At 42.3% G+C, this 280,279-nt stretch overlaps 6 protein-coding genes and 2 long non-coding RNA genes across 54 annotated transcripts; 4 read left to right on the top strand and 4 right to left on the bottom strand.

Moving 5' to 3' along the window:
• Positions 1-5,102: 5,102 nt before the first annotated feature.
• On the bottom strand, positions 5,103-65,351 carry DDX46 (DEAD-box helicase 46). Of its 2 annotated transcripts, none has more exons than XM_070570965.1 (23): positions 65,100-65,351; positions 61,520-61,708; positions 59,821-59,964; positions 55,509-55,605; positions 52,899-53,064; positions 51,237-51,388; positions 50,327-50,440; positions 49,603-49,768; positions 48,238-48,358; positions 47,484-47,659; positions 46,425-46,546; positions 44,677-44,755; positions 42,845-42,927; positions 34,137-34,301; positions 33,557-33,719; positions 21,603-21,796; positions 19,781-19,918; positions 19,307-19,456; positions 16,012-16,188; positions 14,453-14,671; positions 14,044-14,188; positions 7,758-7,831; positions 5,103-6,533 (listed from the first exon to the last, which is right to left on the bottom strand). In XM_070570965.1, the coding sequence occupies exons 1-23, from the start codon at positions 65,114-65,116 to the stop codon at positions 6,486-6,488; spliced, it is 3,099 nt and encodes a 1,032-aa protein (XP_070427066.1). In that variant the 5' UTR covers positions 65,117-65,351; the 3' UTR covers positions 5,103-6,485. The 2 variants fall into 2 exon arrangements, with proteins under 2 accessions (XP_070427066.1, XP_008508431.2); XM_008510209.2 differs by having other exon boundaries at positions 16,015-16,188; positions 65,100-65,350.
• A 3,983-nt stretch (positions 65,352-69,334) lies between these two features.
• On the bottom strand, positions 69,335-78,175 carry CAMLG (calcium modulating ligand). 2 transcript variants are annotated; one of them, XM_008510189.2, is made up of 4 exons: positions 77,184-78,175; positions 75,041-75,501; positions 73,310-73,375; positions 69,335-69,958 (listed from the first exon to the last, which is right to left on the bottom strand). In XM_008510189.2, the coding sequence occupies exons 1-4, from the start codon at positions 77,353-77,355 to the stop codon at positions 69,767-69,769; spliced, it is 891 nt and encodes a 296-aa protein (XP_008508411.1). In that variant the 5' UTR covers positions 77,356-78,175; the 3' UTR covers positions 69,335-69,766. The 2 variants fall into 2 exon arrangements, with proteins under 2 accessions (XP_008508411.1, XP_008508419.1); XM_008510197.2 differs by lacking the exon at positions 73,310-73,375 and having other exon boundaries at positions 77,184-77,961.
• LOC103543313 (uncharacterized) lies at positions 77,557-78,276 on the top strand. The gene is made up of 2 exons (XR_542863.2): positions 77,557-77,691; positions 78,084-78,276. It is a non-coding gene; the product is annotated as an uncharacterized lncRNA (long non-coding RNA).
• A 2,747-nt stretch (positions 78,277-81,023) lies between these two features.
• SEC24A (SEC24 homolog A, COPII coat complex component) lies at positions 81,024-148,041 on the bottom strand. Of its 2 annotated transcripts, XM_008510166.2 has the most exons (23): positions 147,448-148,041; positions 128,056-128,547; positions 123,565-123,735; positions 120,629-120,706; positions 119,901-120,061; positions 119,440-119,612; positions 118,532-118,634; positions 115,910-116,036; positions 114,137-114,246; positions 111,628-111,740; positions 109,831-109,949; positions 107,388-107,443; positions 106,082-106,288; positions 105,096-105,216; positions 104,618-104,776; positions 98,074-98,247; positions 93,929-94,039; positions 91,891-92,066; positions 88,287-88,424; positions 86,194-86,298; positions 85,773-85,865; positions 84,301-84,404; positions 81,024-84,017 (listed from the first exon to the last, which is right to left on the bottom strand). In XM_008510166.2, exons 1-23 carry the CDS (start codon positions 147,542-147,544, stop codon positions 83,903-83,905), a joined length of 3,303 nt encoding a protein of 1,100 aa, XP_008508388.1. In that variant the 5' UTR covers positions 147,545-148,041; the 3' UTR covers positions 81,024-83,902. The 2 variants fall into 2 exon arrangements, with proteins under 2 accessions (XP_008508388.1, XP_070427067.1); XM_070570966.1 differs by lacking the exon at positions 123,565-123,735 and having other exon boundaries at positions 147,448-147,978.
• Positions 148,042-156,145: 8,104 nt separating this feature from the next.
• SAR1B (secretion associated Ras related GTPase 1B) lies at positions 156,146-183,892 on the top strand. Of its 4 annotated transcripts, none has more exons than XM_008510160.2 (8): positions 156,341-156,451; positions 156,999-157,050; positions 165,479-165,554; positions 169,782-169,901; positions 174,325-174,390; positions 176,118-176,221; positions 177,287-177,418; positions 179,057-183,892. In XM_008510160.2, the coding sequence occupies exons 3-8, from the start codon at positions 165,497-165,499 to the stop codon at positions 179,171-179,173; spliced, it is 597 nt and encodes a 198-aa protein (XP_008508382.1). In that variant the 5' UTR covers positions 156,341-156,451; positions 156,999-157,050; positions 165,479-165,496; the 3' UTR covers positions 179,174-183,892. The 4 variants fall into 4 exon arrangements, with proteins under 4 accessions (XP_008508364.1, XP_008508382.1, XP_008508377.1 ...); XM_008510146.2 differs by having other exon boundaries at positions 156,358-156,451; positions 156,999-157,057; XM_008510142.2 differs by lacking the exon at positions 156,999-157,050 and having other exon boundaries at positions 156,146-156,451.
• A 10,636-nt stretch (positions 183,893-194,528) lies between these two features.
• On the bottom strand, positions 194,529-246,329 carry JADE2 (jade family PHD finger 2). 28 transcript variants are annotated; one of them, XM_070570975.1, is made up of 15 exons: positions 240,932-241,433; positions 240,671-240,847; positions 235,772-235,829; positions 233,595-233,683; positions 228,178-228,333; positions 223,183-223,340; positions 218,672-218,832; positions 217,767-217,978; positions 216,406-216,573; positions 214,744-214,860; positions 213,002-213,466; positions 203,639-203,756; positions 202,321-202,557; positions 200,865-200,993; positions 194,529-199,255 (listed from the first exon to the last, which is right to left on the bottom strand). In XM_070570975.1, the coding sequence occupies exons 6-15, from the start codon at positions 223,311-223,313 to the stop codon at positions 198,447-198,449; spliced, it is 2,547 nt and encodes an 848-aa protein (XP_070427076.1). In that variant the 5' UTR covers positions 223,314-223,340; positions 228,178-228,333; positions 233,595-233,683; positions 235,772-235,829; positions 240,671-240,847; positions 240,932-241,433; the 3' UTR covers positions 194,529-198,446. The 28 variants fall into 28 exon arrangements, with proteins under 28 accessions (XP_070427076.1, XP_070427071.1, XP_070427085.1 ...); XM_070570970.1 differs by lacking the exons at positions 228,178-228,333; positions 240,932-241,433 and adding an exon at positions 244,294-244,440; XM_070570984.1 differs by lacking the exons at positions 228,178-228,333; positions 240,671-240,847; positions 240,932-241,433 and adding an exon at positions 246,152-246,261.
• Positions 242,415-244,303, top strand: LOC139075316 (uncharacterized). Of its 14 annotated transcripts, none has more exons than XR_011525586.1 (4): positions 242,473-242,773; positions 243,188-243,335; positions 243,497-243,633; positions 243,871-244,303. XR_011525586.1 is itself a non-coding variant. In XM_070571046.1 (4 exons), the coding sequence occupies exons 1-4, from the start codon at positions 242,822-242,824 to the stop codon at positions 244,269-244,271; spliced, it is 804 nt and encodes a 267-aa protein (XP_070427147.1). In that variant the 5' UTR covers positions 242,781-242,821; the 3' UTR covers positions 244,272-244,303. The 14 variants fall into 14 exon arrangements, 4 of the variants coding, with proteins under 4 accessions (XP_070427149.1, XP_070427150.1, XP_070427147.1 ...); XM_070571046.1 differs by lacking the exon at positions 242,473-242,773 and adding an exon at positions 242,781-242,974 and having other exon boundaries at positions 243,188-243,300; XM_070571047.1 differs by lacking the exon at positions 242,473-242,773 and adding an exon at positions 242,781-242,974 and having other exon boundaries at positions 243,188-243,300; positions 243,554-243,633.
• Positions 246,330-257,178: 10,849 nt separating the features above from the next.
• On the top strand, positions 257,179-273,180 carry LOC139075320 (uncharacterized). Its single transcript, XR_011525600.1, has 5 exons — positions 257,179-257,517; positions 260,385-260,680; positions 260,889-260,966; positions 266,607-266,723; positions 272,438-273,180. It is a non-coding gene; the product is annotated as an uncharacterized lncRNA (long non-coding RNA).
• The last annotated feature ends 7,099 nt before the right edge of the window (positions 273,181-280,279 follow it).

Consider the following 280,279-nt stretch of genomic DNA (forward strand, 5'->3'; position numbering starts at 1 on the left):
AAATACATACACAGATTTGAGGGCATATTAAGCAGACTTCCAAAAGACTTCTTTAAAACAAGTTTTCTCTAAACAAGGCTTTTTAAAAATTCTTGAAGTGGAATTTGAGAATGCATTGTAGCACTCCCATAACATGACTATTCCAGATCCGTAACTCTAAACTTTTTTCTGAAATGGCATTTGTACATAAAACCACTTAAGAAACAGAAACTTTCATACTAACAAGGTCAAATGATTTGCAGGTGCAATGGAAAAGTAACCAGCGTAACAGAGGAAATCAGACATTCCTGGGTTTGAATGCCTTTCTGCCATTTGCTTCCTATGGTACTTTGGGCAAGACACTGCTCTTTCCAAAAGTTTCCATATGTGTGAAATGAAGACAAGGTCCTCTTTGTAGGGCTGTGAAATTAAATGAGCTAACAAGTGAAGATAGACTGGATTTAAATCCTAGGTCTACCACTTACTAGTTGTTTGACTGTGGTCAAGCGACTAGTCAATTCAATTCAATATATTTATTGAATGCAAGGTACTAGGATGCAGGACAGAAATGGTCCCTGACCTCCAGAAGTCTACATTCTGGTGAGGTAGATAAAAACTCAAATAATTAGAACACAGTGTTAAATGCAATGATCTGGTGTTTTCTGATAATTCTCTCAGGTTGGCCTTAATGAGGTGGTAGTACACACAATACGGGTACAATGTACGACTAGTGCTGAACGTAGAGGCTTTTTCAGGAGCATAGCCATTTATTATCACTTCATGTGCAACAAGAGCATACTTTTAAATGTCGCACTATTTGACTTATCTCCCAATATCTCTTCTTCAAAAGTTTATCCCCTTCAAATACAATTTGGACCTAATCTGACATTTTTCATTCCTTCTCCAACAGCTTCAGCCTGGCTCAGGGCAGGCTAGATCATACAAACAAACCACCAGTTAATAAGATTTTTGAATGATAAATGCTGATTGTATACATGTGAAAGGAAGGCCATGAAAAGAGTATTTGTCTAGAGCTGGAAGCTGGCTGCCTCTAACCACCTTTCAATTGAGGCAAAAAATGTTTTTAAATACTTTAATGTGAACAGAAAGATATACATGGAAAAAATGAATCTCACTTTCTACATTTTAGTTTATCAGTAGCCACTGACTGTCCTTGTTAGGTCTATGACTTACAGCAATATTGAAAGGTATAGCAATATTGAAAGATAGCATAAGAAAACCCACTCCCATTCACCCACTGTAATGGTAATAGTACTAATATTTATTGAATGCTTACCATGTACCAGGCACTGTCTTTATATGTATTATTTCTCCTCATCCTCTCAACTCTGATAAATGGGTATTATCATATCCCCATTTTAAATATGAAAAAACTGAGGCTTTTAAAGCATTTAAGCAACTTGCCTAAAGTTGTCCAAGTAGTCCCCAATATATGTGAATTTACTTATAATTATATATATGAACTGTTAAAGCAATACTCTAACAATATATTATACACAGTATATCATGTAACAACATATTATCAAACCCACTAAAAAAATGTCAAGGATGAGATTTAAAAAGAAATACAAATAGAAGCTCCAGTATTTTCTTCCTGCTTTTCAATGGCTTACTATACATGTGCCCCACTTTGGAGACCACTGCTTTAGATCACAGGCAGTCAAAATCCAAGAGCAAAAGAAAGTGAAGATTATCCGTGGTTTTCAAAGTTGAATGTGTATCACAGAATCATTACCACCCAAACACACTTATAATAGCAACACCAGACCAGTAAGAAGTTGCAGAGGAACTTGTGATCTCTTGGAAGCTCCCAGGTATCCATTCCCCTGCTCTTTCTGCCAAGCTTTACAAATTGGAGACTTGGGCCCTAGGCTGGTTTGGGGGATGGCGGGGGCAGGGGGAGAGACGGGACTCTTTTTCAAAAGTCTACAGTATAGTTTTGGGAGTCTTAGCTCCCAGAAGACCCCCCTAGGCAAAGGCATGGAAAAGAAATATTGCCTTCAAGAATCCTTGCACTGGCTGGATCCAGGCACCTGAGAGCCCCCTAGGAATCCAGGAAAAAAGGCTAAGGAGACTCTAATAGCCAAGGCTGTTAGAAGTCCCTGCAGTTAAAAGGTGGCTGCTAAAAATCGATCTACTACCAAGTGCCAAGTTCAAAGGACATGCTTTTTCTGTGAACAAATAGCGTATTTTTCGTACTGAATCCTCACATTTTCTTTATTCAATAATAGGCAAAATTGTGAAAAGGGAATAATATCAAAATATGGACTACCAGGTATTTCCATATATTAAAAATGATTAGGGCTTTTTTTTCTGAAAGTCTACCTTTTACAGCAATCCTAATAATATGAGAGAGTAACTGAGTTCTAGTTCTCCAAAGGGGTTAAAACTTTCTATTTCAGTTTTTTTCCTCCCCAACAGAACAAGGTTAATGCAAGTTTAAATTTCTTCTTAAAGGCTTGAGCTTCAAAATCATAAACTCCTATAAGCTGATGCCATATTTGGAAGAGAACAAGGTCAAGAAAAATAATCAAAAGTAAATTCCTCACCAGTCACGTGATTTGACAGTATGCACTTACAAATACATACACACCAGCTAAGCCCTAAGGTATTAGAAAGGTAAGACCATTGATATTGTGGAAATTTTGCAAAGAATACATTTGTTTATATTTTTCCTCACATTTCTACTTGGACTCCTGCCCGAGGAAAATTACAAGTTAATTTAGAAAAAAGAAGGACCTTCCAAATATGTGCAATGGGTAATATATTAGGGAATCTTTACACAGTGAGGGAAATGTAGCTACCTTTAGCTCCAGAGAGCTGGCCTAAGAGCAGAGCATGTGTTTCATTAAGCAGTGTGTAAGATGTTGTTACACTCCAAGTTAAACGCCTCATCGCAGTGAGTTTTATTAAGGTTTTCTGATGGTTACAACACCTAAATGGAATAAAATGTTCAAACATTCCCTCCACCTCTCCACAAATATTCATTCACTCTCTTTCTCTTTGTATATACATAAACACACATCTTTTTTTTAAAGATTAACTTCAGCTTTTCATGCCAAAAGCAGAAGACACAAAAAAATGCCAGTAGAGGGGCCATTCCAGTGGCATAGCAGTTAAGTTCACATGCTCTGCTTCAGTGGCGTAGGGTTTGCCAGTTCGGACCCCGGGCACAGACCTACACACCACTCATCAAGCCATGCTGTGGCAGGCTTATAAAATATATATAAAATATAAAATGGAGGAAGATGGGCACAGATGTTAGCTCAGAGATAATCTTCCACAGCAAAAAGAGGAGGTGATGGGTGTCAGCTCAGGGCTGATCTTCCTCAAAAAACAAAAAGCCAATAGATTCCAATTCTTTTAATTTTTTTTGTGTGTGTGTGTGAGAAAGACTGGCCCTGAGCTAACACCTGTGCCAATCTTTCTAATTGTATGTGGGACACCACCATGGCATGTCTTGATGAGTGGTGTGTAGGCCTGCACCTGGGATTTGAACCTGCAAACCCCAGGCCACTGATGCAGAGCATGCAAACTTTACCACTAGGCCATGGGGCTGGCCAGGATTTCAATTCTTACATAAACCTATGTACCAAAATGTGAAGAACTTGGAGCTCCAAACTCAAATCTAAGAGGAAGAGTATTCTCATGGATCACATTGGGCCAGCCACTTTTAAAACTCTTGCCTGCTATAAGAACTTAGCATCCATCATCTATAAAGCACCAAAATGGGGCATTTTACTAAACAAAGTGTAGCTTTTTACCCTAGATTTCATTTCTACTAACCATTTTCCCCCCAGCTCCTATCTTCTTTTTTTTTTTGAGGAAGATTAGCCCTGAGCTAACATCCATGCCCATCTTCCTCTACTTTATATGTGGGACACCTACCACAGCATGGCTTGCCAAGCAGTGTCATGTCTGCACCTGGGATCCGAACTGGTGAACCCCAGGCCGCTGAAGTGGAACATGCACACTTGACCGCTGCGCCACTGGGCCAGCACACCAGCTCCTATCTTAAACAAGCACTATGTTATCTGTCACTAAAGAACCTTAGCAGATGGTTTTATAAAGCAAAGGGAAAAGAGCTCACACACAGCCAAGTTACAACTTTGAAGGCTCTGCTTTCTAGCTTGAGATTAAGATGCTGACGTGTTATTTAGAAGGGCCCCCACAGCTGGCTTCATGGGATTTATAAATCCTAGGTACTCAAGAGCTGGTTCTGCTCCAACAAACAAACAAAAGCCTCTTAACACACAGGGGCTGCCTGCCTCAAACCAAGGATCACAGTCACAGGTGGTGTGTGACTACCAGTTGAACACCAGGTGTACACCAACGAAGCTGATGAGACATGAAATATGTCAAATAATAAGGTGTCGAAAAGGAGGTGGAGAGAACTTAGCCGTTCTCATTTCATTCTATACTTTCATTTTCTAAAAGTGAGTGTCACTGTGGTAAAACGCCGACTGGTACATGAACCTATTATTTCACGTATTTCATCTGTCTTACGCCAAATACAAACAGCATCAAAGACTAAGAGGCTTCTTCGGGAAGATATTTTTGAATAGAATTGTATATTTGGGGTAGTAAGTTGCTAGAATTTTTTAATAAAGATACTGAGAGTATAATACTTCTCTGACATGCCTACCAATGTAAACAAAATTAGATAAACGGCAGAAAACATTTCAGCAAAGATAATTTTAGGAAAATGCAGATTGAATTAACTTTATTTTATAAGGAATTTAGAAAACATGAGCAAATACTGATATTGCATTAAAAAAACAAATTAGTCTGTACATTATTCAAATTTTAAAAATCAAAGAGTCAGTGTGATACTAAAAAAAATGTAATAACAGAGAAATGTGTTTCATTTTAGAACAAAATACTATCAGTGGCTTATTACAATTAGATACACAAACGTAAAGGTAGTAATGCTAAAATGACGTAAAACTGAATCTTAAAGTGATCCTGCAGGCTGAAGGGAGCACCAGTTGTCACCAATATGGGACTGCCACATACTCTACCAAAGGAAACAAACTATCGCTACGTAAAAAAAAAAGCAAATAAATAAATTAGGGGAAAAAAGGAGCCCAAGAGGCCTGGAATTTTAGAGTAAATGGTTTATTTGGTTCTGTTGTTACATGTGTTTTGTCTGTTTTCTTCCTCTAAGAAAGAAGTGAATATGCGAGGGATCCAAGAATATTTGCCAATTATCTTAGTTTTTCAGTAAGGATAACTTTATACTGAAGAAATAATGATTGATATTCCTTGTCACTTTAACCACTTAATATTCTATTAAAATGATTTGTTTTAACAGCTATAGTATGCTTTGATTTTTTTCTTTTTTAAAAACTCTCAAGAATATTCAAAGGAACTTCTGTCTCTCTTACTTTAAGAAATATATCATTAAATTCCTGAAAAGTTTCTTTTTTCAAGAAGTGACAACAATATGAAGTTCTAATACACCAAAGAGTCTTGAAAAGAATATTAGGTGATTCAGTTATAACAAATTAAATTAGAATATTCAGGAAATTTATCTGAGGGATCAAAAATTTAATTTATGATTCCTTGTGAACTAAATTTCACTGAGAGCTGCTTAAGTCTAGCTCTAAAACATGGGTACCATTATACTTGAAAATTTTTAAGAAAGAAAATTCACAATCTATCTACTCAATAATCCTGAAGAAAACTCAGATTAAAATTAGTAGGGTATTTCTATGTACAGATGTATAAACAAACACTTTCAAGGGAGGAAGGAATAATATTAATATTTACAGGCTACAAATCACTTTAAGGAAGATTAAAAAAGAGTCAGTAGCTAGGCATAGAGGTTGTGAGGGGAACCTAAAAGTAGTAAATACTAAAACTCTTTGCAGTGTAAAGAAATGCGAAAAACTTTTATACTACAAATCTTTAATTTTACAAAACCAAAAAGCAATCCAACTATTGCCCATTTATGATGATAAAAATTGAAAAAAAACCCTCTGAATCCATTTTGTAAAAATTCTATATAACATTCTTAAATCCAGTTCATATTGTTCCACTAAGTCAAGTAAGATTTAAGCTCAAGGAGAGGGACACAAAATTAGAAAGAGAATTTTACCTTTTCTGAGCAGATGATCACAATTGTATTGCAAGAGGATAAAGTGAACAGCCCCTTAGCAACTTATGTACTTTATTACCTTCAATAGAAAGTCCAAATATTTCCATTTTTTTAAACTTCTGGAATATTATTCAGATATTTAAAATACTGATATGTAAGCTTTATATTAAAGGACTCTGAAAACAGGCCTGCTTTAAATATAGTCTGATAATTCTGGGGTACTTACTGAAAGAAGATTTCTTTAGCAAATATTTGTTCCTTATATTTAAAAAAATCAACAAGATAGAATTTTAAAAATGTTAATTTACAATACATTGTAAACTGCAGACAACAATTGCCACATGTATCACAGACCAGTACAGGTAAAAAGTTTTTTCCAGATGTTTTATAAGACTTTGTATCTTCCTTTATTTGTCGGTTGGTATGAATTTTGCTACAATAGAAAACAAAAGATACATGGTCAGAAAAAGAAAAAATACATATGTTAAGGTAATTTCCTTTACAAACTTATAAAACTATCAGATATTTAAAATAAAAAATGTTAATATTATTATATTGAGGAAGTTCTGTCCAACAACTAATCTTATCTGTGTGTACATTCAACTATGCCTTGATAACTGTTTTAAACCAACTCGATGGTGGTGGCATCAAGGTTCTTTCTCTATCACTCGTTGGTGCAATAGTCTTAAGCACTTGATTTAAAGGTTGTTTTTCTTCTTGCCTCTTGTTTTGTGTACCTTCTATTCTTTAAACCTTTTATTCCCCCAAAAGAATGTTCTGTAAGGGGAATTTTAGAAAAACTCTCAAAAACACATTCTTAGAGGATCAAGTTTCCTTTCAAAGGGCCCTCATCTCAATGCACACATTGCAGGGAGAGTTTACAAGCTTTAACTAGCACTAAAGACATAAGGATGTGTCTGCCTCCTTTGGAAAGGAGGTCTATAAAAGGTTGCTTTTTCTAAAATCAAATTAAATCCTTACCTAAGTTTAAAAACTCTGACAACACCTGTACTGGCAAAAATATAGAGAAACTAGAATTTTCATACACTGCTGGAGGGAATATAAATTGGTATAATCACTTTGGAAAATTATTTAGCAATAGCAACTTAAAGCTAAACTACACATACCCTATAATTACAATGTTACTCCAAGGTACATGCCCAAGAGAAAAGGATACTAATGTGTACCACAGAGACATGGAAGAATGTTCAAAGAAGCGTTATTCATAAAAACCAAAAACTAAAATAACCCCAAAGTCCAATAGATAAATTAACTGTGGTATATTCACAATTAAATACCATATAGCCATGAAAAAGAATAAATTACTGCTAAATGCAACAACATGGATTGATTTCCTCAAAGTAACATTTGATTCCACTTATATGGAGTTCAAAAATAGGTGAAACTAATCTATGATGTTAAAAGTCCAATATTGTTACATTTAAGGGAGATAAATAGTGACGAGGGGCATGAGGGGGGCTTCTGGGATGCTGGTAATATTCTGTATTTCTTAATCTGAGTAGTGATCTCATCAGTGTGCTTACTTTGAAAATTCATTGAGCTATATGTTTATCATGTGTACTTTTCTGTATTTATATTATAGTTCAATAAAACATTTATTAAAACAAATAAGTAAGTCCTTGAGGTTTTCACTCACCAGTCGGATCAGTTCTTCTTTTATAAGCCTGGTGATTTCAGCCTTTGCTTTCTGCACAGCCAGTTCATTGGCACCTGGTGAGTGAGTGGAAAATATTCGTGTTACTAGAATTACACTGGATGTTGATCCATGTCATGGAGATCCAGTAGGAAATACTGTAGGTGACTTTCAGGAACATTGTACTGCCTGCCAAGATAGCTTTTCAATACCCGGTGGAACATCATCTACATTATATAATGGCTGCTTATCATTCTGATTACTTTTTTAGAGTTTGAACATAACCACTGAAGTCACATTACATGTAGTGTTAAGAGTTCTCGGTACGTTGATTAAAAAGAGCAAAGAAAAGATGATTAGTAATTTGTCCAAAAGACAGTAAGAAAAAGTTAAAGGGAAATATAACTTCCTGAGTTCATTTATTTAGCAAATATTTATTCGACATTCAAAGTCAGCAAATATTTCAGAAAGGTGTCATCTGAGCAAAGTCTTAGAGGACTAGCCAAATTGAGGGAGGAGAGATGACATGGAGAGTATTTTGTGAAAGGAATCACATGTGCAATGACACAGATTAAGAAAGGCATGCTTAATTACTGAAAAGTAAGAGAAGTCTAGCGTGGCTGAAAAAGAGCGTGAAAGCACATAGCAAGATAGCCAAGATGATGCAGGCTGGAGACATTCATTCATACAATTATTAATTCAAAAACATTAAGCACCCAACCATGTATGATATACTGTGGGAGATTCATTATACAAAGAATTTGTTCATGCTCTTTATGATCTTGTAGCTATTACAACAGGATCAGTAGGTAGGAAGTAGTCTACCCAAGTAACTTTTAAATATCATTTCTTCCAAGAAGTTTTCCCAAGTTCTTCAGGCCGAGTTAAGTGTTTTTTTCCCCAGTGCTCTCACACGATTGCGTTCACACCACCATGAAAGCACATTTTTAAGGTAGAATGAACAAGATTTTTTTTGACTAGATGTAGATAGTGAAGAGGAACAAAGTTAAGATGCTTAAAGTTGAGTAGCAAGTAAAGAAAGTAAGAATAAAGAAGATACTGAATCCCAGAGGAAGAACAGGTGTTATGAGCAGAGATGGTGGGTGAAAATTCAATTCTGAGATTGCTGTAGTTGAGGTGTTCATGGATATCCAGTTGTAAATGTCAATTAAGGGCGATGGAAATACAGACCAGAAGTAGAGGAGAGATGGAAATTAGACAGCCATCAAGGATAGGTGTAGAAGGATCTGAAGCCAGGGAACAATGCCAGAGAGAAGGTAAGTTTAAAGAGGTACCACAATGCACACTGATAAGAGGAAAAGAGCTGGACCAAAGAAGTGGATTAGAGATAATGAAGGACTAGAAATGAAATGTCCAAGAATAAAAGGAAAACTGGGTTTGCAATGTAGAGAACTTCATTTTTTTTTCTGCTTTTTCTCCCCAAACGCCCCCAGTATATAGTTGTATATTTTTTTCAGTTGTGGGTCCTTCTAGTTGTGGCATGTAGGATGCCACCTCAACATGGCCTGATGAGCAGTGCCATGTCCATGCCCAGTGCCCAAGATCCAAACCGGTGAAACCCTGGGCCGCCAAAGCGAGGCGCGCAAACTTAACCACCTGGCCACAGAGATAGCTCCAAGAACTTCATTTTTATCATTTTATATAAGAAAAATAAATGAGGGGCCGGCCCCATGGCCGAGTGGTTAAGTTCGCACACTCCGCTTCGGTGGCCCAGGGTTTCGCCAGTTCAAATCCTAGGCGCAGACATGGAACTGCTCATCAAGCCATGCTGAGGTGGCAACCCACACGCCACAACTAGAAGGACACACAATTAAAAAAAATATACAACTATGCACCAGGGGGGTTGGGGGAGAAAAAGGAAAAAAATAAAATCTCTAAAAAAAAAAGAAAACCAAATGAGAAAAACAATTCACAAGAAATAAGAAAATTTTCCCCCTTATTAGATATGAATAACTTTTTGACCCCAGAGAGAGGAGAGGAGGAGTGGAGGAAGAGGAGAAAAAGGAAGAAGAAGAAAAAGAAATGGTTAAACAACAAGAAGGAAAGATGGCTGTGAAGTCATAGCAATATATCTGAGTCCTACACTTCCACCAAGCCACCAACCACAACATTTTAAAGCTGTGGGTGCTGGAAGGGAAGAGAGGTGGATGAAAGCGAAGGCAAGGGTAGAATCAAGAAACAAGGCAGACTGAAAATTATAACCAAAATGAAATTCAGGACAAAAATATGCTACTTGACGTGAGCTGGTGTGAAGCTTGTTGATATTCTGTGCCGTTTTAAAAAGAAGAAAAATGACACTCTCATATAGATCCAAGTGGAAGAGTAATTTTCCTACTTTAGTTAGAGTCTGACCATTTGGACCAGTTTAAATTTTTGACTTATATAGCTTCTATAGGTAATAGGTTACATATGTTTATAAGCTGCCACTGAAAAAGAGGCATTTCCTTTCATTGGCCTTAAAACAACTCTGGCTGCTTTTAAGGGATTCTCCACTAGTAAAAAGAGAGGGTCGCAAAAACACGCTATAAATTATACAGGCTGGCTAGGCATGTAAGTCCTTCCTGTTCTCCTTCCCGCTGCCTGGTGGGAGGCCTGGAGCTGCTGAGCCACACAGAGCCTCCAAGGAGCCAGGCAGTGGGGTCCCTCCAATTACAGAACTAAAAACAGATGACACTAGGCTCCTTCCAACACCTGTTTTCATCCTATTAGTGTTCAGGTGATTTGGCTGGAGTTTCAAAAACTAAAAGATCTTTTAAAAATCTAATCATCAGTGAAAATTCTCAAAGCTTTAGATCACTTTAATTACCAATCTCCAGCTCTTATTCAGCATCATTATGTCCCTAGAATTCTCAAGATTAATTTTTGACAAGGTTATCTTTCTACAGGGCAGGGGTCGAGGGGGGAGCTTGCTTGGATTATAAAAACTACACGTTATTTCCTGAGTACAAGTTGACAGTGGAGAGAAGTGACCAGAACCATTTTAGGTGGATGGAAAAGTCAGCAGAAGCTGTGGGTTTCTCACTTCACTTGATAGCACAGGAGATGTGTTCTGATAAAGTCATATGTAAATTGACCTTTGATACATTAATTATACCATACTAAACAAGCATAATTACCTTTAAATTAATAAATTACATAGAGGATCCTTTTTCAAAGCAAACAATCATGTCTCTGATTTACCTCTTTGTAAGGCAGGCATTTAAAATATTAGTTTTGTTTAAATCATGCCCACGACATTCAAACTGAGAATAAAAGGCTGACTTTTCGTATACCAGAAGTTTTATCATCAGATTCCACTGGATGACATTGTGTCTCCATCCTGCATGGTCTAATAAACACAGTAGTAAGGGAGAGCTGTCCAGCTCCAAGTAAGATGGAATGTAAAGATGTCAATGTAATTTTCTCTCCTTGAAGATCTAGGTACCAGCAACCACCATTTTACTACACAATAAGGAACAGTGTCACATGATTTGGAAACACAGTGAGTCACTGGCAGACTGAAAGTCTTTCTGGATACATAAAATGGTGCCATGTAAAAACCTGGCTAGAAATAGGTATGAGTCAGTTTCTCAAAGTCATAATCACAAACAAAAAAATGCAATTTGCCTAGTTCAGGACTCAATCCTTTGTACACCATTTAAGAATAAGCATGAATTTTACTGTATAGTAATGGGAGAATGGCGACAACATGGAAACTAGAAAGGCTTGCGTTTGAGTTTCACCTTTCCCACAACTGATCACTAACTTAAAAAAGTCCAATAGTGAGACATACGTGAAAATGGCAGCGCAGGGAACTCAAAAGCCTGTCCCTCAACAAACGCAGCAAATAAATTTGCAAAAACTGTTAAAATCAACTTTATGAGAACTCTGGAAACTAATCACAAGTTTACAGGAACGAGGCAAATGCTTATTAAAGGGGAAAAAGAACAGCTGAATCTTGGGGCCGGTCTGGTGGCCTAGTGGTTAAGTTCGCACGTTCTGCTTTGGCGGCCCAGGGGTTCGGTTCAGATCCCAGGTGTTTGGCACTGCTTGGCACACCATGCTGTGGTAGGCATCTCACATATAAAGTAGAGCAAGATAGGCATGGATGTTAGCTCTAGGCCAGTCTTCCTCAAAAAAATAAATAAAACTAAAAAAAAAAAACCAAAAAACAGCTGAATCTTGGTAACAGAATTTTTCAGTGTTTTAACTTACTCTGACCCCACCAAACATTTCTGGCCAGAAAACACTTTCTCCTTCGGTATACATGGGGTGCACACTGCACATGTGCTTCTCTTCTTGTAGTCTTTTTACTAAAAAGCCACACAAAAACAATTTGAGGTCACCAATTAAAAGAGAAGTGATGAAATAGGCACGGTATGGTAGGCCCTCCATATCCGTGGGTTCCACATCTGCAGATTCAACCAACTGTGGATTCAAAGTCCTATGATCACTGCACCTGTACTGAACAGGCACAGACTTTTTTATCCTTGTCATTATTCCCTAAACAATACAGTATAACAACCACTTACATGGTATTTACATTGCATTAGGCATTATAAGTAATCTAGAGATGATTTCAAGTATGAGAGGATGTGCATAGATTATATGCAAATACTATGCCATTTTACATAGGGACTTGAGCATCCATGGATTTTGATATCTGCGAGTATATGTGTATGTGTGTGTGTGTGTGTGTGTCTGTCTGTCTGTCTGTGTGTGTGTGTGTCCTAGAACCAATCCCTAGCAAATACCAAGCAACGACTGTACTAATTTACTTTGTCACATTTGTGAAATTCTCTTTGTTTTGGCCAGGAAAAAATCAAATTCTAAAAATAATTCCTAATATATAATTAAATTTAAGTTTATATTTATTTCAGTAAGGAACTTACCTAAAATTATATAGTCTTCACAAAAATCAAAGGAATGCCAAAATATAACAAGAAAAAAATTAACTAGTGACAAAGTTTATTTATAATATACTTTCAGTGGATCTAAATACCTTCCATTGATCTTTCCAACAACAAACTTTAAAGCTGAGCTATCCAATACAGTAGCCATCACCCATGTGACTATTTAAATTAATAAAAATTAAATAAAATTTAAAGTTTCTCGGTCACACTGGCCATACTTCAAGTGCTCCATAGCCATCAAAGAGAGTTCTACTGGACACTGCTGCTTTAGAAAGCTCAAATGGATATGCCTGTCAAATAATATTTTGTGTCCTGAAGACAAGTGGCTATAGGCTTAATCAGATGCGTTATTGAGAAAATTTATCAAGTGCCTACCATGTGCCAGGCATGGGTGATACAGCAGATGACAAAGTCACTGCATTGAGAGAGCTCTAGCAGGGGAGACAAGAACAAGTTGAAATATATTATAATTTCCATGTGATGAGTACTGTGAAGAAAAACAAAGCAGGTAAAGAGCTACAAAGTGATGAAGTGGGATCAGGTAAGGTTCCTTGTTAGAGTGCTGTGTATGACTCAAGGTACTAGACTGATGTCTGAGATTATACAAATTGCAGGAGCAGCTCCTTTGCAGCCATCTAAGCACTAGGTATGCAAACTCTGGGCTTACATGACACATGGAGTAAACCTCTCCACAGCTCCAACAACAGTATTCAACAAATATTTAGTTCATTAAATAGATGAAATAGACCTGGCTAGTCTATACTTAAAAAAAAGTCTACTATAGAGATGTTCAGATTAAATATAAATGAAGGGAGGCAAGTTGTGTACAATGCAATGGAATAACACTTTACTGGAAAAAATCAAAATGGAAACTGCCTTGTGAATTCCTTCATGAATAAACCTGATCACTCTTAGATAATGCATAACTTATATCCTTAGAGTTATGGTATTAATTGTCCTCTTGTTATTTTTTTAAGGTATGCAAGAACTTTTATGAACATGATTTCAGAGGCAATATTTGCTTAAACATTCATGAAGCGGACTAATATAGTTGATTTACTTTCTAACCTAAACTGTGGCAAGAACATTCTACTTTCTAGAGGCATAAACAGATAGGTCCTTATAATACATGTTTTCTTTTACACTGATTTTCAAATGTGCCTGAATTGTCAAAACTGAAAGAGTCCCAAAAACAGATCATTCGCCTTTGTATATGTACTGAACTTATAAAGACCTCAAATGATATATGAAACTATTTTTTTCTCACACGTGTTCCTTATTTTCAGTCCTTACTAGAAATAACCTCACTTTCTCTGTGTGTCTATTACATCAACCTTGATCTAACTCAAGATTGAAACAGAACCAATAGTACATACTTTCTATTGCCAAGTAAATTTTCCGCTCTCCTTCCTTGGGTTCTTTGCCAGGTGGGAAGTAGGTTCCTCTGATTGTAATTGCGGCTTCAGAATATTCACTGATTCTCTGCAGAGCTTCCTTAGAAGTAACTTTCCACCTGGCAGTCTAGGAAAGAAAGGATGGGGGAAAAAATCATTTTATAACAGAATTTTAAAAACTTGGAGGACCAGCCCAGTGGTGTAGTGGTTAAGTTCACACACACTGCTTCAGCAGCCCAGGGTTCGCAGGTTCAGATCCCAGGGATGGACCTAGCACCTCTTGTCAAGCCACGCTGTGACAGGATCTCATAAAATAGAGGAAGACTGGCACAGAGGTTAGCTCAGTGACAATCTTCCTCAAGCAAAAAGAACATTTAAACCTGTTACTTGCCTGTGGGAAGTCATTGATTTCTAATTCTTCCTCATATCTCTTAAAAGATTCATTCTGTCCACCATCCTGTCTCTCCTCTTCTTGTTTCTCCAAAGGCACATAATTGAGCTTGGCATTGATCTTCTCAGCAAGCTGTTCTGCAATGGTTTTTGCAGAGACAGTGGGAGCCAGGATGGTGCCACCTCTGAGAATTGCATTGGTGGCCTGTTGCATCACATCCTGCAGTTAAAGAAGACCTACAGTCAAATCTCAGATGAGGGCAGAGACAAGATCTGAGACACCATGACAAATTATTCTCTGGAAAGTCACTGACTAAAAGCATCTTTCTAATGCAGAGTCCTACCCATATGCGCAATTTTGCAGTATATATTTATAACTGATACTTTAATGTATCTCCCTTACTTTGACGAGAAAACTAAAGAACACTCAACTTTATATTAAAAATTCTACTAGATCATAGATAACGAGGCAACTCTTGATATGAAACATAGTATATTTCTAAAATCGTTTATATGCTTTGTGGCTCCTAAGAGTTTCCTCTGAATTAGAATCTTTGTCCACTACCACCACTGAGCACCCTCTCCCACCATGGCCCAACCCAACCTTCAATAAATGATAGTAAATGACTTACTCAAAACCTGCTTTTAAAATTTGAACTTAATTTTACCATGTGCCTAAGGTAGACAGAATTCTGTGGGTAATACATGACACACACCTCAAGCTTTTCCAACAACACTGAAAAGTTACAGCTATTTGATTTCCCTAATAAAGAGGTATTAGCAGTAATAATCCTAGAGAATATCAGATTCAGTTCGGCAATCCCTGTTGTCAGAGGAGGTACAGGCTTGAATACAATAAACACTTTATTACTCATGACTAAACAAAACAGATGCAGAGACCTGAGGCTCCAAACCCTAACTGTGGCTGCCTCACTGCGTCACTCCATTACTTTCTTGCTTGGTCATCCCAGCTTGGGTGCTACAGACCTGAAACTCCACAGCCTACTAGACAGAGGGCTCTGCAGGTCCCCAAACTCTCAAAATCTGCAAAACACTGTCAAAATTAACAAACTATTCTTTGGGAATGCTACGAAAATTTACCCTTAGTTAAAAACTAAGTTAACAAAAAAAGCTCCCAAGAGTAAGACGGCATGTGAAATATTTAACACGTTTCCACTGTTAAAACTTATGTTAGTCTGAGTTATGTAGCTGGATATTTGTATTTCCAAGGAATTGTTTGTGTGCCCAATAACCCACCCAATAAAAACGAAGAGAGAAAAAAATTTTCTTAAGATTTTGGGAAGATCAATCAGAATACTATTTTCTAAAACTCTCCATGACTAACATGCCCAACAGTTAGGCCTTCCAGAATAGGCATTAAGTCCTCAGCTAACCACACGAGAAAGGCAACAATCAAAGAATTGTGTATTCAGAATAATGTTAAACTCTAACTCAACGTCTGGGACAACCTGTTCACTTGTGCAGACATAATTCCTGAAAAGCATTTAAATCAAAGAATTTATAAAAAGTATTGACTAAGACTCGGAACAAATTACTTAATACCTGAGATTCAATGCCCAAATTCTTCTGAGCGTTGATTCTAAGAGCCAATCTCTTAGCAATTTCTAATTTCTCAGCATTTCCTGCAGTTGGAGCAGGTACACTAGACGTTCCAGGAGCAGCCATATCCTTCACTCTCTTCTTTGAATTAAACATGCTTTCAATTTGCTCATCAATCTAAACAAGAAAAAAAGGATTAGTAAAAATCAGATTAAAAATACCAATTTAGGTATATCTAGTACAGACTATTTCTACCAAAAGACTAGAATCAGACAGTTACATCCATGTTAATTCAACCACAAAGATCAAGAGGAAAATATACCAGCTATTTGCTAAGAGTGACACATTTCATTTCGAAAAATCAGTTGTCTACGGTGAAAAATAGAGATACAATGCTGCAAGAACCACTTAAGGAGACTCCTGAGAGGCCCAGAAAATACATCCCAGTTAAGCAAATGAGAAACATGTGCTGTCAAGACAAAGCAGCCAATATGATGCAGCTAAACTGCTCCAGGGCTCAGGCCTTGAGGCCAAATTACACTGCAATGAAAGAGGCTGGAAGAAGGGCAATAACTCAGGCCAGTGGACAACTAAAAAAAGTCAATGATTCCGAGGGGGAATGGTACAACATGTTCCTAAGGCAACGCTCCAAAAATTCTTCCTAACTCCTAAAACGCAATTGGATTTGCCCAAAAAACTGGGTAAGAGAATCAGAAAAGAAGGCTTTACTGTTTTATTCCTTTGAACCAAGAAAGGAAAGAAATGAAGGTTGGTTTCCCCATCAAAGCAAGAGCAGTGCAGAAAAGCCATAGTTCTCCAGGAGTTACATGAGTCCTAGTGCCACCACATAATCCTCAGGTTAGCACATCTACCTCATAAACTATTTGCATTTCCTTTAAAGATGCCTTTTGCCCAACAATGACTACTGACATTGCCAACTAAAGAGATGCAAATCCTTTCATATACTCAGATTAGGTTTACCTTCTAAATCTCAAATGCAGAGAAAAGCTTGCTTCAGGGTTTAAAATTAAGTTAATTTAAAAAGTCCTTTTACTGAAAGAGACACATCTATCTAATAAGGGGTTTTAGTTATCAACTACTTTTAAACTTAACATTTAATTGAGCAAAACTGTTTTAAATTAACCAGCATAGACAGCATTAAAATCCAAAACAAATGCTTAAAATCAGGAATAGGAAATGTGTATGGTGCTAGTTGAGAGGAGTTACTTTACTTCTGACTTTATTCACTTCGGAATTGTTCTAATTTTTATGAAAAATTATATATTATTTTAATAACCAGAGAAAAAATCAACATATTTCATTACGAAATTTGAAAAAATGTTTAAAGTAACGTCAAAAACCTGAGGTGGCTTAAAACAAGACCACAAATTTTTTAATACTCTCCCCTTCAAGAGGCAGAGACTCTCCTTGAGTGTGGGCTGAACTTAGTGACTTTTGCTTCTAACAGATAAAGTGAAAGAGGCGGTGTGTGACTTCAAAGAATAGTCATAAAAGGCAGTAAGGCTTCCTCTACTCTCTCGGATCACTGGCTCTGGGGGAAGACAGCTGCCATGCTGTGAGGACACACAGGCAGAGTAGTAAAGAAAAGAGGCATCTTTCCAACATCAAAGTGAGCGAGCCACCTTGGAAGATGGTCCTGCATCAGTCAAGCCTTCAGATGACTGCAGCCTCAGGCAACCTCACAAGACCGCAAGCCAGAACTACCTGGCTAAACTGCTCCTGATTTCCTGACCCTCAGAAACTGTGAGATAATAAATGTTCACTGTTTTAACTACTAAGTTTTGGATTGATCTGTTACATCATAACAGATAACTAAAACAACGACTTAATTGAATTTTAAGCCAATATGGCATACTAGAAGGAAATGGCCTAGGGTCACCAGGAAACCTGGGTTCTGGTCCTGGCTGTGCTTAACAGCTAGTATGGTCGTGGACCAAATACTTTTTTCCAGGTCCTCAATTTCCTCAAATGACAAGATCAGATTAAATTCAAGATCAATTAAATTTCAAAAATTGTGTTCTGAGCTAAGGTTTTAATAGGGTACATTAGAAAATGTTCTATAATCAAAGATTAAATATGTGTGAGGAGTTCTGGGTTAAACAAAGTCAAACAAACTTCTTTAATTAAGAACTTTTCAATCCTCTGATATGCTAATACCACTACTAGTGGTATATACCAGGCAGATTTTCCACATTTATATTATAATGAAAACATCCTCCTCTAAAGCTCAAGCTCCTGAGGTTTTGGTTCCAAAGAAGAAGACTCTGTGAAACGCTCAACTAGCTGAGGCCTCAGGGTCCCTCTTCAGTGGGTCACAAATAATGCCATAAGCTAAGAATTTGGGCTTTGAAGTAAGAATGAAATGGATATAGGTCCCAGCTATATATATATACATATATATACATATAATAGCTGTGTAAATATGAAAAGGTTATTACTTCTAAGCTTCAGTCTCCTCACTCGTAAAATGGAAATACTCTGAGTATCTACTCTGTATGGTTACTGTGAGGAAGTAAGTGAAATAATCCCTGTAAAGCACTTGACACAGTGCATGACACTTAGTAGCACTCAAAAAATGTTGACTATTATTAATAAGGATGTTCTGTAATAACAATTCAATTTAAAATGATAAAAAACAATGTCAGTACAAATGTTGTTAAAGATAAGGGGGGCCATTCTTACACACCACTATGGTGAGTGCAAAGTGGCATACTCATCTTGCTGGAGGACAATCTGACAATGTTTTAAGACAAATCAGATATACCCTTTGGCCTAGCAATTCCATTTATACACTCATCCTCAAGACTTAATCTGATGAATGTGCAAACTTTAAATGCACAAGGATGAGCAATGAAGTACAGTTACTATACAATGAAGTATATTCCAAATGACGAACATATAAAAACAACCCACGTATTCAAAAATAGGGGTCTGATTCACTAAACTGTGGAACATCCATATAAAAAAATACTATGTAGCCATCAAGAATAATCTGAGTGAATTTACTAAAATGGGAAGATTTTAACATAAGACTGTTGTTGTAAAGAAGGTTATAAAGCACTATGATCTCATTTTTATGAAAAATGAGCATATGTGAATACACAGACACACACACACACACACACACACACACACACAAGAAAAGGGTTGGGAAGCATACACACCAAAAATGTTCTAGTAATTGGCTATCTCAATAAGCCTATGGCAAGACTTCTAGTACAAAAGAATAACTGCTTCAACTGGCAAGAATGAGGCTTAGAACAACAATACTTACATCGACGGCAGCATCCTCATCATCTGAATCTTGCAGACCAAGAGCTGCTTTTTGTAACTTCTTCCTCTCATTAGCCAAAGCTTGTTCTGTTTCATCAAACTTGAATCCCTTACCAGAGAACCCACTACTCTTTTTAATTATTTTCCCTTCCTTTCAAGGAAAAACAAAAAAGTTAATTTCATGCTAAAAAACTTTAATGTTCAGGAATTTACAGCAATTAAATATTTTTCAAGGGGGTGTATGCCAATGTAACAAACACTTCATTTAGCATGTGAGAAAAAATGACTAGGCAGACTACTCAGAATACTAAGTTAAAGTAAATGGGAGGATTTTCTCACTCCTTCCTGCCCCCATCCCCCTGCCTTCTCTAAAGAGATAAATGAAAATAATCCTATCAAGATCTATAAGTATTAAATATTCAGTTTAGAACACAAGAATGATTTGCATAAAAATAACAGGAGTTAAAAAACTCACAGCTTTCTGTTGATCTTTGAAATCACTCCAAAGTTTCTCTAGATCAGGAGGCACTGCAGTCCCTGACAACTCAAGAGCTTTAATTATGTCCCCAGCATAGCGAGCTTGATCTTCTGTGATAAAAGTGTACGCATAACCCTACAGAATGATGAAAAAGTAGAACTATTAGACACTAACAAGATGAATCCTACTTAGATCACAAATAAAATAAAATCTGAACCACCTAATAAATCCTCTTAAGACTGACTTTGTTACTAAAGAATTTTAAAGACCATAAAAAAAGTCCTACTAAATTGTTTAATGGCTCAAAGTGAAATATCCAAGTTTAATATTTAAAAATAAAATAAGCAAACAAGTTTGGGGACCTAATGAACAGCATGGCGATTACAGCTAATAATACTGTGTCATATATCTGAATGTTACTAAGAGAACAGATCTTAAATATTCTCACCATAAAAAAGAAATGGTAACTATGTGATGGGATGGAGGTGGTGGCTAATACTATGGTGGTAATCATTTTGAAATTTATAAATGTATCAAATCAACATGTTGTACTCCTTAAATTTATACAATGTAATGTGTCAATTATACCTCAATAAAGCTGAAAGAAATGAAAAAAAATAAGCAAATAGAAAGTTTTAATTTCTCTATGCATAAGCAGAAACATATGTGATTTTACATAAATGCACAACTGCATTATCATAGGTATTAACTTTCTTTAATATAGTATTTTATTTTTCCCTTTTTGGCTTGCATTCCCTTCCTTCACTACTGTACCACTCTACCCCAGCAAACTCATATTAAATTCCTAGGATGTAGCTTTCCATATATTTTTTAAACCCAATAAAAGAGATAAAAACATGTATGTGTGTATATATATGTATGTATATATAAAGTGTTTTTATATGCAAAAATGAAGTCAGCTACATTACCCATCTGGAATTCTCTAAAGCTTTAGGGTTCACATGCCCCCGGCAGCTTTTTGATTCAGGCAAGAGAAAGACTGGAGTTGGACGTAGAGGAATAGCAAACCATAATCAGATTACCATCTTCACAAAACACTGCCCCTACTAGTGTACAAATTTTAAAACATGGTTTAATATTTTATTTCAGGAATCTCTGGAAAGTAACTTAACTTCTACGTGCCTCGACTTTTCTCATCTATTAATCAGGGTAACATCCACCTCAAAGGGAAGTTGTGAGGATGACTTGGTACCTGGCATTTAATAAGTACTCCATAAATATAACCTACTGCTATTAATATTATTGCTTCAGTATGCAGAAATGTCCAGGGGTGGAATATCAAATATATCATCACCAATGTTTCCAACAACAGAATATTCTGCTGCCTTCAAAAACAGTTAAATACAAATCTATACACAGGTGAATCAAAAAAGCAAGTAATATATATGTGTATTAGGAGACGGAGGAAGGAGAGAGCACAGGGGTGATAGGCATGGTATGAGTATATTTTATGATCCAACATTTTTAAAAACAGTAATGAAAGATCCCAAACTATGTGCATGTATATATGTATATAAAAATTTTTAGGTGGGGGGAAAAAACCTACAATGGGACACAAATGGTTAACACTCTCTGCCTACAGAGAACAGCTACATATCTGATAATTTTAACAATACTCAGACAGGTATATGTATATAAATGACGAACATCAACTATTCCCCACACTCTGATGATTAAGGATTTTCAAAATGTCCTCAAAACTCCTATTACCTATTCCTTAAAATCCCAAAGAAACACATATATTTTAATAAAATAGAAATCAACTTTTAAAAAGTTCTTTTTGAAAAATTCTTTTTACTTTGTTGCCTGCTCTTCCAGTCCGTCCTGCTCTGTGCACATAATCCTCATAATGGTTGGGGCAGCTGTAATTTACTACAAGAATCAGATGTTTCACATCTAGACCTCGGGCAGCAACAGAGGTAGCCACAAGAAGTTTGCACGTCCCATTCTTAAAGTCATTTATGATGCTATCTCTGTCATATTGATCAATGCCTGCAAGTAAATTAAAGAGAAGAGCTGTAAAACCACGTATTCAAATTAAGTTTTCCACTTCCTCTGATACTCAGAGAAAGCAGTTAAAACACAGAATAAAGAACAAATCCAACTTATATTGTCCAACAACTACAATATAGAAAATAAAACACTAAAGAAATTTAATGGCAAGATCAAAGGTTACCACTATTAACTCATTTATGAATCTTACAAATCTGCCCTCATTTTGCCCCCTTTCTTGTATATAAGGCTTATAACTGCAGAAGCCCAATCTCAGAACTATTACCTGTTTGAGAGACAAAAGGAGAAAAGGCAGGTACATTCAGCTTATATTGATAGGATTCAGATCTTTCTCCTTCTGCTCTAGGTTATTTAAAGCCTTGCTATTCAGTTTTGTCCAAGGACCAAACACAGCATCACATGGGAGTTTGTTAGAAATACAGAATCTCAGATCCTACCTCAAACTACTGAATCACTTCTGCACTTTAACAAGAAGCTTAGGCGATCGCATATGCACATTAAAGTTTGAGGCACACTGCTTAAGAAGTAACCAATTTGATTTCTCTTAAATATGTTACCCAAACAGCCTCAGGGTGAGTAACAAAGCAAAGCATAAAATACCAAAATGTTCTATTACAAGATGCCCTGGTCACAAATATATTCTATGACGGGGTACCCAGGAATCTCTAATAATTAGAGAAGGGAATGGGATAAATCACAAACCTTGAAAATCATTTTTTACAGCAGAAGATATTCTAAGATTTCATATAAAACCTGAGTTTAACATACACAGAATATGTAGCATTTAAATGTTTATCAATATTAATTTATATTATTACCCAAAGTTTTAAATGTACTCTTCAAAGATTGAATTAAAGAAAGTATTTGGATCTTACGTGAAAGAAACTAGGATCGAACACCGTACTCAAAAATCCCATAAGAAAAATTAATGGAATTGATATCAATATAAATTAAATTTATAATTAAAAGACACCAAAACTTTTACTTTAGACTGAGGTATCTTGACTATTAAGGCAACCGCACATATTTTATTCCATGGAATTGAATGTAACACACTAACTGAGCATATGGGATGCCTGCCCAGCAACCAGTAACCCTCTTCCTTTTTAACATAATCTCAATTTTGTTCACATATCCACTCGACACATGGTCACATATATCAGAGATGAGCCCAATTCTCAGTCTCAGGAAATGAACCATTAGTGTAAATCAGCCCTTCTCAAGTTTTCTGGGCTCAGACCACCTTTACACTTTTAAAATTATTAAGGACCAGACCCAGAGAGCTTTAGTTTACATAAGTCATCTCTATCAATGTTTAATGTATTAGAAACTAGCACTGAGGAAATATTAAAATATTTACTTGTTTAAAAATAGCAATAAAGCAATTGCATGTTAAAATTAAAAACATTTTTATGAAAAATAACTTTTTCAAAACAATAAATTTATTAAGACAATTTATATCTTTGCAAATCTTTTTAAAGTCTGGCTTAATAAAAGATAGCTGGAGTCTCCTATCTTCTGCATTCAATTTGTTGAAATACAACATGCCATGCAGTCTCTAGAAAACACTACTATACACTCATGAGAGAGTAAGAGTGAAAAAGGCAAGTAACAGGGTGGCGTTACTACGAAATGTCTTTGAAAGCCTCAGAGACGCCCAGGGTCCTAGGACAATACTTTAAGAACCATTAGTCATTCCCCTTGCTATTAATGACTTAGGCATAAGCATGTGATGCAATTCTGACCAGAGACAAAAGAAGTACACACAGGCGATTATGGGGAAAAAAGTTCCTTACTTATATAAAAAACACATTTCCATCAACATCGGAGAAGCTCTTATTGGACCAACCCTCCTGCAGATAACAACTATGAATTCTGGACAAAATATAAAGAACAAATACCTGAAAGCACCAGAGAATAACTAAGAGCAGGCAGAAACTGGAAGGGAGCTGACACTTAGAAGAATGTAATGGCACTGGCTGAGTTCACAGGATTTTATTTATTTATTTCAAACTTTTTGTTTGAGGACAGGCCCTGGGCAGCACAGGTTTACTGACAAGAAAAAACAGAAAGAAGAGCTCAGGACCAGAAAAGAGGGGATGAATCCTGGAAAGAATAACAGAGTAGGCACACTCACGTGTGCATAGAAACACTGCCCAAATATCTAATCCCTAAACCACACATGCATCAGGCAGAATTCAAGCAGCTCAGCTATGGCTAAAAGAAATTAATACAGATTTCACATGCTGCTCATTACAAGAAACATTGTTTTGGGGCTGGATCTGTGGCCAAGTGGTTAAGTTTCCACACTCCACTGCAGCGGCCCAGGGTTTGGATCCTGGGCGCGGACATGGCACCGCTCGTCAGGCCACGTTGAGGTGGCGTCCCACATCCCACAACTATAGGGATCTGCAACTAGGATGTACAGCTGTGTACAGGGGGGGTTTGGGGAGATAAAGCAGAAAAAAAAAAAAAAGATTGGCAACAGTTGTTAGCCCAGGTGCCAATCTTTAAAAAAAAAAAAAAGAAACATTGCTTTGAAAATGGGTCCAGCCAAGTTAATGCCCTATTAAGAAAAAAAAACCTCTAAAGGGAAACATAAAATTCAGATTGTATAATGTATCCTTCACAAAGGCCAGTATACAAACCAAAACTATTAGACATACAAAGAAACAGAAAATATACAACAAAATCAAAAGAAAAGACAATCAATAGAAACTGACTTCAGATGACCAAGATGTTGTAATTAACAATCCAAGATTTTAAAGTAACTGTCATAACTGTGATCAAAGAAAAGTTTCTTAAATGCTCATAACGAATGGCTAGGAAATCTAATTAGAGAAGCAAGAAAATAAAAGAGTCACTTGGAAGTCTAGAACTAAAAAAATAAGTGAACTTAAAAATTCACTGGATGGGCCTAACAGCAGATAAGAGATGGCCAAAAAAACCTGAACTTCAGGGGCCGGGCCTGTGGCCCAGCAGTTAAGTTCGAACGCTCTGCCTTCGACAGCCCAGGGTTTCACCAGTTCGGATCCTGGGCGCAGATGTGACACCGCTCATTAGGCCATGTTGAGGCAGCGTCCCACATGCCACTACTAGAAGGACCCACAACTAAAAATATACAACTATGTATTGGAGGAATTGGGGGAGAAAAGGTAGGGGGAAAAAAAAGAAGACTGGCAATAGTTGTTAGCTCAGGTGCCAATCTTTAAAAAAAAAAACAAAAAAACCTGAACATCAGACAGAGTCAAAGAAATGATCCAAGAGAAAAAAAAGGTTGAAAAAGAAAGATTGAACAAAGCATCAGTGATATGTGAGACAGTATTACAAGGTTGAACATACACATAATTGGAGTCCTCCCAGAAAAGAGAAAATAGGACAAGAAAAAAAAACAACAATCAAGAATTTCTTAAATTTGGGGCCAGCTCAGTGGCATGCTGGTTAAGTTCACACGCTCGGCTTTAGCAGCCCAGGGTTTCACCTTTCAGATCCTGGGTGTGGACCTGGCATCACTCATCAAGCCATGCTGAGGTGGTGTCCCACATAGCAGAGCCAGATGGACCTACAACTAGAACATCCAACTATGTACTGGTGGGGGGTTTAGGGAGAAGAAAAAAAGAAAACCCCAAAGAAGATTGGCAACAGATAGTAGCTCAGGTGCCAATCTTTAAAAGAAAAAGAAAGAATTTCCCAAATTAGGGGTTGGCCCAGCGCCCTAGTGGGTAGTTCACATGCTCCGCTTTGGTGGTCCAGGATTCACAGGTTCAGATCCCGGGCACGGACCTATGCACTGCTTGTCAAATCATGCTGTGGCAGCATCCCACATATAAAATAGAAGAAGACTGCTAGAGATGTTAGCTCAGGGCCAACCTTCCTCACCAAAAGAAAAAAAAGAAAAAGAATTCCCCAAATTAGATGCAAGACATAAATTGAGAGATTCTAGAAGGTCAGTGAACCCCATGTAGAATGCAAAGAAAATCATACCTAGATTCACTTACCATATGACTCAGCAATCCCATTTCTGCTTATCTACCTTAAGGAAATAAGAACTTATGTTCACACAAAAACCTATACTTGATTATTTAATATCAGCTCTATTCACAATTGTAAAAAACCGTAAACAACCCTAACATCCTTTAACAGATGAAGAGATACACAAAGAGTGGTACATCCATACAAATATTACTCAGCAATAAAAAGAAATGAACAAGGCAACAACCTGAATGGATCTCAAAGTCATTACACTGAGTGAAAAAAACACGTAGCAAAAGGTTATATAACGTATGATTGCACTTGCAAACATTCTTATAAGAACCATTAGTGGTTGCCAGGGGTCACAGACAGGAGGAGAGTTAACTGTATAGTTACTTTTATAGGGATAGGACAAGGGAGTTTTTAGGGTGATGAAGCTATTCTGTATCCCAAGTATAGTGTATCCTGTGGGATGGTTAAAACAGCCAAAAAACTGGAAAGTGCCCAGGTGTCCAACAGAAATGACTAAGCAAACTATGGTATATTTATACAATAGAGTATTAGCAACAAAAAGGTAAAATATCAGAACTACTGATATAAGCAACAGCATGGATGAATCTCAAAAACATAGCTGAGTGAAAGATACCGGACACAAAACAGTTCATATTGTATGATTAATCTGAAAATCTAAAACAGGTAAAACTAATATATGTTGGGAAAAAATTTAAAAACCGGTTGCCTCTGAGTAGGGGCAGGGATTAACTGAGGGAAATTTTTGAGGTTATATCTTAATACAAGTTTGGGTTTCACAGCTTACATGCATTTGTCGAAACTCATCAAATGATGTACTTAAGACCTGTACAGGGGCTGGCCCCGTGGCCGAGTGGTCAAGTTGGCGTGCTCCGCTGCAGGCGGCCCAGTGTTTCGTCAGTTCGAATCCTGGGCGCGGACACGGCACTGCTCATCAAACCACACTGAGGTGGCATCCCACATGCCACAACTAGAAGGACCCACAACAAAGAATATACAACTATGTACCAGGGGGCTTTGGGGAGAAAAAGGAAAAAATAAAAATAAAATAAATAAATAAATTTTAAAAAAAGGACCTGTACATTTCACTATACTGTACCTGCAATTGTTTTCTTTTTGAGGAAGATTAGCCTTGAGCTAACATCTGTCGCCAATCCCCCTGTTTGCTGGGGAAGACTGGCCCTGAGCTAACATCCATGCCCATCTTCCTCTGCTTTTTTATATGTGGGATGCCTGCCACAGCATGGCTTGCCAAGCGGTGCCATGTCCGCAGCCGGGATCCGAACCCCAGGCCGCCAAAGCGGAACGTGCACACTTAACCGCTGTGCCACCCAGCCAGCCCCTACCTACAATTTTTTTATGAAAAAAATTTGGGGGGGGCTGGCCACAAATGGTTAAGTTTGTGTGCTCCACTTCGGCAGCCCAGGGTTTCGCCAGTTTGGATCCTGGGTAGTGACATGGCACCGCTCATCAGGCCATGCTAAGGCAGCGTGACACAGCACAACCAGAGGCATTCACAACTAGAATATACAACTATGTACTAGGGAGCTTTGGGGAGAAGAGTAAAAAAAAAAAAAGAAAACTGGCAACAGTTGTTAGCTCAGGTGCCAATCTTTAAAAAGAAAAAGAATTTTTGAACTAGTGTTAATAATACACATAATGAACTGAAATGTACTGATGCTATTTTGAAATGTATCAAAAAATTAAGAAAAACTGATGAGTAGAAGAACAGACAGATGAATAAAGATGAGATAGAGAAATATAACAAAAAGATAATTGTAGAATCTAGTATTGGCTATTCAACAGTGTTCACTATACAATTTTCTCAGATTTTCTGTGTTTGAAAATTTTGGTAATAAAAATAGGGGGGGAAAAGGACACGCAGACGTATGGAAAACACTCCTTCTTCCTCCAGAAGTTGGTCTTTTTGGAAGTGACACTCAAACTGCAGAAGACTTTCTGCTGCTGTGAAGAAAGCTAGCTTAAGAACCAAAACACTCAGGGTGGGGGTACAGAAACTACAATATGGTGGCGATGCTGCATCACTGAATGAAGGAATCCTGGAGTTACTTTGCCATGGGATTTCATGTTTTGTAAGATAATAAAAATTTCTCATGATTTAAGGCAGCCGAGTTCATATTTTCTCTTACTTGCAGAAAAACAAGAAAAAAGTAACCAATTAATAGTACATATAAAAGGCCTCAATATGGGACTGGCCCCGCGGCCGAGTGGTTGAGTTGGCGTGCTCTGCTGCAGGTGGCCCAGTGTTTCGTTGGTTCAAATCCTGGGTGCAGATATGGTACCGCTCGTCAAGCCATGTTGAGGCAGTATCCCACATGCCACAACTAGAAGGACCCACAACGTAGAATATACAACTATGTACTGGGGGGCTTTGGGGAGAGAAATGAAAAAAATAAAATCTTTAAAAACAAAAAAACAGGCCTCAATAAAGCATTTTGCCCTATTAAAAAACAGGTCTTTGCTCTCATATACCATAATTACCCAGAAGCAGAAACTGCTGTACTGCTTTCCTAATTTCAACATTATTTACCATATTAAACGCAAGTGTGTGTTAAAGAAATTTTTAAATTATTTGCTGTGAGTGCAAACACGAAGAAACAGATGACTGACAAAATAGAAACTGCAGCCACGGTTTAATGAAAAATATTTCAGAATTTTTTTTCATTTTTTAACCCACTTTAAGGAAATGCAGGTATGTGATAAGATGAAAACAGAGTTTTAAGAACAACATGCTCTTCAAACATTTTGTTCATAAACGATAATTACCTGGCCTTCTGTGCTCCAACAAATCTCTAACAAAAAAGTCAAGCGATCATGTAATGTTCTGATTGCTATACTGAGAAAATTATATCAAGTTAAGAAGGGCAGGAGGGGGTAGAACACAAGCCACTCTCTTACCTCCTGCCTTCCCCCCTCCCTGACCAGACCCGAGGAACAACAGGCAGCTCTGAAGTGGCAACACTGAGAGTCTCTGAGCTTCTTTCTCCCTATTCAGAAGAGTAAGCAGGAATAAACAGCTATGAACTCATTTAGTGATAAGTTGTACAAACTAGCCTGACTGCCCTTTACAGAGATCGATCTTAAAAGAGCAGAAATAGTACCATCTCCATCCTTACAAATGAACACGTTCAGTACTTTCTCTCATTTGGTCACAATTCAGAGTTAGTAGCATCTTGTGGTTGTAATAACCCTAGCAGGAAGAATGGACCCAATGTTTTGTAGTTTGTATTTCTGTCTTCTAAAAGGGTACAAAATTGTATGTATTTCAGACATGGTGACACCCACACTTTTCACTACTAATGCCATTACACTGTTTATTATGTATAAAAGCATATTACTTACACGTGCACATTAGGAATTTCACGGTTACACCTTTTATTTTGAGGAAGACTGGCCCTGAGCTAACATCCGTGCCCATCTTCCTCTAGTTTATATGTGGGACGCCTTCCACAGCATGCCGTGCCAAGCAGTGCCATGTCCGCACCCAGGATGCAAACCGGCAAACCCCAGGGCCACCAAAGCGGAACATGCGAACTTAACCACTGCACCACCGGGCCGGCCCCAACACCTTTTAATTCTTAAAAAGCCCTAAATAATTTCTCATTTAATACATATATAGCAAATAGGCCTTTATTTACTTACACATTAAGAGAGCTTAAAGACAAGACTTATGATCAAAACAAAACTTCTCTCTGGTTTTCCTTCAGAGATTCAAAACTGTCTGTTCTACAACAAAGTGACCTGATAAAAATGTCTAAGCTAATGCATACATTTTTATATGTGCACTGAATAGAAGCATTTACTTTGAGACACAAGATCCACATGGACAGACCTGTTTTAATGAAAATATTTCAAAAGTACAGAAAGACAAATATAGGGCAGAGAAGAAATCACCAAGGGAGAGAAAGCTGAGCCCAGTGTTTCAAATGGGGGGAATAACTAAAGTTCGGGACTAGAAGCTTTGCAGCTAACAGCAACCAAAACATTTTCAGGATGGTGACACTAATATGGCAAAAAAAAAAAACACTCTGTGTAAGTCAGTACTGACTATCTATCCTAATGATTAAAGTAAATGTGGAAATTCTGGAAAGGTCAAAAATATGGAGATAGTAAAAAGACCAGTGGTTGCCAGTGGTTGGCGGAAGGGAGGGATGAATAGGAAAAGCACAGTGGATTCTTAGGGCAGTGAAAATATTCTGTATGATACTATAGTGGTGGACACATGTCATTATACATTTGTCCAAACCCAAAGAACGTATAACACCAACAGTGAACCCTAATGTAAACTACGGACTTAGGGTGACATTTTGTGCCATAGTAGGTTCCCTGATTGTAACAAATGTACCACTGTGGTGTGGGATGTTGATAGTGGGGGGAGGCTATGCGTTGGTGGGAGCAGGGAGTATACAGGAACTCCGTAACTTCTGCTCAATTTCGCTGTGAACCTAAAACTACTCTAAAAAATAAATTCTATTTTGAGACTGGCTCAGTGGCACAGAGGTTAAGTTCACGCACTCTGCTTCAGCAGCCTGGGGTTGACCAGTTTAGATCCCAGGTGCAGACCTATGCACCACTTATCAAGCCATGCTATGGCAGGCGTTCCACATATGAAGTAGAGGAAGATGGGCATGGATGTTAGCTCAGGGCCAGTCTTCCTCAGCAAAAAGAGGAGGATTGGCAGCAGATGTTGGCTCAGGGCTAATCTTCCTCAAAAGGAAAAAAATTAAATTAAATTAAATTAAAATAAAGTCTATTTAAAAAAAACAGTAAATACAAAAAGATCAAAATTAAAATGAAATGACTTTGGCATAAGAGAAACATAGACCAATGGAATCAAGTAGAGAGCCCAGAAATGAACTCTCACATAAACGGTCAACTGATCTTGACAAGGGTGCCAAAAATCATTCAGTGGGAAAGGACAGTCTTTTCAACAAATGGTGTTGGGCAACCAATATCCATGTGCAAAAAAAAGGGAGTTGGACTCATATCTTACACCATATACAAAAATTAACTCAAAATAAATCAAAGACCTAAACTTAAGAGCTAAAACTTCTAAACTGTTAGAAGAAAATAGGGAAAAATTTTCATAACCTTGGATATGGCAATGATTTCTTGGATATAAACACCAATAGAACACGCAAGAAAATAAATAAACTGGACTTCAAAATCAAAAACTTTTGTGCAGCAAAGAACACTACCCAGAGAGTGAAAAGACAACCCACAGAACAAGAAAAACATACACAGATCTGATAAGAGTACCATCTAGAATATATAAAGAAATCCTACAACTCAGCAATGAAAAAACAAAATAGGCTGATTAAAAATGAGCAAAGGCTGGGGCTGGCCCCATGGCCGAGTGGTTAAGTTCGCGCGCTCCACTGCAGGCGGTCCCGTGTTTCGTTGGTTCGAATCCTGGGCGCAGACATGGCACTGCTCATCAAACCACGCTGAGGCGGCGTCCCACATGCCACAACTAGAAGGACCCACAACGAAGAATATACAACTATGTACCAGGGGGCTTTGGGGAGAAAAAGGAAAAACTCAAAAATTAAAAAGAAAAAAAAAAAATCAGCAAAGGCCTTGAACAGACATTTCTCCAAAGAAGATATACAAATGCCCAATAAGCACGTAAAAAGATTCTCAACTTCATTAGCCATTAAGGAAATGCAAATCAAAACCATAATGACATACCACTTCACACCCACTAGAATAGCTATCATCAAAAAAAGAGAAAAAAACAAATGCTGGCCAGGCTGTGGATAAACTGGAACCCTAGGACATTGCTGGTTAGAATGCAAAATGGTGCAGCTGCTATAAAAAATAGTTTGGTGGTTGCTCAAAAAAGTTAAAATACACTTATCATATGACCCAGCAATTCCATTCCTAGGTATATACCCAAAAGAAATGAAACAGGAACTCAAGCAGATACTTGTACCTCAATGTTCAAAGCAGCATTACTCACACTAGTCAAAAGGAAGAAACAACCCAAGTGTCCATAAACAGGTGAACGAATAAAGGAAATGCAACATATACATACAATGGAATATTATTTACCCTTAAAAAGGAAGGAAATTCTGATACAACATTGATAAACCCTGAAGACATGCTAAGTGAAATAAACCAGGCACAAAAAGACAAACACTGTATGATTCTACTTATGTGAACTATCAAAGAACAGGCAAATTCACAGATAGAGAAAACAGAATACAGGTTACCAGGGTCTGGGGGGAAGAGGGAATGAAGTTACTGATTAATAGGTACAGAGTTTCTGTTTGAGATGATGAAAAATTTCTGGAAAGATAATAGCAATGGTTACACAGCATTGTGAATATTCTTACTAAGCCACTAATTTATACACTTAAAAATGAATAAAATGGTAAATTTTATGCAATGTATATTTTATCACAATAAAAAGAAAGGAAAACATAATGAGTCATTTTCAAACATGAAAACTTAACCAAATACATATCCTCAAAGCCCTTTTAATTGCATCCCACAGGAAGCCTGGTGTGGTAGATTATATTTTCCAAAAATGACAGCAAAAGTTTATCCTATCCCACATGATCTTCTGCATATGGAATGACACTCTCCCATCAAGAGGGAGAGTCTATGCCTCCATCCCCTTGAATCTGGGCCAATCTCATGATTATTTTCACCTACAGAATATGGTGGAGGGGCCAGCACCATGGCCTGGTTAAGTTCGCGCGCTCCGCCTTGGCGGCCCAGGGTTTCGCCGGTTGGAATCCTGGGTGCAGACATGGCACCACTTGTCAAGCCATGCTGAGGTGGCATCCCACATGCCACAACTGGAAGGACCCACAACTAAAAATACACAACTATGTACTGGGGGCCTTTGGGTAGAAAAAGAAAAAAGATTAAAAATCTTAAAAAAAAAAAAAAAAGAACATGGTGGAAACGAAAGTTCTGCCAATTTCCAGTATCATCCTTAACTGGCCTGGCAGCTTTTGGTTCTTATCTTCTAGCCAAGCAGCCTCAGAGAGAAGCCCACAAGAAGAAGAGCCAGGACCCCTAGCCAACAGCCTGACTGAGCTCTCAGTTTAGAGCCAGTATCTACTTGCAAGCCATGTAAGTACGACAAATTGGCAGTGCATCCTCAGCCCCAAGTGAGCCATCCCAGTAGACATAGCATGAAACAGAGACTAGATGATGTGCTGAACTCTACTCAAACTGCAAATGCATAAACAAAATAAATGACGGTTGCCATTAAATTTTGGGGTGGTTCGTTACAAAGCCATAGGTTACCAGAATACTTTGTTAAAGCGTAATTCAAGCTGTCTCTTGTTCCACATCTTTAGTGTTCTAAGTCCCACATATACATAACAATGGCGACGTTAGACAGAAATTAAAATGTTACTTTAAAATTTCAATTAAAGTTCTAATGTGAATCACGAAAACCTCCAGGTAGCATGGGACAATGAAAAGAATATAACATGAATCACAAAACTTTTAGTTTAAGTCTTCCTTAGCTGATTAATGGCTCTGGAATTTGGTCAAACCAATGTATTGTTGTCTTATTTTCTTTACCTCTAAGATAGAATAATAATAATACTTACCTCCACAGAGCTGTTGTGAATAAAAACTGAGATAGATGATACAAAATTTAGTTCTAAGAGGATAAAGCAAATATTATCATTCAGAACACGTAACAACGCTTGGCCAAGTTAAGTACTTAACAGATATTTCATTAAACATTACCTCCATGAAGAGACATGCAAGGATAAGATGCTCTCATTAAATCTTTCAGAAGACCATCAGCATGCTCCTGCTTATCCACAAATATAATGACCGATCCCGATTCTTGGTAATGGCCTAGAAGCTCAAGTAACTTCAAGAATTTCTTTTCTTCTTCAATCACAATCTGAAAACACCAAATTGCATCAAGTTAATGGGGTAAAAATGCCAACATATCCCTTGAAGAAAAATACTCCCTTTATTTGTGGCAACTGGATAAATGACAACATCTTGCTATATAGGCTTGCAAATGTGGGCAAATGATCATCCGTTCTCTCTGCCTCCTAACCTCACATACTATTTACCAAACAATAAGACAGTTAGGTGACATTTCTATCTACCAGCCCACCAATTCTGGTGGGAAAAACTAAAAAGAGCATTTTAAACGGCCAGTTCCACAGAATAGCATATTCAATTGTATCTGCTACAATATTAAAGGCTGTAGTTGTATACTATTTAACCTACACCACAAACAATGATTCCAAAAGGATCACACACTGCCTAACATCCAGGGAATTGGGAGTTTTCTAAAGATTGTACCCACCACTTGTTGCTCCACATCCGAGCAAACCACACTCCTGCCTCCCACCTGCACTTCAATGGGTTTACTCAGGATTCTGCGAGCCAAAGCCTCCATTGCTCTGGGGAAAGTAGCTGAAAACATAACTGTCTGTCGGTCAGGACGGACATTATCCACAATGCGCATGACCTAAGAAAACATTACAAATAAATATGGTGAGTGTAGTCTCCAAAAATCATACAATGTTAAGACCAAGTAGAAGGAACTTTTGAGAATATCTATTCAGTGACTTTTAAATGTGTTACCTTAGAATATTACAATTGATTTTACCCCATAATTTGCTCCTCTCATAGTGTCCCCCTCTGAAGAAATGGTAACTCTAGTCATTCATAGGTTTAGGCCAAAAATCTAGGAGCCATCCATGATTACTCTCTCACCTTCAATCCATCAAATATTCAGTAGTCTCAATCCTCAAACTCTTATCTAGGATGCAACCATTCTCCATGGGTATCACTGTTTTCCTTCATTTGTTCAACACATTTTTACTGAGCAACCATTATGTGCCAGGCATTGTTCTAGGTGCTTGAAATATGCAATAAAAAGAGACTAAAACGTGTCTTCATGGAGTTTATATTCTAATGAGGTTGGTGAGATAAATATATTATGTGTCAAATGATAAGAGGTACAGAAAGAAACAGAACAATGTGGGTGGACACACTGTTGAAGGGGTGGGATTTAGGAGACAACTGCCTCAGTGTCTACAGAGCCCTGGAGGAATCAGGGAGTCCTAGCATGGTGACTCGTATAAACAAGAAAAAAACACCTATGTGTGATTCAAGGTAGATAGTGGTGAGTGGTTGGAAATTGGGAAGGGTGATGGCCTTGCCGGGAATATACAATTCTAGGACCAGATTTTCACTCCAATCAAAGACAATGTGAGGGGCCGGCCCCATGGCCGAGTGGTTATGTTCGTGCCCTCCATTTCAGTGGTCCAGGGTTTCGCTGGTCAAATCCTGGATGTGGAGATGGCACGGCTCATCAAGCCATGCTGAAACAGCGTCCCACATGCCACAACTAGAAGGAGCCACAACTAAAAATATACAACTATGTACCGGGGGGTTTTGGGGAGAAAAATAAAAAATTTTTTAAAAATAAAAATAAATTTAAAAAGATGATGTGAAATCTGTGAAAGGGGCAGTCCTATCCAAGGCACTTGGAAATCCTGGGTTCCCTATCCAAGCCTCAACCATCTCTCATCTGGATTATTTCAACTGTCTCCCAACAGGTCTCCCCTGCCTTTACTCCTGCCCAAATTGAAATCTATTCTCCACAGTGCAGCCAGAATGAAGGCTTTAAAATACTTGCCAGCACTTTCAGTTAAAGATTATTTACCACAGGCATTTACATCTCCTACCCAGAAAAAACCTGTAAAATGCAACAGTACAGGGATTGTTTTAAAAGACTGCACAAACCAACAAAGACAAAGTCAGACAGGAGATGGTAGCAACAACATTTTGATTAAGTGGTAACTAACTTAGCAGACCCAAGAAAACTAAATCATAAAATGAAAATGAACTAGATTTTCAAGCAGCAGTTTCCCTCACACCCTATCCTGGTTCCTCCTCTTCAGGAGAGTTACTCTTCACCATCTAATCTTGACACTAATTTCAGAATCAACTTAAGTCCTCTTTAAAGTTTTCCAGTAAAATTTCATAATTTTCCCCAGATATATCTTACACATATTGTGTCAGGGTTATTTTTTCATGCTTTTGTAAATTATATCTTTTTAAAGTACATTTTCTAACTTATGGGGAAAAAAATGTAAATGATTTTTGTTTACTGACTCTGTGCTCAGAAACTTTATTATTTTCTTTTGTTTTTTTAGAGACTGGCACCTAAGCTAACATCTGTTGCCAATCTTTTTTTCCTTCTTCTTCCCGAAGCCCCCCAGTACACAGTTGTATATCCTAGTTGTAGGTCCTACTATGTTCTTATCAATTCTAATCATTTATCTGTAGATTATTTTGAGTCTTCCACAAAGACAGTCACATTATCTGTAAATAACACTTGTTTCTTCCTTTGCAAACATTATATACCCTTTTCTTGCTTACTGTGCTAGACTTGCAGAAAAATGCCGAATGAGTGTTAACTATTTTACCTTGTTTCTTTATGTTAATAGTTTCAAAATTTCACCTTGAGTATAATGTTTGCTCTAGGCCTTTTTAAACAAATACTCTTTATTCGATAACAAAGGTTCCCCACTAGTCTTAGTGTACTGAATTCTTAAACCATGAGTGAAATTTTACCAAATGCCTTTCTTACATTATTTGAGACAATGGTTCATTTTTTCCGTCTATTCTGATTATAGGGTGGATTATATTACCTGATTTTTCTAATTTTTCCAGTCTTGCATCCAAAGGATACTAACTTCAATATGATTTATTACCTATTTTAAGCATTGCTATATTTGGTTTCCTAATATATTTTTTAGGGTTTTTGCATCACTATACATGAAACTATAACTTAACTTGTTTGATTTTCAGATCAGTATTATATTGGCCTATAAAATGGAATAGCCACTACCGAAAAGTCTGACAGTTTCTTAAAAAGTTAAACATACATTACCATACAATCCAGCAATTCTACTCCTTGGTATCTACCCAAGAGAAGTGAGGACATATGTTCACACAAAGACTTGTATGCAAAGGTTCATAGCAGCCTTATTCATAATAGCCAACAAGTGGAAATAATCCAAACATTCATCAAGTGGTTAATGATAACCAAAATATGACATATATCCATACAATGGAACACTAACTACTCAGCAATAAAAGGAATGAACCACTGACACACGCAATGACATGGATGAACCTGAAACACATTATGCTAAGTGAAATAAGCTAGATGTATACTGCATGATTCCATTTATAAGAAATGTCCAAAAAAGGCAAATCTATAAAGACAGAAGGCAGATTAGCGGCTGCCTCGGGCTGGGATGGAAACAGGAAACAAACAGGCACAAGGCATCTTTCTGTTCTAAAACTGGATTGTGATGACGGCATACAAATCTGTATGTATGAATTTCTCTGCTTGAAATCTTCTAATAGCATCTCAACACATCAGAATAAGATCCAAATTCCTAGCCCAGGAGTATAAGGTTTTTTTTTTTGTGTGAGGAAGATTAGCCCTGAGCAAAAGTGCTGCCAATCCTCCTCTTTTTGCTGAGGAAGACTGGCCCTGAGCTAACATCCATGCCTATCTTCCTCTACTTTATATGTGGGACACCTACCACAGCATGGCTTGCCAAGCAGTGTCACGTCCACACCCAGGATTCAAACCAGCAAACCCCGGGCTGCCAAAGCGGAATGTGCGCACTTAACCAGTGCACCACCGGGCCAGCCCCAGGAGTACAAGGTCTTACATCTCCACCACATCACCAGCACCACATCTCTTTCCGCCCTCTGACCTCCTACCTCCTACTCTCTCCTACCACTTCCCCTTCCTTCATTCTGCTCCAGGGACACTGGCCATCAAGCTCCTGACTCAGGGCTTTTACACCTGCTTTTTGCCTATAACACTTTCCTCCCAAATATCCCCATGGCTCAGTGCCTCATTTTATTCAGGTCCTAGTTCACAAGTCACCTTATCAGCGAGGCCTTTCTTGAATATCCTTTATGAAGTAACATCCCTTTCTGCTCTTCTCCTTTCATCACTTTCTAGTACCTTACCCTATTTTTCCTTCACACTACATACCATCTGACATACTATTTGTCCATTTCTCTTCATTAAAAAGTAAATTTGCATTGTGTATATATAGCATATCTTCTTTATCCAATCATCAGTTTCTGGGCATTTAGGTTGGTTCCATGTCTTGGCTATTATAAATAATGCTGCGATGAACACAGGGGTGCATGGGACTCTTGGGATTGCTGATTTCAGGTTCTTAGGATAGATACCCAGCAGTGGGACGGCTGGGTCACAGGGTATTTCTATTTTTAACTTTTTGAGAAATCTCCATACTGTTTTCCATAGTGGCTGCACTAGTTTGCATTCCCACCAACAATGTATGAGGGTTCCTTTTTCTCCACAACCTCTCCAACATTTGTCACTCCTGGTTTTGGCTATTTTTGCCAATCTAACGGGTGTAAGGTGATATCTTAGTGTAGTTTTGATTTGCATTTCCCTGATGATTAGTGATGACTACTCAGCCATAAAAGAGGACAAAATTGTTCCATTTGCATCAACATGGATGGACCTTGACAGTATTATGTTAAGCGAAATAAGCCAGACAGAGAAAGACGAACTCTATATGACTCCACTTACAGGTGGAAGTTAACATATAGACAAGGAGAACTGATCGGTGGTTACCAGAGAAAAGGGGGGGGTGGGGGGAGGGCACAAAGGGTGAAGTGGTGTACCCACAACATGACTAACAATAATGTACAACTGAAATCTCACAAGGTTGTAATCTATCATAATCTCAATTAAAAAAAAAAAAGCTAAAAAACAAAAAGTTAAAAAAAGAAAAAAAAAGGTAAATTTCATGAAAGCAGGGACTTTTGGTTCATTGCCATTTCCCCAGGAGCTACAATGTGTACCACATGGTACTCATCCAATTAACACTGAATGACTGAAATACATTAATGAAAAATTAGGAATCATTAACCACGCTTAGTCTGACAACATGAGTTTGGTAGTAGTATCACTGCAAGTTCACATAAGCATATTTAATGTATCAATCTTTTAAGACCTTACATAAAAAGCATCATAACTTTCAGATACTTGATCATCTACCAAGTCTAAGGACTGCTCATTTAGTCTCAACTTCTCATTTTACAGATGTAGAAACAAAGGTCAGACAGACAATTCATACTAAAGCCCACATTATGGACTTAAAAATCTCTTCAAAGAATAATATATAATATACATCCTTCCTTCCTAGAATGTTCACAAATGACTTTGTTTTCAGCATATGCACAAAGACAAACGAAAGGATAAAAGTTTTCAGGAGAAACAAAGCTAACTCTTTCACTCATCATAATACGAACAGAAATCTTCCTGAAGTAAGTTACAAATCCTATGCTTCACCTAACAGTCCACTGCACGTGGGAGCTTAGATTTACCTCATGAACACCTATTACTGCTTAGAGTTGTGAAGATGCCCCTAGAATGACCCCAAAGTCGTGAAACACTTTTTCAGTTATGACTGGGAAGGATTTTGATCGCTCTCTCCCCCTCACTTGGCTATCAGACTGTTGGTTACTGATTAAAACGTGTTCCTGAAACTTTTCAGTATGCTCCCTCTAACTCACAGTACCAGATACTGTAAGTCAGCTATGAATTGCCGAGAAAGTCCACACACTTCTCCTTTCACACTCACAGGCTAAAACTAAATACATCAGCCCAGTCACTTATGTTACAAAGTTGGCAATTTTTCCACTTTTCATTGATTCAAGGTCTAGATCACTGGTACATGCTCCTTTAAAGACGTTCTAGGGGCCGGCCCCGTGGCTGAGTGGTTAAGTTCTCGCACTCAGCTTCGGCGGCCCAGGGTTTCCCCGGTTCAAATGCTGGGCGTGGACATGGCACTGCTCATCAGGCCATGCTGAGGTGGCATCCCACATGCCACAACTGGAAGGATCCACAACTAAAAATACACAACTGTGTATTGGGGGCCTTTGGGAAGAAGAAGGAAAAAAATAAAATCTTTAAAGATGTTCTAAAAGTTTATCCCATTCTGTCTCATATTTCTCTCAACGATGTGCAATGCTTTTCTTGACCCTTATGAAAATAATTTGCTATAAGAAGGTTAATGATTTATTTACTCACCAAAGTAAATATGATAACCTTAATTTTTAAGTCATAAATTAGATCTGTGATGTTGATATGTATGTTGGTAAAAATTACCCTGGACTAGGGGCCGGCCCGGTGGTACAGCAGTTAAGTTTGCACGTTCTGCTTCAGCGGCCCAGGGTTCGCTGGTTCGAATCCCAGGTGTGGACATGGCACCACTTGGCAAGCCATGCTGTGGTAGGCATGTAAAGTAGAGGAAGATGGGGACGGATGTTAGCTCAGGGCCAGTCTTCCTCAGCAAAAAGAGGAGGATTGGCAGCAGATGTTAGCTCAAGGCTAATCTTCCTCAAAAATAAATAAAGAAATAAAAGTGGAAACCTGGAGTAAACTTCTTTAGAATCTTCAGCTCACTTCATTTTGTGTTATGCATCTGTATAAACAATAAATTTAAAGCATTCTTGACTTTCTTAGTAATAAAAATAAAACATGTTAATAACTATTTTGTATAATTAATAGGAACAATATCTACACTTTGATCAAAGGATGTAGATCCATGATGGGTAACTTAAGCTAAAGATCAATTTCCACATCCAATCAGTTTCTTCTTACTCTGTTTCTACTAAATTACAAAACAAGAACAAACCCAGAAACTATGGAGCAATTTCTCATGGAAAAACAACTTTTAATACTCTTTTAGGTGCTAATTTTAATAAGATTCCAATTTCAGATACAGGAACAAATGGATTCCTAATCTACTCTTCAGCTGTATTTGGTTCTGAAAGTATTTCTTCACATCTATTACAGCACTTAAAAAGACATCCACTAATAATTCCATAGTGTTTTCTTAAGTAAAAATAAAAAATCAATACGGTTTAAGAAAGAGGAAGACTAAGCAATCAAGCCATTTGCACCAGTTTGGACTTCATAAGAATCCCATTATCTTATCCTTCACAGTAAAAACTTGTTTTGGCTCTGAAAGTGTTAGCTTAAAACAATTCAAAACAACTTGCTGACATGTCTTTCTACCTTCCAGCCTGTACTCACTTCAATGCGGAAAAGCAGAGTCCTATACCTGCTGCCCCTGTCACTGTACAACACGTACATCTACACTCTGAAAGATGGGCACGCACTGGCCATGATTGGATTTAATTCGCAACTTTCACTACTTTCTTCAATACAGAATCATGTGTGGAGGCATGGCGCTGCCAGCCAACTCTGCTCTAGATGTCAGTGTGCAGACGTGTATCCAGCAGCACCAGCTTTGATTAACATGAGAGTACCTTTACTTGCTGAATGTCCAAACAGTGGTCTGTGGCACTGAACCCTGACCCAGAGTTTAATGTACACCAAAGCTCCCAAAATAATCATTAACTTAATCTAAAATTTCTTCTCAACAGCTTTTTAGCAATCAATAAATAAACAATAACTCAGCATTTCTTCCTCAAGAACTTATGCAGACGTAGGTACTTAGGGCAAGGGATGATTCACACTTTGCATATCAATGGGTCATTTTGACCCCATTCTGGAAAAACTTAATTGAGTCACCAGCAAGGCCGTTATCACTATACCTACCTTAAATATTATAAAATCTAAGATTTCCCATGAGTGGGCAAGAAACAGTAACGGGCACCTGGTCCATCCCCATCTGATCCTTCAATTCCCTCTGCTCTTTTTCCACAAAGGGACCCCTTGCCTCTACTCAAACACATGGATGAAAAGCATATTCAATATCTGCCCCCTCCCACAAAGTAACGTTTCATCTTCAAATAATGCTTCTCCAGTCCTCCCTCACATTATGCTCAGATCAAACTCCCTACAGCTCTCCCGCTGGGTTCTGGTTCTACTCCTTGGGATCCAAAAGATAAATTCAAAGCTTCTTTCATACAATAAACTTTATCAAAGAGTCAAGGATGCTACTCCAAAAGAAATATTCCTCATTCCTTTAACTATTTGTCACATGGTTCAAGTGTTACTATAATCCTATTTACTCTCTTTTGTGCTCCTCTATGTCTCACTTAAAACGTGGTCCCTAAATCTAAACACAATAGGGCTGGCTCCACTGGCCTAGTGGTTAATTTAGGAGTGCTCTGCTTTGGTGGCCTGGGTTTGGTTCCTGGGCACAGACTTTTACCACTTGTCTGTCAGTGGTCATGCTGTCGTGGTGGCTCACATAGGAGAAAAGAGGAAGACTGGCAATAGACGTTAGTTCAGGGCAAATTTTCCTCAGCCAAAAAAAAAAAAAAAAAAAGGGTTAAAAAAATAAATCTAAACACAATATATGCACTATCATATGACAAGCAACACATTTTTGGAGAATACACGAATAAAATGAAAAGACTGAACAGGATGTTAATCTTATCCTCTTCTAATACCCAAATTCTATTATCACAGTTTCTGATAAAAATTTGCTTTTTTTGCATGACAGCACACTGACAACTCACATTGCTCTTTTCGTTAAGAAAAATTTCTACGAGCTTTTAACATGTGTTTCTCTAAGTTTATATCACTGAAATCTTATATCTGAGCAAAGAGCACGTCTAAGCTAGACAAATGCTTCGGACCTTACTTTTTACATTTGGAGAATGTAAATGACCTGTACTATCTAAATCATGAGGTAGTTAAAAGCATGAATTAAAGCAATGTATTTGGACGTACAATGAAAACTTTAAAATATGAAAGCTTAAGCTTCTATTACTAGCACTCTAATTTTACCAATGATGATTTTAGATGGTTAAGGAAAACCTGCACAAATACCTCCTGAACAAGTTTCATGAGGAATTCAAAACATAAATATCTAAAGTCCCTATGTCCTTAACCCAGCGTATGACCACACACCAGAAATGTGTGTGAGATTTTCAGAAATCATACAAACATTTCATTCTCATGGCCGTTACAAAGATTATTTTATAGTTCAGAACACTATGAAATTTGATGATTACCTGTGGTTCAAAACCCATGTCAAACATTCTGTCTGCTTCATCCAAAACAACATATGTCACTCTTCGAAGATTTGTAACCCGACCTAAGATGAGGGAAAAAAATAAAGACAAAAAGACAACTAAAAATCAGTCACAATTCATTTTATGACTACCAAGAACTTAAAAAAACTGTAAAGGGAACTAAAATGCCTGACTGAACCAGAGGGGTAAGTTAGGTATCTTTAAACAGTGAAAAGAAATTTTGGTCTACAATGTCTTAATCTAATGGCAAATACTTTCTGACAGTGGGTATATGAGGCCCTTTATTTTGTCAAACTCGTCTCTTGCATACCATCATAGGGCCTGAAGAACCTGTAAAATTCAGAAAACAGCCCTCTCCAAAACACATCATAAAACTAAGACTGAGATGAAGCATCGAGCCACATCAGCCATTATCTGACAGCATCACCTAGGAAAAAACATATTAGAGATTACAGCGTATGTGTGGAAAGCAAGTTCCAGTGCTAACTATTTCAGACGCAGAAAACCTCTCTTCATATTTTTATTACCTACTTCTATATAGTTAGAAGCTTCTAATGGGCATGGCAAAACATTAATGACAAGCTATTCAACATTTTTAGGTAACAAACATATTACACAAAAATTTTAAATACCAAATGTATTACATATCTATTTTTTCCTATACAAAGACACAAATCCAATTTTATAATGTCCTCCCACTAGTTTAAATAAATGCAACTGGCTTCTTAGCCAGTGAAAACTAAACAGATATACAGGAAACACTTTCTAAAGGATGAACACATGCATTTCTATCAATTGTTGAATCAATCACCTGACAAAAACATATGTAAAATAGTTAATAAATATAAATCAAAAGGACAGATAAGGGAAAAAGGCAAAATCAATCAAGATGAATTTCAGGAGACTTAATCAATGCAGCATTGAGAAAAAACAAGGGATTATTTCATTAGCATCCAACCCAAAACTTTTCATATGCTGTACAAGCACAAGGACTTATCAAACAATTTCATTGTCACTTTGCCAACTTCATGTATAATTAAATGTATACAGAAATTCAATCACAATGCTATTAGAAACATGCATTACTCACAGTCTTTAATAACTCTATTATGTACATTGAATACTGCAATGGAAACCTTTAAAAGCATTTTCTTCAAAAAATAGAAATGAGCCAAAATAAATGCTTTCTAATATTTAAAGTATTCCATACTAACATCTGCAGCCCCAATTAGTTTTGAAAGGTTGGGAACAGCATTAAATTACCTACCTTTGATGGTTTAAGTCTCGGAAGCCCAGTTCTATAAATCTTGCAGGGCCTTTCTCCACAGAAGTTAAATAATGTCAACAGTTTAGTAACAGTTTTGATAGGGAATAATTTAACAAAGCACAACATTTGAGCTAAAAACATGCAATATTTACAAAAGATGAAATTTCTTGAAGCTGCAATATCTTAATATATCCAGTATTGTAAGAAAATACTAGCTCCTGTAGAAAAAAAGTCTAAATTTTAAGATAAAGAAAAAGACAGCCCCGCACACTTTTAAAAGCAAAGTCTGACAAAAACTAGATTAAGAATCCATGTGAAGTACTAAAAAGATCAAATGGCCTTAGTTCTGGACGGAAATTTTAAATTAAATTGCAAAAATATTATGAATGCTTACAACAATAAGCTTGTTACAATACAAATTTTAAGATATTACAGCTTTAAGAAAAAACGTAGAAACCTTCAGTGGTTTCTTGTATCTGCTTTAACAAAAATGTATACAATTCAAAAAAGAGAAAAAAGAACAAAAAAAATACCCCTGACTTACCACTGTTAGCCGCTAACATGTCAATCATTCGACCAGGTGTGCAAACAATAATTTCAGCACCTCTTTTCAGCTCTGCAATCTAATAAAAAAGACAAAATTTTATAGTCTATTTATCACTAATGCTTATTTAAACAGATCTGAAAATCCTCCCTGTGGTTTCTGCACAGCTCCATAAGGCCAGACAGTGAGGTCTGGATTAGAAGACTCCAAAGCTTCCTGCGTAGCGCTCCGGAATGCTGGAGCACTGCTAGAGAACAGGCAGAAGCAGCATGACTACATCGTGCTCTAACTCTGAAATCAACTAAAACTAGACACTTTTTACCAATTTTAATTTAACACAGTCCCTCAAAACCAAGAAAGGAACAAGACAGAGCAGTAAATATAGCAATTATACAGACTGATGCTTTTCAAATTGAGAGTGGTTTCCATTAGCGAATCATGAAATCAATAAGTCACAACCAGAGTTTTTAACATGAAATAGAATGGAAAATATCAAATGCATTAGACATCATAAAACTTTTGTTTGACTTTTATATAACTTTAACATGCATGCATGCAAGAGGTTATTTTGTCAATGTATTTCTTATTATTGGCTGTGGTAAAAAAAAAAAAAAACTGACAAAGACAAACTTAGAAAACAACTAAGTTCAAGTGTTTAAAATAGCATTGAGGTAACAAAAGCAAATATTCCCAAAGTACATTCTAGAACCTGAGAACACTAGTCCTCAGAAAGGGTTTTGTGGTTGAACAAGTTCAGAAAACGTCTCAATTTATCCCATTTTTCTAGTATCACAATATACATTAGTTTATTAAAGACTAAGAAGTCTTGGAGGAAAGAAATCTATTTTAACTTCACAAAATCCAACGTTTCCAAAACTTATTTGATCACCGAACCCACTTTTTTTCCTTCTTCTAGCCAAAGCAAAATATCCGATGACTATCATTCTTTAGAAGACACTTGGAGAAATGCCAATCTAAAGAGAGTAAATGAAGGTATGTTTAAATAAGTCTTGCTAAAATCGTGTAAGAATGCAGATGAAACTCTGACATTAATGCATCCCACTCATCACCACCTTTTAAAGATGTCACATTGGGGCCGGCCCGGTGGTGCAGTGGCTATTTCATGTGCTCTGCTTCAATGGCCCAGGGTTCGCAGTTCAGATCCTGGGCATTGACCTACACAGTGGTCATCAAGCTATGCTGTGATAGCATCCCACATAGCAGAGAACTAGAATGACTTACAACTAGGATATACAACTATGTACTAGGGCTTTGGGGAGAAAGAAAAAAAGAGAGAAAAAGAGGAAGATTGGGAACAGATGTTATCTCAGGACCAATCTTCTTCACCAAAAACAAAAAGAGACAGAGAGAGAGAGGTCACATGGATTAGAGAAAATAAATGCTGGTCCAAGAATCAGAAGAGCTAGATTCTAAGACAAACTAAGCCTTATTAACATAAAGACTTTGGCCTTTTACTTAAACTTCCCGAATATTTCCTTATCTGTAAAATGTAAAAAGTGTCTGCCTTCTGTGAGTGGGGTAAGAGAAAGGGGAAAGTTAATGTAAAAATAACTTTAAAATGTAACATTTACAAAGTTCATTCTTACTATTATTTTCACATCTCATTATTTTTTAAGATTTTAGAAGCAATCACTATACAAAACACTAAAACGAAAAATCATTTTACTTTATTAAATCATTCAATTTAAGAAAAGAATGGAAAAACCAAGTGTTCTTTTTATAACTACCTGCTCACTGATTCCTGTTCCTCCATAAACACAGACCACTCTAAGTCCCAAAGTCTTCGAAAACTTCTTACATTCTTTAGTAATTTGTAAAGCCAGTTCTCGAGTTGGAGTCATGATGACAGCTGAAAAGATAAAAATGTCAAAAGCCTAACCACCAAAATTCTCGGGAGGCTATGCTTTAAAGTGTTAAATTTAACCTCTGCAATAAAGTTCAGGTCTCTTAGTCTAATTTTTAAGTTGTTTTATGTACCTCAGAAAACTCTATTTCAAAGCTGTATAATAGCAGAGATTGTGGCGAAGGATACTTTTAAGCATATTTTAAGAACATGCTATAGAAAGATGAATGAGAGTCAAGCGCCTCGCTTAACCCTGGGAAACCGCTTGGTGGAACAGAATGCAAATCATTCTCAATTGCAACTCACAGAGCAAAGATAATCAAGTGACTCACTGTGCTGCAGAGCCATGCCAAGGCTTCCAGAAACAACCTTGGTCTGGAGGGCACAGATAGAGGAGAAATATACCATGGCCTCTGTTTCCAAGAGAGGAGTGGAACAACTTTCCAAAACCCTACTCAAATTTGCAGAAGAGATCTCTGCCAAATGAATCAAGAAATCTGAATCTGAAGACCTCATCCTGAAAGAAATGCTGGCACTATAGCCTTTTAAGGCCAAAAAAAAAAAAGAAAAAAAAAAGGAAAACGCATTTCGCTACAATCATCTCTGTTGAGTTTATAGATCCACTGATACTGGGCTAAGAACAAACCTCAACATAAATAAACAGATAGATGCACGAGGAGTCTACCTGCCGAGTCAGAGTTTAAAAATTGAGCTGTGCCAGGAGAGGCTGTTTTTGTACTTCTGAGATGTCACTCCAGAGCTCTGAAGATTCTCACTCCACCTGCTGGTAAGGGGAAATCAGCCCCAAAGTGCCAAATTTATAAAGAAAACGTACATAAAGACATCTTTATTGTTATAATTAAGAACATATCAAAGTATCAGGTCTGATTAACTGACAACAAAGTCGCTATCTGGCCAAATAGTTTAATGAAAGGGATTGTACCTATTGGTCCCTCTCCTTCTTCTAAAGACCTCTGGTCCATGATGTGTCTAAACATGGGCAACAGAAACGCAATGGTCTTTCCGCTTCCCGTCTTGGCAATACCGATCAAATCTCGTCCAGACATTATAGCAGGAATTGCTTGGGTTTGGATTGGCGTGGGCTTTTCATAGCCATGCCTTAAAAATCAAACCAAAAGAAGTCAAGGTAAGAATTGAGATCTCTGGGCCTCTCAAAGTCCCGCAAAAATAAGCTTTTCCAAAATGTGGTATATCCATACAATGAAACATTATTTGGCAAAAAGGAACGAAGTACTGAGACATTCTACAACATGGATGAACTTTGAAAAGACTATGCTAAATGAAAGAAACCAGTCACAAAACACTACACTATTAAGATCTCATTTATATGAATTGTCTAGAACATACAAATCTATACAGATAGTAGATTAATGGTTGCCTAGGGTACAGTCAGAAGACTACTAATGAACACAGGTCTCTTCTGGGAATGATGAAAACATTCAACAATTAGATTACGGTGATGACTGCATAACTTCATAAATACACTAAAAATCACTGAATTGTACACTTTAAAGGTTTAACTTCATGGTATGTAAATTATATCTCAATAAAGCTGTTTAAGAAAGAAGGTAAGTTTTTCTATTAGAGTAAAAATGTAACCAACGGAAATATTTGTGTGAAAGGGCTAGTTTGAGCAGCAAGACATTAAAAAACGTGGACAACCACTAGCCACTTACTTTTTGAGAGAATTTAAGATCTTCATGGAAATTCCACACTGGACCCAAGATTTAATTGGTTTAGGGCAACCTTTTCCCTTGACTGTAATGCCCTCCATTTCCAACCGAAATACATTCACCTCTACAAAACAAAATCCACATAAAAAACTCTTAAATATTGTTCTATTAGGGCCTTCTACTTTTCAATTAGGCATGGTAAGATTAAGTATCTTCAATTGTTTTTTTTTTAGTGCTATCAAAGGCAATTCCATAGAAAAGCTATGGGGGGGCCAGCCCCAAGGCCAAGCAGTTAAGTTCACACACTCCACTTTGGCAGCCCAGGGTTTTGCCAGTTTGGATCCTGGGGACGGACATGGCACCGCTCAACAAGCCATGCTGAGGCAGCGTCCCACATGCCACAACTAGAAGGACCTACAACTAAAATATACAACTATGTGGTGTGGGGATTTGGGGAGAAAAAGGAAAAATAAAATCTTTAAAAAAAAAGCTATGGGAAAAAGCACTGGACAGCTTAGCTCAGAGACACAGTTAAAGTAATTACAACTGCAACTAAAGAAATACCCCAATTTCTACAATTTTGTCTTAAATTTCAACAACAATAAAAGAACAATGATGGACAAACACTACAACGTTGTTCTCCAAGAGTTGCCCAGATTATCCGTATACTACCTATATTACACAGATTCACATTGGTGCCTCTCTCTCAAATCCCAGAAGGAAAAGGCTAACAATATCTTATTTGCTAACTTAACAAAAAGAGCATCTTCAGGGGCCAGCCCAGTGGCGTACTGGTTAATTTTGTGCGCTCTGCTTCAGCAGCCTGGGGTCTGCAGGCTTGGTTCCCAGGCATGGGCCTACACACCATTCATCAAGCCATGCTGTGGTGGCGTCCCACATACAAAACAGAGGAGGACTGGCACAGATGTTACCTCAAGGACCATCTTCCTCAAGCAAAAAGCAGAAGATTGGCAACAGATGTTAGTACAGGTCCAATCTTCCTTCCTCATCAAAAAAAAATATTTATATATATGTATACACATATAAAAATATATACAATGTATATAAAAACATAAAAAGAGTATCTTCAATCCTAAAAATCTCAACTATGCGGGCAAACTAATTTTTGCTCATTTTTTCAATACTTCCAAAACACTGATTCCTCACTGCTCTGAATCCTTATAGACGATGTTCTCACTTTCTAGAATGACTTCTCATCTTCTGGTTCCCTCCTTCATTTCTCCAGGTGAGCCAGCCAAACTCCTTCTATTCATGCATCAACTCACAGGCCTGGCCACATTCCTCTCAAAGTGAAGCGTGTCCTCCTCTTTTCCCACAACAACCAATAAATGAATAAAAGAATTTTACCCTCTTGAGACATTTTTGCTAGTTCTGGAACTTCAACATAAAAGTTTTTTCTGAATGGTTCATATTCAATTTTTCCATGATCTACTGGTTCTAGAAGCTTTCTCTGTTTTGTCTGATAGCCTGTAAGCGCTGTCTGAAGATCAACTTCTTCCTCCTCTGAAGAATACTACAATTAAAAAAAAAAGTCAAGAGCTAAATCCATCACTATTTTCTCCTTATGGAAAGCAATATTCCTAGCTTTTAAAATCCTCCACTCCTAGAAAATATTCTTCAGCTTTTACTTTTTTACTTTCCAAATTTTTCAACTTAATTTCTTTTTTCTTTGCACTTACAGAAAGTTATAACAACAATATAAAGCTAAAATAATAATTCTTATATGGCTTTAATGAAATTTTGCTGTAGTTCTCTCCATATAAATCTCTACAATGCATGTTAACAGGAAGAAATTTAATTCATTCTGTCACTTCATTTCTTCTCTCCCTATTGTATGCCTGAGGTGAGCTGATAAGGAGCAAGGGGGAATCAAAAAGTGGGCACAAAGAAAAGGTCAAAGATATCAGAATGTTCTATACCAACTGGGTATTTAGCTACACTATTGTTGAGAACAGCAAGAATTCCTCCTAACATTAATTTGCATAAGTGAAAAGCACAGCTCCATTAACACTTTCTAACAAATACTTCTACGATACTGTCACGAACAAAGCCAAAGTTAATGAAAAATTACCTCCATTGCATCCTGGTCATTCTCCATCAGCTCACCTTTCTTCTTATCAGAATCTACAACTGCCTTTTTGGTTGTCACAACAGTGACAACTTTTGTGACCGTTGGCCCAGACTTCTAAAATAAAAAAGGAATATAAAATATTTTGCAAAATTGAAACATTATATGCCAACTGAAACACAATGACTGTCACAATTTATAATTCAAATTAATTAGCAACAACTGAATTAATGAAAAGAAGTAGTCTGCTTTCTCCTTACTAACTTGTTTAAATTTTAAAATGTAATATAATTGTATTATATTTTGTAGTACATTCATATACACATAGTTTATTGTATAATATATCATTTTACAGAATATTATGTAATACTTTCACTTTAAAAATAAAAAATGGTATTTTTCACTCATTGTACCAGCCAGACACTGTTCTGGGAGCTTAGAATGAATCAATAAGCAAAACAGATAAAGGTCCCTGCTCTTGGGGAGCTTTTATTTTAAAAGGGAGAAAGGACAAACAATAAATGCAATAAAAAATTAAATTATATAACTTGTCAAAAGGTAATAAGTGCTATAAAAAGAGAAAAATAGACTAGAGTAAAAGGAATCAGGGGTACAACAGATGGAAGCACTGGAGAAGTCTGGAGAGGACCTACTGAGAAGGCAACAAGTAAGAAAAGATACTGAACAAAGATGATGCTGGTATGAGTGACTTCTGAAAGAACATTTACAGCCAAACTTTACTAGTACCTACAGTACTTAGAAAAAGCACTAGCATTTCTGAGATTGGGGAGGAAACAAAAACATTAACATTATAAAGTCATGTGAGTCAGCAGTAGGTCAATGTAACAATGAATTCAAGTTATCCAATTAGGAACATAAACCTTTAAAAATAAAATAAGAGAAAATTCCATACCTTTTCATTTCCCCCACCACCTTTCACACTTCTCATATTAAATTTTTTTACTTCCTCTTTCACTTCTTCCATGTAAGCATCTAATGGATCTAATTCCTCGCCCTCCATTTCATTTCCTTCCTTTTCAGCTTCTGCAGGATCATCTTCATCATCTAAAATATCAGAATATACCTTCTTTGTACATGCGTTTCAACAGGAAATACTTCACAATCAGACCACACCCCACCATTTTAACCTCTTCTCTCACTACCCAAACACCCTCCTTCCCAATTAACCCAGGCACACTGCAATTCAAATACTCACACTTGGAAGTTTTAAAATCAAGGAAGTATTAGTTTTGAATAATATAATAATAATAAAAGTAGTAAAACAATAAGTTATAAATTGTTAAACTGAAAAGAGGCAAAAAGATTAATTATGCCTTAAAAATGAATCTCCAGTATTACATTTTACAACTACACTATTAGAAGCAGAAATAAAAACTTTGTCTGCTAAATGGTACATTTATTTCTTTTCTTTCAATTACCCTTCTTTAAATTACAAAGAAAAAATAACAGTACATTCTTAATTCAAGACAATCCTATCTTTTTTACATAACTAAGACATCATCACCAATTGATACAATCCACTCCTCTATTTAAACTACACTGTGGAACTTTCACAGAAAATGAAAAATTCACAGGAATTTTCACAGAAAATAGAGCAAAATTCCACCTTCTATAAAATTTCACAGTTCCACTTTAATTAAACCTGAAAAGGCAAACTCATAGAGGGAGCAGAAATGTTTGTCTTCTAAGTTATGAAAAATCAGAGGAAGGACTTGAAAACATGCCCTTAATTTACCCTCATGACTAACATTCTTATTTGTAGAAAAAAAATTCAAGAGCTATTTACTGATTATGCTCATAAGCACCCAGCTCTCCACTCTAAAGTAAATCAGTGATACTTACTGAACGCTACTCTACAATTCAAATTCTAACATAAATATTAGAAGGGGCATTTAAAATCTCAATATGAATCCAGCAATTCCAGTTCTAGGTATGTATCCAAAAGAACAGAAAGCAGGGACTCAAACAGATACGTACACACAAATATTCATGGCAGCACTATCCACAACAGCCAAAAGGTAGAAATAACCCATATATCCAACAAAAAATGAACAGGTAAACAAAATGTGGTACATACACTTAACGGAATATTATTCATCCATAAAAAGGAATGAAATTCTGATAAATGCTACAACATGGATGAACCCGGACAACATTATGCTAAGTGAAATAAGCCAGACACAAAAAAACAAATCATTGCATGATTTCATTTATATCATGTATCTAGAATAGGCAAATTCACAGAGACAAAAAGTAGAATTGAAGTTACCGGGGGGTGGGGGTGGTCATAGGATGGGGAGCTATTGTTTAAGGAAAACAGTTTCTGTTTGGGATGATGAACAAGTTCTGGCAATGGATAGTGGTGATGGTTGCACAACACTGTGAATGTACTAAATGCCACTGAATTAAACACTTAAAAATGACTAACATGGTAAGCATTATGATATATTTTTCTACAATAAAAAACAGCCTAAAAAAATCCTAATATGAACCACTACTCATAATTCTAGAATAGTCTACTGAATTGTCTTCTTAGTCTGACAAATGAATATACCATCATCATCTTCTAAACTCCATTTTTTCCCTTGTTTCATCTCTTCAATTTCCTTTTTCAGTTCCCCTATGTTTTCCATGGCCTTTTTACGTTGCTCTTCTCGCCATTTTTCTACTCTTTCTTTTCGCTTTCTCATTTCTTCTTCCAGCTTATTTTGGTCAAAGTTCTTGGAGGAAAAAAAAAGAGAGAGAGAGGGAAACAAGGATTAACGATTGTACTCCAAGTGACATTCCAAATAATTTCTCCAAAGTATAAAAAAGAAAAAGGAAAATTGGATGTAAATAAAAACTTCTAAATTTAGACCAGACTTAGACTACACAACTTTTAAATATATCCACGAATATACTAGCAAAATGAAATCACAATAAAAAGCATCTTCAACTAAGTAAGTGAAAACAGACTTCAAACACCATAAATTAATCTCATTTTAGTTACAAGCAATATGCATGCATAAATTCAATTTCTTCCTCCAAGCAGAAACTTAATGAATTAGCAAGCACAGCTCCCTAGTTATGTTATTCTCAACTTTAAATCCTCTAAACTCCTCCAAGTTTGCCGCCATGAAAAGTAATTTTCTATTACAATTAGTGAGCAAATGAAAGCTATTTGTCAACATGTGTAAGAAGTTTTTGTCTTGTAGCCTTTAGATCTAAGTTCTTGGTGACAGCCATCTAAAGCCTTTATCAAAATTACTACTACTACTCTCAAGAGAAGACAGCAAATCATTTTCACAGACATAATCAGGGACTTTAGATTAAGCCAAGCTAGAAATCAAAAATTTATGCTACCATTATAGATGAGTATGGAAATATACATATAAAAAACAGTCAAAATATTACAAAATTGTAATGGTGATGGTGTTTTGGCACCTGGGATTACAGAGAATTATTTCTGACTTTCCAAATACTTTATAATATCCTTATGTTTGTATTTTTTAAATAAACATTTCTTAAACAAAGAAAGGCTTTGCTCCTGAATTTATACCCTTTATAATAATTCCATCCTCTCTAAAGATGATCCCCAGAAAGCTTATATGTTTTCCTCAAGGTCACCCAGTCATTCAATAGAAGAAACTAGATCAGAAAACAGACCCCCAGACTTCTATTGTAGTAGCCTTTCTTAGCTACCCTGCTCAGTAAGCAGGTCCCTTAAAAAAAAAGAACCACTAAAAAAGTAGAACTCAAAAAAAAAATAACAAAAAAAGAAGTGAAGTTATAATACATTTTAAAATGGGCAAAAGATAAGAATAGGCAGTTCAAAGAAAAGTGCAAATAGTAAATAAAAAACATTACTATGTATATTATAAACTTACATTACATTATGCTCATAGCATTTTAAAATATTCACTCATTTAAAGACATGCAACTCAAAATAAGAAGATATCAATTACCTCCTATTAAATTAGTGAAAATTAGATTTTGAAATTCCCATGTTGGCAAAGATGTGAGAAAATAGACATTTTCATATGTCTAAAATGTTAAGTCAAGGGGGCTAGCCCCATAACCTACTGGTTAAGTTTGGTGCGCTCCGCCTCAGTGGCCCAGGTTCAGTTCCCAGGCACAGAACTACACCACTCAGAGGCAGCCATGCTGTGGCAGTGACTCACATACAAAATAGAAGACTGGCACAGATGTTAGCTCAGTGCAAATCTTCCTCAAAAAAAACAGGAAGATTGGCAACGCATGTTAGTTCACAGTGAATTTTCCTTAGCAAAAAAAAAATCTCAAGACAAAATTTATACAACTTTTTTGGAAGACAATTTGATACTATTCACCAAAATGTTAAATGTATATACCCACTGACAAACCCATTTCACTGATACAATTTACCCTATACTATATTCACAAAAGACACATGTACAAAGATTAATGCACCATTGTTTATAACTGCAGACTAGAAACAACCTAAGTATCCATCAGAAGTGATCTCTCTACCTTGCTTCAACAGAACATTATGCAGGCATTAAAAACAAGCTATATCTATGTATGCAGTTGGAGAAAGCTCTCCAATAAATAAATGAAAACAGCAAGGTATTCTATTTTTTTAGGTTGAATGGTGGGTACACTGTTGTTCATTATTCTTAAGACCTTATATATTAATAAAATAATTCATAATTTAAAAATGAGGGGCCAGTCCTGTGGCTGAGTGGTTAAGTTCGCACACTCTGCTTTGGCGGCCCAGGGTTTTGCCAGTTCAAGTCCTGGGCAAGGACATGGCACCGCCCATCAAGCCATGCTGAAGTGGCATCCCATATGCCACAACCAGAAGGACCCACGACTAAAAACATACAACTATGTACCGGGGGAGGGGCTTTCAGAGAAAAAGGAAAAATTAAAAAAAAAAAAAAAAGAAAGAACAAAAAGCAAGACACAGAATAGTGCATATGGTATGATCACATTTTGTAAGTAAAAATAGATAATGAGTATAAATACATAACGTTTTTCAGAAAAAAATTTTCTCATGAGGACAACTATTACTTTATCTGGTTATCTTATATATCTGTTATAAGTTATTTAAAAATAAAACACAGAGTATTAAAAAAACAAACAGTAACTTGTCATTGTAGAAACAAGTCTGATATTATATGATTATTTATGTTAGTAAACATACGCCAGCATCTTTTTCTTTTTCATCCTCCTTGTCATCTTTGTCTTTTTTCTTCTCTTTAGAACTTTCCCCACTATCTGTTTTCTCTTTGGACCTAGACCTACCAAAAGAGAGAGAGAAGGAGACATCATCTATTTGTGCTTGGAATATTCATTTTAAAATACTTTTACAGACTTGTATTTTACTTTTTAGGTAAGAAATAAACTTTCAAGAGTCAACTGCATTTTTATATTTCATTAATAAACATCTTGGAAATGTAATGAAAACTTAATCCCATGACAATAACGACAAATATTATTAAACATTTGGAAATTCACCCAAGAAAAACTGGTCATTTCACATAAAAATAATTACAAAATTTAAATAGAGATAAAATTAAACAAATGGAGAAATATACCAAGACATTAATATTCTACAAGATAACTTATATGTGTAATAATATTTAAAATCCCAGTAGGCTTTTTTTGTGCATGTGTGAGGAATACTGGCCCTGAGCTAACATCTTTCGGCAGTCTTCATCTTTTTGCTGAGGAAGACTGGCCCGGAGCTAACATCAGTGGCCATCTTCCTGTTTTGTATGTGGGACACCACCACAGCATGGCTTGACAAGTGGTGCCTCAGTCCACGCCTGGGATTCAAACCTGCAAACCCCGGGCTGCCAAAGTGATCATGCAAACTTAACCAGTACGCCACCTGACAGGCCCCTAGGTTTGCATTTTGACCCTACTTATGGTATCTTAAAATGAATAAAATTTCTTAATTTGAATGTAATCAAATTAGTCAACTTTCCCCTCTTTATGATTGGTGCTTTTTAAAGTACCTGAGAAATCCTTCCAGATTTGATGAAGATATCCAGAAGTAAAGAAGATATTCTCTAGCAAAAACTTCTGAAAGGTTTATAGTTTTGCCATCTAATTTGGTCTTTTTTTTTTTTTAAAGATTGGCACCTGAGCTAACATCTGTTGCTGATCATCGTTTTTTTCTCTTCTTCTTCTCCCGAAAGCCCCCCAGTACATAGTTGTGTATTCCAGTTGTAGGTCCTTCCAGCTCTGCTATGTGGGATGCCGCCTCAGCATGGCCTGACAAACAGCGTTAGGTCCACACCCAGGATCCAAATTGGCGAAAGAAACCCTGCGCCACTGAAGTGGAGTGTGCAAACTTAACCACTCAACCATGGGGCCAGGCACCTAATTTGGTGTTTAATCTGCTTGGAAATACTTTTTGTGCACAGAATGAGGTAGGCGGTCCTATTTCATTATAGGATAGCAAATGTCTCTAGCACCATTTATTGAAAAAACTTTTTCCCACTGACTACAACATCCCCACTCTTATTTATCAAATGACCATGTATGTGTGGCTCTCTTTCTGGGCTCTTTATATGTTTCACTGATCTATTTCTCTATGCCTACACTAAAACCACACTCTCTTAGGGGAAGGCAAAAGGGGTAAAGGGTCACATTTATACAGTGACAGATGGCAACTAGACTTTTGGTGGTAAACACGATGTAGTCTATACAGAAGTCAAAATACAATGATATACACCTGAAATTTATATAATGTTATAAACCAATGTTACCACAATTTAAAAAAACCACTATCTTAACTTCTGTAATTTTATGACAAGTCTTGATATCTGGTAGAGCAAGTCCTCCTACCTCGCTCTTCAAGAGTGTTTATGCCCTCTGCATTTCTAATTTTATAATCAGTTTGTCAAATATTTTTGTATTCATGTCTAAGAACTTTTTTTTTTCCAAATATCTAACGGTCCAATGTGGCAATTTTTTTTGGGGGGGGCCAGGGAAAGTTTCACCCTGAGCTGACATTTGTTGCCAATTTTCCTCTTTTTCCCCCTCCCCAAAGACCCAGTGTATGGCTGTGCATCCTAGTTCTAAGTCATCCTAGTTCTTCTATGTGAACTGCTGCCACAGCACAGCAACTGACAGTCGGGTGGGATGGTGTTGTGACCTGGAAGTGAAGCTGGGCTGCCAAGACAGTAAGGGCAGAACTTTAACCAGTAGGCCATCAGGGCTGGCTCAAGAACTTTTAAACATGAACATACGTTGAAGTTAGTAAAAAGTTTTTCCTGAATTTATATAGATAATTATGACTTTTCTCCTTAAATCTTATTAATATAGAGTATTACACTGATTCATTTTCTGATGTTAAACCAACCTTCCCTTCCTGGAATAAATCCAACTAGTTCATGATTGTACTATCTTTTTTATATATTGTTAGATTCGGTACACTAATCTATATTTGGATTGAGTATAGCCTATAATTTCCTTTTCTCATACTGCCCGTCAGGTTTTAATATCTATATTCTTCTCAATTCATAAAATGAATTAAGAAACGCTTCTTCTTACTTAAGACTCCGTTCATCAAAAGTATCATTACAGAATGAAAAGACAAACCACAAAGAGAATGTATTTGCCACTCATATAACTGACAAAACACAACTATCCAGGATACTTAAAAACATAAAACAAAAACTTCCTATAAATCAATTTTTAAAGAGAGAAACCCAATAGGAAAATGAGCAAAAGATCTGAACATGTACTTAAGAGGAAATCCTTTTAATCCAATTAACACATGAAAAGGTGTTCCACCTCATTGGTAACCAGGGAAATGCAAATTAAAACCACAATACTGGTATTACAGGTGTACCCAATTAACAAAAATGAAAAGGACTGACAATACCAAATATTGGCAAGTATATGGAGCAACACAACCCTCATACACTGCTGGTGGGAGTATAATCAGTACACACTCTTTGGAAAGCATTTGGGATTACCTAGTAAAAATGAAGCCACGTTTATTCTACGATCATGCAATTTTACTCCCAGGTATACACCCTAGGGAAACTCACACACATTTATAACAGGATACATATACAAAAATGTTCATAATAGCCAAAAACTTAAAACCACACAAACATCTCTCTCAGTAGAATGGACAAATAAATAGTGATATATTTATACCACAGAATTGAGCCAGCCCTCATGGCCTAGAGGTTAAAGTTCAGCATTTTCCGCCTCGGCAGCCCAGGCTCAGCTCCTGGGTGCAGAACCACACCACTCATCTGTCAGCAACCATGCTAGAGCTCACACAGAAGAACTAGAAGACTTTACAACTATACACAACTATGTACTGGGGCTTTGTGGGGTGAAAGGGAGAAAAAGGAGTAAGATTGGCAACAGACATTCGCTTAGGGCGAATCTTCCCCTGCAAAAAAAAATAAATAAATAACAAAAAGATAGACCACAGAATAGCATTCAACAAGGAGATTAAATACTATTTGAGACAACACAGTTAAGTCTCAAATAAAGTTGAGCAAAGACAAAAGCATACATGACTCATTCATATAAAATTTTAAAAGATTTAAGTGTAAACTACTCTTTTTCCAGATAACAAATGCAGGTGGTAAACCTGTAAAAAAATGTAAGAAATTACTAGCACAAAATTCAAGAGTGGTTTTATTAGGGAGTAGAGAGCTGGGTTACAGAAGGGACGTGGAGGGCTTCTGAGGATACTGACAATGCTATTTCTTGACCTTGGTGGTGGTTACATGGATATTGCTTTATAATTATTAATAAACTGCATGTTTATATTTCATTCACTTTTCTAAATTTATATTTTATTTTTAATTAAAAAAACCCCAATGGTCATAATACACTGACCCTGGTAAAATAAAAGTAAAATTTATAAAGTTAAATCAACATGGGAAAAATACGCATGACTAACATGAAGATACAGAAAACAGATACAAGTCCATACATCAACTATCCTATCACTTAAAAAACAATAATATTAGGCAAAAAAACCATTGACAAGAGAAATATAAAGAGTAAACGCATTCTGTCTAATAGACATAAATAATACCTCAAAATTAAATGGTACTGGCATCTTAAAGAAACAAGTACACAACTTATACAAGCAAAGTTCATCCATCCTGAACAATTCAGCAATGCATATCATGAGTTAAAAAGTTATTTACCAATGTTAGAAATACTACCTAAGAAAATAATTTCAAAGGAAACAATACAGTTCCAACAAAGATGTTTATAAAATATATTTCTGACCATTCACAGTAAGTATTAAATAAGGGAACAATGCCTTATGAGTGTTAAAACTAACAGAAGTTAGTATTTTTCAAATGAATTATAAGCTTTATAACCTATTAAACTTCAGCCAAGAGTTCATAGTAGGAGCGAAATTCAGTAATTATTATAAAGATTTTTTTAAAAAAAAATCAAGGCAGAGTCAAGAGAGTCAGTTCCCAACCTGCATGACAGATACAGCCCAATGATAACATTACCTGTTCTCAGCTTTCTTGCTTTTGTTACCAGGACTGGAGGACCGGGATCGCCGGCCCCGGCTTCTACTCCTCGAGCGTCTCCTGTCTCGACTTCGAGATCTTCTTCGCTCTCGACTTCTGTCTCTCTCTCTACTTCTGGAACGCCTGCAAGGGGGACACTTCTCATTTATTCTATGACCAAGTGGAGCTTCTATTTCAGATCGTGGCTCTCTCCCATGCTGAAGGAAGCTTCTTAATTAACATTATTAAAGGCAGAGATTTCAATTAACTATCAAATCAGTATAGCAAACAAGTAAAGCCAATTCTTATAAGTGGTCAATGAAAAAAATGAGGACACTAATTTCAAAATGTTTGTTGAAAAACATAGCAAATCTGTTATAATAGCTATTTGAAATCTATGGCCTAGAGCAGAAAAATCTAAATTTCAAAGACAGCTAAGTATTAAGGATGGGCAAATGGGGCTATGGAAAGATCACAGATATGAAGATTAAGAAACAAGAACTTCTGCCCTGTGGGTGTTACTAACTAGTGACACGACATAGGGCAGATCAACTCTCTGGGTCTCAGTTTTCTCATCTATAAAATATGGAAACTTCACCAGATAATCTCAAAATCCTTCTGGCTCTATATCTTGTGATTCCGCTTTCACACCAATAAGTCAAAGACCAAATCTTAAATGACCAATTTCATTTAACAAGTACTTGACAGAACTGTAGGAAACTATTCCTGGGACCACGTAACATGAAATTGAGTAAGTTAGCACTATCCACATTGTCATGAGTGAATATTTTTCCTTAGCACCACGCAATACCTTTGCAATCTCTCCTTCCAATGTCTGAAAAAGATAAAGTCAAGGTTCTAAGATCACCTCACAGCACCTGTACAACCTTATCTTCTTTACTATTTTAATAAGAAACTGCATTAGAAATTTTTTTTTTTGGTGAGGGAGAGGTTATTTTTATCTTAAAACTCTTTTTCACCTCCAGAAAGGTTATGAATACTTGACTAGTACCAAGAAATACATAACCAAGTAAAAGTAAAATAAAAATTAGGGTGTTCTTTGGTTTAAATCTAAAACAGTTCTTTAACATAGTTTCTGGGGCCGGCCCCATGGCCAAGGGGTTAAAGTTACGCTCGCTCTGCTTCAGCGGCCCACGGCTCATGGGTTCAGATGCCAGGTGAGGACCTAATCCACTCATCAGCCGTGCTGTGGAGACATTGTACATACAAAGTAGCGGAAGAGTGGCACAGCTGTTAGCTTAGGGCAAATCTTCCTCATAAAAAAATTAAATTAACAAAATAGTTTCAAACATTAAGGAGGGTTGAAGATGGCTCTGCCCTGTTTCCCTCTCCTGTCAGCTTTAGTGGCTGCTCTGAACACAGTGGTCAGCTCTCTTGGGACAGAATTAGAACAGAACCCCCTTGATGGCACATCATCTTATGTTTTACTTCTTTTTTTAACCTCTCACAGGGAGCATCAAGGGTTCTCTTTGGATTACAGGAAATACAGCCTCAAGTTTCCAAACTTAAAGCACTGTTTGAGAGAACCTTTGTTCTAGGCAAATCACTTCTGGAGCTAATAAAAAAAAAGCTGGAGTTAAAGCAGAGGACCTTCTAGTCCAAAACAAACGTTTGAAGAAGCACAATTTAGCCGAGAAGGCCCAATGCATCACGGGTCCTTTGGAGACTAACATCTTACCTCAGACGCTTCCTGTCTCTTGACCGAGATCTTCTTTTATCCCTGCTACGAGATCTCTCTCTTCTTCTATCTCTATCTCTGCTTCTAGACCGTCTGTCATCTCCACGTTTACTTCTTTTGTCTGAGGGTGAGCGACTTCTAGATCGACTTCCAGAGCGCCCCCGTGATGCTGATCGCTTCCGATAGTGGCTACAATATTAAGTAAAAGATTAAGCTTAGCAAACACACTTGGCTTCTATTATATTTTATTTATTACATTTTTCAAAAAAAATCCCAGCAGACAAATTAAACACTGAAAGGACTCTTTTTACATAAACTTCTTTAAAATTAGAGGGAAAGAATGAACCTTTCTGCCATAGCACATGTGGAGATGGGCTGTCTTGAAAGGGAAGTAAGGACAGTAAACAAAACAGACCAAGCTCCTGCAAACAGTTTGCATTCTGGTAAAGAAGAGATGACGGACAAGGAAAAAAATAAATATACAGGGGCCAACCAGTGGCAGAGGGGTTCAGTTCCCACGTTCTGCTTTGGCGGCCCAGGGTTTGCCAGTTTGGATCCCGGGTGAGAACATGGCACCACTTGTCAAGCCATGCTGTGGCAGGCGTCCCACATATAAAGTAGAGGAAGATGGGTGCAGATGTTAGCTCAGGGTCAGTCTTCCTCAGCAAAAAGAGGAGGATTGGCAGCAGATGTTAGCTCAGGGCTAATCTTCTTCAAAAAGAAAAAAATAAAATAAATAAAAAATAAATATACAATATGTCATGTGGTGCTATGGAGAAAAACAGATCAGAGTAAAGAAAAAAGGGAATGTGAGGTAGGAGGTCTGCTATTTTATACTTGGCGATTAGAGAAGGCCTCACTAATAAAAAGACATTTCGATGGCTTGAAAGAAGTAAAGGAAGGAACCATGTAGACATACGGGGGAGGAACCTTCCAGGCAAAATGCACAGCAAGTGCAAAGTCCCTGAAGAGAAGACTTGATTGGTGTGTTCACAAAACAGCAAGGAAGGCAGATGTAGCTAGGGCGGAATGAGCGAGAGAAAGTGCCATGAAAGGAGGTAAGAGATACAGCAGGGTAGCCCAACGTGGGGAGCCTTATAGAGCCTTAGAGGCCATTACAAGGACTTTCTCTTTTACTCTGAGTAAGATGGGAAGCTGCTGGAAGATTTTAAGCAGAGGTGTGACATAACATCACTAATGTTTATAAAGCTTTCCTCTGGCTGCTGAGGGAACAACAAACCGAAGGAAAGCAAAGGCAGAAGCAGGAAAAACAGAATGCTACAGAAATCATCCAAGGAAAAGACAGTGGTGGCTTGGATCAGACTGTCAAGTGTAGAGTCATTCAAAAGCGTCAAAATCTGGATATTTTGAAGCTAGAGCTGACTGGATTTAATGACTAATTAAATGTCAAGAGTGATAGCAAGGGAGACATCATTGGTGTTTCCAAGATCCTTGGCCAGATAGAGTAGAAAGATGAAGTTGCCATTTACTAAGATGGGAGGGCTGAGGGAGTAGGTTTGAGAGGAAGGTGGGAAATCAGGATATTAGGCATCTAAGTGGAGATACAGAGCAGGTAGTTGAAATGAGTGTGGAGTTAACGAAAGAAATATAAATTAGGAAGTCATCAGGGTACAAAGGCTACTTAAAGCAATAAACCTGGCTAACATTGCTAGGGAATGAGAACACCTGATTTATCCCTCAAGCACCTGAAATTCAACATGTAGAAACCCAAACCTGTTACCTCCCCTCCCCAAACAATTTATCATCCCAAATTCCAGTCAGCAAGCTCAAAGATACCACTTATCTTCAATATTTTCTCTTTTTCCCATTCTACACAACCAATAAAACACCAAGTATCCCCAATTTCACTTCTGTCATTCTTTTCACATGATATTGCCTCCTCCGAGTCCCCTCTGTCACTACTTCATAACAGACTTATCCACAGAGGACATTTAGAAGACCCCTGGTCTTCCTGCTGCTTCTCCCCTTTCCCTTAAATCCGTTTTACTCATTGCTGTTAGGGTAATCTGCGTAAACCAGAGTTCTGATCCTATTATATACACACATACACACTTACTCAAAATCTTCAAAGGCTCCCAAATAAATTCTTATCCTCAAAACTTAATCTACAGTCCATCCACCTTCTGGGCCTGAGTCCCTTTCAGAACCTACCTCCTACTACTTCTCTTCAACCCTTGATGAAACCTACAGATGGAGGCAAACCACGCTCTTTACTGATTTCTCTAACACCCGGCTCTCTTCCATCTCTGAGCCTTTCATTATGCCCTGAACAAACCGAGAGCACAGGCCAGGCCGGGCAGAGACGGGAGAAGGCTGAATACAGGGACTTTCTCATGCAGGTGCTTGAAGGCCATGCTGGAGTCTGATTTTATCTTGGAAGCAGTAAGAACCAATGGAGAGGACAGCAGGGGAATGACACGATCTGACCTTTATTTCAGAAGTATCACGATGGCTGCAGTGTGAGGCATCTACTAGGAGGGCAAGATCACAGGAGACAATCAATTTGAGGCAGGTGTAGCAGTCTGAGCAATAAATGATTAGGGCCTCAAGCAAGTCAGGAACAGTGGGAACAGGGAAAGGGTAGAGAATTGAACTGGATGTAGGCAGTAAGAGAGAAGAATGAGTCAAATAAACATCACTTCCAGGTTTCTGGTCTGGGTGACCAGATGAATAGCAATGCCTTCAGGGAGATCTAAAGACCTTTACAGGAATTTTCCGCAGTTATGGACACATTCTTTATCTAGGTGATGGTTAACACGGTTTATATATTTGCTAAATTTCATCAGGCTCTACCCTTAAGCTTTATCCATTTCCCTGAATGTAAATTTTACCTCAATAAAATACTATTACTTTGCTTATTATTTATATCCTAAATACAAAGGATCTTTCAGTTCCTGCTAAACATATAGTAAACATTCATCTTTAAGGGAAAAAACCTCAAAGTCCCAAGCCAGGTAACGATCTAAAGTTTTGAAGAAGTATCATAGCTCTAATGAGACCTCCCAGTCCACAGGTTAAAAAGGATAGAGAAAACATAAATACGAAGTCTAATTGCGAAGAAAATGCCCATGCAAGTATCTACTGTAGCCCAGGAAAAGCCCAGTAAGGTAGAGCGCTGTCGGTGGTGTAAAAATGTGTGTCCACACGCTCCTTTCAACCGACTTGGGACGATATCACACAGGCACAGAGAACTAAAATAGAGCGCGACAGTCTCCAAGGAAACGCTGCAAAGGCGAAGCGGTAAGAAATTCACCCGACATCACTACTGCCCGAGGCCACGAGGGCAGGCACCGCGGAAGAGGCGGGACGTGGTGCCGGACCACCGACGTCCTGGGGGGTGTTCCCTCTCCAGGGGCTCCAGCCCGGCGAGGGTAGCGCCGTCGCCGACTCAAGCACCGCCATTCCCTCAGCCGAGGGTCCCCAGCCCCTCCAGCGGCCGCGGGCAGCGCTGGCCGCACGTGGGGCCGCGCCGGGGCAGGCCTGGCGCCGCGGCCACCTCAACTCCCGCCTCTTCCCCCGCTCCAAGGAAGCCGCTCGCCCGCTCGGCGCGCCGCCTCACCGTGACTCCCGGCCCATGCTGCCGGCCGCGGGGAAGGGCGCCCTTCGGGACCACGCGCAGGAGACCCGGACAAAGGAAGGCGCCGCGCTGCCCTCGGCTCGCCGTGCGAGAGGCAGCGCTACGAGGCGGCAGCAGCTCCAGCAGCAGCCGCCATCCGAGCGCGGCCAACGAAAACAGGACGTGCTGGCGCCGGCGGAAGAAGGAAGGAAGCGGCGGGCCGGAAGCTGCCCTATCTCCACAGCGCCGTCTCTCGGCTGGAGGCCGCACAGCGCCGGCCGCGCCGAAACACGCGGCCTTGGCCAGGTTGTCCCTGCCAGGCCGGCCGCGGCAGCCCCCGCGCGTTGGTGCGGTGGAGTGCGGCGCGTCTGCTTTGCGGGCCCTGAGAGGGTGTTTGCTGCAAGGGTCACCCGGGCGCCATGTGCATCCACGAACTATCCTGGACGTGCGCTGACGTCCGCCTGAACCTGCGCTAAGAGATGCTACAAACGTCTCCATTCACTCCCATTCATTTATATTTATTGTTACGTGTCGGGCACGTGCTGGATCCTGGGGAGCTTACAATCTAGTGGGGGATATAGACATTACCAACAACACGAGCAGACGTAATGCAACAAGAAAGATTCCACCATAGGAGAGGGATTCAGAAAAAGAATTTCCTGAGGAAGTGACACTTGAGGTGAGATTTGAAGACTGAGTAGGAGTTAACTTGGTGGAGAAGAGAACCAAGAGCTAAAAACACATTTGCAAGATTATAATGGTTCTCAACATTACCTGCACTTGGAAGCTTTAATAAAAACAAAAACAAAAACAAGCAGGGGCCAGCCTGGTGGCATAGTGGTTAAATTGGGCGTGCTCTGCTTCGGTTCTGGGCACTGACCTACATCACTCTTCAGCCGCCACACTGCAGTGGAGACCCACATACAAAATTTGCCCAGGGCAAATCTTCCTCAGCAAAAACAAAAAAAGAAAAATGCAAATGCTTGTGTTCCATCCTGATATTATTTTAATTGGTCTGGAGTGCAACTTGCGCATTGGGAGTTTTCAAGCTTCCCAGGTGACTCTCAAGTAGAGTCAAGCTTGATGGCTCGCCTAGTGGAACACACAAATGTTGTTACAGCAGAAAGCTGTAATGGAGTTGGGTAGAGCCTCTCTTATTTACTTCACATGCCTCTGTACTATTTTACTTTCTTAAATATCAGGATGATAGAAAAGTTCTATATCTTGATTGTGGTGGTCGTTGGGTGAGTATGTTTGTCAAAATTCATCGAACTGTGCACGTTAAATTGGTGCATTTTATTGTACGTAAATGTCACCTCAAATTTCGTTTTCCTAAAAAATGAAATCAAGTTAAGACACCAAGACAAGCTTCTGCTCTTCCTCAGTGGCTTACTGCCCACCTGTGAGAGCATGCAGTCTATGCCAAGGGTAAGGAGGCCCTGAGCAAATATGTGACAGAACGGACACCAATGAGGGTTAGGTATCAGAGCCACTGTAAATTGCTTGTATGTTGGTTGAAGGTAAGGAGTATGGGTTTCAGTCTAAAAGAAATAGGAAACCACTAGCGTAAACAGTGGAGACACTGAGAAGTGTTCAGATTCTGGATGTTTTTGGAGGTAGCTCTCGAAACAGTAATTGATAAATTGGGTGTGAACTGTGAGGGAAAAGGGAGAATAATGATGACTCCGAGATTTTCAAGAAAGGTACTATGGATTCTGGCGAATTTACAGAGATGAGAAAGGCATGGGAGCAGCAGATTTGGCAGTAGAGAAATCAATCCTTCTGTTTCAGCGATGTGATGTTTGAGATGCCTTCTAGATATCCAAAAGGAAATAATGGCTACATAAGGGGATACAGTAGTCCCCCTTTACCTGCGGTTTCATGGTCCTAGGTTTCAATGTCCCCTGGTGACTGTCTGGGTTATCAGATCGACTGTCAAGGTATTGCAGTGCTTGTGTTCAAATAACCCTTATTTTACTTAACAATGGCCCCAAAGCTCAAGAGTAGTGATGCTGACAATTCCGATATGACAAAGAGAAGCCATAAAGTGCTGCCTTTAAGTGAAAAGGTGAAAGTTCTCAACTTACTAAGGAAAGAAAAAAATTGCATGCTGAGGTTGCTAAGATCTACGGTAAGGATGAATCTTCTATCTGTGAAACTATAAAGAAATTCGCACTAGTTTTGCTGTCATACCTCAAGTATGTATGTAGTATAGGAAAAAACATAGTATCTATAGGATTCAGTACTATCAGCAGTGTCAGACATCCACTGGGGGTTTTGGAATGCATCCCCCTCAGATAAGGAGGGACTACTGGATATGCATCTGGAGTTCAAGGGAGCAATAGAAGTTGGAGACATAAGGCTCATAAGCACTTTATAGAATGTAGAATAATATATGGTATTTGAAGGCATGGACCTGGATAAGGCCATGCAGAAGTTAATGTTACAGCTGGAACAGATTTTTAAAATCACATACTCAAATTTCTTGATTTTAAGCAAGAAAACTGAGAGTTGGGAAACAAATTTAATCCTGGATCAGTAACTTTTTGGAATCTAAACTGGAACCAGAACCCAGGCATCTGATACTCAGGCCAGAGCTCTTTCTGAGATACTTCATTTCTAACTCCTCTTAGAGAATACATTCACATGACAATTCTGACTGGCTTTTTACGCCCACAAATTCACAGCCCTTCTATGTCCTGGAAGAAGCTGCTTTATCTATTAGCATAGGTGAAAGAGTAATTATAGTGCACAGTATCTCCAATATACCACTTTTAGCAATCTGCCATGGCTTCCAAAGCAGATTTTGATGTGGATTAATTAACCCAGTTCCGAGTATCTCATAACCTTCTTGCTGTTTTTAGTACCAACTGTGATGCACATGTCCATTTACACAAGTGATCAGACTGAAAAGCTACTGACTGAAGACGTCACCTCTAAACAACCATCCTTGTGAATCTAGTTTTAACCCATATACATTTCAAGTCAGTAAAATTTCTAAATAAAATATTCTTTTTACTTATTCCAAACACTAAGAAACTTCCATTTCCATTTGATATTATTAAACACACTTGAGCAAATGATCAGGAAGATGCCAATTAGCTGCAGAGAAATAAGGGCATCAATAGACACAGATACCGTACAGCTCTTCTCTTTGAAATAAATTTGATAATGACCTACAGTTACTAAAACTTGGCATGTGTCAACTGGCTAAACGGGGCCTTTTTGTTAAGAAATGAAAGAAGTAAACATGCAAGTGAAGACCACTAGCGTATTGGCAGGGAATGGGGAGAAAGTGACAAATCTAAGGATGCTTTCCAATCAACTAGATACTAGATTTGTCATGGAATCATGAAAAATTTGTGCTGATAATCTTAACCTAAGTCAGCAGAACAGACTTAAATTATTATACTTATTCTCCATTATTCTGGTTCAAAATAAAATGACAAAAATCAAGACTTTGTGAGTAATTAAAAAAAAAAGTATATGTTTTTAATATCACAAAGATTAACCAAATAAACCATACAAAAATCTGTAGGAAATGTAATTCCAAACAATATAACATTATGTTTTATACTTTTTTAAGAAGACAAATCTTCCAAATACGACAGTGTCACCAAGTTAGTTAAAAAGATATTTATGCTATTGGGTTGTATACTTCAAGTGATTCTTCAGATCCCATTTTTATATCTAATCATTCTATTCTAGTTTGCCCAAAAAACACACTTCTGAAAATTGAAAACTCAAAAGTGAAAATTTGGGGGCTGGCCAGTGGCACAGCAGTTAAGTGCACACATTCCGCTTCAGTGGCCCGGGGTTTCCTGGTTCAGATCCCGGGTACGCACATGGTGCCACTTGTCAAGCCATGCTGTGGCAGGCGTCCCACATATAAAGTAGAGGAAGATGAGCATGGATGTTAGCTCAGGGCTAGTCTTCCTCAGCAAAAAGAGGAGGATTGGCAGCAGATGTTAGCTCAGGGCTAATCTCCCTCAAAAAAAAAAAAAGTGAAAATTTCCAATTCTGAGTTTGGTAATAAAAAATTCTCATAAATAAAAATTAAAGTAAAATAAAGATTTCATAAATACCTTCTAATTTCACATGTATGAATCTTAATAATTTCTTCCATTAAATATATGCACTGGAATAAAAATTAAGATATTGACTCAACAAGATAAGATAAAATTGGCTACCTTATTCAGTTCTCTTAAGTTAAAATGTGTAGACTTAACATTAGACAATTTCAGTTTCTTTCATTTTATTTTTAAAGATGGCTCCATTTCTTAGGACAGAACAACAGAAATACAAGATACAGTCTTTGGACTGGCTGAGACCATGTTCATCTGGTAGCCTAAAAGCACTAGCTCAGCCCCCAAAAGAAGAATCACAAATCAGAGAAGTTAGGGAAAGGTGTAGACTAGGGATTCTAATTAAACAAGAAAAATCAATTAATGACATTCGTACTCTATTCATCACATCAGTATTAATACAAACTCAACCCTTTTAAATCAGGGAACCTGCCATTCCAATCCTAATCAAGTGGCTTTACAACCCCTATAAAGTAAAAGAATTACATAAAGGTGTAAACTGATTTGCCTCTTTAAATTAAAGACATTGCAACGTAGAAGAGAAATTCGATTTTTTAAAGCTTCTCCTTCTGAGTTCTGCAGGCTTCAGGGTACTTCAGAGCCCCAGTAATCAAGCAGTTCATGACAAAAGATAAAAGTGAAAAAGTAGACACAGAGATCTGTGAAAACTTCGCCCATTTTGCTATAGGTATCCATTGATCGATTTATCACTTCAGCAGGAATTCCAGATAACAGAAGCGCAGCTGTTAGCACCGTTGTCTTTATCTTCTTTTCACTCTGTTTAGAGAAAGATTTAAATAAATCTTACAGCTTTCAGAAGACTTCTTAAGCTCTACAGAAACATTATCAGTGCTATTTTTGCCTAACTGATTTCAAAACTATTAATGAAGTTTCAAAACATCAATCAATAATATATCAACAAACGTTTACTGAGCATATAACATATAAAGCAGGAAACTGCTAGACAGTAGGGAAAAGACTGCTCTTGCTATCAAATGTTAAAAAAAAAGTCCTATCTTGGAAGCAAGTCATAAATAATGATTTAAGACATATACAACAGCCTAAGACAAAAACTGGATAAACATTACCAGACAGGATATAAATAACGGCTAAATGAATGACATGGATAATGTGTGCCATAGTGGCTCAAAGGAGATAGACATTCTTCCAGGGTTTTATGTATAAATAAAGCACAGGGAAGTATTTCAGGAGGAAGTGGAATTAAAAATAAGCCTTAAAGAATAAGCAAGATTTAGATGAGCAGAAGTGAGAGGAGAAATCTTTTTGTAAGGTAAGTCTCACAACAACAAAAGTCAGAAGAGTGCAAGGTGTACTGAAGGACAGGGAGTAATTTGCAAAAGAATAAAGGGAACATTCTGCAGAGCCCTAATTACAGTGCAAAAGAATTCACAGTTGATTACACATGCAATAGAATATCACTGAACAGCTCAGAGTATTTTGGAGGGGAGAGAGAACATTTATTTTCTAATACAATTTTCTAATGTCACTTTTTAAGAGATTCAAGTCTAAATTTTCATTTAATTTACTGATTTGGTATCACCAAATCCAGTCACATGCTTCAAAAATTTTTTAAATATAAAAAACTATAGTTACCCAAGAGACATCAAACCCTATGGCCACAAAAAGATTCATACAAGAAAGTTCTGGGGCTGGCCCAGTGGCGCAGGGGTTAAGTTCACACGTTCCGCTTCGGCGGCCCAGGGTTCACCAGTTCGGATCCCGGGTGCGGACATGGCACCACTTGGCAAAAGCCATGCTGTGTGTGGTAGGCATCCCATGTATAAAGAAGAAGATGGGCATTGATGTTAGCTCAGGGCCAGTCTTCCTCAGCAAAAAGAGGATGATTGGCAGTAGTTAGCTCAGGGCTAATCTTCCTCAAAAAGAAAAAAAAGAAAGTAAGTTCTGGGGCCGCCCTGTGGCTGAGTGGTTAAGTTCTCGCGCTCCGCTTCGGTGGCCCAGGGTTTTGCTGGTTCGGATCCTGGGCATGGACATGGCACTGCACATCAATGCATGCTGAGGCAGCATCCCACTATGCCACAACTAGAAGGACCCACAACTAAAAATATACAACTATGTACCAGGGGGCTTTGGAAAGACAAAGGAAAAATTAAAAAAAAAAATAAAGTTCTTAGCTGCTTTAGTCATAACAACCAAAGACAGGAAACAACCAAGATGTCCATCAACATAAGATTAAAGAAATGGATATATTCACACGATGGAATATTACTCAGCCAAAAAGAAAAAGGGAATGAACCGCTGATACTCTCAACAACGTGGATGAATCTCAAAAATATTATGCAGAATAAAAGAAGCCTTGTACAAAAAAGTACATACAGAAACAATCCCATTTATACGAACTATTAAAACAGGCAAAACTAATCTATGGTGGGAAAAAGAAAATTAGACCTTCAGGGTGTAGGGGCTGGGGATGCCTGGAAAAAGGCATGATGGAACTTCCTGACAGCAGTGTTCTCAACCTTGAAAGGATTTAGGTTTCCCAGGTTGTCAAAACTCATTAAATGGTATACTGAAGACCTGAGCATTTCACTGTATGAAAATTTTACCTTAAAGAAAAGAGTAAGAACCATAAACAAACACTGAATTGTAGTTAATATGTAAGTGAAATGTGTAAAGCATACTAATGTGTACATCTACAACATACTTTGAAATACATCAAGAAAAAAAGATGTATTGAAAATGGACAGAAAAGTGGATACAGAGATGATAAATACAATGAAATGTTAATTATAGGATCTAGGTGGTAAGTATAAATGTGTGTTCACTGCACAATTCTTTCAACTTTTCTGTATTTAAAAACTGTTATAACAAAATGTTTTGTTGAGAGAAAAGTATACAGTATTCTCCATCCCTTTTCTCTCCCCCGTTTACCTAGTAACCCATATATACTTCTATCACAAATAAGCAATGTTAATAGTTTCATGGAATATTCTTCCCAAGTTTCTTTATACATATACAAGCAAAATCAAATATATATTATTTTCCTCCTTTTTACAAAAAAAAAGTATACTATAGATTCTATTCTGTATTTTGTTTTTTTCTCTTAACATTTATTGGCAAGCTTACCATTAACAGTATAGGGAGAGCTTCCCCCTTCTGAATGGATATGCCATAATTTTTTTTAACTAGTCACTTATTACTGGACATATAACTAGACACTTATTACTGGTTTCCAAACTTTCGCTATTACAAAACTATAATCACTGTTTCACGGATAAATTTCTAAGCAAATGCTTTAATTAAAATTACATTTTTGGGGTAGGTCAATAAATATACATCTAATCATAAAAAAATTTATTAATAAAATTACATTTCTTTCTTTACTCTTTTACTTTGTGTATTTGACCTGACTCCTCAAAAATATAAATGTTTCAAATCCATTAAAAACACACGAGGTCTATCAGTACATTACAAATGACTAAGCAAATAGCCAAGCAGCCATTTTTTAGCAAAAATCTCACACAAAGCTCAATCACGCAAGGTTATCTTCTACACCAGCCAAGCCAAGTCCCATAAAAGTATGTATACATCTGTAGGCAAGCAGACCAGGCAAAGATGGACACGCCCCATGATTCTGTTTTGCAATCTGAGCCAAATATTTCTTGCAAATATCTGGCCCTCAACATTAAAGATAAAGTGTATTGTTACTAAGTGTCCAGTAAAGACCAAAGTAAGATAACTGAACCCATTTTAAAATTAATTTCCTTTATTATAGATAAAATGTATTACTAAATTTACTCAGTAATTAAATTGAACACTTTCTTAGACAAGTACTATTCAAACACTGTCAGACGATTTCATGAGGTTTCTTTCTCCTAATCCATGGTGGACTAACATTTTTGTAAAACACAATAAAAATGTTATGGCAATGTCAAACTGCCACAAAAGTTTCTAATTACTCACTTTCTGAACTTAACTCATTACAAAAGGAAACAAATAGTTTGAAGATCAGCGCTGGTGGTCCAATTACACTTTGGTAGCACTAATTCAGACCATAAATACAACTAACTTTTGAGAAGTTCTTAAAATTATCTAGTCATTAATTAATCTAAATACATCACCATAATTTAGAAAAAAAATTTAATTTACCTTGGGAAAATATTTGTATAGTCCCATGTATGCAAGTTGTAAAGTAAGAAATGGAGCAAATATGGACTGTGAAGATAGAAGATAAAATTATATATTTCCAATATAATCATTCACAAAAAAACACAATAAATTAAACTAACAGCAGTTATCAAATTCCAAACAAAAAAACTGTAATAAAATATTTAATTGTAGCAGCTGAAAGTAGTCTTGTTTCTGCAGAAGGGTGAAGAAAATAAAGAAATTTGATTTCCTTATCATAAAACATGTTTCTCAAGTTGTCACATTCTTTTAATGTCCCCAACAATGTCTTCTCTCATAAAAACTTATCTTTTAAATGATTTAAAGTAGTCAATGGTGATAGATGCATATGTCATGCAGTAATATCTCTCTCATCTAGAGGTAACTAACTGACAATTTGAAAGCACGAGTAAAGTGCCCAGTACTTGAGATGCCATACATTCCTCAGTCTTTGGGGCAAGGCAGTAACTCATATAGCTACATCTCCGGCCCTCAAATGATGAGCTACTCTTACTACAGATAAAATGACTCGGTTATCTTGATTTTCACACAATAAAATAAAATAAGATCAAAATAATACTTAATTTACATAATCATTTCTAAAATTAAAAATATAATGGAGTGAAGGAGCAAATATTACTAGAGGGGAAGTACAGTGAGAGCAATGAGAAATAATAGTTGAAAATCTGATAGCAAAGAAAACCAGAAAGCCAAAAAACCTCACACAAAAATGAGACACAAAAATAGGACATAACTTTAAAAGCAGGAAAGCACAGAGCCCTTTAGATAAGGAAAATAAGCAGCTACATGTCACACTAAATGCTGAAAGCTGACAATTTATCATCACACACAAAAAATCAAATCTGTTAAACAGATGCTCTTTAAGAAAAGATTTGCATAAAAATAGATTTTAAAAAATTTTTGCTTAATAATATCTTATCTGTAAAATTTACTTATGCGCCTAGTACTTGGTAGGTATTCTTAAAATGTCTACTGAATGGAAATATCTCAAAGAGCAAGACACTGAACTATGAGCTATGCTTTTCTGCATTCCTCCACACACTGAAAAAAATAAAGATCAGTAAATCCCAACTTTCAATGAACAGCCTTTGCCTGAAAGTCAAATGGAAGCCTTTGTACCTGAAAGTACAAAGAAAATGGACTGCCATAACACTACAACATTATAAAAGCTAAAATGCCTTCTGAACCATAGGAAAACTACATCATGTTCAGGACCACAGGAACTGCATTTTAACATTTCAAATTATTTAAAAAGTGTTAATTAACATCTACTATATGTCAGTATCAAAGATTCCCTTTGGTTTTGGAATGAAACTGCCTGGGTTTCACCCTAGCTGCCACTCAGTAGCTGTGTGACCTTGGGCGAATGATTTAACCTCTCTGAGTCTTCACTCCCTCATCTATAAAACACAGATTCAAACGATACCTAGTTCATAACAATAAGGATTAAATGAATTAATATATAAAGCACTTAGAATGGTACCTAGCATGTAGAAAAAGTTTAGCAGTATTATTAGGGTCTGTATTTAATCAGAACACCTCATTCTATCACTAAGGTGAATAGCAGTTTATAATACATCTCCAAATAGCCACGTGAATCTGGTAAATATAAAGTTAATATTGGCAATGAATTCTGTGGATTAAAAGCACTCATTATTATAACAAATTTGCATTTTCCATTATGTTTCTTACCAAGTATTTGCAAACAAAAGCTCTGACTCCAAAGGCAAGAAGAGCACATCCCACCAATCTAAATATTCGAAAAGAGTCAAATTCTTCTGTTGTATTTCCATCCTCTTGATTGGGTTTTTCACTAATCAGCTGTTTCCTGAGCTTCATTGCTTCTTCAAATCTGGAGAGATACTGTTCTAGGCCATGGCGAGAACCCCTCTGAACAGTGTCTGCTGTCAGGTCCCCTCTGTTCCGCTGCCGGAGCTCAAGGCTCACGTCACTGCTGCACTCAGGTGGTTTAATGAAAGAGTCCAATTTGTCTCCCAGCTGAGTCCCCTTTACCTCGGCCACACCGCTCGCCTGGTCAGTTGTTCCTGTACTGACCGAATCACCCAGCACTACTCGCTTTGAAACTGAAGGAATGGTGAGGGAGTTCAGTTTATCACTGTCCTGCTGCTTTGATTTTGTTTGACTTTCTTCTTCTGAGAAAAGAAATTTAGAAGCCTTATGTATTACATACTGGCAAATACCTTTCATATTAATATTAAAAAATATGCTGCTGCAGCTAGAACTCTGCAGTCTGAATCTAAATTAATGCTGATTCTGCAGGAAAAAATAAACTAGTTCCTCTACACACTCAAAATATATCACCCAAAAAGAGTATTCCTGCAGAAGACAGAATCCAAGCTTTCTGGGCAGAAGATAAGAATAGTACACAAATTGGGAAAGATAGTCAAGGATGGAGAAGGCTATAAACACAAGTTTTCATGGATAATATAGCCCAGAAGTATGACTGCATTGGCTGTTCTAGCTTATTTGGTTAAAAATATAGAATTATCAATGCTTTTTAAAATCTGTATTTCCATATTAGATTTCTGAATGCTGAGTGTGTCAGCATAGGGTGTGGCATATCCTTCAGCTATGTTTACGTAATCCTTCTACGGTCGTCAGGGAGCCGTCAGTAGGTACTTAAGCAGTTTTAGGATGCTGTTCTGGTTTAAAACAAAACAAAAACCTTAACTGACATATAAAAGTTTCAAAGCAAGAGAACAAAATACAGAATGTACCTTGAGAAAGATAATGCATGCTTTGGGAAAGAATAAATATCCTGCTATTAATCATTAAAGGAAGAAATGCGTCTTCTATCTATTATTCTAGGAGAATCTGAAATAGTGCTCTTACCTCTCCATAGTTTCCAGCCGAAAACCTGTGAACTGTTTAAAAGTTCAGAGCTATATATGTAAAGCCCGACAGGGCAGAAATCATAAGGTCTAAGGAGCTTCAACCAGTGACTAACGGCCAATTACTAAAGGCAAGACTCAATGGAAACTTAGAGAACCAGCACATACTAAGTGTTCAATCAATATTCACATGAAAAAAAATTTTAAGAAACTCATTGTACACGTCACTGGGGGAGAAATGAAGAAAGCTCTTTAGGGTTAAACGCAGCTCCTGACATCAATCACCTCGATCTCAGTACACTAGGAGAGCAGACCTCGGCTGGGCACGTCCCACTTGTTGGGTCTAATAAAAAAATGGTCGCTCCGAATTTTTTGACCTGTTTTAGAAGGGCTGTAGATGACCAGTGTTGAGGGCACTGAACACAAACAGAAGGATATGACCACAAGAGTCCCTGATCCACGTAGGAAGGACTAGGGGACAGTTCAGGAAAGACAAGCTTACGTGGGCCGACAGTTACAGCAAAAGGTAGAAGGCGGCAGACGCTAGGGGAGGCAATGGAAGGGAGAGCAAAGATAGGAAAGCAATCTTCCTGCGGGGCACAACAGACAGAGCAGTCTGCATGGGGATAAAATGTACGCCCCACAAGAGAGGCGAGGGGGCGAGGAAGAAAGAAGGGGCTGTCTCATGGTACCTGGGCAGAGGGCACCACGGCTGAGGGACTCAGGAGCGAGGGCTTCGCAGCCCGCGGTGGAGGTGGGGACAACCTCAGGGCAAAGCCTCCGGAAAAAAACAGGAGAGTGACTAGAAATGTCCGGGGTTAAGAAGTGAGAACCTGGGACATCACCTAAGGAGCAGGGAGAGCGCGGAGGTCAGAGAGCAGGGCCTGGTCAAAAGGGTCCAGCGGGTGGAGGAGGGAAAGAAAGAATGATCCTCAAGACTCAAAGGGGTGGGCGGGAGCCTGAGGGGAAACCGAGGTCCTCACCCGCGCCGCTCCCGGGCCTGTGAAAGCCCATGATCCGGTTGATGCGCTGTTCCGAGTTCATGAGCAGCTTTCTCCGCCGCAGCTCGGCCCGACGCTGGGAAGCCGACAGGCCTGAGCCCGCCAGGGCCCCGGGCCGGTCCCCGCTGTCAGTAGCGACGTTCATCGGCTCCATCTTCCCCTCTGCAATCACGGAGCGGTGACGAGAGTCCTGTTGGGGGCGGCGGCGGCGCTGATGACTTGAGGCCGGGCCGCAGAGAGCGCGTCCGCCCCCAGCGTAGCCTCGCCCCCCCAGCGCCAGGCCGGAGGCTGACGGCTAAGCACGCGCGTCTCCCGACCGAATCCCTCGCGAGACATGCGCCGCCATCTTGGATGAGGGCAGAGCCGGCTGCCCCAGGTTCTCCCGCCTTGGCTGGCTCTTGCTCCTCTTCCCAGCCGCCAGGCTCCCCTGCTGTTCACTCGGAGGTGAAGGAAAGCGTCACCCAACCTCACGAACAGGAAAAAGCGAGGGGTAAGCGTCGGAGACTACTACCAGGAAGCAAAATGGAGGATGCGGCAGCAGGCGCTTGCTTCCAGTGACCTTCTGCGGCCTCGCTTACAGGCCGCGGCGATACGTAACTCTGGGAGCGACGCCTTAGGAGCGTTGCGTTTGGGGTTTGTGCTCGGTGCTGATTCCGCTTCTTAAATTGCTGTTCTCCCGGTTCGCGCCTAGTTGTTCCAGCCTTTCTTCACGTCTTTGTTCAAGACCTGCCCCGAGAAGCCTTCCTCGTCCGTTCTGTTTACATTGCCACCCCCTCAACACTCCCTGTTCTCCAGATCTGCTTTATTTTTCTCTTTAACATGTATAAGTGACTACAAACTAAATTTTCTTATTTTGTGTATTGTCCGTTTCTCGCTCGCTAGAATATCACCTCCATGAAGACAAGCACTGTGTTTTGTTCACGGCGGCAACTCCCAGAAGAGTGTGAGCGCCCAGCGGGGCCCGCTTATCCATTAGGCAGTATGGAGGGTCCGCGATGGTCTTAGGGGCCCAAGAATATGTTTTAATTACTTTTAAAATCAGAATAAAAGTGTAATGATAGTATATAATACTGAATCCAGCCTGGATTATAGTCGTCCTTATACCAACACAGGCGGAAGGAGCGCAGTAAGCTAAGTGCCTGGGACCCACGAGTCTAATAAGCCGTGGCGCTCAGAAATGATTAAGTGAATGAGTAACTGTGAAGGAATCGAATCTTCTGTCAAGCCTTGCCGAGAGGGCAAGGGCACTATGGCCTGAACCTGAGGCTGCAGAGGGTGGAAGCAGCTTAGTGGGCCCCCTGTAATGAAGCCTGCTGCACAGTCACACCCAAACTCAGGAAGCGGGTGAAACCCCACTTAGACAAAGTAATAAAATATTGTAATTAACTGTTAGTCACCTGACCCCGTCCCAGACAGAAAAGGAGTTTGAGAAAAATGTTAAAAAAAAAAAACAAAAAAAACCAAACAAACAACTTATCTTTGGGATTCAACAACATAAGGAGATCACGTATAAACAATGAACTTTCTCACTTGATTGGATAAAAGCTAAATCCTAGGGACATGCCTTAGTTAATTTCTTTTTGCTGAGGAAGATTAGCCCTGAGCTAACATCTGTGCCGGTCTTCCTCCACTTTACGTGTGGGACACGGTCACAGAGTGGCCAAGGAGTGGTGTTATGTTTGCACACGGAATGCGAATCTCAAACCCGGCTGCCAAAGCAGAGCACGCTGAATTTAACCACTATGCCCTGGGTGGCCCCCCTCGTGAAAAATTTTACAGTATTAGAAGAGGTTCCTCTGCATATCTGTACAGTTCTATTTCTCTGAGCCCCAGACTGTGCTTTAAAAAAATTCTACCACTGAAATAAGTAGTAACAAATGTGCAGAATTTGATGAGGTACAGTCCTGGTGAGTCAAGACCAAATACAATTCCGGGATAAACAAAAGATTTTTGTCATTTGAGACAGCCTGTAGAAGCCAAATGAAAATTTTGGTTCTTCAGATAGTGTTGTTGTGTTGATGTATGATGACTCATTCAGTTGGGTGCAAATTAAAAGTGTCCCAGTCTTCATATTACATGCTTATTTCTGAAGAACCATTTCCTTGTGAGGTTTGTGTAGTTTATTAAACTTCCTGGTACTTCTCAGTGGTACATGTGATTCTTTGATAAATGATATGCTTACTTACAACTTGTATTAATTTGTCTTTCTCACTAGAGAGGGAGGCTGTCCCTTTTCTCTTTTTTTTTTAATTTACCACTTTGCCCCAAGCCTACCACTGATAGCACTAGATTAATCTTACCTCAATAGTTGCAGATATTTTTCTTTTAGAGGAAGTGTTAAAACTTGGCATTTTCAATGAGTTTTATGTATAATTTTTATTTGATCTTGCATTGTGTACATAGGGTAATATTAATACTTTATTGATAAATAGATACAAAGCTGAACAGATTGAGTCATAACTGATAAAACTAGAATTCAGTTTCTGGGGTTAAATTTAGGCAGTAAATTCATGCTTGGACCCCTCTCTATTCCACACAGCAAGAACAATAACGGTTAAAGATATAAAGGGAAAAAAAGAAATAGCTGGACTCAAAAACAAGAGAAACATCTCAGCAGATCAAATATGAGGAACACAAAGCCTTGTGGAGTGGTCAGGTGCTTGCTGGGCTGCAAGTCCAAAAGCAGGCAATGGTGGCACATTCTATGGGGTAAGGAGCCCTGAAAGTGCTCCACATGAACCATGGGGAGACAGGCCAAACTGACTGCCTGAGGTCAGCCCTCCCTCCAAAAATCTTCAAATGTCATTTGCTTTTGACCCACATAGCCTTGGACTGCAGCTTTATAAATAGGGAGGCAGCAGAGAGGGCAACCACTAGACTTTCCACTGTTGTGGACTGGAATGGTGATATCCCCAAATCACTGCAGGACAGGAGCCCTAAATCACCGCTAGCAGCCCTAGTTTTGGCCAAGGGGCCAGGAAATGCAATTAAAAACCCCATTCTTAGGGAGAGGGTGAGGGAAAGCTTGACAGAGAGATGAGCTAAAACGAAAATAAAAACCCTCCCACTCAAATGAGCCTACAAACCCAAATTCTAGCAAACATGTAGAAATAAAAAATTTAAATTCTGCCAGCCAAATTAAAAATTGGAATTGGAATTAACTGCAGAAAGAATTTTATAGAACAGTTTTAATACATTATTAAAAAACAGGCAGAAATGAATCAAAAATAGATGGATATAAAAAAATCTTGAAAATAAAAAATGTAGTTATGCAAATATAAAATTCAATAGATGAGATTAAACTCCAATGTGGACACAGTCACAAGAGGAATTCTGAGGGTAAAAAAAGAATAGATGAAATGACAGAAAGGCAAATATTTTAACAGAAAGTAGCTTCATATGTCAAATAAAATTTTTTAAAAATAGCTGAAAATTTTCCAGAATTGAAGATGGACAAGGATCTTCAGATTAAAGTGTGCTCTGGAAAACAAGCAGGATAAACAATAAACTCAGAGTAGTAAAACTATAGAATATTAAGGATAAAAATCTTAAATGCTAACAGATTATCTTCAAGTGAACAATTAGACTGACACTAGGCATCTTATCTATAACAAAAGGGTCCAGAAGATAATGGAGTGTATCTTAAACATATTGAGAATTAAAAAAGAAAGAGAAAACTTTCAATCTAGAATTTCAAACCCAGCGTGAAGGATTCAGTTTATGACGTCTCAGACAACAGTTTCCTTAACTTGGATGTACAACATAGCACCACTCAGTGATGGGCAAGTTATTCCTATCACTTTAAATAACTAGTACTATATATAAGCTCTTTCAATTAACTTTATTGAATAGCCAAATTGATAAGTTAGCACAGTTCAAACAATTATTTGCATGGGTTACAAATGACTTTTTTTTTTTTACAGGAATAAAACAGTGAAAATTACAAACTGTAAAAAGGAAGACAAATCTTGTCTCTAACATTTCAGAGAAGCAAGATTTAACACACCACATTGAAGAGCAATACATATTTGAATTTGAGAACAAGAATTTAATGTTACAGTATTATACACTACTTTACAAAATTAAAATTTCTATATAAGGATTTTATTTGTAAAGTTAACAAAATCTTGAAATCACATTTGGTGGTCCCCTAGATAATAGCTGTTATGCATCTTTGATAAGAAATAAATCTTTTATTCTAATTATTGTAAAACAGTCTATTAGACTCAATACATTAAATTAAAACAATGAAATATATGCAAACTAAAATAAATGGTACAGCTTGAGTGAATATTAATGTCAGACTTACAGAAATGTTATTTTAAAAATCCTAGAAATTAGAAAAATAGAGTATTTTTATGGTAGAACTGCCATGCTCAGATTTAAATACCAAGATTGCCCTTGTCTGTTACTTTAGTAGTTGTAGATCTGTAGAAAATTCAAGGATCTTTCATAATTTACAACTACGATAAAAAAAATATGGCATAGTGTAAATATTAGTTGCTTTACATTAAAAAGAAATACAAGATGATATAGCAGGTAGTACCCTACTGCAAAAAACAAAAACAAAACAAACTAAAAAACACATTCAATATTGCAAAAAATAATTGCTTAATATCGCCATCTCCAAAAAGTTCATTCATTCCCTCATTATCTGGAGAACAAATATTGTGAATCCTAATCCTAACTAAAGTTATGTTTTTTATGACCTGGTTATTATAAAATTATTCTGGATTGCACATTACACAATATCTAAAATAATTTTTTAAGTAAATTTGTGAAATATACTAACAAAGCATGTGGTAATAACAAGAGTCATACCCACTTAGGGATGAAGTGAGGCACAAGGAAGATTATTGTCCCTAGAAGCACAAACTTTTCCCTCTGGAAGATACGTTACTACTATTAAGAAAGGACCTACAAATATCCACATTTAAAATTCACATTAAGAAGAGAATTTTAGTTATTTTAAGAAACATCAGTGCATAATAATGACTCAGTTTCTTTAAAAGAGGGGAAAATATGCATTTATTTTAATTTGCTACAATTTGAAAATTGCTTCCTAATAAATGAAGCAGCTTTCAATAAAATTTCCAGTTCTATGTACCAGTTGCATACTGAAAATAAACCTTAACACTGCTTAAGGGAGATGATATTTTTGTAAAACACAATTATTCTGATCTGGCTGGCAAGCAGTAGTGTATACTCTAGTGGGACCTGCTTCTTCCCTATCCCAAAGCAACTCAGTTAAAGTTAGCTCATGTTGATGTAAACCTGACAGTTACTATTTCATTGGTGATCATATTAGACCAAGATTGTAAACACATTTTTCTAACCCATTAAAACAAAGAAACAAAAATCTTTCATCAAGTATTACACATGAACATCTTTTACTTTAAGAAGTTCATACAAGACAAGATGAATCTGTGAAAACTGGGCCAAACTCTTTTACAGATATTCTATCACAGCACTTTAAATATACAGATTTATAATTTACCTATTTGTAAACAAAATTCACTTAATGGTTTTGACTTTAATATTTCTCTGGCTGAATCAAAAAAACCAGTCTCTTGAGCATGTTCAGAAATCAAGTTTCTTTCACAACTTCAACATATTGGATTTGTGTAATCTTAACATTCACCAAATCAAACAGCAGCATTCATGCTTTAATAAGTTTTAATATCCATGAATAAATATTTTATGAGCGGCTTCCAATTTAATTACTAAACTCCTTAGGAAAATGTTACTGATGCATTTGAGACAGTATTTAAGAAACCTTTAATTTCTTTCATTCATCCTCATTTCACCAATATAACACTTTTATTATACATCACAGAGCAGAAATGTACCAAACAAAACCCACTTAAAGGATCAAGAAAACTAAAGTGTCTCATCTCCCTATTATCTTTGCCAGTCCCAACGTATTTATGAAGATGGTTCAGATTCTTTTCACTGCAGAGTAAGTTAGTGTGTCCAAGTCTTCTGCAATCAAATTGAAAACTACTTATAGTTTTCACTTCAAACCAAAGTGACTTTGTTCTTCAAGTATAGAGAATACTGACAGATTTTAAAGCTTGACTGTATTATTTCATAGTCTTCTCAACCTAGAGTTAGTTTATTCTAGTTTTAGTAATATGATGATCCTTTTTCTTTTCTTCCTTAAAAGAGAGGAAAAAAACAGGTGTGGGGAATGGATTTTAGTTTTTCTACATACTATTTACTTCTGAAATTTTTTGATTTCAAAACGATCATTATCAATGATCTTGGATTTGTAACTTCCCTGCAACACTTAGTCTTGTGAGGTTTTAAATGTAGCAGCCAAAAATTCAGGAAAAAAAATGAGAAATATACATTTGGAACACAGAAGTCTTTATTTTACAAAATGTACTTTGCCTTTGCAATATTGTCTCATCTTATTTCAATCCATAACAACTCAAACATAATTGGCAGCGAAGGAAAAAAGGTATCCGATCATATATATATATATACTTTGATTTGAAAAATACAGTATTTCAGAGTTGCACGTTTGATTCTCTGCTGTGGTCCTTTATTTGCTATAGTTTGTTGAAATCACAGTGAGAACATATAATCATCACATTAGTCCACAAACCTAATAGAAAAGGAGGGTATTACACATTCTCAGGTGTTTTGCACTACTGTGACTTTCCTTAGAAATAACTAAGTCAAGTCTCTTCATGTGTTCATTTATTCACTTGCTGTTGTATATGCAAGAGGAATTCATAGTATGATAATGCAGATTCTGTTCTGTCTTCTACCATATTTTGAAGGAAGTTTGCTTTCATTGGACTCTCATCCCTTAGGAATAAAAGACAAAATATTTATGTACATTAGATAAAATGTAATAGTAAAATAAACAGTGGATTTGTCATGAGGCTGTTGACACATTTTTTACTAACAACTAGATATAAAGCATAATTTAGTACTATTTATTGAAAATTCTTTTTCTTTCTTTTTTTTTCCCTATATTCTTCTAAAGGGTGTGCTTAAGCAATAGGTCACATATATCTATGACTCACAACAGGTCCCTGCAAGGCCAAACAAATTGTTTCACAATTAGCAAATGAAAAATTCAACTTACCTTATTACATAAAGTATTGGGAAAAATGGTCTCTGATCTCTAAGCCAAGAGATAAAAGCTATTGTCCTGGCAGATTCTGGTGTATCAAGTTCCGGAAGGTCTGTCTATTAAACAAAAACCAATAATATCTAACTTACTTTAATCATATATCTAATGTATCATCTACAATGCTTCCCAAACTTTGTCATCTACATGAATCACGTGGGGATCTTGCTGACCTGCAGATATTGATTTAGGAGGTGTGCGGAGGGGCCTAAGAATCTACATGCCACAATTTTCTAGTGAGGGGTAGGCAAACTTCTTAAAGGGGCAGACAGTGAATACTTTAGGTTTGCAGGTCATTTGGCCTCTGTTGCAACTCGTCAACTCTGCCCTTGTTTCACTAAAGTAGCCACAGACAATACACAAGTGAATGGACATGGCTATGTTCCAATAAAACTTTATTTACAAAAACAGCTGGCAGGCCCCCTTGGGCATAGTTTGCCCAGCCCTGAGCCCTGATCTAGAAGAACATCCTACCTCTTCATTTTATTATGACATCTAGAATTGATTGAATCATTCAGGCAGTTGTTACAAATACGACAATTTCTTATCTCGTTACTTAAAATGCCTAGTCATCCAGACCAGTAGTTTTACTCAAAGCCTGAAAGCTAGTGCTTTTCTTAGTTATAATCCTGACCTATACGTCTTTTAAATACATGAATCTCCTAATGACATCTATGAATGGAGTTAAACCCATAATATGAAAAAATGCTAACATAAAACACATATTCCAAAGTTGGCAACAAACTGAGAGTAGGGACTAAACAACTGACACTAAATAAGACCATGTTATAATTAATTATAACTTCAAAATTCAAAACTATTCAAATGCTATAAAGGTTAACAAATGCTTTCTTATGGATTATTTCAATTAGTCCTCCATAAGCAACAGCATTCTTGTTTTACAAATGAGGCTGTTAGTAACTTGTCAGAGGTCACAGAGCTAGTGATAGAGTCCATTACTTTCTTCAATAATCAGTATTAATCCAACTGACACTGATTACAAGTCATTTGCTCGTGTAGCAATTAGCTTAGTTTTTTCTCCAAAGCAGCAGTTAAAAGGACCCTACTAAAGAACAATGAAATCACTTGTCAAAAACACAAAACCCAAAAACAAAAAAGCCATAACACTAATGCCAATTGTAGCAAACTATTTTTTTGCCATTAAATTCATTACTTTCTCCCTAAAATAGTATACTGTCAGACACATAAGAACAGATAAGTCAGTGATGCAAAATAACCTGAAGAACACCTTTAAAACAAAAAATAAGTATTTTCAATTGGAAGAGAAACATAATCTGTGGGAACATTTTCTTTTTTGGAAAAGCTTGTAGTATTATGCTGTGCTTTCAAAACGGGATATTTGTGTTTTGGCCACATTTGAAACACTCTTTAAATCTACTACAATCATTACAATAAGACAGTCTTACCATAGTCTGTGGAATTAATGCATAGTTTTGAACTCCTAGAACTTGGCTGAGAAAATTCTGTCCACAATTTTTTCCAACCCAAAGCATCAGTACCTGGGGACAGAGAGAAAATTATTTTAAGATATAGTCTAACAGTGAGCTGTTGACTCACCTTTACCACTGAGTATGTTTTAAAAGACCAAAATGATGAGTAGGTCTAGTGAGATTGTACAGCCTTCAAGTGAACTAACAGTAACTACTGTTTACCATGATAAGACATTTTGTACCTGGCATGGAAGGAGGCTATGGAGGGAGAAGGTGGCTAATACAAAAAGACACAGATTAAACAGCATATGATCTGTTCAGGAAGAGAGAGATTAAAGGGAATGAAGGTACAGTAATATAGGCAGAGAGAAGGATCCAGATCAGTCAGACTACTCACAGAGCCTGCGTCCATGAGGAAAGCTCCATCCCTGCTCAACTTCTCCACTGACAGCTGAAGAAGAGGCGGCTGAGGTATGGTTCGGTCATTGATGTTGAGTGCTCCCTGAGGAATTCAGCAACAGATTAAAGCTTGTAGATACAGGTAACATGGAATCACAATTACACAAAAAAATTTTTAATGAATGTTACCTCTGAGACTTTGGGCTTTACTTAGCTAAATCACAATTAGTATATTTAAATATGAAGAAGATGAAGAACTATTTATCACTTATCTAAACAAAGCCACTGTGAATCCGAATAAAGCCAAATTAACTTCTAATCTTAACTATTATTTTAAAAACTAATACAGTAAATACAATCAATACCCATGTATTCTGAACAGATAAATGACATTAGTGAGATCCAAATAAAGTCTGGAATTTAGTTAATAATAATGGCTGATTGCATGGCTTAGGTCATGTGCACATCCTGAGGGAGGAATAAAAGCCTAATGCAATTGAGATTTTAATAGTTCTCTCTAATTTAAAATTTATTAAGGCCAGAAATGGAAGTTTCTCATTTATAAGTGACTATACTACTGTTACCTGAAAACACACACATATCCCTTAAATATTTGTAATTATTCATTTTTTATCAAAAATAAATTTAAGTGCTTACATTCCATACTCAATTAAACCTTACCTAAGGGAGGAAGTAAATAATGTACTGACCTACTAATAGGTATTCTCCCTCCAGTGATGAGGCTTTAGCTCCGTGAGGGACTATTAACCTCAGCACCTTAAGACCTCTGGCCTTAGGGCACGCCGGGAGCAGGAGAGAGACTATAACCCAAATTTAGCCAATCAGAAATTTCTCCTGGAGGTTTTCTAATGTGAAATAAGGAGAGAGAGCCTTGTCTTTCTCTGGTGGTAAAGAAGGGAAGCTATCAGTGGCAGAGTTTTCTAGTCTTGTAGAGAAGGCTGATCTAAAAGAATGAAGCAAAGCAAAGAAAGTCTTCGAATCTGAGCTATAGATCTGAGTCAAGCTCTACCCTACTCTTTCCTAAGCTTTGTTTTTGAATGCCATCAGTACCCTTTCCTTCCTAAGGTTACCTGCAACCAAAAGAGTCCTGATAAATACACCGACAGGCTAATACTGCTTGTCTTTGGATATACATTTATGAGAGGTTTGTTTTTCTTTTTGTTGGTTTCCATATTATAGACATACAATATTCCATTTATATCTTTATGTTAATTTGCCATTTTTTAATGTGAGAAATGGATAGGTCCAGTTACTTGAACTTGTCAGACACAGGATTGATCCTGAGTTATTTTTGTAAGACAAATAATGTTATTGACAGTTATCATTTGCTAAAAAGTTACCTTAAATTTAACAGGCAATTTCTCATATACATATATATATATATGTGCGCAACGTATATTAAATTCTTTAAACTTTGAAAGGTTTTTAAGCAAAATATTACTTCCAACATACATAGCCTAACTTGATTACAATTTCAGAAAGAAAGGCTATGATTTAACATTTTCATGCTGTGACTTTAATTTAGGTAAATTTCCTATCAAGGGCAAATAATGTTATAATTTAGATAAATATTTTTTCTTTAATTCAAGAACACTGTTGCACTAAACATTGACCTGGGGTGTTCAGATGTAATTTCATTCTCAGGATACTCCTTTCAGATCAATTTGTTTAAATAAATAAATCATAGGTTGCTCTGGATCAATTTCACAATCTATTCATTTACTTAGATCTGCTCTGGAGATCTGTCTTAGGCAACTTAAGTAACTTAGGCAACTCCTTTCAGATCAATTTGTTTAAATAAATAAATCATAGGTTGCTCTGGATCAATTTCACAATCTATTCATTTACTTAGATCTGCTCTGGAGATCTGTCTTAGGCAACTTAAGTAAATTTGTTTTACGCACTATTTTCAGAATCTTCCCAAAACCAAATTTTTTTCACACAGACATAGCAAAGGAATAAAATTAAAAGCTTTAAAAAAGAAACCCCTCCTCATTTCCACAATGGATTCAATATAATTAGGCTTATAAACCTTCAAGTAAAAGCCACTAAAAAATGAATCAATCTTACCTCATCTGAGAGATTGTCAACTCTATACAGACTGGGATGAGTTGTGAGCATAAGGTAAACCAAGGGCTGATTTTTTACTTGACACATAGCAAAGATGCGTTCATCTAGACGTGCATTCGTCCCAGTCTGGAATGACTTCTGTAACAAAAAACCACCCCCAAATCCAAAAAAAGAGGTATTTAACAAATATATATAAAACTTTGCAAATATCAGTTGTTAAAAGAATATCTTCATACAGAATTAGCAAATTTATTGTTAATTATTCTTTGAAAAATATCTTTTAAGAAGTCACACACAGCTATTAAATTGTGGCTATATCCCCACCTAAGTTTTGAGAAATTAATTACCTGACCATGGCAAAGTCATTTGATCTCTCTAGTGTCTGTTTCTTAATCAGTGAAATAGATCTAAACACTCTATCTACCACATAGTGATAGTGATGTAAAAATCTAGACACCACTACGAGAAGGATAAAGTTACACAGCACATGACAAAATAAAGACACATATGAAGGACCAAAGATCTAAGTGTTCTATAAATGCTGGGTGATAATTAATGGTGGTTTACTATCCTTGTTTCTCCTACAGTTAGAGAAATTAAACAATGTAACAAAGTTTACAAATCAACCAGGAAAAATAATACAAATGAGGGAAGCTACTTAGTAGACTAGAGTTAATAAGTAATTGTGAGTTTTAACTGGTATGTTGGCTTCATGGAGAATAATGAAGTTTTGGTTTCTTTTAAAGATTGGCACCTGAGCTAACAACTGTTGCCAATCTTTTTTTTTTCTTTCTACTTTTTCTCCCCAAACCCTCCCCAGTACACAGTTGTATATTTTAGTTGTGGGTCCTTCTAGTTGTGGCATGTGGGATGCCACCTCAGCATGGCCTGATGAGCACTGCCATGTCTGCACCTAGGATCCGAACCAGCGAAACCCTGGGCCACCGAAGTGGAGTGCGCGAACTTAACCACTCGGCCACAGGGCTGGCCCCTGAAGTTCTGAGGTAAGGCTTTAAGCTTTCCTATTGATGGTAACGGGTAGAAAGAGGCAGAGAGATAACAGCAATGAAATTATGCCTTAAAACAAGTGCACTGAACAACCAGAAGGACCTACAACCAGAATATACAACTATGTACTGGGGGGTCTTTGGAGAGAAGGAAAAAACAAAACCAAAAAACAAAAACACCTTTAAAAAAAAAAACAAAGAAGTGCATTGACTATAAATAAGGGAAGATTAGAAAAGGCTCAAGATTTTTTAAAGTGGTATGTGGATAGTTACTAAGAAAGAAAAAAAGTACTATGCAGAATGGAAGAAGGGAAGTTCCATTTATTCATTCTAAAAATATTTACTGAGTACCTACTATGTGCTAAGAACTGTTCTGGGTGCTGGGACAGAGTGTAACAAAAGAGATAAAAATCGTTGTCCTTGGGGCTGGCCTTGTAGCATAGTGGTTAAGTTCAGTGCACTCTGCTACGGCAGCCTCGGTTTGCAGGTTCAGATCCCAGGCACATACCTACACCACTCGTCGGCCATGATGTGGCAGCAACAGAGGAAGACTGGCACAGATTTTAGCTCGGGGTGAATCTTCCTCAGGAAAAAGAAAAGGTCAGGGGTGTGCTGGCCCAGTGGCATAATGGTTAAGTTCGCACGCTCCACTTTGGTGGCCAGGGGTTCACCAGTTCGGATCCTGAGTGCGAATCTAGCACCGCTCGTCAAGCCATGCTGAGGCAGTGTCCCACACAGAAGAACTAGAAAGACGTACAACTAGGATATACAACCATGTACTGGGGCATTGGGGAGAAAAATAAAGGGGGAAGATTGGCAACAGATGTTAGCTCAGGGCCAATCCTAAAAAAAAAAACACCACCATCTTGTCCTCATGGACAAAAATCCCAGTAAGGAAGAAGTAAATAATAAATAAGCAAAATATGCAGTGTGTCAGTGTTAAGTGCTATGGAAAGAAATAAAGAAGGGAAGAGAGAGAAAGGATGTCAGGGTGGGGTGGGATGAGAGTGTTGCATATTAAATGAGGAGATCAGGAAGGCAGACCTCAGTGAAAGGATAGCATTTAAGGAAAGACTTGAAGAGGGAACATCTCAGATTTTTAAGTGTTAAAATTTAAATATTTATGTAATCTCTGTGTATTTATATTATATTCATCAGTGGAAATACATAATTTGAGTTAAAGAAACTAGAAGTAGATTCAAAAGCCATTCGTAACAGGGTGTAGTGGGTTGCCCTTCTCACCTGGAAGAGACGACATACACCAGACAGGTTGACCCTTGAGTTCAGAAAAGTATACAAATTGACATGACCCAGAGCAGTCCTTGATCAATTCTGGAATCCAGGATGCTTCCCCAGGTGAGTTACTAACATGAGCTTTTTAGTAAAACTTTATTTTATTTTATTTTTTTTTTGAGGAAGATCAGCCCTGCGCTAACATCTGCTGCCAATACTCCTCTTTCTGCTGAGGAAGACTGGCCCTGAGCTAACATCTGAGCTCATCTTCCTCCACTTTATGTGTGGGACACCTACCACAGCATGGCTTGTCAAGCAGTGCCATGTCCACACCTGGGATCTGAACTGGCGAACCCCAGGCCACCGAAGTGGAACGTGTGTGCTTAACCACTGCACCACCAGGCCAGCCCCTTAGTAAAATTTTATAAGGGAAGGTTACCCTAAGTCTACAAGCCTGGACATTATATTTTGGAGACTAGAAAAATGAGCCTCCTTCACCAGCCCAGCCTTTCCTTCTTTGCTGGGGAGCCTGGGGTAGAGGCAAAGGGCAAACAGGGGAGACGAATAAATAAGAAGTATCAAATGGAAAACTCTATAAATAAATATATGCACAAAGAGCTAGAGGACCATAGAAGGAAAGGTAACTTCCAGACAGATAAAACATTTGAGCTCAAAGACAAGGACAGGAAAGTACAATGCAGGCCATGGAAACAGGTAAACAGGTGTGAGAAGGCATATCTAAAATAAAGAAGCAGAATGTGGCTGAAACTTGTAGGGAGCAGGAAAGAGCCAAAAGAAGAGTCTCACGTGTGACTTCTTGCTCTAGCAATAAAATACACAGTTCTTGTTTCAGAAAACTGATCATCATTTGCATCTTTTTTTTTTAAAAGATTTTATTTTTCCTTTTTCTCCCAAAGCCCCTGAGTACATAGTTGTGTATTCTTAGCTGTGGGTCCTTCTAGTGGTAGCATGTAGCATGTCGCCTCAGCATGGCTTGATGAGTGCTGCCACATCCACGCTCAGGATCCAAATGGCGAAACCCTGGGCCACCGAAGGGAGCGTGAGAACTCAACCATTCAGCCACGGGGCCAGCCCCCATCATTTGCATCTTTGATAACACTGGTGAATACTCAGTGAGCAACTCTTACAAACAAGGCACATGCTTTAAATGAGCATTTTGTAACTTTTTCTGGTTAAAAATCCTCTCAAGGTTTGAAAGAGTTAAGAGTTTAAGATTTAAAGTCCCTGTCTTCAGAAAACTTAACTGGCATAAAGTTATATATACAATGTTTAGTGATTCACAGGATAAAAATTTTTGCTTTTGACACTTTCACTGTACTAATTTCTGGTTTTGATTCTCTTACCTGTTTAAGGAGAGCCAACACAAAAAGTGGGAAAAGCCGCAATGAGAAAGGAACCATGAGTCCAGGCTGCTGGTTACTTAGGACTGAAGACCGATAAGCTGAAAGAGAATCTATGACGGCATTCACAAGGGCGTCCCGAGCATCACTCAGACTAGCAGTCACAGACCTATCAACAGCTACAAGAAGTGGGAGTAAGGACAAAAGAGAAAGAAGACAGAAGTTTAGCTACCCCACTGTTAAGGACAGAAGAGAGATTTTTTTAAATTATACAAATTCTCTCTCTCATTTATTACATACACAAGGTGCCAAACATAGCAGTTAAAAGCACATACTTTGGAGAATCAAACCAACCTCTGTTGAAATGCTGCTCTGCTATTACTTAGCTGTATGACAATCTGGCAAACAATTTAACCTTCAAGAGCCTCAGTTTCCTTATCTGTAAAATGGGAAAACTGTACTTCGTCGAATCTAAGACATTAATTGTAACCCACTACGTTATTTTATATACCACTGAGAAAGAAACAACACCAAAATTAAACACACGTGCTTTCTTAACACAGAGAATTTTTATTTTATATTTATTGAAAGAGCTCTTGCAGAACTGTTTAGACGATTTCCATCATCTGTCAGGCCACTCTCTTTATACGCATTTCTGCATACTCAAGATTTTTTTCAATACTAAAAACCTATAGTTGTTTTGAAGACTTCTCAAACTAAAACCAAATGCAATTCATGTGGTTCCAAAAGCACACTCAATGAAGTGATGTTATTAACTGCTATGTTCAAATCTGTACATAGGCAAGACAGAATGAAGACAGTACTGTCACCTAGTCAACAGTAACTCTAAGACGTCATCAATTGAAGACATCCTGATTTTAAAGATTTTGATAAAATGTGAAAAAATGTGCATACTGGGATTAACTAAATTTAGTAATAGAACCAATACTTTGTTGTGAAGCAAGTTAAGATTATTTTTTAAATTCACAAATACTGTCTGATATATAGTTGTTGCTATGCTAATAATAAAGATAATAATCATGATCATACTTTTACCAAAAAGTATTAGTTCAACCAAAAATAAAGGCAGTGATCCCCAAATTTCTTAGGTCATAATCTTTAACTTTTAACAACATATAAGACTAAAGTGAGGTTGAGTCCTTTACCAGGCTCCATTAAAAAAAAACTTTCTCAAAAGGAAATTGAAGAAGATAGGTAATAAATCCTACTATAGGCAGATTTGAGTTTGAAGCAAATAAACTCACTAGCAGTCTTCACTGAAGGAGAAAAAACCAAAATGATGTTAAGCTCTCAGTATTTGAAAAAGGGACCAAAAAAAAAAAAAAAAAAATCAAGAAGCTGCTATATCTGAGATGAGAGTAAAGCAGTAAAGAGATCAGTAAATTTCCTGCTAGCCCATGTGATCTGGCCAAGGCTGCAAATTTATGCATGATAGTAAACTCGTTTTCAATCCCAAATACCATAATAAGTCAAAAGATCTTTATAGTACACTGTCTCTAGTAATCCAAGTTACAGAGCTCATAAAAATGCTATTAAGCACTAATATTAAACATTAAGTAAAATACAGTTACTTAAGTACAGAGTAGGAAGATATGAGACAGAAAGCAGTTTAGCAGCTGTGTAACATCAGTGAGGGAAGGAGTAGGGGGTGGGCAGTAACTTCTAACTGGCATGAGGTTCTTTCGGATGTGACAGAAATGTTCTAAAATAAGATTGAGGTAATGGCCACACAATTTTGTAAATATATTAAAAGCAATGAAATTCTACACTTAAAATTGATTAAGTGATACAGTATATAAATTATATCTCAATAAAGATATTTAAGTTAAAAAAAAACAAAGAAAGAAAAAGCTATTTGTAGGAGATCCTTTCATTCAAATAGTTTACTTAGCAGGCACACACAGGATCCAAAACACTAAAACTCTTAAGCTAATTATTTACAGGAAAACAAAACTATGTCGATTTTCCTAATATTGTTATTTGCAAAATATGTACAATAGTAGATAATAACAGTTCTTACCCATATTGGCCAGTAACCCTGAAATTGCTTGAACATCAGCTCCAAGAAAGACTTCATTCAGAGTTGAAACTACTGGCAAACACAAAGTATGAACACGAATTCTTCTTTCACCTTTGGGGAAAACACACAAATGATAGTAAGAGATATCTATATAAAAAAATTTAGGGCCAGGTCCAGTAGCCTAGTGGTTAAGTTCAGCACACACCACTTCAGCAGCCTGGGTTCGGTTCCCAGGCACAGACATACACCACTCTGTTAGCAGCCATGCTGTGCCTGTGGCCTGCATACTAAACAAAAAAATAGGGCCAAGACTGGCATGGATGTTAGCTCAGAGCAAATCTTCCTCAGCACAGGGAAACAAAAAGTTTATATTAAAGTCACTTGGAAAAATCACTTATTTTCAGAACCAAACAGAGTCTCAAATAGGTATTTAGAACCAAAAAGGGTTATATAGTAAGCAGAAATAGTATCAGAAGTTTAATGAGTGAAAACTCTAGTTTTATTTCTTCTATTTTTGGACTACGAAATTGTTTTTGTCCAAGTTATTAGTGAAAAGACAATAGGGATCGTATTCAAATGATGGTAGCATGCTAGCTTTTAAAAAAAATCTCTTTTCTACACTTTTTGGTTACTTTATCTTTTTTTGCAAAAAAAAAAATTTGAGTTAATATATATACTGTAAGACAATACTACTCCAACATGTGTTCTAGAGTCTGTTTTGATATTTAAAGTCCAGAGAAATCTTATACTTTTCTCCTTAATCACAGAAAACAACTTAAAAGAAAGCAACTAATAGTCACAATTCTCTTTGGTAATTACCCAAAACAACAAAAATCAATAAATACAAGAAAGAAGGGGCCAGCCCCGCGGCTGAGTGGTTAAGTTCGCGCACTCCGCCTTCGGCAGCCCAGGGTTTCACTGGTTCGGATCCTGGGCACGGACATGGCACCGCTCATCAGGACATGAGTGGCATCCCACATGCCACAACTGGGAGGACCCACAATTAAAAATATACAACTATGTACTGGGGGAATGGGGGGAGAAAAAGCAGGGGGGAGAAAAAAAACAAAAATGAAAATCTTTTGAGAACCATCAAATTTCAAATATCACGTCAATCTTAAATTTCTAATCAGTAAGACCCTAAACACCAAAGAAAAAGAACAAGTTAAAAAACTAGAGATGAGGGACTAGGCCAGTGGCATAGCGGTTAAGTTCACACACTCTACTTCAGCAGCCTGGGGTTCGCTGGCTTGGATCCTGGGTGTGGACCTGCACTGCTCATCAAGCCACGATGAGGCAGCATCTCACATACAAAATAGAGGAAGATTGGCCCAGATGTTAGCTCAGGGACAATCTTCCTCAAGCAAAAAAAAAAGGAGGAAGATTGGCAACAGACGTTAGCTCAGGGCCAATCTTCCTCACCAAAAAAACCCAAAAACTAGAGGTGATACCCACACTATGACCTGTATTGACACATGAAGACTAATGAAAATGTATATTATGAGGAGCTCATACAAATTACTTCTGAAGAGAAGAAATAATATCTACAAAAAAGTGTAACATTGTCTAGAGCTTCTATTCTAGCTAAAAACATTGATAACTAAAAGAAAAAAGATACAATGTTTAGCCTATGAAATTGGCAACAACAACTATACACCCACAAAATCAAAGGCTGAAATGAAAAGGGCACTTGACGGGATTACAAACTGGTAAAATCTTTCAGAACAGTACTCTGGCAATACCAAGATTTTTCTGAACAGTTGATCTCTATACATTCTATTTCCAATTCTAGGAACCCATCTCAGGGAAATTATCAGAAATGACCAAAGATTTGTATACATGGATAGAAATTATAATCACATTTTTGACCAAAAAAAAAACATGAGAAACAACCTAAACTTCTAACAGTAAGTATATGAAAAGGAATCCAACATTACTTATTAGGGAAACACAAAATAAAACAAAAAGAGATTCCACTACACTTTATTAAAATGGCTAAAAACAAAACCAAAAACCCTCAGACCCAAAACAAAAACTAAACACTGAGAGCAGCTGGAACTCTCATACACTGCTGGTGGGAATGCAAAATGGTACAGCCACTTTGCAAACAGTTTGGCAGGTTCTTAAAAAATTAAACATATACTTACCATACAACCCAGCAATCCGTCTCCTATGTATTGACCCAAGTGAAATGAAAAATTATCCTCACATAGAAATCTGTACACAAATGTTTATAGGGGATATATTTGAAATTGTCAGAAGATGGAAACAGCCCAACTGTACCTCAACTGGGAAGTGAATAAACAAACTGGACTACTACTGAGTAATAAAAAGTAACAAACTATTGGTAGATGAAACAACATAGATGAATCTCAAATGCACCATGCTAAGTGAAAAAAGCCAGATACAATAGGCTACCTACTATATGATTCCATTTATATGACATTCTTACCATCAGAAAACAGATCAATGGTTGCAAGGGGCTGGGAACAAGACAGAGGTTGACCACAAAAACATAAGGAGATTTTTGGGGTAATGGAACTGATTGTGATAGCTTGATTGTGGTGGTGGTTACACAACACATTTGTCACAACTTGTGGAACTGTACATTAAAATGGTAGAGGGGCCAGCCTGGTGGTGCTGCAGTTAAGTTCACACGTTCCGCTTTGGTGGCCTGGGGTTAGCCTGTTCAGATCCCGGGTGTGGACCTACGCGCCACCTGTCAAGCCATGCTGTGGCAGGCGTCCTACATATAAAGTAGAGGAAGATGGGCATGGATGTTAGCTCTAGGCCAGTCTTCCTCAGCAAAAAGAGGAGGATTGGCAGCAGATGTTAGCTCAGGGCTAATCTTCCTCAAAGAAAAAAACAAAAAACGGTAGAGTTTACCATATGTCAATTACATATTTATTCTTTTTAATGTTAAGAAAAAAATCAATAAGCAGAAAGGAGACTGAGATGTTCTTTTGTCAAATAAAAAATGATATCTAGGGTCAGAAATCCATCTTACTTTTATATTTACGGTATGCTGTCAATTATAATCCTAATGAAAAAGCTAAACTTCTCTAATACTAAAGGTTTTCATTAAAATGCCTTTACTACACACTTTTTATAGACTTTGGAGGGTTGTAAAGGTGAGTAGACATAGTTCAGAAGCCCTCTCAAAACTCTTCTTTAAGGAGATAAAACAGAGTTAGAGGATGAGAATGGTGAATCTGTAAAACAATAAATTTAGGGGCCGGCCCTGTGGCCAAGCGGTTAAGTTTGTGCGCTCCGCTTTGGCGGCCCAGGGTTTCGCTGGTTCGGATCCTGGGCATGGACATGGCACCACTCACCAAGCCATGCTGAGGCAGCATCCCACATGCCACAACTAGAAGGACCCACAACTAAAAATATACAACTATGTACTGGGGGGCTTTGGGAGAAAAAGGAAAAATAAAATCTTTAAAAAAAAATTTAAATAAATAAATTTAACCGGCCTTCACATCATCCTTAGGACAAAACACATTATCAAGTAATTAGAAATAAACAAATTATACCTTAAAAAGTGTTTCTCATCTTCCATTGAGCTCCTTCAAACCTTAAGTCAAATGTCACCTCTGTCAGGCCTTTCCTGGCCATTCTATGTTAAAAGACCATCCCCCCAGCACTTCCTAAAACCTTTACTTGCTTTATATTTCTCTGTAACTAATTTCTTTGTAATGTACTATTATTTTACCTATTAATCCTCTTTATTGTCTGTCTCCCCTACTAGAATAAGCTCTATGAGGAAAAGGATTTTTTTTATTCAGTTTTATTGACCATTGTGTCATCAGAACATATTTCAATGCCTGACACGAAGTTGACTCTCAATAAATACCTGTTAAATAAAATAGTTAAGGAAAACAATACCAAACATCTTGACCTTACCAGGAACAGCAAGAAAGTTCTTAAGATTAGGAATACTCTTTTGCTTAGTAGAAATGAGTAATTACCTTCAAAGAAGAGGGAGTTCATCACAAGCCAAAGACTACATGACCAAATCAAAACACTTACCTTTGCTATAACATTGTGCTTATAGTAACAACACTGTATTGTACACTTAAAAATTTAAGAGGGTAGGATCTCATGTTACGTGTTTTTCGCCACAATTTAAAAAAAACACTTACCTTTGCTGGATGTATACAAGAGTGCTGACTGAAAGGAAACCAACTGAGTGTCAGTAAGACTCTCTTCCACTGACATCTGTACTGCATATCCAGCATCTGGGTTTACATTTGGCAAAGACAGTAAGTCTGTTGACCGAACAAAGAAGTTCCCATGGAAAGTATGAATGGAAAGACCTAGAAGAGAGAAGTTTATCAAAATGATTTATATACATCTACATATGGATATTTACATTTTACCTTGTCACTTATCAGACTGGCAAAGAGTAAAAAGCTCTGATATGATATTGTGATTTATAATAAGATATATTTGTTCTTTGCCTGTTTCTGGTAGAGAGCTCTTAAAATGCTTAGAATTTCCTAAGTGATGAGAGTGATAAATGTCTTTTGCTATGTTAATGAGGTGTCTTTTTTTCTTAAAGATTGGCACCTGAGCTAACATCTGTTGCCACTCTTCTCTTTTTTTTTTCTTCTTCTTCTTTTTCTTCTGCCCAAAGACTCCCAGTACATAGTTGTATATTCTACTTGTAGGTCCTTCCGGCTCTGCTTATGTGGAACACCACCTCAGCATGGCCTGATGAGTGGTGCTAGGTCTACACCCAGGATCCAAACCAGTGAAACCCCAGGCCGCCGAAGCACAGCGAACAAACTTAATCAGTCTGCCACGGGGCTGGCCCATAATGAGGCGTCTTTTGGAAAGTCAAGGTAACTAAGGATGGGGGCTGGTTGCCAGAGGATCCAACCATGTGATTAGAGGGTTGAAACTTTCAGTCCACCCACCCCCAGACCTACAGGAGAGGAGAGGGGCTGGAGGTTAAATCAGTTTCAATGGCCAACAATTTAATCAATCATGCCTATGTAATAAAGTCTCCATAAAAACCCAAAAGGATGGGGTTCATAGAGCTTCTGGGTTGGTGAACACACGGAGATTCGGGGAGGATAGAGCGCTCGAAGAGATTATGAAGTTCCAGAAGCTTCGTGCCCTTTCCCTTTCCCCATACCTTGCCCTATGCATCTCTTCCATCTGGCTGTTCCTGAGTTATATCCTTTTATAACAAACTTGTAATCTAGTAAGTAAAATGTTTCTCTGAGTTTTGTGAGCGACTCTAGCAAATTAATCGAACCGAAAGAAAGGGTCATTGGAACCTCCAATCTATAGCCAAACAAAACCATCCGGTAACAACCTGGACTTGCAGTTGGCGTCTGAAGTGTGTGTGTTGGGTGGCAGCGGTGGAGGGCAGTAGTCTTGTGAGACTGAACTTTAACCTGTGGGTTTTGATGCTTTCTGCAGGTTGATAGTGTCAGAATTGAGTTAATTGCTTGGTGGTGTGGGGAAATACAACCCACATGTTGGAACTGGGAGCAGAATCATATTAGATAATATACAGTAATTAGGGTAAGGGAGGAATAACAGATATCTTCTTAATTCAAGGTGGAAATTCATATTTTCAAAAAGCTTTTCTGGAGGATAATTTGGCAATATCCACCAAAATTATAAATGAATACTTACTTTGACTCTAGGAATTACATATCTAAGAATTTATCCTACAGATACCAGTAGGAAAATAACTAAATTGTCATTTGTACATTCTACTGAATACTTGGTAGAAGTTAAAAAAGAATGAGATCTGAGGCCGGCCCAGTGGCATAGTGGTTAAGTTTCTGCAGTCCGCTTTGGCAGCCTGGGGTTGGCCGGTTCAGATCCTGGGCACGGACCTATGTACCACTTAACAGGCCACACTGTGGCAGGTGTCCCACATATAAAGTAGAGGAAGATGGACATGGATGTTAGCTCAGGGCCAGTCTTCCTCAGCAAAAAAGAGGAGGATTGGCGGCAGCTGTTAGCTCAGGGCTAATCTTCCTCAGAAAAAAAAAAAAAGAAGGAGATCAATCTTTGTAAATTAATATTACTGGACCTTGGAGACTTGCTGAAAACATGTACAATGTTCTTCATGAGAATACATTGTACTATATAGATTTTCCATGGAGAGGTACATAAGCATGTAAATGTAGAGAAAAGCCTGACATATACACCAACGTGATTACAGTGACTGCATAAGAATGGAGTGAAAGTTAAAGTACGCACACAGAAAAGCTGATACAACAGGACTTTAGCTTTATCAATAATGTTTTTACAAGAAGAGCTGTATATTTTGCTTGTAAAATAAAAACCAACTCTAAACCAGTAATCAGAAAAAAAGAAGGAAGTAGGTCTGTATGTATAAAAATAGAAAGGTGAGGTTAAAAAGAAGCCAGATGTGATTCCCATTGCTTTTATTCGAAGGCTAAAATATATGGTTATATATGCACAGGAAAACTTTTCAAGAGCATATGAGAAACTTTAAGGTAGAACACACTGGGTTAAGTTTCATTTCTCATTTTCTATCCTTTTGTTCTGTACCTTTTTAAACATTTACCAAGAGCATATTATTTCATTTGTAATAAAATTTATCATAAAAAAGAAAAAGAAAAACCTAAGCAAGTTAACCACAAAGATATATTAAATTAAGCACTCTTGAAAGAGGGCAAAGGTTGGTTCACTGGCATTCTCCCAACTTCTTTGTGCAAAGTCAGGTACATATAAAATAGCTTCTGTCCTGCTAAATAGAAAAAGTCTTAAAAGCACTTTTAGGATGTATATTTCCCCTAATTTATAGCCAATATCTGCAGAAATAATACTTTTTGAGGTCCATTAATCTTAAATGGGGATACAACAAATGGGCCCTTTAAAACATAAACACTAAAAAACTATTAAAATTAATAAACAAGTTCAGCAAGCTTGCAGGATATAAGACCAACACACAAAGCATTAATTATATTTATATAAAGAAGCAATTAAATTTTAAAAATAATTCCATTTACAATAGCATCAAAAAATATTTAGGAATAAATTTAACAAAAGAAATGCAAAACTTTTACTCTGAAAACTACAAAATATTGTTGAAAGAACAAATTAAAGACCTAAGTAAATAGAAAGACATATCATGTTCGTAGATAGGAAGATTTAATATTGTTAAGATAGCAAAGCTCCCCAAATTGATCTACCCATTAAATGCAATTCCTACCAAAATCCCAGGTGGCTTCTTTGCAGAGACTGACAAGCTGAACCAAAAATTCATATGGAAACACAAGGGACCCAAAATAACCCAATTTGAGAAAGAAGAAAAAAATTAGGAAGACTCATACTTCCTAATTTCAAACTTACTACAAAGCTACAGTAACCAAGACAGTTTGGTACTGGTATAAAGATAGACATATAGATTAATAGAATAAAAGTCAGAGTCCAGAAACAAACCCTCACATTTATGGTCAACTGATTTTCAACAAGGGAACATGGGTACCAAGACAATACAATGGGGAAAGAATAGTCTTTTCAACAAATGGTGCTGGGACAATGTATAACCACATGCAAAAGAATGAAGTCAAACACCTACCACACATACAAAATTAACTTAAAATAAATCAAGGACTTAAATATAAGAAATCTATTTCTAAAACTCTTAGAAGATAATATAAGTATAAATGTAAGTATAAATGTTAGTGATCTCTAGTGATTAAACAGTGATTTAATTCTATCACCAAAAGCATAAACAGAAAAAGAAAAAATTGATAAACAGGATATTGCCCAAACTAAAAACAACTGTGCTTCAAAGGGTACCATTAAGAAAGTGAAAAGGCAACCTACGAAATGGAAAAAAAATTTCGCAAACCATGTATCTGATAGATGCCTTATATCTAAAAATACATGAAGAGCTCTTACAACTCAATAATAGAAAGACAAATAAACCAAATTTTTAAATGAGAAAAGGCCCTGAATAGACAGCTGTCCAAAGAAGACATATAAATAGCCAAAAGCACAAGAAAAGATGTTCAACATCATTCATCAATAGGGAAATACAAATCAAAACTTCAATGAGATACCACAACACACTCACTAAGATGGCTAAAATAAAAAAAGACAAAACAATAACAAGTATCAACAGGATGTGGAGAAATCAGTACCCTCGTTCACTGCTAGTGGGAATATAAAATGGTGCAACTGCTGGAAAACAGTCTGGCAGTTCCTCAAAAAGTTAAACGTGCGTACCCAAGTATGTACCCAGGTACATACCCAAGAGAAATGAAAATGTCCAAAACCTCTACACGAATGTTCACAGCAGTATTATTCATAATATCCAAAAAGTGGAAACCACCTAAATGTTCATCAACTGATGAATGGATAAACAAAATGAGGTATATCTATACAATGGGATACTACTGGGTAACAGAAACGAATGAAATATTTTTTTAAAAAAAAGGGAATGAAATAGTGATACATGCTACAAGACGGATGAACCTTGAAAACATTAGGCTAAGTGTAAGAAACCAGTCACAAAGAATCTCATATTGTACGACTCCATTAATATGAAATACCCAGAATAGGCAAATCCATAGAGACAGCAAGTAGACTAGCAGTTGCCTAGAGCTGCCCCAGGTTTCAGGGAAATAAGGAGTAACTGCTAATTGATACAGGGTTTCTTTTTGGAGTATGAAAGTGTTCTAAAATTGATTGTGGTAAATATATATTGTGGTGAATAAATTTAAAACCATTGAATTGTACACTTCAAACAGGTGAATTGTATGATATGCAAATTTCATCTCAATAAAGCTGTTACTTAAAAAAGAAAACAAACAGAAAGCTATTGTGGTAACTGATTGGTTATGGGTGACACTAATATCTGTGAGTCATTTGGAGATGCTGCAACCTCTTAAGTGTTTATTTGATACCTTATACTATAAGAGAATACACGTTTTCTTTTCAGTTGTTTCACTCAACCATTTTCTTCTTTTTATTACAGTGATGGATAATAGAGAACTTCTTTTAGTACATGGTTTGACCAATAGATTTCAACACCTATCCAGTGGATAGGTTTGTGGATTCTTATCTTTTCATACTTATTTTTTGTAACTATACGTTTCATGCACTCTTTCCATTTTAAAAAATGAATGTTTCAAATGGAATACTACTCAGCTGTAAAACAGAACAAAATCATACCATTTGCAATAACATGGATGGACCTTGATGGAATTATGTTAAGTGAAATAAGCCAGCGAGAGAAGGATAATCTGTGTATGATTCCACTCATATGAGGAATTTAAAATTATGGACTAAGAACAGTTTAGTGGATACCAGGGGAAAGGTGGGGTAGGGGATGGGCACAAAGGGTGAAGTGGTGCACCTACAACATGACTGACAAACATTAATGTACAACTGAAATTTCACAAGATTGTAACCTATCATTAACTCAATTAAAAAAAGAATAAACATAAATAAGTAAAAAAAAACAAAAGAAAGAAAAAAAAGAAAATATTTACCACGTAAAAAAAAATGAATGTTTCACGCCCTCTTACAGAACAATAAAAGATTAGAACCAGGTTGACAATGCGGAGAAATGAAATATCAAGAATTATCATATCTTGGGCTGGCTCTGTGGCCGAGTGGTTAAATTCGCGCACTCCGCTGCAGGAGGCCCAGTGTTTTGTCGGTTTGAATCCTGGGCGCAGACATGGCACTGTTCAGCAAACCAAGCTGAGGCGGCGTCCCACATACCACAACTAGAAGGACCCACAACTAAGAATATACAACTATGTACCAGGGGGCTTTGGGGAGAAAAAGGAAAAAAATTTTTTAAAAAATCTTTAAAAAAAAAAGAATTATAATATCTCATTTTCATAAGAAAATAGTTAACATTTAGCAGCCACAAAACATTTATCCTGAAAAACAAACTGGATATAAGCATTCTGAAACTGTCAGACTACTTTCAATGCAATATTGTGCAAGGTGTTAGGAGCAGGTATAGGGTGAGAAGAGCACAAATTAAAATATCTCCAACTTTAGGAGATGTGGTAATGGTTGCACAACAATGAGAATATACTTAATGCCATTTATTTTTTTTGTATACTTAAAAATGGTTAAATGTTAAATTTTATGTTGCATATACTTTACCACAATTTTAAAAAATAATTGTTTTTAAAAAAGATCTCCAACTACTACTGTTCAATAAGTGGAATAAAAATTCATCATTAGTGTGATTTATTTTCTTTGGAAATGATTTTTTTTCATTGAAATACAACTCACATACCATAAAAAGCGCCCCTTTCAAGTGAACAATTCAGTGGTTTTTAGTATATTCAAAATAGTCTCCATTTTTTTTTTTCCTGCTTTTTCTCACCAAATCCCCTCAGTACATAGTTGTATATTTCAGTTGTGGGTCCTTCCAGTTGCAGCATGTGGGACGCCACCTCAATGTGGCCTAATGAGCAGTGCCGTGTCCGCGCCCAGGATCTGAACCGATGAAACCCTGGGCCGCCAAAGCGGAGCGCGAGAACCCAACCACTCAGCCACGGGGCTGGCCCCTCTATTTTTCTTTTTCAATGTTTCTTCTCTATTCTTAATTGTATATTCTATAAGAGTAAGTAAAACATCTTAGAAGACGTAAAAATGTGTATTTACTGGTATCAAAAGCAACATTTACTCTAATACAAATGTAAAAGAAAGTGTCCCCACCTTTGGTGCACCGAATCCTCATAACCGCCTCAAAGCCTATCTTCCGAGTGAGGTATCTCTGTAGTTCCTTCTGTAACTTCTGTACTTGGACTGGATTGTGCTGATGGTGGTAAGAGGGATAGTAATAGACACTACCTGCTGAATACCGAGAAATACAACCTGGAAGGGAACATATGCTCCTTTTAAATTCTGCCATTAACTACTAATACTACACCAAAGTAACTACAGGCATTGAATCAATCTTTCTTTAATCTCCCAAGGCATCGTCAAAAAAGAGTTACTTCATTCCCTTAAACAGTAGTGTAGAAATCTCTCTATTATAAATGTTTAGAATAGAAGACTATAACATTTATAATAGACTGAACTAACTCTCCCAAGGGAATAAAAATTCTTTCACTTTGTCCTCTATTTAGAATACCATCATATAAATACCACTTTGACGTTCATTTGAGATACATAATCATTAGGAAGAACTTACCCAGAGAAGCCAAATCAGAATACTGTCCACTGAGAAGGAATAAGTCAACGGCTACTTGCTGACCAGAACAGTCCAAAGCTAATTTCTTATAGAAGTCAGTGGATGGTGTTAAGTGAATTTCCTATTAATAATAAATTACAAAGAGAACAATTTAAAAATCATTAAATTGTCATAAAATTTAAATACCTATCTATATATATCAAGGTGTTAACAGCCATCCTTTGGCATGCTGCAAAATCCTTTTGCTTTGTAATATTTTCTGGGTTTTCAGTAAGAAACATGTACCATTAAGAATTTTCTAATTTTTTTGTTTTACTTTTAAAAAATACATCTGTTATACTAATTTGGATAATCTATTAAATGCTTAATATGCTAGAAACTGTTCTAAACAATTCATATGTAATATCTATTCAGTCCTTTCAACTACCTTAAGAGGTGGGTGCTATCATTATCTTCACTTTATAAATATAAGGAAACAGAGGGGCAAAGAAATTAAGTAATCATTCAAGATCACAAATCTAAAAAGCAGTGGAACTTAGGCAGACTGACTCCAGGACTGACATCATAATCATTATAGTATGTATATGGCCTCACTTTCATAATCCTTTGAGAAATACACATGCCAAACTAAGTTTATACACACAACATGCTCAAAAGCAATCCTATGGCAGTCAATATACCAAACTATGACTACATTTTACTGGTCATCCAGGATCCCTAGCAAGCATATTCTCTCAATCTGTCAGACTTTCTCATCAAAGGCAGGCTGCATTGCTATTGGCCTGTTAAAGATCTAAAAAGAACATCACAGGGAATCAGGTAGAAAACAATTTAATAAAATAGAAATGTCTACATCAAAGAGAAATGTTTTATCCATTTCCTTATATCCTCTCCTCTCCACAACTGAAAAATAAATAAAAAACAAGCTCTGTGGTCAAAGGGACAGAGCACCAACATAAATCTTATACATTTGATGACTTTCTAACCTTAGCCGATGACCTTTGGTTGGGTTCCTCTCGTGGTTTCAGGGCTCCCACTCCAAGAGTTGGGAGTTGTGTTTGAAAGACAGTCATTCGACCACCAGTTGGGGACATCAACTTAAAGGCAGCCTGAAGTGCAGGACCCAAGGCACTCTGGGTCTCCAGGGTCTTGGTGAACATTTGCGGCAAAGTTTTCAGTAAATCTTGGACAAGCTTGTGAAATAAAGCAAGAAAATTCAAGAGTGTTACAATTAAAATTTTTTTCACAATAAGTCAGTAACTAATATGATAGACAGGACACTGAGTCATGATGATGGTCAGAGGATTTACAGACAGTACAGTAAACAATGAAGTTGGTCAAATGACAAGAAAGCCATTTTAAGTCAACATTATAAATTGGCAAGCAAGACAAATCGAAATTGGGGCCTTACAGTTCTTGCACATGCAGCAGTCCAGCAAGACTATAAGTCCAAAATGTATCCAAAAGAACCATCACAGTTTAGAGATTTGATTTATTTTAATGCCATGAAATATGGCCTTCTCAATCACCTCTACACACTAGTCTTTTCGGTTCCAAAGTGAGTTTAACTCTTCCCTATTGTAAAATCTAAGATAGCCAGTAAATTTGCCAACTAGTAATATCACTACAAAAGAAAAAAAAAAACAAAAAATAACTACCTATTCAGGTTAGGTTGTACAAATAAAGAGAGTTAATGGGAAAAAAAGACTTGGCACTATGGCAAAGTCACCGTTGCCAACAGCTGAGACCATAGACTTGCTAGTTAAAATGTTACCCCTACGGCATATATGCATGTACAGGGTAGACAACATCCCCACTTCAGACACATTCTGTTCACCTCTCACTGTATTATGTCATGGCAATTTCCAGGCAGGTAATAAGAGTTTCTTCTGAACTGACCCCAATGACACTCTGTGAATCAGAAAAGCAAAGGGCACTGAAAGCAGCCTAGCTGAAGTGCTTCTATGTAGTGACCAGAAGCTTACGTCAGCAACCCTCCCATTTTCCCAAATGGCCAGCAAGGCAGGTTTCCTTCAGGTTTTCCTCCTTTATGGAACAGGCTTATCTTCTACCCTACTACAAATAACTTGCTACATTAGACTGGAAAGCAATCAGTTCAAGGGCAAACTCAAGGAGCTGTTCATCTGATGAATTTTAACTAACAGCAAATATAAAATGTTACACATCTTAGAAATGTCACAGAAAGAAGCAAAATTTTACTTAAATCTCATTTCAAAAATACATTCCTACAATGTTTCAATTAAACATGTCAGGTAGGAAAATGTGCCTTACCTCTTTACTTTCATTTAAATTTACTAATAAGTTCTCCGGCATAGGTATAAAAACATCTGAAACAATAAAAAATGTTTCCTTTAAACAAAACTTAATTGTTAACGGTATTCCAAATACAGAACACTGATATAATTATCTACCCCCATACTTACAGAAAAGCTACCTCCTCCTCTATTACCGCACTGTCTACATACGTTTAAAGAACACTGATTTAGGTATTCATTACAACTTATCTGTTACCGTATAAAAGGTAAATAGCCTCCCAATTAGAAAACATTGATCTGTAAGCACTGTCTGTAAGAGTCCATACAAGTGCTCTACTTCTTAAAGACAACAATTTAGAATCCTGCTTTACATTCTTGCTTAGCCCTGGAAGCCAGCCAAAGAAATATTTTTAGCATTAAAAAGGTGTTGATTAAGATGACATACAAGAACGCTATGTCTGGGGCCAGCCCCGTGGCCTAGTGGTTAAGTTCAGCCCCCTCCATTTCAGTGGCCTGTGTTTGGTTCCTGGGCATGGACCTATACCACCTGTCTGAGGCCATGCTGTCGTGGAGACCCACATACAAAGTAGAGGAGGACTGGCATGGATGTTAGCTCAGGGCAAATCTTCCTCAAAAAAAAGAAGAAGAAGAAAAACGCTATGTCTTTACATAAAAGTAATACAGCCCACCAACAGTTCTGTCATTCAAAAAGCAGATACTTTCTCATCAAGAAGGCCTCTACCAGTGACCCTACTTATGGGACTACAAAATCAAGTGAATCACAAAGTATGCTAACTGACCATATTAAATGAGCTTCTCAGGATTCAAATCTATTTTTGCTTAGGAATTAAATTCTCTTCCTTAGAAGGAAGCAAACTGGCAAGGAAATTTGGGTGGTGGTGGTGGATAATGAGGAGTCTCACTTTCTACATTTTTGTATTGTTGTTTATTACCAAAAAAAATGGCTCATTATAATGTTTGTAAAAAATAATACTAACAGATAATTTAAAATATATTTACTTTAGCTGTTACATAAAAATTCTACTGTAAACTGTTTAAATTTCATTTTTCTTTAAAATTAAAAAAAATAAAAGTTTTATTGAGATACAATTCACATACCATAAAATTCACCCTTGTAGAAAATGCAATTCAGTGATTTTCAATATATTCACAGAGTTGTTCAAACATCACCACTATCTAATTTCAGATCCTTTTCATCATCCCAAAAAGAAACCCCACACATATTAGCAGTCCCTCCTCATCTCCCTGTCAATTCCCACGGCTCCAGGCAGCCAGCAGTCTTTTTGTCTGTAGATTTGCTTATTCTGGACATTTCATATTATTGGAGTCACACTATGAGGCCCTTGTGACTGGAATGTACCCACCAGCAATGCAACACAGTTCCAGGGTTTCTACATCCTTGCCAAAATTTATTTTCCTCTTTTTTGATAATAGCCATCATAATGGATGTGAACTTCTATCTCACTGTGATTTTGATTTTGATTTCTCTAACGACTAATGATGTTCATCATTTCTTCATGTGCTTATTGGCCATTTGTACATCTTCTTTGGAGAAATGTCTATTCAAGTCGTGTCCATTTTTGAATTGTGTTTATTTTGTTGTTGTTAAGTTAAGGAGTTCTTTATATGTTCTGGATATTAATCCTTCATCATATACATGATTTGCATATATATTCTCCATTCTATAAGTTGTCTTTTCACTCTCTTGATAGTGTTCTTTGATGTACAAAAGTTTTTAATATTGATAAAGTTCTACTTATTTACTTACTTACTTCTTTTGTTGCCTCTGCTTTTGTTGTCATATCCAGGAAATTATTGCCAAATCCAATCTTACGAAGATTTTCTCCTATGTTTTATTCTAAGAGTTTTATAGTTTTAGCTCTTAAGTTTAGGTCTTTGATCCAGTGAGTTAATTTTTTTTTATATGGTTTAAAGTAAGGGTCAAATTTCATTCTTTTGCATGCTGAGTTTTCCCAGAACCATTTATTGAAAAAACTACCCTAATGAATGGTCTTGGCATCCTTGTCAAAAACCAATTCACCATATACGTGATGGTTTATTTCTGGGTTCTCTATTCTATTCCACTGGTCTGTATGTCTATCCTCCATTCGTCTGTATGTCTATCCTTAGATACTTTTGAATGAATGAAAGAGTAGGGAAAAAGAAACTTAAATTTAATCTGAGTTTTAACATTAACTTGTTTTTGTTGCCTTGTTCAGAATTCACTTTACCTCCATAATTCTGTTTCCTCTTCTATAAAATGAGGGATTGGACTGAAGGACTCTTAAAATTCCAACAACCTTAGATTTTATATTCAAAGTTTTCCTCAAAATAGTAGAATCATACTGTACACTCCTAATTGGTCAAATAATGATGAAATATTTCTAAAACTGAAAATTCCTAAGGCAATTAGATAATTTTAAGCATATAATATATACCTTCAATATCTGAAACTATTAGCATCTGAGGTTGAGAGAGACCTTCTTGAAGACTGTAGAAGTGGATTGTACTATCAAATGTTATGAAGCCAATTTTTGTCCTAGTGTTGCCAGGAAGTCTAAAAACAAATTCAGAAGAGTATTTTATCAAGTTTTCCCATATACACACATACATAAAATATCTCCTAAAAGTTACAAATATCTTCTTTCATATTATGGAAATTGTCCCAAAATAAATGTTTAAGCCACTCAATGTTTAATCACCGTGAAAACACACTCTACTCAAAGTGAAAACACTACACATAAGCCAAACAATCAATAAAACCTGGCAATAATACAGGAATCCAAAACCCATTACACCCATATAAAGTTATATAAATCACTTAGGAAACGGTATATAAAAAATATTGGAAAATATATACAAAACTTTGTAGATGATTTTAATTTATAAAAAATACTTCAAATATATACTGTTTATACTATAAACCAACTCTAAAATGTAATATAAGTTTAGGTACTGCATATCTTTAAAAAAATCTGCTCTTGGGGCTGGCCCAGTGGCATAGTAGTTAAATTCGCACACTCTGCTTCAGCAGCCCAGGGTTCCCAGGTTCGGATCCTCAGCACAGACCTACATACTGCTTATCAAGCCATGCTCTGGCATGCATCCCACATATAACATAGAGGAAGGTGGGCACAGATATTAGCTCAGGGCCAGTCTTCCTCAGGAAAAAGAGGAGGACTGGTGGCAGACGTTAGCTCAGGGCTAATCTTCCTCACCAAAAAAAAAAAATATATATATATATATATATGTGTGTGTGTGTGTATATATGTATGTATTTGCTCAAATCTCTCTTTATATTATTTAATGCATTCATTTAAGAAGAGCAGCAAAAGGATCTGTTTTAAAAAACTTAAATATGTGAACCTACAGTTTTTTAAGGGGCAAGACAAGTTTTCATTCTTACTGCTCATGCTAGGGTGAATTAGCAGACTCTCTCATCAACAGACAATCCCCATTCAGAAGCTACAACATTAAAAATACAAATACCGGCAAGAACAAGGATGCCCCTTTCACAAAGATGAGAGAGTTAGTCCATTTCTGATGAGATTTGGTCCTCCACATTCTTACATACCACACAAGAGCACTATATTTCTTATACTGAATGGGCACAGTAGCCTTTATGGGTTACACTAAGTATCTAAGCACCATTTAAAGTACAGTTATTTTAAGACACTTAAGAAATATGACAACCAAATGCAAAGTGTAGATACTGTTTGGATTCTTATTCCAACAAACCTACACTAAAAAAACATTTTTGAGACAACCAGGAAAAAAAAATTGAAGTATTAGATCATATTATAGAATTATTACTAATTTTGTTTGGCGTGATACTTGTATTTCAGTTAGACCTAAAAATAATGCCAAGTATGTATAGGTAAGATGATATACTGATGGAGAACAGCACTAAAATACTCGATGGGGAAAAAAGGGTGTGTGTTGGGGGGATTAGATGAACTAAGAATAGCTGAATGCTAAAAATGTTGAAATTGAGGGATGGGTAACTGGAACTTCCTTACATTCTTTCTATTTACTATATGTTTGAAACTTTTCCATAATAAAAAATTAAAATAAATTAATGTTTCTCAGAGAAAGTGAGGCCTAGTTCACAACTGACTTAAGTGGACTTTTTGAACATAATTACACAGGTTTTTTTTTTTTTTGTATTTTGAAACGCCTTTATTCACTTTGCAAACACTGTTAGTTCCAAATTTAAGCTGAATTAAGATACTTACAAATCCAGATTGTCTAACAAACTCTGGCAAACTGAATTCAAGTATCCAGTTTCAACTGCATTGTGAGACACATCAAACACAAAGAGGTACACTGGAGGCTGAGGTGGTCGCAACTGAAGAAAAAAAGGATCTCATTAAATACATTTAACAAGGTTAAATTTAAACTTATCATTTGTCATGTCCACATACAGCAAAAATAATAAAATAAGCTTATTTACAGATTAAGTGTAGACTATCATAAACAATAATGGATTAAGAAAATAATATAGAAAGAAGAGAAGTTTAAAATACAGGCAAAACTCTATTATATTGTTTTCAGATGCATACTAAAATAAAATGAAAATGTGAATGTATAGTTTGTTGTACAGAAAAGAAAAAGAAAAAAGGTGTGATTGCCATAAGTCAGAGGAGTATTTTTTCTAGAACAGGACGGGGAGGAAATGTGATAAGAAGGGCTTCTGAGAGTATTGGCAATGTTCAATTTCTTTTTGTTTGTTTTTTTAAAGATTGGCCCCTGAGCTAACAACTGTTGCCAATCTTCTTTTCTTTTTTGCTTTTTCTCCCCAAATCCCCCCAGCACACAGTCATATATTTTAATTTTTTTTTTCTGCTTTATTTCCCCAACCCTCCCACCCCATACACAGTTGTATATCTTAGTTGCAGGTCCCTCTAGTTGTGGGATATGGGATGCCACCTCAACGTGGCCTGATGAGCGGTGCCATGTCCGCGCCCAGGATCCGAACCCTGGGCCGCCGCAGCGGAGCGCGCGAACTTAACCACTCGGCCACGGAGCCGGTCCCCACAGTTATGTATTTTAGTTGTGGGTCTTTGTTGTTGTGGCATGTGGGATGCCGCCTCAACATGGCCTGAGAAGCGGTGCCATGTCCACGGCCAGGATCCGAACCAGTGAAACCCTGGGCCCCTTAAGTGGAGCATGGGAACTTAACCACTCGGCCACCGGGCCGGTCCCAGTGTTCAATTTTTTGACCTGGGAGGTGTTAACACAGGTGTTTTTTGTTGTTGTTGTTTAAAGATTTTGTTTTTCCTTTCTCTCCCCAAAGCTCCCTGGTACAGAGTTGTGTATTTTCAGTTGTGGGTCCTTCTAGTTGTGGCATGTGGGACGCCACCTCAGCATGGTTTGATGAGCGGTGCCATGTCCGTGCTCAGGATTCAAACCAGCAAAACCCTGGGCCACCAAAGCGGAGTGCGTGAACTTAACCACTCAGCCACGGGGCCAGCCCATAACACAGGTGTTTATAGTTATTTGGTAACTTATATGTTTATGTTTTATAGATTTTTCCATATGTGCACTATATTTCACGATTTAGAGAAATGACAGTTCTGAAAGTGACAAATCAAGTTAGCCTGTGCTGAAACAATGCATTTCAGCCAAGTTCCATAAAAAATGTATAACTATTGTTCCAAATTCAAAGATTTATTGTCAATTCACTCAAAAGCATCAAATAATCACACTGAGAATTGGGCAGGCAGTAGTGTACTAAGTTGTATACTTTTGTGCATGTATCACTTGTCGAATTCGTAGAATCTGTTGCCCAAGAGCTAAGTTGGGAAGGAGCAAAACCTCTTGCTGCTATAGGCAAGTTTCCAAATTCAAAGGAAGCTATTTTTGCAAAACCTGGGACATAAAAGAAACCCAGGAAGGCCAATTCAAAAGAGCAAATGCTTCTGATTTTTTGGTTTTAATTCAACAAAGGGACAGCTACACTGCAAAAAGCTATCATCCTAAGTATCACAAAACTATTTTCTATACTGAAACATCTCCGTGGTAAAGACACTGAGCCCTCATAATTTCTATACTAAAATGGTCCCAATTGCCCAGATAGAAAGAGACTATGCCACAAAAATATACTGAAATAAAACATGAAAAGTTGGTGTTAAGTTGTATCTCCATACTCCCTTTGCTTAGGGGGAATTATGGCATGGTGAAAGAGGAACCAGATCAAAAGGTCTGGATTTCTATGCGAGTTCTACCACTTACTAAAAGATATCTGGCAAGTTTCTTAACTAAGTTAGTTTTCACATCTGTAAAATAGGATTAACAGCATTTCCCTAGCTTAATTCAAAAAGCTGTTTATGATGACCAAAAATATTTAAGTGCTTTGTAAAATGCTAATTAAATATTAGGCATAATTATTATTTTTAAAATACAAGACCTAAGATACTCGCACAGTGTATAAAAGTACTTGAAAGAAGATGTTCATCACAGCATTATTTGTAACAGAAAAAAACTGGAAGCAACTTAAAAGTAAATATGATTCCAATATCATATTGCAAATTTCTGGGTAGATACACAAGAAACATAAGTGGAACTTTACATACACTTTTACTTTTCAAACTTACCCTCATATACTAATTCACTACTTTTATACTGAACAAGTATAATTTTTATGAATTTAAAAACATAAAATTTTGCTAAAGGATGCTATATTGTTTTATTTAAAACCCAATATTATGAAATAAATATGGTATCTAAAAAATGAAAGCTTACCATGTATTCTGAAGGAGCCATAAACTCAATAGTAGCATTCTGAACTTCAGGTCTTCTGTGAGGTTCTCCATAGACTCTGGTCAAAGGGTTGTACATGAATTCTTCAGGAACTATATAAGTTAACAACATATCATTACAAAACTGAAAGGATTAAGATTAATATAACTTGCAGTTGGCTGTTTTCTTGATTTAGGGATTTACAAATAATTCAATACAGACTAAATATTAGGGGATAAATACACTTTGCTTTTTAGTTACATTTGAGTTCCCCCTATACTGAATGGCACTAAGTATGTCTTGCTATTACTACTATAATCATTGTGATTTTTCTTTTCCTATCTTACAATATCTTCTTTTTCTTAATTCTTACTAAAGCTATTTTCCTAAAATAGCTGGAAAGGATGATAAAAACTCATTAAATGCCAGGGGTCAGCCTGGTAGCACAGCGGTAAAGTTCCCACGTTTCACTTCTGTGGCTGGGGGTTCACCGGTTTGGATCCCAGCTACAGACATGGCACCACTTGGCACACCATGCTGTAGCAGGCATCCCACATATAAAGTAGAGGAAGATGGGCATGGATATTAGCTCAGGGCCAGTCTTCCTCAGCAAAAAAGAGGAGGATTGGCAGCAGATGTTAGCTCAGGGCTAATCTTCCTCAAAAAAAAAAAAATTAAATGCCAATTATTTTCTTAAATTTAAGACTAAATGTACAGACTCTGACTGCCCCTACAAAGCTATGGTAAAAATACGTCAAAGGTTAAAGCCTAAAGTTTTGTGAGTTTCATTAATTAATGAGGCTGATATAGAATATCAGTTGCCTACCACTTACAATACACTAGTGCTCAAAAAGTATTTTCTAAATCAATTATCACTGCATCTGTCTTCCCAGTAACTACATAGAAATTCAAATTCCTTGTATGCTAAAGGGTAAGCCATAGTTCATGAAATAGTCTGGGCTGCACATGAAAGTTAACTTCAGCCTTTATTACAATTTCATTTCATATAATGAAGCACATATACATACGATTTTAAAGTTGTGCAACACACTATACATACATTTTCTGAATTATTAGAGTGAAAAAAAAGCTCTTACCCTATCCTCACTTTCCTCTACTCTTACCACACAAATACACACAATAAAAATGATTGTTAAAAATCTCTTAAATTTCTCTATTTCCCAATGGTTAATGAAATTTCCTTCCAGAGACCTAATTTTCAATGTGCATATCAGCATAGCTTTTTCTTCTCTAATCCTAACAGAACGTTTTTGGTTAGACGATATTCCTCAAATAAAAATTGTGAAAGAGTTACTGAAAGAGATCTCCTCCTCCTCACTTACGGAGAAAATCACATTCAACTAACCTTCTAGCACTGCCCACCTCCCTTCATACAGCAGTGAATGAAGCTAATGGTAGCTATTCTGTGGACTTATTTCTTTCACCCTAGAGAAAAGGCATGGGACAATTTCTAAATAAAAATATTTCTTAAATTACAGGCTTAAATAATACCATAAATATGCCGTTTATCATATACTCAATATAATAAATGTAAAAAAGTGGTTATCAAAGTAATATTACCACATTTTTTGCTTAAAAAGTACATAATTATTTATATATAAGTATAAATGGATAGAAAAAAGTTAACAGAAATCACCTCCGAGTGGAAGGATTACAGGTAAAGAAGACAGATTTTTTTTTGAACTTCACATTTGTATTATCTGATTTCCCTATGATGCAAGTACAAAATTTTGAAACATTTTGAGAAAAACATACCATCATTGACTCGGTAACATAAGTTACACTTCCATCTCCTTTGATCAAGAAAGCTGACGAAAGGGTTGATATATGTCCTGCATGAACGGCATCTCACAATTGTACTGGAGGTAACCACAGGCAATTGCTAGAAAGACAGAACTATTTTAAAGGCAGTGATCATCATTTCTAAAGGTCAAGCATTAATCCATAACTTCCAAATAATTGTTGGGATAATTTTGGAGGAAAAGATAGAGTAAAAAGAGGTGTCCAAACTGCCTCACAAAAAATTATTTAGCTGAACATCTATGGACAGCTAATCTTTGACAAAGGTGCCAAGAACATACAATGAAGAAAAGATAGTCTCCTCAAGAAATGGTGTTGGGAAATCTGGACAACCACTTGTGAAAGAATGAGAGTAGACCATTATCTCACGTCATACACAAAAGTAAACTCAAAATGGATCAAAGACTTGAAGATAAGTCCTGAAACCATAAAACTTCTGGAAGAAAATACAGGTAGTACACTCTGTGACATCAAACTATTAAAAGGATCTTTTTGGGGGCCGGCCCGGTGGCACAACGGTTAAGTGAGCATGTTCCACTTCTCAGCGGCCCGGGGGTCACCGGTTCGGATTCCAGGGTCAGCAAAAAGAGGATTGGCAGTAGTTAGCTCAGGGCTAAACTTCCTGAAAAGAAAAGGATTTTTTCGAATATCATGTCTTCTCACACAAGGGAAACAAAAGAAAAAATAAACAAGTGGGACTTCATCAGACTAAAGATCTTCTGCAAGGCAAAAGAAACTAGGATCAAAACAAAAAGAAAACTCAGCAATTGGGAGAAAATATCTGCAAATCATATATCCGAGAAGGGGTTAATCTCCATAATATATAAGGAACTCACACAACTGAACAACAAAAAAACAAATAGCAAGATCAAAAAATGGGCAGAGGATATGAACAGATATTTCTCCAAAGAAGAAACACAGATGGCCAATAGGTACATGAAAAGATTTTCAATATCACTAATCATCAGGGAAATGCAAATCAAAACTACACTAAGATATCACCTTACACCCGTGAGAATGGCTATAATCACTAAGACAAAAAATAACCAATGTTGGAGAGGGCGTGGAGAAAAGAGAACCCTCATACACTGCTGATGGGAATGCAAACTGGTGCAGCCACTCTGGAAAACAGTATGGAGATTTCTCAAAAAACTAAAAATAGAATTACCACATGACCCAGCTATCCCACTACTAGGTATGTATCCAAAGAACTTAAAATCAACAATTCAAAGTGACTTATGCACCCCTACGTTCAGTGCAGCATTATTCACAATAGCCAAGATGTGGAAGCAACCCAAGTGCCCATCGACCAATGACTGGATAAAGAAGATGTGGTATATATATATACTGGATAAAGAAGATGTGGTATATATATACACACACACACACACATACACACAATATCTATATACAATATATACAAAATCATCCCATTTGCAACAATGTGGATGGATCTGGAGGGTATTATGCTAAGCGAAATAAGCCAGACTGAGAAAGACAAACACCATATGACTTCACTCATACGTGAAAGATAAACAAACACACGGACAACGAAAACAGTTCAATGGTTACCAGGGGAAGGGGGGAGGGGGGTGGGCACAGGGGGTGAAGGGGAACACTTAAGTGGTGACAGACAAGAAATAATGTATAACTGAAATTTCACAATGATGTAAACTATTATGAACTCAAATAAATAAATAAATACATAACGTAGTTGAAATGTATTGATTTTAAACCCTGTTGTTTTTCTACACGACCATTCTCATTAAATTTTGCTTTTTAAAAGTATTTATTTTCTCATTAAACATTTACATTGCAAACCAACACAGTAAATTTACAATGCATTTTTGACACAGATGGTAAAGGAAGGATCAACATTCTAAAATAAATGACCAATGAAATTATTAGAAAGTTTCTTCACGTTATGCTAAGAAGCTTACTAGGTTCTCAGAAGAGAATTGTCATCAAAGTAAGGTACGGTTAAATTATATTTAAATATTCAATTAAATTTTGTAGTTAGGTTCCTATTTAAAGTTGATCCTACATATTGAAAGTTCTAAAGTCTTAATATCAAAAATCAGTAAAGGCAATACAATCTTATCACCAAAAGGAGGTTTATTTTGGGAAAGTCGCTTCAATTATGCACTGATCCTCTCAACAGTATGTGGCCATATATGAAGGTCCAAGAGCCTTTGGACCTTAATTTTTTTTGGAAAATCTTGTTAAAGCAACAAATTTTACTCAAAGAATGGCAGAACTGGGAGACTGGGTAAAGTATTTTAATGGGTAAATAATCTACATTTTAAAATAGTATGGTTCATTTATTCATTTTGTTTCAGTACCTCTATTCTATTCAGTACCTCTTGGATTTCTCAACAATATGCTTATTTTACCTCGTTCTCAAAGGATTTGGTAATAAAATTTTTGGTTGAATTGCAAATAAAGGAATCTATCAAAGGTCAGATTCCTAAAGATAGCTCAAATAAATTCTTTATGTGATTCCTGCACTATTTTAGAAAATTCCTCACTACTAAGATAATTTTCCACAAGTCATTTACTTCCACTAGTAAAACATACCACTAGGTCTTTAAAAGGATGAAGCAGCAGTCCCAAAGGAAGTTTGGCTTTATTCAGTAAGGCCTGAGTTTGAGGAATGCTAGTCAGCGTGCATCGAAATAACCTACAAAGTAAAAATCATGCATCAGTTATTGCTATGATTATTTGTGGACAAAAAAAAGATTTTAAGGGTAAACATTTTAAGATTGGATCAGATTACAAATGAAATATCTCAATAAGCCCTCTCAAATTTTATCCCATTTAAATATTTAAGTCCTATTCAAAAAGAGAAGGTAGACAGATACATAACTAAAACAAAGTCTATTCTCAGTCTAGACTATCAAATGACTTATTTTTCTTTATATAAATGTAGATTACAATAGAATTGCAAAGTGATGACCCAAATTTGCTAATGCAAAGTTAAGTTTATTACTGAAGAGTTCAGTTTTGCTGAAGGTTCTAAAAAGACTATTTAAAAATAATAAAATTCAACTTACCAGAAAGTCTTTACCACATATATTTAAATTTATGGTCAATTTTAAGGGAGAAAATAGTATTATAATTATGTTTGTTTAAAACAATTCAAAACAGGAGCAAATAAAGGATTATACAGAATCAAATCCCCATACTTTGGACTTTGAAGAAATAATGTAGCCACCATAATGATAATGAATATCACAGTCGATTAGAGCTGATAAGAGCAGCAATCAGCTCAGGGGTTACAACCCTATTTCTTGACTTAGAACATTCAAATATCAGTTAAGTAAGCAACTAACAGAGTTCTGTTTTCTGCATGCAGAACTATTTTCATAAATTAATATATTTGTACAGCTTGTTGATAACACATGAAGCTCCAAAAAAAAAATCTAGAAAACTTTCAGAAGAAGCAAAATGTCATATTTAATACGAAATGCTGTTTGAAGCCTTACTCTGGGTTACAGTTGAGTTTCTGGATATCTTCATGCAAATTTGGAACTGGAGGCTGCAAAGGTGTTGATGGAAGCATGTTTCTTTCTTGAAGAAGATTGACAACTCTTAGCCCCTCTGGATGTAGACTTAATCCACTCATGCTTGCAGTTAAATGACTAGCACCGAAGGGAGCCTAAAGATACATAATTTCAAAGTAAATAGCCTTTATAAGGTCCTTAGTTGAAAACAGATATATAAGAACTTGGTTACTTAATTTCTCTCTAAATAAGAAAACTGTAATTTAGATATCCTGGTCAATTTTTTGGTTCTAGAGATAGGTAATACAATGAAGGCCTTATGAAATATTCCATTATTATTCTAATTTGTTAAAAATGTTCATTTACCTCCCTAAAACCTTTTCATGTGTATACAGTTTAAACCAAAAAGTGGAAAATAGGTTAAAAAAAACCAAGAAGTTTACCTGAGTAAAGGCCTGTGGCCCACTTGGGTAATTCAAGGAGGAGGGCGGCATTCCAGCTGTACTAGGTGGCGCCGTGTTCTGATAACCAGGTGGTAAGGAGGGATACGAATATCCAACACTTCGGCTCATTGTGGGGTTCTTATTAGTAAGCTGTGGTGTTGCTAGAAACAAGGTAACTTTTAAGTTCTATTTTATACTCCAGAAAACTTTAAATCAAACATAGATCCATTAAATCATAGGAGTTGCAACTCCAAAATCTTTTGGATAATTTAACACTTTCATTAATCAATTTTGTAAAATAAGACAAACACTAGTAACAGAGTAACAGCAACGATTAAAATCTAGTTAATGTAGATCATAGCTGTAAACACCAAAACACACAAAAATGTTTGGTATAGTTAATTTACTTCCTTATCATGTGCTAAACTTTGCATTCAGACTAAAATTCTAATTCAAAACAATTTTAATGAAAATATACTGAATGTCCAACTGGTTAAACAAATTTAAATAGATATGAACTGATAAAAAATACTCTACAGTCATAATAATGATAAAGCCCATGATCCTAATTCTGAAGCAAAAAATGATTAAAAAATCTAAAGGCATGAAGATAAAAAATGCTAACAGCATGTACTGTTGCATGACATCATTATGAAGTTTTCTTCTTGTTTCTTACAATGAACACATGTTTAAAAAACAAAAACAAAAAAACTTTTATAGCATCTCACCCAAGAAGCCACCGCCTTCAATTTCATCATAACTATTGTGAACCACCATAGATCCATTATTGGTATTTGATGTAATACCTAAGAAGGAAGTTTATTAACAATATTTAAATTAGAACAATTATTACAATTTCTGCAAGGTTTGAGCTAATGTCTAAAATTTAAGATAACTTTCCAAATGACAAACCACAGTCTAGGAAAAATGTCAAACGTTGAAATAAAAATTTCAAACGGTGCAAGTTTTTACATATAAAAAAGTTTCAAATAATTTTATAAACTTCTAAAAAGGATGGTCCCTTTTAGTGTTTATAAAATTACATACTAGAGCCAGCCCTGTGGCTAAGTGGTTAAGTTTTGCACACTCTGGTTTGGCAGCCTGGGGTTTGCTGGTTCGGATCCTGGCCACAGACCTAGAAGCACTCATCAAGCCATGCTGAGGCGGCATCCCACATAGAAGAACTAGAAAAACATACAACTATGTACGGAGGGGGCTTTGGGGAGAAAAAAAAAAGGAAGATTGGCAACAGATGTTAGCGCAGGGCTGATCTTCCTAAAAGATAAATTAATTAAATAAAATTATATACTATCTGAAAGATTTCACACTGAAAAAAATCACCAAAATAAAAACTATTTAAAGATAAAATAAAATTATGAGAATAAAAAATCTTTTAGTGCCAGCCCAGTGGTGCAGCACTTTAAGTTCTCGCACTCTGCTTTAGCAGCCTGGGGTTCGCCAGTTTGTCTCCCGGGCACAGACCTATGCACCGCTTATAAAGCCATGCTGTGGCAGGCATCCCACATATAAAATAAAGATGGGCACAGATGTTAGCATAGGGCCAAAAAAAAAAAAGCAGGATTAGCAACAGATGTTAGCTCAGGGCTAATCTTCCTCAAAAAAAAAAAAGTATAAAAATAAAAAATAAAATCCTTTTTTCCAAAATATGGGACAAAGTGGAATCTAGAATTAATCTGAAGGCAATATAAGTTAGAAAGATTGCCTTAGTCTAGAGAACTACCACTAAAATAAAATAAAAATCTTAACTTGTTCTTCTCCCTATTTAAAGAGTTAAAGATAAATACCAGGGACATATGCTTACAAGAAACACAAATTTATTTCTAGGTACCTCTGCTATTTATGATAGCAGATTTATGATGACAGAAGAAACTAAAATCAGCGAATAGTATCAACCTCTACCACCTAAGTACAAAGGTGCTAACTTTAACATTCATTTTAACACCAAACAGATAAGGCTAATGGTTTCAATCAAGTCAGTAACTTCCTTCCAATTCTCAAGACCACCATGACTTTAGCCATGAGTTGATACAGAAAACTTTAGTAAAACTGTTTGTAGAAACAAACAAACATTGGGCATATTTTTAGTTTGGTTAAAAATTTAAATATTTAGGGGCTGGCCCTGTAGCCAAGTGGTTGAGTTCCTGCGCTCTGCTTCAGCCGCCTGGGGTTTCACTGGTTCGCACCCTGGGCGGAGACACTGCACTGCTCATCAGGCCATGCTGAGGTGGCATCCTACATAGCACAACAAGAGCCACTCACAACTAGAATATACAACTATCTAGTGGGGGGCTTTGGGGAGAAGAAGGAAAAAAAAAAAAAGGATTGGCAACAGCTGTTAGCTCAGGTAGCAATCTTAAAAAAAAAAATTTAAATATTTATCAAGGCTTGATTTTCAAAGTTATAATGTGGCAACCACTGCGATATTGCTTTACCATTTTGTTACTCACTGTTAACCACCACTCTTTTCAAACTATTAACAGGTCGTTTTTTCCCTACTTAGAATACTAAAAGAAGGAAATGCTGGAAGAAAATATAAAAATGATAATATTAATTATCTTCAGTAGTAGGATACAAGCAGTGGTTTTCCCCTCCTCTTCTGTTTCCTATTTCCACATCTTGCTGCAATGGTTATATTACTGCTAAAATCAAATTTCTTCCTTTACAAAATATTTTGTTTAAATTAACAAGCTTATATTTTATTATTTTTTTAATTTTATTTTTCCTTCTTCTCCCCACAGCCCCCTAGTACACAGTTGTATATTTTAGTTGTAGGTCCTTCTAGTTGTGGCATGTGGGACACCACCTCAGCATGGCTTGATGAGCAATGCTAGGTCCTCGGCCAGGATCCAAACAGCAGAAACCCTGGGCCACCAAAGCGGAGCACGTGAACTTAACCACTTGGCCGGCTCCAAATAAGCCTGTATTTTAAAGTTACATCTGAAGACAATGCTTTAAAACATTTTATTATTTATATAAAACTTCAAATTGCTTGTATATTTAACTTTTCATTAGGCTCATAAACATTTGTTTAATATTTACAATAATAGTGGCAATCAAAATTCTGCTTCCATGGAAAAGAGCCAATGTAGTTCTAACACCATGTCCAGAAAAGCAGGAATTCCCCTCTCACCTCCCTCTCCCAAAAGGCACCTAACTTTAGAGGCATGATTTTTAAAACCTGCACAGCAATAAAAAAAAAGTTAACAGCAGTGGTTCCCAAATGATAGCCCATAGCCCAGCACAGGGCAGTAGAATTCTGAGGAACTTTTTTTTTTTTAAGTTTTATTTTTCCTTTTTCTCCTCAAAGCTCCCCGGTACATAGTTGTGTATTTTTAGTTGTGGGTCCTTCTAGCTGTGGCATGTGAGATGCCACCTCAGCATGGCTTGATGAGCAGTGCCATTTCCCCGCCCAGGATCTGAACTGGTGAAACCCTGGGCCGCCGCAGCAGAGAACGCAAACCCAACCACTGGGCCACGGGGCCGGCCCCTGAGGAACTTTTTTAAAGTCTAAATTCCTGAAGGCCATCCCTAACCAAAACGTTTTCTGGAAAAATATGATTTGGATGCACCTAATCCAGATAATATTCATCCTTCCGCCCTACGTCAAAACTTTAGATCTTGACTTGGTTTTTGCCGTGCTTACCTTCTTGGTTGATAGGTGAATTAAATGAGGGCTGGGGCATGGCTCTATGTGATGATTTCTGAGGAGTGAGGGCCCTCACTGTAGGTGGTCCTCCAGTTGGAGGGGGCCCAAGAGGAGCTCCTGGTTGAAATGTGGTAGGCAGAGGTGGATTCACTAAGGGGGGCATAGGACCTACGGAAACATTGGTTTTTCACATGTCACTTAAGAACTTAAACGCCAAAACAGCCTTTTACCAAATTTACATTTTAATTATAATCACCCAACAAATTACCAGAAATACGTTAAGTTCCCAGATTTATGACTTTTTAATTTATATGCATACTTTATACATTTCCAAGTCTCTCCTATCATGCTTATCTGTCAATTATTAAAAAAATATAAATATAAACTCAGCATCAAATCACTTATAGGATAGATACAATGCCTTGTTTATTAATTTTTTATTAACTGGTTACAGAGTTTCAACAGGCCATGTCAAATATTCCTGTAGAAATTAACATGAATAAAATGTTACTAATGGCCTATTAACATAGTCCATTCAATTAACATCAATTAGGTTTAGAGTTAGCTTTATAAAACCATATTGTGGTTATTCTAAATTCTCCAAGTTTTATTTCATTTCACTTCATTTTTATCGGGGGGTATAACCCGTTAAAAATGAGATTATAAATTTTTACACTGTTCAATGTTTACCTAATAATAATCAAAAGTAGCCTACGTTCAATAATGGTTTAAACACTATATTAAGAACACTCCCTTGGCTTAAAAATCAGGAAACAATCCAAAGTTTCTGTATATACCTTATAAAATACTGTCATCCAAGAGGTTTAAAAGTACCCATCAAACTAAACTAAGAATGACATGGTATTTGTCCTTGTATCTACCAGTATCTCAATTTCACCAATTTTCTATTAGGACAAGTTCTGACTGGTGTAAAAAAATTATAAGTCATTCTTGGGGAAATTCTTCTATGTGATGTCAACAGTTTCAAAATCCACAACCACGTGTTCATTCAAGTCAACAATATTGCTTCCACCTTCTCATATGCCACAGAGGAAGAACAAAGTCCACAATGTAGATAAAATACTACAGTTAAGTATGTGATTTAATTTTTCATTCCAAGATGTTTTTTATCCTCTGAATTTGTAAGTGAAAGAGGTAATAAATTTTACTTACACTATAGTCTACAGTTAACTCTGTATTTTGTAAAACTAAAGGAATAAAGGTACCTAGATAAGAAAATTTTCAATATGTTTCTTCAATATTGTTCAATTCTCCAGGGTCAAATTGAAAAATGATATTACCAAACCTTACAGCTCTCTACAAGACTAATAATCAGTGCACTGTTGACAAAAGTGAAGACAAAGATTACTGCCACGTAACTCCCTTATCAAAGAAGCATCACACATATCTATGGCAATAGAGACAAGTCAAAGGAACAAAAAGGGCAAGGTACATTACCAACTCAGCATGAACAAGAACACATGACACATCTGGCCACAGAGATGCAGCAACCTAATGTTTAACTGAATGCAAGGGAACTTATAGAGATTTTTCACAGCTGTAAGAAAAATATTTTTGAATCCAAAATATGCTACATTTCATAAAATAGACATTATTTTTTCAAGGTGAATAATTCTTATTTATAACACTAATAGCTAGAGTTTCAGAATCTGCCTTCTGAGATTCCTAAAGCTAACGTAAGGATGCTAAAAGGTGCCCTACTAGAAAAAAAGTCAGAGAATTTTAATATTCTGACTAGAAACAGTGTAAGTTAGATACAGTTTTGATCAGACAATCGGGCACCTACTATCAAAAATAGGTTGGAAAAAAACAGGTAAAAAATGAGGACTTTTTTTAGAGGTCTCATAAGAAAAAAGTAGGATAGTCATATATCTAAGTTCATTTTATTAGTTTATATAATCTTTCTTTCCCCTTCTTTTATATGGGAATCTTCATAGGTTTTGGCACTTACTTAAGTCTCTTTCACAACTGTACTACAGTCAAGGTGCTCGACCTAGAGCTTCTGTTATAGCCAAAATACTTCAGATTATTGATTATGTGCTTTTTAATGAAAAGCTATACCTACTCTTAAATAGTTTTTAAATAGTACAAAGTTTCCCAAACTATTTTCTTGCAACTTTGGGCAAATTATCCAAGCCTAACATTTCTTATCTGTAAAAGAGACTGTTGTAAAGATTAAATAAAATAACACATATAAAAGTTTAGTAAAGTGCTGGAATAAATATTCAATAAATGTTACCTATAATTATTAATAATGAAGTGAATATTTATTAATTTCAAGTGACTGATACTCACTCATGGTTGTCAAATGAATAAAAACAAAAGTAAGCAGGATTTTGGTTGTAACAACTGTGGTTCAGAGGATTTCGACAAAGAAACTAAGTTTCTAGGGGCTGGCCCGGCACTACAGCAGATGGGCTGTGCGTCCACTTTGGTGGCCTGGGGCTCGCTGGTTTGGATCCCAGGTGCAAACCTATGCACCACTTATTAGGCCACGCTGTGGGGGCATCCCACATATAAAATAGAGGAATATGGGCACAGATGTTAGCACAGGGCTAATCTTCCTCAAAAAAAACAAAGAAAGAAACTAAGTTTCTAGAAGGAGCCACAATCTTTATAAGGCCAAGATGCAAAGTGCACTCACCAAAGCCAATGGTTAGTCAAGGGGCTAAGAAAAATACAGTTTCAGTAGTTAACAAACTACAAGCCTGACGAAGTATATGTAGTATATAGACACAGAAATACATATGAATATAAAAACCTAACTACTGATATTACTATTTCACTTGGAAGCTTTCACTAGTTCATTTCCTTGAGGATATCTGCTGAGCAGAATCAACCTGCACATCCCAATACAGAATTTTAAATACTTTTCAACGTAACACTATTAATATTGATAAGTGTGTAAGACACTAACCTTAATAAGTAAAAAAGGAATAGTGAAATGGTTAAGTTAACCTACTTTTGAACCAGGTATGACCAAACACTGAGGTTAAAAAATAAAATAATGAAAGTCAAAGCATATATACCTTTCTTTCCAAACTGATGTACAGATGCAACAAAAACCCTATCAAAATCCCAATTTTGCAAAAACTGACAAGCTGATCCTAAAATTCTTATAGAAATGCAAGGGACTCAGAACAGCAAAAACAATCTTGAAAAAGAAAAACGAAGTTGGAGGAGTCACACTTGCCAAATTCAAAGCTTACTACAAAGCTACAGTAACCAAGATATTTGGTACTGGTAAAAAGATAGACATACAGATCAATGGAATAGAATTCAGAGTCCAGAAATAAACGCTTACATTTATGATCAATTGATTTTCAACAACAGAGTCAAGATTATTCAATGGGAGAAACAACAGTCTTTCCACCAAATAGTCCTGGGACAACTGCATATCCACATAGACAAAAACGAAGTTGAAATCTTACTTAACACCATATACAAAAATTAACTCAAAATTGATAAAAGACCTAAATGCAGGAGCTAAAACTATAAAACCCTGAGATGAAAAGAAAGATATAAATCTCTGTCCACTGCTTTCTGACCACAGTTATACTCAATAACACTCCTCACTCCAACAGTATTGTCTGTTTTGACCTGCCCCTCCAGGATCCTACAATCTAGGGCCTAAAACTGTCTAAGCCACAACAAAAAGACAGCCCAAGCCTCAGATCAAGACCAAAGAAAGGGGCCAGCCCAGTGGCACAGCGGTTAAATTCGCACATTCTGCTTCGGAGGCCCAGGGTTCACTGGTTCACATCCCGGGTGCAGACATGGCACCACTTGGCAAAAGCCATGCTGTGGTAGGTGTCCCACATATAAAGTAGAGGAAGATGGGCATGGATGTTAGCTCAGGGCCAGTCTTCCTCAGCAAAAAGAGGAGGACTGGCAGCAGTTAGCTCAGAACTAATCTTCCTAAAAAGAAGAAAAAAAAAAAAAAAAGACCAAAGAAAGAACACAGGGATTGAGCTTCCCCAGAATACAAAATGGAACCCAGTTAATAAAATAATGGCCAGTCCTTAAGGAAGTGGTTCTGCAAGCATACCTGAATCCCTGAAATATTATGGGTGACCAAAGAAACAAAGAGGATACCTTGAAAGGAAAGAAGCAAAGCAGGAACAACCCATGATTTTAGGTTAATTCAAAGATTAGAGAAGTAATTTATTTAAAAATAAACAATGATTTTAAAAATCAATAGTCTTCCATATGGTTTTAAGACTTGAAATATTAACTCAAACATCTAAACAATCAAAAGTTCCCCATTTCTACTTTTTTTTAATTGAGGTCATAACAGTTTATCACATTGTGAAATTTCAGTTGTACATTATTATTTGTCAGTCACCATATACATGTGACCCTTTACCCCTTCTGCGCACCCCCCAAACCCCTTCCCCTCTGGTAACCACTAATCTGTTCTCTTTGTCCCCCATTTCTACATTTTAAGCACTCCTATAAGAACTCTACCTGATTTTATGAAGTTGTTTTGAAGTGAAGGATCTCCAGAAGAAACATATTGATGACTTGTCGAATTTGTATTCCCAGACAGAGTTGGTTGGGATGACGCACGAGGACAACGGTTTGTTTGTGAGCCTGTGGATGGATAGTTATATTGCCAATTCAAAGGTGGTGGTATGTTGGCTCCACGAAGAAAGCTACCAGAAGGCATGGGTGTAGCAGCTGGGTTCTGAGAAGTAGGTAGTGGCATTCGGGGAACAGGACCGCTATGAAGTGAACCTGTCACTGGATTAGAAGCCACAGGAGGTCTATTAATAGTCCGCCCAGGTCCCTGATAATTACTTAATGGAGAAACAGTCTGAGAATCACCATAGTTAGGCTGTTCAGAAACTGGATTCAAAGTCTTTGCTGGTATTGGATGAGGGTAGGATCCTGAAAGTTGAGAATTATATCCTTGGCTCACTGACACTTGCGAAGACATCAGTGCATTTTGGACAGGACCTTCCAAAAAGAGGAGAAAAAATTAGTCTTGCAAATAAGGTAATACTTCAAAAAATACAGTAAGACATATAATACTCTTAACAACTCAACAATAAAAAAGACAAATAACCCAATTAAAAAATGAGGAAAGGATTTAAACAGACATTCAAATATATTTCCAAAGAGATATACAAATGGCCAGTAAGCATATGCAAAAATGCCTAACATTATTAGTCATTAGAGAAATGCAAATCAAAACCACAATGAGCTACCATTCACACCAACTAGGATGGCTAAAATAAAAATGATGGAAAATAACAAGTGTTGACAAGTGTTGACAAGTGGAGAAACTGAAACCCTCATACATAGCTAGTGGAAATGTAAAATGGTGGAACTACATTAGAAAACAGTCTGGCCGTTCCTAAACTGATTGTAGTGATGTTGCAAAATTCTGTGAATACACCAAAATCGATTGAATTGTACACTTTAAAGCTGTTATAAAAAAATTAGTCCCGGGGCCAGCCCCATGGCCAAGTGGTTAAGTTCACACACTCCACTTCAGCAGCCCAGGGTTTCGCCAGTTCGGATCCTGGGTGCAGACATGGCACCACTCATCAAGCCATGCTGAGGCAGCATCCCACATGCTGCTACTAGAAGGACCCACAACTAAAAATATGCAACTATGTACCAGGGGGCTTTGGGGAGAAAAAGGAAAAATAAAATATTAAAAAAATAATAATAATTCCTAGAATCACCACTTCTCAGGAATATACTGTCATTTCTGTACATAAAATTACACAATAAAAGGAAATAAGATGAACATTTTTAAAAAGATGACACTCATACAAACTTTAATTTCTGTGGGCTTTTTACATTTAAAAGACATAAAAAGAAAATATTTATCTTCCAGTCACACCTCCTCAATCCACACAACCAATGCATAAATGTCATCAGCCTAATTTGAATCCTTTCATGAATTACACAATGCTTATAGGAACATACATAAGCATATGTATATAGAGAGAGTGAGATAAGCTAGAGGGGTTACAAAAGCATATATACATACATAGTATGTAGTTGAAACAGGGGAGTTAGTTTATACACATTGCTCTGGAAAACAAAACAGCCATTCTTCCAGGACAAAATAAATAGATCCAAACGTATCAGCGGCAGCATTGTTTACAATAATGAAAAACTGGAAGGAAATGAAATATCCATCAACAGGAGACAATAAATAAATTGTAGATTAGTCACACAATGGACTAAAGTCAATAAAATGAACAAACTACATGTATACCTACCAACAGAGATAAATTACAAAAAGAATATTAAGGGGCCAGCGTGGTGGTGCAGCGGTTAAGTGTGCACATTCCGCTTTGGCGGCCTGGGGTTTGCTGGTTCAGATCCCGGGTGTGGACATGGCACCGCGTGGCAAGCCATGCTGTGGTAGGCGTCCCACACATAAAGTAGAGGAAGATGGGCACGGATGTTAGCTCAGGGCCAGTCTTCCTCAAAAAAAATAAGAGTGGTGAGAGTGGGCACCCTTATATTCTTTCTGTTCCCAGAGGGATGGCTCTCAGTTTTTCCCCACTGCTTGTGATGTTGGCTATGGGTATGTCATACATGGCCTTTGTTATGTTGAGGTACTTTCCTTCTATACCCACTTTATTCAGAGTTTTTATCATAAAGGGATGTTGGATCTTGATAAATACTTTACATCTATTCATATGATCATGTGGGGTTGTTTTGGTTTTTTTTGATTCTTCTCCCCAAAGCCCCCAGTACATAGTTGTATATTCAGCTGTGAGTGCCTCTGGCTATGGCACACGAGCACGGCCTGATGAGCGGTGCCATGTCCGCACCCAGGATCCAAACCACTGAAACCCTGGGCCACCAAAGCGGAGCACACAAACTTAACCACTTGGCCATGGGGCCAGCCCCAATCATGTGGTTTTTATTACTCGTTTTGTTAATGTTGTGTATCACACTGATTGATTTGTGGATGTTGAACCATCCTTGCATCCCTGGTATAAATCCTGCCTGATCAGGGTGTACGATCCTTTTAATGTATTGCTGTATTCACTTTGCCAATATTTTGTTGAGGATCTTTGCCTCTACATTCATCAGTGACACTGTCCTGTGATTTTCCTTCTTTGTGTTGTCCTTTTCCAGCTTTGGGATCAGGATGATGTTGGAAATGTATTAGGAAGTGTTCCATCTTCTTGAATTTTTTGAACAGTTTGAGAAGGGCAGATATTAAATCTTTGAATGTTTGGTAGAATTCTCAAGAGAAGCCATCTGGCCCTGAACTTTTATTTTGGGGGAGGTTTTTAATTACTGTTTCAATCTCCTTACTTGTGATTGGTCTATTCAGATTCTCTATTTCTTCTTGTTTTAGCTTTCAGAAGTTGTATGAGTCTAAGAATTTATCCATTTCTTCCAGGTTGTCCAATTTGCTGGCATATAGTTTTTCATAGTATTCTCTGATGATCCTTTTCTTTCTGTGGTATCCAGTCTAATTTTTCCTCTTTCATTTCTAATTTTATTTATTTGAGCCTTCTCTCTTTTTTTCTTAGTGAGTCTAGCTAAGGGTTTGTCCATTTTGTTGATGTTCTCAAAGAAGCAGCTCTTAGTTTCATTGACCCTTTCTACTGTTTTTTTTTTTTGCTTCGATTTCATTTATTTCTGCTCTAATTTTTATTTTTTCCCTCCTTCTGCTAACTTTGGGCTTGGTTTGTTTTTCTTTTTCTAGTTCTAGTGGGTGTAGTTTAAGATTGCTTAGCTGAGATTTTTCATCTTTGTTAAGGTGGGCCTGTATTGCTATGAATTTCCCTCATAGGACTGCTTTTGCTGCATCCTATGAGTTAGTATGGTGTATTTTCATTTTCATTTGTCTCCAGATTTTTTTATTTTTCCTTTAATTTCTTCAATGATCCATTCGTTGTTCAGTAGCATGTTGTTTAGTCTCCACGTTTGTCACTTTCCCAGCTTTTTTCTTGTAGTTGGTTTCTGGTTTCATAGTATTGTGGTCGGAAAAGATGCTTGATATGATTTCAATCTCCTTAAATTTATTGAACTTTGCCTTGTTTCCCAACATATGGTCTATCTTTGAGAATATTCCACGTGCACTTGAGAAGAATGTGTATCCTGCTGTTTTTGGATGGAATGTTCTATATATAGCTATTAAGTCCATCTGGTCTAGTTTTTCATTTAAATTCCACTATTTCCTTGTTGACTTTCTGCCTGGATGATCTATCCACTGATGTAAGAGGGGTGTTAGGGTCCCCTACTATTATTGGGTTGCTGTTAATATCTCCTCTTAGGTCTGTTAATATTACTTTATGTACTTTGGTGCTTCTGTGTTAGGTGTATATATATTTATAAGTGCTATGTCCTCTTGGTGGAATGTTCCTTTTATCATTATATACTGCCCCTCTTTGTCTCTCATTACCTGTTTTATCTTAAAGTCTACTTGTCTGATATAAGTATGGCAACATCTGTTTTCTTTTGTTTGCCATTAGCTTGGAGTATCATCTTCCATCCATTCGCTCTGAGCCTGTGTTTGTCTTTAAAGCTGAGATGTGCTTCCTGGAACCAGCATACTGTTGAGTCTTATTTTTTAATCTACCCAGCCACTCTGTGTCTCTTGATTGGAGAATTCAATCCATTTAGATTAAGAGTGATTACTGATATATGAAGGCTTAATGCTGCCATTTTATCACTTGTTTTCCTGTTGTTCTGTATTTCCCTTGTTTCTTGTCCATGTATTTCAGACTGCGAATTCAGGTTTGTGGTTCTCTATGATGGTTTTCTCTTTATTTATCATTTCTGTCTCTGTTCTGATTTTCTGTTTAGTGGTTACTGTGACATGAGCATTAAAGATCTCATAGATGAGATAGTCCATTTTCTGATAGCCTCTTATTTCTTAGTCTAAGCAGGTTCCATCCCTTTCCCCTTCCCCATCTGTTACTGTTGTCACAACTTATTCTGTTTTGCGTTGTGAGTTTGTAGTTAAAGTGATGATAGTTATCTTTTATGTTTTCCTTCCCTTTATCTTTAACATAATTGTTTGCTAACCTCTTCTGATACAGAGGTGCAATTTTCTATTTTTCTGTGCCTATTTATCTCCTTGCTCAAGGCTTTGTAAATCCTTTTTTTAACAGGTGTGAGGGCCTTCTTGATCATTTATTTGGGCAGGAGGGACCTGGTGGAGATGAACTCCCTCAGCTTTTGTTTATCAGGGAAAGTTTTTATTTCTCCATCATATCTGAAGGATATTTTCCCTGGATAGAGTATTCCTGGCTGAAAGTTTTTGTCTTTCAGAATTTTGAATAAATCATTCCACTCTCTCCTAGCCTGGAAGGTTTCTGCTGAGAAATCTGCAAGAAGCCTGATAGGGGTTCCTTTGTAGGTTATTTTCTTCTGCCTTGCTACTCTTTAATATTTTTTTCTTTCTCATTGACTTTGCCAGTTTTACTAATATATGCCTTGGCGGTCTTTTTACATTGATGTAATTAGGAGTTATATTTGTTTCTTTTACTTGTAATTCCAGCTCCTTCTCCAGGTTTGGGAAGTTCTCAGATATTATTTCCTTGAACAAGCTCTCTGCTCCTTTCTCCCTTTCTTCTCCCTCTTGAATACCTACAATCCTTATATTGCATTTTCTAATTGAATCAGATATTTCTTGGAGAATTTTTTCTTTTTAGTCTTAGTTCTCTCTCCTCCTCCATCTCAAGCATTTCTATATTTCTGTCCTCTAAATTGTTAATCCTGTCCTCCATAATATGAGCTCTGTTATGTAAGGATTCCAGGTTTTTCTTTATCTCACTCATCGTGTTTTTCATCTTCAACATTCCTGATTGGTTTTTCTTTATAGTTTCAATGTGTTTTGTGAAGAATTCCCTCTGTTCATTAATTTTATTCCCGATTTCATTGAACTGTCTTTCTGAGTTTTCTGTAACTTGTTGAGTTTTTTTATGATAGCCATTTTGAATTCTCTGTCATTTAAATTGTAAATTTCTGTGCCTTCAGGATTGATTTCTAGGTACTTGCCATGTTCCTTCTGGTCTGCAGTATTAATATACCGCTTCATCCTATTTGATGGGGTGGATTCGTACCTTCGCATACTGGTAGTATCTGGTCACAGATTCCACCTGCCACAACTGGCACAGAGGGCAGGAGCTGTGTATTCTGAACCCACTGCAATCCCTGGCAGCTGTGCCTGTCCTTTGGAAGCCATGCTGACAGAGCCTAGCTGTGTTTGCCTGCTGGCCACTGCTACTTTACTCACATATGTGCTGGCACTCTGGTGGGGGTCACTTTCTCTGGATGAGTTGGTGCGCCAGGCAGGGGGAAGGGTGCTTTCTTTGGCATGCATGATCCCAGGGCCACTCCCACTCTGTCCTTGCTGTCTGACCTCCTGGGCTGCTTGGCTTGTGAAAATGTCCCTGCAATTGCTTAGCCTCCTCAGTATGGAGCTTTCCCATGGGCTGGGAAGTAACTTAGAATTCCTTAGAAAGGAATTCCTGCAGAAGGCTGCCTGCCCCTGCCTCCTCTCAGAGCCACGCACGGTCCTGTGCCTTAAGACACTGACTCCCAGAGGGTCCAGCACCTCCACCTTCAGATGTATGGATACGTGGGTCTCTCAGACATCTATTGTGTTGTGTGAATGTTGCCTATTGGTTTATGAGTGTCCTTTTCATTGCATCTTAAGGGGGAGAGTCTAAGGGAAGAGTTCACTTTGCCATGATGCTGACATCACTCTTCTCATATTTCATGTTTTTTTCATAAAGTCATCTTATACCTTATTTAACTTAAATCTAGCTAATTCATTGCTAGGTATTTTGTAGTTCATAAATCCTATGAATAGAATATTTAATTTCATTTCTAACTAGTTAAAAGAAAAGGCTATCAATTATTCAAAGTGCCATAAATGCCCAATTATAAGGTGAAGTTTTCCTAAAAAATCATTTCTCATAAAAGAAAAAGTCATCTTATATATGATTCTCCTCAAAGGTTTTCACTGTATAAGAATGCTTTGTCATAGTGGATTAATATGATCTTTCAAACAGTGGGTAGCAATCCATTAATGGGCCATAAAATCAATGAGTTACAAAGTATCTTTTTTGTAATGAAACAGAAGATAGTAGTTAAGAATGGAAAATATCACAGCATATTACATGCAATAAGGACAAATATTGTGTGGTTTCATTTATAAATATATACGTATGTGAATTTATATACTGGGTCACTATTTTTTTATTTTATTTTATTTTTTTGAGGAAGATTAGCCCTGAGCTAACTACTGCCAGTCCTCCTCTTTTTGCTGAGGAAGCCTGGCCCTGAGCTAACAGTTGTGCCCATCTTCCTCTACTTTATATGTGGGATGCCTACCACAGCATGACGTGCTAAGCGGTGCCATGTCCGCACCTGGGATCCGAACCAGCAAGCCCCAGGCCACCGAGAAGCGGAACATGCAAACTTAACCACTGCACCACTGGGCTGGCCCCTGGGTCGCTATTTAAAATGCATTTCTTGGGGCTGGCCCTGTGGCTGAGTAAAGTTTGCATGCTCTGCTTTCATGGCCCAGGGTTCACCAGTTCAGATCCTGGGTGTGGACCTACACATCATTCATCAGGCCATGCTGTGGTGGCATCCCACATAGAAGAACTAGAGTGACTTACAAGTAGGATAAACAACTATATACTGGGGCTTTGGGGAGGAAAAAAAAAGAGAAAGATTGGAAACAGATGTTAGCTCAGGGCCAATATTCCCCACCCCACCCCCCCAAAAAAAATGTATTTCTTATTCTAGATTACAGTTGAGTCTGAAAGCCACCGGATCAACTGACACCTTTGCATCCTGCTTTATCTTTCTATGATTTAGTCCCTGCACAAGCTATTACCTTTTAAAACATGATCATATACACTTCCGTGCACAAAACTTCCAAAGTCCTCATCTTAGCTTACAAGACCCTCTATGTCCTGGCTTCCTTTCTGGCCTCATTTACTACTCTCTTTTTAAAAAATATTGGACACACTCTTTTTTTAACAAAGCAGTTCCAGGATAATAATATGTTCTTTTTAATCTGGAAATAAGTATCCTGTATTCCTCTGATTCTGTTTGGTTTTTGCCTGTTCTCTAGGAAAATTCTAGTATAAAGCTCAATTTTTCTGTAAGACTAACAGAGTACATCAACTCAGATAAGAAAGCAGCCAATATCTTAAACCATAGATTCATTAAATCTATCCTTGTTATATTAATCAAGCATGGTTCTTCTCTCATTAGGCCCTTCCAGGTCTAATTCAATTTTACTATTAGTTAATAATATCTGGTTACTTTCACAGGCCAAGGAGTCTTTTTATCTAACATCTGTAACTATAGAGAGGTGGCTGTGCATGCTGTAGAACTTGGAGGAGATTTGCGGTTCCAAACAAACATATGCTTTTACAATTCTACCTTATAACAGTTTACCATACACTATAAAATAGCTTAATAAATAATTTCCAGTAAAGACTGAAAGCCCCTTTACACAGCCCATTATACAAAGAATCCCTCTTCTTTGAGTTTAGTAAATGCCTACGGTAAGGTCACTATATCAGCTGGCATCAACCACTCCATGTACTAGCCAAAGACCTTTATTAGCAAGCTATTCAAAGAATTCTTTATTCCTCTCCTCTACTCAGCTCCAGCCACACATGTTCTTAACGTTTCTTCAACAAGATTAAATATGCTCCCACCAGAAGGTTCTTCACTTTTTACTCTGCCAAGAACACTCTTCCTCAAGGTAATCTCACTCCATCTCTTCATTCAGGTATCAGATATAACCTCCTCAAAGAGGCACTGCCTGAACACTGTATCTAAAACAGTACCTCTTTTGTTCTCTTTCCCTCTGACCTTGCCTTATTTTTCTTTCTACGTTATGATGCTACGTTATTATTTATAGTCTGCCCACCTCACTATAACAAGCTCCACGAAGGTAGAAACTTTTTGGGTTCATCACTGTATTCTCAGCACTTAAACATCTCTATCACATAGCTGGTACTCAATAAATGTTTGTTGAATGAATCAAAGAATAAATATTATAGCACAGTCTCTTATTTTGAATAAAATACTATTTGGGGAAAAGTGAGAATCAATTTTAATAAAGGCTATGTCAACTGCTATCGTGATTACCTGATGGGATCCCTTAAAATAAAGGTAAAGAAATTATTCCACAATATGGCACCATAACATTGGATGTTTAAATAAGCAAAACTTTTAAATAAACTAAAAAGCAAGACAGTCCCTTTCCCGAAAAATTCAGTCCTAAAGACATTAGGAGGGATAAGCATCTACACCTGGGGGAAGCTGAGTAGAGTGAGGAGGGGGCAGCACCACCAATGGGAGAATGGTTATATACGAGGGAATTGATCAAATAAATATATATTGGATAATGCAAGCAAGGTCTCACTCTCAGGGAAGGGAGTCACAACTATGGAAAGGGGAAAACTAGAATGAACTCAGTGGTGGGCCTGCATTGAGGTTACAATTGAAACTCATGGATTTATGTGTGTGTGTGTGTGTGTGTGTGTTTATAGATTCCCTGGCTCTGTCTGCTGAGACTGGTAGCAAGGACATTCTAATAGCATGGATCACATTTAGTACTGAGATCTTGGTTTTTAAATATTATTCTCCACTAAAAGGAATCACCGTTGATTCTTGAGCTGGAAAGCACAAGATGAGCCCACAACACCTTAATGTGCCAGAAAGCAAGAAAGTGCCCAAGAATGAGGCATGACAAGAGGATGCAGAAAACAGCTTGAAGGGGAACTACAGGGAAAATCTGAGAAAATACAACCATCAAAACAATGATAATAATGGATTATAACCCACTGAATAAATAGTCCATATCAATATAAATAATGAATAAAAGTCTAACAAAGAATGAGATATTTACAGAGTCTCAAAGTATAGCCCCACAAAATACTTATTAATTATGAAGGGAAAAGGAGCAACTTTACTGTAGAGAAGCTTGGCAGACACCACCTTAATCAACTGATCAAAGTGACCATCACTAATAATAGAAAAAAATGAAATCATCTGCCACCTGATAGGATGCAATGAGAAAAACACAGCATCTCTTCTGCAACAGTCCTGCTATAGTGTAGAATCTGAATCTAACCATGACAAAATAGAAGACAAACTCAAATTGAGAGACATTCTACAAAATAACTGGCTTGTAGTTTTCAAAAGCATCTGGGTCATGAAAGTCAAGGAAAGACTGAGGAACTGTTCCAGATTGACAAATACTACAGAAGCATGACAATTAAATGATAAATGTGATTCTGGACTGGATTCTTTTGCGATTAAAGGATTTTATTGGGAAAACTGGTGAAACTTGAATGGGGTCTGAGGATTAGATGACAGTAGCACATTAATATTCATTTCCTAATTTTGATAGCTGTATTGAGGTTATTTAGGAAAACTGTCTTATTTGTAGGAAATATAAGCAAACTGAAGTATTTGTGAGTGATGGGACATCATGTCAGCAACTTACTCTCAAATAGTTCAGGAAGAAAAAGTTCTTTGTAATGTACTTACAACTTGTCTATAAATTTAGGATTGTTTCAAAATAAAATGTTTAAAGCAACACTAACCAGTTATATTGTAGAGACCACAAATCACACCTACTTAATAAATGAGAGAGGCTAATAAGAACTTAGCAGTTTAGGGTAAAATTTCCAAAGACAACATCTTACCCAGACTCAGAGTGTGGTATACCAAACAACTTAAAAAGAAGCGAAAATTATGTACTCTGGAAGCTGTTTTAGTAATGTTGACAACAGTAATATCAATAGTGAAGGTGAAAAACCATAATGAGATACTACTTCACACCTACTAGGATTACTACTATATTCAAAGACCGACAATAACAAGTGTTGACAAGGATGTGGAGAAATTGGAGACTCAAATATACTGCTAATGGGAATGTAAAATGCTGCAGCCACTTTGGGAAACAGTTTGGCAGTTTCACAAAATGTTAAACACAGAGATACCACATGATCCTTCAATTCCACTCCCAGGCATATACCCAAGAGAACTGAAAACTGTACGTCCATAGAGGAACTTGCATATGAAAACTCATAGCAGCATTATTCATAATAGCCAAAAAGTGGAAACAACCCAAATGTCTGTCACCTGATGAAAGGATAAACAAAATGGCGTATATATCCACACAATGGAATGTTATTTGGTCATACAAGGAATGAAATACTGAATACACACCACATGGATGAACCTCAAAAATACTATGCTAAAGAAGCCAATCCCTAAAGACCACATATTTATGTGATTCTATTTATATGAAATGTCCAGAATAGGCGTATCTATAGAGATAGAAGGTAGATTAGTTTTGCCTAAGGTTTGGGGTTTAGGGGCAAATGGAGAGTGACTGCCATTGGGTTCAGGGTTTTGGTGGGGGGAAGGGGGGAAATGAAGAAAATGTTCTAAATCAATTGTGATGAGGGTTGCACAACTCTGTGAATACACTAAAAACCATTGGAGTATATACTTTTTGGGGTGGGGGGAGAAGATTAGCCCTAAGCTAACATCTGCTGCCAATCCTCCCCTATTTGCTGAGGAAGACTGGCCCTGAGCTAACAGCCATGCCCATCTTCCTCTGCTTTTTTATATGTGGGATGCCACCACAGTGTGGCTTGAGGAGCGGTGCATAGGTCTGTACCTGGGATCCAAAGACAAACCCCAGGCCACCAAAGCAGTGTGCAGAAACTTAACCACTGCGCCATGGGGCCAGCCCCTCATTGATAATTCTGTTATCGGTAAACCAACTAATTTCATCAGAACTAATCTTTTTTTATAGTCTTTCATTTAGTTAAAGATTGATAGTAATTTAGGCTAATTATTCATTTTATTGCAAATGGTTAAGATGATTCTATTCATTCCCTGATCAAAAGACACATTTTACTAAATATCTCTGACAAATAAAAATGGCAAGTAATAGGATATATTGGAATATATGAGGAAGCCATTTGGTGTAAACCTAATTCAGCCTGACCTTGTCCTTCCAAAAGGGCCTGACGGAGGCCGGAGGCCGTTGAGCACGCATTGTATATCTGCTTTAGAGATTCCCTCTGGCAAGAGCAAAAGGCCCTTGAGATAAAGGTGCAACTTCTCTCCCCCTCCCAATGTTGGCATCTCCTTAAAGATTAAGCATGTTTCTTAAGGCTGGGAACCGATTGCAGCGCTCATCTGTAACCCCCCAGCCCGAGGCAACACACCTGCCACCCCGCGGCATTCACTGAGACAGCAGACCTATCTGCCGTTTCCATCAATCGCTGTGCTGACAGAGCAGCCTCGTGACTATTGTAAAAGGGACATTTCAATCATATGTGAAACACACTCTTTGAGGGTATATAACCACCCTTATACCCCCACTTCTTTGGAGTGCTCTGTTCCTTTGTGGAAAGACTCGCCCGGGTTATAATCCTAAAATTTAAGCTCAGAATAAACTCACCCAAATTTTCATTTATAGATTGGTTATGGATTATTTTCGTCGAGATCTCTGAGGACACAAAGGTGAGTAAGGTCCACTTTATCCCTGCCCTCAAGCAGCTCACAGTCCAGATGGGAAGAAAATAACCGGGCAAGAACGACAGAGTGATGCTGAAGCCAGGTACCTGAGCATTACTATAAATATTCAGTAACATTACCTTTCGACCTTGTTCCCAACACAGACATAGATGAAGAGAAGTTAATCTTGTCAATTTCCTGATTTTTTGTTTAACCTGAGAGGTGACTCAAGGGTCACAAGGATTTATCAGCTTGTTTTACAGAAGAAAAAGAATGCCTTCAAGGATAACCAGATAACCAGCCCCCAACTGCTATTGATGGCCAGAAGTCAGACTGCCCAGAGGGCTTATCCAGAGTGAAAGAAACAGATTACCCTTTGTTTCTCTGAAACTCCTCCTGCCAAGCCCCTTGGCTCTATAAATCCCCCTGCTTTCTTCTCTTGTTAAGGAGGATTTGAGAGTACCAATCCTCCCACCTTCTCATTTTGGCCAATTCGAATAAACCTTTCTCCATCTCCAAGCACCAATGTCTCAGTGATTGGCTTACTGCACATGGGGCACACGAACTTGAGATTAGAAGGTTTGGTACCACTGTGATAGTGGAAACCCAGGACACTATGAGAGCACTGTGGAAGGAGCACTTGAGCTAAACTGAAGGCAGAAAGGTAGCAAAGATGGTTTCCTGAGGGAGGGAAGTTTAAACTGAAATCTTAAGATAACAGGAGTTAGCCCCAGAAAAAGGAGCGTCAGGAGTTTTTCCAGAAAAGGGAACAACATGTGGAAAAGCATGTGGTCATGAAAGGGCATTCTGGAAAAAGTTCAGCATGGCAGAACAAAAGTCAAGTGTCTGAGTCAAGTGTCTAAAGTGAAGCAGCAATTTAGGACTACATCTTTAAGGAGTCTGAGCGGTGTGTAGGTCCATGCCCAGGATCCAAACCTGTGAAACATGGGCCACCAAAGCACAGTACACAAACTTAAGCACTACACCACCGGGCTGTCCTCTGAATTGTGCTGCTTTTGTAGATATTTTTATTTTCATTTGTTTTGGTTTTACAATGGTATAACAGCTATAAACATATGCAGTTTATACCTAGTTTTGTGTTTGTATATACGTTTCATAAAAAATAATTTGATACTGAGATTGCAAAGAAATATTTAGCACCTATACATCACTTTAAAAAAAAAAATGACTGAGGAAATACAACTGATAGGATTTGATGTGGAACTGACTATGGGAATCGAATATGTAAACTAATGTGGAATGGACTAGAGGAAGGAAGCAAGGACGATTCCCAGGATTCTGATCTGAGCAACTCAGTGGATGGCAGTGCCACTCACTGAGACAGGAGGAGAAAAGAATTGGGGAAGGCAGGGAATAGCAAAAGGAAGGGGGACTGAAAAATTATGTTAAACATACTTTTTGGTGCCAAGAAGAAATCCAAGTGGTGACATCTAATAGAAGGACACCTATCTGCAGCCAAAGAGACGAGTTTCAGCTTATGATATAACTTTGGGAGACACTGGCATACGTACAATATTTGATACCAGTGAATTAATATCATCCATGGAGTATGTACCAAGTAAAAAGAGAGCCAGCCACAGAAACTATGTGAAATAATAAATGTTTATAGTTATTGAAAAAAAAATAAAACAAAGAAAGAAAAAGAAGAAAACCAGGTCAGAACACTAAAGAACATCAACATTTAAGGAATAAGGGTGGAGGGGGGAGAAGTCAAAACAGAAATACTGAGAATACTGCTATTGAGAAATAGCAACTAAAAAGCTAGAACGAAAACTAGAAGCATGTGAAACCAAACAAGTAGTTGTAGAGGGTAATCAATAGCTGTTTGGAAAATAAAATGAGGAATGAAAAATATTTTTGTACTTAATAACCAAGAAGTCATTTATGGCCTTATTAAGGGCAGTTTGGGGGAATGTGTGGGAGTAGAAGCCAAATTAGAAAGGGTAGAGAAGCAAAGAGGCAAACTAGAGATTAAAATAAATGCAGATGATTGCTTCTCAATCACCCAATCAGCAGCTTCAGAACCAGAGAGATCCTAAGTTCCACCTTTTAAAATTTCTATTCTATAAGACTCAGTGGGATTCCAGAATCTGCATTAGTAAAAATTTCATGTACCGGTAATTCCCATGTACTTCAGAGTGGACTTTATGAATTTTAGAAACCACTGATGTGTCAAGATGATTGATATATATTATTCTTCTTCATGAAATCTAATCTGCAAAATTAAGAGTCTTGTGATATACTATCCCAAAGAATACAAAGTAAAATATTATAATTTCATAAGTTTCTTCAAGAAAGTCTAATGAACAGTCACAAAAACATACTAAACTACTCCTTTTACATAAATTTAATTGTAACAGAAAAAGATGTCTCTCAGAATGGTTTCCCCTAAAATTCCAAGTAAGACAAAGACTTAAGATCTTTGTATTCTTAAGTAATTCATTCATTAACCCATTCAGTAAATATATATTGAGCTACTATTTGCCAGGGACAGCTTACATTTTTTACCTATCATACATGAATCCAACTGAATGACATTTAAATTAATTCAAGGCTCTCCAGAATATGGTTCTATTAATTATAGTGTCCTACAGGAAAGTATAAATAAAAGTCACAGAAAAGTGGTCAAGTATTCAAAAATATCACATACATTTTAGACAGCAATGTGTTCCTTAAACCTTGAAAAGTTCCTTCTTTCTGTGTATTTGCTTTTAAATACAACAGGGTTGAAGGACAAGTCACCTATGTGGAAAAAAAGGTTTTGATTTAGCACCTCACCCCACACATCAAAACACACTCTGATCACTTAAAGAGTTGACCAACCGAAACTATAAGTACAACAAATGGATGCCACTGCATGAGTATAACTTGTGGGTCACTCACTGAAAAAAAGGGCTTGAAAGAAAGCAATAGAAGGAGAAAAACAAATGCTAGGAATCAAAGTGAGGGTAGGGGCAATTTCAGGATCTAAAAGACATAAATGAATAGTGAAGTTGAAACAGCAAAGAAATAGACTAAACACTAATAAAAGTTAGGGTCAGGTCACGTATTAAGTATAATCCAATGAAAAATAAGCTAGGAGGCAGTTTCAAAAAATATCAGTAAATATTTACTGCAATTTTATGTACCCACCTACATTAAGAAAACAAAGAGAAGGTTTTGATCTTGATTCAGGCACTAATTCAAGCTGCTAGGTCCTGGAACTCAGAGATAACAGCCAGATAAGTTGAATAACAGTGGTTAAGACTGCCTAGGTTTAAATCTAGGTTCCACAATTTATTAGCTGTGTGACATTGGGCTAGTTGCTTGACCACTCATCTCAGTTTACTTCTCAGTAAACCTGTAAGTTCTCACCTCATAGTGCTGTTGTGAGGATTAAATAAGATGATGCATATAATGCAATCTAGCACAGTGACTGGGCATAGAGTAAACAAATAGTAAATGTTAGTTCTTACTGTTAGCATTTCTGTCTTTCAGAAGCTTTCAAGCTATGAGCAGAGACAAGCGAGAAGCTCAATGTGGTAAATTCTAATAAAGGTATGCAGAGAGTCTTACAGGAGTCCAAGGTTACTGCCCCCACTGAAAACATTAAAGGGAACTCAGCTGCAAAAATCAGAGTTACAGACCACATGCCAATTTTATTCATAGCATGCTTCGATCATGACTCAAGACTTTCTATATTAAATACACCATCATACAGATGGTTTACATCACAGTGAAACTAAAAGAGATCTACATTTCTGTCACACCTAAAAGAGGCATGAGCTCAAGTCTACCACTTAAACTCATGACCAAAAAACTTCCCACATATTCTACGGTGTTTTAGCTAATAATATTGTGCAAAAATCCACAGAAAAATTTACTATAAAAAAGAATGCGAGGGGCCGGCCTGGTGGCACAGCAGTTAAGTTTGCACGTTCCACTTTGGTTCGGATCCCAGGTGTGGACACAGCACCGCTTGGCAAGCCATGCTGTGGTAGGCATCCCACATATAAAGTAGAGAAAGATGGACATGGATGTGAGCTCAGGGTCAGTCTTCCTCAGCAAAAAAAGAGGAGGATTGGCAGTGGATGTTAGCTAAGGGCTAATCTTCCTCAAAAAAAAAAAAAAAGGTGAAAGTGAGCTCTAATCTTATAATGAATAAGTCAATAAATGTTTAGTGACCTAAGTTACAAAATACCCAATTCTAAAACTTTCATTCAATAAAACTGGTAACTCCTAAAATGTGCTGGACATGATGTGGGGAGCTGGAGAGGAGGATGTGCAAAAGCTGATATTCTTGCTCTTATAGGCTTTACAGTCTAGAGGGGAGACAGATATTATTTTATAAAATTACAATATAACAGGAGAATCTTGGTGAGAGAGAGAGTAGAGACAATCCTCCTCACCCCTGATCTATACAGGAAAAAGTGAGCATTAAAAAAACAAAATGACTGAAACTTCAGTTTCTAACTGCCTTGGCAAACTGATTCAAATAGTCAATAAAGTAGCTAACTAAGAGTGGGTGTTAGGGAGCTGGCCTGGTGGCGTAGGCGTTAAGTTGCAGCACTCCACTTCCATGGCCCAGGGTTCGTGGGTTCAAATCCCTGGTGCAGACCTACCCAGCACTCATTAAGCCATGCTGTGACAGTGTTCCACATATAAAAAATAGAGGAAGATTGGCACAGATGTTAGCTCAGCCACAATCTTCCTCAAGCACAAAGAGGAAGACTGGCAACAGATGTTAGCTCAGTGATAGTCTTTCTCCTCAAAAAAATTAAAAATAAAATAAATAAATAAAATAAAAGTGGGAGTCATGAGCTGCCTTTGGCTTTACTACGTGGTAATCAGATGAAGATCTGCCAGTTTAAGTAGTCTAGCAGTTTCAATATCAATTTTTGCAAAGGAAATATGTGTACACAAATTTACATGGGCTTAGAAAAACCTATGTAGACAACCTTTAGATTGTAATGCAATGTAACACTCTACCAGAGAAAGAAGTGTCTTGGTATGTGAGGAATTCTGTAATATAATGACACCACACAACGTGAAAGCAAGGTATAGAAAAATAAAAAAGGTGATTTTGATTATATTTGGTGTATATTTGATTATTCAGTCTTTTGATTATAATCTAAAAAGTATCTGAAGATTTAGGTGAAACGTAATATATAATTTAAGCAAGCTACATTAATCTAAAGCTTGAGTATTCAATAAAATATTTAAGCAGCAATAAATGCCTTGAAAGAGTTAACCAAAAAAACCAGATTCTACCATTTAACTTTTTTTTCACCTTCTAGACAAATACCCTCCCCTCCAATTCTCCACCACATCCCTAGTCTCTTTATTAGTAGTGGGATGACCAATAAAGGAACCCAACATGGGACATTAGCCATTTTACTGAGAATACTTCTACAAAAAACTTTAGAAACGGGGCTTATAAAAAGACTGTCAAGGGGCCGGCCCAGTGGCACAGCGGTTAAGTGTGCACGTTCTGCTTCGCAAGGCCCAGGGTTCGCTGGTTCAGATCCCGGGTGCGGACATGGCACCGCTTGGCACACCATGCTGTGGCAGGCGTCCCACGTATAAAGTAAAGGAAGATGGGCACGGATGTTAGCTCAGGGCTAGTCTTCCTCAGCAAAAAGAGGAGGACTGGCAGTAGTTAGCTCAGGGCTAATCTTCCTCAAAAAAAAAGAGAGAAAGAAAGAAAAAAAAAAAAGACTGTCAAAATCATATCTTCAAAAGGGTATGTATTTGCAGTTCTGTGATTTCCTTCCTTATCTGAATCCTCAATTGGCTCTGGGCAACTGTGTACAGGGACTGTTTTCCTATTCTCTTTCATATTCCCAAGGACTAGAAGGTGTGCAACAAACATCTGTTGCACTGGATCAAACCAGCATAGCAACAACATCTCCAATACAGCATGTCACAGTAGCTAAACTCCTTTAACATTTCAAGATTATCTTTTTTTTCTTTCTTTTTTTATTTTTAATTTTTTTTCTCTAACATTTCAAGATTATCAAAACTACACTTACATACAAGCTTACAAGCATATTTGCAGGATTGGCCATTTAAAGCTCATATAAAACTGCAATTTACAGATTGTAAGAAAAAGCCATAGCCATACGACATCTTGCATAAGTCTTCTGACCTTAAAGTGAATGTCTTAAAATGATTTCATCCTCAGTGTAAATGTTACTAAATAGCCTAGAATAAAATGTAGTTTACATAATCTGTTACCATAAATTTGAGAAGGAACAATTGATTCAATTTAACACCATTTCAGTGCTTACCCCCACTTATTCTTGCTTCTGCCTACATACCTGCCTACTCACAGACATTTTTAAAAGTTTTTTAGCACCTTCTTTGTAAAGACAACAGTACTCTTCTCTAAAAACAATGTAAATTAGCTATTTTAGTCACTATTTTCTCGAACTTCACAACAATCTTAGAATCCAATGGGCAATTTAAGCATTTTAGTATTATTCTACTAGTTTTGTTTCCATGAACCAAAGATTTATAGGCAAATCAGTAACTTGGCAAGCTGTTGGCAGAAAATCTGTATTATAACAACTATAATAAGCTTGGCAAATCACAATATAGGGCAATTTAAAGAATCCTAGAAGGGGTATAAATTTAAAACACAGTCTCACACCAAACGAGAAATTATACTGCCACATGGACACTCTCATCAGAGGTTCAGAGAATTGTGTCTAACCACTTTCCAAGCGATGTAAAGACCTTTGGAAATCAAACAGGAGATCCTCCCCTCTATTTGGTTCTTCTAAAGCTGAAAAACTGAACAGGTGGCCTAGGTACAATTCGGGGACGGTTCTGGGAGAGATGAGCAGGCCTAAAGGCATCTCCCAAAAGCACAATCATTCACTCATCTCCGCAAATTCAGACTGAGTGCGACCCCCGCCCCACTGCAGGCGCTGCGGAACCGAAATGAACCAGACCCCAACCTCTGCTCTCTAGAAGACAAGGGTGAGCTGGCGCGGAGGGAGAAGGCACGTAAACAAACACTATGAGCCTTGTATGTGAGTTCTGGGTTATGGACTGAATCTGTTTTTTTCACCCATGTATACCCAGAGCGTTGCATACAGCAGGTGCTCATTAATTGTTTGCTGAACGGACGAATAAATAAGTATGAAACACTAAGATGACCCCGGGGTTGCGGATGCATGTTTGCGCCGCGGTCTCCGCGGTCCGGCCGCCCACCACCGGCTCTTGGCACGGGCCGGGAGGTCACCCTCTCCTCCTCTGTCGCTTCAGGAGGCAGCAGCAACCAAAGGTCAGCTCGAGCCCGGGCCCAGGCTGCGCCCCCTCCCCCGCGCCCCCCGGCGGCCTTACCGTTGGTGTAGGGAGACCCCGAGGCCGAGGCGGCCCCGTTCTGGGCCTGGAGGCTGGTTGGGACGCCGCCGGAGGCTGGTATTCCCGGCTGGGACATGACGACGGTGTTTATCGGGGTTGGAAGGGGCTGGTCGGGGTCTGCGACCGCGCCAAGCGGAGAGCTGAAAGACGACTGCGGGGAGCGGAGGGAGGAGGCTAACGACCCAGGACTGAAGGCGGGAAAGAGAAAGGGCGGCACATCAAGCCCTACGCTCGGCGCCGCATTCTCCCCAGCCCGCGGCGGCCACGGTCTGGCCTGGGAGCTGAGGTTTGGGAGTCGACCTGGTTGGGGCCGGGAACGGCGGGCTGGGAGGCGGCGAGAGAAGGAGGGAGGCCCTGGCCGGAAGTGCCTGTCAGCCGCCGGCCGCGCATGCGCAGTCGGGACACGTGGCACTTCCGGCTCCCGGCTCGCGTTCGCGGCTGCCGGTGCGCTCTTCTCTCCCCGCGGGGTTGCCCAGAGGCCACCTGGCAGCTCTGGGTGTCCCGGCCCTAAGGACTGTGCTTGGCATCGCCTGCCACGTCACTGACTCTCATCGCTGGCCGGAAGTTGCGTGTGTCACTGCTACGGAAATCCCCACCGTCGTGAACGTCATCTCGCCGGCCGGGCCTGGATCTGAGGGCAATTAGGGCGTCAGGAGCAGGTTTCATGGGGCGAGACTGACAGTTCCTCTCCTCGAGTTTTTGTGAAAATTACCTGAGACGACAGATGTCATCGTCCTCTCTTGAGACTGTACCTCTGGTAGCTGAACCGATTAGTGTTCGTCCCAGTGTTTAATTTCACATTTAGTCATCGTATTCCAGGTATAAATAGTAAGGAAAATTTTTTAAAGTAGTAGTTAATTATGTACGTGTGTTGAAAGTGTAATCAAATCGAGGAGGAGGCCTTTGCTATTTGACCGGAGGATTAAGAAGTAATTTTAATTTTGAAACTCGCTGATTCATAGCATAGTCACGCTAAAGTTCATCAACAGCACATTGAACAGCACATCTAAATGGTAGTTTTGTTTCCTCTTCTAAGAATTTACAGTAAGGTAAAACATTCAAACTTCCTTCCTGGGCAAGTAAGCGTTTTGGTTTTTTTTTTCAATTAGACTTTTTACTTTTGAGGCCAAAGGGAGGTATAAACTGTAGTGATTAGACAACATAGTTAATTAATGATCTCAGTAATCATCTTCATTCCACTTGGGTTTTTCCTGCTCTAAGTTTATGATAAGGCCCTTATTTAAACTACAGATTTGTGCTGTTGATTCAGGTGTCATGCCAAGGGTTTTGCAAGGGGTGAAAGGTGAAGTACCTCTTACTTAATTCCTTTAATATCAAATGCCTGCTATGAAATGTTACATTACATTAGAAAAGAGCAAGACCTAAACCGCTGTCAGGCCTGAAAAGCAAACATGACTGTTAAATTTTACCCTAACCATGTTTTTATCATTTGTCTCAGAACCTTACTAAATATGTATTGCTGTGTGTGGAATTCAACAATTAAACTCCTTGGTACAAAATACAAGTACAAAGTATTCTTTAGGATGAAGATGATACTTTTGGTCAAACTGTTTTCAGCTTAGAGCCCGGATAAGAAAATCCCAAATCATATATCCCAAGAACACTTAGATACACAAACACAAGCCTCTCAATGTTTTAAAGAGAAAACAGACCTCAGAGAGAAACTGAACCTTCCTGAGGTCAGACAGAAAATCAGGGTCTCTCTTCAAAGGGGAGATTGCTTAGGCCTAATCTCAAACTTGCATTAGTTTAATTCCTTCTTTTCTTATGCAACTCCTTAGTGATCTTGGTTTGTTGACCTTGACATAGGCATTTGATTTGGTTAAATCAAGCTATCTTTGGACTTTGTTTTGTTTAAGCAATATCTGTGTGTTCAGAGGGAAAAAAAACTGATGGAGAGGATTAGCCACTTTAAAAAGTAAATAGCCTCCTTGGTTAAATCAGGTTAAATAAACAAATAACTTGCTAATAAATAAACAACGCTTTTTGTAAAATTTGTTCCACCCCTAAGTATCTCTATTGCTGTTATTCCTCCCCAAAACTACGGTTAAGTCTTTCAAATGTTTTTTACATTTTCAGTGTAGTCAGCTTTAAAATATTGAGGAGAAAAGCAGGATTTGTCATTTGCCCATCCCCGGGAACAGTAGGAAGGTTAGTTTAAGTAATTGAGGTGAGACAACATATAAAAAAGTTAAGTAATTTTCATATTAAGTATTATCCACACATTATCAGATCTTTCTCTGGCTTCTTAAAGTGTGGCCACATAAATATCAAGGAAAAATTATTAGTGCTATTACTAGTTATTAAGGATATTGATATTTCTTTGGTCAATTATCTATACCCTACACTACCATATATTTTTCTAAACTGATGTCAATAGTATATTCTACTTTGTTTTCCGTCTTTTCCAGGACAACAGGACTCTTCTACCACATATATACCTTTCATATATGTATAAGATTTTCTGCACATTATTTTCAGAGCCTTCAACCCTACTTTAGAAAGCTGTAAACAACAAAATAAGTGACACTAAAGTGTTTCAGTAAGGAGACAACACTATACAAAGAATATTCCATTAAATTTGGTTGCTTGTTTAGACCCAAAAGAGGGAGACAGGCATTCCGAATAAAATTTGCTGATATGCAGAAGTGGACGTGGGCTCACATCAGGGCTGTTTTGCCTGCCTGCTCCTGACTCTTGAATTGTCAGCTGATAAACAGGATCAGTTCTGTTTACTTTACAGGATGGGGGAAATTATTTTAGGTCCTTTAATTATTTTTTTTAGTTTGTTCTATTTCAAACAAACAAAACAATGGGGTTTCAATTACCAACAGGTTTGTTCTGAAACTCTTGTGGTTCCATTTTAGGAACAGTTCCTTTGGCCTCATTTGCCTCCGACAGGACATCTGTTTGTATCTGAAGCCAGTAGCTCTGAAACTACAAGTACACCCATTCCACACCATTGCTTTCTTTGAAACCTTTTCATCTTTATGTAGTTCTTGCTATACTCAATGCCCACTCTGATAGGCTTTCATCATCTTGTACTTGAACTATTGCGATAGTCTTTCTGGTTCCCCTCTCTTCAATCCATTCTACATGTTGAATTGAGCTCCTAAATATGATTGCATTTTTATTTTCCTGTCTTCCAAAACCTGTAATTGCTCCCTGTGCCTGCTCCATCAAGTTAAAGTTTCTCTGTATGGCTTTTCTCATCTCACGATTAGTAAAATCCAAAGTCCTACTCATAGCCTTCAAGGCCCCTCATGACGTGGCCTTGCTACCTCTCTGTCCTCATCTTCTACACTCCCTCTCACTCACTGTACTTGAGACGCACTTGCTATTTCTCTAGCTACCCCAGCACACGCCTGTCTTTACACTTGTTTCAGTTACCTGGGATGCTCTTCCCCAAGACACTCATCTGGCTGAGTCTCTCACCCCTTCAGCCTTTATACCTTTGGATGAGGCTGTCTCTGAACACCCTGTACAACAGCATACCCTCCCTGCTTACTCTATCCCTCTTACCTTGCTTATTTTTCTTCATAGCACTTCTCATCATTGTTATACACTCGTGTCTGTGTTTATCTTTCTTCAATGGAATATAATTCTATACATATCCTGCCAATTCTAAGGTAATCATTTTGATTTCATGTCTGTCTTCTTGGCTTGGGGCCTCACACTTAGCAGGGCTCAATAAACATTTTTGACTGAAGAAATTCAAAATGTCATCTCTTCAATCTTCTATTCTGACCTTTTTTTTTTAGGAAGATTAGCCCTGAGCTAACTACTGCCAATCCTCCTCTTTTTGCCGAGGAAGACTGGCCCTGAGCTAACATCCATGCCCATCTTCCTCTACTTTATATGGGGGACACCTACCACATCATGGCTTTTGCCAGGCAATGCCATGTCCGCACCCGGGATCTGAACTGGTGAACCCCAGGCCTCCGAGAAGTGGAACGTGCGCACTTAACCGCTGCGCCACCGGCTGGCCCCTATTCTGACTATTTTGACCCTCATTAATTCACTACTTCAAGTTCATATTGCATTTATAGCCTAAGCCATATCACTAGCACTTGTTTCTTTTTCTTCTTCTTCTTCTCCCCCCCCAGTACCTAGTTATATATTCTTTTAAAGATTTTATTTTTCCTTTTTCTCCCCAAAGCCCCGTGGTACATAGTTGTATATTTTTAGTTGTGGGTCCTTCTAGCTGTGGTGTGTGGGACGCCACCTCAACATGGCCTGATGAGAGGTGCCATGTCCGCGCCTAGGATCTGAACCATCAAAACCCTAGGCCGCCGAAGTGGAGAGTGCGAACTTAACCACTCAGCCATGCGGCCAGCCCCATATAGTTGTATATTCTAGTTGTGCTATGTAGGATGCCGCCTCAGCATGGCTTGATGAGTGGCGCCATGTCCACACCCAGGATCAGAACCAGCAAAACCCCAGGTCACCAAAGCGGAGCTTGTGAACTTAACCACTCAGCCACGGGGCTGGCCCCTAGCACTTGTTTCTAAACTATGTTGGTCTCTAGTTCTTTTAGGTTCTTAACTATTATGCTGCATTGTGTCCCATCGGATACAGACCTAATAGTATGGCTGAAATAATGTCAGCCTCCACCAGTCAGGCCCTGTCTCCCCTGGGCAGCACCAGAAGTACAATATCAAATGCCAACTGTTTTTCCTTTTCTAACCTCAAATACGTCCCTCTGCCCCTAGTGCCCCCTAGTGGCACTCTGGCATCAGAGATCTGAAATGCAACTTCCCCTTTAAACCTATCTTTTCATCATACTTTCTGCTGAATGACCTCACCAGCTCCTTCATTCATTGATTATTCATTCAACAAACATTGATTAAATGCCTCATATACCAGGCACTGTGCTAGGCACCAAGCAAAACAGAATAGGACAGACAAGATCTCTTCTGTAGAGTTTTCAGTGGAGGAAACAGAAAATTAAGATGTAAATAAATAAATAAATATATATATATATAATTTGGGGGGGGGCAGGGAAAGATTTGCCTTGAGCTAAATCTGTTGCCAATCTTCCTCCTTTTTTTTCCCCTTCCCCAAAGCCCCAGTGCGTGGTCGTATATTCTAGTTATAAGTTTCTTGTTCTTCTATGTGAGCCACCACCACAGCATGGCAACTGACAGATGGTGGTGTCATTCTGTGATGAGGAAGCAAATTCAGGCCACCGAAGCAGTGAGTGCCGAACTTTAACCCACTAGGCAATCAGGACTGGCTCAATAAATATATGTTTTTAAGTTTCGAACTTGATAAGTGCTATTGAGGAATTGGTACTGAGATAGAGAATAGCAAGCAGGGACCTCATTTGGATAGGATAGTCAGGACAGGAGGTGACATTTAAGCTGTGATGTAAAGGATAAGAAAGCCAGCTATGCACAGAGAGACGATGAGGAGAAGAAGGGCTCTGGACAAAGGGAACAGCACCTACAAAGGCCCAGAGGCAGAAAAGACAGCTTGCTGTGGTGAGCAAGGCAGAATGCAGGAGAGGAGATTGGAGAGAAAGAGGGGGCAGGAGCAACAAGAGCCTTATAAGGCATTATAAGGAGTTTATAGGCTTTGGGAAACAGTTGAAGAATTGTAAATAGGCAAGTAATTTGATCAAATTCATACTTTAAGATGAATAAATTAAAAACAGTCCAACAGCTGTGAGGATAATTGATTGGCAGGGAAAGAATGGAGCTCTTGCAGTACCCTAGGCCAGTAATAATTGTGGCCTGCAGCGAGGTGGTTGTAGTGGAGATAGAGAGAAGGAGACTTACTAATCCAAATTAAAACTTTGGACTGTGATATCTTCTTTACTTTTGCTACCAAATCAACAATCATGAAATCTTTTTTTTTTTTTAGGAAGATTAGCCCCTGAGCTAACTGCTGCCAATCCTCCTCTTTTTGCTGAAGAAGACTGGCCCTGAGCTAACATCAGTGCCCATCTTCCTCTACTTTATATGTGGGACGCCTACCACAGCATGGCATCCCAAGCGGTGCCATATCCACACCCGGGATCCAAACCGGTGAAGCCCAGGCCTCCGAGAAGCAGAACGTGCACACTTAACTGCTGTGCCACTGGGCTGGCCCCAACTATCATGAAATTTTAAGGTTCCAACCTTTACTTACGCTGTCTCACACAGGACTCCCACTACCCAAGCCAGGCCCGTGTTATCTCTCCCCTGCATGATTGTAGCGGTCTCTTCACTGATCTCAGCTTTCAGTCTTGATTTGTTCCAATCCTTCCACACACTGCTGCCCCAACAAACTTTCAAAAACACAACTCTCACCATGTTCCTCTTCTGCTCAAAACCCCCTACAGGCTCTACAGCTTGAGAGTCAAGCTCCCTGATAGTCCAGCCCAAATCTATCCAGTCAAACCCTAACTGCTGCTTTTCCCATCTCTATTCCTTTTTGCATGTTATTCTCTTGTGATGATATATTACTCCTTCTGTATATTAATGTCCATTTTACATATGCAGGAACTGAAACTTCAAGTGGCCAGTAATGTTGTAACTATAGCTAGAGGTTGTACTCTTAACAATTATACTTTATTAAAAAGGCAACCATTAAATTAACAATTTAGGGGCTGGCCCCGTGGCCGAGTGGTTAAGTTCGCGCGCTTTGCTGCAGGCGGCCCAGTGTTTCGTCGGTTCGAATCCTGGGCGCGGACATGGCACTGCTCGTCAGACCACGCTGAGGCAGCGTCCCACATGCCACAACTAGAGGAACCCACAACGAAGAATACACAACTATGTACCGGGGGGCTTTGGGGAGAAAAAGGAAAAAATAAAATCTTTAAAAAAAAAAAATTCACAATTTAAAACAATACTTAATTACATGGGAAAAATGCCCATAATAAATAACTTTTTAATTTTAAATATTTTACAAAACTGTGTATAGTATGATTATAATCTTATAAAACTGGTTATATATGTGAGGTGTGGCTGGAGGTGATTTTTGTTTCCATCACATTTTTCTGGATTTCCCAAACTTTTTACAATTACTATGTATTACTTTTATAACAACAACAATTATCAAAAAGATTGGGGGAAATATCCTCTGTGTCCTTTAAGGCTCTCCTCAAACGCTGGTGTCTCCTGCCTGTCCCCTGCCTCACTTTGTACTTTGTTATCCTTTCTCTCTTCCTCCCTTCTTGTATAGTTGGTTGTGACCTAACACATCTCCCTGCCAAAACAAAAGGTCCTCGAGGGCAGAGACTATGTCATGCTTTTTGTCACATTCCTAGTTGTTTCACAATTTGTTGCTGAAGCCAGCAGGAATCATAATTTAGATTTTTTAAAAGGCTGACTAAAATGCCAGGGATCTCAGGAAAGAAAGACTGTACAGGACAAGAGCTGTAATGTAATCTTGAGGAGCCCAGTGAGGTGCCTCGGGGCACTTAAAAGTGTTTATTAAACCAAACTGAATGCAAGACTAGGTGAGTAGAATGGAGAGTAGAGGGGAACCCAGACTGGAACAACAGGCTCCTCCAACTCAGACCAATGGACTCTAGGGAAATTTTTCAACTCCTTAAGTGCAAGAATGTACCTAAGAATCCTTCATGTTATGAAGGAATCACTTGCTTATATGTTTTGAGCACCTATGGTATGCCAAGCACTGAAAATGGGTTCAAGAGGGGGGAAAGGCAAATATGTTTCTTGACTTCAGGAAGCTTATAGAATGTCTGTTGGGGGACTATAGATAAATAATCATACATATTTAATTATACAATTATAAGCAAGATAATTTCAGTGGTAAGGCAAATTGTACGGTTGCTGGGGAAACCTGTTATAGGGGGCTTAACCAAGTCTGGGAGGCTTTGATAAGAAAGGGCTATCTCTTAAAAAAAAAAAAAAAAAAGGCCCTGTGGCCGAGTCGTTAAGTTCGCGCACTCCGCTGCAGGCGGCCCAGTGTTTCGTCAGTTCGAATCCTGGGCGCGGACATGGCACTGCTCGTCAAACCACGCTGAGGCAGCGTCCCACATGCCACAACTAGAAGGACCCACAATGAAGAATATACAACCATGTACTGGGGGGCTTTGGGGAGAAAATGGAAAAAAATAAAATCTTTAAAAAAAAAAAAAAAAAGAAAGGGCTATCTGTGCTGAGACCTGAAGAGAGTGTAGGAGTTAACCTTGGTGGAGAGGAATGATCTGGAAAAAGGGTCCTGGCAGAAGGAATGGCAAGTGCAAAGGGAGGACACATGGAGTGAGGCATTTCCTGAGGCTGGAAATGTTTTATAACAACGTTGGAGATCCATATCCAACCACATGAGTAGATCCAGCAGAGCCCGTTACAGGCTTTGCTGGGAATCCATCAAATAATGTCTCCTTCAGTCCCCAGACAGCTCCTTGTTCTGTCCCCATCACCCAGAATCCTAGGCTACAGAGCAATTTCGGAAGCACTGTCATCACACTTCCATTCAAGGCACCCAAGTATTCCCATTTAAACACATTTAAGGAAGGTAACGATAATCTATTAGCAACGCAAAGCGGAGTCAAGACAGACTTGTTTAAAGCTCAATACCCAGCATCCAACACATTATCTGGCACATAGTTACATTTTGCAAATTACTTGTGAATTCAAGAAACAGTGTACTTAAAAAACGTATTTTTAAAAAACGGATATCACGGATACTTCGCCAGGCTAGGGACTGGTGTTCTCTTCTCTGTCTAGGCGTGCGAGCCCCTTAAAGCCCCTTTGGGCGGGTGTGGGGAGGCGGGCCCGGCGGGCCGGCGGGCAGGGGCGCTCAGCCGGGGGATTGGCAGCGGAACTGCCGGGAGGCGGAACTGCGGCCGCCCGGCGCTGCGGCCCAGCGGACCGCCGGGAGTAAAGCACTCTCCGGCCCGGAAGAGGCTGATGCGGGATAGGGCCCCGGCGGCCATCGTGGGTTGCAGTGTAGTGTCGGAAGGTGAAGGCCGACGGCAAGGAAGGAATTAGGTTTTCTCCAGTCCCAGGTGAGTGGCGGCCTGTCCTCCCGGGGGAACCGACGGGCAGCAGCTGTGGACCCCGGGGAAGGAGCACTTTTCGGGCCTGGGCCCGCTCGGGGCCCCTGCCTGTAGCTGGGCGAGAGAAAGGGGCGCCTGTTTTCCGCCCCGGAATCAGGCGGTGCGGGGAAGTACGATTTCCTGTCCTGCTCCGCTGGGGTCGCTCTGGCGGTTCTCCCGGCAGGACACCGCTGCTGTCAAACGGTGAGTTGTTTCAGAAAGAACGAGATGACTCTAAACTGCAGGCAAGCCCTCTCTTCCCCTCGGCCTCAGTTTCCTCACCTGGTAAGGTGAAGGCGGCAGAGATCGTTGACAGCTCAGGAGGCTGTGACGCGGCGTGTTGATTTCAGCTCTTCCAGTTGGTGTGGGGGCAAACCGAGCTTCTTTACTAGTAGTGGTTAACGTTTTGCCATAGCCCAGTTGAGTGGGGAAAAAATACATTATTGGGGGAAAACTGTAATGATTTATAAGTTATTCCGAGATTTTCCAACAAGATAGAAATTTGTTCTAACGACAGCTAAAACTCTGACATCGTTGGCCGAAAGAACCAAATTCGTCAGGAATTTAAGGTATTTGGTACGTTGGGCAAAATGAGGTGAAGTCCTTTTAACTTGAAAAATTAAACCTAATATTATTTGCATGTTCTTATATCAAGCTTTGTATTACCACGTGTCTTACGCTGAAGAATGTCATATGTTCAGTGTTAAAGTATCAGTTAAGAGTAAGTCACATTGAAGCAACGAAAGAAAAAGAAAGCAACATTTACCGTCTACTATGTGTAAGACCCTAGCTATTCGCACAACAGTCAGCTAAGGAAGGCAGTAGCATCATCTCTGTTTTACAGATGAGGAATAAAGGAAGATTTACAATTTGTCAATAGTTGGTGGTGCTGATATATCAAAGCAATGTGTATATCTAATATTTTAGTGGATTTGCATTCCTTACCAAAATATTTTGAACTTTTAAAAATTTAAGATTATAGTTCATAGGCATTTTTTGTATTTGCAGAAAAGGAAGGTGTTGCCTTTATTTTAGAAATGTTAGAGAAGCGTTGTCGGTAATCATGAAGATTAGCAGTTGAAATAAGGTACATTTTAACTTTCCTTTCCTTGCACTTCAAGCGAGAATTGAGACAAAAGATTAGGCCATCAGAAATGAAAATCACTGCCGCATCATTTGAAGGTTATAGTTCAGAATGCCGTAGTAATGATTCATTATTTCTCCACCCTCTCCTTTAAGTACACTTGGCTGAAACTCATTTAAATTATTTCTCTGCAAAACATTACTAAGCAAATAATTTTAAAATCACAGTGTGGAAAAGGTTTCTCTTCCTTGTGTATTTAGGACAACTTCAATTAAAAGTATTTTAAGGATTGAATTTGTCATTGCTTATGTCGATTTTCATTTTCTTAATTCAATATAGGCAGATTCACTACTCAGACTCACAAACAACTTTTTTCATAATGTAGAGGATTTTTTTTTCCTTTTCTCACTCTTAAAAAAAATCCAATTGATGTTTGTCACAGATTTAACCTTCTTGCAATCGTCACTTTTCCCTAAAGGAAACTTGAGTATATACTTTTTGTTGGTTACGTGAACCAAAAGATCTATTTCCATTATTATGATTGCTATACATTCAATCCAAAAATGTTTTCTTGAGTTAATAGAAAACTGTTTCAAACCTTTAAAGACTATCGAAAGAAAATCTAACAATTTGGGCAGACAATATTTATAAAGCAGCATTGTCTTGAGATATTCAACATTGTTATTGTCCATCCTTAGTAATGCACAGGCCTTGCTACAATTCTACAAAATATGGTCGAGAAGAGTTTGGCCTTCTTTATATTCCTAGTATTATCTGAATTTGAGAGAGAGGTTTGCATAACTCCTAAATTAGCTTACAGATAGTATACTGATCTTAGGGAATATGTACACGTTTTAATCATAAACCTGACACAATTGGGTAGAAAATTATGATTAATCCCTTTTAGTGAAATTTCTTTACCTGGAGTTGAAGGAAACCTTTCTAGTGCCTTTTCTGGTGACAGTCAAAGACAATGCTTTAAATATTTAAAGTAAAATCAGAATTTTCAGTAAAAACTTTTTTGTATTAAAAGTTAATATTGAGGTAAACTTGGAAATTGATATTTAAAGTTTTGTGCTTTGAATTTCAATTACTTTAGTCTGAGTGAGTTAATCCCACCTTATAATGTGTAATATTCAAAGTATTTTCAGGTACGTTTTCATATTTAATCATTCTTATAACTCTGGAAGGCAGATGATATTCTCATTGTATGTAGGAGAAAACTGGGGCTCAGAACAATTGGCTTTCCCAGAATGAAATAGTAATATTTCAAACGATGCATATTAAATCCAGATTTCTTTTTATTCTAAAAAAAAAGACAGATACTCCATTTCACTGTAGCTCTCCCATCCTTTGCTTCCCAAAGTTATTAATGTATTGATTCTATAATCCTCTGGTGGTGTATTTATCTCTTTAGACTATTAAGTCTAGCTTTTATTTTCTCCCAGCTCTACTTTTTAGAATATTTGTATCTTGTCATCTTCTGCATATTTTTCCTTATGTGTATTTTTTTAAAAGTTCGTACCTAAATGGTTCTGTTTACTTATATAAATTAGTTGTAAATATTAAAAGGCCATGTAAATGTTTAAAATTGGCTTTCTTTAATTTTTTTATAATAGCTTTATTGAGAGAGAGTTCACATACCATAAAATTTACCCTTGTAAAGTATACAATTCGGTGTTTTTAGTGTGTTCACAATATTGTGCAACCATCACCACTATCTAAGTGCAGAACATTTTTATCACCTGAAAAAGAAACCCAGTACCCATTAGCCGTTGCTCCTCATTTCCCCTTCCCCTCCCTGTCTGGCAACCACTAATCTACGTATTCTAAGGATTTGCCTGTTCTGGACATTTCATATAAATGGAGTCATCCTTATAAGTTTAATGCGACGAAGCTTTAAGAAGTTATTTGTAATATGAGAGGTTCTATTCCATTACACCCTTTGCACTGATTTTCATGTTACTTGAGTAGATCACTTTTCTAATCTCCATGGGGACTTTTCCTGTTTGGTATTCATGCAATAAATAAATCTGCTGACGTGTATATGTTTCCTTCTTCTTGACCTTTGCTCTTCGCATGTCTTAATAGTGTGTTCATGGTGTTGTGTAATCTGTTCTCAGGGCTCAGGTATCTGTTTGTGGCTAAGTAACTTTTATTCTTCGCTGGGCATTTTTACCTCTGCTTTAAAATGACTAATGACTCCCAGCTTGTTTTAAGGTTCTCAGAAACCATGACTTTATAGAAAGATAAATATCTCATTATCTTCTAAAGCAGAGTTTCCCCATATGTGTTATTAGATTGTTTCTCTTGGGACAAATTTTACAACAGCAAATTGGCAAAACAGCAAATCTTATGTGAAAAATCCTTTTTCCTTTAAGACTTACCTCATTCTACCCTCCATCACCTGCCAACAGTCATCTTGAGTGAGAACTTTGCCACTTGATTCAGTCTTGCTTTCTATAGCAATCCCCTCCGTTCTTCTAGGTGATTCTGCTGCCTGTCATTGTGGGCAGTATACCCTGTAGCCTGGCTTCCCATATCTTTCACCTCTAGTTCTCTTCAGCTGTCTATGCCAGAGCCAGGCCGTGGAGCTTGCCGCTGCCCAGACCTGGTTCTCTTTGAATTCTTGAAGCCCACACTCTCCCCCACTTTGCTGGCACAATTCTGGCCCACTTTTCACTTCTCTCACCCTTTTACTACATCTACACTTGCTTTTTGACTAAAGATTTTCCCCTTATTTTCCCAGTTCTATTCTGTGAGAAGCCCACCTTTGATCCCCGCCCCATCCCCATCCACCACCTGCCTTTATACCGTTATCCACTTAGCCTGAACTTCTGATCAGATCACTTCAGCCTCTCTCACTAGTACTCCAAAATTCCTGTTCCTTTTGTCTTTTTTCAGTTCCTGTTCTGGAAGTCCTTTATCCCGATTCAGTCCGTGTTCTCTAAAGCTGAGCATTGCTTGGTGATGAGCATGGGGGAGGAGGAGGAGATTGGAAATCAGTGCACACTGGCATTACTGTGAATGTTTTTCAACTTCAGCAGAGCACTTGGCTCTTTTTAATAATCTTTTAACTTGATCGTTTCCCTGCAGTAGCTATTCAAATCCTCACTCTGCTCCTCAGAATTTCTCTACACCCTTTCTTCACTTTTGGGGATCAGATTCCTGCCACCTCTGCTATACATTTCCTGGCCCTCCTTCCTCCTAATCTTTTTTTTTCCTTCTTGAGGAAGATTAGCCCTGAGCTAACTGCTGCCAATCCTCCTCTTTTTGCTGAGGAAGACTGGCCCTGAGCTAACATCCATGCCCATCTTCCTCTACTTTATGTGTGGGACACCTACCACAGCATGGTGTGCCAAGCGGTGCCATGTCCGCACCGGGATCCAAACTGGCAAACCCTTGGCCGCTGAAACGGAAGGTGCGCACTTAACTGCTGCACCACCGGGCCGGCCCCACCTTCCTCCTAATATTGAAGGAAGAGATGTGCTCTCAGCCCACGCTCATCTTGAAACTTTGTCCCTTTTGGTTAATTCCTTTCTTCTCTTTCTCATCTTTAATCTCTCCCTTTCCACTAGCTCCTTCCCTTCAGTTTATCAACATACTCAAGCCTCATCCTTCCTTAAAAAGAAAATCTCATTTCCCTCATTCCATTTCGCATTTTTTGAAGGAGGAATCTCTTCTCACTGCCTCTACCTATTAACCTCCTATCCCACTCCTCAAAATAACAGCAACCAGGTGTTAAATACTTAGTTTGTGCATTTTATCTCATTTGGTCTTTACAACACCCGGAGAGATTTTGCAGAAGAAACTTGTGACTTGTTCGACGTCAATGAATCGTGGAGATAGGCTCTGATGTGCTTTAAGTACTGGCTCTCCTGTACTACCATTCCACTGCAGGCTGCTCGTGCTCTCAACAATTGTCTCCTTGTCACCAAAGCCAGCTGTGACATCTCTGCAGCTGTATTTGATGGGACTAACTTCTTTCCTTTCCACTTTTGCCACCATCTCTTCTAGTTCAATCCTTCCTAGGTTCCATTGGTTCTTTCACACCTATCTGTCCTTTAAAGGTGATCTCAAGTGAGAACTCATTTCTTCCATAGCATTGGGCTGGTACTTGAAGCAGGAGGACTTTAGGCAGAGATGGTGAGAAAGCATTCTGATGTTGGGAAGGAGAATGGGCAGAGGTTTTAAGGTGGTAAAGTACAGTTCACCAGCAGTGAATGGTAAGCAATTTACTTCCACCTAGGGAATGCTACAAGTTGGGAAGTAATATGCATTGAGCTTGGAAAGGTAGCTAAGAGGTAGATAGTGGAAGTTCTGGAATACTAGACTAGGAGTTTGATTGAATCATTTCTCAGCCCAAAACCTCCAGTGGTTCTCCATCCACAGGTATATGGTGGCCACATAACTTAACATCTAAATCAGGACCCTTTGAGAGTGAAGGGAAGCACTACACATTAATAATTACACTGAGATAACTTTGCTGAGACTGTCTCCAGCAAACTGGGAGTTATAGTCACCCCGACTATGCAACAAGTCAAATCTGAGGTGATGTTTTGATGAAGCCTCTCTGGAGGACATGTACAGCTGGGTAGAAACAAATTTTGAGATTAAGATGGTGGTTTAGGAAGGTGATATAGGTTCTTGACTAGGTGGCTCCTGTGGGAATCAAAGAAAGCTTGAGACCTCACCACAGAAATTGATAGAATTGAGGAATAGCTGGACATGTGGTGTGAGGAAGAGGAAAGAATTACATATCAGAGTAATCAGTTAAACAAATTAAAGCCTTTATAACTATTTGTTATAAAGCTGTAGAGAGCCACTGCAATATAAAGGAAAGGGCATAGACATGGAAGTCAGAAAGACCCAGGTTTGAAACAGAGATGTACCAGTCACTAATAGTTGAGTTTTAGTTATTATAACTTCAGTTTCATCTGTGAAATGGGAACAATAATATATAATAAAGAGTGTTGGGATGTTTAGTGGTGATATATGTAAAGTGCCTAGTTCTGTGAAGAAATAATAATACCAGCAGTTAACATTGAGTGTTTACTAGCCAGGTACTAAGTGTTTTGTGTGTAGCAATTTGTTTAATCTTCACAACAACCATCTTGGGTAGCTACTATTATGTCCATTTTATGGATGAGGAAAGTAAAGTAACTTGCCTAAGGTAGATAGTAAATGGTAAAGTCCTGGCTTCACTCTTAACCTCTAGACCATAATGCTCATAGGGGTTCAATAAGTGGTAGCTGCTATTTTTTTGTTTGTTTTGCTTTGTTTTATTAAATTGAAAAACTGATTCAGTGTTATTTCTTTTTTTTTGCTGAGGAAGATTTGCCCTGAGCTAACATCCATGCCAGTCTTCCTCTAGTTTTTAGTATGTGGGCCACCAGCACAGCATGGCTGCTGACAGAGCGGTGTAGGTCCACACCCAGGAACCAAACCCAAGCCACCAAAGCAGAGCACACCAAACTTAACCACTAGGACACCGGGGCTGGCCCTCAGTATTGTTTCTTAATGTCCATACAATGTAGGTACTAAGCATGAAGACCAGATGCCTAAATGTCGTCTCAGATTTGTTTATCACTCTGGCTCCTGCCCCACTAATGAGCACCTATTGCTTTGTACTCTGCTTGCAGTCCCCTAGCCCTACTCATATCATCTCACAATACCTGACTATTTGTTGTATCCATTCAGTTTTCACCTCTGCACATGGTATACCCTTCGCAACCTTTTAGCAAACCTTTCGTTGATCTTCAAGATTCAGACTAAACATCATCCAAGAAACCTTTCCATAGCTGCACCTTGTTGCCTCTGTAGAACTATGGAAATAGGACTGTGGATAAAGAGACGAGCAGGACTGTTTTGGTTTTTTTTAAATGCATAATATAAAGTGCATTTGTGAGCATACTGTTACCTCTCACTGTTGCATTATTTTTTTCTATTATTCTATTTTTATGTTCTTATGATCATTAATCCCCTAGTAGCTTGTGATTTACAATATGGCATTTTCTTCTTTGTATAAATTTGAAACTCTAAAGGGTAAGTCATTACCATCCTAGATAATATCCTATTCAGTTTTAGCATTTTTCAGGAAAATCACATTTGTGTAGCTAACTCACCACTCAAGACTATAACCTTTTTGAGAGAAAGAGCCATGTTTATCATCAATATTTGTATTCTCCATGGTGTCTAGCTCAGGACCTTGAGCATAATATGGGCTCAGTAAACATGTATTGAATTGAATAAAATAACACACCACTGCTTTATTTGATTTTCTACAGTGAAAATTATGATTCTTTTTGAAAAACATCTACCTAAAAATCTTCAGAAAAGATAAGCCGCTTTTATATGTTTTCTCTGACTATAAGTTTCAATTTTGACATGACCTAGAGTGATAATAGTAGAAGGTGTAATTTTCAACTTGAGTAAAATAAGAAGTTCTAAGATATTGGATACTTACATATATATATATATATATGTTGCTGTTGTCGTTCTCATTCTTGTAATACTGACACATGAAACTATTCTTAATTTGCTAGAGGTAGGCTGTCTCCTTTCTCTGTCTCTCACTCTCAGGGTGATAAGGTCTCTTAACACCTTATCCTCTAGGAATTCTGAGTTTGGTGGACCCATCTGTGTCATGGTTGGCAGCCCACTGTAGTGAGGTGGTTAAAGAAAGCAGTGTTGTTTGTCATACTTTGCCTAAGGAACGTCAAAGATAGCACAACCCTTCAAACTTTTTGGATTTAGGCCAAGTTTTGTGCCTAAGTTCTTTTGTTCAGCTCTAGAAAATGAACTTTGGTGACCTGAAAGTATATTTTTGTATATGTGTTCTTTCTTTTCTCAAGAGGCTTTCTTTTCCTCTTATTTTCCATATTGGCCCTATTAGTTTATCAAGCATGTATGAAATAAATGCTGAATTGAACTATACTCTGTATTTCCTACTATAACTTAAGAAAAATTTTTTTAGCATTCAGTAACATGATTAAAATTGGAAAAATGCAGAAAAATAACCCAGAAATTTACCACCTGGTACCAACTGCTACAAAAAAACCAAAAGACGTAGAAAAAGAGTTTTTACTCCACGTAGGTATGATCTGACTTGGAAACTTACTTCATTATCATAAACTTCCTTTCTTCTTCCCCCCGCTCTTTCTCCCTGCCTCCAAAGTTTTGATAAATATTCCACAGGCCACATATTATAATTTATTTAACTTATTGTTGAATTAAATTATTTCCAAATAAATTTTTCTTATGTAACAATTTGATGCACATCTTTTTCTCCTTTCTTTTTTCTCTCTCTCTCTCTTTTTTTTTTTTTTTGGCTGAAGAAGATTCACCCTGAGCTAACATCTGTGCCAGTCTTCCTCCTTTTTTCTAGTATGTGGGCCACTAGCACACCATGGCTGCTAATAGGAGTATAGGTCCACACCCTGGAACTGAACCCAGGCCACTGAAGCAGAGCGCACCAAACTTAACCACTAGGCCACCAGAGCTGGCCCTGATGCACATCTTTATACATAAAGCTTTTCTATATTTAGGACAATTTCTAAAAGTAGAATTCTGGGTCAGATGATATCAACAGATTGATTTTTGCCAAATTGGTTTTGAAAAAGATTTGTACCAATTTATGTTGCCACTAACAGTGCCTCTTTTACCATATCTTTTCTAGTCCTGGCTGTTACAGTTCTTTTGCACGTTTGCTACTTTGATGGGCAAAAAATGGTTTCTACTTGATATTTTAATGGCATTTTGTTTTTTATGCATCAGTATAGATCACTTTAAACCAGCTTGGATAAAAATGTTTAACTCTTCATCTAAAGTTGTAGGATTATTTACTCAGAGTTGGCGTTTAACATTGTTGGTGTTTAATGCTAACTACTAAATTCAAAATGCTTTTTTTCCAGACCCTGTAAGATTTGGATATGTCCTTCATATTTGACTGGATCTACAGTGGTTTCAGCAGTGTCCTACAGTTTTTAGGTAATGTTGGCCTTTTATTCTCTATTGTTATCCCATTTTATCTGATTTATATGAAAGTGCTTATTTGTCTAGAACCTCTTTATATGTAACCCATTAGTTACTGAGAACTTTGAAATCATACGAACATGCTCAGTTACTCATTTTGTCCCTTAGAAATTATGTAATCTTGGGCAAATTACTTTCTCCTCCTTAGCTATAGTTTCCTTATCGGTGAAATAACAATAATTCCTACCTCTCAAAGTTGTTGGTAGGAATATTATTAATAGGAATAGCTACCATTTATTAGCCAGTTTACCTAAGTACTTTACAAGCTTTATCTCATTTAATCCTAACAGAAATCTAATGCATTATTTTTGTTATTATAAAAATGCACGTTCCATAAAGTGCCTTGTATATCATGAATGACAGTTTATGATCTGCTAAATGAGATTTATTTACTTGGTAATTCTGACTAGTGTTTTCCTCTCCTTATAGATTTTAAAGATAGGAAAAATCTTAGCTTCTTATTCTTTAATTGATACCTTTAACTTGTCACGTTTTTCAATGAGACAAGCTTTTGATTAACTTCCATGTTGGGATACACACAATTTTATTATTGTAATAATTAATGAAAATATTTCTGGTCTCCTATTTTCAAATCTTGTCCTAAGTTTAGTCTCTCTCTAATCATTGTCTTGTCAACTGGCAGAAAGAGAAGCATTTCATGTAATTACAGAGTGGTCAGCATGGTCCCAAACTGGCCACCATCGTACTTACAGAATGGGATCTCCTATAGCTGTTTCTTCCTCCGCAACATAATCTTAACCACGGAAATGAATTTTGTTTGACCACTATGTATGAAGAGAACAACGTGAGATCAAATTTTGTCACTGTATTTTTATTTCTTAGTTGAACCTCAATATTTACAAATTTTTAAAAACCAAGGTTTTTTTTAAAAAAACTAAATTTCTCACATTTTATACTGTCACTCTACTACAGGTCAAATGTCAGATCTCTCTATACTACCTCCAAGAGAATTCTTTTTTTTTTTTTTTTTTGAGGAAGATTAGCCCTGAGCTAACATCCACTGCCAATCCTCCTCTTTTTGCTGAGGAAGACTGGCCCTGAGCTAACATCCGTGCCCATCTTCCTCCACTTTATATGTGGGATGCCTACCACAGTATGGCTTGGAAGTGGTGCCATGTCCACACCCGGGATCCGAACTGGTGAACCCCGGGCCGCCAAAGCGTAACGTGTGCACTTAACTGCTGAGCCACCGGGCTGGCCCTCCAAGAGAATTCTTAAATCTTTTTATCACACTGAAATATGTTAACACATATTTGCAACAACTGGGTCAGAAATAGGGGTTTTAAACTTTATTATACTGGGATTTGGTGTTGTAACTGGTTGGAATCTATATCTCAGTTTATAGAATAATGAATCTAGTCTGAATTATATTGAAAAGGCAAAAGATTGCATCATAATCAGGAGCAAGAAGGTTAACAGGGCAAACATTAGGAGGCAATGTAGAGAAATGGAAACAAACCAAAGCTGTGAGTTCAAATCTCAGATCTGACTTTAGCATTTAAGCAAGTTAACTCTGAGCCTTCATTTCCCCACTGTAAAAAAAGAGGCTAATAATGCCTACTTCAGAGAGTTATTTTGAGGATTAAATGAAATAATGTATACTGATGCTTAACAGTACCTACTGCAAAATAAGAATTTAGTCCAACCCGTTTTAAAGAATAAGGTTTGTGTTCTAGGTGTTCCCTTTTGGAATCTTAGCCAATGTACTTTTACTATTTAAAAGTTGGTTTAGCTGCCAGCCCTGTGGCCGAGTGGTTGAGTTCACACACTCCACTTCAGCGGACATGGCACCGCTCATCAGGCCATGTTGAGGCAGCATCCCACATGCTACAACTAGAAGGACCCACAACTAAAATATACAACTATGTACTGGGGGTATTTGGGGAGAAAAAAAAAAAGATACTTTAAAGAGAATGATTGCATTGTTTAGAAACAATCTATACAGAAACCTTTTAAGAAATAGAAATAGTAGGGGCTGGCCCCATGGCCGAGTGGTTAAGTTTGCACGCTCCGCTGCAGGCAGCCCAGTGTTTCGTTGGTTCGAATCCTGGGTGCGGACATGGCACTGCTCATCAAACCACGCTGAGGCAGCGTCCCACATGCCACAACTAGAAGGACCCACAATGAAGAATATACAACTATGTACTGGGGGGCTTTGGGAAAAAAAAGGAAAAAAATAAAATCTTTAAAAAAAAGAAATAGAAATAGTTAAATTATTAGTTGGAATTCATAATTAAGGGAGAAATCTAGTATCCTAGCTCAAGTAGCCATGGACAGTCTTCCCCTTAGGATCCGAATTGTTGGTTAGTAAGTGATCAAAAGATTAGAACTTCAAACAATTTACTTCTTAAACATAAATGTGGATAAACAACTAGGTATTTTTTTGTCATGAACTTAGAAAATGGATGGCCTGAATCTATAATTGCCTAATGTCTTTAAAAGTTCATTTATTGATTGAGTAAATATTTTTTGAGCTGCTACTATGTCCCCTGTCATCATGTAATTCCATGGGAGTTAGACAGTTAGACACATGAAAAATAAAGTTCCATACCACTACACATCTATTAGAATGTCCAAAATCCAGACACTGACAGCATCAAATCCTGATGAGGACATGGAGCAACAAGAACTCTCATTCATTGCTGGTGGGAGTGCAGAATGGTACAGCCACTTTGGAAGACAGTTTGATGGTTTCTTACAAAACTAAACATACTCTTTTCCATAAAAACCAGCAATCATGCTCCTTAGTATTTACCTAAAGAAGTTGAAAACTCATATCTACATAAAAACCTGCACACAGATGCTTATAGCACCTTTATTTATAACTGCCAAAACTTGGAAGCAATCAAGATGTCCTTCAGTAGATGAATGGATAAATAAACTGTGCTACATCTAGACAATGAAATGTTATTCAGCACTAAAAAACAAAAGAGCTATCAAGCCATGAAAAGACATGGAGGAAACTTAAAGGCATATTACTAAGTGAAAGAAGCCAGACTGAAAAGGCTACATACTGTGTCATTCCAACTATATGACATTCTAAAAAAGACAAAAATAGGGAGACAATAAAAAGATCAGTGGTTGCCAGGCAGTGGGGATGGAACGGGATGACTAGGCAGAGCACAGAGGATTTTTAGGGCAAAGGAAATACTCTGTATGATATTATAATGATGGATGATATATCATTATACTCTTGTCCAAACACAGAATGTACAACACCGAGAGTGAACCCTAAGGTAAACTTTGGGTGGTTATGATGTGTCAATGTAGATTCATCCTTGGTTAAAAATGTACCATTTTAGTGAGTGATGTTGATAAGGGTCTAGGTTATATATGTGTGGGGACAAGGGTCACATGGGAAATCTCTGTATTTTCCTCTCAATTTTGTTGTAAACCTAAAACTACTCTAAAAAAAGTCTTTAAAAAATAAATAAAACTCAATATGGAATTTTGCAGTTAAATGCCAGTCTACTATAAATTAGTCAATGCTTTCTTTTTCTATCAATTTTCACTTTATCTTTGCTTGGTTGAAATATCTAAAATTATGTGCTTGGTTTTTTTCTTTGTTTTTGCTTAGTTTTATGCAATCCTGTGAATAGTTTAACCTTATTCTCAGGGAAATTTGACAATGAACTAAACTTTTTTACTGAAAAAGCTCATGTAGTTTTTGTCAAAAATACTTAATTTATTTTCATCCATGAGAAATCTCTTTAATTTTTCTTTTGGTCTAGCTTCATAAATACATGAAATCAAATATTTTATGAATGTTTCTCTAGTAGGAGACACAGTTATTCATTTACCCCTAAGTTGTCAAGGGAATTGGCATTTTGGCATTGCAGATAAATTTAGGTAACACAGATTTATTGATTAGGGCAGAGTTTACTTTTATAATGAATAGAGGCATTTTATACTTTTATAATTTGAATTCCCAAATCATGATATATTTAAAATAGCTCTTCAAAACTAAAAATAGACTAGAAATCCAAGCTTATTCAGGCCAATTTATAAAATCTTAAAAGTTTAAAAGATTATTAGAAATCTAGAGTAATTAGGAAAATATCTAAATAAACTGAGTATTATATTATACTTTTATTTAAAGTCATTTTTTTGGATAATCTGTGTCAGATAGCACTTTGACTAATGATGGCTCTTACTCTGCAGGATTATATAAGAAGACTGGTAAATTGGTATTTCTTGGATTGGATAATGCAGGAAAAACAACATTGCTACACATGCTAAAAGATGACAGACTTGGACAACATGTCCCGACATTACATCCCAGTAAGTAGATTCCCCCATAAAATCTGTTACTTTATCAACTGATAACCTATTTGTTGGCACTAACCAAGAGTTTTTTTGTTTTTTGGGGGATAAATTATGATCAAGTGATTTGACCTGTTCTTAAAATAGTATAGTAAATAATAGGTGAGCCAACTCCCAGGAAGTATATTTAGATCTTGAAATAGTACTTATATATTCTTACCAGTTAGCACCCCCTTCTCCAGCTAGAGGAATTAAAAAGTTATTGTCTCAGGGATTATGACGTGATTGAGGTCTATCCAACAAGATATTACTTAAGCTATAGTCACTGTTACCTTGTTTACATAATCTGAATTTGTTTCAAATTTTAAAACTATGCCATTTTAATCATCATTCAGGGGACAGATTATAGTCTTACACTTTACTGGTAACTCTCAACTTACTAACCATTTATTTTTCTAGTCTTAACATCCTCAACAATATCTAATATAAAGACCATAGAATTATCCTAAAAAACAGGTCATGTACTGATACATTTATAGAAAATTTTAAAACAATTGTAAAAATAATTTACTGTGCTTTCTTTAAAAAAGACCACCTAAAGACATTAATAATGACTCTGTAAATCACTTAATACATGTCATCCTGTGTATAAGGTTATATAAGAGATACTGTTTGAGAAAGTAAGTGTTAAAATGACAAAATTATTAGAAACAGAAGCCTGGGGCTGGCTACCTGGCTGAGTGGTTAAGTTTGCGAGCTCTGCTTCTGCGGCCCAGGGTTTTGCCAGTTCGAATCCTGGGCGCAGACAAGGCACCGCTCATCAGGCCACGCTGAGATGGCGTCCCACATGCCACAACTAGAAGGACTCACAACTGAAAATACACAACTATGTACCGGGGGGCTTTGGGGAGAAAAAGGAAAAATAAAATCTTAAAAAAAAAAAATTAAAAAAATAAAATTAGATAAAATAAATTAAAAAAAAAAAAAAGAAACAGAAGCCTAATTTATAAATATCTATGACCTTACTTTTACTGTTGAAAAGAAAATCAGGGGCCACCCGGTGGTGCAGTGGTTAAGTGCGCACGTTCTGCATCAGCCCAGAGTTCGCCGGTTTGGATCCTGGGTGCAGACATGGCACCGCTTGGCAAGCCATGCTGTGGTAGGCGTCCCACATGTAAAGTGGAGGAAGATGGGCACGGATGTTAGCTCAGGGTCAGTCTTCCTCAGCAAAAAGAGGAGGATTGGCAGCAGATGTTAGCTCAGGGCTAATCTTCCTCAAAAAAAAGAAAAGAAAAAAGAAAATCAAGTAGACACAGATTTTAAAGACAGATTAATCCACAGATTAATTATGAAATAATAAGGGTGGCCTTAATAATGAGTATAAAATTGAGAACTGGACAAAAAAAGTAGATAATATGATAGTCATTTAGTTCAGTAAATATTCAAAGAACAAGGAAGGAACAAAACAAAGTACCGTTTTCTCTGTAAACTTGTTAGTGAGTGAAATTGGAAAAGGGAAATTTGATAAAATTGATAAATCTTTTTTTATATTAGGAGAAGAGAGTGGGGCTTGGCAAATAAGTTTCTGATACAAGAACAATACTGTTAAAAAAATTGATCATGGTGAAATTGAGTATTTAAAATTGCAAAAAGAGCAGAATTAGAAGAGATTACAGAGTGGTCTTGTATTAGGTGTAAGTTATTTTTAATTTTTTGATGTTGCTCTCTTTTAGTTATTCGGCAAATACTTACTGAGCACCTACTTTATGTTAGACATTAAGTACTAGGACTAAAAGCAGTGGCACAAAACAGGTGTTGTCATAACCTTCCTGCACCTCATATTCATTTCTACTTATATTTGACAATTAATCAAAAACATGTGTGAAAAAGATAACACATATCTACCCTATTGTCTGGCAGTTCCACTGCTAGGTATTTATCTAGGAGAAATGATAACGTATGTTCACTAAAATCATTGTACAAGAATGTTTATACCACCTTTATTTGTAATAGCCAAAAATGAAACAGCTCAGATGTCCATCAAAAAAAGAATGGATACACAATGGAATTCTACTCAACAAGAAAGAGGAATAAGCTACTGATACAAGCTGATGCATATCATACTGCATGGAAGAAGGTGGTCACAAAAAAATTACATGTTGTATGATACTACTCACATGAAATTCTAGAACAGGCAAAACTAACCTGTGGTGATAGAATTCAGATCAGTGGTTGCTTCTGGGAATGGTGGTCGGGAGTGACTGGGAAGGGGCAAGAGAGAACTTCCTGACGTGTTAACAGTGTTCTTAATTTTAATCAAACTGAGACTTCTTATATAAAGCAAAGAGTGTATTGGGGATTGTAACCATGGAGGTAGTCTGTCAGCCACGTCTAAGTATTCTCTTTTCCTTATGGAAAGGAGCACACTTTTGACACAAATTGTATTAATTATTCATTCAGCTGTCAGTCTACACACAGAATTTTAAAATGCTTTTAACTGTTACCATGGTGGCCACATTTTTTAAAAATTAATTTATTTAATTTTTAGGGGGTGAGGAAGATTGGCCCTGAGCTAACATCTATGCCAGTCTTCCTCTGTTTTTTGTATGTGGGATGCCACCTTGGCATGACTTGATGAGCAGTGTGTAGGTCTGCACCCAGGATCTGAGCCTGCAAACCCCAAGCTGCTGAAGCATAGCGCATGAACTTAACCACTACGCCACCAATGGGCCCCCTACATACAGTTTTTTAACAAGATAAGCTACTCTGGGGCATCAGCAGTTATACTGAATAGTTAACAGTTATACTGAAGTTTTCATTGTAATTGCAGGGGGCTTATGCTTTTGGCCATGAGGGAATAACAGAGTCAGGAATTACCTTCCTACTGTAAATGACTAGAAAACTGAGCAAATATATACTACAACTGTTTTCAGGTATTGGCCAATAGCTAGCACAGGACTATGATTCCTGAGAGAAGGAAAACAAACTTCTTTATTTAAGCTTTATCACAGGAGATAGTTTTTCTATCATGGTGCAGGGAGAGGAAACCCAAACATAGCCCAGTAGCTTGCTGAGTTGAAGAGATGGAGAACAGAATTTGGGGAGACTGAGGTGACTAGAGTTTACTGGGCAGAGTACCAAAGACGAAGCAGCTCTGCAGAGAAAGACCTTCAGAAATTTTCATGGCCGAATACCAATCTGTGCATGCACAGGGTAAAACTCTACATGGCCAGTCAAAGAACAATTTCTGGAGAAAGAACAATTGTAGTGGAGCTGATAGCTAGATAATTCCCAGAGCTCACATAGGAGTGGGAATCATTCCTGTTCCCGCCGGCCAGAATGGAGAGACCTGGTTAATACACAGGGCACAGGTAGAGACTCCAAAAGGATCATTCATTAGTAATGGCACTAAAGTAGCCCCAAAGTAAAGGCTAAGATCTGCCCTAACAAAACTTAAAAATTGATCTGCAAGCAGTTTAACTGCCTACCAAAACAAGGTCCAACATTCTTTAAAAGAATATAAAATCTAGCATCCAGTCAAAAATTACAAGATGTGCAAAGAAGCAGGAAAGTGTGATCCATAATTAGGAGAAAAATCAGTCAGTGGAAACAGACCCAGAAGTGGCAAAGGTGATGAAATTAACAGATAAGGATGTTAAAACAACTGTTATAATATGCTCAGGGATTTAAAATGGAAAACATAATGAGGAGAGAAATGAAAGATATCTTTAAGACAGAACCAAATGGAACTTTTAGAAATGAAACATACACTGTCTGATATTAACAGCAAATTAGACAGTGCTGCAGAAGGAAAGACCAGTGAACTCAAGTCAACACAATAGAAACTGTGTAAAATGAAGCATAGAGAGAAAAATGACTGAAAAAAAAATGAACAGAGCCTCAGTTATTTGTTCGACAATATCAAGCAATCTAGCAAACCTATAATTGAAGTCCCAGAACGGGGGAAGGGAGGGAGCAGAAAATACGTTTGAAGAAATAATTGCCAAATTTTTTTATTATAATTGTATTTGTCATTAAAGACTGTTACCTGAGAAATAGGACAGCCATGAGAGAAAATTGAAATTTCACCTGTATCATTTAAGATGAATTACAGGAAAAATTATTATGCTGGAGCAGTCACTTGAATTCACAGTAAATAATTGTCTGAATAGATTACCATTTTCAGCAGGAGAAATACAGAAAATAAGTGTTGGGTTTGTGGCAGGTAATAAATGCTAGAATTGAATATTACCATTGCTTGTCTACATTGTCAATATGAATTGGAGTATATCTAAGTACAACAAAGAATTCTTTTATCATTTCTTCAATGTTTGATTTGCCCTTAGTTGTAATTAAAGTAAATCAAACATTAAGTAGCAATATATGCCATGAGTGGATTTCCGATTTTCATGTTGTAAAAATATTTTGTATTATTATTTAGCTTCAGAAGAACTAACCATTGCTGGCATGACCTTTACAACTTTTGATCTGGGTGGACATGTTCAAGGTAAGATTCTATTATTCTTATAGCCACTTTGTTTCATTTTAACTTAACAAAAATGTGACCATTATGTTCCAGTGCATGAAATCTCATTCTATTCAAGGAACGTCAGAGTAGACCTAAAATTTAGGAATGATTGCCCCTTTATAAATGCTTTAAAAGCAAAGAGTGATTCTCATGATATTTCTGGTCAATTTAAGTCTGAATATTGCTTTTGGTAGTAAAGCATATGAGTAAAATTTAGCCTTCATTCTCTCTCTGCTCCAATCTACCTTTCACATGTAGTCATAAACATGTTATGAATATGTTATTGCTATGTATAAAAAACTTTCAGTGGCTAACTCATTACCTAGAGAATAGAGGCCAAACTCATTGATCTAGCATTCGGAATCCGTGTGGTCTCGTCCCAGTTTACTCGTCAAGTCTTGATTTCCCACTACTGCCCTTCGCACTCTCTACTCCAACCAGACCAGACCCTCTTGGTGTTCTCTCACCTCTGCGCTTTTGCTCGTGCCACACCCATCCCACCTTCAGGGCCCAGTTGAAGTGCTGCTACCTCCCCTGAGAAGCCGTACCCCACTGGGAGTGCTCGCAACTGTACTTCCATAGCGCTTAGAGCATTTGTGTACATGTCTACAAGTTTGGAAAGACTGGTTTATCTCCTCTGCTAAACTTCCTGGGACTAAAATCCTGGTCATTTTTCATATCCCCAAAAGGACTTGGCAGTACCCAGCCATAGTAATTCATAAATAATGAATATTACAGAGTTAGTGAACATACTAAAAACCTCATATGACAGAGGAATTTAAAAATGTGGACTAAGAGAACAGATTAGTGGCTACCAGGGGAAAGGTGGGGTCGGGGGTGGGCACAAAGGGTGAAGTGGTGCACCTACAACAATAATGACAAACATTAATGTACAACTGAAATTTCACAAGATTGTAACCTATCATTAACTCAATTAAAAAAAAAACCTCATATGACAAATAGTTGGAAAGATTTTAAGTAGTTGTGGCTAGTGTAAACACATGACACATAATATAATAATTGTTTGAAACATACAGAAAGTAATTTCTGGAATATAATGATTAGAGAGAATTGAAATCTAATGGAGTTTGTCTGAGACTTCATTTCTATATTGTTTTTAAAATATATCATAAAACTGAAGTCAGAGAATAAAGTTATTTTCCCCAGGGTAGCCCAAAAACTGTCTTCTCTTCTAAAAAAGAATGTCATGGACAAAATTACCCCAACGGTTTCCTAGACTTTAGTTAATTTCTGTTATGAGTAGAACAGTTTGCTTTTATTATTTTAACTTAAGTCTGTACTCGATACTAATTTCTTTCTGTCGCTGACTCCAAATTTATCACTGGCAAAAAACTGATAAACTAGAAATGTCAAAGAATGAATACTGCGTATAAAAAATAGCAATCCTCCGATGAACTTAATGTTCATCATTGTCCATTGGTGGCAGTACTAATTCTACTTCTAACATGGGAAAATTGGGCAGAGTCAGGTATTTGACTTGCCCACAATCAAGGAAAGCCTGAAATTTCTTCTTTGGTCTTCTAGAAAGACTTTGGGCAACACTGAGTTAAAGGTTAACTTGAGTATATAGTGAAGAAGCAGCAGCTAAGGGATGATTACATGTAATATCTTGTTAGACTCTTCCATCAAACCATCTGCTAGATTTGACCAGCAAATAAAATCTAACTCCTGATTGTTTTTGTTAGCTCGAAGAGTGTGGAAAAACTACCTTCCTGCTATCAATGGCATTGTATTTCTGGTGGATTGTGCAGACCATGAAAGGCTGTTAGAATCAAAAGAAGAACTTGATGTAAGTTAAATAATTAAAACTAAACATAGTTGAATCACTCTGGTAAGCCTGAGGAAATGGGTTGGAGATCTAGGTATCAGAGTGCAGCTTTTCTGCAGGCTCTGATGTGACTCCTGGCAGTTTGTGGAGCTCAGTGATTACTCTCCTTCAAATGCAGAGGGAGTAACTTGGAGTAATTGTAGCTCTTGAGGAAGTACTAACACAGTCTTCCTTCCTGAAGACGAGCTCACTCTGTGCAGTATGCCCTTGTGGTATATTGTATGTCTGCTACATTCCTAGAGTGACTTGGTTTTGAGTCCCTAGTCATCCTAGGATGCCAGCTTCTTCAGGAGACGGCCAGAACCTGGAAATGGTATAACATGCCATCTTTGTCCCTACTTCCAGGAGCGAGCAGGGCCATGTGTAGCTACCTCCCCTCCCCCTCCCAGGTCAGATGCTTCCTAAAGGGGCTCAAGAGCAAAGGGCAAGGCCAATACTAGATCTGGGGCTGCAGAGAAAGCAGATCCATGATTTGACTGAAGGTTGACCTGACCATGCCTCTGCCCAGAGCAGGCAAACAAATACTTGCTCATGCGGAAAAGTTCAGGTAGGTTCTCTGGTCATGGAACAGGGTCAGGGAATTCTTGAGTTCCTACTTTGTGCCAGGCAGTGTGGATTTTACCTCATTTAATTCTCAAATCAACTCCCTAAGGTAGGTGCTACTATTCCAAATTTTCTCTGAACTTCAGTGAGGCTTATTTGCCCAAGATCTCATAACTTGGAGGCAGCAGTACTAGAAATGAAACCAAGTCTGCCCACCTTCAAGGTGTTGGCTCCAGTTACTGCACCTCACTGACTCACAGAGTGGGCATTTACAGAAGGAGCCTTAGGGAGACAGAAGAACTGAGCTTTTGGCTTCATTGAGCTCACTTTAAAATGCAGGAAGACTTTGCCAAAGAAAGTTGGCAAAACTGACGTGATGTGATAGAGTCCTTGATACCTACTTGGTATCTTGTCAAAATGAGCCCTTGAGATGGTTTCATACCAACATCTTGTCTTTTGTTTTGTTTTGATTTTTTTTTTCAGTCACTAATGACAGATGAAACCATTGCTAATGTGCCTATACTGATTCTTGGAAATAAGATCGACAGACCTGAAGCCATCAGTGAAGAGAGATTACGAGAGATGTTTGGCTTATATGGTCAGACAACAGGAAAGGTAAAATTATTTTTGACAAGTGTGAATATTTCAGTCAACAGTGCAAATGTCAGTTTATTTTGTTTATTTTTATCTTCTGAAACAGTTTATTCTAACACTACCCCTAACAGTAACCATGCTTATTAATAAGTCCAGTTTGTACAGTCTGTCTTCTTTTTTTTAAATTAAAGTATAATTGACATATTAGTTTCAGGTGTACAACCAAATGTCTTCTTAAGTTACTATTGTCCAGCTACGCAAGCCCATTATTGTTATATCTTTTTCTTAAAAACTGACATTTATACATTTGTCTTTTTTTTTTTTTTTTGTCATGAAGATTAGCCCTGAGCTAACTGCTGCCAATCCTCCTCTGTTTGCTGAGGAAGACTGGCCCTGAGCTAACATTCGTGCCCATCTTCCTCTACTTTATATGTGGGATGCCTACCACAGCATGGCTTGCCAAGCGGTGCCGTGTCCGTACCGGGGATCTAAACTGGCGAACCCCGGGCCCACAAATTGGAACGTGCACACTTAACCATGGCGCCACTGGGCTGGGTCTTTTTAATTCCCTCATTTGTTTTCTTTCTACCGCTGAATGAGACCTTTTCTTGGTGATAACAAAAATGTCAAAGCTCATGCTTATGGGAAACTACGTGAAAGCTTTCAAAGTTTGATTTATCATAAATATTCAGAATTAGCCACCAAATAACATATTTGAATGTTTCAGTGGTGTGTTTAGGCCCCCAGTTCAGTTTTTAGGCCCTGAGTTCACCAGAGGAAAAAAAATAAAATGTAAACTTGGGCACAGGAGTGTTTTGGGTTTTTCTGAACATATACTTTATAATAAGCTTTAAGACATTATTTTTTATTCATTTTTAGTAGGATTTGTTTGAGGGGAGAACCTTAGTTTTGAAAAATTCCAGAGTTTACAAATAAAATTTCTTTGGTTTACATATACTCTCTCAGGGTAGAGAAATATTGCAGCCTATAGAAGGAGACTCTTATGTTAGACAATGTAGACTTTGGTCTCTTTTCTGTGTCTTCTTTTTTTTTTGTGAGGAAAATTGAGCTGAGCTAATATCTGCCACCAATCTTCCTCTTTTTGCTTGAGGAATATTCGCCCTGAGCTAACATCTGTGCCAATCTTCCCCTATTTTATGTGGGATGCCATCACAGCTGGCTTGATGAGCAGTGCTGGGTCTGTGCCCAGGATCCAAACCTGCGAACCCTGGGCTGCTGAAGCGGAGCGAGTGAACTTAACAACTACACCACCAGGCCGGCCCCTGTGTCTTCTTTTTTAATAAGTCAACTCCACGTTAATTTTAGGAAATGCCTTGTTTAGTCATAAACCTACTCAGAGAATGTTTGTCTTTAGTATTAGTGAAACCAGTTTGGGTAACTTGAATTTTTCTAAGTCAAAGATTATTTTCATTCTTGTGCCTCACAGGGTCACCTCTTTCTCACTAAGTGGATACCTTGTCCTAAAGTGGAGCTAGAGAAGGAGGCTTCCTGTGCATTTAGGGGGCTTGGATGCCAAACAGCCATGGCTTTGTGAGAGTCACCCTTTGTTCTAAGATGAATAAACAGCAATTCTACTAGGGAGTGGAGCCTTTATTTCCTAAAGAGGTCATCCAACATAATGTCTGTCTTCTCTCCTAGGGCAGTGTATCTCTGAAAGAACTGAATGCCCGACCTTTAGAAGTTTTCATGTGCAGTGTGCTCAAAAGACAAGGTTACGGAGAAGGCTTCCGCTGGATGGCACAGTACATTGATTAACAGCAGCCTGCATGGGTTCCAGGCCTCACCATGCAGGCCTACTCAGAGATTTGACCGCTCAATATGGATAACTTGAATTCAATAGACTTTTGTTGGTTAGAAAACAGATGTTTTTTAGGTTATTAATATTATATCAACTTAATTTGAGTGAGAATTGAAAACTGATTCAAGTTTGAATATCACAATGTTAGCTTTCTAATTCCATAAAAATAATTAGTTTTTACAGTTTATAATCTGACATTATCCCCAGTACCATTTATAAAGAGCAACTTTCCAGCGGTACATTTGAAGCACTTTTTAACAACATGAAACTACAAATATAACCATATTTAACAGCTCATCATGTTAAATTTTTTATGTACTTTTTTGGAACTAGTTTTTAAATTTTAGATTATATGTCCGTCTATCTTAAGTGTACAGTTAATAATTAGCTTATTGATGATTGCATGATGCCTTACAGTTTTCAATAATATTTTTCTTATGCAAACGTCATGCAATAAAATAAACCCTATGTTTGGCATCCTTGTTGGGCAAATGTTTCATTTTCATGTGTCTAGCTAGTATACTCTGAAATTTTGAGTATTTATATTATACATATGAGGCAGTTGTTGGGAAAGGAGATTGCTTCAGAATATTTAGGATAATGTTAAGTCCCTAGAGACTTTCGTGTTTACTAGGAGACAGATTGTATTTGGTTGCACCTTAGTCCACATTTATCTCTGAATCATGTGTGTTTTTATCAGTAACACTACCATTACCAGTGCTGATGGGGTCCATGTCCTAGTCCCTGTTGGATTGACCTTCTGAGGAAAAGCATCTTCTCTGGTACAACCCAAGGTTGACTTTTGGTTTGATAGGCTCTATAGCTCCTTTCCAGTTGTCTAATTCTGAAGTGTCCCAGTCTTCCTGGTGCCCGGTTTGGTATTTGTGCCTCTTCACCAGGAGCAGTGACAGGCACCAGTCTGCCCACATTAGAGGTACTCTCCAGTCGCTATACTTCATGGTACTGCCCAGGGCAAGTGACAAGTAGGATCTTGTGCACTTTCTGCAGTTTCATTGTGCAGGCCTGCATATTTTAGGAAAGAGAAAGCCTGTTCTGCTTCAGTTGTCACTGAAATAGGGGATTCTGCTTCTGTCCTATAGCTCTTTTGCATTCTTTGGCATATTTTATTTCTTGGTAAAAAGAAAATGAATGCTTGCATTTACTTGTCTTTTTTCTTAGTTGCTCTCAGCTAGCTCCTACTTGACAGCACAGAGGGTTTTGTTTTTAGATATAATGCTTGCCATGTGATAATATGCACAGACCTCATTGATAGACTTGCTATTAAAATTTTAGTTAGCTTTTTAAAGCATTTTAATTTCCCAAGAAATTGAGTTCTTTTTTCCCATTTGTCTGAGATTCCCATAATTATACTAAAATTAGATGAAAGATAAGTGCCAAATATATATTTTAAGGACTCTCAAGCTTAAGATTTCTCTCTTGGTTATAAGCCAAGATTTTATAGTATATTTAACCAATTCTATTGAGAATAGATTGCTCCAATTCTATAAAAAATAATTTTAATATCAAAATGACTGTTTTTTCTAGCTGTTGTCCAAATCGGAGTTACTGTAGTCCTTTCTGTCATCAGTAATGTAACACATGAGTCAGGTAAGGATTGAGGAATATAACTGGAAGAATGACCAGTTAGCTAAACCGACAAGGTTCATTTCCTAACATGACAGTTGGTTGGAGTAATTTGGCTATTCTATTTCACTTTCTTCTTCCTTCTAAACCAAAATAAAAGAGCTTCTTCCTTGTTTAGAAACATCAGTAGCACCATGGGAAAAGTAGGAAATGCCATTTCGGCCTGTTGGTTTCTTCTGCCAGATATGTTTAAAGCACTCGCTTCTCATGCTCTGACTAAGCAGAACTAAGCCTTATTGAAAGGACTGCCTCTCTTCGATGGCATCTCTCTTCAGTACCTGCAGGGACATGCCTTTCTTCGGGTATTTCCTAGTATCTATTGTGATACTTGAGACGTTAATTATTTGTGTCATAAATTGGTATAAGAGGAAAAGCTTGCTGGTTTTTCTAGAGGACAAAAGTGCTTTCTGGTACAAAATATCTCAGTCTAGGATTCTCATTCTAGTTCTGACACTGGGATCAAAGAAACAGTCACTTTGTGGACCACAGCTAAACTGAGGATATTTTCCCAATGATGTAAGATTCTCATGGCCCAAACCTCTAGAAATGAAGCTGCTCTTAGCAGCAGCTGGCTTTCTTCCCAGTTCCAGGGAGATGGGCCTGCAAAGTTCCTCAGCCATTGGGCTTACCATCCAGCTTTGAGAGCTCCTGATACATTGAGTCGCTCCCCTTCAAGAGAAGCACATTAAGAGTACAATAAGAAACAATGGGGACAACATACGTACTCTGTATGTGCCTGTGCAAGTGTGTGCACCTGTGGGGTATTTTGTAGATAAATGGAAGTATTGGAGACATAGGTTAATTTTGTACCACCCACTGTAAGGTGTGAAAATGTAGTTGGTAACACTTGTATACATACTAAGATTGGATTCCATATAAATCAGGCACTGTTCAAAAGATGTTTTAAAATCTTAAGTAAGTCCAGAACTCTATAAAAATATAAATTCTCAGCCCACTTTTATATTTTTAAAGAGATTCTTAACCCCACACCTGTTTAAATGACTGCTATTAATTATACTTTTGGGTAACTGGTTAAATTGATAGATTCCAGTTTATCGCAGTGAACTTTTAGAATGGAATGGAATTACATTTTTAAAAATTGGGGCATAGACATTTCCTAAAATATATGAAAAAAATCTTCTCACCATTGGCTTAGTTGATCCAGTATCTTTGAGTGCCAAAGAGCTATGAATTCAGATATTGCCTGCATAGATCTAAATTTTAGTTTTGTGTGCCTGTGTACGTATACAATTTTACTGTGGTTTATAACATATAAGCAGAACCTTGTTTCTTTTCCTTAATTTTCAACTATCTCACACTTCTCTGTAGTGCTCTCCAGCACATAAACTACTTGTAAATCATTAAAATCAGGTAATAGCTGTTGTAATAGCGTTTCTTGCCTCTGCAAAATGATTTGATGAACTACATTCAAAACCCAGCATTTTTACAAGTTCCATCATTAAAAACAGTATACTTCTAGTTGGCAGGATTTGAGAGTTTCAGGAGAAAGGTTTACATTTTCTGAAACTGTATTTGGTGTATGACTCACTGTGGCATTTCAGTCTGTTAGTCACTTACATGACTAAAGTTTGCAAAGATTTATTGCTGAATAAATTTTGACCAGAGTACACTGAGAATAGCTAATATAAAGGGAAGTCTCTCAAAATATGTTGTTTTCATTTTATTTAGAGTATATTATTTGGATCATTTTAAACATATGTAAAAGTTGGTGAAGCTTCAAAAAATATCGAAGAAAGCATGAATAGAGATTAACAAATATAAATTTCTTAATGCAAAATTAATAGGAAATTAAAGATTTTCTATAAACTTTTAAGTTCAGAAAACAGTGTATCTTCAGTTAAGGACTAAATTCTCAAAGCTACATGTTGATGCTTCTGGTCATTTCCATCATTGTCCTTTTGAAATGTAAATTAGTGCTGTTTAATGGGGGGGGGGGGGGCTGAAGAACAAGCTCTAGGAATAGGGCCTGCACCTCTGTGTGATTGGGATTTTGTCACAACCACGTTTCCACTCCTGAACCCTGCAACCATCCTCCTTCACGCCCCCAACCCTGCACTTGGGTAAAAAGATCCCTGAGGATGAAGAGAATCGACAGTCTGGTGAAGATGCAGTTCTGAACCAACTAATTTTTGTCCTCATAATTTGGAACGTTCAGTAGCTAATATATTTAATACCACTGATTGATGGTTCAGGGCTTTGAGCACACTTTTAAATAGAATCCAAAGTAATCAAAGTAACGGAAGCAAACTTACCTGAAGTAAACTTTGTTTCCGGAGTGCCGCCCGCCCCAAATAGATTTTTAGGGCAGAAATGGGAAAGGCTTTTGAGTGATTTCACGCAGAATTATTTTTGGAAAAGCTGCACTGGAATGGATGAATTCTTCTTGAGTATGCATTTTGAATGGGGGAAGGATTAGATTTAATTTTAGTCAAATATTTTGTGATAAAGGGGGAGAGTGACAGTTCTACAGTTTTTGACATGCAAGTTGGAATTGTTTTCATTATCACGTGTAAAGATTCACATCAGAACGGCCAGCTTCACGTGGGTTGCATTCCCTGGTGCTGCTCCTAACCGGAACTCGCAATCAGTCGCCAGGCTGAGGCGGGGCAGTCGGGGTGAATGTAGTCACGTTACGTTGAAACTGATCAACGTGTTCTCCGCGGTGAGACTTTCAGTATTTGGCTGACTGCACGGTATGTTGAAGTGGTAAGTCGATGATAAGTTTTTCATCACTAACCTTGTTTGCACTTTTGTATACCACTGCTTGCACTAGCATTTTAGTGTGAATTTTAACAGTTGTTTTACGGTGTATACAGATTGTTAAGCATAATTTATATAAAGATGTTTCTGTTTACTTTTATGTATTTTACAAAGAACAGCTACAGTAGATGGTTAAATGTTCTTGAATTGTGTTTGTATGTTGTTTTGATTATGTTCTATATTCTTTTCACCCCCTATGAATTTGAGTGTCAGGAATAGAAAAATAAAATGCTAACCTGGTCTTTGAAAAACTCCAGTGTCGAGTTCCATTTTTATCATCTGATTGTAATTTTCGTTTTGCTTATTAGAAACTTCTTGGACTTTGAAATTATGAAGATGATAGAACTTTCCCTTTGTACAAGGATTCCAAGGAACCTTTGTTTAAGGACAAAGGCCTAGGGGCCAGCCCGGTGGTGCAGCGGTTAAGTGCACACGTTCAGCTTTGGTGGCCCAGGGTTCACCGGTTGGGATCCCGGGTGCAGACATGGCACCGCTTGGCACTCCATCCTGTGGCAGCCATCCCACATATAAAGTGGAGGAGGATGGGCATGGATGTTAGCTCAGGGCCAGTCTTCCTCAGCAAAAAGATGAGGATTGGCAGCAGTTAGCTCAGGGCTAATCTTCCTCAAAAAAAAAAAAAAAAGAAACTGACAAGTAGATGGAAATAGTGCATTGAAGGGACAAATACCAAGAAAATAAAGTCCAGTTTTTTGGTTCATTTTCTGGAATTTAGCTACATAATCTTCAACTAGACTATCTGATATTTGTATCAAAGATACAAATAATGCAAATGTCACAGCCCCCAGCAGAAAGGCACTTGCTGAGAATAGAGAAACTTCCTAGGAAACAATGTAAATGAAGCCCTTTGGGTGGTGGCCACCATCTTCCTAATTGAAGGTGAGAACAACAGTTTAGAAACCTCATGATTAAAAACAAAAGATCTGGGGCTGGCCCGGTGGCACAGCGGTTAAGTGCACACGTTCTGTTTCGGCAGCCTGGGGTTTGCTGGTTCAGATCCCGGGTGTGGACATGGCACCGCTTGGCACACCATGCTGTGGTAGGCGTCCCACATAAAGTAGAGGAACATGGGCACGGATGTTAGCTCAGGGCCAGTCTTCCTCAATTAAAAAAAAAAAAAAAAGACCTAAAACAACACAAGCATCCTAAAACAGTCCCTGTTTCTGCCACATCCCTTATAGTACACAGTTCAAGTAGGGATTCAGTTAATTGACGCTGGCCAGGGCCGATGTTTACAAAGCCTCTTAACTTGATTTATTTAAAATTAGACACCAAGGCTCAATAATTTTCTGGCTATTATTTAGAAAACAAAGCAAGCCTTGCTCTGGAATGCAGATTTTGATTTGGGGCATTATGGCAAGCAATTTAAGATGTTTATTAAAGTCGCTCTGACTTCAGTGATGGCAATGTGCCACTACAAACAATCTGATAATGTTGCAAAAAGAAACTGAAGAGCTTTCTTCCCTGATTCTATTAAAGTGCCTGGATTAATGGCTAACACATTCCTCCAGGCAAAAACCTTTGCATGTGGCTCATCTCATGGCTGTTAAAAGTAAAGGAGGAGAAGAAATAATTGGAGGTGAGACGTCCAGGTGGACGGGGAAACATTTGGCGGTTGAAATGGAGACTGTTCACTGCTTACTTGAGCTGAAAGGAACTGAATGTGAAAATCCAAGTGAAATCGTAGTCCCATTTCATCCAGGGTTAGCAAAATCTCAAACTAGAGAGCCAGCCCTGATGGCCTAGTGGTTAAAGTTAGGCACTGTCATCGCTTCTGCCAACTGGGTTTGGTTCCTGGGTGCAGAACCACACCCCTTGTGTGTCAGTAGCCATGCTTGGTGCCAGCTCACATAGAAGGACTTAAAACTAGAATATACAATTATGTACTGGGGATTTTTGGGGGAGGAAAACAAAAAGAGACACAGGAAGATTGATAACAGATGTTAGCTCAGGGTAAATTTTTCCCAGCAAAAAACAATAAAGAGACACGAGGAGCCGAAAGTGACTGAGTGGCAGGCTTAAGAAAAAACAACTCAAACTAGAGAGATTACAAATATTACCAAGTTACAGCACCATTTTTAGGACTCTCTCCTAGCCCTTGGGTTTTGGTTGAATTTTCTCTAAACCCACCTCCTGGTGGGGAAGCCACACCAGATTGATTGCATCTGGAGAAAAGCAAGCTGCCCTTCCTCCAGCCTAGGAACTTCACTTTTGAGACCTGAGTGCCCAAGAGCCCCTCTTTGGGTAAGGGGCAGAGCAGGAGAGCTCGAGCCCTGTTCTGGGCCCCAAAGAGGCAAAATAGGTAGGAGCTCGTTTGTAACTAGGGCTCTATTGCACAGGGACGCAGCTCTGACAGCCCCTGAAGGAAACCATGCAATGCTGCCTTCTTTCCTGCCTGCCTGGCAGCAGATGGCAGGGCATGAAGCTATTTAGAGAACAGTCTGAGTTTTTCTCCACCCCGGCTTCTGTTTGGGGCGGGGCTCAGAATCATCAGTCCTCTGGCAGTCCAGTGGTAGAGTGGGGCCCCTCTGGGATTCTCTGGGGCCTCAACCTGCTTTCCTCCTTGGAGAAGCAGTGCTCTGACCCTTCTGATTATCTGATGACTGGGCAGCCTTTGCCCCCCACCCGCCATGTGCCAGTGCTGGGCTCGGCAAAATAGGGGACGGGGTCCCTACTCACCAGGCTCTCTCTTTTTTTCTCTCTGTCACACACAAAGCCTTATATACAGGAAACCATTAGTACTCACCAGACATTTACCCAGTATTGTGCTCCTGTTGGCTTCAGGTTTGAGCGCTTGGCCTCACTTTCCGTCTGTCTTTCCTGCAGTTAGTCAGCAAGTGTTTGCTGAACACCTGCCTGCTGGGGGCTCGCATTGCTTAATGAAAAATGGGCTGAGACCTGCCCAAGGCACCGTGGAAGGGAGAAGGAAAAGGCCCCCAAACACTATCAAGGAGGTTTCTAGAAAGGAGGCACCAGAGCTGAATCTCGAGTGAGTACACAAGCTGGTTCAGTGGAGAAGGGGTGAGAGAGGATGTTCCAAGTTGATAGCCCAGCAAAGACGAAGGCATCGCAGACGAGGGCACACTGTGACTGGGGGCTGGTGGAGCTCTGTGCCTGAAGAGGTACTGTGTGGAGAATGAACTAGAAGGAGGGAGAGTGGAGGGAAAGACTGGTGAGCATGAGACCTGAAGGGAGGAAGAGGCAGGAGTGCAGCGCTGCTCTTTCCCATCTTTCAGCCTGTTTGTCAAGTGTCGTGATAGGTAGGTTATCTCTAACCCGATTCCAAACCCCACATTTTATGATGTATGATCATGTTTTCCGACGGAGCCAGTGATCCACCAGGACAGCCTGCTCGTGGGGCCATGGGGTCAGGATCAGGACATGCTATTTGAAGTGGGGACCATCTGGATAGACATATATCCTTCTCCAAATGCCACCCTGTCCATTGAGTATGTGCCTCAGAATATGTGGCACTGCCAGCGGGGAAGATGCTGGTTTGAGGTAAAACTAAAACACAAGTTGAAGTTGTTGTTGCAACAGCAGGTAATGCCAACCTACAACACACCTGGCTGGGCCCAGGGGGTGGAAGCAGGGGCTCCCTGAGGATACTGCTGGGAGAGGGGGAGCTGAGGTAGCATCTGTCCCTCTGACTCGTGTCTCTGCAAAGCTCTGGCCTGGGACTGGCTTTGCCTGAACTGTGTGGGGATCCGGTGGTTCCAGGCATCAAGCAGGAGCGCTTAATGAAGTAGAGGAGGGAATACCTGCATTCTAATCCCCTGGGGAAGCTCTGAACTTGAAAAGTCAGGTGGGGGGGATTTTCGCTCACCAAATAGCCCAAGGGCTGCTCAGTGTACACTGGATTGGACTTGATCTCTGTGGCTCCCTGGCTCAGGAGGACCTGGGAATAGGAATGTCAAGTTTCAAGGAGGCAATTACATGCAGTTGAATTTTTTTTTTCTTGAGGAAGATTAGCCCTGAGCTAACATCTGCTGCCAGTCCGCCTCTTTTTGCTGAGGAAGACTGGCCCTGAAGTAACATCTGTGCCCACCTTCCTCTACTTTATATGTGGGATGCCTGCCACAGCATGGTCTGATAAGTGGTGTGTAGGTCTGTACCCAGGATCTGAACTGGCAAACCCTGGACTGCCAAAGCAGAACATGTGCAAACTTAACCACTGTGCCACCAGGCTGACCCTTGTGCAATTGAATTTAAGGAAGACCTTTTTAACCCAGATGGCTTAGCACTGGGTTGCTTTCAATTTTTAAATTTTTTATTTTATGTTTTTGCTGAGGCAGATTTGCTCTGAGCTAACATCTGCTGCCGATCTTCCTCTTTTTTTTTTGTATGTGAGCTGCCACCACATCATGGCCACTAACAGAAGAATGGTGTAGGTCACCACCTGGAAACTGAACCCGGGCCGCCAAAGCGGAGTGTGCCAAACTTAAACACTGGCCACCAGAGCTGGCCCTAGGTTGTCTTTTAAATGACAGGCTCTCTGTCACTAGAATTCAGAGGCTCTCTTAGAGAAGGTTGGGCAAGATGAGTTTTCACACCCCCCATCCCCGAACCCTGAGGTCCTATCACCCTGAGGTCCTATGCGGCTCCTCAGATGAGGGCTGAGCAGGAAGCAGGATTGATGGTGCAGGTTGGTGCCAGTCCCGTCCTCTTTCTTGACCAGAAGAAAGTGCTCCTGGAGGGGAGAGGGCTCCCTAAGTTTTGAGTATCCCCTCTGATTCCTGATGCCTCTACAGGGCACACTGCTCCCCCTTTGACATTGGCCCATTTGTGAGTCTCTCACTGAATGAGGCAGCTATCAGGCCCGCCCACAGGCCCTTCTTCGCAGGCCTCCCAGACTTCCCTCAGTAAGCTAACGGGCAGGAATATTACAGTTGGCATGTGGGCAGCAAGGCTTCGTATACCAAGCGCCTGTCACCAGAATGAGGCAGTCACCAGAGCCCCAAAATAGCGGTTCAGAATATCCACAGGTGCAGGTTTATTTTGCTGAGTCACTTTTCTCCCTTGGCTTCTCCTGCAAACCCTGGCTGCTCTTCTGAGTTTCACATTGATTACAACATTCAGTCTCTAGCAATGGATCCTTTCTTCTTTGCAAAAAGGGGTGGGGGTAAGGAGACAGGAGCAACGGCCTATTTATCTCCCTCCAGGCTCTTGGGGTACAAGGTTTCAGGTGTACAGGATGGCCACCAAAGAAACCCGGAATGCTGGGAAGGTGGGTGTTTCTCAGGCCCAGGCAGCTGACTGTCACAGGCATTGCATGAGCTGCAATGACAACCAGCTGTTTACAACCCATCCCTACCCCAGCCCTACCAGGGGGAGCTGCACGTAGCCAGTCCTCACCCTGACCCCAGAGTACCGTCGTCCTGGCTGGGCATGGCGAGGTCCATGAGAACTTGTAAACAACGGGGCTTTACCGGCTCAGATTCCAGAAAGTGAGTTAGGAAACAAAGGGCTCTGGCTCCTGCCTCTGGTCTGCAAGCGTTAGAGCATTCTTTGCCTAAACCTCCACCTCGCCCGCTCCTCTAACACCTTCAGTGGCTCCTCATTTTGCCCACTTCACATCCATGCCCACTTTGCACCTCTCAGCCACCCCACCTGGCCGGCCCGGCAGGAACTCTCGTCCTCATATAACAAATGAGGAACCTGAGGCCCAGAAAGGGACAGAATATAATTCCATAATTCTCCGTTACCTAAAGGACCACAAGATTCCATTTCTAGTCACTTTCTCCTTCATGGCGCATTCATGGATGAATTCTCTGGACCCGAGTGGCCACGTGTAGCTAATGTTATCTGAGGACGGAGGGAGAATAAGGGGGATCACCCACTGAACACAAACCCCTACACCCGGGGCAAACCCACCCTAGAATTGCCGGTACCCAGAACACAGAAGCCCCCAGTCCTGCCAGCAAGGCCTAGGCTCCACTCCCAAGCCTGGAGGACGGGTGCCTCACCTTCCTTCAGTGCCTCCAGGCTCTGCTCCATGTTTAACCCTGTTGCTGTCCCAACCAGACTTGGTGTCTCACCCCATGATCAGACCCACGGCTAATGCTATGCTCCCACTGCCCCCCTCACCTGTTGACAGGTGAATTGGCAGCTACGGCGGCATTCTGATTATGTGAAGGCCCCACACTGAGTGGGTAAAGCTTTGTCCTTCTCTCACTCTGCCCAAGTCCAGTCTGGAGGTTTACCTAGCCCCATCTGCCAGCTGGCCCCGCCTCACCCAGCAGGCCTTGAATTAAAGGGCCCTGGCAGGCTCTCACTTGACCCTCACTGACCACATCCTCTGACCATGGACCCTCCCCAGGACCTGGATTTTCGAGATCACAGTATCTCTAACCTCTTCTCCCGTTGTACAGATGGGGAAACTGAGGTACGTCAAGTCAGTGGCAAAGAGAAGACTAGGACCTTGGTCTCCTCGCTCCTGGGTCAGCCATATTTCCCTACAACACGGTGCAAAAAACTTAGGGGGTGCCATTAACAATAATAAAAAGAAGCCTTGAGTTTGAGTTTGATTTGGGAGACCTAGGGGAGTCATGGGTGCCCCAGGAAAGGCAGAGGGCCAATGTGAATCCTTTCATCTTTTTATGTCTTAGAATGGCTTCTTTTTGCTTAACATTATGTTTGTTGTTGCAACAAAGCAGTTGTACATTTTTGAATGTAGCAGGGGTTCCTCCTGTATTCTTTTTTTTTTAATTGTAGCAAAAAAACACATAACGTAAAATTCACCCTCCCAACAGTTTCCAAGTGTACAGTATGATATTGTCATCCATGTGCACACTGCTGTGCACCAGATCCCCAGAACCCCCATGCTGCCTCTGTACCCACTGAACAGCTCCCACCTCCTCAGCCCCCAGCCCCTGGCAACCACCCCTCCACTTCCTGTTTCTATGAGTTTGACTACTTTAGATACCTCATCTAAGCAGAATCGTGCAACATATATCTTTTTGTGACTGCTCATTTCACTCAGCATAATGTGTCAAAGGCTCACCCACGTTGTAGCATATGTCAGAATTTCCTTCCTTTTCAAGACTAAGTAATATTCCATTGTATGCATTTATCACATTTTCTTTATCCATTCATCTATTGATGGACATCTGGGTCACTTTCACCTCTTAGCTAGAGTGACTAGTGCTGCAACCAATGCTAATTCTTTAGATGCTCACCTGAATCAGCAAATGAATGCTCTTTGAGCCTCAAAGAGCCCCACGACATTTGGAGTTTTGTTCAGCCTTGGATTGGAACACGGGATGCAACTCGCATGGTTGGAAAGGGGCTGCTGCAAAGGAAGACAGGTGCAAGGCCGGGGTCTAATATCCTGGTCACTGGCTGGAGCCCCCTTTCCATTGCTCTTACACTGCAAGGGTGAGCATTTTGGGGTTGTGGGGACAGTCTTGGATCTGCTCCAGTTTATACACAATAGTAAATCACTTGTCAGCACCAACCCTTTGCCTGGGACACAGCGCTGCATGGTGGAGGACACGAGGCCTCCCACGAGGGTTGCCAGGTAAAACACAGGATGTGATATTTGGAACACACTTACACTAGAGAATTATTTGTTGTTTGTCTGAAATTCTAATTTCACTATGTGTCCTGTATTTTTATTTGCTAAATCTGGTAACCCTATCTCCTAATACACTGAAGGTGTTCCGCATGAGCCAGCACCAGGGCCTCTGCATCCCAACCCAGGTTCCCTCAGGATGGTTAGTGAGGATGCTTCTGACCTCCAGGCCTGGCCTGGAGCCCTGGGTGTCAAGCACCACCTTGCCTTCAGCTTGCTCCTTAAGCCACTCAGTTGACTGAGCCCTCATCCTTTCCTCTCTCCCTTTGACTCTTGGCAGTGAGTCTGCCTGAAGCCCAAAAGGCTGCCCTAAAATCCATATTTTATGATCTCTTCTTTTATCAGGCAACCCCTAAATGGTGATCCTGAAGCCTCATATCCTTCTGCCTCAGTCTCTTACCAGGGGATGAAGAGTGGGCGGCTGGGGCAGACACACGCAGGGGCAGCTGGGGACCTGGCCTTCATGGTGAGAAGGAGTTGGCCCTCGTGGATGGGTTTGGCCAGGTGAGGCTGAAGCATGGGAGTCTCCTGTGAAGGGGAGGTTAGCTGTGCCACTTTGAGCTGGGTCTATGGTACCTCTATGTCCAGAAATCTTCATTTCCAAGAAAATGGGCCTTTGCTGCCTCCTCTGGCAGCTCTGCGCACAGACAGAGGTGCGATAAGAGGGACCACCGAGGCCAGCTCTGGGAGCGTGGAGTGCTCCCTCTCCAAACCACTGTTGACTTCCTTTCTTTCTTTGGCAGAAGGCAGGGCCTGGGTCTCCTTGGCCTACTCACCCCACCCAAGGTGGGCACACAGCAGGCCTCAGCCAATGCCTTTTTCTCCCAGGAGCCCTCTTGCCCCTTAACTGAACTGGCTCCCTGTTCCTGAAGGCTGATAGAGAAGATCCTTCTCTGCGCTAGCTGGCAAAGGGCCGTGGAGAGGGAGGCACTGGTGTGTAGCGGACGACGGGGACTGGAGTTCTGAGACTGGGGAGTGCAGGGTTGGCCTTGGCCCTGAGGGCCTCGGGCCTTGGAGCTGGAGGCATCTGGGCTGGGGCCCAGCAGGCAGCAGATGGCGCCCCAGACCCTACCTTGCTGGAATTTAGTGAGAACAATGGACGTTCAGGGCAGGCCAAGGAGCTCTTTCCTCTCCCCACCCCCACGAGCCTTACACCCATTTGCAGCACAGTCTCAGTGCGTAATTGCACATTGCTTTGGAATTTCTGATTAAAGTTTGTTTCCCATACTGGCCTGGTCTCTCCATAGGGCCATGTGGTCATCATAGTGTCCCCAGGGCCCAGCAGCAGGTGCTCGGTGAGAGATGAATCAATGCAGGCGTGACTGAAGGGTGGATGAGTGGACATTCCCTCCACTGGGAGAGAACTGGCCCTCCAATGAGGGAGCTGCGACCAGGTCAGCCCACACTCCTCCTGTTCTCAGGGGCGGGGACAGCAGAGGTGGGACAGGGGCGCGAAGGCCTAGGAGCACTGATCAGCTGGGAGACCCCTGCCCTAGAGCAGCCAGGTGGACTTACACCAAACCGGTGCAGAGAGGGAGCCCAGAGAAACTTGGGCTGAATGAGGGGCCAGGCCTGCTCCTCAGCCCCCTGCCTTCTCCTGGGAAGGAGGTCAGGGAGGGGTTCCTCATGGCTGTCTGTCCCTCACTCCACACAAGCATAGGTCAATCCAAGGCAACTCAGAGGACAGCTGACAGTCTCTAGGGCTGCACTGCCCAATTGAGTAGCTACTAACCACAGGGCTATTGAGCTTGAAATGAGGCTGTTCCGAATTGAGATACGCTGTAAGTGTAAAACATACACTGGATTGCAAAGACTTAATACAAAAAAAGAACAAAAAGTTTCATTAATAGTTATTTTATATTAATTACATGTTTGATCATATTTTGGATATAATTGGTTACATTAAAATACATTAAAATTCATTTTACTTGTTTCTTTTTACTTTTTTAAGTGTGGTTCCTAGAATTGCATGTGTGGCTTGTGTTGTATCTCTATTGAATGCTGCTGCTTCAGACCCACAGGTGCTTTGACCTCTCCGGTCCCACATTTATCAGCTGGGTCAGCTTTTGGGGGTGGGCCTTGCAGCGCGGGACCCTGCAACACTCTTCTGGACCGCTGGGGCTAAGTGGGCCTGGTGTTGGGCTGGCAGCGGGAGGAGGAGGCTGGGGTGCTGAGCCCAGGGCAGCTGGCCCAGAGCCGACAGCCCCAAGCCACAGGTAGGTGGGCTGGCCACCCAGGAGCCCCCAGGTCTATTTCTGACACCTTCTGCATTGTGGAGTCACAGAACCCTGGATCTGGAAGCGTCCTTGGGGACCTACCATCTATCACACCGCTGAGAAAATGGGCAATTCTCTGCGGTAAACAACTGTCAGGGCCCCAGGAGCTAGATTCCTTGAGTCCCAACTCTACCCCTTTCCACACAGCCTCCTCCTGGACTCTCAGAGGATCAAGACCCTCCATGCATAGCTTGATCCATCTTGGCATGTGCCAAGCCAACCACCAAGAATGGTCGGTGTCCCTTCCTTCCATCCAGTCCCCTTGGACAAGCAACAGTTTATTCTTCAGGTTTCCACTGCCTGGAAGCTCAAGGAGGGCAGGGTCCTGGTGACACACACGGTACACAACCCAGAACATTGGCAGAGCAAGGTGCGTGGTCAATAGAGTCACTGTTGAATGAACAATGAATGAATGGTGTTACTTCCTCAGAGAAACCCTTCCTGAATGCCCCCCGTCCACAGATGAGCCCAGGCCTCCCTAACTCGCAGCTCCCTCAGCGTCTTTGCCCCTGCTAGACTGTGAGCTGCCCCAGGGCAGTGGGGGCGGCTACATTCCCCATACCTTCCAGAGCCTGGCACAGAGCAGGTGCTCTGGAAAGAATGAATAAGAAACAAATGTGGGCAAAAATCTTCCCTGATCTAGCAACAGATGCCCGAGGTGCCTCCCAAACCTTCCCACTGTCCCAGGTAGGCGGCTCAAGGAGGTGGGAAAGTCCAGCAGTCCTGCCTTTGATGCTGAACTTCACCTCTTACCGGGTGTGGCTGTGGGTATCTCCCTCACCCACTCTGAATTCCAGGGGACGCCAACAATGGAGAGGAGCAAATGAAATCCTGCCCTTAAGCACGGCCCCTGGTGCATACTGAGTGCCCACTATGACCATCACTCTTAGACTCCTTAGGAGGTAGCAGCAGGTCCCTTGGGGCACCCAGGGAACACCTGCTATTTCACTGAGCCCACTGCTGGGTATGTATATAGGACTCCCTACCCGACTCAGTGCAACAGAGCCTCACACCAGCCAGCACAGAAAACATTGCTTTATTAACTGCGTTTGCCAACACACGAGGAGAGCAAAGGGCTCCTTGAGACACAGGCCCAGGCGGGGGCCAGGGTCTGGAAACCCCCATGAGTGAGCAGGACAGGATGGGAGTGGGAGCTACGCAGCAGGGCAACACAGAATCATGCAGGGCACGGCGGGCACTGGCCACCCCATGGCGGCCATACATTCTATTGCTCATTAAGGGTAGCGAACATGGACAATGTACAAAAAGGAGAAATAGGTCTTTGCGTTAATGAAAAATACATTTTTTCTCTACAAAGGAATCTTTTCTAATACAAGAAAATAAATATTGCAACATAAGCCAAAAATAATTTAAAATTGCTCTTTTCAATATATTTTCAGTATTTCTCTTGTATATTAACAAATGGCACATCACTTTCTTTGAAACAAAGACAGAAGGTGTCTCCTCCTGTGACATTCATATCATCCCCTCACCCCGAGCTGATGTGGAGCACAGAGTGCTGTGCATCTGAGGGACAAGGTGGCAGGAAGTGCCTTAAAGAACAACCAAAGGTCCCAGACTCCAGCCCTGGCTCTTTGGCCAATGTGGCCAGGTAGGCCAGGGGCATGGGAAGTGGCCTTCCCATGGGCCTTGCTACAGGCATCCAGACCATTCTGCAGAGGTGCAGGCATGGGCAGAGGTTGGCCACATCTGGCAGTGAGCAAGGAAATGCCAAGTCCAGCTGCTGCTAGTGTCTGTTAGAATTGGGCAGTTGATTCCGCAGGAATTGCCCCAGCAAGTCCCACAGCGTGCCCATACCCTGCACACGCAGACATACATGCACGTAGACACATGAGACGTGCCCTGGCACACCCCCCACCCGACAGTCCCACACCCATATCTGGAAACCGGGGTGGCTTCTCCAAGGAAACCAAGATCCTTACACTGCAAACGCTCACACACTGTCACAAAGTCAGAGCTCATTTAACAAAATAAACCCTTCTCCCTTTCTTTTCCTTATTTGTTTTAAAATACATTTACGATCCATAAAAATACTTTCCTTGCACATTATCCTTTCTCACTTGATGATGGGGAAGGAGGTGGAGGGCAGTCAGGATGGGGAGAATGGGGCCAACAGCCAGAATGAGTTATAGAGCAGCTTCTCCCTCCCTGAGGAGGGCCAGTGAGTGTGGACAGATGTGGTCGAGAGAAAGGTGTGCCTCAGCCTCTGGCCTGGAAAAGGGCTTCTGCCTTCTTCCCTGCTTCCCGCTTTACCCTCAGGGGTGGCAAGGCTGTCTGTCTACCCTGTAGACAGTAGGCTGGACAGAGAGTGAAGGTGCTGTGGCTAAAGGCAGAAAGGATAGCGGTGGGGACCGGCATCCTTGTCCTCCTTGCAGCCTGGCGGACATTCTAGAGGTGCACAGCTGCCTGGTAGGACAGCTCTAGGGTTTGGCCAGGGAGTGAAGCGGCCCCCACCAGCCAGCCAGACACCTGGGCTCTGTGCAGCACACGGGCTCCAGAGAAAGTCCAGTCCAAAGCAAGAGCCAACTGAGAAGAGGGTCGGAATCCAGAGGCCAACTTGAGCAGAGGCCCCCTGAAGAGTGCTGGCGGCCCCACCTGGCCCCTCTGGTCCAGACCCTGGCTAGACCCACGACACTCTCTCCCTGGTTCCCTCCCTGCTCCTGCCTCTAGGAAGCCAGACTCTGCCTCAGCATGGGTGAAGGGATAAGGGACAAGTGCTGGGTCTCCTGGACCTGAGCCATTCCTAGCACCCCCAGTTCTACCACCGGCAGAGTTTGGTTGTTCTTTAAGCTTGTCCCTTTGCTTCCTGCGAGGTCAGACTGGGCAATCCAGCACAGATGTGGTTGTGACCCGAGGTGACCCAAAGCACGGGGAAGGAGGAAGTTCTGTTCAAAGGCAGTAAACAGAGAATGGGGTTGGGACGCTGATGCTGACACTGCACTGGCCACTACTACCAAGGCGGGCAGGCAGACTAAACTCTACATGGCAGCTCATGCTGTCCCAACGCCCAGAATCCTTGAAGCCCTCTCTGAGTCCACTCCGACTGGACAGATTTGTCCGATTCTCTGAACTCAATCATATCTTTCTTTCCTGTTTTGCTAAAATTCACATGAAACTGAGTGTCGATGACAATGCCACTGTCGTACCTTGATAGTTTTGGAGTCGGGGGTGGGTGGTCAAGCTGCTACCCACCCCACTGATTTGCGCTTGTGTATCTGCGTGGGGAACCACAGGGTAAAGACTTTTGCCAGGCTGGTTTCGCTGTCAATATTCTTCCCCACTGTGAGTCTGAGTTTAGGAGAGCTCACAGGGGGCCCAGCCCAGGATCTGAAATCCAACACCGGGTTCCCAGTTCCAACAGTTCAGCAGCAGAACAGCATCCTCTTCCAAGAGCCTGGGCTCCTCTCCTTGGGTGTGTGCAATAAACATGTTTCTATACTTTGTTGCTAAAGAACTCCATTAAAAAAAAAAGTCCAAGTGACAAGTTGTCAGGTCCAGGCTGTGCTGTATTATGGTCAAAATATTCTTTGGCATCCATAGAATGATTCGATTGATTCACTGGACTTTTGCAAGGTTCTTGATGGAGAAGTTCTGGCTTTACCAGTGGCAGAAGTGACCCAGGAGTAATTCATAAAAGAAAAAAACATGTTTTCACTGAATTCCTTTTTCATTTGTTCCCTGAGCTATCACCCTGGGGCCACTCCACTGAAACTCTTCAGAGCAACTACCTGGGACCTGGGGGGGGGGGAGCGGGGAAGGGGAGACGTGGCGGAGGGGAGGACGGGCACAGCTGGGAAAGGGTTAAGGCTCAGAGGGACAGAGGAACCAGGAACATCCAGCAAGACTTAAAACAGCCCCGGCAGGCCACCACCGGCCGCCCTGGGCCCCGGGATCCCACTGCTCATTGGAGGGAGGAGTTTCCAAAAGGAAAACAAGGAAGAAGCTCATCTCGTAGCAGGGCTGGGAAACTTGAAAAGGCAAACGGTCTGGCCTGGTCAGCTGGCTGGGAGTGACCAGACTTCGGCCAAGACTGGCCCCAAAGGAAGGAAGGAAGTTGGAGCCCCAGAGCGATTCTCTGCGGCGTGCGAGTCTGAGCCCCACGCCCCTGTCTGGCCACTGGCCCTCCCTTGCAGCCCTCCACCGGCACTGGCGGCTGGCTGTTTGGGAGTCCCCTGAGTAAATGGCACAGCTCAGGAAGGATTCTGGGAACCCCTTCCCAGAGCCGCTGGGCTGGGCACTGGCAGGGGCGGAGCAGCAAGGGAGTGGAGGGTCGCGGGGTGGGCGGGCAGGCCTCAGATGATGTGGGTTGATCAGGAACGGCTGTGGTTCCCCTGGAACCGGCGGGCCCTCTGCGCCCCCTCAGTGCTTTCTCGTATAAGCTCGTTGTGCTTGTGACAGTGAGTAGACTCTGGCTGGGTATCACTTATTATACTTCCTTGGGGATCAGTGGAGTGCAGCAGGACCCCCCAAATAGACCCCAGTGGGATTTGGGGGCAAGGCGGGGCAGGCCCTGGGCTGGCCCATCTGCCATGAAATAATGCCCAAACGACAGTCTGTGTCACCCAGTGGCAGCAGGCTGGAGTCCTGAGCTCTTCCTCACCTTGCCTACATCTAGCCAGGAGCCCAGCAGTGCCACGTGGGCCAGGGCGGGGATGCTGCCGCAGCAGGGATGGTGCACAGGGCCTAGTATGGTCCTCGTGGCCAGAGCCGTGGAAGGAATCCTAATGTCCTAGGCCAGCACAGAGGAAAGACAACAGTGTGGAATTCGAAACTCTCTCTATATTAAAAATAAAACCACAACAGAGTGGCAGCCTCGAGGGTCTGAGACACTCAGCAGAGATTGGAAATGGCAGTTGTGACTAGGCTGAGGCCTCGTGGGGGGACCAGGGCAGGGCCCAGGACAGGGGCAGGGGTAACTTAGGAAGCCAGTACCCCCATGCGGACCACCTCCTCAGTCCCTGCTTCCCGGGGACCCCGCTGCACCCCGCTGTCCTCGGCCTCCACATCTGAGTCGCTCATCTCCCCATCAGAGAAGTAGCCATCAGTCTCAGTGTCAAAGTGTAGGCTGACCTTTGGCCTCTCGGCCACAGCTGAAGGCGGTCCTGTCCCAGCATCAGGCCTGGCGCCTGGTGATCTCCGGGTTCCCTTGCTCTCACGGGGCAGCCGGAGCCGGCTTGAGGGCTTGGGGCTCGCTGTAGGGCCAGGCACTTGGACATTCAAGTCGGCGGCCATTGGGGCCGCCTCGTCCGGGGTCTCGGGGGCCAGCGGTGGGGGGCTGTCAGGGGCTGCTGGGACAGGACAGTCCCCAGCTGTAGGACTGGATGGCAGGTGAGAAGGTGTTCGCCGTGGTGGTTTCCTGGCAGGTGTCCCTTGACCCCCTTTGCCGCTGCCTGCATCCTGTCCCCAGGGTTTCTTCTGGGGTTTGTCTGGAGTCGTCCGTGAACCAGGCCCGTCCTGTGGTGGTTTCTTCTTGGCAGGCAGGCGGGTGCGGCCGCGGGCCTTCCTGGCAGGGTCGCTGGGTCGCAGCGAGGGGTCCCGCATGAAGCTCAGCAGTGTCTCCTCGTCTTGCAGCAGCTCCTCTGACAGCAGCCCCGGAGCGGGATCTTCACGGTGCCCATTGTTTAGCGACCACTCACTCATGGCCATGTTCTCTGCTGTGATCTGCACGGACTGTGCCAGCCAGCTGTTAAAGAAGGTGCCATCGATGGGGAAGGAGGTGGACAGGCCTGGCCGAGGAGAGAGGAGCAGGTGAGAGGCCAGCACGTGTGCGTCCCACCCTCTTGCAGAAAGCCCTCCTTGGCCCTCGCCAGCAGGCCACTGTGCGCCTTTCTCCCTCTTTCCCTCTGTGCTGGGCCCACTTGAGCCATCTTGTTTCATCCATTCCTCCCACCAACACCACCAAAGTGTACGGTCCACGCCATTTACCCGTCTCCCTAGGATATCCTACTCTCAGAACTGGGTTCATAATTTGTGGAGCTGAGTGCAAAGTGAAAATGCAGGCTTCCTGTTCAAAAATTATTTAGAATTTCAAGGTGGCAACAGTAGAGCATTAAACCAAGTGAGGGCCCTTTGAGACTGCAGAGGTGCAGTGCACACCCATGAAGCTGACCCTGCCCAACACCACATCCTGGGGGCGCAGAGGATGGAAGAATGGAGAAAAATGCCCTCCGGCCACTAGGGGGCGCTGGGTTGCCTCAGAGCTTCCAAAGCAGGAAACTGGGATAAGGGTGTCAAGCATGAATAGTGCAGTAGGTATATCTGGGTAGAAGGTCCCTCTAGGACATCAGGGCCAGCTCTAGCTACAGGCCCTCCCTCTTTTACTGAGGTCTTGGGAGGGGCAGCTGGTGAGACTGAGTCTCCCATTAGACACCCAAGTTGTCCCCTTCCTGAGACTGAGGGAACTAAAAGATGACCGGGGACTTTGGTGCTGGAGGGGAGGTCTAAAAGAGGTCTCCACCACAAATCCCTGAGAAGTGTTCTAGAGGAAGCACGTGACATCCTGGGAGATAGAGCCCAAAGCTGGGGGCCTCTCAAGAACTGCTCTGGGGCTGGCCCCGTGGCTGAGTGGTTAAGTTCGCGCGCTCCGCTGCAGGCGGCCCAGTGTTTCGTTGGTTCAAATCCTGGGCACGGACATGGCACTGCTCATCAAACCACACTGAGGCAGCGTCCCACATGCCACAACTAGAAGGACCCACAATGAAGAATACACAATTATGTACCGGGGGGCTTTGGGGAGAAAAAGGAAAAAAATAAAATCTTTAAAAAAAAAAAAAGAACTGCTCTGCCTAATGGGACAACAGTAAGGAGGCTAGTAAAAGCGACGATGGGCTGGGCCAGTGCCGGTGTCCACTTCTTTGGGTCTCTCTAGGTGGCTTCAGGATGGTTTGCTGGTACTGAAGAGAGGGCCCATTTAAGAAGACGCTGGCAGTGGGACAAGGATGGAGAATTCTGGCAGATCCTCAACTCCCTGCATGGGGCTGGGTTCCTAGAAGGGCCCAGATGGCCTTGAGGTCCCGTAAACGCCTCTGGGAAAATCTAGCATTCAGGACCCTAACCAGGGAAATGAGGGGCAGTTCCTGAGCTCCTGGACCCAGCCTCGAGGTCTACAAAAGGGGAATTTCTCAGGATGCCAGACCAGGCTCTTACACCCTAGTCTCCTTTATGGCTGGAAAGTATGAGCGCCTGGGCAAGGAAGGGCCTGGTTACCCTCTTGGGCCTCCCACTCTGTGCAGTGGGGGTGCTGGTGGTCCCTGCTGACCTTACATGGAGGGCTGCAAGTGGAGTGATGGTGTGAGCTTGGCTGTGTCTGCCAGGCCAGTGTGGCCACTCACTCACCCAGCTGCCCCAGGACTGAGTCCGGCCCCACTTTCACTTTTTCTTTCTTCTCAGGGCTGCCTTTTGGGCCCTCGCGCCCTTTCCTTTTCGAGTCGCTCTTCTTGCCCTTTGCTCTCCTCCCAGACCGCTCTGCATCAGGGAAAGAGACAGTGGGAGGGAGGTATTTACTCCGAGTAGCCTCACCGAGAATAAAGATCACTGCATGTTCTCCCAGGAGTCTTCCCTCACCTGGGGCCCCACCTTCCAGGTCACCTCACCATGCCTCTGTGCTCCAGGCTCAGAGCTGTGGGGGGCCTGGGATAACTGAGGCTCCAGTGAGTCAGGGGGCAGCCGGTATGGGAGAGAGGGCTAACTGCCCACTGCTGCTCTTGAGGCACTTAGGGAGGGCACAGGGCCACGAAGAAGGTGGAGGACCACCCTGTAGGACCTGGACTGCAATCTGATCTACATGGCCTACAGATCTTGGGAGAGTCCTGAGGGGTGGGAAGGTTGGTTGGAGCTGAGTGGACAGGGCAGGGCCTTGAATGCCAGGCTGAGGAGTCAGACATGAAGATAGAACACTATCAGAGGAGTCCAGAGGCTTGGGTTCCAGTCCTGACACAGTAGTCAGGCCCCTTGAATAAGTCTCCTGCCTTGGTCTCCTGGGCTGCTTTCGAGGTCAGAGAGTAGATGGGAGATTCGGGGGTGCACACCTGGCCCTCATATTCTTTCAGTCCATGACCACTTAGATCTAGGGAGCCAGAGAGAACACTGGAGTACAGGAGGGACATCTGGAAAGGGGAGGCCTAGCTACCAGGAACCTTCTCCCAGCTTCTCAGCCAGAGGCTGGAGGGCTTCCTGAATAAGGGGTTAAAAGAGGTTGAGGGTGTGACCTCATCTCCAGGAATCTTCTAGCTCTGCTGTTAACTCCTTGTGCAACTTCAGGCCAGGCCTCAGCCTCCTTATCTATAACATGGGACCAGCGTCTGGAAAGTTTGGAGGGAGCTTTCTGAGGTCCCCCACTGCCCTCAGGATAGTCTCCTTCCAAGAGCCGCAAGACCTTGCACATCTGACCCTGGCAACCCCTCAGCCTCACTTCAGACGTCTTCCTTCTATCCTGGTGGCAGCTACGCCAGCCTCCTTCCAGCTTCTCTAACAAGACAAGCTCTGGCCTCTAGGTTTCCAAATATGCTGTTTCCTTATCCTGTCCTTCACCTGGTTCAGCTCACAGCCTAAATATCACTACCACTGGGAAGCTGTCTCCAGCCCTCTGGCCAGGTGGGCCTCAGCAATATGCCTGTAGCCCGTGTTCCACCTCAGGGGTCAAGCGTCACAACACTGAAGGCATCAGCTTTGGGCAGAGGCAAACTAGCCTTCTCTCCAAATGCCCTGCCTGGAACAAAGGGCTGCCTGTTGCTGCCACTCAGGTCTGGGAGCTGTAAATGTCCCTGGACTCAATGTGGAGATACAGACCCACCAAGCTCTTGATCGTGTTTCTGGAATCCTGTGCCTGAGGGCACTGCACGTCTTGCCACTCTCTGCTGCCTCTCCTTCTGTAGCTGGATGTGTGGCCACAGCAAGATCCTAGGACGCCTGAGATGTTGTTCCAGAATCACCGTTGCCGTGAAGCCATCCCTGATATGGCTGTCATTGCACTGGCACCAACTGCAGCCCCTTGGGCACCACTTTCCTTTATCTTTCCAGATGGTGAGCTCTAAAAGGGCAGGAACCTGGTCCGTTCAGTCCGTGGCAGCATGCCCTGCAGTGTCTAGCACAGGACCCGGCACTCTGCTGATGCTCAGTTAGTGCTCATTGAAAAATTAACAGACAAGAGGGAACCCAGAAAATTCTGGCAGCCAGGAAGGTGCCATACTCTTGGGAGGGCATGGTGAACTCTGACCCCTACATGGCCATGACCTGGCCTGACCCAGCAGCTGTACTTGGCAGTGCTGGATTCTCGGGCCAGAGTGGGCAGTGATCCCAGGGTGCAAATGAGGCAGCTCGGCTCTCGGGCAGAGCTGTGCTGGCAGTGGCGGCTCCTGGCTCAAGATCTCTCTCCATCCAGCTATTTCTGCTGCAAGAATTCAACATGAGGGCACCATTTTTTGAGTTAAGCTTTGCCCTCCTTAACACGTCCGGGAAGGGCCTTGTGTCTGGAAATATGCACACAACTAACAGATGAGACCCATGTCAGAGCTTCTTCGGCCTTTGATTTCCAGATCTGTGAAATGCACGTGACGGCAAGAGAACAAGAAGAAAACCGAGAAAAAAAATGCTGGTGCAGGGCCTGAATGCCATCGGATGAGGTCAGAGACAAAGAATGCCCAGGTCCTTTTCCATCTCTGGGGCAGCTGCCTTCTTCAGGATTGACAGGCACACACACAGCACTTTAGGGAAGCCCGTCAGCTTTGGGCCCTTCCTGCCCAATACGTCTAGAGCCACTAGGACTCTGGGTTTGCACCCATCCATATGCAATTTACTCCTGAACCACTACGGCCCTGGCACTACCTGGGCGTCCCCAGTGAACCAGAAAGCTCCGTGAGAGCTGGCCTGATGCCCACATTCCAACATTCCAATCTCCAGCTCCTTGCCTACCAACATACAACTAGGGCCCTGGGAGGTCCCCATCTTGGCTTACTAACTGGACATGGAGGGTTGGGGTGGGGGGCCAGTGGCCCCTGGCCCCACACACATGCCCCCACCAGGCCCCGAAGACACATACCCTCCTTGGGCCCTAGCCCCTTGAGAGTGTGCACACTGAGAGGGGGCTGGCGGTGGGTAGGGAAGGTGCCTACCTCGACACAGATCTTGTTCAATAAGTTTCATCTGCAGGTGGAATATCTGCTCCTGGAGCTTGCAGATGGCGTGTTTCGTTCTTTCGCGCCTTGTCACCATGTAGCACAGATTTCTAACCTGAGGAAACATAAGAAAGATTTTCCACCTTACTCACGGGCAACTACCCCTGACCTCCCAGCTCTGGGGCCACTGCTGCCTGACCTGCCCAGGACATCTTGGAATCAGTTCCCAGACCCTGAGTGCATCCTCAACCCTGAGCTACAGTTCCCTGATCCAAGACACAGGCTGAGCACAGCCTTGGCCCTGTGGCCACTGGCTGAGCCAGAGTGGGCAGGGAGAGCACCTAGTTAGTTCAGACTGGTGACTCTCCCTTGTTCCTCTCGGCCTTAACTTCCTGGCCGAGTCAGCCACACTGCCCCCCTAAGGCCCTTCCAACTGGCTGCTCTCCCCTATACATGCAGTGCCCCAAGGCTGACTGGGGGCCTCATAAGGTCACCAAGTCCACCCGTCTTCCTCCTGTGCAAGGCCTCTTTCCCATGAAAGACACTCGTCAGCCACAAGCACCACAGCAAAAACCACCTCCGATCCTGCGACATGAATGGTCATGGCACATGGAGCAGAGACAACTCCAGGAGAACAGCTTCGAGCAGAGAGGCAATCCCTGACCCACCTGGGCCCAGCCTGTGGCTGACCCATGTCCACCTGCTACACTGGGACCTGAGCCAGGCCCACCCCTGCTTTGGCCTAGGCCCCCACTCCACATGGCCATGTTCGTTTAGCCAGAGACAGAAGCCATCAGGGAGAAGGGCAGGGGCCTCTCCAACTCCCGTAGGCCAGCTAGGAAGAAGAGCCTCTTAGCGCCTAGGAGACCAGTCTGCTTAGCCCACGGGACGTGGACCCACCCTGCAGCTGGTCTGGAAGCACCTAAAGGATGGGCTGTGTTGCTCCCTGTCCACCTGGCAGCTTTCCCCAGCGTGCCGTCCCTCAACAGCTGCTCTCAGGGTACATCACACTTCTGGGGCCAAGACCAGGCCCTCTCCTTTGAGACATTTCCTTGTTCTGGCATCATCTTCAGCTCAGTTTGGAGCCTCCAGAGCAGGGACAGCTGGCCAGGAGCTGCTGAACTGGAATTCTGGGTCCCATGAGGGTCTTTCCAGCTGGAGCTAATACCTCTGCCTCCAGCTGGGTTTCATCTTCAAGGCTGAGTTCAGTCTTCATGTCCTTAAGCTGCCTGGGGCTGACCTGTGGGTTCCAGAGCCCCCTCCTGTTATCATGACCACCATGTCTTGTGGCCTGCAGGTAGCCAAGAACAGACCTCTTTGCTGGCACAAGTGTCCTTGTCCCCTTCCTGAGCCTAGCTGTGAAGGAGATCCCAGGTCTGCTCCAGTCTCAGGCTTCCACAGGAAGGGCTCTGCATGGGCTCTTTGCAGTACTCCAGGCAGGTCGGGGCATCTCAGCCTGGACTGTGAACACCAGGCCATCCTCGAGGCCAGCACCTCCCCAAGGGGCAGCCGCCTGGGGAAGAGAGCCCTTGCCCTGGCATATGGGCACTGTCTGACTTCCTCTCAAACCCTGGGCTTCCTCAGGACCAGGATCTCCTTCTAACCAAGCTCGTTCCACGCGTCCCTAAACACAGGCTGCGGCTCTGTGAACTCATGTTGTGTTGTGCCCTAGGCTCAGCGGTGAGCATTGCCATTGGGGTCCCTTTCTTCTGAGGGCTTGCTGCCTAGCAAGGAGACAGATGCTGACCAAGCACTGACAGGACCCAGACTTGGGGGTGGTGAGAAGGCTTCCTGGAGAAAGGGGAAGCTAGGCCAAGTGGGAGTTACTCGCCGAGGGACATAGGCTGGGGACAAGGACCCAGAGTAAGGCCAGGCAGGGGAGAGGCAAGGTGAGGCTTTGTGGCTAGAGTGTCAGGCTTTGAGGCCTGAGCCAGGCCAAGGGGAGTTGAAGAAGGATTTAGTGGGGGTGGGTTGGGGTAAAGTGTCTGTAAGTGCTGAGACCCCGGAGTCATCCACAAGGAGCCAGCTCCTCATCTGCCCCCAGGGCTGAACCCTCAGTATCCCCATCAGTCCCTCCTGGTGACGTGACTCCTCCCCATCAGCTCCCTCTACTTCCAAGTCATCCCCATCATCTTCGCCTGGACAACTAGCCATTCTGCTACCCCAGAGCAATCTCCTTGAAATGGAAATGGAAATCTTCTTAAAATGTAAATTCTCCTCCCCTTAAAACCTCCAATGGCTTCTGTACTGGGTTCAATCATTCCCCCTGCCAAAATTTATGTCTACCTGGAACCTCAGATGTAATTAGTTAAGATGAGGTCACACCAAATATGAATGAACCTAAACCCAGTGACTAGTGCCCTTATAAAAGGCCATGTGAAGATATACAGAGAGAATGCCATGTGACGACAGAGGCAGAGACTGGAGTCATGGGTCTACAAGTCAAGGAAGGCCAAGGGTTGCTGGCAACCACCAGAAGCCAGGAGAGAGTCACAGAAGACTCTCCTTCAGAGCCTCTAGAGGGAATCAACCTTGCTGACACCTTGATCTCGCACTTTTGGCCTCTAGAACCGTGAGAAAACAAATTGCTGTTGTTTAAAGGCACCGAGTTTGTAGTACTTTGTCACAGCAGCCCTAGGAAACCAATACAGCTTCCTTCCTGTCACACCTAAAAAATCAGAGTCACAGCCCAAAGCCTTGCCCAACCTGACCTCCCACTGTCACCTCACAGCCTGGGTCTCACGGTCCTCCAGGCTCAGCTGCACTGCCCTCCAGTCTCCTTCTTTCGGCCTTGGGGCTTTGGTATATACTCAACTCTTAGCCCAGAATGCTCTTCACCCCTCTCTTCCCAAGGCTGGACCTCGTCCTTTAAGTCCTGGCTCAAATGTCATCTCCAAAGGCCTTCCTTGTCCACTGCATCTAAGCAGCCCAGCATTTTCTCCCTGCATCCTGGTCTGTTTCCTTACTGGCAATCACATGGCCTAGCACACATGGGGACAGTGGGGAATTCCACCGCTCTTTGGAGGCCTCAGAACAAATCAGTCAATATATGCAACCTGAAAACAGATCAGTCAAGGTCAAGCTTTTAAAAATTTTCTCAAACATGCTATTCTGGAGTTTACTCCACCCTTAAAGGCAACCTGTAAAGATGAGGTGGGGTTCAGAGTTGCAGAGATCTCCCCTAAAGAACCAAGAGTCATTCTTAACTACTTCCTATTAAAATATAGATGTAGTTATTTTTGTCTTCCATCTGAAACTCTAGAGCAAGGTTTCTCAAGGCAAGCCCAAAGGAATTACTGGCATCAAGATCCCTCAGGTGGCTGGTGAAAAACACAGATTCCCAGACTTGGGAGAATATGAAACTCTCTGGGGGTGGGGCTCTTAAACATACATTTTATATAGCACTGTGGCATCTGAGAACCGCTGTCCTCAGCCAGGGGCCTCTAAAGAGAGCTGCACAGGCTACTGAGCCAGAGTTTATCACGGTATAGGAAGAAATATTAGAACTTCCACTGGTATACTTTTTGATCACATTAGAAATTCTGATCACGTTTGTTTCACATCATATGGTGTTAGATATGAACGAGATATCAAAAATACAATATACTGCAAGTAAATGCTCAGGCTTTTTTCCTAATAAGGGTACACTACACAATCAGTACTATCCGGAGATTCCTGATATAGCATATAGAAATGCTTCCTTCTATGAGAATCCCAGTGATGCCAACATTCTTTGGCTGGTACATTGGTCACACGGTGACCCCTTATTCCCATCTCACCCTGGAATCATCAACTGCTTCTCTAATTTCTCCCAAGACTCTTGTTAACATAGCTACATTACCAAATGCTGTAGAATTCCTCTTCCATGATAGCTCTTGGGGACAAAGTATTGATACCACCTTAGAAGATCACCAAGGTCATCAGGCTCCTTACAGTGTCATTATTGTTTTTTCTGACTATAGAGATAAAATTCTTTAAAAAAAAAAAATCAGTACAAAAATGAATCAAGTAGAAAAGTCCCCAAAAACTCAGGCAAGAGTTGGTAATAAAAGCAGGTTTTAGGGGCCGGCCCGGTGGTGCAGCGGTTAAGTGCGCACGTTCTACTTCGGTGGCCTGGGGTTTACCAGTTCAGATCCTGGGTGGACATGGGACCGTTCAGAAGGCCATGCTGTGGTAGGCGTCCCATATATAAAGCAGAGGAAGACGGGCACAGATGTCAGCCCAGGGCCAGTCTTCCTCAGCAAAAAGAGGAGGAATGGTGGCAGATGTTAGCTCAGGGCTAGTCTTCCTCAAAAAAAAAAAAAAGGAAAAGCAGGTTTTAGATTTTGATGAAGTTGTTTTGATATCAGCAAGTTTTGCAGAGAGAACCTGGATGTGGGATGAGGAGGGGGGATGGATAGGGAGGACTCCCAGCCAGTTATCTTGAGCTAGAATGGACCACTACTGGGGAATGCACGGGAAATGGGGAGGTTGTGGGAGGAGCAGGCTTGGATCTGTGGGCGTGTTGGGCATGAGCCTCTGGAACTCAGAAGGGAGGCGTGGGCTGAAGCCAGCTTCCTGATGAGGAGCAGAGCCATGGAGCAGATGCAGCACTGAGAGGTCAGGCAGGTGTGGTGAATGATCACTGGGACCAAGGCACTCAGAGAGGGAGCAGGACAACCAGGTTATTAAGGGGGGATCTGGTCAGAGCATCCACAGAAAACGTATTTCAAGACCAAGAGTGGAGCCGGCCATGGCTGAGTGGTTAAAGTTCCACACACTCTGCTTCAGTGGCCTGGGTTTGCAGGTTCGGATCCTAGGCGCAGAGCTACTCCACTCATCAGCCATGTTGTGGAGGCATCCCACATACAAAATAGAGGAAGATTGGCACAGATGTTAGCTCGGGGCGAATCTTCCTCATCAAAAAAAAAAGAGAGAGAGAGAGAGACCAAGGGGATGTTTGACTATGGCAAACACTGCTGAGAAAGCTAGGGGATGAGGATGGAGAAGTGGCCACTGGATGGACGTAGGGAGATGGAGGCTGCTGGTGGCCCTGGTGGAGGGTTCTGGAGTATGGTGGTGGCAGGAGCCTGGCCAGAGTGGGAAGTAAGAGCAGTGAGGGAATGACAGGAAAGGAGAGATGGGGATAGAGGTGGAGAAACCTACACTAGCGGGAGATGGGGAGGGAGGACTTGCTTCCAAAGATGGGAGAAGGTGAAAGATTCAATGCTGGTGGAGTCCTGGAGATGGAGAGGAGATGAAGAAAAGACAGAGCCTCTGGAGCTGCAGGGTGTGGGCTGGGGGGGCAGGGAGGAGATGGAAGGAAAGGGCAGAGAATGGATGCAGACAGCTCTGCTGGCACAAAGTTGCAGGGTTCTGGTCTGAGGAGCAGCAGGTGAGGTTGTCTCCTAAGAGAACGGGGAGCCCTGAAGAAGGTGGAGCAGGGTGGAGACAGGTGGGGGTTGGGGAGCCCAGAATGTTGCTGGCTGGTGTCCTGCCATGTCTGGCTGCCAGGCACCTTCACGGGGCTCACTGCTCACTGCTACAGGATGGCTCCTGGTGGGCAGAGTAGCTCCTACGGGGTAAGACACTGCCAGGGGTGTGGCCTCCACCCAGGGCCAAGGGCACAGGCGGGGAGCTAAAGCCAAATGGGGTGGGAATGAAGAAAACAGGGGACAGAAGGGTGGTGACCCTGGGAGGGGACTGAACAGGGAAAGCAGGAGGCTATGGTTAAGAAGGATTTGGGGACTTGGGGACCAGGGAGCAGTTGGAGGGGTGACTGGGCATGGGGCGTGGACAGTAACGGGTTGGGACTAAGGGTCCCAGAGATGGGAGACGTAGGGGTTGAGGAGCCAAAGTTCTGGAGGCCGAGGCTGCCCTGGACAAGGTGGGCTTTGGATGGAGGCCAAGGAGACCACGACCCAGGCACTGAGGACAGAGGAAATGAAGTGTGACCTACCGACAAAGTAGCAGGTGGCAAGTGTAGGAGAGACAGGATTTTCCTCTCCTTGGGAGAGCTACGAAAATGAGGCCTCGGAGAACTCCTCCATGTCTATCCCTGGGGGCTGGTGTGTCTGAGAGCTGCCCCCACCCTCTCAGCCCATCTAAGGCCAGGTCAGGCTCTCAAATAAACTCCCGGTAACCAGGTCCAGAGCCACAGGCAGCGAGGCCCTGTACAGCCCAAACTGCCAGCTCGGTTGCTAGGGGACACCAGCGGCGTGTGCCGGGCATCATCATTGGTGCTGCAATTTTTTTGTCAGCTGTGAATAACTCAAGGAGGCTGCAGCGGCCATGCCTTCCCGAGCTGCCTGCCTGGACCAAGGCCCATGGCCGAAATTCTAGGAAAGCACATCTTCTGAGCTGACCATAAAATGAGATTCCACGGTGGTGGTGGCAGCATGACCCCAGCTCCAGCTTCTCTCAGCAAAACTCCTGCCTGGCCTTGGGGGACAAATCAATCAGGGAGGATGCGCTGTGATTCCTGGGCCCTTGCACTGGGCCTGCCCTTTCAGTCATCCATGGAGCCCACCGTCTGAGCAGCCCACCCTTCTAAGAGCCAGAGCAGCAACAAGAACTGCCACTAACCACAGAGGGCACTGTGCTCCCACCTTCTCTGTGACCCCAAGGTCGTTTCAGTCCTTATTCCCATTTTACAGACAGGGAAACTGAAACTCAGAGAAGCAGAAACTGAAACTCAGAAGGCACAGAGCTGGGAAGTGCTGGAACTGGATGCAAACCCAGGTTACCCAAGCTCAACCCTGACCCTGCCTCCCCAGTGGATCCAGCCCAAGCTGGCCTGGTGCCCAGTCAGGGCCTGGACACTCTTGGCCATTGGCACTGGGCCATGGTCGGAGTTGGGGACCACTGGCCACACCACCCATAGTCACGGGTCTTTGCAGAAAGCCTCCCCGTGGCACAGTTCTCAGCCCTGTCCGCTCACTCAAGTCACTAATGCGCGGCTGTGGAAGGCCCGGAGGCTGGGCCCAGAGGGGGTCAACCCGGCACATGGCTGTCTCTGACTCTCCCCTCTCAGCCTGCCAGGGCTCTGCACTCCCTCGCCTTGCTCTCAGCTGGCACCCGCCAGCCCAGCTCAGTGGCTGTTGGAGAAGCAGCATTTTGACAGGGCTCTCCTGAGCCCTAAGAAGCTGCACAGACTTCAAAGTCACCCTGCCTCCTCTCCCTGGAGGAAGAGTGGGCTGGCTCACACCTGACTTTGCAAGGCTCTGTCCCCTGACCAGGAGGTCTGCGCGGCAGCTCTGGCTGCTGGGAACCCCAGAGCCTGCCTAGGTAGGCCCAGTGGCGTCCTTGCCCTTGACTGCTGTGGCCCCTGGCCCCACTGTACCAGCTGACCATGGGGTTGAGAGGTTGGAGGACTGATAAGGGGATGCTCTTGCCGAGGAAATGTACAACATAGAGAATAGCCAAAAACTCTTTCTGACAACCCCCTTTGACCATTCAGATCCAAATTCAACTGAAATCCTGGAAAACACATTCCTCTGAGGCTCCTGTCACTTCATCCCCCTGAGCCCATTTCCTCCTCTGCTCATTAGGGCTGCGAGTATCTACTTCTTGTCTCTTTTTCCAGGATGATGATGAAGTAAGTGAGCCCGCCCCTGGGCCTCCCCACACAGCCTACCCAGGGCCAGAGAGTGGGGTGACCAGCACGGACTAGGGAGGTCAGATATTATGGGTTGTTTGGGAAACAGCAGAAGTAAAACAGGGTATTGGTCCTGGAGACCCCCGGGCTGGAAACTCAGGGACAGCCTGAGGACAACTCCGGATGCAGCGCTGGTCTCAGAAGGGTTTGTACCTCATGCTCCTACGATGTGAAGACAGGAGGCTGGGCTGCCCAGGAAGTGGTGGTTGCAATGTAGGTGGCTTTGCCCTCTGCCCTGGCTCCAGCCAGGGACGTCTGCTGCCCCCAGCCCCACCTCTCCCTTCTGACCTGCTGGCAGGCTGGCTGTCAGGCAGGCAGTAAGCTCCCTCCCAGGCCAACAGGATCATTTCCCCTTGCTGAGGCCTCAGAGCAGATGAGTGGGGTGAAGGAGACTGGTGAAGCTGGGGCCAGGCTGAGCCTCGACCTCACGTCCCCGCCCCCACCACAGTACAACACCTATCAAATTGTTCTACCCATGTTAAAGATTTGCCAACTGAGATGCATGTAAGAAAAGCAGCTGCCTCAGGTCATACAAAGCCCCCTTGCTGCTTCCACCCAGGGCCGGTTCCTAACACAGCATGTGTGTCTGTACCCACGGACGGAAGACACTGTGACACGATCCCAAGTGCTCTGGAACCCCACAACTGAATGTGCCAGAGGAGAGGCCAGAACCACACAGGGGTTCAGGGTACTGGATCAAGGACCCAGAACATCCTGCTTCATCCTTGGATTGACTCCAACTTGGGGATGGTACTTTATCAGATGGAGGTTGGGGGAGGGGAGTCAGAAAAGTCAAGTTCAAGGGCACACCCCACAGAAGGTGAGACTCCCTCACCTTTCTGGGGAGAGTAGGAGGGACTGGAGGCTTTGGGGGACTCTCACTGTCCCCCAACCTCCACAGCCCAGCCCCAAACCATGGGGTCTATGCCCCCTCCTCATCTCACTCAGCCTCCAAAGCTACACGCCAGACCAAGCCAAGATCACCTGTCTCCGAGCACAGAGCTAGAGTGTTCCAGTCAACCCACCCATCTGGGTCCTGTGATTCCTCCTCCGGGGTATTTGGAAGTTGCAGCCACAGCGGGACAGACCCTGCTTAAAATGCTTCTGCAGCTTCCACACTTTGGTCCACCCACCTAGCCCCATCCGTCCTTCCACTCCACAGGCGCTGTGTCTCCAGCCCACCCTCACGCCCCCGTGCCTCTGCTCATAGTGTTCCCTCTCATCAGCACTCCCGGGAGCCATGTTCATACCTGTCTTCTCTGCCCTGGCTCAGTACATGCTTGTTGGGCTGATTCATCTTGCTTGCGATTCCCAGTTCCTCCCCTGCCTCTAATTCAAAGCAGAAACTAATGTGTTGGGACCAGGCAGTGCCCACAGAGGCCATAAATAGGGCGAGAGGCCACTAGAAGCTGGAAGCCTGGGTTCTTGCCCCAGCTCTGGTGCCCTACAGCTTCATGACCCCAGCAGGGCCCCCATCCTTCACCAGGTCTGGGAAAAGGGCTGGGATGAGAGGGACTCCGAGACCCAAGAGCTGGACCCTCCCCTGTTCTACAAAATATCAGTTACCCCATCCTTTTCAAGACCTTGAGGTCCCCAGCCTCTTGGCCAGAGCTCAGTGTGAGTCCTGGTGAGCCGCGGCAGCTCCAGGGCAGTGTGTGCGGGATGGAAAGACCTCTTGGGATGCCCACTGGGCAGCCAGGCGGGTGGGCGGCAGGGGAACTCACCCTCTCCAAGTCCTGCCGCAGGTGTGTGAAGAGCTTCAGGCGGCGGTAGAGCACGTCCTGCTCCTGCTGGGCCAGGTTGTCCACCTCGTCGGTCTTGGGGGTCAGCAGTGGCTGGTTGGCATTGGCTTTCCTCTTCAGCTTCCAGTACTGATAGATGAAGTCGACCAGCGCCTCAGCCAGGTCCAGGCGCTCAGCCACCTCGGCTGGCTCCACCAGTTCGTAGAAGTCCTCCTCCAGCTGCTGCAGCCGCTGCTTGCGTAGGGTCACCTTCTCCAGGTCCTCGCCGGCAGGGCTGGGCTCCACAGGCTCAGACGTGGGGTCACCCCGCGGGCCCCCATCACTGTGCTCCTGGCAGAATGACTTGAACTTGACCTCGTCGTTGTCGGCTAATATAGTCCGCATTTCTAGGCCATGGTCAAAGGCGCATGTGACGTGGAACGCTGTGACGCAAGCAGGCATGGAACACTGGAGGGAGAGGAAGGGCAGCGTCAGGCAGGAAGGGAGCCCTGGTGGGAGGGGGGAAGGATGTGGGGCTTCCTCTGGGGTTCAACTGAGAACGAAGGATGCTGCTGGGACCCTAAATAAAAAGGAACGAGCTCCCAACATCCTGCAGGGGGTATGGAGGGAGCCACGGCAGGTGGGAAGGGGGAGCTCTGAGGGAGCCAGAAAGGAAAGGAGGATCAGCACCACATACCCTAGGGAAGGCAACAATCCTGACTGGGCAACCCCTCTGGGGACAAGCTGTACTCCTGTGTGGGCAAAATGACTTTGGAATCAGAGGCATCAACAGAAAGAGACTGGTGATGGATCACTTCCTCCTCTACAATGTCATCTAAGATGGGAGTTGTCTTCTCCTTTGTCCTCTGGGAAGGGGGGACGGGAGCTGGACCCCTTCCTTCTTCTCTTGCCCAGGCAGCCATGGCCAACTCAGGGCCTACCCCTCCTCCCAACCTCAGATGGTGGTGTGGGCAGCTGATTAACTGTTTCTGCAATAACCCACCCAACTGTTAGTGACCATTTAAGCTGCACTCACAAGTCATTTTCTGAGTGTTATAAACAGATGGAGGCACATCAGGTGTTTGCGATGACAACTGTTCCTGAAGAGAGGAGGGGGAGAAAAGATGACCCCCCCACCTCCCCACCTACAGACCAGCAGCATCAGCATCACCTGGGAACGTGCGAGAAACACAAATTCTCAGCCCCACCCCAGACCGACTGAATCGGGGCTTCTGGGGGCAGGCCCAGCACTCTGTGGACAAGCCCTCCGGTAATACTCATGCACACAAGAATGCGGGAACCACTGCTATTGAGATACCAGTGCAGGCCTCCCTGTTTCGGGAGGGCCTGTTAGCTCAGGTGAAGGAAAAGTTTGATTCTCTCCTTCCCATGTGTCAAGTTTAATGTCAGAAGTGAGGTTCCTGTATTAATTAAGCCTGAAGACACCTGCTCTTGGGGAAGGCCAGCATCCTCAGCGCTGCAACGGCATGGTGAGTCTTGGCTCCCCAGGCCCCACCCTGTGCTTAGAGGAAGTGGGGATGGAGGAACGCCCCTGAGGTGGGGTTCTGACCCTGGTCCCAGTCCCAGGCCTCCGTGGCCCATCGGTGGCTCTGTCTGCAGCACCATAGGGACAGCTACAGGGTGGTAGCAGCTGCCTGTTTTTCAGGGTGTCCCAGACATGCCCCTCTATGCAGCTGGCCCCTGCATGGGCTCCCGGGCAACAGTGGGGTGAAGTGGCCATGTACCTGGATGCAGGTGCCCGTGCACTCCTTGCAGAGGCTGCAGGACAGAGCCCAGCGGTTGGCTGGGATATGCGAGATCTTGGTGATGGGCTCCATCTTCTCGGGGCACCCGATGCTGACCTGGGCGGGACACAGGGAGCTGCATCAGGTCTCTCGTCCTCAGCCTGCCTCCAGGGATTCCCCAAATGGGGGGCTGTCTGCTGAAACCAGGCGGCAGTAGATAGGGCAGTGGGAGAGCCCCTGAATCCCAAGTCCTTCCTGATTGTCCTAAGGTGACCAGTAGGTGAGTGTGTTAGTGTGTACTCACCTCTGACTAGACCTAAATTGTTTGTGACTGTGTGAGACAGTGCACATCAGTGCCTGTAAATGACTGAGTGAGTGTGTGTAAATATGACTGTGTGGCCCTCAAGACAGAGGTGCTTCTGTGTGTGTGTGTACATGCATGTGCAGTGAGTACATGCAAGGTCCCCCTCTCTTCTGGACCTCAGACCTTTGTTAACAGCATCTTTGGAGTTCTTATTATAACTTGTATCTATTTTACTTATCTTTTGGGGCTCTAAGAAATGGCCCAAAGCAGCACCTCCTCTTGAAGAGCCTCCAGGGCTTTCCTGGCTGATGGGGATGTGCCTGTTTAACCCTCCTATGGGGACAGGCCAACAACCACCATGCCCATGTCTCCTGGCACAGCCCACCCCTCAGCCCAGAGGCAGGCTACACTTGCCTCCCCACTGTCCCTGCCTGAGGATGGAAGAAGGGCCTCTGTCCAGGGGTCCTGAACCCAAGGGCTCCTGTGGCAGGGTCTCTGTTGGTTCTCTCTGTGCCTGCTGTGCCCAGCCCAGGGTGTACTCAGAGTTAGTCCAGACTTCCAGATGCTGATCAGGGAGCAAGTGACTTTGCTAACATGATCACTATCATCACAGGAGCCTGCCATGTGGATCCCAGCAAGGACTTTCAGACTGGGAGCCCACGAAGGGAGGACCACCTGCTGAGAGGGCCGCCTATCTTGCTTCCGGGCACAGGCAGCGGTGGAGTGGGACCTCATTCTGGGTGAGGGCATGCAGAAGGACCAGGGCTGAAACTCTGGCCAACGTCAGCATCTCACATATCAGATACAACAGGATGGCCTTCTGGGAGCCCAGGGCCTCTAATACACTGTGGGCTCAGCCCGTTGCCTATGGTCCCTTCCCACCTAGACTTATACCCAGGCCCACCGCTCCATCCCAGCCACAGCCACAGCAGCAGGCCCACTATCCAATTTTAATTAGGCTCACTGCCTGATTTCCTTTTAGGTATTTGGCTTTTTGTTTGGAAAAGGTAGCTTGACTTTGGTTGGAACCACTGCCTAGATTTAGATGGCCCCACAACCTGCTTTCCCCTGTAGCCAGCTGCCTGAATTTTGTCCAGCTCTCAGACTACCACCCAGATCCTCCAGGGGCCCCCGATCCCATTTTCCCATGGAAACCACGACGTGAGTTCTGCTCAAGTCCATAGGCAAAGTTCCTGTGGGCTGCTGTCCCAGGTTCTTCCAGCTTGACAGCTGAGACACCCTCATCTTACGTGGGCCCTTCACCTCCTTTTCCCAGGGCTCTGCTACCTCGTTCTGAGTCCCATGCAGACCCACTTCCCCACAGCTGTTCCCCAGGGCCACCCCACCCGTCTGCCCACCTCAGGAATCCAGAGAGCGCAGCTGACGTGCACCCACTTGGTCCCACTTCTGGTGGGCTTCAGGGCTCCTCCTCGCTTGGGGCAGAGCAGGCACTTTGGCTGGACACCCAGGGCACACGTCCGGCACAGCCAGCTGCCCGTGGGCACCTTGAGGATCCCGTAGCAAGCCTGGGGAGAGAGCAGGGTGGTCACGAGTCAGAGGCACTGGCCAATCTGCATCTGGTCAGCAGTCAGCTGCAAATGGTCCCAGTCGCAGCCCGAGCTAAGAGCTGCAGAGCTACCTGCTACCAGGCTCTGGCAAGAAGAACTCGGGATGGATTATAATGCAAGGGCTCCTCGGAAGCTCTTTGCCTGCGTGTGCCTAAAATGTCACCGTTTCATAGTCCTCTGTGAACAGGCTCAGGTTTGCCCTCTGCTGGGAGGACATTCACTTTAGCCAGAGATTCATAATCAGTGATGGACTTCAGAAGTGTCCGTGAACTCCCTCAAGTTGAATACAAATTTGGGTCTGTATACAGCCTGAAGACAAGGCCCAGCTTTCATCTCTATCCAGGGGATCAGTGAAGGCAGCTTACAGACCTAAGAGCTGCTGGGTATAAGGGATGTGATGAGTTGGGGGGTGCACTGCTCACCCACCTGTCAGCCAGGTGAAGCCCCTCTGTGCTCCCCAGGAGCCATTCCAGCAGCAACGGGTAAGGGGGAGACCTCAAGGTCAGGGCCAGAGTGGGTCCACCAGGTTCCAGTCAGGTCTTCTGCAAACAAGGCCCAGAGATGCCCAAGACCTAGAGCCTTGGGGCCCAAGATCAGGAGGGGGCTCTGCTCAGGCTGTATCTGGTTTATAATACCAGTAACAGGAACAAAAACCTATAGCCCTCACTATACTGTTCTAAGCAAATAATTCATAGTTAAGTAACTTAATCCTTACAACTTACTTTTATTTATAGTTGAGGAAATAGAGGTCAAGAGAGGTTAAGAAACTTGCCCAAAGTCACATAGCTTATAAAGGGCAGAGCCATGATTTGAAACAAGGCAACTCGGCTCTTTGCTCTCAATCACCACACTGTGCAGGTCTCTTTCTAAGTTCAGGATGGTGAGAGCAGAGGAGGAGGGGCAGGTGGGCAGGGCATTGGGTGGGGAGGGTCTGAGAGAACAGAAAGACCATCCAATGGGCATTTACTCAAGTCTGGCTGACAGGGGCACCACGGGCACTCGCTATCACTTCTTCCTGCCCTGCCCTCCTTCTACAGGCCTGTGCCCACAGAGTTGCTACACTCCTACAGCCAGGATGACCAGCCCCAGGCAGGTGCCCGCCTGGGCAGTGTGTGAGTACAGTGTGGGTGAGGGCAATCAGGGCTGCCCACCTGGTGCACGCAGACGTTGCATTTGTCACAAAAGACCATCTCGTTGCCATCTTCGCCCTCGGGAGAGCGGCACACGTCACAGACAACGTCCTCATCATACTCAATGCCCAGCCCCTCCTGCGTCTCGATGGCGCGTGCCATATTCTGGTGGCACAGTGTCTCCAGCTCCTCCAGCACACGCTCTAGCGTCAGCTCGTCCAGCTCTGGCCTCTCTGTGAGGATGGCAGGGGGTGGTGTTAGGAGCCCAGCCTTTCAGGGCAGATGTATGGGAAGGTTTCCACTCATCGCTGTGCGACCTGGGAAAATGCATCTACTGTCTTGGGCCTCAGCTCCATCATCTGAAAATGGAATGAGCTGGACCATCCAATCTCAAAGGCCCCTAGAGCCTGCTGTGTTTGACTTTAGACAGCATGCTTGCGACCCCACACACATGTATACATGCAGATAGCATGAAAGTGTCTCTGGGATGAGGCTGGCTCCACGGGGAATCCACTGCTTCAGCTGCATATGTAGAGGGGCCCCTGAAGGTGACTGAATATGGCAGAGCTGGCCCTTCTTTCGGGACATGTGAGTGGGCTCCAGCCAGGAGGCCCATACCAGCTGACTGTGGCCCCATTTGTCATCCACGACCACTTGTGTGCTCACTTAATTTTCAGAGTTCTTGGGAGTATTGTACTAAGTGTGACTGTTACAGGAAGAGTATGTGCTATTACTGCCCTCACCTGACAGCTAGAGAAACTGAGCTGTACAGAGACACCAAATCACTTCTCCACTCAGCAGTGTAGCAGGGACTTTCCCCCACATCTGTGATGGCCACTGCCCTTCTGAGGTGAAGATGCTGGGGTCCAGAAGAAAACCCTCCCTGGCCCAACCCCGCCCCATTCTCAGCCTGGTAAGTCACCTACCCATCTCCTTGAGCTCCAAGTTGATGAGTTCCAGCCAGTAGGCGTCAATCTCGTCCAGGTCATAGCGGCTGCCCCCTGGCCAATCAGGCTGGGAGCCCTCGCCAAGTTCGGAGCTGCTAGGGGACACCTGGGGAGGGGGGCCTTCCAACTGTGGGAGGATCCTAGGAAACCAAGAGGGGGTGTCATGAGGGGAAGGGCCCTCAGTCTGCCACCCTCATGGGTCTGGAGGCCTCCAGGGAGCTGGCCAGCCCAGCTGAGGAGCTGGTGGGCAAGTAAGGTGTGAGACCTGGATGCCAAGCAGAGCCCACCTCCTTCCATTCCTCCCTTACACTTTCTCCTCCCACCTGCCCACCCTGCAGAGACTGGAGGAAGCATTCCAAGTGCTGTCCTGGGCAATGCTGGGTACCAGCCACTTTGGGACAGGTGGGCCGAGCCAGCTGGGCTCCAGGTCCTTCAGCATACCCCTTGAGGCCAGGGTTGTCCCCATGCCCTATAAGCCCTAGCCCCTCCTTCATCAACAGCCTCAGGGGAACTGAGGCCAGGTCTCCTCTGGGGTGGGGAGGAGCCCTACCCAGCTATGCTGTTACAGCCCCGGGTGGCCCTTTCCAGATAAAAGGTCTAGGGCCACAGAGGACACAGTGTTGCCCACACACCTTGTCCTTCCCCTGATACGACATTACCTGAGCAGTGAGTCTTCTCCCTGTAGTGTCCACCCCACCCCTCAAGATGGAGGCCTCCTCCCCTGGCTTACAAAGGTGTATCTATGACAGTCCCAGGTCACATTCCAGGTCAGCCCTCCCTCGGGCCATCTCTCTGCCTCTGAGGCAGCTTGGAAGGGCCCTGGCTGCAGAGCATGGACTCCAAGCCCCGCTCCACCACTTAATGTGTGACTCTGGGCAAGCCACTTAACTTCTCTGTGCCCCAGTGAGCTCATTCAAAAACTGGGCTGATCATAACAGTACCTACCTTGCATGGCTGGTGTGAGGATTAAGTGGATGAATACAGGCAAAGCTCTTAGAACAGTGCCCTGCATACAGTAAGCACTCTAGGTATATGTATTTTAAGATCTCTGGATCTCACTTTGTTCCTTCTGAAATGGAATACCAGGGCCAATTGCTTTGGGAGAGCAATTTCCCCTCTTGGCTCAGATGTGTACTGCCCCTCAGTTCCTGATGCCAGTTCAAAATGCCAGCTCTTCCCACCCCCCACTGGTTGCCATGGTAATTGCTGTGGAGCCTGGCCTCTGTGTGGCCAGGCCAGCCAGGGCTGGGAGGCCCCTCACTTGCCTGAGAGGCCTCCTGGGGTCGGAGACAGGGCTGCCAGGGGCTGTGACTCAGTGCAGACTGGGGAGGGGAGGGCAGGGCCCCGGATGGCACAAAGACATGGCTGAGCTATGGGGAGGCCTCCTGGGCTCCAGGAAATGCCTCGGTGTCAGGAAGAGGGGCAGGAAGGATGAAGGAGACAGGGAGGCAGAATGGCCTCCAGACCAGGAAGGAGGCCTAGAGGAGGTTGGGGGCAAGGAGAAAGGGAAAGGGCTTGGTGCCACCTTTTCCCACACAAGAGGCCCAGATTAAGGAAGGCCTTAGGTAATGATAATGGCGTGACACTCCCCTCGCCCCATACAGGTCATTCCAAATAGAAGCAATATTAATACTCTCAGTCCTACAAAATTCTGCCTTTCCTTATGAAGCTCTTATTTGAATTCATACATTTTTTTAAACACAGACTGTAATTATGTCGTGATCCTGATTATGCCTTAGCATATGCTTAATGTTTTAGATAACCCTCATCCAAATGCCAACCACCTACTGGCATAACTACCCACATCTGTGTGCTCAGCCAGCTGCCACCTGGCCAGACCTCTTAGGAGCAAGATCATGTTCCTTTCTCTGGGATGCTGGGGTTAAGGGGCTCACACCAGAAAAGGCATTTCCTGTGCTTCCTGTGGCTCTCATCTTCATCTGTTTGGCCTCTTCCAGCTCTGGCTATGGAGGAAGTTCTCCTACCAGGCATGCACTGACAGTCTCAGCTGTAGCCAGCAGGACTGAGGTCAGCTAGGAGGAGGCGGACAGCTGGGTTGGGATCTGGGGGAGGGGAGGGGTCTCTACTCCAGAAGATCAGACAGACACCAAAGGCTGATTTTGCCCTCGGCTGAGTCTTTTAGCCACACTGAGGGAGCAGCAAAGGCTCTCACTCAATTCACTATCTGGGGGCAACATGTATTCTCATTACCCAGAGAAATTTCAGACCATGAAGTGGGCAGACCTGCCCAAGGGCCAGGGAGGACTTGGCAAGGAGGGGGCCGGGGTAGCAGCCAGGGGAGGGCGCCAGAGCAGCATGCCAGGGGGATCAGGGCACAAGACTCTCTCTCTGAGCCACACAGGGGCAGCTCAGGGTTTGTGCCTGTGGCCTGTGATTTCCTGGCCCAGCCCACTAGGCCTTGGCAGTCATGCAGGGAATTCCCCAGAATTTCCCGACTTCCTCATCTATGAAATGGGGACAGTAATATGCACTTTATAGAGCTAATATGATAATTAAATGAGATGATAAACATAACAGGCTCAGTACAGCAAGTTCTCAGGAACAGAGTTCCTATAGCAATTCTGACCATGGTGGCTGCCGTGCTGGCTTCCAGATGAGGGCTGTGCAGTGGGAGGCACCCAGGAAGACGGAGGGACCAGGCTGGAGGGAGATAGGGGAACGGGCATGGAGATATCTCCAAGACAGCGCCCCTCCCCACCTCCAGTCTGTCCTCTCCAAAGAATCACGGACAGGCCAGGAGTGCCTGGCTCCTGTCAGCTCAGAGCAGCTTTGCATATGTGGGAATGCACCTAGTAGAGCGAGTGCTGTCTGAACACGTGCTCTCCTCTTGATGTCAACAGATAAAGCACCGTGCAGGCAGACTGAAGCCAAGCTACTGGTGTGGAAGCATCTGCAATGAATTACCCAGGCCAGCGGATGGTTCCGGAACCACCTGACATTGACATCAAGGAGAGAGGACAGACTGCTGGGCCAAGCCTAATCAGGACTCAGCTCTCTCTGTCCAGCTGGTGGCCTGCCCTCCCCCTTGTCAACCTGTGCCCTTGGCATGTGTATTCTCAGTTAATCCTCACTACCACATCATCGGGCACATACTGTTATCAGCCCCATTTTACAGAGGAAGAAACAGGCTCAAAGAGGTCAATGACAGTTCTTCAGTCTGCAGAGGTGAGGTATGAAACTGGCTAGGAGCCTGCCCCATGTTTTTTGGCCCTGGGAAGGAAATTCAAATAAATTCCTTCTCCAAATCCCACATATACTTCTGTCTAGAGAGGCCTGGAGCTCCCCTGATTCTCAGAAGGCCCCAGCCAAGTGTTGGGAGGCACTTGGCCCTCAGGAGCCACAGGATGGGCCCAGCCCAACACCCAACCCTCTCTGAGCACCCGAGTGGGGTTTAGCGTCTGCTTCGTCTCTAATCCCAGGCCCAGCACAGGCCTGGCACCAAGTGGGCACTGGGTGTCTATGAGCCAGTCATAGGTGCGGCTGCCAAGAAGTAACAGTGCCAATGTCAAGGGAGGTAACGGCTGTGATCTTTGCCTCAGGCCTGGTCAAAATAGGCCTAAGTGAGAGCCAGAGGGCTGCCAAGGCCAGCAGTGGACTGCCAGTAACACAAGCTGCCCTGCCCAGGCGAGCTGGTGGGTGGGGGAGGCCAGGACAGCAGGCCCCTCTGCCCTGGGACATGACTTGGAGGGTTTCCCAGGGTACGGAAAAAAGCACTTGGCTGAACTCTGTTGTTAAAGGCAAGGCCCACGGCCCTGAGGCTACCTCCTGACACAGGAGAGTCTGTCCCACAAGACCAGAAGGCTACAAGGCCCAGAGAGGACTCAGCCCTGACACAACACTGACCCAGCCTGGCAGGGGGGCCTCTTTGGAGGCTGGCCACAGCAACTGCTTCCTGAGCATCTGCTGCGTGCCAGGCATTTGACTCCCTCCCACTAGGAACTCCTTAAAAAGGTTTAAGAAGTCAAGAGCATGGCTTATCCCTGTCTTAAGGATTGGTTAAAAGCCTGGAGACTTCCATGATAAGATCTGCTTGTAGGATTCAGCTTGGATGACATCAAGCTAATCCCTCGCCAGTTTTTACCATGTGTGCCAGGTCCTGTGCGAAGTGCCTTGCAAGCATCATTTCCCTACATCACCTCGACCACTGCATGAAGTAGGTGTTATTGTTATTCCCATTTCACAGACAAGGAAACTGAGGCCCAAGGAGATTACATTTCTGGTCCAAGGTCACACTGAATGGGACTGGCAATTTGGACCCAGGCCATCTGGCTCCAGAGCTGAGCCCAAGCACTTAGTCTCAGTAAACGTCAGTATTTCTGAAACATTTCAATGGTTTATGGGACAAAAGAATCTAAAAGAGAATAGAGATGGGCTAGAAAGGAATCCCAGGTCTGGTAGCGCCCTTGCCTGGTCCTAGCCTTCCCTTCCTCCTCTGCCTCTGGCCCCCTAGCCTGGAGTGCCCAGCTCACCTCACCACAGGCTCTGGAATGGCCTCTGCTCCGGCGGGCACCTGCACGCCCTTCTCCCATTCCTGTCGCCATGGATCCGCCAGGATGTAGTAGTCATCCGGGCTGAGCTGGTAAGAGTCTGGGATCTTCATAGCTGTGATCAAGTCTGTCCGGAAAACCTGTTGGAAGCAAGGGTGCAAAGAGTGGCTTCAGCCTGCCTCAGGGTGGTCTGCTCGAAAGACCAGGGAGGAAAAGGCAAACTCCGGGGGTCTTTCTGCCCACTTGCTTAAAAGTAAGAAGACAACACAAAAGCAGTAAGCACAACAACGCATCTTCTCTGAACCCAGCACAGTGCTTTGCACACAGTGGATGTTCGAATAAATGCACTGAATTGAGTTCACATGTGTTCTGACCTATTCAAGGACACAGTTTGAGTGATGGATGGGAGTGCACCTCAGACGGAAGAGGAAAGACTTGTCGAGAAAGGCAAAAAAAAGATGAGGAAAAATCAGATGGCAGAAAAGCTTCTGTGAAGACAATACTCCCATTAAGTGACTGTTCGGGGAATTTCCGTTGAAGGCTTAAAATTATGTTTGTAGTGGCAACCACAGGCACAAATGGAGGACACCAACCCCAGGCGAACAAAATGCCAGGACCTTACGCAAATAACTGAGAGAGAGGCTGGGGTTTGGGGCAGCCTAGAGAACAGCATCCCATGGGTCAGGGTCTCTAAGGTTCCTCAAGAACAAGGACACAATGTCCCCTACTTGGCAAGGGCTCCACAGGGCCATCCTCTGTGTGTGATGGGGAAGAGGGAAGATGGGGTTGAATTCCTTCTCAATCAAGCCCATCCAAATCTCCTCAGAGCCAGACAAGGAGTGGCTGCCGCCTCATGCTCTGGTTTTCTTCTGAGCACCTGCTCCTTGGGGAAACTCTCATCCCAACGTTCTGTCTGCTGCCCCACCCCACCCCAGAACAACCTCCAGGTCCAGCCCCGGCAGCACCGGCAACACCTCTCTTGTCCCAGCTGCCTGACCTCACAGTGGCTCCCACAAAGGGCTGCTGTGGGATCTGGTGGCAGGTCCAGACACTATGTGACTTACTTAGGTACAAACTCTCCCAATGATCATCACATGAGAGTCATAAGTTAAAGAGTTCACATCACTGAGACAGGAGAAACCACTTCAAGGAGTTCTCCAGGCCTCAGACCAAACTTCAAACCCACCCCTCCCCGAAAAATCAGCAGTCACTGGCTCTCCAGAGGCTCGTGACAACCCATGCAGTGGTAACCTCTGCCTGCTGGGGGCCCAGCTCACTGGCTGTGTATGTCTCATTCAAATCTCAGGCCATATCCACAAGGAAACAACTGAAATGGGGACACTGAGGGGGCTCCAGGCAGCATCTTGCAGAAATCTAATTAATGTGTGCATCTAGCTAGAGAGGGCCCTGGCTTGGAAAAGGTCAAGTTTCTTGAAGACTCTATTTGCCAATATAATTTAATTGTTAAGACTAACACCCTAACATTTAATTAGGGTGCCAGTGTGAAAAAATTAAAATGAGATTACGATTAAATGCTAATTAAACAGAAGATGGAATGTGGTAAAGATTTCACAGCCCTGATAATTTGCATATCTTATTAGTAAGCAATAAGACAGCTGATACAAGAACACAAACTCAGACACTGAGTGCTTTTGCGGTGTCCTTCAGCAGACCCCCCTTGCCAGCTGAGGCCCTTTCCAGTGAGGCCTCTGCCAAGCCCAGCAGGGCCGGGGCTGGGTTATTTCCCTCCGGGCCACAGGACAGGACCTGGAAGGGGTGAACTGAATTCACAGTGGACTCAGGACTCCCTCAAAGTTCTCCTGACTCATGCAGGCCAAGTGGTGTGACAAGCAGAGCCCTGTTGCTCTGATGCCATGGGGAACCACCCACCTGGGACAGTCCATCATCTTGCCCAGGAAATCAACCCTTCAAGCCTCTGGTATCACTGCATGCCCCTCCAAAGAGGCACAGGTGAGGGTGAAACCCTCATCTGGGGCTTTAGTTTAAAGGCCACCTCCTTGGGGATTCCATCCCTGATGACGGTGACTCAGGGAGTGCTGACTGCCCGACAGAGCCACTTTCCATGTCAGCATCCTGCCTCACTTCCTGGCACTTACCCTCTTGAAAATTAACTGGTGTACTCATGTTGCTCCTTTCTTGTCATCTCCCCCGCCACACATTCTCATGCCTGGCATGCTGACTGGCACACAGCAGGTGCTCAGTAAACAGCAATTGAGAGAATGAATGAATGAAAGAATGAATGAATGAATAAAAGGGCCTCTCTGGGGAATTATCTGATGAGTCTGTTGTCCCCAGCTGGCTCCTCGGCAGTGCTTTTTGAAGCCCCATTAACAGGGTGAAACACCTCATGGATATACCCAGAGCTGAAATCCCCAAGCACATGGACAGGAAGAGAGTAACAGGCAGCCTCTGGTCTGCAGGGCTCGAGGCCTAGGGACCAACGCACTGCCCAAGCTGGAGTCGGAGACAGCAGAGTGCTACGCCACACCATGCCGGCGCAGGAGAGGAAGCCCTGACCTAAGAATAGGCTTGGCACTAAGCACTCAGAGCAGGAAGGGATCCCAGGCTTTACTCGGGCAGGGAGAGTCAGGAGAGAGGAGAGTCTGGTCCCAAGAGTTCCAAGTTTCGTCCTGGGTCACTCAGGGAGCAGGTGGCAGAGTGGACACCAGAGGCCCTTTCAGGCAGAGGACTGATGGAAGCACAGGGGGGCAGCACTACTGGAGTAGTCCTGGCCAACACTTAAAGAGCGCTGAGTACCAAGTATCAGTCTAAGGGCTACTCTTGAATTAACTGATTATTAGTCCCTACACGAACTCTGTGAGGCAGATGCTACCATCATCCCCACTTTAAGGTTGAGAAACCTGGGACTCAAGTTGGTTAAATAACGTACGCAAGGTCCTACATATTGAAGTGGCAAAGGAACCCAGGCCAAGACAACTCTGGAGCCATCCAATACTCCCCTACAGCCTCCTGCCCCTGCTGGCCACGTGCTCATTGACACTGCCCTTGGGTTAACCCAAAGTCAAATCAGGTGGCTTCCCCAAAGGCTCAAATATGCAAATCAGATGGTGCCCTTTGCAGTTCTAAGCCCTCGGGTGCTTTTCTCTGTCTTCCCACTGCCCTCAGGCTGAGCTGCAGGGCCTACCAGGGGATGCACTTGTAGTCCCCTAGCACTTTTCAACCTTTGCATATGGGAGGACTCTGCTGGGACACTTCTCCTTTGCCAAAGTGGGGTAGCCTGTTTCATCCTTAAGTCTGGCCCACATCTGCTCTGGGAAGTCTTTTCTCCGATCCCAGGCTGGGTTCTGGGCTTCCTCTGAACTCCCACAGCCCCTGTGTTGGAATCTCCTGGTTTCTTTCCAGGTCTTCCCCACTAGAAGGTGAGCTCAGCGAGGTCTGGCTGGGCCACACAGGGCTTGGCACATGTGAGCTGCTTAGAAGGCTGAATGACTCAAGTGCCTTCCAAGGATCTGCTACCACCTTCCTGGGTTGCTGCCCAAGGCTATAGCTGGGCAGCTGGGAACTCTGCACCTTCCAAAGGAGCCTCTGCACATTTATGTAAAACTTGTCCACAAATATGGCAACTCGACTGTAAAACCCAAACATCTTTTTGTTTTGAATTGCCAGAGGTTGGGCTTGAAAAAAGACTCAATTATTCTCCTAAAACGCCTTTGAATTATTTATGAAAACTAAATAAAGAATAAAATGGACACTGATGGACTGGAGGCCTTGCCACGGCAAGAAAGTTGGAAGCTGGAAAACAAGCAATTTTCAAAGAATATGAATGTTTACTATTTTTCTCTTTTGGCAGAGATTGACAAATTGTCTTTAAAGGTCTGCTGCCTGGCAACCAAGTTCTGCTGAGCTGCTTGGGAGATGTTGATTGCAGCTTCTTCAAACAGTATGAAGGATGTTTAAAGGTCTAAAACTCTAATTTAAGAACCAATCTGAGCACCAGGGATGCCAATGCAGCTCTGGTGGGAGCTGAAGACCCTGCTGGGCCCAGGAGTAGGAGTCCACGGCCTTGACCTCTGGTTCCTTTCCCCAAGACTGAAGACCACAACCACTGAAAAGTCTACTTAGCTTTTTGCACCTATTTCCTCAGTTAGAACCCAAAACAGGTTTTGGGTTGATACCTTCTGCCAGAAGGTATCAGTGGAGTCTGATGTGATCATCAAAAGCAAAAAGACAATGACAACAAGCAACTTTCATCACGCTGTGCTAAGAGCTCTCATATATGGTCACAAGCTTTGTGGATGTTATGTGAACACTCCATCCTGGGACCTTGGTCTCTGCTTCCTCTTCTCAAGGGCAAATTATTGTATCATAGTGTGTTTCAGACCAAGAGGAAGTTCAGTTACTTAAGGACAGGCTCCAGCACTTAGCACAATTACAAAATATGATTATTTGTTTAACGTCCATCTCCTCTAATAATCAAGCTGAGAGCGGCAGAGACTTCATGTGTCCTGTTTACTATTGTGATAGTTTGTGGCACAGTGCCTGGCACGCAGCAGGTGCTCAAAAAATGCTTGTGGAATGAGTGAGTGAATGAATGAACCCCAGGATTTGTCTGAGGTATGACTGAACTCTGACACTTGCTGCCCTGCCTAGCAGGGAGGATGGAGGCAGGGGGTTGGCCCAAAAGACTCTTCCAGGCGGACTTCAGGAACTGATCTTGGTCGATGAAAATGGCTTTGGCCAAGGCTGCCTCTCCTTGACCTCTGTCCACATCAGGAGTCCCAATGCAAAGCTGGGAGTGGCACCCTCCCCCGAGTTCCCCACAGGATATTTGAGGGTCTGTCTTGAAAGAGACAAGTGAAATTACTACCAGATACTTCATTTTAAATCACAATTTTTTTCCTGAGCATCTTGTCTCATCAGAAATAGCTAACGGCGAAAAGTAATTGCCCCGTTAGAGCAGATACTGTGCTGAATGCTTTATATATATAGTCTCACCTAATTCATATTACCCCCATTTTACAGATGTGGAGACTGAGACTTAGGGAGATCAAGCCACTTGTTCGAGGTCTGCATTGTCCTTTAACCACTGCAATGCTGCCTGCAAACCAACAAGGTATTTCTTCTTTTAAAAAATCTCTCCTGGGCTGGAACCTGATAAAGAGTATCAGCCAACAGTAAACTTAGATAGTTAAAATTAGGCATAAAACACCAGAGTAAGGCTCTGAGAAGAGCACCCTCTGCCCAGTTCCATTCAAGCTACCACTAGGCTAATTTGGTCAGATACTTAAAACACACTCACACACACACAGCATCTTTTTCTCTTTCACAAGGATAACAGCACTTCCTGCTCTTAAAGAGAATTTATTACACACATTTCTTTTGCAAGACAAGTCCCAGAGGCCAGGCGGCCTTTCCAGCTGGCGGGATCAGCAATGTTTCCGACTATACTAGAAGTGGATTCTGCCCCCCACCCCAGAGGAAGGCAGCGGGAGGGAGTCTCAAAAAGCAGGCGCTTAGCCCAGCGGAAGGGCTCCCCTCACTGCCCAGCCCCCTCACAGGGGGGCAGAGGAACTGTTGGCTAGAAACGTAGCTCGAAACCACAGGGCCAAGCATATGACCTTATTTTGGATTCTCCTGTTTCATCTCTCAAGTTTGTGGGCATTTTCCATTTTATTACAACATACGCCATCATTGCTTTATTACAAAATATGTTATTTCAAACATCTGGATAACACCTCTGCTCCTCCAGAAAGGTACCTTATTTATCCTGTGGTTTTGCACCCCTACACAATCTGGCCACCCCTGCCTTCACCCAGAGTAGGAGGGTCCCATTTCTAAAAGCAGTGGGTCAAACCAATAAGCTGCATCCTCACTCCTCACTCTCTGCCTTTTCCAGGGGGGTAGGCCATCCTTATATAGGAACTTTCACAGACACTGGGTCTGGGGGACACCCCACTGGTGGCAGAGGTTGTTCACAAGGATCACCTCTTTCTCCCAGGCCCTCTCTTCAGGGGCGAGAGGGTGAGCACATTGGTGAAGGGCCCCTGTGGAACCTGCAGAGGCCCCATTCTCTCATTAGAGATAGACTGATTTGTCACCAGGGCCTACAAAGCAGCCACCAGTTGGATCCCAACTCCCAGCCACCCTGCTCTGGGACCATCCAGGCTTCCATCCCAGGGAGGCCAGCCTCACCTCCACTCATTTCTGGGATTTCCCCCACTTCCAGGCTCCACAGGCGTCAGGAGAGGACAGTCACATCCACAGAACAGAAATTCCATGGCAAGGTGTGGGGCGGGGCTCTACAGAAGATGACCCTAAGCCTCAGAGAGAAACAGTCACTTGCCCAAGGTCACAGAGCTCCTCAGTGGCAAAGCTGGCTGCATCTCTCATAACGGACACTTTCCTGTGTAGCACCTGCATCCTGCTGACAGTCAGAGGACAAGCTCCCTAGGGACAGAGCCTGCATTTTCTGTACCCCTAGCAATGGGCTGGGCCTATTAGGTGCTCTCCAGTGCTTGCTGAGTTTAATCAGTATCAGTAATTCCTGGGCCCTAAAGACTCCTGTCCCTGCCCACTGGATGACTTCTGGGGACTCTGACTCCCTGAAAATACAGCTTTCTATCTCAAGACAGCTTGCCTGGGGGAAACCCCCACCACTTGGCCTGCCTTTCCATCTGCCTCTCTGCCCCAGGCCCGAGAAAGACACAGCCTCAAAACCACAGGGCTGGCCTCCAGGTCTGTTCCTGAACTGCCCTTCACACCCCTGCCAGGCTGAGGGCTTGGCAGAAACCTCAGTCCTCTAGCTTCTATGGGGGAAGGGGGCGACCTGGGGGACTGCCCCCACCCACACTCCCTGCCTTTGCTTAGGTCACTGAACCTGGCTGGAAAGCCTCCCCTTCCTCCTTCGACCTCAGGGTCTTCTAGGGAGGACCAAGCCAGGAACTCCAGTCTTAGCAAATTAAAGAGAAAGGTCTACGGCAGTAGTTCTTAACCCTGCCTTCCAGCAGGAGGGCTTTTATAAAGAACAGGTACCTGGGACCCCACTCTAGTCCATTTAAGTCAGAATTCCTGGGGCTGAGGTGGGATGGGGGTCTGGTGTTGGTATTTAAAAAATAATCTCTGGTCTGTGATCTCCATCAGATTCTCAGAGATATGCCCCACAAAGTGTTAAGCACCAATAATGGTTATGGTTTTTGGTGAGACAGGCCAGGCCAGAAACCCAAGGCCTCATCATGGTTTATACACTAATACCACCTCCCCAGGCGAAGCTAATCCCTTCCCCTCCTTCAGGACTGGCCTGGCCGACTTAAGCCCCAAGGGACAGATCTCAGCTTTGTTGGGATCCTGCAGACAGGCAGAGCAGAGAAAGGCAGCAGCCTGTGTCCTTGGGGTCAGCCCCACCTTTTCCTCCACTGCCAAAGGGGATCCCAGGGCCAATGTCAGACCTGGTGCACTTCTGTCAAAAGTCCTAAGCCAGCCTCCCAGGAATCCCAGGGCCTGTCTCTTCAGGCGCCGGTACTGAGGGCTGTATTCTCCTTCACCCTGGCTGAGGGAGGCCACCCACTGGTTAAGGGCCAGAAGGGAAGCTGGGCCTCAAGGCCTCGGCCCTGTCCAGGGTCCTGACTCTGGGTCAGAGCACTTTTTCCTACCCTGGAGCACTTTATTCTGATGTAGAGGTGCCCCTTGATTTGGCCCCTCAGGGTGCACTGGGAAGGGCAGCCGCTGGCAGGTCATCACAGAGGCAGCCCTGCCAGTCTCACCTAAACCCAACCCTAGCCCTTTCCATAGCTGTTGGCTTCCTGATGTGCAGTGCTGCTGTTATGCTAAGTACTCCTAGTCCTTAAACCCCCCACCCCATCACTGTCCACATTCAGAGATGAGGGGACTAAGTGAACCATGGGTTCCATGGCTCTGCAGCCACTAGGGAGGGGGCTCCTGTACCACGCACATCAATTTGCAAGCATTCTGGCTAGGAACTCAGGCTAGACTGGGAGCAGACTGTGTGACCAGCCTGATTATCTGCCACCAAATCCCTGCTTTCACCACATTCCCATGAACCAAATAATTTGGAAGGTTTCACTGATGGTTTCCTCTCTCTGCCCCACGGTAACTTGGAATTTATGCTAGCTATGGCCCAGCCTCCTCACGTAGGGGACGAGGGAAACCTTGCAGGCTACTCTCCAGCCTGCTGTGGGAGGAAAAGCTTGTCCTTGGAGACAGTTCAAGGCGGGGAAGACTTTCTCAGCCCTCCTGGAGCCCAGGTGCCCAGGACTCGAGGCCGGGTGTCTCCAGTCAGGCCTCAGAGCCCGCTTCTGAGGCTCCTGGGCCCAAACCCAGGGCCATGCACAGCCAGTCCCCAGTAGGGCTGGGCACCAACACCCTTACAATGGTTTGACTCTATTTTTAGGTGGAGAAAGGTTCAAAGGCTCTGTGCGCTGGAAAACCCACGAGGCAGGGGAATTTTCAGCCCCATGCAAATCACTCTCTCCCCTAGGCCTTCGATGACACCTGTTTCCTCCCTGCCAGCAGCTCCTGGGTGTACATGGCAGCCCTGCCCCTAGGATCTTTGTAGTGGGGGGGGGGGGCCCTCTTACCACTGGTGCTTGGAGGGAGCAAGGAAGGGGGGGAGTTAGGGGACTGAGCCAGGCCCAGGAGCTCCCCAGAACTTCCCCACCCTTCTCTAACCTGAATAGCTGTTGAAAGCAGTGGGCAGGTGGGATTCTGAGAAAATGGGCATGACAATTCCTGCCTCCCAGAACCAGGAAGACACATAAAGGTGACTATTGTTTTACTAATTAAATCACAGCAGTGGTGGAGCCCCTGTGGGTCTCTTGATGAGGGTGGGGGTTGAGGGTTAAGGGATAGGAGAGGAGTGGGGGCTGAAGGAGTGGAGGGGTGGTCCCAGGGGCTCCCAGGGCCCTAGCACACTGCCTCCTACTTCTCAGTGCACTTGAGCACATCCCATCCACCCACAGAGCAGGGCTAGTCCAGGAGGGCACTAAGAGCCTCAAGAACAGCATCCTCTCATGCCCACCCCACCCCGAGTTTCAGTCCTTACTGCATTCCAGGAGACATCTCCTTCCACTTCCACCCCTCCCCCATGGGGGCCAAAGGAGGACACTAGGTTGGGGGATGGGGATGGGAGGCATCAGGTCTCAAAGGAACCCCCCCAACAAAGGGAGAGTCCTAGGATAGGCTAGCTTACAGAGGAGGTGGAAGAGGCAGGGAGTCCTTTTTCAAATGCAAGCTTCTGCAGAAGACCCCCCTAGGGCCAGCTAACAACAGCTAGGCCAGGATTGCCCCTGTGGTGCAGGTAGGGAGAGGAGGGCACCAGGCTCAGAACAAAGATACCCTCCCCCACCCCACACCAAGGGCTATGCCCCACAACTCTGGGCCTTCCCACCCTTGGCACTGTTGGCCCTAAGAACTTTAGGTCTTGGCTATATAACTTTTGAGATCCTCAGTTTCCTTATTATACAGAAGGACTGAGAACTCTGAGCTAGTTTTAAGGATTAAAAAAGTAAACCATCCAGCTCCATGCCTGGCTGCTCTGCAGGCTGCAGAATAATGTCTCTCTTAAGCGCCAGATTCAAAACCGCCTCCTTCTCAGGCACTCAATGCTTTTGCAACCTCATCTGTGCCAAGGGCCTCTTCTGAGCCCAGTGCAGTGAGCTGAAGACCTAAGAGGGAGCAGGGCGGCCAGGGGCTGTGAGTCTTCCAGGGCTTCAGGAAGCAGGATCCTGCTGCCCATTCGCCCACCCACCCGCTAATGCTCTTCTCCAAGGCACCGGGGGCATAAACACCTCTACCTGCCACAAGAAACAGGCCAGGGCAAAGTGAGGAAGCCTTAAAATGCAGATGTGTGTGAACCTGGCATAAGGAGTGGGTGACTCAACCAGATGACTGAGGACGCCTTCCTTCACCCCTACATCAGCAAATGCTGTCACCCACGGCTGAGCCTCCAAAATGTCCCAAGTCCTACTGCTCCTCACTCCACTGCCACTACTGGGCGCTAAGTCACCATTTCTCTCCTGTACAACTGCGAAAGAACCCTACCTGTTTCCACACTTGCCCCCCCATTCCCTTCTCCTCACAGCAGCCAGTGGGACTTTTCATTAAAACAACCGACCATGTCCTTGGTTACAATCCCTGAAAGGCTCCTCCTCTGGCTCAGATCAATAGGAACATCTTACAACAACCTACAAGGCTATGAGAAACGGCATCCCCGCCGGCCTTCTCCCATTCCCTCACTCAGCCACACGGGCCTCGGTTTGCAACGACTGTGCCCTCTGCCAGGAACGCTCTTCCCCCACACATCTGCAGAGCTCCCGCCCTCCCTCACCACAGGTCTCTGCTCCTGTTGCTTCCCCACCTCTGCTCCATCCTTCTCCAGGACACTTGTCACTACTCACCTCTGAGGGCTTCTTTTCGTTCTGTCGGGGCCAGCCCGACTTGGTGCTGCTGGGCAGTTTGGAGCATCTTGATGCAGACGTAGCGTGACCTACAAAGACAGCACAGCCCATGAGGCACCCCTGGAAGGCCAGGAACACCACCTATCTGCGTCCAATGACAGGAAACCTGTGAGGAGACCTCTGGCTTGAATGTCCAGGAGGTGGAGACCTCTTTGAGCACCTGGAGGACTGTCCCTGCTCTGGGCCTCTCCAATGATGAACCGGCGGGGGGACCTGAAGCCTCTTTCACTCAACCAACCAGAAAGGGCTTAAATAAAAGGTAGTGACCAGGACTCAGTATTAGCTTATTCTGTCACCCATGGCAAGTCCCTTGCCCTCTCTGGTCCTCTGTTTCCTCCTTGGTGAAGGAGGGCTACAATAAGCCTTCCGTAGCCTCTCCAACCCCACCCCAGGTTACACCCTCTGGGATGACGCCCAGTGGGAATACAGAGGCAGAAGAGGGCAGTGGGAAGAGTGCTGCTCTAAAGGAGACTCACAGACCAGGCTTGAGCCCTGGCTCAGCTCTTACTAGCCTGTCACCGTACGCAAATGACTTAATCTCTCTGAGCCTCAGTTTGCTCTTCTATAAAATGAGAGCAAGAGAATAACTGTCTTCAAAGGATTTTTATAAGAATTAAATATGATGCCAGTAAAGTCTTAGCACAGTGTCCAGCACACAGCGCTACCTCAATAAACATTAGCTATTATTGTAAGAGTCCAAGGCCTTTGCTGGACTGCAGGCTGTGGCCTCCACCCCTACGGATCAAAAGAGCAACAGCCATGGGTGGGTACAGTGGTGGGGGCAGGTGGGAAGGCTCTAGGCCTCAGCCTGGCCCGACTCTGATGCAGCTACAGGTCTCAGTGGCCCAGACGCTCACTCTTGCAGGAGCCTGGCCCTCAGGGTTCCTTTGCCTGCAATAAAGTTAGAAGCAGAGGATGCGGTTCTTCTTGGCTCTACTGAGACAGGCCACAGGCAGCGTGGTTGCAGCCACAGAGGGCCAGATGCTGTGATCTCCTGCCGCAGGGAGGAAGGGCTGGCCAGGTGAGACACCAGAGCCAAGCTGAACAAACAGACCTCAAAGGTCAGTGAACGAGACCTGGAGGTAGGAAGGAGCTGGGCCCTGACAGGCCGTCCTAGTGCACCAGTCCTCAGGCTCTTGTGGGGCGGTGGAACTCCAGGAGCTCTAAGGGCCTTGGAGACCTCTCTAGTCCCAGTTGCTCACCACATATGTGAACAAACTGAGGTCTAGAGTTGCAGGGCTCCAGGTCCATCCTCCCTGGCAGTGCAGCCTCTTCCTCAGCCTGGGCTTCCACCAGGATGCACCGCTAGGTGGGAGCCTCCTGGCGGCGTATCTCTCCTACACAAGGCAGAATGGAACTTCTTACTCCGACTGGCTCCTGCAGGCCCAGGTTCCTGGAGCATCTGAGCAGAGCTGCCTTCTGGTACCAGAGGAAAGCTCTTACCTTACACAAACCTCCCTTCTCTCCCCCAAATTTCCGACGAGGCTCCCCAGGCCCCATTTTCTCCTCAAAAATGCCTCCCACCTCCCAGACATCCAATTCACACACCTAACCCACACAAAAGTCTACCTCCAAGATTCTATTGCCAAGATCCCATGAAGGTCAGACTCCTTCATTAATTTCTTTGGCAAACATTTCCTGAGTACCTACTATGTGCTGATTTAGCTGGGGGTACAGCAGTGAGCAAGATGTGACCCCTCTTATCAAGGAGCTCACCATTGGTCAGGAAAGATACTTACCAGGAAATCATAATAAAGAGTGATAGGTTCTCTATCTGTTGTAGAGACCTCCCATAGGGCCCTGATTCAACAGGAGGGCCAGAGAGAGAGGGATGTGTCCCTAGCAGACAGGAGTAGCATATGCAAAGGGCCAGAGGGGAGTTGACCTATTCCAACCAGAGCAAAACACTGAGACCTGAGGTAAAGGGGAGTAGAATGAAGAGGATGCAAGCCCTGGAGGCCATGGTGGTGTGGGGACTTTCTTAGAGCAGAGGGACCCTGCCTGACTCAGACTTTATCACCATTGAGACCACAGGGCAGCCTCCCCCGACCTGGGCCCGTGGGCCTGATAATTAGCCAAAGGCTTTTCCTGTGGGAACCCCAAATGGAAGGCCTTACTGTCAGTGGTGTCAGAGTTGTCGCTGCTGATGGAGTATTTTCGCCTCTTCTCTTCCATCTGCAACAAAAGGCAGGCCCCATTATACTCACAGGCGGCTGGGAAATCCTCAATCTCAGAAAATTGCCTGATAACGTAACTCCCCACACTTACCCCACTGCAGTGGAAGAATGAGAACAAGACCCTGCCCTAGACCTCTCCTCAGCCAGCTTCAGCCTCTCCCCACCCACCCACGGGGGCCCCGAGAGTAGGCTGCATCTCCCACCTCCTGAGCCCAGAGCCTCAGAGGAGCAGGAGTCTGGCTAAAGGAGACGTAGAGGGAGGGCAGAGGAAAACAAGCCTGATTCTTCCAGGAGGACCATGCTATCTGAGTTTAGGACAAGCCAGCCCAGACAGCACTGAGGGCACATCCTGAGAGTGGCAGCCAGAGGGGTGTGGAAATGGGGTAGGGGCAGGGAGGCTCCAAGCTGAGACACGGGGCTCAGGGCGACTAGTCCCGGGATGGACTGCCCTCCCTCCCCAAAAGCCCTTCTCCTGATAAAAGTACAAACCAACTTTATCTTGACTGCAGCATTTAACTTCAAGGTAAGAAGGGCCACTCTCCCAAACTGAGCTCATTCCTTCACCTCGCTATGTCCGCTATCTCATGCTCCCAACAACCTGGTAAGCTGTGAGCTATTAGCTTCATTTACTGGGGAGGCTCAGTGCCTTGTCCTGCTAGTAACTGGCTGACCTGGGATTTGAATCCACGTGATCTGATCCCTGAGCCCACACTGAGCTGCCTTTGTGCCCTTGTCAGCTCCTGCCTGTTGGAAGTGCTTTCCCACCTACTATTTCCTCTAATCCTGCAGAGTCCTGGATGGCAGAGCCTGCTGTTGTCCCCTCTTGGAGGGGAGCACACTGAGCGGCTTGTTAACCTGTTTCACAGCTAGTCAGTGGCTGAGTCCTAATGCGAGAAGTGATCTAGGGCTTGGGGCCCAGAGTGGTTTCCACCACGTTCCTGTTAGTCTGGAACCGGGCTGCCTCACTACCCACAGCAAAGCACAAGGAGCCAGTGTCTGTAGGGAGAAAGCCCTACTTACTGCCCAGCTAGCCCAGCTGCAGGCCAACCAGCCTCCCCACTCCCACTTGGGATCCCATCTGCCACCTGCTGCCACCCCAAGTCTGCTCATGCTGAGCTCAGGGGTTCCCCTTACATTACTGCAGCTCTGCAGGGACCAGGGGGCATGAGCTGTCTAAGGCAGCGCATGACTACCCAGAGCTCTGAGCTGACCAGAAGGACCCTCCTGCTTGGACTTGCCCTCAGCCAGGAGCTTCTCTCCACCCCAGTGTCCCCCAACAGCAGGACCAGGATAACAGGAAGGTTCACTGGGGCTGCTCGTTGCCCAGCTCCAAAGGTGCAGGTAGAGTGTTCTCCAGAGGGCGTGGAGGTACAGAGGGATGCCTGGTGGTGTTTGTAGGACAAACGCCAAGGAGGCAGGAACAAAAGCTAAAACTGCTAAGCACTCATTGTGGCAGGGGAAGGGGACGCCCTGGTACCCCCAGGGACCTCACAAAACCCTAGGAACAGCCCCGGTGCCAGTGGGCATGACAGCTTCCCTTTTGCAGATGAGGAAAACTAAGCTCGGACTTGCCCAAGATCACAGCGTTTGTAAGAAATCTGACTCAGGAGACCACGCTCCTGACCTTTAGACTTCCCCGCGCCTCTGTGCAGCAGAGTGCAAGAAGCCCAGTGGCCCAGGTCATGAGCTGAACGGGGCAGCAAAGCTCTACCACCCACAGCTGCCCATCCTCGCTGTTCTCTGAGGTCTGAGTGACAAAGGTGACTTTAACAGAACCCTGACTCTAGCCTACATCTTGCCAACCCGGCCCTGTCACGGATAGGGTAGGAGGAGGGGGAGAGGTGCTATAAATGCACCCACCTGTTTTCTCCCACAATCCTGTACATGAATTGCATTTCTCTTCATTTCTAGCAAAGAGGGCATTTTCAAGCCAGGGTTTCCCACAGCAGAAAAGCAGGAGCTCCAGATTCAGAGGGGCTGCATTCCCATCCTAGCTCCACCCCTCACTAGACCAGGGACCTTGGGAAAGACATACCTCCCAGAGGACACAAACTGGATCTGGATTTTTACATAAATCTCCTGAACTTAAAATGTTGGCAACTGATTCAGAATTTTTAAAACACTTTGAGAGGGCCAAACTAAACACATCTGTGGGCCAGAATCAGCTGGTGAGAATAAATGAGAGCAGCGTAAAGCCCTTAGCACCATGGCTGGCTCTCTGTAGGTGCTGGTTATGAATACCATGGCAGCCTTGGGCCAGGTGGAGAGTCCTCCTACCAGCACCCACCTGAGGGGCTCCTCAGAAGGGGCAGTGACCCTGTACAGTAAGGAAGGCCCCCTGTAATAGCATCCCTTGACTGCCAACACTCTTTTCATAACGCTCTTTCTTGCAGCCCAGAGACCAACAGGTGACCTGTCAGCATGCAGACCTGCACCCCATCCTCAGCCAGTTCCCCGTCCAACCTGCCCTCCACAAAACACCCCAGAGGTCTCCTGGGCAGGGTGTTATTAAGGGAGTAGATTTTGTAGTGGCTTAATTGGAATAATAACTAGGCTTCAGAGGGAAGCCACTGTTTTGTGAGTGAAGCTTCTTTCCTTTGAACCAAGTCTGTTCCAAAGTCCTCCCCGCCTGCCCACTGCCAGTGGCTAATGAAGCTCCAAATGAGGCTGGGGCTCCCCTGTGGGACAGCCCTTTGCCCCATCAAGCCCCTCTCCACCCAGTTGGCGGGACAGGGAGGAGGACTCCTTTACCAAGGCTGAAACCAGGAGCTGCAAATGCAGGTGGAGGCTGGGCATGCTGAGACTTGATCTTGGCCTCTGGTTTTCCCTCTCTCCTGATCCCTCCTCCAATCTCTCCCAAAGCAGTCTGCTCTGGGAGAACACCTCAGTGTCACAAGGCACTTGCTTTTGGGGACAGAAAGTGCTCCTAAAACCCTACTACAAAGGAGATTCTAGGAAAGCAAGGGTCCTCTTTTCCTTCCATTTGCACCAGCCCATTTGTACCTCCCACACCATCCCCAGCATGTAGACACAGAAAGCTCTCCTTCAGGAGTGTCCCCTCAATGGACCAGCAGCCCACAGCCTCTCTGTGCATCCTCCACCCTACAGCCAACCCTTGGCAAGTGTCGCGGGCTCTCTCTCCAGAACACATGGTGAATCCATCCACCTCTTTCCCCGTCTCTACTGCTACCACACTGGTCCAAGCCAGTCTCATCTCTTGCCTGGACTCCTCATTCATCTCCCAGCTTCCACAATTGCTTTCCCATAATCCGGGATCCACACAACAGCCAGAATGATCTTAAAAAAAAGCATAAATCAGATCATGTCATGCCTCTACTTAAAATCTTTCAAAGGCTTCCTGCTGATCAAAGGACAAAACTCAAGCTCCTGACCACAAGAGCCTATATGATCTGGCCCCCGCTTACCTCAATAAGTTCATATCAACTACTGTCCCCTTCCCCACCACTTTCCAGCCACCTTGGCCTCCTTTCAGTTCCTGAAACAAGCCAGATGGTCCATGCTTCTAGACCGGTGCACAGGCTGTGCTCCTTGCCTGTAATGTTCTATGCAGTCCACACATGTCTGACTTTTCATCCTTCAGATTTCAGCTTCAATGTCACAGGTCTACACCAGGTAACTTATCTAAAGAGAGTCCACCACCCCGTTATCCAGTGTCTTTAGAGCATCCATCACAATTCGTGTTTGTTGATCTACTTGTTGAATGTCCTCCTCAAGAACATACGTTCCATGAGTAAGGAGCACGTCTGTCTGGATCCCTGCTGGAGCCCCAGTGCCCCCCTCGTGGTGTACTCAGCACAAAACAGGGCTCGGTACATACTGGGTGCTCAGTGTGCTCTTGTCCCTCTCTCTAGAAGTGTGCAGACCACACAACCCAGCTGGCCTGCCTGCAGCTTGCAGGAACAAATACCCTAGCCCAAGATTTCGTCCTGTTTTCACAGCCCTCCTTCCCCATCTTAACCTCACACATTCTCCAGGAGGCTTTATTTGGTTGGGCTCCTGGCTAATGATCAATGTCAACTCAATAATAGGGCAGCAATTTGGTGGCAGATGTTTTCTTGGCAGCACTAGCCACTGGTCTTAGTGGGGGCCTCAGGTCTGGACTTGAAACATCAATGCCCAATGCCAGCTCTCTTTAAAGACCTCTCCGCAAATAAACTCAAATAAACACCCTGGGCCTCCATTAACGCCCTTCCAGCTGACCCTGGGAACAGTGGGCCTTTCAGGCCTGCTACTGCAGCCGCTCCCTGGGCAGTTAAAACACCCCAACCTGGCCTCCGGCCTCTCCTCTCCAGGGGCCACCAGGCCTGCCCTGCCCGCCACCGCACACAGCAGGATTTCATCTTCCTCCTTTAAAAGGGGGGAAAAAAGGCTTTCAAGCAGGCAATTTACCATTCCAGACACAATCTTTCAAAGAGAAACAAAAACTCTCCCTGTCTGAGGCAGACCGCTAAGGCGTGTGTGTAATAAGATGCTAATACAATTTAATGATATTTCGGCTGGAAAACCTGTCCTCAGAGCCTCCTTGCGTCGGGAAGGCCAGACATTCAGAAAACAAGAGCCGCACGCTCTTAAATCGCTTTAAACAGGGGTCAGAGCCCCACTCTTTCCTATCTCTCATTAACTTTAATGCCTTCTCAGGGACAGGAGTTGCTGGTAGGAAAATGATTCTGTACACACAGACCTGCTTCTCTAAGCTGGGGGAAGCCCGAGCCCTCTGACACCCATCACTGCCCACCTGCAACCCCGAGTGTCCCAGGGGGCGCCAGCTCCCCCAGAACATGCTGCCAACACCCTCCCTCCAGACCCCATGCTCCGTACCAAGGGGGTCCTGGAGGATGCGAGGGGCTCTGTGTACTGTGTCCTTCAGTACTTTTCCCCCTACTCTCCACCTCAGAGCGGGTAAAGCGCAGTCCACTCACTCCCAGAGCTGGCTGCCCATTGGCAACCGCAGGGCCCTTCGGATCCCTCCTTCAGCAAAGGGAGCTGGGGCCTAGCCTAAAGGGGGAGAGCAAAGGTCAGAGCTGCATTTGGGCCTTCTCCAGGTCATTAGTAGTAACAGTAAGAATGGCTAATACTAACCCAGTGCTGGCCACACGGCTGGCTTTGGGCTTAGTCTTCTTTATGCAACAGACTGCTTAATGCATACACCCACCACGAGGTAGGTACTGTTATTAACTCCATTTGCAGATGAAGAAACTGAGGCACAGGGCAGTCATCACAGCTGGTGACCGCATAGCCAGCATTCAAACGTAGGCTGCATGACTCCAGATGGAGTACCCCTCCCCGCTGGGCTACAGTGCATAAGCCTACAGCTCCAGAGTGGGCTGGGGCACTCCAGATTCCTGTGGGTTGTCTGGGAACCTTCCTGGGTTCCTAAGCTTTGAGCCACATGGTAACGGGCTATGTGGAGGACAGGCCAAGCCAGGGGTACTCCTTCTCACAACCCGGACCTGGCCTCCCCTTGGAGAATGTAAAGGGAAAACTGTGAGGCCCCCAGAGAGCCTGCTGGATGAGCTGTAAAGACTCTGGACTGGAAGCCTCTAACCTGGGTCCTAAGTATAAAACAAATACCTCCCTGTTAATCGGAACACCAGTTAACCAGAACACCCTGCCCCCAACCTCAAGGATGTGATGTGGAAGTCAGCATCAAAGGCCTAACCTCAAGCCTCTGGGGTGCACGTGGGGGCTGCGCACTAGCAATCCTTCACCTGTCATTGAAAACGAAGTGACGATTTCTGACAGCCTCTTGGATCAGTGTTACTGGCCATTTAGCCAGGCAATTTAGGGAAAGGAAAAGCATGTTGGATGGGAAATGTTCTGGAAACATTTGCTGCATCCTGAGCCCAAACAAGTCTATCCTTAAACACTTCATCTCCAAAAGCGCTGGAGAGACCCTTGGCAAAACAGTTGCAAAACCAACACTCAGCGCAAGCCCTGCTGCCTGGGGTGAGGACTTCCCTCTGCGAGGCATTTGCTGTGGAACCAAATGCTTTTCCACTCTAAACAACAGCCAACAGCACTCGGGACAACTGAGAGGGCTCCAGATCAAACAAACATCCCTTTTTTTCCCCTACCATACAAACTTTCTCAATAAATTATTCGCCCACTTCGGATCAAAGCCTGTTTTTGCAGCCCGTGACCTAAAAAGCAAATAGCATCTCTTAAACATGAAAGCCCTCCTCCCTGCCTGGGTCGGCTTTATTACTCATTCCTTCCCCTTACAGTTATTCTGTTGTTATTTTCCTCCTCTGCTTGCGAGATTGCTCTGCGAGTCCCAACCCGCCTGAGGAAGACGGGATAGCAGGGACGGTGCTTTCACTCGGGGCTCTAAGGTGCGAGAGGAAGTAGGGTAGGGGAGACGCTAGCACCCTGGGAACCCAGGAAACAAGCCCAGGCCCCATTGGCAGCTCCCTGCCCGGCCCTTTTGCCAAATGTCCTACTGGGAATTTTACCAGTGAAGAGAGGGAGTTAATACCACCCGGAGAGGAGGGACCAAGGGACCAAGGGGCCCTCCCCCACCCCGGCCCCGCCCGGCCCCGGCCCGGAACTCCTTTGCCAACAAAAACGTTAAAGGGACGTCCTGACAGCTTGTCTGGGCTCAAAAATCAGGGCTCCTCCCCCTTCCAACAAAGGCAAGGCGCCAGGTCAGTCATGCCCACTTAGCTCCTCCCCGTCCCCTTTGACACTGCTCTGAGTGCAAGCACGATGCCTCCTGATGACCCCCTGCAAACTCAGCCCCTGGGGAAAACTTTGTGTCTCGGAATCCCGCAGTAGACGAGCTGGGGGTGCTAAGCGCGGGGGCAAGGTTTGGAAATCTGCGGAGACCACAGTGGCCGGCTGCAGCGAACCCTTGGCACCAGGCAAAGGAAAACACTGCCCTTTCCGCTCCTACCAGCCCGCGGCACGAGACCTGCGTCTAAGGTGGTAAAAACACCGTCCTGGCCCGCGGCTGAAGCTAAGGGGATTGGGATGGGGGTGGCGCGAGTCTCCAGCCTGCCCCTGGAGGCAGTCCTCGGGACCGCAGGCAGGAGGCGCGCCGGCGTGATTCCGACCGCGGGAGCCGGGAGGAGGAGCCAGAGGTGGCTGCGGGGGGCTCCGGCCCAGGCAAAGGAAGGGCAAGAGGTGGTTCGGGCCCGGGGCGGCACCGGGAGGTGGACTTGATGTTCGGGGCAGGAGGACGGGTTTAGGTGAAGCAGGTGAGGGCAGCCGAGCCCCTTGGGGGGTGGGCAGCTGTGTGCAGTGGGGGGCAGGGTTGGGGGAGGTCCTGGGCCTCTGGCAGCTAGAGTGAAGCCTTCCTGCTTGTCTCGCATACATCCTTATTTTCCGACAAAATAGCCACGAATCGCTAAGCTGACGCCTTCATCCTTTGGCCTGGAGAAAAGGGTGTCTGAGGGCCCAGGGATAGGCGGGAAGGGACCGGAGGGAGCCACAAGTCTGCACCCAGGCGGGTAGGAGGCGGGCGGGAGCCGCTCCGCAGACGCAGGCGAGTGGGTGGGAAAGAGGGAGGGAGAGAGGGAGGGAGGAAGGTGGTGAGGCCGGGAAGATGCCACTGCCGGGGGCGGGGCGGGGCTGGGGATCCGAGAGAGGGACTGCAGAGGTGCTTGGTGGGGGCGGGGGCTACAATGTCACTCATTTGGGGGTCAGGTGTGTATGTTCCAGCCTGGGGCCACCACTTGCCTACATCTTCCCGGTACCACCCAGGGTTCAGGGGCGGAGGCAGAGGGCAGGGGACTGCGGAACCGTCCCCGGAGCGGGACGCGAACCGGCAGAGTTGGGAGAAGGTAAACAAGGGCCACGCCCCCTGCCGTCGCCCCGCGGGCGCGCACCCGCCGCTCCGGCCGCCGCCGGTATATTTCCACTCTCCCAGCGCTTCTCCCCCGCCGGACTCCCGCGCAGCCCTGGAGGAAGGGCTGCCCCCGACCCCAATCCGCGTCCCCGGCGTCGGGGCTGCGCACCCTCCATACTCACCTGGAAAGGGTGTCCCCCGCCCTCCAAAAAACTGTGTTTAATTTGTGCAGAGCCTCCGCGCCCGAGAGCTGAGCATGCTGCCCCCGCGTGCAGCGCCCGCGTGCACCCAGCTCGGAGAGGGGGCGACAGGGCGGAGGCGGTGGCCTCCGGAAGGTGTCTGGGACCGGACCCGCTGCACGTGAGCCTAGCGTGGGGTCATGTGCACCGGCTCAGCCCGGTTCGGCGCCCGGACGTGCTGCGTATCAACAAAATGAAACTCGAGGCGACAGGAGGGCAGATAGCTCCGGTTCTCCGAACCACAATCCCCAACCGCGCGACCTCCCCTCTGCACCGGTCTCCCACCGCAGCCCCTCCGCCCGGCCGGAGCCCGCCGAGCAAGTTGCAGCCCCGGCGCGCCCCCGCCCGCCCGCGCCCCCTCGCCGGCCCGGGGGCGCTTTGCCGCAGTCATTAATAAAGAAGGTCGCCAAGCTCACCCTTCCAAAAGTTGTTGTTGCATGCGCCCCTCTCAGCCTCCCCGCAATGTACTCTTTAAAACACGACTGACCAACATGCGCAATCTCTCTCCCCTGTGCTGTGCATCCCCCCCCCCGCCCCCCCCGCGCTGGCTTCCTAGAACAGGCAGCCAGCAGGAGAGAGAGGGAGCGAGCAAGAGAGAGAGAGAGAGAGAGAGAGCGAGGAGCGCTGCAAATCGGTTGCAAAAACACAAAATAACGCCGTGGAGATGCGCAGGGCCCATTGCCCGGGGCTGGATCTTACCTTGTTCCGCGGTGCCCTTCCGAGGGGCGCTGCCCTCGGCTATGCGCCCCGGCGGGGGCCAGCGCGGGAAGGATGCTCCCGAAACCCAGAGCTCCTGGGGCCGGTCCGGGCGGGCGGGGGGCGCGCATCCATCCGGGGTCGCAGCGAGGGAGGCGGCCGGGACCGCGACGTCCTCGGCCCCGCACCCCTGCCGGGGACGGTCGGCCCGCCGGACCCAAGCCCTTGCCGCTAGGAGTGGGCGCAAAGTAACTCCATGGAAGCTACTCACGCCCCCCCAAAATAGCCTCCAACTGCGATGGCCGCGGTCGGCACCATTCACCAACCCCCCTGTGTATGTTTCTGTTTCTTTTTAAACCAAGACTTCCTTGTGATCTCTTTAGAAAAAAAAATGTGTTGGGGTGGGGGTGGGGTGGGGTGGGGTGGGGGCGGGCGGGAGGAGAGAGGGAGGGGGAGTAGCCACTTTTTTCTTATTCACTCAGATCTCCACTCCTGACACCCCCCCCGTCCTCTCCCCCCCCCCACGCCCAGTTGTTTAGCTCCAGCAGCGGGTCCAGGTAGCGTTGCAGGCCTCGCGAGGAGGGTGCCCTGCTGGGCCGCTGGCCCGCCTGCACCTCGGGCCCGGACTCCCCACGGGCTCTGGGGCGCCCCGAGCCCGTCCTGTCCCCAGGGCCGGGCCCGAGCGGCGGCTGCGCCCGTGCAAGTCCCATCAGGTCTGCTCACACTTCACACACTCACACACATACCCCGCCCCTCTACTCTCTCACTCACACTTTCTGCTCACACTCCGCCCCCTTCGCGCCCCAGACCCGGGCGGCGCCCCCCGCAACCTTAAAAAAAAAGAAAAGGCAAGCTTATACTTAAAAAAATCTTTTGGCGCCATATTAATGACGTACTTAAAATTTGCCATTTCTCCCTGCGTCAAAAAGACGTTTCTTTGCAAATAACAGCCTGAAGGCGACACTCGCGGAGGGAATGAGGTTTGCACCGAGCACTCCGCCTCCCGGGGCTCCAGTGCTGGAAGACCCTCGCCCTAGGCTCTGCTCCTGACTCGCTGGTTTAAAAATGCGACTTGAATAAATCGCGTGGCGTTTTGCAGCGCCAGAAGTGAGCAGAAAGTGCTGGCAGGAGCGGAGGGGAGGGGCGCGCGCTAGTCTGGGGGAGGGGGCGCGGCCCTCCTCCCCCACCCACAGCAGATGGAAACTAACATCCCAGGCGGGGGAAACTTGAAATTGTGGGCGACCTCAAGAAAGGAGGGGCGGTCCATAGAGAGGGTCCCTCTCGGGTTCGTCGCCCCCTCCCCCCGTCCGGGTGCCTCCTGGCGCCGAGCTCTGCCCCGCATTTCCGGGGGGTGTGGAACGCAGTGATGGGTGGGTGGGTGGCTGCACGTCCTGGCCCCAGTAGGAGTTTGCCCCAGGGTATCGTCTTCCCCCTTGCTCGTTCTTCCCACTCCCCCTAAAGGGTTAAAAACCAAGGGGCAACTTCCAAGGGCTGGTACTTGGCGAGGAAGCGGGGCGCCCCTCTCCCCACCCTTCGCCTCCTGGCCCCTCCTCCTCCGGCTCCACTTCCCGACTTGACCTTGTGGTGCACAAACAGTGCGCTCGGATCCTCGCAGTTTCTGGAAGAAGAGCTTGCGCTCGCCGTGCAGGCGGGCGTCGGGCGGCTCGCGGGCGGTGGCGGGGCCTTGGGTCGGTTCCCGGAGCCGCGGGCCACACCCACCCAACCCGCTGCGCCCGCCGCGCTCACCTCTCGAGGAAGGAGTAGGGCTGGCCTCCTGGATAGGGAGGAGTGGGAGGCAAGCTGTAGCCTTCTCCGGATGCTGCCAGTTGGGGAGGGGGTGGTCTACTTTCAGGCAGGGTTTTGGGGGGAGACTTGAGAGCCTGGCCCAACATCCCCAAAACAGCGTTGCCAACTTTTCTTCCCCCTCCCGTTTGGCTGCCCCTCAAAAATGATCCAATAATTTTTTTTAGCTCACCTTTGGCTTTGAAGGCAGGTCGGTGAGTTGTGAACTGGGACAGGAACCGCCTTCTCTCTCCAAGACTGAAGATTGTTTATTCTTTCTTTCCTCTCTTCCCCCTTCCATGGAAAGATAAATATTCAATTTACATAAGATGACATTTATGTGACAATTAAGAAGATTCCCCGATGGAATGTTGTGAACACATTTGCTTATAGGAGAAATAAATCTAATAATAAACAAACGCGTAATAACAGCACAAATCCTTCGACAGGGCAGATTGTCTGCACAACAAAGAGGGAGATGATGGATGCTGAAATAAGCACTTTTTGCAACAAGAAAGAAATATGAGCTCAAAGGGAGTCACTGCAACATTTCTTTTCCTTGGCCTTCATTCACAAAGTCTGGAGAGGCTTGTCTGGCAAGACTGAGGGGCTGGGTATCACCTCCCAGTAAGACCTGGCTCTAGCTCTTAATGGTCAGCTGGTTTTCCCAAGTCCAAGCTCAGTGCCTGGAAATACATGTTGCAGGCTGTGAGCATGTAACAAAATGGTTAAATAGCTGGGTTCTAATCCTGGCTCTGCAGTTCAGAAGCTGCTTGATGTGGGCAAGATGATGAATTCATGTCTCTAGGTCTCTTTTTCTTCTTCTGTAGAATGGGAGGGTTGGAGAGTTCCTGAGGCCTCGTGTATATATATATATACACGTGTGCACATATACGTCTTTGTGTATATGTACATATACATGCTATATGTGTGAAGCAGGGCCTGGCTCATAGTGTACATGTATATTAGCATTTCCCTGGTGCCTACGTTTGAGAAGGGTGATTGCGCTCCCTGAAAGCTCTTTACACTGAAAAACTGGGGGACAATGATTTCTGTGTTACGCTCTGAGTATATCTACAAAGTCTTCCAGTGTGGGCAAAAGGGAAGGCCAGGAGAAAACACTGTGATAGATGGTGGGCTTCATGGTCAAGGTCCACATGGCAGTCTCAGCCACACATCTGAGGTGAGAGTGGAGGCACCAATTTCCAGTGGTACAGTCCAAGGGACTGCTGGGGTTGGGTCTAGTTGCAGAGGGGGTGCATGCAGGAGAGGACTGGACGGGCTCCTCCTCTGAGCCATCAGGATCCCATGAACCTTGGCAAGTAGTTATAAAATGACCTAGAGAGATGGAAGAGGGAGGGGATGACCACTTATAGAGCACCTGCTCTGTGCTGTGCGCTGTGCAAGCCATCCCATTTCATTCTCACAAAGACCCCATCTTACCTATCCAGAAAGGTTTAGTAACTTACTAACAGTCACACAGCTAGCAAGTGGTGGCAGAATTGGCACCACCAGTCCAGCTGACCCCGAGACCTATGTATTTTCCATTTTACCACACTGCCGGAGATAAAGTATCAGTATCATTGTTTTGCTTGGAGATGGGGGCCTGACTGCTATATTGGCAGCACTTTGCCTCTGAGGTGTTTCCCTGAGTTTGGGTGAGACCCAGGTCCCTAAAGAGTCTTTGGAAGGTACTTCTTGTTTAGCACTGGAAGCTCCCTCAGAATCCTTGGGTTTCCACAGCTCTCTGCTACTGTTTAAGGTTACCCTTAGAAATGTTAACAGAATGATAGCAATAAAACTGATGATAATTCCTGAATCTTTATTAAAAGTCTCACAAATCATTCATTAACTTTTTACAGAAAAAAAATGAGAAGAAACATGGGATTCTCAGAGATGAAATCTTTGTTTTTCTCCGGCAAATATTTATTGAGTTCCTCCTGTATGCCAGGCACCGTTCTAGGTGCTGGGGACATGGCACAAACATGACAGACAGAAATGCCTACTCTCATAGAACCCATTTTCTAGTGGAAGGAAATACACAATTAAAAAATAAGTTAAAAAATATTATATTTGAAGGTGAGTAAGTGCTATGGAGAAATATTAAGTAGGAAAGAGGGATAAGGAATGTGGGGATGCAATTTAAATAGAGTCCTCAGGGGAGAGCTCACTGAGAAGGTGGCTTTGAGGGGAAGGAGAGGAAGGAGTGAGCAGTGAGGGTGGAAGGGGGAAGAACATTCTAAGCCAGGGGTTATTAACCTGGAGTCTACAGACACCCCCTCTAGAGGTCTATGGATAGCATTCATGGGGTCTTGACCTTATATGGCAAGAAAAAAATTATCTCTATTTTCACTAACTAAAATTTAGCATGCTCTTCAATTATGAATGCAGACAGCAAATCACAGTGATATTAGCAGCACCTGTGACGTTGTTGCTAGTAGAAATCACAGGTATTTTCATATTGCATTATAGTTGTTAAAAATATCTCAAGATATCATTATACTCATTACTACTTCAAAATTATGCTGCTAACTCTTGTAAATTAATGAATTGATAAGAAACACATATATTACTATATTACACATTTTGAAAATATTTTGAGAGTTGTATTTCAATATAAATGGCTTTCTTTATAATTTATGGAAATTATTTTATGGATTTAAAGATATTATACTTAGAAGGAGTCCACAGCCATCATTGACTGACAAAGGGGGGTCCATGGCACAAAATAAAAAGTTAAGAATCGCTATCTCTGCAGAGACACCAGCAAGTGCAAAGCCCTGAGGCAGGAATGTGTTTAACATGGCCAAGTACAAGGAAGAGATTATTTACAGGGCATTATTAGGAATTTAGCTTTTGCTAGAAGTAATACAGATGGTTTTGAACAGAAAAGTGACATGATGTGGCACTGGATTTTACAGGTTACTCTACTGCCAGATGGAGGACAGACTGAAGGGGGAAGGCTGAAGCAGGAAGACCAGTTATGAGGTCACTGTAATAAACCAGGTGAGAGATGATGTTAACCTGGACTAGAACAGCAGCAGTGGAAGTGGTCAAATTCTGAATATATTTTGAAGATAGCTCTAACAGGATTTGTTGATGGAGTGTGAGAAAACAAGAAGTCAAGAGTTTTGCCTTGAGCCAATGGAAAGATGGAGTTGCCATGTGAGATGGGGCAAACTGTGGAAGGACTGGCTTCTAGGGGAGGAAAAGGAGCTCTGCAGTGGACATGTTAAGCCTGAAATGCCTATTAGACAACCATGTGCAGCCATCCTGTAGGCAGCTAGACGTGGCAACCCCAGCACCTGGGGAAGGGCTGGGCTGAAGATATCATTTGAGAGTGGTCAGCAGGTGGGTGATATTTAAAGTTGTAGGGCTGTTTGAGATCACTAAGGGAGTGAGTATAGAAAGAGAAGAGGTCCAAGGATGGTGCCCTTGGGCACTGCAAGGTTAAGAGGTCTGGAAGATGAAGAGGAATCAGCAAGACTTTGTTAAAAAGGAAGCATCTGGACATTTCTCCACAGAAGAAATACAAATGGCCAATAAGCACATGAAAAGATGCTCAACATCACTAATTATTAGGGAAATGCAAGTCAAAACTACAATGGGATCCCACCTCACATCCATTAGGATGGCTACCATTAAAAGAAAAACCCAGAAAGTTAGAAGTGTTGGCAAGGATGTGGAGAAATTAGAATCCTTGTGCACTGTTGGTGGGAATGTAAAATAGTACAGCCACTGTGGAAACAGTATGGCCATTGCTCAAAAAATTAAAAATAGAGTTACCCTATGATCCAGCAATTCCATTTCTGGGTATATACTCAAAAAAATTGAAAAGAGGGTCTTAAAGAGGTATTTGTGCACTCATGTTCACAACAGCATTATTCACAATAGGTGAAATATGGAAGCAACCCAAGAGTCTGTTGATGGATGAATGGATAAGCCAAATGTGGTATATACATAGAATGGAATATTACTCATCCTTAAAAAAGGAAGAAAATTCTGCACTATGCTACAACATAGGTGAACTTTGAGGTCCTTATGCTAAGTGAAATAAGCCAGTCACAAAAAGACAAATACTGTATGATTCCACTTCTATGAGATGTCTAGAGTGGTGAAATTCATAGAGACAAAGTAGAATGGTGGTTGCCAGGGGTTTGGGGAAGGAGGAATGAGGAGATATTGTTTAATGGGTACAGAGTTTCAGTTTTGCAAGATGAAAGAGTTCTGGAGATGGATGGTGGTGATGGGTGCACAACAACGTGAATGTGCTTAATATCACTGAACTGTACATTTAAAAATGGTGGATGGTAAATTTTATGTTAATGTGTATTTTTACCACAATGAAAAAGTTGGAAAAAAATAAAAAAGAAGCAGCAGCATCCAGAGAGATAGGAGGAATATCCTGGAAGCCAAGCAAAGATAGTTTCAGGAGGGGGAAAGTTCTATGTCCCAAGCCACAGGGGCAGGGGTTCAGGGGAGGGGGTCAGGTAAGATAAGGACCGACAGTTGATCTTTAGGTTCAGCCATGTTGAGGTCACTGGTGATCTTGACAAGAGCCAGGGCAATGGAGTGGCTTGAGCAAAAGTTTGATTGAGTGGGTTCAAGAGAGAGCGGGAAAGTATATAGTTGTTACAGCTTGTTCCAAGATGCTACCTGAAAATGAGTTGTTCTCTGTGAATGTATGTTTATAGAGATGGATAATCATGTATCTGTAAAAATTCAAATCAAACAACTTTTGTTGAGGATCTTCCAGGTGTTAGGCATGGTAATGGATACTACAGATATAGAGAGAAATAAAACACATCACTGCCTTCCAAGAGTTCACAATCTAGCAAATTTTGTGAACACTTGAAACACACACAAAGTGATATATATGGCTAAATACAGACAGCCAGACTGGGCATCAGTTTTCCAGTGTAACAGACAATATGGTTAGAATTGTGGGTTCCAGATTTAGGCAGTCTTGGGTTTGAGTCCTGTCTCCATCATTCACTGGCTCTGTGACTTCACACAAGTCAGTTCTCTCTGCCTCAGTTTCCTCTTCTGTAAACTAGGGATGCAATAATTCCCAAACTTTAGTGTGCCTGGGATGCTTGTTAAAAATGCAAATTTCTTGGCTTCATCCTCAAAGGTCCTCAATGGGCACGTCCAGGACAGGGCCCAGGGAACCACATTTTTAACAAGTACCTGGTCACTCTTGATGCCCTTGGCCTTGAACCACACTTTGTAAAACACTGAGAGCTTGTCCACCTGGTACCAAGCCTTGGCCTGACACCCAGTAACTGTTCTTTAGAGAATAGCTGTTTTTCCAGGGTTCCTTATTAGGAACAAACATCCTTTCAAATAACTTGCAATTTATATCTATAAGCAGAGGTCCACCATCCTCTAAGCATCCTAAATTGAGAAAAAAGCAGGAGAATCATTCAACATTTATTCATCGAATATTTATTCAGCGCCTACTATATTCTAGACAGTATTCAAGGGCTGGAGAGACAGAAAATACCTAACTCAATAATTGGTCTGAGTCATAAAGCTAGGCAGAAGCCCCAGGTATAGTTAGCCACACTTTCCAATAGCCCATTCTGTGCCAGGTGAGAAGTCCTCACGCAGGTTCCGGGCATGTGTTCACTCACTAGCTGCTTAAGGCAGTAGTGTCCAACTATCACATGCACACAGATCACCTGGGATCTTGTTCAAGAGCAGATTCTGATTCATTAGGTCTGGGATGGAACCTGAGAGTCTGCATTTCTAACAAGTTCTCTGATGATGCTGACGCTGCTGGTCCACGGATCGCACTTGAAGTAGCACAGGTTTAGAGAGTTAGGAAAATTGGATGACAACACTTGCCCTAACTTTAGAGTTCCTGGAGAATTCCTTGGAATCCTGACGGGAAAGAATGGAATCTGGGAAGTTGCACAGATGCAGGTGAGGTTTGCTCACACTTTCTTCCGTCTCTTTTGTTTCTGGAATCCAAGCCTTACCCTCCCACATAGAGTCAGTGGCATTAGGTGGCCTCCTCTAAGGGAGGGTGAACATTCATTCTGTCGGTCGTTCAGTAAATATTTCCTAGCTTCCTACTATGTGCCCAGCCCTCTGCAAGGCGCATAATTTGGGATTCAGGAGAGGACAAACAGCAGCTTCTGCCTTCTAGGCTCCAGGCAGGGCTGCTGCTGGGGTTTGGGACAGAGAGAAAAGCTGCCCAGGGCTGTGTCTGTGGCTGAAGACACTGCCCTGGCAAGCTCAGGCTTGGCTCTTTCTGTAGTGCACTACAAATGCGTGCCTGGGAGAGGCACCCCTCTGGAGCCTTTGCCAGCTGGTTTAGAGATGGTACTGACCAGCCCGAGGAGATGTCTGGATGATGTGCCAGCCAGGCCACCTGTCCCTTCTCAGACTCTCAGACCCAGCCCAGTGGCCACAGATGGCAGAAAGCAATTAAGATCCCTGGGGCCTCCAAATGCCTCCCCTGGCAGCAGGCAGTAACTCCAGCCAAGTCAGGGGCCAGCTTGACCACAGTCAAAGTGTGAGACGCCCCACTCGGAGCTGAGGGGCCTGGCCCAATGCAAGAACCACCAAGAATCAAAGGCACTGGCTCCAAGTCAAGCTGAACAGTATAAGAAAAACCCTTTCATCTTTTCCTAGGGTTTCTGATAAATTGAAGCAAATCTCCCCCCATCTGGCAGTCTTACAAAGACCTTTCCCATGAGTTTACTGATGAGTTCATAGCCATGCTGGAGGTAACTTGGTTTTGTTAGAAATTGCATGCATTTGACAATTACTTACACACACAAGGCTTTATCTTAGGGCAGTGAGTTCCAGGTCTAGATCCTATCTTCAAGGAATTTAGGCCCATTTAGGAAAACAAGTCCTTAAGCATGTGCAGGATAGTCAAGGTGAAACAAGCCCTCTTGGGAGCCTGTGGGGTGCGATGGTCAAGAGATGAGAAGGGCCTGGAGATGGACTTACATATAGATGGTACTTCAGATGAGATGAGAGGATGGAGGATGTTCCAAAGGGACAGGTGGTGTCTGCCCGGTCCACAGCAGTGCAGTGGCGCATAGAACATGATGCTAATAGCTGGCCTCAAGGTTCTTCCTGAAGAGGGAATTGCCTTTTGTACAGGAAAATATACTAGAAAGCTGCTTGAGGGTGAAAGGCGAGACCTTGAAGTTGCCCCAGGTTGGAAGGAGGAGATGAAAGCATGCAGTTTACTTCCAGGAATCTCCCCCAGAGAGACGCTCTGATGTGGGCACAAGGAGATCTGTTTAAGAACATCAATACGGTGTTGTTTGTAACAGTGAAAAACTGGAAATAGCTTGAATGTCCACCACTAAAGGACTGGCTAAATAAACCACAGTGCAAAAAGAAGGCAGCAAACTAGAAAGTATTATGTGATTTTAGGTGTCTGATATAGAAAGAGCCCCAATAAAAGTGCTAAATGAAAAACAAGTTTCAGGGTAATTTACAATATGATCCCATTCACATTAAAAAATACCTGCAAAAGTCTACATTTTTATCTGAACACAGACACACAGATATATGTAATTTTGTAGAAAAAAATAAAGCATCCGGAAAGATACTCATCAAACTGATGACCAGTTGCCTATGTTGGAGCATAGGGAGTGAGGTTGGGAAGGGGTGAGGCCTGGGGTAGGGGGCTGTGGAGATGGAGAGGAAGAGTTGACCCTGTGGTTGTTGGGGGAGCCTCAAGAAGCCCTTTGCATTTGGGTGGTGCTGGTTGCCCCACAGGTGCCCCACGGAATTCTCCTGTCCTGGAGGGCAGGGGCAAGAAGCCTGCCCTCTGGTCTAGTTTCAGGGCTGACTCTTGGGTGGCCTGGGGCCTGTTTGACCCTCTTTGGGTCCCAATGTCAGGGGCTCTCTGGGCTTCTCCAGATGGTCCAGTCTGAGATTCTAAGTCCATTCCAGACCCTTCCCATGGAGGTTGAGCTCCAACAAAGTCATGGAAAAGCCCCGCTTGGCCTTTGGTCTGCTGGGACTTGGGCATAGGCCAGGCTGGGACTGGAAACCAGTGTGGGAAGAGATAAGTTTCTGAGCAACATGGCCTCCAGGAGGAGCTCCCTTCTCCGACAGATGGAGGGCCATTTCTTCCCCAACACGTTTGGCTTGAGCATACCTGGCCAGCCTGGATCCTTAGGAAGCAAATGTAGGGATAATTCATTACCTGGTGGGCCCTAAGCAGTTAATGGAACCCACCAAGTGAGGGCTCCGGGTTAGGCAAAGAAGTGGAGATTGCTTGAGGCCAGGGCTTGGGCTCTGGGCTGTGAGATGCTGGGGGTGGTGGGGCTGTGCACAGGTGCAGATCTGCTCTGCATATAATTCCTATGGTTGCTCTGGGCTGGCTTCAGGCTACAGAGATGTGTTAGAGGAGTTCTCTGCCCTGAGGATACGAGAAGATGGGGGAGGGGCATACTTTGGATTTGGATGGAGTCAAGTATGTGGATAGGATCAAGGCTCAGTGTGGAACCAGAAGCAGCAAGGCCAGCTGGCCCTGAGATGCCTCACCCCAGTCAAGGCTTCATTAATGGTGTCCTGGCCTGGACTAGCCTCCCACTGCTGGGAAGTGCTCCAGGGTGCAAGGTGGCTGCCTTGCGAGCCTCCTACAGGCACTAGTGAGCAAGCCATTCCTCCCTTAGGGCTGTGGACAAAGTGACTTGTGAGCCTGGGGTGTTCTTGGGTGTTATAACTGCCTGACATCGGGGACCTGCAGCTCTGGCAGGGGGCAAGCTGCATCCGAATGTGCTGGATCTCTAGCCAAGGAGAGGCTTGGACAGGAATTAGCGCTGGATGCTTGTGCAACGGAGATGCTTGGAAAGGAGGGAATTCTTGTTGAGCTGATCCCCAGCTAGGCCAGCTCCAGGCAGATTATCCACCTCGCACAGCTCCTTTAGGAGAGTTCTACAGGAGAAAGAAACCCTGCATTACCCTGGCTTCCAGCTGGGGCACCAGAGGCAGATTCCTCTGCCCAGAGGGAACCGTGTTGGGCAGTAGGGGCTTCTCTGGAGAACGTCTGCCCCTAGGCATCTAGCCCCTTACCTCCCTGATCCCCAGTTGCCCTCAGAGTTCAAGAAAAGAGAAGCAGCTCTTAGGTGTCAAGCCGTCTGGCCGGCCAGGCTGGAAGGGCAGGCCCAAGAAAGATCAGGCACAATCCTTGCCCCGGAATACCTCAGCCCAGGAGGAGAGGTGAGATTCCTAGACTGGAAACAAGATGAGGGAGGATGTGAGTCAGTGCTGAAGTGTCTGCTTTGGCCCTGTACGTGCATGGAGGGAGGAGGGAGCAGGAAGGAGCCGCTATGTGGGGGCAGAGGAAGAGAGAAGGTGCATATGTGCTTGAGTGCACACGTGTGCATTTGTGTGTACCCACGTGTGTGTGTGTTGTGTGTCTGCATGTGCCCACACATGCCTGATGCCACATTTTTGGTGTCCCCGTCTTCTGCACTATTTGCCCAGACAACCTAAAAATAATTTCCCTTTAACTTTAGGATTTGTTATTTGATGCATAAGATGCTTGCCCAGCAGATATACTTTTCTACCCACACTTTATCTAAGATCAAGTTAAAATGAGTCTGCATTATTTATGCACACACAGCCTGGCTAGTGAGCAAAAGGCAGATTAGAACAGCTTATATTTGTCTTGAAAGTCCATATAAAAATGGTTCCTATGTAGATAACAAAATTGGACAGTGTGCATGGATTTGCAATGATGACATTGATGTTCATGATGGTGATGAAAAAGGACCCAATATGGCTACTGGGGGTGTTATCAGCCCTTTATCTCACTCATACATGACATAGAATTGGGCACATGGCAAGCACTCAGTGAATATTTATTGGATTTATTTGCAGACATTGAGAAAGAATGTTCACATATGTTACACATGTGCAAATATGGAGCTAGATGACTGATAATTCATCATGGACAGAGGACAACTAAATGATAGATGGAATTTAAAAGTCACTTTATTAGATAAACGGCTGAGGGGTGATGCAATTATCACATTCAAAGATTAAAGCCATGGAGGAATGATAGATTGACAAATAACTTGTTGATAGTTGATAAAGGAGTAGGAAGAGAAATTGTGACTAGGTGACAGGTCAGTAGATCCATGGTCAGATTCAAATATTGTAAGTAGAAAGACAGGGAAACAGAAATGTAGCAATAGAGTGAAAGAAACAGAGCAGAGAATGAGAGAGATATGGTAGTAGGCAGAAAAATCCGTTCCCCCCCCCCCGAAAAGATGTCTATGTTGTGCTCCCCAGAAGCTGGAATATGTTACCTTGCATGATAATAGGAACTTTGCAGATGTGATTAAATTAAGGACCTTGAAATGGAGAGATTATCCTGGATTATCCAGGTGGGCCCAATCTAGCCACATGTCCTACCTCTCTTTCACCATGCTCCAGCCTCCTCTGCCTTCTTTTCAGTTCTTGATCATGCCAAGCTCATTTCTACCTCAGGGCCTTTGAACTTACTGTTTCCTCTGCTCTTTTTTATCACTCAGATCTCAATTCAAATGAGAGTTGCTTCCCTGCTTCTAGATTTTTGTCCTGAAGCCTTGAGTACACTCCGTTCCTGGGGACTGGACTGGGGCAATGGGATGTCCAAGCTCCTAGCCTGCCCTGGCTGGCACTATCCCCAGCCCTGGGTCCCACCCAAGGCTGCGGGATGGAGCAGTATGCATGAGTCATCCAGCCACAGACAGTCCTTGTTGGAGGGACCTGAGCAGTTATGTTGTGGCAAACTCCTAGGGCCAATGGCCCAGTTGAAAGGGAAGGTTAGGAATTTCCCCAAGTTATTCAGACTCACACAGGGCCAGGAGGGGAGTGGAGAGTGGAGGAGCTGAGAGTGGCCCGTGTGAATGATGCTGTAACCTCTCTGTGGACTGCCTTGTGCCCACCTGAGCTAGGCCAGGCTGTGGAAGAACAGATGGCACATCCCAGTCTGAGAGGGGCTTGTCAGCCCTTGACTGCTCCTTCATTCTCCTCACACCATGCTGCCCTACCACAGGTCAGGCCTGCCCTGAAGGAGCCTACAGCCTAGTTGGGGAGACAAGCTGGCCAGCCAGCCTTACAGATCTACTGGACACAGGCTCAGCATCGGGGCCCACAGAGAAGCCACACTCAACTGGACCCACGTGGAGCAGGTGAGGGGACTTGAAGGGACAGGGTGGAAGGGCGTTCCAGGCGGCAGAAGCAGCCTGGTATGTTAGTGCCTAGGACTGCCATAACAAAGTACATAGACTGAGCGGCTTAGAACAACAGGAATGTATTCCCTCACAGCTCTGGAGGTGAGAAGTTCAAAGTCAAGGTGAGGGCAGGGCCCTCTGAGGCCTCTAGAGGAAGACTTGTTCTTGCTTCTTCCAGCTTCCGGTGGCTCCCGAGGTTCCTTGGTTTGTGGCAGCACAACGCCAATCTCTGCCTTCATCTTCATCTGGCTGTCTTCTCTCCGTGTCCGTGTGTCTTCACGTGGTGTTCTTCATGTGTGCCTGTGTTTGTGTCCAGATTTCTCTCTTCTTACAAAGACATTAGTCACATTGGATTAGGGTCCATCCTAAGGACTCCATCTTGATTAGATCTGCAAAGACCCTATTTCAAAATAAGGTCACCTTCGCAGGTACTGGGAACTCGGACTTCAATATATCTTTTAGCGGGACACGATTCGACCTATAACAGGGCAAAGGCTTGGAAGGGCATGGAGCTCAGGGCCAGAGCTGTCCACCTTTTGCCGCCTCATCGCCTACCACCTTTGTATATGTTTCCCCTGGGCAGCTCGCTGGTCCTTATGCCAGCCTGGTGTGTTCCCGCCTCCAGACGCTTGCTTCCACAGTCCCCTGGTCTCGACAGGTTTTCTTTCTCAATCGGCAGGCCCACCTACTCAGGAAGCGCTCAGACACTGACCTGGAGGTGCCGGGTCTCCCTCTGAGTTCTGAGACTCTCACAGTCGGGGGCTCATTTAGTCTACAACACAGTGCCCAGGTGGGCATCTTTCTACCTGTCACCTTCAGCCTCCTCCCCGCCCCATGTCAAGCCCCGGATCAGGGAGCCAGAGGCCTTGAGTCCAGCCCCTCAGCCATTTCCATATTCCCTCTGTACCACCCCTGCCCAGGTTTCTCACTGTGCTTGGATGTCCCCATGATGGGGGAGGCAGAGCCATCCCACCCCAACAGCCCTGACTGCTGGGTGGTCTCCCTTGCTCTGGCCACACTCTGGCATCTCCTAGGAACTCCCTGGGAGTTTTGAGGTCTCCCGCTCAGACCATTTGGGGTCCCATGGAGCCCACACAGCCCCACCAGTGACCAGGGCTGCAGTGGAGCACTGACCACCTGAGGCAGTTTGAGAGGCTTGCAAAGGGCTACGTGACCCAAATGATCTCCCTTGCCCACCTGCCCACCATTAGCAAGTCTGACAGCATCCACCCCCGATAAGGGCAAATGCCCAGGAGGGGAGACACTCTGCCAGCAGCAGCTGGGCAGGGACTTGCCTCCAGAACCTGGCAGGCAGCTCCCTCAAGTCCTACAGGAGACTTGCCACCCAGGAGCAGGAGGGGCCGAAGAAGATAGGCTAGTCTGCAGCTTTGTCCAGAGGCAGCAAGCTGTGGGGTGGGGGAAGCTGAGGGCAGCCCCTGTGGACTCAGGCCCCTGGACTTGCGCTGAGCTCAGCCTCTTCCTTCTCTCCCGCCCGCCTTCCTTTGTCCTGCACTTCCCTGGCTGAAGAACAGCCCCCTCCACATACTTCCAGCCACTGGGCTGTTAGCGGCCTTTGGACTGGGGAAGGACTGGGGCCTCCCAGGCCCTATACCCAGGCTGGCATTCACAGAGAGTAGGGAGAGGCCCAGAACTGTCACTCCCTGGGCACAGTCCCACAGTGTCCTCAACTGGCCAGGCCTGTTCTGCCCTTTCTCCTGTGGGGAAGAGCTGGGGACAGGGAAGAAGGCAGAGCCCAGGCCTGGCCGGAGGCATTGTGCTGCTGCTGGCCCTCAGCCCCATGTGTGCCCACGGAGCTCATCTTCCGTGCACAGGCCCTGGATGAGGCTGGGCTGCCTGGGCTGTTCCTTCTTTCCTGCCAGAGGGACTGGAGGGTAAGATGGGGCTGTGCTTACCGCAGAACCCCAAGGGTCCCAAAAAGGCTCATTTGGAAGGCTGAGTCTGCCATGTCTACTAAGGAACTATTTCAGTTTTGCGGTAATCAAATGTAACTCGGTGGTGCTGCCTAAAATAGCCAGGTAACAACAGTCAAATGTCTGTCTGCAAGGAAAGCTTGGCTCCTGAGGCCTGAGGGGTCCAGCGCAGGTCCACGTCATGGTCACGAAGGTACCCTCAGCTGCTGCACCCAGATTCCAGGCCCCCTACCTCCACCCCAAGGTATCAGTCCAGGCCTGGCCCCAGTAGGTCCCCGGGCTAATGAAGCCTCTAAAATCCCCACTCTTACCAATCGAATCAGTGCCCACATAGCAGACGTGAACACAACCTTTTTAGATAAAGGGCTTCGTGGAGAATTTCATGGAGCCCCAGAGAGGGGAGGAATGCTCAGGGCTTTGGCTAAGCCTGGCTTTGAACCTGCTGCCCATAGCAGAGAAGGCATGTCCAGGCCTGGCCTGCACCTATGTTGGGGGTCCAGTCAGTGGCCGGGGCAGCTGAATTGGCCTCTTTCCCCAAGATTGTCTACCTGCTGGGTTATTGAGGACAACTAAGTGGGAGGCTGCTGCAACCCAGGGAAGCACGCCCTAGCAGGGCCCTACTGGTCCCTCTTGGGCTTGGTCCTTTGCTAAGCGTGGTTAGGCCTGCTGAGCTCTCGTTGTCCCCTGCCACATAGAAGATCAGGGAGACCAAGAAGGATGGGCCTTGTGGCCCATGGTCTGAACCCTGAGGATGGCACTCATGCTGGGGCAGGGAGGGACATACAGAGACACCCAGGGGATGTCTTTGGATCAGGGCCAGCTACCTTTGCTCAGAAAGTAAATGCTCAGCTCCCATGCTGCAGGAAAATCCTGCCTTGTGTCGTTTCTTCCCAGGCCCTCGGAGACCATCTGGAGAATCTGTGAGGCGTGATCTGCTTCATCCAGGAGCGGGATCACCAAGCCCAGCAAACTCGCCCTCAAGTGTTCTCTGGAAGCCCTTGTGCAGCACCAGGGAGGAAGAACCCTTTCTCCTCCACCCTACCCTTGACTCCCCTGGGAAGCTCCTCGCTCCCCCTGCTCCCTGTGGGCTTCCTGAGCCATAACCTACAGCCCCCGAACCTCAAAGCTACAGCCTAGCACAGTGGTTAATGCTTACTCCACCACTTGGTAGCTGTTTGACCATGATCAAGGTACTTAACCTCTCTGGGTTTCATTGGCCTCACTCATAAAATGGAAATAATGATAGTCCTTATCTTAAGGTCACTGTGAGGACTGGATGAGGTCATCCAGGGGCTGGGACATAGTGTGCACTTAATCAGCAGCAGTGGTGTGATTATCATTATTAACTATGAGTCTCCCTCTGTAATCCGCTTCTCCTCTTCTGCCCGTCTCCTCCAGCCCCCTAAATCCAGACTTGTCATCTTCCTAAAGCCTCTGCAGTCTGAACCGAGGTGGCTGGTCAGGTCCTGCTCCCAGGTGAGTGGGAGACAGAGATGTGTGTCTGGGCATTCTGCATCCCTGGTTGCAAAGCTAGAATGAGTCTTCCAGGGCCACAGGAGGCTCTCACTTTGGTCACCATCCACACTCTTAATTCAAGGGGATTTCAACAATCAGTATTTCTGTAGTAGAAGCCAAAACCAAGAGACAGAGAGGGTGAGGGAGTCATTGAATACCACACAGCAAGCTGAGGCCAGAGCTGGGTGAGAGCCCCAGGGGCACCTGCCATCCAGCTCTCCTCCCCACTTGACTGAACAGCTCTCATTTCTTCAGAAGCCTGACTAGAAGCCTCCCTCTGGAGCTCTTTTGTTCAGAGAAAGCAGCAAACAACGTGCAGAGCCAGCTCCCTGGGCCTGGAGCCCTGAGCTCCCCAGGCAGACCCACAGGCTGACGGAGACATTACCGGAGTTGATGATTCAACTTCCTGCCTTTTGAGAGCGCCCAGACCACAGAGGTTTTCTCGCTTGGAGGAGGGGGCATCTCCTTGCTGAGGGCTGGGCAGAGCGGGACAAGGGCCCACCACAAACCGCTAGGATGAGGCGGTGCATGGGGCAGGCCCTGGGGCCACACTCGAACCCTGAGCGGCTGCCTCCTGAAGCCTGTCTCCTCTTTGGTTAATGGTTACCACAGGGTGACCAATTGTCCTGGTTTGCCTGGGATGTCGTGGTTTCAGCACCAAAAATCCCACATTCTGGGAAACCCCTCAGTCCTGGGCAAACCGGAACGGTTGGTCGCTCTATTACCACCCATATTTCAGTCAGACATGACTTACTGCCTCAGTGGCTCTAGGAGTCCAGGTCCCAGGACAGCACATTCTAGAAGAGAGAATTGGCAAACTATGGGCTTGAGGGCCTGATCTGGTCCTCTGCCTATTTTGGTACAGCCCATGAGCTAAGAATAGCTTTTATATTTTTGAATGGTTGAAAACAAAATTACAGAAGAATAATATTTCATGACACGTGGAAATTACATGAAATTCAAATTTCACTGTTCATAAGCAAAGGAACACAGCCATGCCCATCGTTTACATATCGTTTCTGGCTGTTTTCACATTACAAGGCAGAGCTGAGTAGCTGCAACAGAGACTACTGTGGACCACAAAGCCTAAAATACTGTCTGAACTTTTGCACAGAGTTTGCCGACCCCTGTTCTAGAGGCAGGAAAAGGTGAGGGTTCCTGACCTGGGCTGGGTGTGGGTGTGGGTGGGTCGACAGCGATGGCTTTGTGAGGGATCTCGAAGCTGGAGAAGGAGAGAGATTATAGGAGTGGGCGTGACACCACAGCACTAATCCCGGCTTTAGCAGATTAGCTGTGAGGTGGGGACAAGGCCTCGATCTTCTCTAAGACTCAGTTTGCCCATCTGTACAGTGGGGTGAAGGTAGGCAGGCTCTGCTTCTCTCTGACTTTAGTTCCTAGTCTTCCATGCCGACACTGTCCTCTCCAATAACTCAGCCACTCCAGGGACTTTCGTGTGGCTTAAGGCGGGTCCTGCTCCCTCTGGGCCCAACTCTGAGGCTTCTCCAGCCCACTCTGTGGCTTTATCTTAAAGCCACTCTTATCTGGCTTTAAGGCAGACCCAGATCCTGCTCCCAGGACTGGAAACTCCATTCTATCCAGCCTTTTAGCAAGGGTCAGGAAGCACCTACTGTGTGCATGGCACTCTTAGGGACTCTTAATGTTGGAATGGTCCAATGAGCCCCTCTTTCCCTTTCATTCAGGCACTTGAGGTGGGGAGCTCTCCTCTTAGAGAAGGTGCAGTGGAGGCATTAGCTCCATGGCCCCTACTCCTTAGGTGAACGTCACAGAAACCTCTGAGGTGCCAGGCCATGTCCGAAGTGTTGTTGAGCTTTGCCGGCAGCAGGCAGCTGACAATCTGGAGGAGTTTAAGCAATGCAGAAAGACTCTAGTGAAATAGAGACTCAGCACCAGTTCGAAAATGGGCCCCAACTCAGCCCTCTACCCCTCCCCTGTCCTAGCCCCACAACAAGATGCTCTCCCCCTTTTCTTCCAGAGGTCTGGGAAGGGTTTATCTGAGCAGCACAAGGTTCTTGGAAGGCTTGTGGGGCGCTGGCCTCAGTGTGGACCTTCCTGAGCCCCAGCTCAGCACCTGCAGCGGTCTGTCTTGTCTGCTCACACAGGCTAGTGCGAGCCCTTTGGGGGCCTCCTGTGAGCCCTCCGACACTCTCAGCTCCTTCCTGGGCACAGTCACCCCACAAGGCTGCCTCCCTCTTCTCCTGTGTCCCCACAGCTTTGCTTGCTGACCTCATGTTTTAGGACTTCTGAGAACCCAAATAACTAAGGAGCAGCGGAAGATACCACAGAAGGAGATGCTCAATTTCCAGGCTCTCTCTGGAATTCCTACTTGGGGTAGTTTGGGTCAGAGGGGTTATTTATCTTTTATAAGTTGATTTTTTTTTTATTGAAGTGTAATATACAAAGAAGAAAATGCACAAATCGTTAGTGTACAGCTCCTGTGAAGACACCTGTGTAACTATCACCCGTGGGACCTGAAACAGAGCATCACCAGCCCCCAAAGCCCCCTTGTGCCCTCTGCAAGTCACTGCCCCCACGGGTAACCACTATGGTGGCCTCTATCACTCTAGATTAGTTTTGCCTATTTTTGAACTTTACATGAATGGAATCATATAGGACGTATTATTTTCATGTCTGGCTTCTCTTGCTCAGTGGGCTTCATCCATGTTACTGAGTATAAAATGCTTTGCTCAGCCTCATTGCTATACTCCTTTTTATGAATATACCACCACTGATTGATTGAGTCCATTGTTAGTGGAGATCTGGGTTGTTCTCAGCCTTGGCCATTACAAACACTGCATGTCTTTTAGCACACGTGTGTATCCTATGTCTGTTGCCCTAGAGGCAACAGAGGCCTGTTCAGGCATCACTGGGGCCTACAATTTCAGAACTCCAAATCCGAACATGGGCTCTGACAACTGGACAGCATATTTGAGGCTGGGACCATTTTTCTGACAGTGGATAAGAACAGTGAGCTCCGTGTAGCATGAGGTATCCCAGCATTGTCACATGGTGCCATAAATACAACAGGGGCCCCGTGTGCCTGAAAGGTCTCTCCACTTGTGCCAGGGCCATTTCACCTGTGAAATTGACTTAGCAGCTCAGGACTCCTGGGGCAGCTGGTGGGCTATTCCCAGAGCCTGGTGGAGAAGGTCCTTACCTGGTCCCTTTTTGAGCAGCTTCTAATTCATGGGACCCTGATTTCCTCGCCACTGTCAATGCCTTCACGCAGGGTCCTGCCCTCATGTCACGCTCCCTGGCGCAGGTCTTAAATCCCTAGAATGGACAGAGATGACTGCATCTCTGAAAGAAACTGCCTTGCTGTCTTCTTTGGGAAAGAGGGAGGCTTCCTTAAGGTTTGACTAGTCCTTTCTGTCACTGTGAAGGGCTGGTCATTAAGAGCAAACACCAGGGTTAGTTTACTGCTCACTGCTGGAAGCAATGACAGTCAGCTAGTACTCATGGATCATCACTGGGTTCTGGACCATCATTGTGAGAGAGTGGTCCTCAGTTTGATTATTACCTTGATGCCAGGAAGAATTTTATGATAGACCTACGTTCGTTTCTTGAACTCTACATAGACAGTGTATGGAATATCCTACCAACCATTGCCTCAGCCACATAATCAGGTTGTTTCCAGGCCATACATCCCCAGATTGGCTTCTGTGATCTTATTGCTGAGATTTGGGGAGGTTGGAGGATGGTTTCAGAGTCCCCTCATCCAGAGACCTGGCCTCTAGGTTGATGCAGAATAGTCCAGGCTGTTGGTCAGTTGTCCCTCTGTATTCCCATCTGTAAAATGGGATGATTTGGGGAGACTTGCCTTATCATGGGGCTCTGAAGAACTACTATACCAGAGAGAAGGTCCTCTGTTGATTTTGTCTGAACTCCTTGACATTCCCAAGGAGTTGACTCCAGGCTGGTGCTTTGGCAAGGGGTTTATGAGAAAATCAATTAGAACTCTTTTAGCTGTAAATATAATATAAAACTCACCCAAACATAGCTTAAACAAAAGGGATCTATTTATCTGTTTGTTTGGTTTATATCATGGAAAAGTTCAGGGGCTTCAGGCACAGCTTGATCCAGGGGTACAAAAATGTCACTAGGACCAGGCCATTCTTCATTTCTGCTTTCTTCAGGATTGGTCCTGTTCTTAGACTCTGTGGTGGCAAGACAGCTGCCAGCAACTCTAGGCTGACATCATCAGATCTCCAAGTCCAGGTGAAAGGACATTTTCTTCTGGGCCACTCAGATACCAAGTATTGGCTCTGATTGGACCTCATGACTTGGCTTGAATCTCACGCCCATTCCGAAAGCAACCACTGTGCAATGCTGCATAGTGCATAATGCACTATGCAACTCTGATTCACATGTGACTCTCAAGCAAGAGAATTAGCTCCACTTGAAGTATATGAGCTGAAAATGACAAGGGGAGTAGTTCCTCAGATGAAAACTGGGGTGCTATTACCAGAGGAGGAGAGATGGATACTAACTAGGGAAACTACAACAGTTCTCCAGAGGGAAGAGGCGTGTATGTGCAGAATTCCTCAGGCCTGGGTCTAGATAAGACATCAGAGGACTGATGCACAGTCCCAGGATGAAGGGAGAATGCAAGATACCACCTACCTCCAAGAAAACTCTGAGGGGAAAGCCCCCAGTTACTGCCCACCCCTCTGGGACTTGGTACTTCATGCTCAATCAACATATAATCTGGGCATCCTGAAATCCGCAAGGGTCACCAGCCCTTCCCTGGAACAGGGGTCATCTGTCCCACGCCTCCTTATTCCCTGACTGTACTGTGCTGTTTTAAGGGCAGGGACCACAACTTCCTCCCCTCTGTATCTATTTCTGCAGAAATAGTTATGGAATGAATAATAATCTTTGGCAGGTGTGTAGAGCCTGATACCTCTTCAAACCTCTTCAAATCTCTTTAACATCTATTATCTTATTTGATTCTTTGTTCTTCTTTTTGGCTACCCAGGATCTGAACCCTCTTCCTGTGATGGGGAATTCCCCTCATTCTGAGGCAGAGCCCACTTCCCACCATAGAGGCCGAAAGTGACACGTGCACGTTTTACTAGCCTCCCTTTGGCTGAGCAAGGGACCGTGACCTAGGCTCTGACAATCAGACACATGGGCTTCAGACTGTGACCCCAGAGCTCGTGGCCCAAAGCAGCAAGGACCACAGAGAGTTCTCCTCAGTGGTTATCGTGGGTGCAGCAGGCCAGCGTTTCTAGGGTGGTGGAGACGGTGGCACCTGAGGGCATGAGCAGGATGCTACAGCCCAGCCTGCAGAACTTAGTGTATGGTGGTGGCAGTGACAGTGGCGGCAGCCAGGTCCTGACTGAGCCAGTTCCACGGTATGATCTGGGGCCTCGCCTGTGGCTTTGTAGCCTCTGGGGCTGCTTCTCTGCTCTGCCCAGAGATTCTCTGAGCTGTTCCATCTCATTATTTTTCTGCTTAAATCAATTTAGCTTCAGCCAATTAAGTCAGTCTGCTAAGTTAAGAGTCAATTTCTGTTGCTTGCAGCTAGAAACTCTGTTATAATCCTCGAGTCAGGACAACTGAATAATCCTCTTTTTTCAGATGGATAAATTGAGGCTTAGAGACTGGCCCAAGCTCATCCAATGTGACAGTTTCTGAGTTGAGACCAGAACCCTGGCCTAGATGGGTCAGACCTACGACTGGCAGGTGGAAGGGCAGGTGAGCAAGAACTTTCTCCCAAGTAGAGCTGCCTCACCAGATAGGAAGCCCCCTGTTCCTGGAGGTGTGCAAGCAGATCTGGGGAGATTTAAGGGGGAGGCCAAGCAAGGTAACTCCAGTTCCCTTCATCCTCATGGATTACACATGTTGTCATCTGCTCAACTCAAACTACTGTATGTGAACACAAAAGTGTAAAGGTGAAAACACGACTCCTGGTGCTGCAACTTCAAGACCCCACAATCTCTTTTCCAGCCAGCCTGTCCCTGGCTGAGACCTGACCGCTGCCAGCCCTGTGTCCCAGAGCAAAGTCATGACATTTATTGGCCTGCATCACTTTAATGAAAAAGCCCCTACACCAAACAAATACAAGCACAGACATTTGCAACTAATTATGGTATTGCTGATCAGTCAAATTTCATTGCAAATTGCATGTTGAAATTGATAGTGGGCGAGTCATGAATAAACTGGTTGTCTGGAAAAGTGACACGGGCACACAAGACTAGATTAATAATTCAATTTAGACTCAGCCAGACACTCTGAAGAAGAAGAAAAAGCAGGTTAGCACTGCCCCAAGATTGCTTGTGTACCCGGGAACCTCCTGCCAGTGGGCCTGGCTTCCAAGGGAAGCTGATTCTCCTCTAGGATCCTCCCCCTTCGGGAGACCGCAGGGCGTTGAGTATTCTAGCCTTTAATTCTTGGTTTGCAAAATTGCAGCCTTGAATGCTGTGGGGAGGGGAAGACGGCCCTATGTCCCATCTGCTGCTGAGAAGCCCACTCAGGAGGCTTCTTGGAGAACAGACACCTCCTGCTGTAGCAAACAGCATTCTTGGCCTCCCATTTGTGGGGGCTGGGCTGGGGGGACATAACCCACCTTGAAAGCCTATATGGTTGCCCAGATCAGGTATGGTTCCAAAGGAGTGACCCCAGAGAAGGTGGGAGAGGAGCTGGGGGGCCTTATAGACCTCCCCACTGGCCTGATCCCCATGCGGTCCCGGAGAGCTATCAAGTCCAGAGGAGAGACAATCCCAGCTTGGCATGGAGGCCACAAGATGGATGGGCAGTGTCCTTAGGACCGAGACTTTAGTAGTGTCCTCTTGAAAGGTTCCTGGGCCCTACGCCTAGGGAGGAAGGCAGGAGAGAGACACAGAGCAGACAGAGTGTACAGGTTTTGAGGGGCAGCCACCTGTATGCCTGTGAGATGCAGCCACAGTGGCCACCCCGACCCCACCAGGAGCGCTTCACACAGAGCTGTTCAGCCAGCCCAAAATGCAGAGTGAATCGACCAGCCTGCAATGTTCGAGGAGCCACTGGCCCCCAATTCAACTGCCCTCACTCCACAGCCTGTGCAGAGGGAAAGTCTTAATTTTCATCCTCTAGGTTGGGGTTCAAAACTCAAAGATCTAGAGACCAGCCCTGTGGTGTAGTGGTTAAGTTTGGTGCGCTCTGCTTTGGCAGCCCAGGTTCATGGGTTTAGATCCTGGGACCTAAACCACTCGTCAGCCATGCTGCAGCAGCAACCTACATATAAAGCGGAGGAAGACTGGCACAGATGTTAGCTCAGGGCCATTCTTCCTCAGGCAACAAACAAACAAATAAACAAAAACCTCAAATGTCTACAGGGAAGTGGGCCAGCTGGGAACTGGAGAGAATTGGTAAGCTTGGGCCTGGTTGGAGGGCGCAGCCATGATTCAGCTTCAGGAGACTGCCTAGAGACAATATGAGTTGGAATTCAGAAAAAGGCTGGGGCCAGGGATATAAATTTGGAAAAGTCATCAGCAACTGAATGGTATTAAAATCCAGGACAGTGGAGGAGATCAAGGGAATGAGTATAGATAAGAGACAAAACGGAGTCCAAGGACTGAGCCTTGGAGATGAGGAGGTACCAGCAAAGGAGAGAGAAGGAGCAACCAGAGAGGCCAGAGGAAAACCAGGAGAGGAGGCCATGATCTGGCGCTGAGGGGGGTGAGGCCTGAGATTTAACACCACGAAGAGTCCCTGACAAAAGCAGTTTTGCTGTAGTGGTCGGGGGTAAAGCCAGATGGGAGTGGATGGAAGAAAGGAAGGGAGGAGAGGACTGGAAGGTGGTAAGAAGAGTCAATTCTTTCCAGGAGTTGTGCCATAAAGAGGAGCAGGGAAATTGGGTGAGAGTTTGAGGGGGATGTAAGGCTAAGAGGCAGTTTTTGTTAAGATGGAAACATAGTATTTTTGTGTGCTGATGGGAATAATCCTGGAGAAGGGGGAATTTTGATGATGTAGGTGAGAAAGGGGATAAACGTTGGCATGAAGCACTTGAGTAGATAGGTGGGTATGGCATCTGGTGCACAAAAAGTGAGCTGTCCTTGGGGCTGGCCCCGTGGCCGAGTGGTTAAGTTCGCGCGCTCCGCTGCAGGCGGCCCAGTGTTTCGTTGGTTCGAATCCTGGGCGCGGACATGGCACTGCTCATCAGACCACGCTGAGGCAGCGTCCCACATGTCACAACTAGAAGAACCCACAACGAAGAATACACAACTATGTACCGGGGGGCTTTGGGGAGAAAAAGGAAAAAATAAAATCTTTAAAAAAAAAAAAAAAAAAAAAGTGAGCTGTCCTCAAATAGGAGCATGGACGTTTCCCCCAGATCAGCGAAATGGAGGGCAGGGTTAGGGAGCACAAATGCAGGTGGGAGGGGGAAAAAGTGGTGGAGCCACTGGACTTCTCTTCTGAAGACTTCTATTTTCTTAGCAAACTAGGAAGAGGTTGTAGCTGAGAGGAGGAAGAGGGGAGGAGGGGAAGGAGGGGGAGGAGGGGGAAGGGGGATGAGGAGGGGGAGGGGAGGGTGAAGGGGAAGGGGAGGAGGGGGAGGGGGAGGAGCAGGAGGGGAGGGGGAGGGGAGGGGAGGGGAGGGGAGGGGGAGGAGCAGGAGGGGAGGGGGAGGGGAGGGGGAGGGGAGGGGAGGAGCAGGAGGGGAGGTGGGGGGAGGGGGAGCAGGAGGGGGGTAGGGGTAGGAGTAGGGGTGGGGGAGGGTGAGGGGGAGGGGGGCGGGGTGAGGGGGAAGAGGAGGGGGAGGGGGAGGGGAGGAGGAGGAGGGGGAAGGGAGGGAGGAGGAGGAGGGGGTGTGAAGCAGTTGCCTGGGGGAGAGGGCTAGAGTAGACTTGGGGATATAGTATGATTGCTGGGCAGCTTTTAGTTCTTGCTTAGGGAGGGTTGTGATCATTAACTTAACGTCAGACTGGTCAGCCCATCATGGGTTTTTCTTCAGTCCTGGACAGCCTGCGGATGCAGGTGTAGAATGGGTAGAGGGTTGAGTTTAACCAGGGTTGTGGTTTTGCCAGGTGACTATACTGCAGGGAGAGGAAGGGAGAGAGTATAATACTGGCTTATAGACTTGGAGCTGGGAAAGGAGGGAAGTGGGCACGAGGGGGCAAGGGACAGTGACCTTTGCTTGGATCAGTAGGTTCCAGGAAGAATTCTTGGAGTGGGGGCACTATTGAGAGTGAGCTGTAGAGAGAGGCAGTGTTTATCCGAGAGTGAGACGCATGACATTGCAATGATGAAGGGACTGCATTCCCGGATAACGACCAGTTCGAAGTCTGGCTATGAGAGCGAGAGGCTGAGGTATGGCAGAAGCCAAGATTGTGAAGAGGAGGCCACGGGGCTGAGAGGCTGGTTCATCTACATGAATGCCGAAATAAGAAACTAAGGCAGGAATGGCCTTGGAGAGGGTGACCGTGGGCCAGGAGCTAAAATCTTCAAGCAGTGAGGGAGAGCGACCGGGAAGTCTGTAAATGACTGCAAAAACGGGGGAAAAAATGGGTGGTCTTGTCTGATGGCATGGCATTCACACGCGGGTGTCTCGAAGGAGGAGGGCAAACTGTCTAGGACTGGCACTGAGGAGCAAAATGGGCACCTCCACCCCTAGACCCAGGGACACAGGGACCACCAGAGGGAAAACAGCCACCACTTGAGGGGCTGCAGGGGAAGCCGAGTTCTTACAGGAAAGGCAGTTTTCCTTTAGAGCAAGAAAGCAAAGGGGGAGATTCTGAAATGAAGTCGAGGATATGAGGGAGTTTACTGATGCCAATGAGTTTCCAGGAGCCTAGTGAAAAGGTTTCTGGACATGGGGTAGAGTAGGCAGCAAGGTCAGAAAAGGAAATTAAAGAGCCACTTGGGGCTTAGCGTCCTGGGGTGAGGGATGCCCTGAGAATTCTGGGCCTCTCAGAAGACTGATATGAAAGGGATAAAGGGACTTAGGGGAGCAGCCCTGAGGGGCCCAACGTGGCCAGGCTGGGTTTGTTGGGAGGTGACAGGAGAGGGTACTTGTCAGAAGCCCTCTTCACTCCTGCTGATGGTGGTCTGGAGGGCTGAGGAGGGGCAGTCTTCCCGGAGCAGGTGGAGCGCCGGTGCTCCCTCTTTGCTCCCAGGTAGGCATAGTGAGCAAAACACACTGCATAGAACTGATACCAAAACCACAGACATGTCAATGAGAGAGAATTTCCCAGAAAGAAACTCTTATATATGGCATAAGAAATCTATATAGAAAAAACGTGGCCCTCAAATAATAGAGATAAAAAGCATGATTTTTTTTTTCAGGGAAAATTGGTTAACTATTTGAAAAAAAAAGTAAATCTAGATCTTTACTTTAGATCTTATACTGAATGAAGTCAAGTGAATAAAAAAGCTAATGTTGGGGCTGGCCCCGTGGCTCAGTGGTTAAGTGCGCGTGCTCCGCTCAGGCGGCCCAGGGTTTTGCTGGTTCACCTCCTGGGCACGGACATGGCACTGCTCATCAAGCCATGCTGAGGTGGCATCCCTCATGCCACAACTATAAGGACCCATAACTAAAAATACACAACTATGTACCCGGGGGCTTTGGGGAGAAAAAAGAAAAATAAAATCTTTAAAAAAAAAAGGCTAATGTAAAAAACATGATAGTGTAAAGATAGAAATAGACTCATAGATACATGATTAATTGATTTTTTCTTTTTTTTTTTCCCCTGATTTTTCTCCCCAAATCCCCCCAGTACATAGTTGTATATTCTAGTTGTAGATCCCTCTGGTTGTGCTATGTGGGATGCCGCCTCAGCATGGACTAATGAGCAGTCCCATGTCCACGCCTAGGATCTGAACTGATGAAACCCTGGGCTGCTGAAGTGGAGCGCACAAACTTAACCACTTGGCCATGGGGCCAGCCCTGGTCAATTGATTTTCAACAACAGTACCAAGGCAATTCAATGGGGAACAAATAATCTTTCCAACAAACGGTGCTGGAACTATTCGATAGCCATATGCAACATAATGAAGCTTGACCCTTACTCACACCGTATACCATATACAAAAATTAACTTGATATGGATTATAGGCCTATATGTATGACCCTTATAGAAAATTAGAAGTACAAATATTATACAAAAATGATATATAACCCAATTTAAAAATGGGCAAAAGAATTGAAGACGACGACTTCACCAAAAAAGATATTCAGGTAACAAGCACATGAGGAGATGCTCAGCATCATTTGTCATTAGGGAAATACAAGTTAAAACTACACACACACTGGAAGGACTAGAATTTAAAAAGACTGACCAAATCAAGTATTGGCAAGGATGGGATCAGTGGTTGCCCTGGGATGGATGGATCACAAAGGTGCATGAGGAAACGTTGGGGAATTACAGGTATGTTGTGTGAACAAGCAGTTTAACCTTTCTTTGACTGATAGACATTTGGGTTATTGCCAGTTTGGGCCTGTGGCAGATGCAAAGCTAAACATGTGACACCCGGATCCCTCCTCAGGAAAGATTTTCTGTCCAGTCTCAGGGAGTGTGATCAGCAGACACCTGCAGCTGATGGCTTCTTCAGGGTCCGCCAAGCTGCAGAGAGCTGCCTTGCTGCTTCCCAGAGCAGCATGCATCCGGTGACTGAACAAAGCAAGGATATAGAGGCTGGACCATTTTCATCCGATACAGGACAATTCAGATGCACAATATTTGCTCCAGAGCTCCCTGCCAATTTTGGCCTAGACTTCATTGCCTGCATCACAGTTTGACTTCTGCTCAATCCTGCTTCCTCTCCCTTCTTTCCACAGATATTGATCTCTAATAAATGTCTTGCACCCCAAACTCCATGTCAGCATCTGTTTTCTGGGAACCTGGCGTATGACAGGGCTATTCAAAGCAAAGCTTCTAATAAGTCCTGAAACTTCAAAACTCCTGGAAGATAATATAGGTGGCACACTACCTGTCGAACTCAAAAGGATCTTTTCGAATACCATGTCTTCTCAGACCAGGGAAACAAAAGAAAAAATAAACAAGTGGAACTTCATCAGACTAAAGAGCTTCTGCAAGGCAAAAGAAACTAGAATCAAAACAAAGAGACAACCCACCAATTGGGAGAAAATACTTGCAAATCCTATATCTGACAAGGGGTTAATCTCCATGATATATAGGAACTCACACAACTGAACAATAAAAAAACAAACAAACAACCTGATCAAAAAATGGGCAGAGGATATGAACAGACATTTTTCCAAAGAAGATATACAGATGGCCAATAAAAACACAAAAAGATGTTCAACATCACTAATCATCGGGGAAATGCAAATCAAAACTACACTAAGATACCACCTTACGCCTGTTAAAATGGCTATAATCACTAAGACTAAAAATAACAAATGTTGGAGAGAGTGTGGATAGAAGGGAACCTTTATACACTGCTAGTAGGAATGCAAACTGGTGCAGCCACTCTGGAAAACAGTATGGAGATTCCTCAAAAACTAAAAATAGAACTACCATATGACCCAGCTCTCCCACTACTGGGTATCTATCCAAACAACTTGAAATCAACAATCCAAAGCAACATATGTACCCCTACGTTCATTGCAGTGTTATTCACAATAGCCAAGACATGGAAGCTATCCAAGTGCCCATCGACTGATGATTGGATGAAGAAGATGTGGTATATATATATACACAATGGAATACTACCCAGCCATAAAAAAAGACAAATTCATCTCATTTGCAATAACATGGAAGGACCTGGAGGGAATTATGCTAAGCGAAATAAGCCAGACTGAGAAAGACAAACACCAGATGATTTTGCTCATATGTGGAATATAAACAAACACATGGACAACGAAAACAGTTCAGTAGTTACCAGGGGAATAGGGGGGTGGGAGTGGGCACAGGGGGTGAAGGGGAGAACTTATGTGGTGACAGACAAGAAATAATGTACAACTGAAATCTCACATCCATGCAAACTAATATGAACTCAATAAAAGAAAAAAAAAAGATGCCAAAAAAAAAAGCAAAGCTTCTATGACCATTCTTGTCCATGTTTCCTGTCCTATAAGCACTCTTTTCTGTAGGATGTTTGCCTAGGAATGGAATTGCTGTGTCATAGAATATGTTATTTTCAGTTTAATTGAAAAATGCCGACCTGTTTTCCAAAATGGTTATACAAGTTCGTGTAAATTTATATGGATGAATATTTTTGCTAATACTTGGTATTGTGATTTTTAAATTTTAGTCAATTTGGTAAGTGTCCCGTGGTATCTCATTGTGATTTTAATTTACATTTCCTTAATTCCAAAAAAGTTGAGCACTGTTTGATACTTTTGGCCTATGGCTTTCTTCTTTTTTGAGGTGCCTAGCTTTTGCCCACTTTTCTTTTTCTTTTCGCCAGGTTATTTTATTTTTTGTATTACTTATTTATTTGAAAACCACTTTATTGAGGTATGATTAACATACAAAAAGCTGTACATAGATGTTAGCTCAGCAACAATCTTCCTCAAGCAAAAAGAGGAAGATTGGCAACAGATGTCAGCTCAGGGTCAGTCTTCCTCACACACACACACACACACACACACACACACACACACAAAACGAAACTGTACATTTTTAATGTATATACAACTTGATGAGTTTGGATTGCCCATTTTTCTATTGGGTTGTCTTTTATTATTACTTCTTATGAGTTTTGTACATATTCTGGATAAAGAGTCTTTAGTTAGTTTTATCTATTACAATTATCTTCTGGTACTCTGTAGCTTGCATTTTCACTGGCTTGATGTTGTCTTTGTTTTTATTTTAAAGATTTTATTTTTTTTTCCTTTTTTTCCCCAAAGCCCCCCGGTACATAGTTGTATATTCTTTGTTGTGGGTCCTTCTAGTTGTGGCATGTGGGACGCTGCCTCAGCGTGGTTTGATGAGCAGTGCCATGTCCACGTTGAGGATTCGAACCAACGAAACACTGGGCCGCCTGCAACGGAGCGTGCGAACTTAACCACTCGGCCACGGGGCCAGCCCCTGATGTTGTCTTTTTTTTTTTTTTTCTGCTTTATCTCCCCAAACTACTCCTGTACACAGTTGTATATCTTAGTTGCAGGTCCTGCTAGTTGTGGGATGTGGGACGCCGCCTCAACGTAGCCTGACGAGCGGTGCCATGTCCGCGCCCAGGATCCAAACCCTGGGCAGCCCCAGCGGAGCGCGAGAACTTAACCACTCCGCCACGGGGCCAGCCCCTGTTGTTGTCTTTTGATGAATAAGAAATTCTTTATTTTATCCTTCTTTCCTTTGTGGTATTGCTTTTTGTGCTTTGTTTAAGAAAATTTTCCTTACCCAAGATTATGAAGATATTCTTCTACATTATTATTTTAAAATTTTACAATTTTGTCTTTTATATTTAGATCCATATTCCCCCGCAATTGATTTTGGTGTATGGTGTGCGGTAGAGGTCCAATTTCATTCTTTTCCCATATGGATACTCAATTATTCCGACCAAGTTTATTGAGAGTCTGTCTTTTTGCCGTTGCTATGCCATGCCATCTCTGTCCCAAATCAAGCTTCTAGATTTGTGCAGGTCTATTTCCATAATCTTCTCTCTATTCCATTGGACTATCTCCAAATCAATGGCACACTCTCCTAATTACTATGGCTTTGTAGTAATCTGGTTCGGCAATCCCTCTAAACTCGTTCTTCCTCCAGAGCGAGTGAGCTATTCTTGGCCTTTTTCATGTCCACACAAATTGAAGAATCATCTTGTCAAGGTCCACAAAAAAATCCTGATGAGTTTTTATTAGAAATAAAATTGAATCTATAGATCACTTTGGGAAGAACTCACAATCTTTGTAATATTGAGTCTTTCAACCCATGAACACTGTGTCTTCATTTATTAAGATCTTTAATTTCTGTGAAATGCTTTCGATTTTTCTGCTTTGGAGACTTACTCAACTTTTATTAGATTTATTCTAATTAAAGTATTCTAATTCTGAGTTTACTAGATTTGTTATTATTTATTTGGTATTTTTAAATGATACTACAAATGCTATTCTTTTAAAATACAGTTTTCTCTTTGTCATCGTTAAATACACTGATATTTGCATACTGATTTTTTTTTTAAGTCCAGGAAACTTACTGAACTCTCTTAATAATTCTAATTACCTGTAGATTATTTTTAAATTTCCTCTGTTCACTATCATATCATCTATAAATACTGGCAGTTTTCTTTCTTCCTTTTCCAATCCTTATTCCTATTTTTCTTCACTATGCTGGCCAGGACCTCCAGTATAAAGTCGAATAAAAGTGGTAGAAATGGATATCTTTGTTTTGTTTCAGTTTTCAGAGGGAAAACTTTCAATGTTTCACCACTAAGTATGAGGCTTGCGTTAGTTATTTTTTAAAAGACAGCCTTTATAAAATTAAGGAATTTCTTTCCAGTTCCAGTTTGGCAAAAGTTTTTTTTAAAAATAATTCATCCGTTTAATTCAATGTTGAATTTTATCAAATGCTTTTTCTGCAATCATGGAGATAACCATAAGATTTTCCTCCTTTAATCTGTTAATGAGATAAATTACATTAACTGGTTTTTGAATGTTAAACAAACCTGGCATTCCTGGGATTAATTATAACTTGGTCATATGCACTATCCTTTTTATATGATGCTAAATTTTGTATAATAATACTTTGTTTAGAGTTTTTACGTATCTATGTTCATAAGTGAGATTGACCTTTAATTTTCCTATATTGACCCTGTCAGATTTGGGAGTCAGGGTCATATTAGTTCCATGAAATGAGCTGAGGAGTATAACTTTGGTTCTTTTGGAGAAGAAACTTCTAAACTTCTAAAAGAGTTTGTATATAAATGGAATTTTATTTTCCTTGAATGTTCAATGTAATTCACAGGTAAAGCTATCTGGATTTGGAATTTTCTTTGTGGGCAGATTTTGAATTACTGACTCAGTCTCTTTAATAGTCATGGGACTATTCAGATTTCCATTTCTTCATGAGTCACTTTTGGTAAATTATTATTTCTAAGAATTTTTCCATTTCATCTAAACTTTTTACATTTATTGGCATTAAGTTGTTCATAATATCTTTTTAGTATCTTTCAGATGTATGTGGATCTCTAATAATGTGTCCCTTCTTCATTCTTACTATTATTTGTTCATTTTCTCTTTTTTCTTTTTTCGTCTCACCAGAGTTTTATCAGTTTCATTCTTCCTTTTGAAGAACAAAATTTAGTATTAAAAAAATTCTCTGCACTGTATGTTTGATTCTTATTTCATTATTTCTTCTCTTTCATTTATTATTTCAGTCTTCTACTTTCTTTGACTATAACCTCATAAAATGCATCTTTGCCTCATATTTTCAACAATTCTTCTTTTTAAGTGTATACATTTAATAGTATAGATTTTCCTCTAAATATTACCTTAGTTACACTCACAAATTTTATATATAATATTTTCACTATTATTCAGTTCTTTTTCTTGTAAATTTATAGGAGTTCTTTATATATTCTGCATGCAAACCATTTACTAATTATACGTTTTATAAATATTTTCTCTTACTCTGTATCTTGCCATTTCACTCTTGTAATGATATTTCGATGAAGAGAAAATTTTAATTTGAGTATAGTTCAATTTATGCACTCATTTTATGGTTTTTTGAGTATGTCTAGCTTAATACACTTTTCTCTATGCTGAAATGATGAAGACATGCCTGTATAGTGTCTTATTTATTTATTAAGTTTTATTGTTTTGTTTTTCTCATATAGATCTGCAATGCACATAAAATTTATTTTAGTGTATGGTCAGAGTCAAGTTTTACTTTTTCCTATTGGATATACAACTGACCCAGCACCATTTATTGAAAGCTTTATCCTTTCCTCACTCTTCTGTTGTACCTCTTTGTCATAAAGCAAGAGTCTATATACATGTGGTTCTGTTCTGTTTTTTGTTTTTGGTGAGGAAGATTGGCCCTCAGCTAACATCTGTGCCAATCTTCCTCTATTTTGTCTCTATAGTGTCTTATAAAGCTTTATATTTTTGCCTTTTCCTGCAAAGATTTATTTAAAATATAGTAATTCATAATGTTGCTGAAGCTGTGGAAAAAAGTTGGCAGTGCACTTGAAGAATCTTGCAAATGTTGATCCCTCCCTTTTGACCCACTCACTCACTTTTAGGAATCAATCCTAAGGAAATGATTCTCGGGAAATAATAACTTACTTCTAAGAAACAATCCTAAGGATATTCATTATGGCATAATATATAATAATAAAAATTTTTAGATGAGTTAGATCTACAATAAAAATAAGGCATATCTCTAATGAAATATTTTGTAGCTATTGAGAAATTATTATGGGACTCTGAGATTTACACATAAACCTTAATTATTATTTCACTTCATCACAAGCAAATATGTCCATATTGTAATTTTTTAAATCTAGTAAAATATTTTTAAATCACACATTCTAAGAACTTTATATGGCATATAGTAATGCTCACAAATGTAATTTTTTTAAATTGAGGTGAAATTCACATAACATAAAGATAACCATTTTAAGATGAACAATTCAGCAGCATTTAGTATATTCACGATGTTATAAAACTACCGTCTCTCTCTAGTTCCAAACATTATCATCACCCCAAAAAAGAAATCCTGTACCCCTTAAGCACTCTATACTCTCCATTCCATACTCCTCCCACCCCCTAAACACACACGCTATCCAGCCCCTGGCAACTGCCAATCTGCATTCTGTCTCCATGGATTTACATATTGTGGATATTTTGTATAAAAGGAATCATACAGTATATAACCTTTTATGTTTGGCTTTTTCACTTACCATGATGTTTTTCAGGTTCATCCATGTTGTAGAATGTATCAATACTTCATTCCTTTTTATGGCTGAAGAATAGTCCATTGTAGCTGACAAATGAAATTTTAACATAAAAAAAGCAAAACAGTATACCAAACTCCATATAGAGCGTGATGCCAATTTTGTATTTTAACATGTGTAAGCATAGGAAAAATAGGAAGGCTATACACCTAAATATTAACAGTGGTTACCTCTACATAGTGGGATTAAGAGTAATTTTATTTTTGTTATACTTTTCTATATTTTTTTAATTTTTAAATATGAAAAATAAGTCATTTAAAAAAATGAACAGGAAGGAACATTCCCAACTAATTCTATGAGATCGGTATTACCCTGGTATCAAAACCAGACAAAGACCTCACAGGAAAAGAAAATTACAGACCAGTATATCATATGAATATAGATATAAAAATCCTCAACAAAATACTAGAAAACAAAATCCAAAGACATATAAAAAGGTTTAGACACCATGATCAAGTGTGATTTATTCCAGGAACACGGGTTGGTTTACCATCTGAAAATCAATTAACATAATGCACCATATCAGTAGAATAAAGGACAAAAACCACATGATCATCTCAATAGCCTTTGACAAAATTCAAGTCTTCTTGATAAAAACATTCAACAAACCAGGAATAGAAAGGAACTTAGCCTGATAAAGGACAGCTACAAAACTCCCCAACATCCTATTTAATGATGAGGGACTGAATGCTTTCCCTCTAAGATCAGGAACAAGACAAGAATGTCCACTCTCATAACTTCTAGTTAACACTGTAATGGAAATTTTAGTCAGGGCAGTTAGGCAAGAAAAAGAAATAAAAGGCATCCAGACCAGAGAGGAAGAAGTAAAACTATCTTAATTTGTGATGACGTGATCTTGTATATAGAAAATCCTAAGGAATTCTAACAACTATTAGAATTAATAAATAAGTTCAGCAAGTTTGCAGAATACAAGATCAATATACAAAAATCAATTGTATTCCTATATACTAACAATGTAATCCAAAAACAGATTATGGAAGAAATTGACAAAGAATAAAATACTTAGGAATAAATTTAGCCAAGGTAGTGCAAGGCTGATACACTGAAAACTACAAAGCATTTTTGAAAGAAATTAAAGAAAATCTAAATAAATGGAAAGACATCTCACATTCATGGATCAGAAGACTTAATGTGGTTGAGATGGTAATCTACAGATTCAACGCAATCCCTATCAAATTCCACTGGGCTTCTTTGCAGAAACTAACCAGCTAATCCTAAAATTCGTGGAAATGCAAAGGACCCAGAACAACCAAAACAATCTGGGAAAAAAAAGCTGAAGGACTCACATCTCGTTTTCAAAACTAACTCCTTACGTACTATAAAAACTTGCTACAGTAATCAAGGCTGTGTGATACTGGTATAAGGCTTAGACATATAGATCAATAGAA

The sequence above is a fragment of the Equus przewalskii genome, chromosome 13, assembly GCF_037783145.1.
Source record: "Equus przewalskii isolate Varuska chromosome 13, EquPr2, whole genome shotgun sequence".
NCBI lineage: Eukaryota > Metazoa > Chordata > Mammalia > Perissodactyla > Equidae > Equus > Equus przewalskii.

Bases quoted from the DNA above. Each gene is read 5' to 3' on its own strand.
- DDX46 (XM_070570965.1), bottom strand. The intron at 50,441-51,236 runs GTATGGAATTTT...TTTTTATTTTAG, and splicing joins GTGGTGGGGGAAATGAAAAG to AAGTCTGGGCCAACGGTCAC. The intron at 34,302-42,844 runs GTAATCATCAAA...ATGTTTTCTTAG, and splicing joins ACATGGGTTTTGAACCACAG to GTCATGCGCATTGTGGATAA.
- CAMLG (XM_008510189.2), bottom strand. From the start codon at position 77,355: ATGGAGCCGATGAACGTCGCTACTGACAGCGGGGACCGGCCCGGGGCC. The intron at 73,376-75,040 runs GTAAGAAACATA...CTATCTTCACAG, and splicing joins CTTTTGTTTGCAAATACTTG to TCCATATTTGCTCCATTTCT. The intron at 69,959-73,309 runs GTAAATTAAATT...TTCTCTAAACAG, and splicing joins TATACAAATATTTTCCCAAG to AGTGAAAAGAAGATAAAGAC.
- SEC24A (XM_008510166.2), bottom strand. From the start codon at position 147,544: ATGTCCCAGCCGGGAATACCAGCCTCCGGCGGCGTCCCAACCAGCCTC. The intron at 123,736-128,055 runs GTAGAGTTCTTA...ATGTTTCCGTAG, and splicing joins AAACAACTTCATAAAATCAG to GTCCTATGCCCCCCTTAGTG. The intron at 107,444-109,830 runs GTATATATTATA...TTATTGTTTCAG, and splicing joins AATAGTTTCAGATATTGAAG to ATGTTTTTATACCTATGCCG.
- SAR1B (XM_008510142.2), top strand. From the start codon at position 165,497: ATGTCCTTCATATTTGACTGGATCTACAGTGGTTTCAGCAGTGTCCTA. The intron at 165,555-169,781 runs GTAATGTTGGCC...CTTACTCTGCAG, and splicing joins CAGTGTCCTACAGTTTTTAG to GATTATATAAGAAGACTGGT. The intron at 174,391-176,117 runs GTAAGATTCTAT...TGTTTTTGTTAG, and splicing joins TCTGGGTGGACATGTTCAAG to CTCGAAGAGTGTGGAAAAAC.
- JADE2 (XM_070570984.1), bottom strand. From the start codon at position 235,829: ATGGAAGAGAAGAGGCGAAAATACTCCATCAGCAGCGACAACTCTGAC. The intron at 217,979-218,671 runs GTAGGTGACTTA...CCATCCTCACAG, and splicing joins CTTGGAGCTCAAGGAGATGG to AGAGGCCAGAGCTGGACGAG. The intron at 202,558-203,638 runs GTAGGCACCTTC...CTGCCCTTTTAG, and splicing joins TGAACAAGATCTGTGTCGAG to AGCTCACCATCTGGAAAGAT.
- LOC139075316 (XM_070571046.1), top strand. From the start codon at position 242,822: ATGGGGGTGGCGCGAGTCTCCAGCCTGCCCCTGGAGGCAGTCCTCGGG. The intron at 243,301-243,496 runs GTAGGAGGCGGG...TTTGGGGGTCAG, and splicing joins ACAAGTCTGCACCCAGGCGG to GTGTGTATGTTCCAGCCTGG. The intron at 243,634-243,870 runs GTAAACAAGGGC...TAATTTGTGCAG, and splicing joins ACCGGCAGAGTTGGGAGAAG to AGCCTCCGCGCCCGAGAGCT.